The 288,358-nt window shown below is 39.2% G+C and overlaps 2 protein-coding genes, 4 long non-coding RNA genes and 2 pseudogenes across 17 annotated transcripts in view, besides 11 other annotated features; 4 read left to right on the top strand and 4 right to left on the bottom strand.

Moving 5' to 3' along the window:
- Positions 1–910, bottom strand: part of LOC107984699 (uncharacterized) — a 3,923-nt gene extending 3,013 nt beyond the window's left edge. Inside the window, exon 1 of the long non-coding RNA XR_001750851.2 lies at positions 193–910. This is a non-coding gene — a long non-coding RNA (uncharacterized LOC107984699). The remainder of the gene's footprint in view (positions 1–192) is intronic.
- Positions 911–56,144: 55,234 nt separating this feature from the next.
- Positions 56,145–118,941, bottom strand: HISLA (HIF1A stabilizing long noncoding RNA). The gene is made up of 4 exons (NR_046094.1): positions 118,822–118,941; positions 118,010–118,084; positions 59,336–59,454; positions 56,145–56,663 (listed from the first exon to the last, which is right to left on the bottom strand). It is a non-coding gene; the product is annotated as an HIF1A stabilizing long noncoding RNA (long non-coding RNA).
- Positions 105,722–106,223: an enhancer, noted in NCBI's record as "NANOG hESC enhancer chr14:88503612-88504113 (GRCh37/hg19 assembly coordinates)". NCBI's record gives its function as "activates a minimal SCP1, AML or CMV promoter by ChIP-STARR-seq in naive H9 embryonic stem cells {active_cell/tissue: H9 hESC(naive)}" and the evidence as "EXISTENCE:reporter gene assay evidence [ECO:0000049][PMID:30033119]".
- LINC01147 (long intergenic non-protein coding RNA 1147) lies at positions 117,179–124,886 on the top strand. The gene is made up of 3 exons (NR_110121.1): positions 117,179–117,403; positions 119,715–119,816; positions 124,788–124,886. It is a non-coding gene; the product is annotated as a long intergenic non-protein coding RNA 1147 (long non-coding RNA).
- Positions 124,887–128,679: 3,793 nt separating this feature from the next.
- On the bottom strand, positions 128,680–138,356 carry GPR65 (G protein-coupled receptor 65). Its single transcript, NM_003608.4, has 2 exons — positions 138,269–138,356; positions 128,680–133,102 (listed from the first exon to the last, which is right to left on the bottom strand). Exon 2 carries the CDS (start codon positions 132,641–132,643, stop codon positions 131,630–131,632), a length of 1,014 nt encoding a protein of 337 aa, NP_003599.2. The 5' UTR covers positions 132,644–133,102; positions 138,269–138,356; the 3' UTR covers positions 128,680–131,629.
- Positions 136,912–136,971: an enhancer, noted in NCBI's record as "active region_8834". NCBI's record gives its function as "activates an Ori minimal core promoter by ATAC-STARR-seq in GM12878 lymphoblastoid cells {active_cell/tissue: GM12878}" and the evidence as "EXISTENCE:reporter gene assay evidence [ECO:0000049][PMID:35858748]".
- Positions 137,772–137,941: an enhancer, noted in NCBI's record as "experimental_38639 CRE fragment used in MPRA reporter constructs". NCBI's record gives its function as "activates a minimal promoter by MPRAs in K562 erythroleukemia cells, with activity observed for both the introgressed and non-introgressed 14:88471979 variant alleles {active_cell/tissue: K562}" and the evidence as "EXISTENCE:reporter gene assay evidence [ECO:0000049][PMID:34662402]".
- On the top strand, positions 147,043–147,146 carry RNU6-835P (RNA, U6 small nuclear 835, pseudogene; annotated as a pseudogene).
- Positions 149,824–210,477, top strand: GALC (galactosylceramidase). Of its 12 annotated transcripts, none has more exons than NM_001424076.1 (18): positions 149,824–150,108; positions 154,968–155,036; positions 155,284–155,347; positions 156,889–157,002; positions 158,958–159,097; positions 161,248–161,286; positions 162,044–162,077; positions 167,003–167,133; positions 175,001–175,156; positions 177,862–177,986; positions 179,980–180,107; positions 192,743–192,832; positions 193,560–193,646; positions 195,613–195,763; positions 197,758–197,938; positions 201,933–202,096; positions 203,510–203,586; positions 208,613–210,477. In NM_001424076.1, the coding sequence occupies exons 8-18, from the start codon at positions 167,015–167,017 to the stop codon at positions 208,757–208,759; spliced, it is 1,425 nt and encodes a 474-aa protein (NP_001411005.1). In that variant the 5' UTR covers positions 149,824–150,108; positions 154,968–155,036; positions 155,284–155,347; positions 156,889–157,002; positions 158,958–159,097; positions 161,248–161,286; positions 162,044–162,077; positions 167,003–167,014; the 3' UTR covers positions 208,760–210,477. The 12 variants fall into 12 exon arrangements, 11 of the variants coding, with proteins under 11 accessions (NP_001411005.1, NP_001188331.1, NP_001411006.1 ...); NM_001424077.1 differs by lacking the exon at positions 149,824–150,108 and adding an exon at positions 150,309–150,521; NM_001424075.1 differs by lacking the exons at positions 149,824–150,108; positions 162,044–162,077 and adding exons at positions 150,309–150,521; positions 156,435–156,522.
- Positions 149,972–150,301: an enhancer, noted in NCBI's record as "active region_8833". NCBI's record gives its function as "activates an Ori minimal core promoter by ATAC-STARR-seq in GM12878 lymphoblastoid cells {active_cell/tissue: GM12878}" and the evidence as "EXISTENCE:reporter gene assay evidence [ECO:0000049][PMID:35858748]".
- Positions 149,972–150,496: a biological region, named in NCBI's record as "H3K27ac hESC enhancer GRCh37_chr14:88459339-88459839".
- Positions 149,996–150,496: an enhancer, noted in NCBI's record as "H3K27ac hESC enhancer chr14:88459339-88459839 (GRCh37/hg19 assembly coordinates)". NCBI's record gives its function as "activates a minimal SCP1, AML or CMV promoter by ChIP-STARR-seq in naive H9 embryonic stem cells {active_cell/tissue: H9 hESC(naive)}" and the evidence as "EXISTENCE:reporter gene assay evidence [ECO:0000049][PMID:30033119]".
- Positions 150,452–150,641: a silencer, noted in NCBI's record as "silent region_5988". NCBI's record gives its function as "represses an Ori minimal core promoter by ATAC-STARR-seq in GM12878 lymphoblastoid cells {active_cell/tissue: GM12878}" and the evidence as "EXISTENCE:reporter gene assay evidence [ECO:0000049][PMID:35858748]".
- Positions 166,015–166,184: an enhancer, noted in NCBI's record as "experimental_38590 CRE fragment used in MPRA reporter constructs". NCBI's record gives its function as "activates a minimal promoter by MPRAs in K562 erythroleukemia cells, with activity observed for both the introgressed and non-introgressed 14:88443736 variant alleles {active_cell/tissue: K562}" and the evidence as "EXISTENCE:reporter gene assay evidence [ECO:0000049][PMID:34662402]".
- Positions 167,169–167,338: an enhancer, noted in NCBI's record as "experimental_38584 CRE fragment used in MPRA reporter constructs". NCBI's record gives its function as "activates a minimal promoter by MPRAs in K562 erythroleukemia cells, with activity observed for both the introgressed and non-introgressed 14:88442582 variant alleles {active_cell/tissue: K562}" and the evidence as "EXISTENCE:reporter gene assay evidence [ECO:0000049][PMID:34662402]".
- On the top strand, positions 177,993–179,603 carry LOC124903355 (uncharacterized). Its single transcript, XR_007064295.1, has 2 exons — positions 177,993–179,287; positions 179,348–179,603. It is a non-coding gene; the product is annotated as an uncharacterized LOC124903355 (long non-coding RNA).
- Positions 188,088–190,965, bottom strand: SHLD2P2 (shieldin complex subunit 2 pseudogene 2; annotated as a pseudogene).
- Positions 188,132–188,301: an enhancer, noted in NCBI's record as "experimental_38563 CRE fragment used in MPRA reporter constructs". NCBI's record gives its function as "activates a minimal promoter by MPRAs in K562 erythroleukemia cells, with activity observed for both the introgressed and non-introgressed 14:88421619 variant alleles {active_cell/tissue: K562}" and the evidence as "EXISTENCE:reporter gene assay evidence [ECO:0000049][PMID:34662402]".
- Positions 226,552–226,846: a silencer, noted in NCBI's record as "tiled region #1922; K562 Repressive non-DNase unmatched - State 24:Quies". NCBI's record gives its function as "represses a minimal TATA promoter and a strong SV40 promoter by Sharpr-MPRA in K562 cells {active_cell/tissue: K562}" and the evidence as "EXISTENCE:reporter gene assay evidence [ECO:0000049][PMID:27701403]".

Here is a 288,358-nt window from a genome sequence, read left to right as displayed (position 1 = left end):
TAGTAACATTGCTGCAGCCTGTAGCAAAACTCTTAACATTGTAAAGAAAGAGATAAGAGCCATTTCAAATTGTGTGTGAGAGAGGAAAGAGACGAAAGAAAAACAGAGCCTCTTACCTGCAGGAAAGAGAGAGAGGTGGCAGGGTTTTGAAAGAAAGGCAGACCTGACAGTTTCATGTTTGCTCACACTTACCTTCTGCGATCCCAGACGATCCCCAGTTGTAATGGGAAGTTTCCTTGTCCTCCTCGCAGGGCATATGATGGGATATGACTCGCTTCTTCAGTGCCTTGCTGCTCCAGCCTCTAGGGGAGCATACAGACGGGCAGGCTGTGGGGCTCTGACTCCACGACAACGTCTAGGGCTTGAGTGTTCACAACTGAAACCCCAGTGGGCATGTGTTACAGTAGACTCTGTTAGGGTCCATAGGTGGCTGTGTTAGTCAGCTCAGTTAGACCCCTGCCTTATCACATGGACAGAGGGCTTTCTGTATCCTGGGGTTCTTGCCTTTGTGTACCGGAAGAATTGGATCACACATGGGCTTGGAGAATCACTTGGGTTTCACTGAGAAGTGTCACTGGAGGAAGAGCTCTGAGCAGATGGAGGAGCCATAAGGGAGATGGATTGTCCCCTGGAGTCTCTCCGGGGATGGTTTTCCCCAGAGCTCTCCTCCAACTTCCCCAGGCAAACTCTGCCGTCATTCTGCCAGTTGGTGGCCTGCTGGGATGCTGGTGCCTGTCAGTGTGTTCCTTTCAACATCCAGCTGCCCGTGTGTTCCTCCGCTGATGTGCTCCTCTTGACTTCAGCTGCCTGTGTGTCTCCCCGCTAGGCTCTCGGGGGTTTTTATAGGCACAGGATGGGGTCATGGTAGGCCAGGGTGGTCTTGGGAAATGCAACATTTGGGCAGGAAAACAAAAATTCCTGTCCTCAACTAGGTCCATGGGCACAGGCCCAGAGGTGGAGCCCTAGCCAGGGACCATGCCCTCCTCTAGCCAGCACTTCCTTTCCCCTCTTCTGTATCATTTAAAGGGACCACACTCTTCCCTTCCCAGCACTTCCCTTCCGTATCAGCAGCAGTCACTGCCATCAACACCCATTTAGACTAACTCAGTGGCTTTAACTTCTCACATCCTAAAAGCTCCATCAAGATCCACCAAATTGGTAGCTGTACAGAAAAACCACCTATGGGGAGATGGATCATGCCATGTCCCCTTGAAGACAAGCAGCTGTAATCCCCCATTATTTTAAATAACATTTCTTTTCCTTCTTCAAATGTTGAGACTGGGCATGAAAGAATGAAAAGAATACAAAGGTTAGAGGAGTGTGCACCCAGCTCCCAGCTCTGCTAGGACCCAGGAGACTATGAATTGCTCTTGTTAGGTTTTCTCCTGGATTTACCACCTTTGCTGTGTGTTGGTGGTGAGTGTGCTACTCAAATAGATAACTTGGGAAATTTCATGGAATTGATCATTCAAGACTTCTGTTCAACGTGACCTTCGGTGAGTTCTTAGCAAAAAGGGAAATGGTGTTTCAAATACAGTAGCCTTCGCTTTATAAGTGTGACCCTTTCCCTAAGAGATTCTGCTCATACATGGGGCCTCATATGTCACAAGCCCACCCCTGCCTCCTCTCTGCCTCCTTTCTCACATGTTACCGTCAAAATGTCTTCTCTATGGAGCCTGTTCACTGTGTGAGCAGGGACCCAGTGCTGGGCATGCCAGTGACAGTAACTTTTCCTAAGTGAGTAAAGTAAGGAATAAAAGGCTGCTTGAGAGTTGTGGTTTTCCTTTTCTTTTTTGCAGCCTCCATCAACTCTGCATCTGTTGTAAGGCTTACTTTCCAGTAACCTTTCTTTCCTGCTATTTCATAAATTGCCAATGGAAATTAGACCCTCCCACACCCACCCTGAGGATGCACAGGCTGCTTAATTTGCCACCCAGATGGAATTCTGCCATGGTTTCATTCAGCAAAATGTTAACTTCTTAGAAACCATGACAGCCTCTGCTGGAGCAATGATAACCCCATGCGCTGACCAGGAAGAGCCAAAATCAAGAGCAGCCCCAGTTATCCTTTTGTGAGGTGGAAGTGAGGAAAGGTGCCTCTGAGAGGGAACAGAATTTGTGGTATACTCAATTCCATTTGCAGAACAAATGGCTAAAAATCAAAACTCAGGGCTAAGTCAGAGATTTCTTTTCCACCTCTGTCTCCGTAGCGTATATCAGAATATGCTATTTATTCAGGATCAGTTCATTGAATTATATACATGTTTAATTTCCAAAGAAACAGTATGTAGATTGAATTGCTGGCTGCTCTTACCTTAAACTGGCTGGAATCACCTCATTTTGGATGATTCCCAGGAAGGGCTGCGAAGTGCCTCAGGAGAATGTGCAGACCAGGACCCGGGACAGCACTCCAGAGGCCCACAGGGGATTTCTGCTCTGTGAGAGGGAGCAGGCATTCATGTGGGGGCAAAGCTGCATGGCTAGGAATTATCTCTCAATAGGTGTCCCACCAGTCATCCTGAGCCACTAAAGCCATATGGGAAAGAAGCAACTTCAGGATGAGGTCTGGCCTGCTAGGTGGTCTGGAGAACGCAGGGCACAGGGAGGCCTTCCCTGGACATTGCATTACTCAAAATCAAAAGGAAGCATTTGAACATCCACCCCACGAGAGCCCGAGCCCCAACTTGCATCAGGGAAAAAGAAAAAAAAATCACTTCAGCGTGATACTCAGTTTCTTTGCTTTTAAAAATTTGAAATGGCAAAATGAGGGCAAATCTACTGCCTGGACTGATGCTTGAAATGCCCTCCTTTCCTCTTAAATGGTCTAAGTATCTGAAAAACACATAAATATGAAAACTCTTTCAAAAACCTTCCTAGGTAGATCTGAGGGGAAAGAGGGTGGGAAGTGAGGGAGTCTAGAAGGATTGGGCTGTGGAATTTCCTATATGGTAAAATGTTTGAGAGAGTGTGCTTTGCCAGGGCCTAAACCTAGGAAACATGCAAGGCAAGAGCAGAATGGGTTGTTGAGCCAGATAAGGTGATTGAAATGGGTCCCTGCCTGAGATCAAGAGCCACAGAAAGAAGGGGAAAATGATTAGTCAGTTAGGTCTTGGCAGGACTAAGCAGGAGGCTATCACCGGGTGAATCCACTAATGGGGTATTGTTCTTGCATGCAGTGGTCTTCTATATGCCTTCTTAAGAGGAATGCACAGGTGCACTTTGCTGTATTTAAATGTTCAGGGACAGGGCTGACCCCTCTCTTACCTTTAAGTAACATACTTAACGATCACAACAGGCTGCTCCTGTATCCCCTGATGGAAGGGTGTGCTAGAGATGGGAAAGAGACCACCCAGAAATTCGTGGTCTATGCCATTCCTGGTGGAAGTAGGTACCAAAGTTGGCCATGGTGCCCATGGAGACAGATGCTTCCCTAGTGATGAAATCTAGGACCCCAAGCTGGGTCACCGGAAGATGTGGGCAGAGAGCCAGGAACTAATTGAATCAGGCACAGCAGCACCCATGGACAGCTGGTCACAGGACCGTGCCTGTGAAGAAAGTTTGACAGAACTGGAAGGCTATTGGGTTATGACCTAGGTTACTTCAAAAGGCTTCTGGCAGTGGTTTCCCAGTTTAGGCACGGGAAAATGGTGTATCTCCTATTTTCCATAAAAAGAAAAAGGATAATTTCTACTTGACTGGAATATATCATAAGCAGTAGAACTTAACATCACTTGGGTCATGGATTCCTATAAGAGCTGATGAAAGCTATAGAACATTTTTGCAGAAAAAAATGAGAAACATTGCATACCATTTCAGTGTGTTTAGCAACCCATTGATGCCCACCTATGGGTCCTGATTTGAGGACCACTGACTTTCACCTTTTTTTTTTGGCACAGCAGAGGTGTTTAGGAATCTCCTAAGGTATTGGCCAGTTGTCGAAGTGTTAATGGGAATATTAGGAAGTGATGGAGCTGATGTCAGAAGGGATGTTCTGGGTGGAGAAATCCAGCGAGTTGTGCAAAAAGTCTATTCGTGGGCAGACCTGGTTTGTTGTTTGCAAGATACTCTTCCCTCCCCAGAACATGTACCATCTGTCTTCTGCACCATGTGTGGAGGACAGTGGATAGATAGATGCCTTTAATAGCTCCTCAAAATCTGTGATACCTATTGGATGCTAAGGTTGGAGATATGCTAGCTGTATGGTGAATGCATATTGGAGAGTTCCTTGTCAAACTAGGTAGCAGTGGCTGGTGCCACATTACCAGCAGAGTGAACTCCAACAGAAATAGACGGAAAGTGGAGCACCTCTCACCTGGCCCTGTGGCTGCTGGATGAGTTAGAGAAGACTACAAAGCTGAGAGGAGCACCTCCAAAAGGTTACACCCAGACCCAGAATGAGAAAAGTAGCAAATTCGTGACTTGGGAAGATAGACTGCAATAATACAGATAATGCCAAGGTCAAGGATCTTGCTGAGTGGTCAGTAAAGGAAGAGCCAGGGAGTCTCACCCTTCTACATGGTTCTCTTAGTATCCTGTGTGTCTGGGAGAGCCAACTTGGAAACTCTGTGGATATGTCCTATTGGACAGTTTAGTACTTCACACTTGAAATAATTTGATTCCAATTTGTCAAAAGGAGGCTTTTAGTGGCCCTAGAAGGCAGTCTCATTTGAGTTGTCAATGATTGCAGCTTACCAGTGTTCAAAGTCTCTTCCAGTTTCCTGCCCCCTTGGACAAGCCTCGTGCCAGGGCACACATCCTCTGCCCACCTTCTGCTGGTGTGAGTGCTCGCTAGAGCCTTCTGCTTTAATGCTCTCCCAACTCCTGTCAGAGGGCTGGTGTTTTCTACTGGCTCTCTGAGGGTTCTCAGAAAAGCTTGAGAAGCTCTCTTCTTATCTGTGCAGTGAAGAGTCTTATGCAGAGAGGGCTGCTTTAGCTAGAAAAGCCCAAAGTTGGAGAAACATCTCTACTGAAATGTATCCATGGACACTATTTTTTTTCCAACTCTCTAAATCAGGATACATGGACTCCTATGTGTGTGAGATGGTCAGGAGATGCAGTTTGGATGAGAAAGTGTTGAAGTATCAATTGGTTATACAACAGGACTGAATATTTGAAATCAGGACTGTTCTGGAAAGCTTAGCATGGGAGGAGGGGTCCCATACGTTGACGCCGGTGCCCTTCCAGATTTCTCCCAAATAAAATGTGCTCTTCTAAAGTAAGTTCCCTGATTATTCAACTGTGTGCTCTCATGAGGCACTGAGACAAATACACCAAAATACACCCAAACCTGTCTACAGTCATGGTTAAATGCAAATTCTATGCATATGTTTCTGTTCAGTGATTAAGAATGTAAAAAGCTTTTTGGCACTTGTTAGTTGAATGATTTATACAATACTCCTCTTTGCTCTTCCTCCCTTCTCTTCCAGAGCCTGTGAACTTGTTGTTTCTGAAAAAGGAGTCAGTTGCTATTGGAATATTATTTAAGGAGACACATGTCAATGCCATTCTACAAAAATGGTACTAGTTTACGCCATGACTTAAAAGGGTGATGGGTTACACATTAGAATTTGGTAGCACGATCAGGTGATTTATACTTTGTAAGACATGGTCACAGTAGGGAGTGTCTGAAGGGGTAGATCCTTCACCAATATCACCTGTGTGGTAGGGTAGACTATGGACCATTGAGTCCAGCCACAGATCCTTGCAGCTGAGGTTTATGTAGGTGGGCACAGTTTTCCTGGAAGGCTCAGCAAACTCTTATCATGAGGTTGTATCTAGGTCAGGGAAATTCAAGGAAATTCAGGGAATAGCAGCCAGCATGGATCCAGGCACAATGTTGTGGCCTGGGCACCACTCCTCCATCTGTCTCCAGGCAGGCAGCTTAACACTATGCCCTACCAGATGGGGGATGGGGTCAGAAGGGACAGGAGGGTGAACAGAAGCAACTCAACCACTTCCTTCTTTCAGGCCTGGCTTAGTTTGGAACTAGACTAGGGTTTGGAGAGCCTGAGTGTGGAAGGGGAAATGGAGAGCTGGCGTAGGAATGTGGATGCACTGAGAGGTTATTCACACCAGTGTTCTGGAAAGCAGGAAACTTCTCTGGTGAAAGTCAAACTGTATGAAAACAGTGATGTAGAGAGAGATGCTTGATGTATTTGTAGAGGTTGATAATAAAGTTGAGCAGTAGCAAAAGGAAGAAGACTTTTCAGAGTTTACCCAATCAAACTTGGACAAGTGGCAAACCGTCTGTCCAATCTGATCCCAGGGTTTGCTGCCTTGCTGTTTGCCTCTCCCTACTTAGAACGCCTCCTAGGAGATGGTGGAAGCTGGTGCACTATCTTCAATCCACAATTGTTTGCCTCTTTACCTTGGGTCCCCCCAACCCACCCCATCCAGGCAGCCCATTTCTACTTGTACCCTGTGCATCTTGCAATCTGGCCTGATACTTGGCTCCAGAGCTTTGCCCGATGAGAATTAGGCCTTTGAATCCTTGGTTCCCTCCCATCCTGACCACTGTTTAATCTATCTCTCTATTCCTGCCTCTCCTAGACACTTGACCCTGGAACTCAGCTTGGCCAAACCTGCCTCCGATCCAAATTGTGTTCTCGGTTATAACTTCATCAATGGCGTTTCTCCAAGGCCAAAGTCAAACCTCTGCCAGAGGAAGATGTAAATATTCAGAGCAAAATATTGCATACCTGGCCCACATGAGTCACTTATGAGGAAGAGGGAGTTAGTTCTAAGAATAATAATTATCTTTTGGGTGAGATTTAAATTCAGGTCCAGAGCATCTCTTAGAAAACCATGGATACAAGCAGCTTGTTAACAGCAGTATCAGGTTCTTGGAGTCTGTATAAAATCTGGCCCATCGATTCAAACAAAACTGGTATGAAATAGCATTTCTCTTCATGTCTGAGGTTCCAGTGGTGGTTGGCTTCCTTCTTATTTCTTGCCGTGTGTGGCTGTTTTCTTGCCAGCCTCAGATTATGCACTTACGTGTTTTCCAAAAAATCAAAACCATTTCCAATACTCTTGTTATGTGTTATTTTATTCTTATCCTTTAATTGATCCAACAGCTTTCCTTTCAGACTAAATTGGCTTAATTGTACCCCAGAGATGCCCACAAAATGCTGAATTGAATGAGCAAGGCCCTCGGTCTCTGATAGAGGCATCGTACTCTATAGCCCTAGTGAGACGTTGCTGTCCACTGGCAGTCTTTTGTCTTTTGGGTTATTCAAATACTCTGACTAAATATATGTGTGTATATGTGTATTTCAGACCAAAGCTTCAAAGGTGGCAAAACACTATGGCAAAAACAGGTAAGTTTATAATTTCAGTTTTACAATTAACATTAGTAGCCTGATTTATACATGTTTTGCTATACCTATTCTCCAGTAAATATTATTCAAGAAATTCATGGATTTTTTTTTTGGAGGGAAAGGAAATTTGTGTGTTTTAAATATGCAGAGTCTGGAGAAGTTGGGCAGATGACCTAATAGAGTCAGGCCCTGCCTCCATGGATGTCCTATAATGCCAAGCTCTGCTGGGCTGATGCCTGTCTCAGGCTGGTAGCTCAGGGAGTGTGAGGAACAGTTAGCATGGCTATGCTGAAGTTACATTTAGGGTGTGTTTAGCCCTTAACAGAGACACTTGAAGAAGAGCTTCCTCTAGAGATTAATTTCCGGCTGGTGTCAATAATGCTTTGGGCTCCCAAACACCTCTGCATGCACTTTTATTTCCAGGAAATGCTGTTGCTTTAATCGTGATTGCTCAAATAAGCAGCCTTTGCCCACTAAAATAGAATTTATATTTGAGAAACTGTATTTGATGGGGGCTTCTTCCTCAGATAGCAATCAGACTTTCTTATTTGGAGAGGAATAAGACAGCTAGCATAGTTCCCTCGGAGTGGTAAAGAGGACAACTTATGATGGCTAGTGGAGTTCTTCCTGACCTCCTGAATGTAGACAAAACCCCAATTCAGAGGATGGATTTTCTTGAGAGATCCTAGTAGCTTCATGATATGATGGCAATGTGGACAGGGTTTGTCTTTTGTTATTAAAATTGACATTTCTACATGTGAAGATGCATATTTAGGAGTTATATTACCTAAACATAAAAAAAAACCCAAAACAAAGCCCCAAACCTAAAAATATAGATATAATGCTTTTTCTTCCCACAAACACAGAGTTTCATCTCTGAATGATGTGCTTGGTCAAGCTAGCTGTAATTTTACACAGTTGTGGGACACTTGAGAAACAGCAGAAGAAAAGCCATGGGCACAAACACAAGCCTAAGTTTCTTTGTCCTTTCTTTGGGGTCTATATATTTAGTAGATGTGTGCCTCCCCTTCCCTGATGATTGTTTATGGTTAGAATCTGTTCTGATTGGTCGGTGCCTGTACCATATACCAGTTGTTGAATATTTTGAACATCAGCTCCACCTAGCTTAGAATAATTGGGAAACGAATAGCATCTTAAAGGATGTGAATGAGACAGAGAAAACACTCCCAGATGGGGTCAGTCCCAGTCAATAAAAAGGGGGATAGGATGGTGAGGGGCAATTGACTAGACCTCTCCAAGTAGGCACTAGTGAATTTGAGCCTTTTAAAGCCTTTCCTAAAAGGTCCAAGTGCGAAGAACACATTGACATGTGAAACCTGGGAATGGGAGTGGGCTGAAAAGTGAGACCAGGCCAGGGTTCAGGGACAGATGGGAACTGTGAGTTCTGAGGCCAGGCAGGTGCCCAAGTGAGGACAATGAGCAGAGCCATAGTGCAAATGGCTTGAGGCAACCTGTTGCCACTCATATGGCTGGTGGAGCTAGTTGATCTCTCTGAAGGCACTGAGTGACGCTAGGTAGAGCTTGTGTATCCTGCCCTCTCAACTGTTTCTTCTCCTCCTTTCCTGGTATTGAGCACTAATACCAGAGGGCTGGCCCAGACTGAAAAGTGTCCTGTGGTGTACCTTGGCTGAGGCTCAGCTCCTCTACTTGCCCTCCTACTCACCATATCCTTGTCATGGTCCCCATTTCTTGCGAGAGTGTGTAGAATGAATCCCAGTTGATAATTCATGTGTATGCCTATTTTGTCAGTGCTGGGAACCGTGAAAAAGAAATGGTCAAACTTAAACTTGCCTTATGCTGTGGTTATGACATATAACCATCCCTTCAACTTTCAATAGGTTTGATGTGTATAAGAATTCAAGCATATGACTGCTTTGGTTTTTCCTATCAAATTCACTATGTTACAGACAATTTAATGTCACAGGATTCCTCCAGAGCTTTGCTCCCATCTCTGTGCTGGGCTGCACTGTGAATAAATCTTTTCTCTACTAAAAATTCCTGGAAATGACAAGTATTTGGCTTTAGGGTGCTTTATGTGGCTTTTTCCTTGAGCAGATCAACGATCTACTTCCTTCTGAGGCATGATATTGAGTTAGATTTTATTCCTTAATGTCACACCAACACAAGGGGCAGGTGAGCCAGGCACAAACTGAACTGGGAGAAGATGAACATTTTCCTCTCAATAAATCACATGGGGGTAACTGAGAGTGGATGTCATTTATAAAGTTCAACACTGTCTCCCATCTTTTGGTATGCTTTAGGTTGAATGCTTCAGATGATGTTTTTTGGAGTTAAAAGAAACATTTTATGTTTAATGAACGAATGTATGTTGCTGGTTATGGATTTTCAATTTCTAGTATTTATGTAGCCAGTTTTCATAATGTAATGTTTTAGTGTCTTATGGAAGTAAAGTCTTGAAGACCCATCCAAGTGGTGTAAAAGCCCCTTGAAAATTGGTTGGTGCTTCTTTGGGGAATGGACACCCAATGTCCTGCAGAGGGATCAAGGTACACAGGGTTGGGATTAGACACATCACTCTGGGTGGAGGGCCAGAGCTAAGGACCCCTTGGCATTAGCCAAAGAGAAATCCAGTAGAGATGGGGAGATCACCACTGAAGCAGACATCTCCGTCACTTCATCTTCTGATGTTTCTGTCCTAGTTGGGGTAAATCCTCATTCATAAAGAGGAAGAATCTGTGTAACAGCCTATGGAAAGATATTTTTCTGTCTTCACTGCAACTTCAGCTAAAGCCTTAAAGCTGATGGTGAAACCAAGGTCTAATCTTTTTAGTTACTTGCTTCTTGTTGATTTTTTAACCTACATTGCTGAAAAGCAGGCTGCTATATGCTGTAACTTAGCCTTCACAAGCTTCCTTATAGATAATACCTCTGATGTATTGATTAATGTATTAATACCTCTGATGTATTGATGCATTGATTGCTTAAGTTGTTTCTCAGGAACTTAGGGTCAGCTCTTGTCCGGCTTGAACCAGTTGAGACCACTTGGCCTGTGCAAATGCCCAAGTGGTGGCCTTTTGATGTCATAGAGCCAAAAACTCCTCCCTCAGATCATGCTAACACCACCATTTTCTGAATATGTGTCTTATGAAGAGCCATGAACCCTGACTGTTTGGCAGATCACAGACCACCTCATTTTTCCCACTGTTGTTCACCTTTCCCTATGTCTTAGGCCAATCCACTTCTTTACCCCATATATATCCTTCAACCCTATCTTTGGAGAGGTGGATTTGAGAGCTATTCTCTCATCTCCATACTGGATTGCCCTGTGAATCAATATATTCTATACTGCAAAACTTGTTGTCTCAGTGATTGGCTTTCTAGATGATGAGCAGAATGAACCTGCCTCACTATCAAGGGCAATGGGTGAAAAATAACTCGGCATTCAGGACTTTCCAGGAGGAACCAGACTTATCCTTGTAATATCTGCACCCATCATCCAAGTCCACTTGGAGGAGACAAGAGAAGAGGAAAGGTTGTTATTTCTTTTTGCTCTCCTTCATTAGCCAAATGAAGAGGATGCAATAAAACCATGATAACTTCTCATAGACTTTGGGGTTATACCACGATAACTTCTCATGGGCTTTGGGTTGTCTGCTTGAAGGGGAAAACATGTCACATGACATTCCCTAGCTGAATGTCTTTTGGGGTTCAGAAACTCATTAGCTTGCCTTGGGCTGCTGTAAGAGCCAAGTTCACTAGAAAGCTTCACAGGTGTCCCCTGAAGAAGTCTAAATGTGGGAGGTTGGCTGGGGCAGTGCACAGTAGTAGGGCAAGAAGAACTGGGGTAGTGGCTGGGTAAGCTTCCCTTGCATTGTTTTGAGGGGCAAGAATGTATGCCCCGCAAGGCATCAGACAAATATGTAAAAGGTTCCAGGATCAAGTTGTCTTGAAAGACTGTTGGTTGGCGTAGGGGGGTCCCCAGAGTTACACTGATGGGGCAGGAACTGAAGGGGCTGGGGTCACCATACTTCACCAGAGGAAGCATTGTTTGGGTTAAGAGATGGTACCACAGGAGGTCTTCTTAGTGGTCTTCAATGTACCCATTACTGTCTCTCACAAAATAAGCCAGTATTTACACAATAGAGGCTCTTCAGGAGTCAAGAGAACACTGCAAACAGCACCAATGAAGTAAACATTCTTTTATCTTTTATCTGTCATCACTCTTGTACCTAGAGAACCCAGAAGTAGGCACTGAGTAGAGTGAGGTGATAGGAAAAGACAATGACTCCTCCCCAGATGCTAATTTCCAAGCAAGACTGAGCTGGGTGGGGAAAGAAGTTTTAATTGGATGCAGGGTTAAAGTTTTGATTAAGACTGATCTGGATTAGATTTTTAAGAAGACATTTATGCAGCCAACAGACACATGAAAAAATGCTCATTATCACTGGCCATCAGAGAAATGCAAATCAAAACCACAATGAGATACCATCTCACACCAGTTAGAATGGCAATCATTAAAAAGTCAGGAAACAGCAGGTGCTGGAGAGGATGTGGAGAAATAGGAACACTTTTACACTGTTGGTGGGACTGTAAACTAGTTCAACCATTGTGGAAAACAGTGTGGCGATTCCTCAAGGATCTAGAATTAGAAATACCATTTGACCCAGGCATCCCATTACTGGGTATATACCCAAAGGATTATAAATCATGCTGCTATAAAGACACATGCACACGTATGTTTATTGCAGCACTATTCACAATAGCAAAGACTTGGAACCAACCCAAATGTCCATCAATGATAGACTGGATTAAGAAAATGTGGCACATATACACCATGGAATACTATGCAGCCATAAAAAAGGATGAGTTCATGTCCTTTGTAGGGACATGGATGAAGCTGGAAACCATCATTCTGAGCAAACTATCTCAAGGACAGAAAACCAAACACCGCATGTTCTCACTCATAGGTAGGAATTGAACAATGAGAACACTTGGACACAGGAAGGGGAACATCGCACACCGGGGCCTGTCATGGGGTAGGGGGAGTGGGGAGGGATAGCATTAGGAGATATACCTAATGTAAACGTCGAGTTAACGGGTGCAGAACACCAACATGGCACATGTATACATATGTAAAAAACCTGCACGTTGTGCACACGCACACGTACCCTAGAACTTAAAGTATATATATATAAAGAATGATCTGGATTAGATTTTTTTTAACTCCTGAAGATGGGACAACTTATTAGCGGCTAAAATGGAACTGAAAGTGATGCAATCTGTCCTAGGCATTGGTGGGAAAAAATAAAAATATTTCCTGATTATATCATACCCAGTTAAACTCTGTACCAATCTGATAAAAATCCACATTCCATATATACCAATGCAGCTTTCTTACTCCCTTAGCTACATTGGTTTTATTCTGAAGACCTACCAAGACAGCAGTAATTTCAGGCACAAAATGTCTATCTCCACTCTGGATATTTAAAAGTAGGCAAGAATTCACCCAAGGGGGAGAGAAACATAATGCTTTCCAAGGCAAAAGTATCATGAGGAAGTTCCATTACAGACGGTCTTGCCCTCTGCAAAGCCAGGAGAAGACTCTTTGGGCTCTGGCTGAATTTTTTCCAAGATAGTTTTCATCCCTTCTCCATGGACTTACGTAGCCCCCTTTGTCTCCACTGGGGTGACCAATCCAGTGCTTGCTGAGCCCGCTTTCTTCACAGGAAGAATCACTTTAAAGGATCAAGTTGAGCTCCTTATTGGAACATGGACAGCCACAAGCCTATTATGCCTTTGGAAACATTTCTGACATCTTCTATTGAAAACTCCTGAAAATAATCTAGAAACTCTCTTTCATTATCTATATTCATACCAAGAATCAAAAACAGACAGGGTTTCACTCCACGAGCATTTAGTAGACTGATACTTAAACCCAGACAAATGAGAAATAAGGAAGCCTCCACAGCTTCCTTCCTGAATGACAGAATAATTTGTGCTAATGGTTGGGTCTCTTCCTCTCCCACAAATTGCTTCACTTGGCCATATCTCAACCTGAAGACCATTTTCTTTGGTTGTGTGCTGGTGGCTCCACGTTAAATGTCTTAAGAGGATATTTTTTTAAAGAATAGGAAGGCACTGTTCAAGTCCCCAGGGACTTATCGGAGCTGTTCTTTGTCAGTCCTCTCTTCTGTTGATGACAGAGTGTTGCCTGAGTCATGCTTCCTCCTTGCAGAGGCAGAGACAGGAGAAACAGATGAGCAGGGTTTCAGAAGTGAGAAATCTGAAGTTCTCTTTCCAAATCTGCCATGGACTTCCAACAAAACCTAAGGCTCAAAGCCAAGTATAGCCATGAGTAATTTAAAGCTAGAGGGAGCTGCTGCATAGAGGGCATTCAGAGCCTTCCTGGAAGCTATGCTTATGCTCCCTCTTGTTTTGAAAGAAGTCAGTTCCTAACGCCCAAATTCTAGTCTATAAAGTTTTTTTCTTAATTTAAAATGCTTAAAATCTGGCTTTTGTTCATTTCATTTTTTTTTCCTCTCTGGAACTAGTCAGATTTCTCATTACTAATGCAATATTTTAAATTCTTAAAGGTTGAGTCAAACTATTTTTTAAAATAATATGGAAAAAGCATGGGAAGCATGTTCTTGGCTCCCAAAAGCAGAAAAATTTAGCATCTGGAGGAACCACTGCAATGTGTGGCCAGAAAAGACAATGGATGAAGTCATCTTGGTTGGCAGTTCCTGGTTTTGCAGGAACCATAGGATAAAACTTGTAAAAACTTTTTTTTTTTTTAACTGCAATTTCTTGCTTGAGGGCTCAAGGTCTGTTTTTCCTCATCCTGCAAATTCTTTTTTTTTTTTTTTAAACTGGACTTTCTTGCTTGGGGACTCAAGGTCTGTTTTTCCCCATCCCATCAAAAAATCAACCTTAATTTAAGAGGCCTGGTTGGCCAACTCATACCTAGATTTGGCTTTGGTTGATACTGAAAATTCCTGCAGCAAATGTCTCCTGTTTGGCTCAAATTAGTACATCTCCTTTACTTTTAAAGGCAGGGAGTTGGGATTGCTACTTTTGTTTTAAGCAACTGAGAATGAAGGGGAAGTTGAAACATAGGTACTCCATGAGGGAGTGAGTCTTGAATAGAGACTTCTCAAGTAGCCAAGAAATTGGGGCAAGGGTCACTGAAGGCGGAAGTCAGCCTGCATTCATGACAAGCACCTCCAGTCTCCTTGCTGGCATCAGAATCTTGCATTGAGCCTGCAGCTTTCTTGGCTAGCTGACACTTTTCTTAGATATTTTTATTTTGGGAGAGCAGACCCATCCAGATATCCCCAAGTGATCACTGGAGTAGCCCATTGCAAACAATAGATGACCTAGATTCACTCCACTGCTGGCTTTCTGAATTCCAATTGTCATGCTCTCTGAAAACTTCTAACTATGATTGACCTAACATGTCTGACAGCTGTAAGTATTAATGCTAGTTGAAACATTTCCTGGATTCATCATGTCCTCTGGGGGCTGTGTCTTAGCTTCTGGCTGCTGTTTTGAGTCTCTTGTTAAGGGTGTCTTGACCTCTACAACCAAGTCAGTTCCCCTAGTTTTCACAGTGCTAGCCTCTCTGTTCCCAGTAGGCTACAGCTAAAGGTGTACAGTATGCCTTAATGTTACTTCCATCAGAGTAGTGACACATAGGGGATGCATCCAGAAAGAAATTTTTTGAGAACAGTAATTTTTGAGAACTTCAGAAATTTTTCCATTAGGTGGCCTCTACTCTTGGGAATCTGTGCAGAGGCAGAATTTCAGCTCTTTAGATTATGTACTTAAAAAAATCTACAAGGAAGGTTCCAAGATGGGTGAATAGGAACATATCCAATCTACGGCTCCCAGTGTGAGCAACGCAGAAGATGGGTGATTTCTGCATTTCCAACTGAGGTACTGGGTTCATCTCACTGGGGCTTGTCAGACAGTGGGTGCAGCCCATGGAGCAGGGCAGGGCATCGCCTCACCAGGGAAGCACAAGGGGTCAGGGAATTCCCTTTCCTAGCCAAGGGAAGCCATGACAGATGGTACCTGGGAAATCGGGACACTCCCACCCTAATACTGCTCTTTTCTAATGCTCTTAGCAAACGGCAAACCAGGAGATTATATCCCACACATGTCTCAGAGGGTCCCACACCCACAGAGCCTCGCTCACTGCTAGCACAGTAGTCTGAGATCGAACTGCAAGGTGGCAGCGAGGCTGGGGGAGGGGCACCCGCCATTGCCAAGGCTTGAGTAGGTAAACAAAGTGGCCAGGAAGCTCGAACTGGGTGGAGCCCACCACAGCTCAAGGAGGCCTGACTGCTTCTGTAGACTCCACCTCTGGGGGCAGGGCATAGTGGAACAAAAGGCAGCAGAAACTTCTGCAGACTTAAATGTCCCTGTCTGACAGCTTTGAAGAGAGTAGTGGTTCTCCCAGCACTGAGTTTGAGATCTGAGAACGGACAGACTGCCTCCTCAAGTGGGTCCCTGACCCCCAAGTAGCCTAACTGGGAGACACCTCCCAGTAAGGGGCCGACTGACACCTCATACAGCCAGGTACCCCTCTGAGAGGAAGCTTCCAGAGGAAGGATCAGGCAGCAACATTTGCCGTTCTGGAATATTTGCTTTTCTGCAGCCTCCACTGGTGATACCCAGGAAAACAGGGTCTGGAGTGGACCTCCAGCAAACTCCAACAGACCTGTAGCTGAGGGTCCTGACTGTTAGAAGGAAAACTAACAAACAGTAAGGACATCCACACCAAAACCCAATCTGTCCATCACCATCATCAAAGACCAAAGGTAGATAAAACCACAAAGATGGGGAGAAACCAGAGCAGAAAAGCTGAAAAATCTAAAAATCAGAGCACCTCTTCTCCTCCAAAGGAACACAGCTCCTCACCAGCAATGGAACAAAGCTGGATGGAGAATGACTTTGACGAGTTGAGAGAAGAAGGCTTCACACGATTGGTAATAACAAACATCTCCCAGCTAAAAACAAACTTCTCCGAGCTAAAGGAGGATGCTCGAACCCATTGCAAAGAAGCTAAAAACCTTGAGAAAAGATTAGACGAATGGCTAACTGGAATAAACAGCATAGAGAAGACCTTAAATGACCTGATGGAGCTGAAAACCGTGGCACGAGAACTACATGACTTATGCACAAGCTTCAGTAGCCGACTCAATGAACTGGAAGAAAGGGTATCAGTGAAGGAAGATCAAACGAATGAAATGAAGCAAGAAGAGAATTATAGAGAAAAAAGAGTAAAAAGAAATGAACAAAGCCTCCAAGAAATATGGGACTATGTGAAAAGACCAAATCTATGTCTGATTGGTGTACCTGAAAGTGACGGGGAGAATGGAACCAAGTTGGAAAACACTCTGCAGGATATTATCCAGGAGAACTTCCGCAACCTAGCAAGGCAGGCCAACATTCAAATTCAGGAAATACAGAGAACGCCACAAAGATACTCCTTGAGAAGAGCAACTCCAAGACACATAATTGTCAGATTCACCAAAGTTGAAACGAAGGAAAAAATGTTAAGGGCAGCCAGTGACAAAGGTTGGGTTACCCACGAAGGGAAGCCCATCAGACTAACAGTAGATCTCTCAGCAGAAACTCTACAAGCCAGAAGAGAGTGGGGGACAATATTCAACATTCTTAAAGAATTTTCAACCCAGAATTTCATATCCAGCCAAACTAAGCTTCATAAGTGAAGGAGAAATAAAATCCTTTGCAGACAAGCAAATGCTGAGAGATTTTGTCACCACCAGGCCTGCCTCACAAGAGCTCCTGAAGGAAGCACTAAACATGGAAAGGAACAACCAGTACCAGCCACTGCAAAAACATGCCAAGTTGTAAAGACCATCGATGCCAGGAAGAAACTGCATCAACTAAAGAGCAAAATAACCAGCTAACATCATAATGACAGGATCAAATTCACTCATAACAATATTAACCTTAAATGTAAATGGGCTAAATGCTCCAATTAAAAGGCTCAGACTGGCAAATTGGATAAAGAGTCAAGACCCATGACTGTGCTATATTCAGGAGACCCATCTAACGTGCAGAGACACACATAGGCTCAAAATAAAGGGATGGAGGAAGATCTACCAAGCAAATGGAATACAAAAAAAAAATAGGGGTTGCAATCCTAGTCTCTGACAAAACAGAATTTAAACGAACAAAGATCAAAAGAGACAAAGAAGGCCATTACATAATAGTAAAGGGATCAATTCAACAAGAAGAGCTAACTATCCTAAATATATATGCACCTAATACAGGAGCACCCAGATTCATAAAGCAAGTCCTTAGAGACCTACAAAGAGACTTAGACTCCCACACAATAATAATGGGAGACTTTAACACCCCACTGTCAACATTAGACAGATCAATGAGACAGAAAGTTAACACGGATATCCAGGAATTGAACTCAACTCTGCACCAAGTGGACCTAATAGACATCTACAGAACTCTCCATCCAAAATCAACAGAATATACATTCTTCTCAGCACCACATCACACTTATTCCAAAATTGACCACATAGTTGGAAGTAAAGCACTCCTCAGCAAATGTAAAAGAACAGAAATTATAACAAACTGTCTTTCAGACCACAGTGCAATCAAACTAGAACTCAGGATTAAGAAACTCATGCAAAACCGCTCAACTACATGGAAACTGAACAACCTGCTCCTGAATCACTACTGGGTACATAACAAAATTAAGGCAGAAATAAAGATGTTCTTTGAAACCAGTGAGAACAAAGACACAACATACCAGAATCTCTGGGACACATTTAAAGCAGTGTGTAGAGGGAAATTTATAGCACTAAATACCCACAAGAGAAAGCAGGAAAGATCTAAAATTGATGCCCTAACATCACAATTAAAAGAACTAGAAAAGCAAGAGCAAACATATTCAAAAGCTAGCAGAAGGCAAGAAATAACTAAGATCAGAGCAGAACTGCAGGAGATAGAGACACAAAAAACCCTTCAAAAAATCAATGAATCCAGGAGCCGGTTTTTTGAAAAGATCAACAAAATTGATAGACTGCTAGCAAGATTAATAAAGAAGAGAGAAGAATCAAATAGATGCAATAAAAAATGATAAAGGGGATATCACCACTGATCCCACAGAAATACAAACTACCATCATCAGAGAATACTATAAACACCTCTATGCAAATAAACTAGAAAATCTAGAAGAAATGGATAAATTCCTGGACACATACACCCTCCCAAGACTAAACCAGGAACAAGTTGAATCCCTGAATAGACCATAACAGGTTCTGAAATTGAGGCAATAATTAATAGCCTACCAACCAAAAAAAGTCCAGAACCAGATGGATTCACAGCCAAATTCTACCAGAAGTACAAAGAGGAGCTGGTACCATTCCTTCTGAAACTATTCCAATCAATAGAAAAAGAGGGAATCCTCCCTAACTCATTTTATGAGGCCAGCATCATCCTGATACCAAAGCCTGGCAGAGACACAACAAAAAAAGAGAATTTTAGACCAATATCTCTGATGAACATTGATGCAAAAATCCTCGATAAAATACTGGCAAACCGAATCCAGCAACACATCAAAAAGTTTATCCACCACGATCAAGTTGGCTTCATCCCTGGGATGCAAGGCTGGTTCAACATATGCAAATCAATAAATGTAATCCATTATATAAACAGAACCAAAGACAAAAAACATATGATTATCTCAATAGATGCAGAAAAGGCCTTTGACAAAATTCAACAACCTTTCATACTAAAAACTCTCAATAAATTAGGTATTGATGGGACGTATTTCAAAATAATAAGAGCTATCTATGACAAACCCACAGCCAATATCATACTGAATGGGCAAAAACTGGAAGCATTCCCTTTGAAAACTGGCACAAGACAGGGATGCCCTCTCTCACCACTCCTATTCAACATAGTGTTGGAAGTTCTGGCCAGGGCAATCAGACAGGAGAAAGAAATAAAGGGTATTCAATTAGGAAAAGAGGAAGCCAAATTGTCCCTGTTTGCAGATGACATGATTGTATGTCTAGAAAACCCCATCGTCTCAGCCCAAAATCTTAAGCTGATAAGCAAATTCAGCAAAGTCTCAGGATACAAAATCAATGTGCAAAAATCACAAGCATTCCTATACACCAATAACAGATAAACAGGGAGCCAAATCATGAGTGAACTCCCATTCACAATTTCTTCAAAGAGAATAAAATACCTAGGAATCCAACTTACAAGGGATGTGAAGGACCTCTTCAAGGAGAACTACAAACCACTGCTCAACAAAATAAAAGAGGACACAAACAAATGGAAGAACATTCCATGCTCATGGTTAGGAAGAATCAATATTGTGAAAATGGCCATACTGCCCAAAGTAATTTATAGATTCAATGGCATCCCCATCTAGCTACCAATGGCTTTCTTCACAGAATTGGAAAAAACTACTTTAAAGTTCATATGGAATCAAAAAAGAGCCCGCATTGCCAAGACAATCCTAAGCCAAAAGAACAAAGCTGGAGGCATCACACTAACTGACTTTAAACTATACTACAAGGCTACAGTAACCAACACAGCATAGTACTGGTACCAAAACAGAGATGTAGACCAATGGAACAGAACAGAGCCCTCAGAAATAATGCCACACATGTACCACCATCTGATCTTTGACAAACCTGACAAAAACAAGAAATGGGGAAAGATTCCCTTTTTAATAAATGGTGCTGGGAAAACTGGCTAGCCATATGTATAAAGCTGTAAACTGGATCCCTTCCTTACACTTTATGCAAAAATTAATTCAAGATGGATTAAAGACTTACATGTTAGACCTAAAACCATAAAAACCCTAGAAGAAAACCTAGGCAATACCATTCAGGACATAAGCATGGGCAAGGACTTCATGACTAAAACACCAAAAGCAATGGCAACAAAAGCCAAAACTGACAAATGGGATCTAATTAACCTAAAGAGCTTCTGCACAGTGAAAGAAACTACCATCAGAGTGAACAGGCAACCTACAGAATGGGAGAAAAAGTTTACAATCTATCCATCTGACAAAGGGCTAATATTCAGAATCTACAACGAACTCAAACAAATTTACAAGAAAAAATCAAACAACTCCATCAAAAAGTGGGCAAAGGATATGAACGGACACTTGTCAAAAGAAGACATTTATGCAGCCAACAGACACATGAAAAAATGCTCATCATCACTGGCCATCAGAGAAATGCAAATCAAAACCACAATGAGATACCATATCACATCAGTTAGAATGGCGATCATTAAAAAGTCAGGGAACAACAGATGCTGGAGAGGATATGGAGAAATAGGAGCACTTTTACACTGTTGGTGGGACTATAAACTAGTTCAACCATTGTGGAAGACAGTGTGGTGATTCCTCAAGGATCTAGAATTAGAAATACCGTTTGACCCAGCCATCCCCTTACTAGGTATATACCCAAAGGATTATAAATCATGCTGCTATAAAGACACATGCACACGTATGTTTATTGCAGCACTATTCACAATAGCAAAGACTTGGAACCAACCCAAATGTCCATCAATGATAGACTGGATTAAGAAAATGTGGCACATACACACCATGGAATACTACGCAGCCATAAAAAAGGATGAGTTTATGTCCTTTATGGGAACATGGATGAAGCTGGAAACCATCATTCTGAGCAAACTATCTCAAGGACAGAAAACCAAACACTGCATGTTCTCACTCATAGGTGGGAATTGAACAATGAGAACACTTGGTCACAGGGTGGGGAACATCACACACCGGGGCCTCTCATGGGATGGGGGAGTGGGGAGGGATAGCATTAGGAGATATACCTAATGTAAATGTTGAGTTAATGGGTGCAGCACACCAACATGGCACATATATGCATATGTAACAAACTTGCACATTGTGCCCATGTACCCTAGAACTTAAAGTATAAAGAAAAATATATATACAATAAAATAAATAAAAAAGTAAAAAAGTCTACTATGGTGAGCCTTTAAAGTAATTTTTTTTTAGGTAAGTGAAAGGACTAATGCTGTAAAGTTTGGCATTCTGTGCATTGAGGCTGCCCCTGGGGCTGGGCTCTGCACTCATTCTGAATTGATGTGGTCATGGTGCTTCTGGTCACATTCATTGTGGTCTTCTTGGGTCTGTAATGTGTAAACATATTTTGGTCTTTCAATTGTCTTTGAGCTTAGACAAGATTCATTGTAAATGCTCCAGAAGGCAAAGGGACTTATCCATTGATATATATAGCGCATTGTCCCAGTAGTTTTCACAATGATGCTATAAATCAGTTTTCCATTTAAGATTGTCAGCACAAAGAATTCACCAGTGAGGTAGATTTTGTGCAATTTTTCATTTGTAGGATACGTCAATACTTGTGTCATAGTATCACAGTCACCAATCACTCCATTCCTTGTTTGGATGAGAATAAATGCAGGCAGGAAAAGCTGAAGCCACAGCAACAGCTGGTGGTGGATTAGAGGCATCAGGGAAAAAAGTGGGATATAGCTTCACAATAGGTGGCCTGCTTTGGGTGGATCTAGAGTGCATAAAAGAGATATCCATTTGCAATTCCTCAAGTTTGGCATCGATCACTTTGAATCTGTTTCCAACTGCTTGTGTTAAGTTTTCAGTAGCGTCATGCAAGGCATAAATTTTTCCAGCCAACGGATGTCTCACTGCCTGAATATTATTTAGCACGTTATTGCTTTCATTGCTGGAATCGTCTTTTTTGTTTCATTCGCAAACATCTTGAGTGTCCACTCTTCTGTCGAATCTGATTCCATCCCAGTTTCATCCTAAGACGTAGCCAGTGACAAAGTGGGAACAAGTACTTCCTGAGGGAGATTTTCCAACAGCATTGGTGGCGTCTTGTAATCTTAATCTTTGTGTGGAGTTGCTTCTTTTGCATCCATTGGCTGTGACAACTCGAGTGTTCATCTGAACGGGTCTTCCGGTGTTTTGGTGTCTTTGTCTTGGTCTATCAAGTTCAGTTTTTTATTCTCGCTAGTACTTAGGGAGTATCTCCTGTCATCGATGTGGGAGACTTGCTTCTTCTTTTTCTCTTGGATTCCACTGTTGCTTAAACCATTTCATGCGTTATCCTGCAGGACTTGAGAATCTCCCACTGTTCATCAGTAAATGCGGATTGACCAGAGAGCTTCAACCTTTTTTCTGTATGCATCTCTTAGCTGAGTTTCAGGAATACTTCCTAGTGTTGGCATTCCTTGTCTATAATTTCCCATGGCTGAACTAGTTTCAGCTGCATGATACAGGGCTACTGTGGCGAGGAGCGGAAATGCTGTTGTTACGATCTTGGAAGCATCAAGATGACAAGTTGCCTTTGTATACAGGAACCACTCAGGCCCAGTTGCATTCTTTTTTTTTTTTTTTTTTTTCAGATGGAATTTCGCTCTGTCGCCCAGGCTGGAGTGCAGTGGCGTGATCTCTGCTCACACTGCAAACTCCACCTGCCGGGTTCACGCCATTCTCCTGCCTCAGCCTCCCGAGTAGCTGGGACTACAGGTGCCTGCCACCACGCCTGGCTAATTTTTTGTATTTTTAGTAGAGACGGGATTTCACTGTATTAGCCAGGATGGTCTCGATCTCCTGACCTCGTGATCTGCCCGCCTCGGCCTCCCAAAGTGCTGGGATTACAGGTGTGAGCCACTCCACCCTTTTTTTTTTTTTTTTTTGAGACGGAGTTTCGCTCTGTCATCCAGGCTGGAGTGCAGTGGCGCGATCTCAGCTCACCCCAGTTGCATTCTTGAGGCATGCATCTCTGAACTGGGGTGTCTCATCAATTACCCCAGGAATGAGGATCAACGCAGAGTTGAAGTTTCACAGAAAGTTGCTGATAAAATGCTGATCATTGTAGTCATCTGTAATTCTCGTGTGACAAGATGAATCTGAACCATGAATGGTTGCTCAAACCCTCCAACATTTGTAGAAAGAATTCCTATGAGGGCTTGATGACACCAGTTGTATCCTGCCAACTTAGACACCTACGTTGAGACATCAAGTTGTGAGAAATTGACATGCATATGCTAACTCCTGCAGCAGTATATACTTTTTGAAATGGCTCTCAGTAGCTCTTATACGTGAATTATCTTGTAAATCACAGAAGACACTATCATGATGTTCATTGCAGCATGATAAAGACCAAGGTGGTGGGTTGCATCGCCAGTGACCAGTACAATTTGACATGATTCCGTTCCATAGCTTATAGGAAGCCAAGTGACTGGAGTTCTGTTGGGTTTGTTCAGGTGAGTCAGTACAGGGAAATTCTTTCTCTTTCTTCTTTTTTGTTTTTTGAGACAGGGTCTTGCTGTATCACCCAGGCTGCAAGGCTAGAGTGCAGTGGCGCTATCATGGCTCACTGTAGCCTTGACCTCCCTGTGCTCAGGTGATCCTCCTACCTCAGCTTCCCATGTAGCTGGGACTATTGGCATGCGCCACCACGCCTGGCTAATTTTTCTATTTTTCTTTTGGTTAGGGATGGGTTTTGCCATGTTGCCCAGGCTGGTCTTGAATTCCTGGGCTCAAGTAATCCTCCCACCTTTACCTCCCAAAGTGCTGGGATTACAGGCGTGAGCTACTGTGCCTGGCCTGGAAATGCTTTCTTAATGAGGGTATAACACAGCATACTATAATTATATAAATAGTTAATGGAGAATGGCAATGTCTAACATCATCATTGTAAAAAATGAGTAGTGCAGGTACATGTGCTTCTGTGGCAAGGGTAGGAGCATGGACAACATGTGCCACAATGATTGGGAGACTGTCCTCGAGCACCACTGAACTTGATAGATTATCCACACCTTTGCACAAATATGTTAAAGGATTAGTAGCAACTTCCCAAGTGATCCTGCCACCTCAGCCTAAGCATCTGGGACTACAGGCATGTGCCACCAGGCCCAGCTAGTTTTTTTTAAAAAAAATTTTTGTAACGGTAAAGTCTCACTTTGTTATACAGTCTGGCCTCAAACTTCAGGGCTCAAGCAATCCTCCTGCTTCACCTCCCAAAGTGATGGGATTACAGGTGTGAGCCACCATGCCTGGCCACAAACTGTTTTAGTATATCCTCCTACTTTGACAAATATACCCTCATAATGACAACATTGAAATATATGTTGACATGGTTTGGCTCTGTGTCCCCACCCAAATCTCATCTTGTAACTCCCATAATTCCCACGTGTTGTGGGAGGGACTGGTGGGAGATGATTGAATCATGTGTGCAGGTCTTTCCTATGCTGATCTCGTGATAGTGAATGGGTCTCACAAGATCCGCTGGTTTTAAAAAACGGGAGTGTCTCTGCACAAGCTCTTTTTGCACATAAGATGTGACTTGCTCCTCCTCGCCGCCTTCCACCATGATTATGAGGCCTCCCCAGCCATGTGAAACTGTAAGTCCAATTAAACCTCTTTCTTTTGTAAATTGCCCAGTCTCGAGTATGTCTTTATCAGCAGTGTGAAAACTGACTAATATGTATGTACATATGCATACCAGTTGATACCAAATAAATGCGGACAGTGCAAGTTGAAAATTTATTTTACTGTTGTCAAAGCTGTGACTTGCTTTGGGAAGAGGTGGTGGTGCACACACATGAGCATCCCAACCCCAGCACGCTGCAGCTCATTCCCACTCCTTGCAGAGAGTCATTTCTTGGCCATCCCTCAGGCTTAGAGTGTACACATGGGCAATGCAGTCTGCTTGACTGCCCCAGGAAGAAATCCTTGCAGGCTCCTAGATGTCCTGAAGACTGCTTGGAAAGGGAATTTGGGAATCTTTTATAAACAGAATGTGATCCCAAAAGGGATGGTCCAGACTCTAGGTGGGCATACCCATTGCTTCAAGAGATCTTTGCCTCTATATGATGGGAGCAGCTCAGAGCTAGGCCCCCTCTTGCCCAGATCTGAGTTGATACTGATGGGAAGAACTACAGTCCAAAGGAACACAATTTCTGAAACTGGAAAATGAATGGATAGGAAGTAACTGACTTGGCAGACACAAAAAGGCTCAATTATCAAACAACAGTGGGGAAAGGGAAGAACCAACCTGGTTTACATGAGAAAATCCTTAAGACTCTGGAATTGGGAGGAGGGTATTCGGTTCAGGAATTTCCAGAAGTGAGGCTTTCCAATAAGAAGGAAGGGTTGAGAGTTGGTTAAGAAGTGTTAAGATTCCTAGTTCCTCTTTCCTACTCCATACTTGTAGGAAAACCTCTCCTTTCCTACTGAGGAAGGCAACTAAGCTTATTATCTGGACAGGGAAAAAGGCTTGTGGACCAGGAGGAGCCTGGCAGGCATGATCGAAGGCAGGGTGCCACACTGAAAAGATGAGAGTTAAACCAAGCTATGTCTGTGGAAAGTGGAGACCCCACTTGTACCTCCAGTCCTCTCCCCCCATTCTGTTTCAGAAGCTTTGTAGTGAGGCAAAACATTACATCTTCTCTGGAAAACATGACCAGATCTTTGCAGTCAACAGGCTCCCCTCATCTGGTTAAAAATTCCAGTCAGATTTTTAGTGTTCTACAACCAACGATTAGCAGATGTCTGAAGAAATCTTCTAAAAAGAAAAGAAGAATAAAGCTTTCTGTAGGAAACCAATTGCACATGAAACAAACTTCAAAGAAATAATATCCTTAAATAAATCTTTTAAAAAAGATAGCACCTGTGGATAAAGAACAGTCTTCCATAAAAGGAAATGTTTTGAGAATATAAAAGAGCTCTTGGAAATTAAAAATTTAAAACTCGACGGTAAAAATTCCAAGAAAGGGTTAAAAAATAACATTGAGGAAACCTCTTCAGAAAGTAGAATAAGATGGTAAACAGCCGGGAGCGGTGGCTCACGCCTGTAATCCCAGCACTTTGGGAGGCCGAGGTGGGCGGATCACGAGGTCAGGAGATCGAGACCATCCTGGCTGACACGGTGAAACCCTGTCTCTACTAAAAATACAAAAAATTAGCCCGGCGAGGTGGCGGGCGCCTGTAGTCCCAACTACTTGGGAGGCTGAGGCAGGAGAATGGCGTGAACCCCGGGGGGCGGAGCCTGCAGTGAGCCGAGATCGCTCCACTGCACTCCAGCCTGGGCGACAGCGAGAGTCCATCTCAAAAAAAAAAAAAAAAAAAAAAAAAAAAAAAAAAGGTAAACATATAACATATAGGTGAGAAAAAAATCATAAAAGTAGTCCCAAAGAATAAAAGGCATTCAGAAAGGACAAAACCACACAAAAAATGAGAGAATGTGATACACTGAATAATTTCAAGAAAAATCTCCAAAATGAAAAGGCATGAGTTCTCAGATTGAAAAGTTCACCACTATCCAGAAAAATGACTGAAAATAGATCCATATAGAGACAACCTATGTGGAATATCAAATTACTAGAGCACCATGGAGAAATTTCTACAAACTTCCAGGGAGAAGGGAGAGAAGAAGAACAGCAACAAAAGAATCCAGATGATGAGACACTTCTCAACAGCAAAACTGGAAGCTAGATATATTAGGGCAATTGCTACAACATTCCGAAGGAAATCAAAATTTCTAGCCAAGAATCTTATACCCAGACATGCTATTAGTTAATGTGAAGCTAGAATAAAGACATTTTAAGACACATGAGTCCCCACATTTTGCCTCTATCTAACCCTCTCAAGAAGCTACTGAAAGATGCATAGCATCAAGAAAAAAGTGTGAGAAATAGGAAGGTATGTTGTGTCAGAGACAATTCTATGTGTTTACCACACGATTTCCTCTTCTCAGCACACAGGAAGACTACATATCCTAGCATTCTTTGTAGTTGTATTGGAGATAATATAGTCAGCCTTCTCTTCTGACATTCTTTCATGTCAGAGGAGAAAAAAATTTTAGATAAAACTGCTTTCAGGTCAGGCATGGTGGCTCAAGCCTGTAATCCCAGCACTTTGGGAGGCCAAGGCAGGTGGATCAAGAGGTCAGGAGTTCAAGACCAGCCTGACCAACATGATGAAACCCTGTCTCTACTAAAAATACAAAAATTAGCCTGGGGTGGCGGCACACACCTGTAGTCACAGCTACTTGGGAGGCTGAGGCAGAAAAATCGCTTGAACCCAGGAGGCGGAGGTTGCAGTGAGCTGAGACCGTGCCACTGTACTCCAGCCTGGGAGACAGAGTGAGACTCCATCTCAAAAAAAACAAAAAACAAAACAAAACGAACTGCTTTCAATGGTTAATTTTGTGACAGTGGCTTTGATGGTAGCCATTCTTCAGCCATTCCATTGAGAGAAATAAACCTGGTTGTGTTGGAGGTATAAAAAAGTCCTGACAGTCAAATGTCTCATTACCTTGTTTATCTACATTGTTCCATTTTCCTGTACACCTTCTGACTTAAACAGATGGCTCAAAAAATGATGTTCCTGTCCATGGTTTCTTCTTGAATAAACCAAAAAGCACACTTGCTGTTCTTCCCTGTCTTTTCAGACAATTTTGTAGAACTAGTCACGGTATTTCAGCACATACAGATCATTGCTGCTGTAGAACACTTTACCCTGTTTTTCCCCCCCTTTTTCTCTCAAATCAGGGGTCAGCAAACTATGGCCATGGGCCAAATCTGGCCCATCTCCTTTTTGTGTGTGATCTGCAAGCTCTACGAATGGCTTTACTTTTGCCCCTTCTCAATTAATATATAAAGCATAAAAGTGGTAGTGAGATCAGAATCAAGGAGACTTTATTCCAGGTATTGAGTCTATAAATAATAACAGGTATTAATCAGTTAACTTCTCAAAGAAACAGTTTTGTTTATTATCTCCAGTGTTTAGTACACTGCTTGTCACAGAGTCTGTGATGGTAAATTCTCCTTGGATTAATTGTCATCTCAGTACCCGATTTATTGTAGGTCCTTGACAAAGGCATGAATAATTGGGTAAACAACAAAGAGGTATTATGGAGCCTCTGTTACATGTGGAGCACAGTGGGGTAATGAGTGAATATAAGAAGTGGACCTTGAATTTAAGATTCTTAAAATCTCATAAAATTAAAATACTTTATGATGATGATGTCAATAGACAATTATCAGTTGAATTGTGAAGAATAGACCATTGCTTTCAAACTGGGGTGCTTAGACCCCTGGGGTCTTCTTTCCTGGCATTACAGAGTTCTCTTTTCCCATTTCCTTTTTCTATAGCCTACCTCTTCATCTAAGAAAGGTAAACATTTCACCTTTCCAATTCTTACTGTGGCTCATTGCTCTGGGCTGTAAGGTCTCCCAGGGCACAGATAATTTGAAATACTGACTTGAAAGAAGGGTCTTTTAATTGATGAAATCAAAGATTCTCAAAATCTTTCTTTTACTGTCTTGAACGTATTTCTGTTAAAGATGAAGTATGGCATTAGAAATGGGGATATTTTGGCCTTTGTTGTGTGTTCTGAAGTCAGAAATACTAACTGTAGTCATGGGCCTAACTTTCATTTAATGACCTACTCTTTCATCCCCCACCATTATCAAGAAATCCACAGCTCTTGAGAGTTTGACAAAGATAAAGCAAAAAGCATTGTTAAGAAATAAAGTTAAAAATGGCTTCCCCCTTTCTACCTCCCTGCAGACATATTTCATGAAATTGATTTTTTCTACATCCCAATGCTTATCCCTAGAATAAGTCACTAACTAAAAAGAAAAGCCCCTGTTAACAGCGCAGGTAGAATAAGTTAGTGATGATTAATTTAAAATATGTAACTGGAGTATTTTTAGGGACTATCAAATTTTCAAGTTACCTTGGAGAAAGCCTATTAATAAATTTTTTTATATGTGATTTCTTCTACTTTAAATATACTTTATAACACTAAACATATATTTAAATTACAATGTTCACCTAATTTCACCTTATAAAATGTTTAATATTTTCTACTTTTTGATATAAAATAAAAACATGATGAAAGCATGAGGAAAAATTAATGAAGTACAGTTTTTTATGGTATATAACTTTCTCTTTGTTTACATAAAACAGGTTTGATTACATTTAATGAAGTAAATGGTGAAATTTCTTAATCTCATACATTATTCTTATTTAATTTTTCTAATAAGCTAGTAACTTATGAGATGCAGGCAACATTCACAGGACATGTTAAGAATAGATAATGGCCAAAAAATATCTTGTGAGACAGGCAAAATCCATAAGTATGTTAAATATAATAGTAGTAACCTGTAAAATATGGATTGTTTGAGGCCAGGAGTTCAAGACTAGCCTGGGCAAAATAGCAAGACCCCATCTCTAGTTAAACAGAAGAAATGGAATGCATGATGGAAAAAACAAGAGATTTACTAACAGATACAAAGATACGGAAAGACCAAGTCATAAAATATGATGCTGCCACTTCTGGCCTGACAACTATGTCATACTTAAATTGTCCATCCACCGGCGACTCCCAGTATGGCCCTATTTTGGCCCCACATGTGCTCTGCCTAAGAAATTCAGTCAAAGCCTAAAGCTGTTGAGCTGGCTAATTCCCAAGTGTTAGCTATGGCCAGGCACACTTGGCCCTGAGTCTCTCAGATTCTGCTCTCAAGTGATCCTCCTGCCTTAGCCTCCCAAAGTGCTAGGATTACAGATATGAGCCACTGCACCTGGCCTAAACCCCGTGTTCAAACCTCAGCTCTGGTCTTCATAACCTCACCACCCATGGGGGAGATTGAAGCAGGAAAAGACACTATGTGAACACTGTGTGACCCCCAAACTTTGGATAGTGTGGTCTTCCAATCCTTGTCTGTATGGGGATGTCTTGTCTGGGTTCTAGGCATTTTAGCCTTTCTGGGGCTCTTCCTCCATGAAGAAATATTAAAAATATTTACTACTGAATTAGTATGAAGACTAGTATAATCCAGGGTAGATTACATTCATTCTTTTTTTCTGACTTAAAAAAATTAAAACAGTTTTGTGGGCTCCTAAAAATGGATGGTCCCTGGACAGTGTGTCTGCGGTGCCTCGGGGAGAAGCTGACCCTGGTTCAATCTTCTTATACCCTATCCTAAGTGTATTAACCCATCTCTTTCCCTTGCCTCTTGCTATATTTTAAATTGATTAAATAGCTCATGTGATTCAAGTATTTAAATTTGGTTGGTGAGCCTTTCTGTTCCATGGCCTTTGAGATAGCTTGCTTGAGAGCATACTTGGAGGGTACCATTGCATCAAGGTAATTCTCCCCACAACATTCCCCAAAGCCAAACATCCACATTTAGTACACACATGGACACCAGCCTAACAATGAGTACCTTCCCTTTTATTCTAGGCCCCCTTTAGTAAAGAATTTATCATTTTAACCACTATTAAATGTTACACCATTGCAAGTTAATGAAAAACAGCATATAGATATATTCTTAATTTTATAACTTATAAAAATTATAATATAATGAATGATTTTTATAATTATAATGTGTAACTAATTACATTAGATCAATATCATTTTAATCCTAACAACTTCTAGTAATTTGTATTATGGTATTATAAAGTTATATGATTCATGCCTTTTCCAGTGGATTTTAGAATTCATTTTTTTGGATAAAAAATTAACTCAGTGTCTTTTTTTCTGAGAGTCAGACTGATTTAGCTGATTGATTATCTTGAGAAGGAGTACTGGCTTTGCTAACGAGGCTAAGTGGTAGATTTTTTTTTTATAAACTGAATGAGCTAAATATGTAGCTCCAAGGTTTTCACTATATATATATATTCTACATGTATATCAGTATATCATATATTTACATATGTAATTAGAAAAAGCATATTGAAACAATTTATTTTCATAGCGTTTTCCAAGTACACTGAATTAAATAAGATAACTAAAAAAAAAAATCACATGCAAAAATGCCATCAGTTGGTCTAAGCTATCTCCTCTCTGCACTTGGCCATAAACTGGCTTCAGTGTCTTTTGCAGCAGGAAGAATGACCCCCAAATATGTCCATGCCCCAATCCCTGGAAATTGAATATGTTACATTACATGGTAAAGGGGACTTTGTTGATGTAATTAAGGTTATGAACCTTAAAATAGGGGGATTATCTTTGATTATTCAGGTGGGCCCAAACTTATCCCGTGAGCCTTTAAAAGAAATGAACTTTCCCTAGCTTGGTTGACAGAGGATGTATCAGAAGATAGAGGGGGTTGAAGCATAAGAAGCATTTTACTCACTGTTGTTGGCTTTAAATATGAAGACAGCATCCAGAATTAAGGCTCTTGGAGCAGATAACAACCTGTGACTGACAGCCAGCAAGGAAATGGCAACCTCAGTGCCACTGCTGAAAGGAGCTGAACTCTGCCAACAACTTGCGTGGGCCAGGCTGCGTGTTCTCTCCCAGAGCCTCCACAGAAGAGCCAAGGCCAGGCAGCACCTTGATTTTGGCCTTGAGATTGGGAGGAAAGAAGCCAGTCGAGCCCATCCTACAGAACAGAGAGTTTTCTGAATGACATACTCATGAGATAATAAATTTGTGTGGTGTTAAGCCACTGAATTGGTGGTAATTAATTGCAGCAGCAATAGAAAAATGAATATGTGCCTCCTAGCTTTCAAGAAAGAGTAACTCCTGCAACTGGCTTGTTGGTGTGTTAACTTTCTATTTTATTCCACCTAGGAAAGTGGTCTTTACAGAGAAAAACACAACTGTCCATGTTTCAGTCACACTGTGGGCCTCTTGTGTCATCATTGTAATGACTCTAGTAGCATTCAATTGAAATGAAGCAAAATGCAAGGAGATTAATTTTAGAAGTCCTCTTATTTATTATTTAATGGCCTAAAAATTCAGGGATGGCTACTTTTCTGGAAGGTTAGTGGCCACAGCTCTGGGAAATGAGTCCACTAAACCTGGACTCAACATTATTTAACTGAGCATTAGGTCCTTCGCAATGGAAGGGAGAAATGGAATACTACATTATTAAACAGCCTCAACTACTTGGAGGTCAATCATAACACAAGAGTTCAGAAAAATATTCAAAACAGCGCTTTACTCTAGGTTCAAGTCTCTTACTTGAGTCTATTCCTGGTCTATGCTGAGAGGGAGGATTTTCAGGTGGTTCCTGTTCTATCCAATTCATCCCAGGCTCCTCCATGGTCCTGAGTCCTATGTACTCAGTCCAATAGGCAGTCCCTGATGTCCATTCCCTTTAAAGTGAATTGGGAAAACCACCCTCATCTTTATACCCCTGCTGCTCCCTTACTAGTCTCCTCAGTTGCAGGAAACTACCCCATCTTCTTCTCAGTCACAGGCTAGTCATTCAGTTCTACTTGATTCTCCTCTGGATGAGAATGAAATGGTGATGGTGATTGGTTGTGAAGCAGGAGGAGAGCTCTTCAGGTCCTTTGGGTAGAACTATAAGATAAACAGCACTTTGACATTGCCAACATGAACCTCCTCTTTTAATAATTCCAACGAATTATGGTCAAAGAGTCTTTGATTCCCCCCCCACCTTGAGTGGAATTGCCAAAAGCTACTATATTATTCTAGCTTTGTTACATGGCATGACCCAAGACAAGAGTTGGGAAATGGATAATAGAACTATGACAGGTTAGTGGAACTTGAAGAGAGAGAGGTTTTGTGGACAGAAAGGAACTGCGTCCTTCAGCCAACAAATGCAGTCAGCCTATGGCAATCCCATAGGAAGGGAGCTGGGGAATAGATACTCTGACTTGACTTCTCTTTATTTATCTGGCCTTCTGCAGGCATCCCCCCTTAGCTGTAATAAACTAGAAGCTAGAAGGAAAGGCAATCCTTTTCTTCAGTCCATCCAGATCAGTCTCACAGGGCATGGGCAGCTTGGGGATCAGATCTGGAGATGAAATGAGGGTTATCCAGTAGCTCTGAATAGCATGGGATCAAAGACAGTCATGGCCCCAGTAAGGCTCATGGGATAAGGTCCTAGAGCTTTATAGGAGTAGGGGGCACAGAGATTGAGGAAGCAGGAGTGTGCAGCAGTGGCTATGCTCTCAGGGATCTGAGGAAATTGACACATGGCATCATGGGAATGGCACTGGGGCATTGTGGAACATCCTGATAACTACCTCAGCTCCAGAGGATGTGTTTGTATTTGCACGCACTTCAGTGAGAACTCTGGCTTCCTCATTTATGGCAATGGCACTCAGGTCTCCTGAAATCAGTGTGTCTATGTGTGTTTGTGTGTGTGTGTGTGTATGAACATGCATTTAATGCTAGGAAAATAAGGGTTAGAATGTACAAGACACACTTTGGAATTAGTGTCTCATTCATAAATAATCCTTTTACTCTGGGAACAACTCTTACTTTATAGGAGATGGTTTATCAGTGACACATGTATACTGAATAACACTGCTCCTTTGGCTGCAGCTGAGTGATTCAGGAATGGAGATATGACCTTTGTCAGGCCAATTTGAAGGCTTCTCCAGGATTTTTCCAGCTGGAAGTATACAAAAATAACTTTGTTTTTCTAGTCTGGGTGAAGGAGACATTACTAGGTGGGGTATTCAACGTTGTTGGATGCCCTATTTCCTGGCACATGGAGGAAGCCATCTGCTTTGACAGGAAACCAAGCCCACCCATGAGAAGCAGAGACAAGATACAGAGAAGAGCCCAGGAAATACTCAGTTTAAATTGTTTTTGAAGCCCAGCTTCACCCCTGATCTTGCCATTTGAATATTGAATCCTTTAGTAATATAAATTACCCTGGTATTCCTTCAATAAATAGCATTCTTCTTTGTCAAAGCTTGCTTGAGTTGTATTTTCAACAGAGTCCTGACTAATACAGTTGATACAGTTAATAGTCCAAGCTAATTTTTCCATGCATAGCACAGATAATGGTAGGGATCAAATGACAGGAAGTCAGAGCTAGAGAGATCCTTATAGATAGGCAAGGTAAGATGAGAAGCTTGAATAAAGCTTTGATCTAGAAGGATGGGGAGGATTCTTTGGCTGCAGAGTACTCTATTCCAAGCAAGGAGATGATCAGAAGGAAGGTGGCCCCAATTCCAAAGATGTATTTATGGTCAAGGACTAGTTGGAATCAAAATGCGTGAAGTGGGAGACGAGATTGGAAAGGAGCTTCACTGTTGAGGACTTTGAATGCCCAGCTAAGACATTTGTGGTTTATTGTAGTATAGGGAGATGTTAAAGTATTTGAACATGGAAGTGATATTATGAAAGTTGGGTTTTAGGAATATTGACCAGATCGCATACAGGGTGAGATGAAGAGAGTAAGAAGTGGTGTTATTAGGTCGGTGCAAAAGCTATTGCAGTTTTTGACCTTAAAAGTATGGCAAAAACCGCAAACTGCAATTACTTGTGCACCAACCTCACACACCCAAATCGGAAGGCAATTGCAATCTTCCTGGTATGAGTGCCCAGGGCGTGGACTAGGGAATTAGAAGTGGAAATTGAAAGGAGAGAGGGCATGTCTTCTCTCTCCAATCAAAAAGTTTATTAGCTCAATGAAGATATAGAACAAAGATCATCAATAATGATGCAGGAAGATAGATGTCTTTATATTCCATGGATTTCATATCTTAAGTACTATACTTTCAATACTTGATTATTTTATCTTCCTTTCATTAATAGAATACCATGCCACTCTCCCATCCTTGAATTTTGGAAGAACAATGCATGCACAGATGGAGGCTGTATTTCTCAGCTTCACTTGAAATTAGACGTGACCATGTGAATAAGATCTCCCCAATACAATGTGAACAAAAGGAATATATACAATTTCTGTGTCACCTCCATTAAAGGAAATTACTTGTTCTCTATGTCCCCATTTTCTCCTTCTCGTCAGTTGGAAGGCAGACATGGTAGCAAACAATTTTGGATCATAGAAAATCTTTGATCATATCCTTAGAAGATGACTGAGCAACAAGATGGAGGATACCTGCGTCCCCTTGGGATCTTGTGGAATAGAGAGGCTCACCTGCCTTAGACTGTTTGGTGGATCTGGCTTGAAATTAAGTTTCAAAAATTATCACGGTAAAGGTGATTGGAACCACATCCTGAAGGACTCTGAATGCCAGGGTAGAGAATAGCGAATCAACATCATAGACATTGGGGAGCTTGAAGGTTTCATTTTTTGTTTTGTTTGTTTGTTTTTAAAGCAGGTGGCTTAACAATCAAGGAATAGAATAAATTCAGAAGGCAGTAGTGCAGTATGGAAGATGGATTAGAGAGCTGAAACCTAATATCAATTGAGATCTCACTGAAATAATTTTGGAACAAGATGAAGACTCTATCTAGATTAGTGTTGGTAGAAATGGAGAGGGAAGATTGAATTTAAGATATATTAGGGAAATGTTCTAGTGTGGGGTAGCTTTGAAAATGTGCATGGGTAGAGGGTGAGAAACCAGGGAAGGAGGAACCAGCAATGCAAAACAGTCCAGGGACGGAGGGAGAATCACTGATGGAGTCAGGTCTTGTATGAGGAGGGAAAAGGCAGGATTGAAGCCTTATGTGACCTTTTGAACTTTTTTTTCTCGTGTTTTAGCTCTTAGTTACATCAGTAGTTAAAACCTCAGTTTGTGGAATCAGACAGATCCAGTAATGTGCTAGTGCTGTTCTGTATCAGCTACTAGAGCTGATTGTTAAATTTTCAGGAACTTTGAGAGTTAGTTGTTAAACACAGCATTAGAAAAATTAAACTATATAAACTTATAATTAAATAAATTACATTAAAAACAAAAGTCAGAAATACTATAAACGTATTGCTTCCTAGTTATTTTATCTCAATTTTCTATTATTTTTTTTGTTGAAGTTATTTATATCCTCATATAACTATGATGGGAATGCCATATAATGGTTTGCTACTGTGCCTCTCTTGATAATTCTGCTTTCAGTGATGTCATGTTGATAGTTTGAAATCCTTGTAGCATTGGTGGGAGTATTTACACCCCAGAAACTGGTAAACATTAAAAGTTAGGTCTTGGTTTGTTTTGTTGATTGTCTAGACCAGGGATTGGCAAACTGTAGCCTGCAGACCTGCCACCTGTTCTTGTAAATTAAGTCTTACTTACTGGAACACAGCCACTTCCTTTTATTTATTTATTGTTTATGTTATGTTATGTTATTTATTTATTATGTTGTATTATTTATTTATTGTTTATGTTATGTTAAATAACTATACGTTGTTTATTGTTTTTGGTTACTGCCATGTTACAGTGGGAAAGTTGAGTGGTTACAACAGAGACCACAGATAATACACAAATGAATGATTATGGTTGTGTTCCAGTAAAACCTTATTCAGTAAACTGGCCCACAAGCCCAAAATATCTCCTATTTGTCCCTTTAGGGAAAAGTTTACTGATCCCTGGTCTAGACTTAAACAGTGATAAAGAAAGAGGGGCTTCAAGATGGCTGATTAGATGCATCTGATACTCGCCTCTTCCATGGACACGAACCAAAATAGCAAGTAGATAATCACACTTTGAATAGATAATCTAAGGGAGAACACTGGAATTAAACAGATAATTGATGGGAAGTGATGAAAGCAAGGAAGGAGAGAAAAGCGAGGCAGTCTGTTCAGCCAGGATCTGCTGGGAGTCTGAAAAGGCTCCCTCATGTGGGGAAAGGGTAAATAAGAGACTCCCACAGGCCCACATCCCCAGTGTAGACTTCTACAATCCTAGCCACGGGATAGCCTCTTGGCCCTTGCAGGCCCTGAGGCTAACATAGTGAGCTACTTACAGTCCATGTGAAGGCATTGCTTCGAAGAGAGAGAGAGCTCACACTGGGTCCTAAGCAGCTGCAGCACCATGCCATTTCGAGAGCCTGGCCCCCAGTAGACTGTGTCTTGCTTTAGGGCTCAACAACTTCTGCATCTCCACATTCCTAGAGCCCCGCTGACATTCCCCACCTGCAGTTACCACTGCCAAGGGGTGGGGAGCACTGGCAGGAACCTCACTCCACCCCCAAGCAGAGGAATGGCTGCATATTTTCATATGCCCCAAATTCCACTGCCTGCAACCACTGCGACTGGGGGCTGCCGCATGGCCAGGATGCAAAATAAGCATGGACCCTTCTGCCACCTGCCTGCAGCTGCTCCCACTGAAAGCAAACCACCCTCCCCAGTAGCAGGGCTATGGCAAGCTGCTGATACCCCAACCTGAGCATTCCACCAGGGGCCTGGGCATCACCCCACCCTTGCTTATGACAACCAGCACCTGCAAGCTGCATAGGGGTCTGAGGGCAGGTCAACCCAGCCCAGTTCCCCCACCCTCTCATACTCAAATATGCCATACAAGGGCCTCGGGATTACCCATCTCAGTCCAATACTGCTGACACCTGAGCACTCCTCCTGGGTGGGGTGGGGGGCTCTGAAGTTGTGCCCACTCAAACTGCCACTACCACCACAGCTGACACCCACGCACATACACTACCTGTGTGTTTGGGGACTGGCCTGCCCAGTCTGTTGCAGCCATCACAACAATGGCACAGACTGGTTTGGTCCCAGAGGGTTGTACCACCACTGCTACTGCCATTTCCCATGCTATATCCACTGCCCAGGGGCTTGATAAACCACCCAACACTTGGCCCACCACTGCCATTGCTGGCACCTGAACAAGACACCTGGAGATCCAAGAATGGGCCTGCTTGGAACCACTAACATCATTGCTAGTGTATGCCACCCTGGGTCCCAAAGATAGCCATGCTTAGTCCACTGTTGCCACTAATGAAGCTCAAAGACTATCTGACCTGGCATCCCAGTCCCCAACAAAATTTCACTACAGCCTCTACTAACAAGTGTACCCTAAGTTACCAAGGAAATATCAGCCACTGCTAATAAATATAAATAGCTGAAGAAATCAAACAAATCTGCACTACTGTACACACTCAGAATCAAAGCCAAAGGGTCCTACCCAACCAGTACCATAGATACATCTCCAGGAAAATGTTCTTCTCTATGAAAGCAAATTCAAAAATTAGAAGGGACTGTTACACAACATGTGTAGATATCAATGTAAGGACACAGGAAACATGAAAAAGCGAGGAAATATGACACCTCCAAAGGAGCACAATTATTCTCCAGTAAAAGATCCCAATAAAAAATAAATGTATAAAATCCCAGAAAAATAAATAATTCAAAATAGATACTAAAGAATCTCAGTGAGATACAACAAAATACTAAAGAATAATACCAAGAAATCAGAAAAATAATTCAGGATATGAATGAGAAGTTTGTCAATGAGATAGACATCAAAAAAGAACCAAACAAATGCTGGAACTAAAGAATGTATTGAATAAAATAAAAGTACTCTCAAAGGCTTCAACAATGGACTAGATCAGACAGAAGAATGGACCTCAGAACTTGAAGACAGATCTTTTGTAATAACCCAGTCAGACAAAAACAATAAAAAAGATTAAAAAATAACAAGCAAACCCTATGTGACATATGGGACACCATAAAGCAAACAAAGATTCAAATTTTTGGTGACCCGGAGGCTGAAGTGGAAACTAAAAGGTTAGGAATACTACATAACGAAATAACAGATGAAAACTTCTCAAGTCTAGCAGGAGATTTAGACATTCAGATACAGTAGGCCAAAGAAAAAGAAAGACTCCCATACAATAACTGTTGGCAATTTCAACAACCCGTCTTCAGCATTAGACAAATCATGTAGACAGAATATTAACAAAGAAATGGTTGATTTAGGGTGCACATTAGACCAAATGGACCTAATAGATATTTACAGAACATTTCATCTAACAGCTATAGAATACACATTCTTCTCATCAGCACATGGAACATTCTCCAGAATAGACCATATGTTAGGATACAAAACAAGTCTCAACAAATTTTAAAACTTGAAATTATATCAAATATCTTTTCAGACCCCAGTGGGATAAAACTAGAAAACAAAAACAAGAGGAACTTTGGAAACTGTACAAATATATAGAAAGTAAACAACATGCTCCTGAATATCCTTCGGGTCAAGGAAGAAACTAAGGAAGAAATAAACAAATTTCTTGAAACAAATGAAACAAAAGAAACAAATGATTTCTTGAAATCAAAACACAACTTGCAAAAACCTATGGGATACAGCAAAAGAAGTGCTGTATAAAGCTGTTAAAAAGAATATTATGCTTTTATTTATTATTTATAAATTGTGGTATACATATCTTTTATAATTTATAATAAAGATACAATGTATAATATACATAATTTTTTTAGAGAACAGTTACCAGCACACTGCTGGACAGATCTAGGTTTAAGTTACAAGAATTTTAAGTAAGTAATTTATTCTTTCTAAGCCACAGTGTCTGTCCACATTTGTACTCTATTATAGCAAGAAGTTACTAATATTATTTATTAGATAAGGGGTAGTGATATGGTTTGGCTATGTCCCCTGCCAAATCTCATCTTGAATTCCCATGTGTTGTGGGAAAGACCCGGTGGGAGGTAATTGAATCATTCAGGGAGGGCTTTCCTGTGCTGTTCTTGTGATAGTGAATAAGTCTCACGAGATCTGATGGTTATATTAAAAATGGGACTTTCCCTGCACAAGCTCTCTTCTCTTATCTGCTGCCATGTGAGATATGTCTTTCACCTTGCACCATGATTGTGTGGCTTCCCCAGCCACGTGGAACTGCAAGTGCAATAAACCTCTTTCTTTTGTAAATTGCCCAGTCTCAAGGATGTCTTTACGAGCAGCATGAAAACAGACTAATACAGGTAGCAAACTTTTTCTTTAAACAGCCAGAAAGTAAATATATTTGATTTTGTGAGCCATATTGTTCCTGTCACAACTATTCAATTCTGTCACTGTAGCATGAAAGCAGCCATAGACAATACATAAATGAATGGCTGTGGCTGTGTTCCCATAAAACCTTACTGTATAAACAGGTAGCAGGCTGCATTTGGCCCATGAGCTATAGATTGCTGAATCCTGCACTAGATTATACATTTCTTGAGAGTGAGAATTACGCCTATCTTGGTAAAACTTGTATCCTTAGAACTTGACACAGTTCTTAGCACACATAGCAAAAGATGAATTAATATTTGTTGAACTGTGAATAAAGAACAGCAGTAAAAATGAATGGACTAATGCTGCCTGAAACAACATGGTCAGCACTCACAAACGTCATGTTTAGCAAGAAAAGCCAGAGGCAAAAGAAAACATACTGCAAAGATCCATTTCTGTAAAGTTCAAAAACAGGCAAAACTGGACTCCTGCTTCCAGTCATGATGGGATAAGAGATTTAATTTACCCTACCACTTCAAGCAACTAAAAATGAAGACAAACTCTGTAATACAATAATTTATGACAATGGGAAAGAGGCAGCACTGGACTCGAACTTCCAAGAAAAAAAAAACAAATAAAGTGAGCCCTATAATCATTTCAGTTTAATTTCTAGATACAGTTTCTAGATTGCAGCACAGGATGGAGGAACTCAAACCCAAATCCTGGTTGTCTTGCTGAGTGAAGGACACAGGGCCAAGAATTTGGGAATCCAATGAGGCTAGAATTTGGAGACGAGGAAGATCAATAGAGAGCTCCAGAGATCTGTAGAGAAGTCCCCTTGTATCTTTGGTCGAGTAATTTTTTTTTTTTTTTGAGATGGAGTCTCGCTCTGTCGCCCAGGCTGGAGTGCAGTGGCACAATCTCAGCTCACTGCAAGCTCTTCCTCCCAGGTTCATGCCATTCTCCTGCCTCAGCCTCCCAAGTAGCTGGGACTACAGGTGCCCGCCACCACGCCTGGCTATTTTTTTGTATTTTTGGTAGAGATGGGGTTTCACCGTGTCAGCCAGGATGGTCTCGATCTCCTGACCTCGTGATCCACCTGCCTCGGCCTCCCAAAGTGCTGGGATTACAGGCGTGAGCCACCGCACCTGGCCTTTGGTTATTAATCTGCACGTAAGTGCAGAGGAAATTACCCTAGGTCAAGGAAAACAACACCAGAAAACACTAATGTAACCAATTTCTAGAATTCATACATGGCGAAGAAAAGCTTACGTTGCTATCACTGAGAATGGGAAGATATCATAATACATGGGACATTGGATAGAATCCTCAGAAGGGTGTAATATTAATAGTGGGCTGAATTAGCTCTAAAATAGTGGCTACTCTGGATCAACCTTAACATAGTATGATAGCAAGTCTGAAAAAGATCAAATTGATTTAAAATAAGTGCAAACCAGAATAAGGTCCAATATAATATTAAGCAATAAAACAAAATATCACACCTCAAAACCTAATATTTATGTAGATCAACTAATCAAAAATTACCAAGTATTTTCGGAAAATCAGGTCCATAGCAAGCGAAAAAACCTAGTCTGTAAAACAGACCCAGAAATGATATAAAACATGAAATTAATAAAAAATTAAACCAGCTTATAAACATGCCCCATTCATTGATTTAAGAAAAATGAGTAAAGCATAACCACAATGAGGAGAGAAATGGAAGTTATAAGAAGATTCAAATAGAGTTTCTAGTGATGAAAAATGTAATAGAAATAAAAAAGACTCTGGATGAGATTAACAGCAGATTAGATACCATAAAAAATAAGTGAACCCAAAGGTATAGCAATAGGAATTATCCAAAAAGAAGCATAATGAGAAAAAAATACTTAAAACAGAATAAACAGAGCATCGTTTTTCTGTATAAAAGCACTAAATGGTCTAAAATATATGTCATTGGAGTCCCAGGGTGGAAAAAACAAAACAAAAAAAGAGATGAAATAGTAAATGAACATTTTCCGTAAGAGATGAAATTTATAAAGCAATCCAAAAAGATAAATGAATCCCAAACAGAATAAGTATAAAAGAACCACCATGTTGTAATCAAATTGATGAAAATCAGTGATAAAGGGAATTTTATAAGCCGCCAGAGAAAAATAAACATTACAAACCAGATAAGACTGATGCCAGACTTTAAATCAGAAACTATGTAAATCAAAAGAAAATTGAGAAACATTTTTACTTCATGAGAAAGGGGTGGAGGGAACAAAACAAAAACAAACAAAATACTGTTAAATGATAATTCAATAACATGTAATAATATAAAAATGATTTTAAAAAGGAATTTTTTAATATAAAAGTGGAGCTTGAAGAATTCATTACCAGCAGGCTTCCAATGTAAGAAGGCTATGAAAAGGTCTTTGGCAGGAGGAAAATAATGGAAGAAATTTGGCTCTATGCAAAGAATTGAAGAATGTTGGAACAGGTAAATATACTGGTTAAATATAACAGACTTTTGTCCTAATTTTAAATTTTTTTTAAAAAATTCACTGCTTGAAACAACAATAATAACAATGTGTTGTGGAATTTATAACACCTATAGAAGTATACATATTAGGATAAAGGACAGGAGAAAGAAAATGGAATTATACCCTTGTAAAGTTGTTACAATATACGTGAAGCGGTTAAAGTAATATTTGGAGATAGACTATGTTAAGTCAAATATATGTATTTTAAGACCTAGAACAACCACTTAAAATAATAGAAAGCATAGTCATTAATAAGCTAATATCAAATATAAAATAATCATCCAAATGAAGGCAGAAAAAGAGGCAAATGGAAGAAAAAATAGAGATTAAACAAAAACTAGGTGGAAATATGGGGGTTTAAAACACAAGAATAATAGAAAGGATAAATAACTAGATGAAAATATGTGGTTTAAAACAAAAGAATGTTAAAAATTACATTAACTATAATTTTTTTTTTTGAGAGAGAGTCTGGCTTTGTTGACCAAGCTGGAGTGCAGTGGTGCAATTTTGGCTCACTGCCACCTCCGCCTCCCAGGTTCAAGTGATTCTCCTGCCTCAGCCTCCCGCGTAGCTGCCTGCCACCACACCCAGCTAAGTTTTGTATTTTTAGTAGAGACGGGGTTTCACTGTCTTGGCCAGGCTGGTCTCGAACTCCTGACCTCGTGATCCACCCACCTCGGCCTCCCAAAGTACTGGAATTACAAGCGTGAGCCACCTCATCTGGCCTTAAGTATAAATTTTATAAAAAACTTCAATTAAACTACAGAGATTGCCAGATTGAATTAAAAAACTAGTTGTAACTATATGCTCTCTGATTCTCCTATTAGCAATGATGAGAAAGAAAGTTTTATGGCCAGTATCTAGAAATCATGTATAGTGACTCTCTGCCTCTGCCTCACATGAGTTCACATAAAACATATACAAAAAAGTTCATCAGAAAAATACAAACTCATTTTTATTTACTTGGGTTTTGTCTTAAGCCTTTATGAGGAACCATCTACCCATGTGCCTGACATAGGTCTTATTTTTCTCCTTAGTACAAAGGCAATTAAAACAATCTGAGTGACTTCTTTGTTCTTGTTCTCCTATACCAGGAGTAGAAAAAGTATAGACTGCAGGCAAATGCTTTCCATCACCTGTTTTTTTACTACTATTCTATTGAATTATAATTCATATACCACATAATACAATCATTTTAAGTATATAATTTAATGGTCTTTAGTATATTCATAACGCTGTGTAACCATAATCACCATAATTAATTTTAGAACATTTTCATCACCCCCCAAAGAAACCCTGCACCCCTGAGTTATCACCCTCCAATCCCCACTTTTTTCTGCACCCCACGCTAGGCAATCACGAATTTGCTTTCTGTCTCTATAGATTTGCCTTTTCTGAACATTTCATATAAATGGAATCACACAATATGTGGACTTTTGTGTCTGGCTTCTTTCACTTAGCATAATGTTTTTAAATTCATCCATACTGTAGCATGATTCAGTATTTTGTTTCTTTGAATGGTAGAGTGATAGTCCATCATATAGATATACCACATTTTCTTTATCCATTCGTCAGTCGAAGAATATTTAGCTTGTTTCCACTTTTTGGCTATTATAAATAATGCTGCTATTAACATTTTTATACAAGTTTCTGTGTAAACCTTTGTTTACATTTCTCTTTGGTATATACCTAGGAGTGGAATTGTTGAGTCAAACAGTAATTTTAAACATAAAATTACAGTTATGTTTTAAACATAAAATTACAGGTATATACCCATTTTGAGGAGCTGCCAAAATGTTTTCTAAAGTGGTTCCTCTAATTTACATCTTATTAGCAAATTGAAGGATTCAAATTTCTCCAAATTCTCATCAATATTTGTTATTGTCTTTTTTTTATTGTAGCCATCCTAGTAGGTGTGAAGTGGTATCTCACTGTGGCTTGAAACAACTGGATATCTACAGGCAAAAGAATAAAGCCGAACCTCTATCTCACACCATATATAAAAATTAAGTCAAAATGGATCAAAGATCTAAATGCAACATCTAAAGCTGTAAAACTTGGATGGGCGTGGTGGCTCATGCCTGTAATCCCAGCACTTTGGGAGGCTGAGGCAAGAGGATCATTTGAGCCCAGGAGTTTGAGAACAGCCTGGCCAACAGTGAGATCCTTTCTCTAGCAAAAAAGAAAAAAAAAAAAAAAAAGAAAGCTGTAAATCTCTTAGAAGAAAACAGAGGTGTAAATCTTTGTGAACTTGATTTAAGCAATGGCTTCTTAGCTATAAAACCGAAAGTACAAGCAGAAAAAGAAGAAACAATAGATCAACTGGGGTTCAAGAAAATAAAAAAACTTTTTTGCTTCAAAGAACACTATCAAGAAAGTAAAAAGACAACCTATACAGTGACAGAAAATATTTGCAAATTGTATTTCGGATAAACAACTACTCCAGAATACATGTAGAATTCTTGCAGCGCAACAATAAAAAGATAATTAGTCCAGTTAAAACTTGGGCAAAGTGTTTGAACAGAACATTTCTCTAAAGAACATAAACAAATGGCCAATAAGCACATATAAAAGATGTACAACATTAGCCATTAGGGAAATGCAAATCAAAATCACAATGCAATATTATGACATACCCACTAGGGTGCCTAAAATACAAAAGCAGACATTAACAAGTGTTGACAAGGACGTCAGGAAATTGGAACCCTCATACATTGTTGACAGAATTGTAAAATAATGCAGCCATTTCAAAAAACAGTTTGGCTGTTCCTCAAATTGTTAAACATAGAGCCACTATTTGACCCAGCAATTTCACTCTAGGTTTATATCCATGAGAAATGAAAACCTGTGCCTACAGAAAAACTTGTACACAAATATTAAAAGCCATATTATTTATAATACTTAAAAAATGGAAAAACCTAAGCATCTATTAAATGATGAATGGACAAACAAAATGTGATATATTTGTGTGGTATATTATTCAGCTATACAAGGAATGAAATACTGAGAAATGCTACAACATGGATGGATTTTGAAAACATTATGCTAAGTGCAAGCAGCCAAATACAAAAGGCCACATATTGCATGATTTGGTTTATATAAAATATCCAGAATAGGCATATCCATGGAAACAGACAGTAATTTAGTGGTTTTCACGGGCTGGGAGCAGGGAGAAGGAAGAAAGACTGCTAATTGGTTTGGATTTTCTTTATGGGATTAAAAAAAAAAGAAAAGAAAAAGAAATCCTGAAATCAGATAGTGGTGATGGTTGCATTTTGTGGATATACTGAAAACCACTGAATTGTACACTTTAAAATAATGAATTTTACAGTAAGTGAAGTATGTATCGATGAAGCTATTAAAACATCTATTTATTAGCTCAAATTTCTACAGGTCAGAATTCTGGCATGGAGTGGCTGCATTCTTTGTTTAAGCTGAAATCAAGGTGTTGTTTGGCCGTGTTCTCACCTGAAGCTCAGAGTTCACTTCCAAGCTCATTTTTGTCCTTAGCAGAATTGAGTGTCTTGCAATTGTAGAACTGAGGTCTTGGCTTGCTGTCTGTCAGCAGGGGACTGCTCCCTGCTTCTAGAGGCCACCGGTTTCCCTCGTTATGTGGCCCCTTCCATTTTCAGGCCAGCAATAATGTGTTGAATACTTCCTATGCTTCAAATCTCTGGCTTCTGCTACCAGCTGGAGAAAAACTCTCTGCTTGTAGAGGGCTCATGTGATTTACTTAGTCTTTGTCTTAAGGTCAATTTATTTGGTACTTGGGATTTTAATTGTATCTGTATGTTTCCATCAAGGCAATAACTGTATTAGTGTTTGAATAAATAACCAGGTAATCTGGTAATTTACCATACTGGTAATCTGACAGGGAGATGGGAATTCATCTTTATAATTCTGCTTACCACAAACCATGTCTGTGCTTATTTTCTTTGGGGAAGAGTTGTCTGTGACTGTCACTTAGTTTGAGGTTCCATGTTGCTGAGATTCTGTCCAGTATTTTGACCTCTCCCCGAACTGGTCTTCAGAACCATCTCTTAGGAGCAGTGCACAGGAACATCTGGTGTTTTTTGCTCCAACTTTGGCCTCAAAGGGTCATCCATCCCCTTACATCCCTTACCTGAGTTGACATGCTTCCTTAAGAAGGTCCCATGGAGGGCTACTAGTAGTAGAACTTCAGGCCAGATGGGCCTGCGGTGATTGCAGTTATCCTGGGTTTCCTACTGGTGAAGGGAGAGTTAGGGATGAGGAATGTTCAGCCCTGTTGCTGCTGCCTTGATTTCGTATCTTGCAAGAGCCATTCTAGGTGGCTCTGAACTCTCCTCTTTCTGTTTTCCTGATTGGAATCACTGCCATTCATGCTGGTGAAAACCCTGGCTGAATTTTTGTTACTGAATGTTCACTGTGGCATGGTGATTGTTTGGAGGTCTCTCGAGGGTGGGAACATGGGGTGAGTAATAATTTATGATATGCATCATCTGAAAATAGAAAAAAGAGGTTACATTTTTCAGTACAAAACTTAATGAGAATGAACCAAATACCTATGTACTCTGTTTTTTGCCCTTAAAAAATTATTCACTAAGAGGGCACATACTGGCAATATGCAGTCATTATCAGTGTAATGAAGAACCCAAGTGAAGGCTATTTCGGATGCTCTAATGTGCCTGTTTTATGAAAGTATAAAAGGCCTGTTTACTTTTCAATTGTTTTATTGCAGTACAAAAAACCCATCTCTTCCAATTTATGACTAATCGTGGATTTTATTATTCATGGTCTAATTCTGCAGCGGAAGGTTACAGAAGCAGGTACACATTAATTCTCCTCAATTTGGAGCCTGAGAAAGATGACTGATGGCAGCTCAGCTGCCCTCTGGCTCTCACTCCTGGAGCTTAACCTTTACATATGGATACTAAACAGGCCTGGTGCAATCCTGGTGAGCCTCTCAATGAATATTTTCTTACTCAGAATAATCAAATTTTAAGAATGTGCTACAGGAAAAAGCTGTCACATTGCATTAGGTTAGCACTGTGACTTCATGGAAATGGTCAGGTAACTCAATTGCCCCAGCCCAATAATACACAGGCATAATTTAGTTCGCTTAGAGTTAAGAGGACAAATCATTTAAAAAATGTCCTATTTGAGTTTGTTGAAGGCAAGCAAGGAACTGTGGGGCAATGGACGATTCAGAGGGGTTATAGGAGCTAAGCTAAGAATAAAATGGGCATCAAAATACTCTGTAATCTTTATAGAAATACTTATAATTAAATTATATAATGCTCTATAGTTTAGAAAGCACTCTCACTTATAGTCTTTTTTGACTCTATGGGAGATTCTATAAAGAGATACTATTGTCTTAATTTATAAATGACGATACTGAGTATACTGAGTATCGGAGGCAGTGCTTCATTCAAGGTCACTTGGCTGGTTTGTGGGACTAGAAGCTGAACTTAAGTTGTTGTTATGGGTTGACTTGTGGCCCCTGCCACCATAAAGATATGTTTAAGTCCAGCCTCCCAGTACTATAGAATGTGATCTTATTTGGAAATAGGGTTATTGCAGATATAATTAGTTAAAATGAAGCCATACTGGAGTAGGGTGGACCTTTAATCCATACAAATGGTGTCCTTATAAGAAAAGGAGAGAAACAGAGGGAAGATGGCTATGTGAAGACACAGAGGCACAAGGAGAACACCATATGAAGAAGAAGACAGAAACTGGAGTGATGCTTCTACAAGCAGGGAACACCAAGAATTGCCAGCCATCACCAGAAGCTAGGAGAGGCATGGAACAGATGCTCCCTGGGAGCCCTCGGAAAGAACCAACGCTGCTGACATCTTGATTTTGCATGGCTAGCCTCCAGAACTGTGAGAAATAAATTTCTTTTAAGCCACCCAGTTTGTGGAACTTTGTTATGGCAGCCCTAGAAAACTAATAATAGCTCCTAAGAGTAATAAGATTTTCCATTTATAGTGCCCTGACTGTGGGCCAGGTACTCTACATGCATTATCATGAAATCTTTTAAGAGCGCTTCAAGGTCTATTATCATCAATGGCATTTTCATGACTTATCTTAGGTCAAATAACTACTAAGTAGCGGAGCTGGGATTCCAGCCCCAGCCCTGAGTTTAAACCTGTGCCGTGTCTACTTTGTCCATAAGCCGTGGTGGTGTTTAAAAATGTTTGTGGCAGTGTGAGCGAGGGCAACCTCCAACTCTTGTGAGTTGCTTCTTTATTTTAGGTCTCCTAGGCAACTACTAACTCAGTTTCAACTCTGCTATGCTAACTTACATGCACTAGTTACTAATAATTACAAAATAGTGCCTGAAACTCAGAAAAAAATCAGTATTTTTAAAACATGTAGTAGTTTAAGAACCTGTTACAGTGCTTCAAAATTTATAAAGTATATTCACACAAATTCTTATTAGGTCTTTTAAAAACAATCGGTGGCTACTTTAAGCAAGTCTTTTTTCTTTCCAATTTTTGTTTTTAAGATTTGTCATATCCCCAACTGGATAGTAAGCTTCTAGAGGTAATGAATACATCAATTTTCTTCTCTTTCTTCTTCCGTGATATTGGTTCTTCCCCGAGTTCTACTGGATGTACACCTACGGTCTTGCAGTGATGATCCATGTCATTCTGAAAATGGTTATCAAGAATAAACTGGATAATCTATATATAAAAAGCAAGAATAGAATTTTTTATTTTTATCTTCTAAATCACAGAAATCATTGCTAATGTTTCCCAAACCTCACTGTAAACCATTTTAAGTCTTTCCCTCCTTTAATACACTGTGAGGTGAACCCTAATAGCATCATCCTCTTTGCTCTATGAGACCCAGAGCTAGAGAGGGATCAACCTGCCTGTTCAGCCCTCCATAGTTCTTGGGGTCAAGGAGGATGAGAAAGTCCTTCCCAGAATATTCACATGAACTAGGACAGCCTTTCTAGGACCCAGGATGTGCCATAGCCTTGTTGTCACCTGTCATAGTGTTTGGCCTTCTTGGGTGATCACTAAATTCCTTGCTGGTTTTAACAAGTTATGTTTCATTTTTATTTTTTCCAATGTTAGTTTTCAAGATGTTCCTCTGTTACATAGATTTCCTAGGCAGCTTATTCAAAGTTGAGATAAGCAAACCTAAACTGACATACTTTGATTTTCAGTGATATGGGAAATGTCCATGATAAAACAACTGAGTTAAAAATGGCAGATAAAAATATGTGCAGTATGCTCCCAGTTCTCTATGTATCTTTCTGCTACTTGTAGATGTGTGATTTTGGGCAAGTTACTTATCTGATGAGCCTCAGTTTCCTTAAATGCGCATAATAATATATACCTTGCAGGGTTAATGTGAAGATCAACAGTGACGTATTTGACACTCCTTTACAAATGTTGGAGAGTTATGCCTTGTCTTAGTTTGCTAGGCTGCCATGACAAAGTAGCACAGACTGGATGGTTTAAACATTAGAAATATATTTTCTCAATGTTCTGGAAGTTAGAAGTCTGAGATCAAGGTGTCAGTTGTTTCTTCTGAGACCTCACTCCCACCCTTCTTTCTTTCTAAGTTTAGCTCTTACGTAGGAATCTTTAGGAAGTGTTTTTTCCTTTCATCACAATCACAAGAAATTAACCTTTCCCTTCAGGGTCCTAGGGCTCTTCGATGAACCTGCGTCAGAGCCATGTTAAATCTTACTTACCTTTGCATCCACTTAGGCACAGGACAGGATTTGACACATAGTAGGTGTTTAAGAAATAACCCATTGAATTGCATTGAATGCCTGTTAATTAAATGAATGCTTTCCTGTTGTCTGACTTAGCTGGGGAATACTTTCATTTGATCAGCAGCAGACCACCCTGCAGGAAGCAGAGATCAAAGGAGTTAACATGATCCCAGACCATTTGTTAAAAAACTGAGAGTGAAGTAGTTTGATTTCCTTCATATATATTTTATGTTTAAGAAATCTATGGTAGGATATGTTTGAAGCGGCCTAACATTTGTGACTGTTAACATGAATGTTAAATGACTTTCCTGATATATAGACATACTTTGAATTTTTAGTCAATATGAGACAAACTATTCTACTCAGGAAGTTCAGAATATCATGTAGGGTGATTATTTAAACTGCTTATGTAGGAGGATAAATGGGCAAAAAGAAAGTCTGCTATGAAAATGTGCAGAGATGATTTAAACAGGACTGTGTTTTGAAGTGTATGGAATGTACATACACATACTCTTTGCCCTGAATGTACATGTACATATGTTTATTTGGAATGACTCTCCTAAGGATATTTGGGATTACAGTACAACTACATGAGTGGCTATGTGAAATTCTTCTCACTGTAGGGGCCTTCTCTTTCTTATATGAACCTCAGCTCCAAACAGGTGGACTTTTATAAAATCTTAAAGCTAAAAGTGTGCCTCACACACTTCCCTTGTCCAGGCTGGCTGCTTGTGCAAACCTGAGACAACACTAAGTGAGATGTTAGATGATCTGTAAACAGCTCAAGCAATGAAGGGCCTGACAAATCTGTGCATAATCTACAGAGTTCTGTATTTTTACTACTTTTACAGCTGAGGTTCCCATCTTTATTGTTTTTGTAATAAAAACCTACGCTATTGCTAATGAACATTTTTTTTTTTGTAAAAAAATCCTTTGTTCCTTACACATAGTAAGAGGTCAGTAAAATTCTTTTGAATTGATGAACAAATGAACTGAAAACAGGTTTTTCCCAGCAAACTTCCAACTCCTCTAAAATGTTTGGAAGTAATCTTACTTCTCCCACATCCTCCTTTTTTCATTGATGACTTCACCATCCATTTACCCAGTCTTGGAGTGAAAGCATATGGGGCGGGAGGGTGCAATTAACACCTTCTTCTCTCTTGTTTCCTACATCCTGTCAATAAGTCCAACAACTATTCTCAGATCTATTATCTCCATTAATTCATTCACCCTGTTCCTGCCTCAGACCATCGCCTTTCACCTAGGCAGCCTTAGGGACTTGTTCCAATATAGGTTTTACTGCCATGACAGAGATTAAACATAACAGTATTTTAAAACACAAGATAGAAGTGATTCTCTCTGTCACATAATGATCCAGGACTGTTTGGGGTCTCTTTCTTTGCAGGGGTTCAGATTCCTCTTGTGAAACCCAGAGGTTTCACATGTAATTTAAACTCACATCCCATTTGTCAGGATTAGTAACATGGCTCATCTCAGTGCAAGGGGATAGCTGGGAAATGTAATTGTGTTAGTCTGTTTTCATGCTGCTGATAAAGACATACCTGAGACTGGGAAATTTACAAAAGAAAGAGGTTTAATGGACTCACAGTTCCACGTGGCTGGGGAGGCCTCATAATCATGGTAGAAGGCAAGGAGGACCAAGTCACGTCTTACATGGATGGCAAAAGGCAGAGAGAGAGCTTGTGCAGGGAAATTCCCCCTTATAAAACCATCAGGTTTCATGAGACTTATTCACTCTCATGAGAACAGCATGAGAAAGACCTGCCCCCATGGTTCAATTATCTCCCACCAGGTCCCTCTCACAACACGTGGGAATTCAAGATGAAGTTTGGGTGGGGACACAGCCAAACCATATCATTAATCTTCATTCTGAATAGCCTTGCATCCAGGTAAATTTTTATCCCTATGGAAGAAGAGAGAATGGATATTGGTGGGCAGCCTGAACCCTCAACCTTATCTCCTAACTGGCTTCCCTGCTCCTGGCCTCAACTAATTTGCCCTTTTCCTCAACTCATAACAAAGGCAATCTGGTCATACCTTTGTCTGCTCAAAAACATTCAACAAGCTCCTCTCTATTGACGGATAAACTTTTAGCTCCCAGGGTGGACTGAATGGTCTATATGTTCTGGTTCCTGCCCAAGCTGCCTCCTATTTCTGTCCCTTCGGTAACTTACTTTCTAACTGCACTCTGGTATTTTTTAGTGAATAAAATGGGGTTTCTTGCTTCAGCACCTTAGTACATGCTACTGCTTCTTTAGGGATGGTATTCCACCTGATGAATTTCTAGTTGACTTAAAAAGCTAAGCTCAGAAGTCATTTCCATCAAGAAGTCTTTGTTAACCTTCCATCTCCCACCACTAACCAAGATAATTAATTGGTCACTCATTGCCACCTCATAGGTGCATTTGCCTATTTTTGCCTTTAATATATTATGTAGTCATTTATCTGTTCACGTACTTATCATCTCTTTCACATCATGAACATGATCGGATTCAACTCAGATATCCTCAGAGCTCAGTATGGTGCTTGCTACTGAGCAGTGGACAGTGAAAGAGAGGAAAGTAGAGTTTTGCATGGTGTTATATGCTAGAAAGAATATTGGACTAGCAGTTACTGGGCTTTCATGCCATCCTATAATTTATTAGCCTGAGTGACCAAGGACATATCACATTCCCTCTCTGGGCTTCAGCTTTCTCATCCTTAATAGGAGGGTTGGCTCAATAATCTGTAAGTTTCTTCCAGATCTAAAAGTTAGTAATTTTCTTATTTTTATAATATAGCAAGTTGAAATGTAACCCTCCTCCACACCAATATGTTACATTCACACAGCTGTGATTTTGCTAAAAATGGACACTTTCTAAATGTTAAAACAGTACATGTTGGAGAATAGTCAATTTAGATCCCAAAATCCTCACTCCACTAAAGGATAAACACTAAAGCTTTGGATCCCACTCAGTGTAAAACCATTCCAGAATGGAGATGTGAAATGGCATTGTTTAAAAGGCTGCATCCAGATATATTTGCCTACCAAATAAATCTTGGATCTGAAAGTGTTGTCATTTAAATGCAGCTAACAAATGCACCGTGGATTCTCTCTATGACATGGGTCCATAATGTGGCGAATTCTATACAACCCCTTTGTGTTGCCTTTTCTTTATTGAATTACACTGGGAATCTTGAAGGGTCTCAGTAACACCATTCTTTTCCATCTGAGCTCTGAAACAATTGAAAAGAAGACAAAGTTGTTTAGCAGATGGAGCTAAGCCTATCAGCTTTATTGGTGTGAAAGATAATATGGAAAAGTATGGCTTACATTTGTGGCCAAGGCAGCTTCCTAGTACTGAGCCCTAGAATTAGACAGACATCCCCTAGCCAGGCTAGATTAGGATAAGCTTGTTCCCTAGCAAGTGCATGAATTAAGCATGCTCAGTTTCTCCTTACAAACTCACCATGGCAGGGACTGCTACCTCTTCCCTCAAATCTCTCCTCCTCCTCCTTCTTCTTCTTCTTCTTCTTCTTCTTCTTCTTCTTCTTCTTCTTCTTGAGGAATACAACTTCCACTTTTTAGTGGGGCATGGCAGCTCCCCAGAATAAAGACTACATTTCCCAGTCTCCTTTGCAGTTAGGTGTGGCCATATGGCTTGGTTTAAGTGGACAGAAGTAAGGGAAATGTTGTGCTCAATTTTTAGGCAGAGTAAAGACATGCTTTTCTCCCTAGTTTTTATTCTTTCTTCTGACAAGAATGTGGATCTGGGGTGTCCATTCTGGATCATGAAATGGAAACTGGAATTTGTGAATGACAAGCAAATTGGAAAGAACCTGCGGCCCTGGAGACATCATGCTATCCCTAGATGGCTTACCTCAACGTTTATTTATGGGAGAGAGATGACCTTTTTTAGTTTAGTTCTTTTTTTTTTTTTTTTTTTTGAGATGGAGTTTCACTGTTGTCACCCAGGCTGGAGTGTAGTGGCATGATCTCAGCTCACTGCAACCTCCACCTCCCAGATTAAAGTGATTCTCCTGCCTCAGCCTCCCAAGTACCTGGGATTACAGATGTTCGCCACCACACCTGGCTAATTTTTGTATTTTTAGTAGAGATGGGGTTTCATAGTGTTGGCCAGGTTGTTCTTGAACTCCTCATCTCAAGTGATCCACCTTGGCCTCCCAAAGTGCTGGGATTACAAGTGTGAGCCACTGTGCCTGGCTAGAGAAGACCTTTATCTTGTTTAAGTCACTATTATTTGGAGTTTCCTGTCCCTTAAGGCTGGGTCCTATTCTAACCTATATACTCTCCAATCAAATGAATGATTCCATCTCCTCCAGACAGAACGTTACACTAATTGATATCCCTCCACACAGAAGGGAGAGTTGGGAGTGGGGGAGGAGAGTTCCCCCTCTGACAAGTTTATTCATTCAACAAATTATTATATGCCACTTGTTATGTGCAAAATACTGCTCTAAGCACTTTACAATAATTAAATTAATCCTCATAGTGCTCCTATAAGCTAGGCACTAATAATATTATCATCTCACAGATGAGGAAGCAGAGGCACAGGCAGGTTAGGGAACTTGCGCCAGGTGACATTGCTTGGAAGTAATGGAGTTTGGGTAAAAGCTTGGGCTGTCTACCTCCAGAGCTCCTGCTTTTCATTGCTACCTTATGCAGTGTCTTGTGAGAGACAGGAACAGACACTCTCGTGTTACCTCCAGTAAGGGAAGACTGTATTTAGAATCAATGGAGAGGTCAGAAAAATGAGAAAAATGTCTTAGTGATCACCTGAGATGCCCTGGTGTCTGGTCATCTCCTCAGCTGCATGAGCTGGTAGCTACTTTTGTGGCACCAATATGGTGACTCAGTCACTTCCTACTGCTGCCAATCACCACTTCTCAGGCTTCTCGTCTTTATTTCGCTCAATTATTGGCTGTTTCTACTCAGTTACCATATGACATCTTATACATGTCTTCTGCTACCCATGGCTTCCTAATTTTGTCTTCTTAATGTGTACACATTTCTGCTTATCTTATTTTCCATTAACAATAAATAGTCTTCTCTAAACAGAGAACTGATGAAATCAGCCAGTTGTCTTCCAGTACTGAATGTCCAGTTGGGTAAGGCTTTTGAGCCAGTCACCGTTTTTGGATAGTCTGCCCAGCCTCTCAAGATCACCAAGAGTGCTGCAGAATATGTCTCACCTTCAAAGACTCTTTGCCATATAGTTTCTCACTCAGTTTCTCTAAGCAGGAGCCATGGTCAGCAGGGAGTTTGGATATGCTGTCCCTATTATTTTCTCCTCATTATTTGTTCTCTTTATATCCTATGAGTGTGAGGGGAAGTCTGAATTGTTTTCATAATAACCAAAGACATGGGATATTCAGTGTTTGAATGGGCTATTCAATGTATGCCTTTTCTTTTCCTATATATCATCAAAAGAAAATGGAATAAGCTTTGGACATGTACCCAAAGATATCTTTCAACTCTTACATCTAGTCTAAACATTGCACAGTCTTCTTCATAGGTGGTTGGCCAGCCTATCACTAAATGCCTTTGGATCAGTGGCTACTCTGGTTCAATCTGCTGTGACCAGAGTATTGGTTATGAACAAGTATGGAGACTGTAGTCTTCTTCATAGATTCTTCTCTAAGAATAGTAGCAGAAGACAGGGCATAGGAAGGTTTGGCGTGGGGAAAGATGGGTTGATTCACTCAAGGTTTCATGGGTTGAATATAATTTTTGCATAACCATTGATTTCTGAACACTTTTTAGTGACTCTAGGTGTTTAGAATTTGAATTAGGAGGTAACCAATTATAGTAGAAAAGAGCACTGGACTGGAAGTTCTAATCTGAGCTCCCTGACAAAGGAAGAGAGCGGGTCCCTGGTCTCTTTTCTTTCATTTTCTTTTCCTCCTTTATTTTCATTACAGGCGTACAGAAATTGATTAATTACAATCTTTAGTTCATGACTTACTCTTATTATTGATTTGTAAATGGCTTGCTTTTATTTGTTTAGTTACTTATTAGTAACTTACTACTGGTGAACTATATTTTAAAACAAAAGCTAAGCTTTTTACAATAATTGATATCTCCTTGCATTAGTTTTTTTTATTGCTGCATAACAAATTACTACAAATTTAGCAGTTTAAAATAATATCCATATATTTTCTCACAGGTTCTGTGGGTCAAGAGTTTGGAGAGAACTTAACTGGGTCTTCCATACCAGGTGTCACAAGGCCTAAATCATGGTGTTGGGCAGACTGTGATCTCATCTTGAGGCAGGACAAGGAAAGCTCCCTCAGTTGGTTGGCTGAATTTGTTTCCTTGAGGCTGTAGATGTGGAAGCTTGCATCTTCAAAGTCAGCATCATGTCCTTTGCAGGAACATTGACGAAGCTGGAGACCATTATCCTTAGAAAACTAACACAGGAACAGAGAACCAATATTGCATGTTCTCACTTGCAAGTGGGAGCCAAATGATGAGAACACATGGACACATAGAGGGGAACAACAGACACTGAGGCCTTCTGGAGGATGGAGAATGGGAGGAGGGAGAGGGTCAGGAAAAATAACTAAAAGATACTAGGCTTAATACCTAGGTGATGAAATAATCTGTACAACAAACCTCTGTGACACGATTTTACCTATATCACACCCCTGCATATATACCCCTGAACTTAAATTAAAAGTAAAAAAAAAAATCAGCAATGAAGAGAAAGAGTTTCTGCTGCTTTAAGTACCTGACTTCTAAACTCATTTTAAGGGCTCTCCTGATTAGGTAAGCCCCACCCAGGGTAATTTATCTTTTGATTATTTAAATCCAATTGTTAGGGGCTTTAATTACATCTTCAAAATTCCTTCATCTTTACCATACAACAGGACTTAATTACAGAAGGGATACCCCATCACCTTTGTCACATTGTATTGGTTAGGAGAAAGTTACAGATCCCACCTACACTTAAGGGGAAGTGATTATACAAGAGTGTGGGTCACCTGCGGACATTTAAGAATTCTGCCTGCCACACTACCCCTATGGAATTCCTCCAAATTCCCACACTCCTGACTCTCTCCCTCCAAATCTCGTCATTCCTTAGCTTTCCTTTCTCTATCAACTTATTTACCTTGAGATTTGCTTTTTAGTCAGTTGGTATTATACTGCTAAGATTCACCCATATTGACATATGTTTTTATAATCCATTCATTTAAACTCTACTTAATATTCCATTAAGTGAATTTTTATGCGATGAATTAATTCACTCTCATGTTGATGGACATTTGAATTGTTTCTAGATTTTTTGCTACTGTGAAAATGCTGATGCAAACATTTTTGCACATGTCTCTTGTTGATGTATAAGAATGTATTTTGAGGATATATGTAGGAGTGAAATTTCTGGGTCACAGGATATATTAATTTCAACTTTAGTAGAGAATGTCAAATTTTTCTAAATTCACATTTCTATCAGCAACATACAGATCCTGAGGCTCTATTTTATCTCTTGGTATAGATTGATTTTTACATTTTTGCCTGAAAAAGCCATGGGAATTGGTACCCCATTCTGGCCTTAATTGCATTTCCCGGCTCCCTGATAATGTTCAACACCTCTTTGAATGTTTGCAAGCCATGTGTTTCATCTGCAGAACATCTGCCCATGGATTTCCCTATTTCTTATTGAATTGTTTGTCTTATTTTAATATTTATGTGTAGGCATTATTTAGACATTCAGCTTTACTTTTCTTGCCAGAAGTATAAAGGAATTGGGGAAGATGCTTGTTAAGTTCCTTCATCTGTAAATCGGGATAATCGTTCTTGCCATGCTTACTTTTCAAAGCTGATGCAAAGATCAAATGAAAAAATATATGTGAAAGCACTCTGTACACTAAAAAGGAAGGAATGACTTGTTTTAGCGTAAATAAGCCTGATAACTTGTAAATATGGAAACATTCAACTTTGAATTGGGAGGCAATTTAGTGTGGTGTTTAAACACACAGATGGTTGCAACCAGACTGCCTGGGTCCAAACCTTCACTCCAGCAGATACTAATGATGTGAACTTAGGTGATTTATGTAACCTCCATGTCCCAATTTCCTTATCTAACAAATGAGAGGTAGTCAAGTCTCTACCTCAAAGAGATTTTTTATAGGATTGAATGAATTAATGTATAGATAAGACTGAGAACAGTATCTAGCAAATAATTAGCACTATGTTAATACCTGTTGAGAATATTACTTGACTTGGATTTCCACAGTTCCTGCTGAATGTTCTGCTAATCAAATTGAGGACAGTTACTTCCACACACTCCCATACATGTACATTCTTTTCATATTGACCCATTTCTAACAGGTCAAAAAAGTTCATTTTTTTCTTTCATGAATAACTCTTGAGTATGGAATTAGTGGCTGGTGGAAAAATATTAACTCAGGCCACTGAAGTATACATGTAATAATAGAATACAAATAATACATTATATAATAATAATATATCATAGAATGTGTAATTCTGCCTCTAAGCTCTTATCCTGGTTTAATAGCTGGTGATCCTGTAAGGGGTATTGAATTACTTATTCCAGGCTGCGTGAAGCATGACAACAAGGCATGATAGACCTTAAATTGCACTGCTTTGTTGAGCCTGAAATCACATTTGAGGCCATAGTTATTGTCCAAGTAAAATTGACTGCCAATTATTTGAATAAAGAGAAGTGGTATTGTCTTATATTAGTTATCTTTTTTTCTCATTAATGAAGTTCATTTGGGCCCATTTGTCTACCTTTTCTTTGTTCTTCTGCGACTTTCTTTAGACTACTGAATCCATAGTTGGCTTTTATCCACTCCAGACAGATAGAAGGAGTCCGATTCTTCTAGTGAATGTATTTTTAGCAACAATTAAAGCTTATGTATCCTGCTTTTTGAATGCATCCTGCAGCCTTCAGAACCACCTGCATTCAGCCTTCAGGGACCTGGACTGCTTTGCTGATGGTTTAGCTATCATCGGAAGGCATAAACACTGCAGGTTGTGTGTAAGCTTGAGAGGGTAGCTAATTATGCTAAACAAGAAATATTAATAATGCAGGATGTGCAAACAAAAACGCTTTTACCAATTTCAAGACATTATTCTTCCTTTCTTCTTCCTGCTCTCTCCCTCCCCACTCTCTTCTACTCATCTGAAGAACATAATAGTAGCAGAAGGTGGGGCTCCTCCGGCAGATACTGGATCCTAAAAAAGCGAGAGATGACAATGACAATAAAATTACCCATCCTGAGAAAGAGAAACACCATTTTTATCTGTCTTGGAGCTGGAATTTTATGAAAGGTTTGGAAACCATGGCAGTGCAGAAACTGGAAGAAATTAAACAAAACTGGTAAAGGCTCTCACGGAGAGTCCAGTCAAGTGTTAGGGTAGGATCTTGTCAGAGACATCCTGGGTCACTTCCTTCCAGACCTGAACAAGGGGAGGCTTGGCATGTGGAGAGGTAAGGGTTGGGTCCACTGGGAGGACAAACTCTTTTTTCCTGCCATTGGAGTAAGAACGTCTGAATAAACATTATTCAGGAGGCCCTGTCAGCTGATCTAAACTTAGTTCTCTTAGGCTAAGCCCCCCAAAAGAGTCTTTCAAGATCATGGACAGGTATTCTGCTTATCTTTTGCTGTGTAACCAAATATCCCAAAACGTGTTGGCTTGAAATAATGACTTATGATTCTCTGTTGATGGTTGATGGGCTTGGCTTGGCAGTTCTTGTTGGGCTGTCTCACATGGTTGCACTTAGATAGCTGCAGGAGCTGGCGTCATCAGAAGGCCTAAATGAAATAGATATCAGCCTGGCCTCGGTACTCACATGTCCGGTCCCTAATGCCCTTCCATGTGACAAATATGGCACAACATCGCCTCTGCCATGTTCTATTGTTCTAAACAGCGAAAGGCCAACCCAAATTCACCCAGAGATTGGAGTCACCTGTAGGTACTAAGAGGAACCCATTAGGAATAGGATGGGGGCTGTCTTTGGAGACAAACTACTACACAGGTACCCACCCCTTGGGAAGTTTCCCAGGAAACATACCCACAGAGAAGCACTGGAGACCTTTAGTGCAGGGCCTAGCAGGAATTCCTTACTGGTGAACTACTTTTCAACCTTTGGCTTTCAGCTAAAACATTACTTTCCCTAGGATGGCTGTCCAAGGCTCTGTCATTAAATTAGGTTTTCCAGCATTTTGGTTTTATAGCATTTATCACAGTTTGTAATGGCATATTTCTATGATTATTGATTTAACATATGTCTTCAACAGTGGACTGAACTCTCTGAGGACAGGTCCTCTGCTTTGCTTTTTTTTTTTAATACTTTAAGTTTTAGGGTACATGTGCACAATGTGCAGGTTAGTTACATATGTATACATGTGACGTGCTGGTGTGCTGCATCCACTAACTCGTCATCTAGCATTAGGTTTATCTCCCGATGCTATCCCTCCCCCCTCCCCCTACCCCATAACAGTCCCCAGAGTGTGATGTTCCCCTTCCTGTGTCCATGTGTTCTCATTGTTCAATTCCCACCTATGAGTGAGAATATGCGGTGTTTGGTTTTTTGTTCTTGTGATAGTTTACTGAGAATGATGATTTCTAATTTCATCCATATCCCTACAAAGGACATGAACTCATCATTTTTTATGGCTGCATAGTATTCCATGGTGTATATGTGCCACATTTTCTTAATCCAGTCTATCATTGTTGGACATTTCGGTTGGTTCCAAGTCTTTGCTATTGTGAATAGTGCCGCAATAAACATACGTGTGCATGTGTCTTTATAGCAGCATGATTTATAGTCCTTTGGGTATATACCCAGTAATGGGATGGCTGGGTCAAATGGTATTTCTAGTTCTAGATCCCTGAGGAATTGCCACACTGACTTCCACAATGGTTGAACTAGTTTACAGTCCCACCAACAGTGTAAAAGTGTTCCTATTTCTCCACATCCTCTCCAGGTGCTCTGCTTTGAGTGCTCCCCACTGATTCCCTGCACTTAGCTTGGTGCTGGCTCTCAGTAAGACAACAGGCAACAGTTATAGTGGAATGAAGACATAGGTGAGTGGTTAACATCAACATATCTGATCTTGCCAACCAGCTTCTATGGTTCGCGCAGAGATTTCTACAAAGAGGAGTCTCCCTTTCATTCACTGATTACGTTTTAAAATCAAAATTTACTGAGAGAGAGAATTTCAGAGCCTCATGGATTCCAGATCAAGAACACCTAGTTTAGGTGTTACAGCATAAAACATACTGCACTTATATTTTTATTTATATTATTTTGGATTTATTTAGAATGGCTACGGAATGTCCTTCTTTGATGAGAAGATAAAAAACCTTCTACATCCTAGATGTTTATAATAACATAAAAGCTAGAGTTTGTGTCAGAAGAGCTAGCTTCTATAAGAGGTTGAAAAGTTCATAAAATATTCCAAGCGTCAGGGTCAGAGGTTAGAGTATTTTACTTTAGGACCCGTTTGCATTTCAGATCATGCTTGCATTTCATGACAAATTAAATGTACCCTTGAATCTGCTCTGAACATATTTCACATGAGTATTTATCTGAATGTCAATAAAATACAGAGCAGTTGCAAAATCATCCAGCAAGGATGAAGTTTTATTGTTTCAGGTCAGTTAACCGTCACTCTGAGAGTAAAACAGTGAGTGCCTAATGCACTGAAGTGAGGAGTATGGATTTTGTTCTAAATGAAGCTATTGGAAGTTTTTCAGCTGGAGAAAGACAGGATCATACATTTTAAAGAAATATCCCAGGTGCTGAGTGGAGTTTAGACTATAGTTTATGAATGAAAGAAGAAGACTAGCCAAGAAGCTACTGCAATTGTCCAGGTGGGACATATAGGTAGCAGTCAAGACCAGAGGTGAATGACTAGAATAATGAAGGAATTTAAAATCATATCATATTTATACTTAAAAAGCCAGGAGATGCTTAGATGTTTCAACTGGGAATAGAGAGATGCCTTCAAATATATGACAGCTGTCATGTAAAAGATGGATTAAAATTATTCTGAATTTCGAAAGGCAGAACCATGAGCAGAAACCACAGGGCATGAGATCCAGGCTCAGAATAATTTTATCTCTGAGCCATGCAAAGATGAAAGGGGCTGCCTGGGGAGGCCGTGAGTTCCCATTCCCGACTGTGTTCCAGTAGGGACTAGAGGACCTCTCAGAGCAAATGTGGTGGGTCTAGGGAGGGATCGTGGGACCAGATGACACTTAGATGTCTTTTGGAGATTTGGGGAAATGTGGCAGTAATGAGAACGGTGGATATTCTCATTTTGGTGTTACACCACTAAGGTAGAGAAAATTAACAGTTATGTCACTCTTCTTGAAGCTTTTCAGACAAGGACTCCAGAGTATTTGGCACATAGCATATCCAAGGTGGTGTGTTGCTACTGTTGACCTATTTAGTAGAGATGCATAAGCTTTTCTTTTCACTTCTTGGCTACATTTCTCAGAATATTTTTCTTTAATCTTCTTTAGAGAGATGCAGTAGGGGAAGACTCTAAGATCTGGATTAGAGAAACCTAGCTTGAAATTCTCTGTCCACAATGCTAATTGCATGAGTGTCAGCAAATTATTTAATGGCTCTGGGCCTCATTTAATCACCTATTAAATGGGGATAACACTACCTATTTCTACAGTTGTTGTAAGAACTAATCCATACAAAGTTCCTAGCATCCTGGAAGATTTTAATACATAGTAATTGTATGTAGATAAAAAACCCCAAAACAAAAACCATTTACTTATGCAAGCCAATGAAACTTAGTCATTATGTATACAAATTGGGAGGTACAAATCACAGTAAGTGAAGAGTTAACTGGCAAAAGGAAATGCTCACTGATTGAGTTGATGAAGTTCTAAACTTCAGGATATTATTTATTTTTTTTCTCTAATTTGATGCATCTTTAAAGATAACCATTTATACAAATTCTTAAACACTCTAAGAAATTAGCCACAGTTCAGAGGCAATAATGTATGATTCTCGGAGCTTTCTCCAGGCTAGTGCTGGGAAGCGGGAGGGAGTAATTGAGCCTCTGGGATGAGTGCACTTCTTCCTGTGGATACTGGGTGGGAGTGAAATTGGTCTTCAAATAAACATGATTCATGGCTTAGTGGAGAAACTGCAAAGTTCCCCATGAAAATGGAATAGCAAGTCAGTTCATTATACTGTAGTTATTGATATTGCAATCTGCTCCCAATGGAGGCAATTACAAATCCATTTAGGAAAGAGTGTGATTGGGACTTTTGTTTGTATTCACCTAACCATTAGTTGCCTGGACAATGTTTTTCAAGTGAGACTCCTCCACCACCTTTGGGTTCTATTCATTTCTATATCTCTAGCACCTGTCACAGTTGCCTGGCACATTGATGGGTTTTGTTAATATTTGCTGATTCATTAGAAATTCCCTCATTATGCAGTCTCTGATGTGCTTTTGTCCACCCAGCACAGGATGCTCAGAAACTGCTTATAACATTACCTTTTTGTATATATGCATTATATGTGCCCCCTCACCCCAGAGGCTTTGGTTCTCACCTAGTACCAATCTTGAACGCACGTCCTCCACAGCTCTTATATTTACAGTGAATGACCCATTCACACCAATGCAATAGTGTGCATAACCTGCTTATGCATGAGACTTTCCCTATTTTCTCAGAGTTTCTTGTAAAGCCCCAAAGCTGAAGAGAGCAGGCAAGTTCCCCCATATTTTTACAACAGTGTCAGGAAGCTGGCAGAGGTGCCCTCTATGGCTTTCTGGGTAATCTATTGATACTCTGACTATCACTACCGCCCACCACATCCTAACTATCCTATATAAAGTGAAGACATGACATTTGAAGGAAACTCACCTAATAGTTCATCGGTGTGGGGGAATTTAGGCTTAGAGGGGAGTGCTGTGACATTGTCATCTCCAGATCCACATAACAGAGTTCCAAGAAAACTGTCACAGAGTTTAGAAGTGGGTGCTTCAAGAAGAGGAGGCTGTATCTCACTCTCTCTCTGGATGCTGGCTGAGCTCAGAAGCATGGCAGCCACTCTAGCTCTGCCACAGGGAGTGGAGGCAGAGAATTCCTGAAGGACTTGACTCCTTGACACTGGAGCTTAGAGTGATCCCTGCATATAGAGAATGGGGCATAATTACAACCTGGACGATTGTGGAGGTATGAGGATGGATGGTGCAGCCTGCAATGGCTGGGTTGAGAAAAAGGATAAGAGGGCCAGCATTTGGCAAGCATTTTCCTTGCCACAGGAGCTGGCCAGGCTTAAGTGATCTAGAAAGCATCTTCCTAAGAGGGCAGCACATGTGAGTGGGGACTCAACTGTGGAAAGTACCATGGTGGGGGGCAGGAGCTAAGAGATGGTCCAAAGAGAGCAACTGGAGAGCACGCCATCCCCTCCAGGACCTGAATAGTAAGGTAGTTCCCACTGTGACTCTGAGAACTCAGACACATCTCACAAGAAGCCAGCATTTGAAAGTGGGCAACACAGAAGGGCCACCTAGTGTCAGCCAAGGGAGAAAGATAACAGTGACTATCTAAGGGGGAAAAGAGACTTTTGCCTCTTCCTTTAATCCCTCTTCATGCACTGACCCCAAAAAGGGCAGAAGAGAGGGAAGAAGGTGGAAGAACAGGTCATGCTCAACCTCTACTGCAAGTCCCAAGCCAAGTTCAAGCCTGACTGGAGGAGTGGGCAGTGGAGGAAGGTAGTGAGGAGAAAAGAAAGGGAAAGGGCCTGAAATTAGATGTGAGGTTCAAGTTTTATTTTAGATTAGACAGAATGTTAGAGTATGTAAAAATCTCCTTTAGAAAGGAGATTGTAAAAAAACAAAAGGGATTAGATAATCACTGCATCTACCTGGGATGTCATTAAAAGGTAGAGAAAGGCGATCCATCAGAATATGCAGAAAGCAGTGGAAAGAGAAAAATAAAACTATTACTGTTTGTATTCTTACTAAGTTCAGACTATTCATTAAAATGCTTCCATGCACGATGTAGATGTCACTGAAGAATTCGTAGGTGATATGGAAGTGGGACTTATATCTCCCAGGGCCCACTTACATCACACCTCAGCAGCCTCATTAGATGTGCTTTTCCTTTCTGAATCTCACCAGCTCTGTGGAGCTGGTGGGTTACTCTCCCTCATGGTGCTCATTGTCTCCTCTCTGGATGCAAACTTGCATACCCCTCCTCAGAACACACTTTAGTGAGACCCCATGTGAAGAGCATGGCATTGAGGTCACTGTGCATGGGAAGGCCGCTTACATTCATGTACACTCACCCTTCTTCCAAGAATGTCAGTAGCCAGGTTTAGAGATTGAGCGTGGTCTAATAGAAGACACTTTCATTTAGGCTAATTAAAGCAGGTATTGTGCTCAGAAAAGAAATCAAAGACAACTTCTTAGAGTAATCCTGGGTTCTCACTGAAAAATGCAGTATGATCTCTTGGGTGTTAGATATGGAAGGCTCACAAGATGTTTGGTATGTGCTGTTTAATACCCTGTTTCCAACATTCAGGCGAATTTCCTATTTGGGGACATTGTCTCCACCTAATTGAAAATTGCTGAGCTCTTACATTATTACCCAGATGGTTTTATAAAATGGTTTTGAGTTCTCATTTGCTTTTAGTAGATGAGTTCATTTGGAAAAGAAAATTTAAACACAATATTAGCAAATGAAAATGACAGTGATAGGTCTTTTTTGTGTGGGAATCACAAGAGGATAGGAAATGATGCAATTAAAAGCATCCTTTGAGATGGCTTTTCCATGGTAAGATTGTGGTAGAAGCTAAGGAGTTACGGCACTTAATATTTACACATTGTAATGGCCTTTTGACTGTCTATACTTCAGCAGTCTGTCCAAGTGTGCAAATTTTGAAGACAGGGACATTTAATCTACCTGCAATCCTGTTGATTACGTCTCCAAAATATATTTTCAATCAATTCTCTTCTCTTTCTCTTTTTTTTTTTTTTTTTTTTGTAGTTGGAGTTTGGCTCTTGTTGCCCAGGCTGGAGTGCAGTGGCAAGATCTCGGCTCACTGCAACATCTGCCTCCCGGGTTCAAGCAATTCTCCTGCCTCAGCCTCCCAAGTAGCTGGGATTACAGGCATATGCCACCACGCCTGGCTAATTTTTGTACTGACATCAAGTGATCCACCTGCCTCAGCCTCCCAAAGTGCTGGATTTACAGGCGTGAGCCAGTGTGTCCAGCCCGATTCTTTTATCTTTACCTCCATTGCCACTACTTTAGTCTGGGCTCCTAATTGTCTCTTTGCTTCAGCCCATTCCCCTAATAGTAGCTGATGTGATATTAGAAAGCTAATGGAGGACTTACGACTTAAAATAGTGAATTGAAATGAACTCACAGGATCTCTATTCTCCAATACTTAATAAATAGGGGGCAGGGGAGAGTACAAACCAGCCAAAAATATATCAACAATTTGATTGAATAAACTTAGACAAAATCCTCTCGCTCTGTCTGCATCTCTCCATATTTGGGAGAATTGGTGTAAAGGCCCAGGCTTTTGCTGTCTCACCAGAATGGCTTCTAGGGGATAGCTACTGGGTTAGAAGCAGGGTTAGGCTAAGTCCTCCCCTCCTTTCCACACTAGAACCTCTCTTCTCATTTTTTGGTGGATAAAAAAGTTCCTCTCTGTGGTGGCCATGAGAATGTGCCTCTCAGATCTCCAACTGTAGGGACCAAGGGCTCCAGCTGCTTGGCTGTGAAATCCATCACTGAGTTTGTGTCAAATCCGTGTTTCCCAGCTATTGGCTGTGCCCGGCAGCGACACTGAAGCAGACCCATTTCTGAGAGATGCAAGACTCCACTGATGGGCAATTTTGGCTCGAGAGCTCTGCAATGGCCTTGTCCAACTTTCCTTAGACTGCATAGCAATCTAGCAAGCTTCTACCTAGCCTTCCTTCCTTCTCTCTCTTCTTTACTCAAAGTCAGACCTACATCACAGTCTAATGGTTCTCTCAGCCTTTCCTGGAAGTCTCCAATTTCTTTCACAGACATTCCCCTAATAACTTTCTTGCACATTTAGTCTTGTCTTGATGCCTGCTTCTCGGAGGACCCAAACTGATACACTGGCACAGAGAATATGTTTAATAAAAGTATTCAAGAAATGAATGACCTTATTGAAGGAATTTAAAAGTCTTTTCATTAAATGTTTTTCAAGTTAATAAACTTTTTTTTCAAAGAGTAGTTTTAGGTTCAGAGAAAATTTGTGTAGAAAGTACAGAGAGTTCCCACATACCCCATTACCTCCACACAGTCACAAGCTCCCCCACTGTGGACATCCTACACCACAGTGGTACCTTTTTTACAATTGACGAAACTATATTGACATATCATTGTCACCCAAAGTCCATAGATTACATTAGCATTTACTTTCGGTTTTGTACATTTTATGGGTTTGGACAAATGTATAATGATATGTATTCCTCATTGCGGTATCATGCAGAATAGTTTCACTACCCTAAAATTTTCTGTGCTTTATGTATTCATCCCTCCCTCCCTGTAGCCCCTGGCAACCACTAATATTTTTACTGCCTCCATAGTTTTGCCTTTTCCAGAATGTCATATAGTTGGAATCACAGAGTTTACAGCCTTTTTAGATTGTGTCCTTTCCCTTAGTAATATGCATTTAAATTTCTTCCATGCCTTTTTATGGTTTGATAGCTAATTTATTTTTAGCTGTGAATAGTATTCCATTGTCTAGATGTATCGTAGCTTATTTGTTCATTCACCTAGTGAAGGACATCTTGGTTGCTCCCAAGGTTTGGCAATCATTAACAAAGCTGTTATAAATATCCAAGTGCAGGTTTTTGTGTGAACATAAGCCTTCAATCATTTGGGTAAAAAATATGATTGATTGATGGATTGTATAGTAAGAGTATGTTTAGTTTTGTAAGAAACTGCCAAATTGTCTTCCAAAGTGGTTGTATTACTTTGCATTTTCACCAGCAATGAGTGGGAGTTCCTGTTCTTTCACATCCTCCCCAGCATTTGACGTTGTCAGTGTTTTGGATTTTGGCCATTCTAATAGGTGTGCAGTGGTATCTCATTGTTTTAATTTGCAATTCCCTAATGGCATTTGATGTTGAACATTTTTTCATATGTTTACTTTAACATCTTCTTTGGTGAGGTGTCTGTTCAGGTATTTTTCTTATTTTAAAATCAACTAGTTTTTTTTCTTATTGCTGAATTTAGCTCTTTGTATATTTTGGATACTAGTCCTTTATAAGATGTGTGTCTCACAAATATTTTCTCCTAGTCTCTGGCTAGTCTTCTCATTCTCTTGATATTGTCTTTTGCAGAGCAGAAGTTCTCAATTTCAAAGAAGTCCAGCTTATCGAATATTTATTTTATGGGTCATGCCTTTCGTGTTGTATTTAAAAAGTCATTGTCACATCCAAGTTCGCCTAGATTTTCTCCTATGTTATCTTCTAGGAATTCTACAGTTTTGAATTTAAGTCTTTTATATATTTTGAATTAATTTTTGAGAAGAGTGTAAGGTCTGTGTCTCTGTTTTTTTATGTGGATGTCTAGTTGTTCTAATACCATTCATTGAAACACAATATTTTTTCCCATTGAATAGCCATTGCTCCTTTGTTAAAGCTAGTTGGCTATACTCATGCAGTTCAATTTTGGGGCTCTCTACTCATCCCATTAATTGTTGTTGTTGTTGTTGTTTTGCTCTAATTTTTCATCAATACCACATGGTCTTTATTACTGTAGCTTTAATTACTGTGTTTTAATTACTGTAGTAAATATAGAAGTCAGGTACTGTCAGTCTTCTGACTTTGTTTTGCTTCTACAATATTGAGTTGGCTCTTCTGAGTCTTTTGACTCTCCATATACATTTTAGATTCAATTTGTTGATATTTATAAAATATCTTGCTGAGATTTTAATTGAGATTGCATTAAATCTCTAATTCAACTTGGGTAAAATTGACATATTGACAATATTAAGTCTTCTGTCCATGAACATAGAATATGTCTTTATTTACTTTGTTCTGCTTTGGTATCTTTCATTAGAGTTTTTTAGTTTTCCACAGACAGATACTGTATATATTTTGCTGTATTTATATCTAAGAATTTTTGTGAGGATGCTGATGTAAATGGTAATATGTTTTTAATTTCAAATTTCATTCATTCATTGCTGGTATAAAGGAAAGTGATTGGCTTTTATATATTAGCTTCTATCCTGCAAACTTTGTATAATTGTTTATTAGTTTTGTCAATTATTTGGAATTTTCTATATAGACAATCATTTCACCTGTAAACAGAAGCAGATTTATTTCTTCCTTCCTCATTGATATAACTTTATTTATTTTCTTGTCTTATTACATTAGCTAGAACTTCTGGTATCATGTTGAAAAGCAGTAGTCAGCAGGGACATCCTTGTCGTGATTCTGATCTTATCAGGAAAGCTTTGAGTTTCTCACCATTAAACATGATGTTAGCTGTAGGCTTTTTTTTTTTTTTTTTTAGTAGATTTTATTTATCAAATTGAGGAAGTCCCCCTCTATTTCTAGCATGCTGAGATTTTTAAAAAATCATAAATGGATATTGGATTTTGTTAAATGCTTTTTCTACATCTATTGATATGTTAATGTGATTTTTCTTCTTTAGCCTCTTGATGTGATGGATTATATTAATTCATTTTCAAATGTTGAACTAGCCTAACATACCTGAGATAAATTCCACTTGGTAGTGGTATACAATTATTTTAACACATTTTTGGATTTGACTTACTAAGTCTTTGTTGAAGATTTTTGCATCTCATCTTTCATGTTCATAAAATACATTTATCTATAGTTTATTTTCTTAAAATGTCTCTGTCTGGTTTTGATATTAGGGTAATGCTGGCCTTGTAGAATGAATTAGGATGGATACCGTCTGCTTTTTTTGGGAAGAGATTGTAGAGAATTGGCATAGTGTCTTCTTTAAATGTTTGGTAGATTTTACCAGTGATTGCTCTGGGACTGGTGCTGTCTGTTTTGGGAAGTTATTGATCATTGATTTAATTTCTTTAACAGATGTAGGGCTATTTAGATTGTCTTTTTTTTCTTGTTTGAGTTTTGGTATATTCTATTTTTCAAGGAATTGGTCAATTTTATCTAGGTATCACAGTAGTGGCCATAGGGTTGTTTATACTATTCCTTATTATCTTTTTAATGTCTATGAGTTCTGTAGTGATGTTCCCGCTTTCATTCCTGATACTAGCAATTTGTGTCTTCTCTTCTACTCTTGGTGCCTGGCTAGAGGCTTATCAATTTTATTTATCTTTCCAAAGAACTAGTTTTAGTTTTATTGATTTTCTATATTGAGTTCCTGTTTTCAATTTTATTGATTTCTGCTCAATTTGAAATTAAGCTGCTTTTCTTATTTTGGTATCCTAAGGTGGAAGCATAAACTATCGATTTTAGATACTTTTTATTTTCTAATATATGCATTCAATGCCATAAATTTCTCTCTAAGCACTGCTTTTGCTGCATCCCGCAAATTTTGATAAGTTGTATTTTCATTTAGTTCCAAATTAAAAAATTGAGATTTCTTTTTTGAGGCATGTGTTATTTAGAAGTGCAGTTTAATCTTCAATTATCTTGGGATTTTGCAGCTGTCTTTCTGTTACTGATTTCAAGTTTAATTTCACTGTAGTCTGGAAGTAGATGTTTTATGATATTTATCTTTAAAAATTTGTTAAGGCATGTTTTATGACCCCAAATGTGGTCTATCCTGGTTAATGTTCCATGTGAGCTTGAGAAGAATACGTAATCTGCTGTTGTTGGATGAAGTAGTCTATAAATTTCAATTATATCCAGTTGATTGATGGTGCTGTTGAGTTCAACAATGTGCTTACTGATTTTCTGCCTGAATCAGTCCATTTCTAATAAGACATGTTAAAATGTCTAACCCTAACAGTGGATTCACCCATTTCTCCTTACAGTTTTATCAGTTTTTACCTCACATATTTTGATACTGTGTTGTTAAGTGCATACATATTGAGGATTATTATGTTTCCATGAAGTATTTACCTCCTTTATCATTATGTAATAACTCTATCCATTCTTGATAACATTCCTTGCTCTAAAGTCTGCTCTGTCTGAAATTAGTATAGTTACTTCCTCTTTTTTTAAATTAGTGTTAGCATATTATATTTTCCCTCATCACTTTTAATCTCCATGTGTCTTTATATTTAAAGTGGGTTTCTTCTAGACGGCATATAGTTTGGTCTTGTTTTTGATCCACTCTAAAAATCTCTGTCTTTTAATTGGTATATTTCTATCATTAACATTTAAAATGATTATTGATATAGTTTGATTAATATATATCATATTCATTAACATTTTTATTTGTGTTTTTGTTCTTTCTTCCTAGTTTGCCTTCCACACTTTTTCTGCCTTTTGTGGTTTTAATTGAGCATTGTATGAGATTCAATTTTATCTCCTTTCTTAGCATATCACTTATAGTCAATTATGGTTTTTGTTTGTTTGTTTGACCTTGCGCTCCCCCAGGCTGGAGTGCAGTGGTGTGATTATAGCTCACTGCAGCCTTGAACTCCTGGGCTCAAGTGATCCTCTCACCATGGCCTCCCAAAACACTAGGATTACAGGTGTGAGCCATCCTACCTGGCCCCTATGCTTTTTTAAAAAAACTATTTTTAGTGCTTGCCCTGGAGTTTGCAATGTACATATATAATCCAACCCCACTTTCAAGTAACACTACACCCCTTCACAGGTAGTGCAAGTACCTTATAATAATGACAACGAAATATTCCTAATTCCTCTCTCCTGTCCTTTGTAACTTGTAATTCATTTCACTTACACATAAACATACACACATGAGCATATGTAATCAAACATATTTTTGTTATTATTTTGAACAAACTGCTATCTATTAGATCATTAAGATTAAGAAACATAAATGTTTTCATTTTATCTAAACTTATTTCTTCTCTGATGCTTTTTTTTTTGTAGGTCTGAGTTTCTGACTTACATTATTTTTCTTCTCTCTGAAAAACTTCTAACATTTCTTGCAAGCAGATCTACTGGAAACAAATTCCCTCAAATTTTGTTTGCCTGAGAAAGTCTTTATTTCTCATTCACTTTTGAAGAATAATTTCATGGGATACAGAATCCTAAGTTGGTGGATTTTTTTTTTTTTTGGTTCTAAATGCTTTAAATATTTCCTTCCACTCTCTTGCTTGCATGGTTTCTAAAAAGAAGTCAAATATAATTATTATTTTTGCTTCTTTATAGGTAAGATTTTTTTCCTCTGACTTCTTCCATGATTTTTTCTTTATCTTTGATTTTCTGAAGTTTGAATATGATGTACTGAGGTGTACTTTATTTTGGCATTTACCTGGCTTGATCGTCTCTGAGCTTTCTGTATCTGTTGATTAGGTGTCTGACATTAATTTGGGAATTTCTCAGTCATTATTGCTTCAAATACTTTTTTCTGTACCTTTCTCTTTTTATTCTCCTTCTGGTGTTACCAGTATGTGTAGTTTATACCATTTGTAGTTTTCTCATAGTTCTTGGCTATTTGGTCCTATTTTTTCTCAATCTTTTTTTCTCTTTGCTTTTTAGTTTTAAAAGTTTCTGTTGTCATATCCTCAAACTCGGAGATCCTTTTTTCATTTTTTTTTTACCTTTTATTTTGGAATTGGGGGTACTTGAGCAGGTTTGTTACAAAGATATATTGTATGATGCTGAGGACTAGAGTATGAATGTACTCCAGGTAGTGAGCATAGTATGCAATAGGTAGTTTTTCAGCCCTTGCCTCCCTCCCTGTCTCCCCTCTCTGGTAGTTCCCAGTATCTATTTTTCCTGTCTTTATGTCCATGTACACCCAATGTTTAAGAGCAGAGATTCTTTCCTCAGTCATGTTCAGGTTTCTAATGAACCCATCAAAGACATTTTTTACTTCTGTTACATTGTATTTCATCTCCAGCATTTTGTTTCTTTCCTTCTCGGAATTTTTATCTTTTTACTTACATCATCCGTTTTTTCATGTTGTCTACTTTTGCATTAAAGCCCTTAGCATATTAATCATAGTTATTTTAATTTCCTAGTCTGATAATGCCAGTATTTCTGTACATCTGACTCTAGTTCTGATGCTTGTTTAGACTCTTCAAACTATGTTTTCTTTAGCCTTGTAATTTTTCAATGAAAGGTGGTGTCTTTGTTCATTTTTCATTGTTGTAACAGAACACCTGAGACAGGGTAGTTTATTTTGAAAAGAGGTTTATTTGGCTCATGATTCTGGTGGCTGGGAAGTTCAAAATTGGGCAACTACATCTGGTGAGGGCCTTAGGCCACTTCAACTAACAGTGAAAAATGGAAGTGAAAAATGGAGCTAGTGTATGCTAAGACATTGCATGGTAAAAGAGGAAGTTGGAGTGAAGGAGTGGTAAAAGGTGCCAGCGTCTTTAATAACCAGCTGTTTTGGGAACTATTAGAAGGAGAACACACTCAGTCCCAAGGGAGGTCATTCATCTATTCATGAAGGATCCTTCCTTATGACTCAAACACCTCCCACCAGGCTCCGCCTCCCAACACTGCTACATTGGGGATCAAATTTTAACATGAGGTTTGGAGAGGACAAACATGAAAACCATAGCAGGTGAACATGATGTGTACTGGGTAAGAGGAATTGTGGTAAACAGGCCTTTAGTAATGCATTGGCAAGGTGTTGGGGAGTGGGAAGCATTCCATAGTCCTATGGCTAGGTCTCAGTCTTTTGGTAAGCCTGTGCCCTGAACTGGAGAGCACATAGTCTCTCTAGCAGGATAGTCTGATTTCTTACATGCATCCTCAGAGCTCTAAGAATAAGTAATTACAGAAATAGAACACTGAAGTTACTAGTCTCTTAAGACCTAGGCCAGCAAACTGGTACAACATCATTTCCTTTATATTCCATTAGATAATCAGAGAACCAACCTGGATTTAAGAGAAGGAGACATAAAATCCATCTTTCAGTGGGAGGAGTGTCAAAAGAATTTGTGGTCACCTTAATCTGCCATGACTCGTAGTATAGATCGGATACTATGCAATAGATAGTATAGATTGTTAGGAGCTTAAGCTCTGAAGATGGAGAGTATTTTGGCTTCAGAACTTACTACCTGGATAGACACATTACTTAAACTAATTCTACATCTCAATTTCTTTGTCTGAAAAATGAAATAAAAATGACTATACCTTATGATGTTAAAACAATATTTCTCTGCTTCTCATTTTTGAATTACATTACAAAAACCATAAAAGGCATCAGACTCCAGAAAAGGGAGAACAGGGAAAGCAACCCAACTTGCCATATAAATATATGTATTGAAATTCCATTTTGTTCTTTATACCAGGCTAATTATTTTATTTGTGTTTATGTTTTATGTGTGCTAATTATTTTGTGTGTTTATTTATATTTTCTCATTAATCCTTACAATAACTCTGAAATGTACCAATTGTTCACATTTTTAAAATGAGAAAAATCTAAGTCTCTGAGACATTAAAATGAGTCTAATATCACACAGATAGCATAATTGTTCCAACTGGAGATGTTTTACTAGCTTCAGCTTTCTTTTGTGAAATACCTACCTCTCCCTAAGACCTACTTTTCCCTGTTGCACACAATGAAGTGTTTCAATATCATCCCTATAAGCCAAGTGAAAATTGTGTGAACTGGTAAGGCAAGACATTGTAATAAAACAAATAGCAATTTTCTGTGATATTTCAGTACATTAGAACTGTTTCAAGCCTACAAGTTTATTTGTTGATTACTTTTATCTTAGGCCAGTGATTCCTAGTCTTTTAAGAATTTCAATGTTCTATTTATTTCATAGGCAAGGCACCCTGGGAGGAGACAGATTTTCACAAGGTTTGGAAAATAAACTTCTTCTAGTACATAGACAAAAATTGATTATTTAGCCAGTCTTTTATGGTAAGTAAACTGGTTTTTTATTTACACTGGTGTTACAAATGTTGTTTTTAAATAAACGAGGGAAAATCTGAGTTGACTTGAAGGAAACAAATAATAGGAAGATGGTGAGTACATATGGTACAGATTGAGAATTACGAAGTACTGAAATCTGGAAAATACTGGTGCAATGAATATAGATATCTACTAGATAGTGGGTATCAGGGTAGATACAAAGCCCTGGATATAGGTAGACATAGATATGGAGACATATTGTGTATAGAGAGAGTCATGTTTAGTCCTGACAGCTATAGTGTGACTTTGAGCAACTCACATAATGTCCATTATAAACATGTCTTCTCATTTGCAAAATTAAATATTGAATTTAACTTTTCCTGAGAATTCTTTTGCTCCAAGATTTTGTGACATTGCACTTCTTTTCCCAACAAACCAACCTCTTATCAGGAATGAAAACTAAATTTGGAATACATTTTATGTGTTTGAAGGAAGTACAGAAGGCAAGACTTTAAACTCATCATGCTTTCCAAAAATAACATTTTTAATAACTTCTAGAGAGTTATTAGAGGGAATAATTTCTGTCAGCATTATTAATTCCTCATCATAATTATATTTTCAGCCAATGTCATCAAACATGAACCTTATTATTATGTATCATCATCATTTATTGGAATACATCATCAAAGACTGTCCAAATCCTCTATCATTACACTTCCAGTAATACTGTTGTGTAGTACATTCAGGAAAACACACAAAGTTCATGAGAAAGAATCTGAAGGAAACATCCTGAATACAGAGACATTTTCCTGTGGAAGCCAGGCAGTCACTGATGTACTCAATCAATTCTAAAGTAGCATCTCTCACGGTCAAGGACTTTGGAGTCGATGTTCTCCAAAGTGGACAGATCCTGAATTACTGGGAGCTTTTACTCAATTCATGCCACAACCGTTGAACATTCTGTTAAAAGAGGCTAAGGGTAGGAGACGAAACAAAAGCCTGCAGGAAAGGAACTCCACCTTGCTCAGACTTGGGGTGACCTTTTGGCCATGGCACCAGCCTTGGAGACTGGACCGGCTTTCCCATCTTGAAACTTAGAGGCAGTACAATGGTGGGTTTTTGAGATGAAAAGGACTGACTATCAGATGGAGGCACTATGGACCACAGAAGTTAAGTGACTTGCTCAAGATTACTAGGACCTAAGTTACTGGACTCTTGTTAGCCTAACTTTGCAATCCTTACTCTGAGTTTTCAGTAGGAATTAGATCCTAGAAAGTTATATCTTTGCTGTCTTCCCTCAGCCTTCCTGGGACACACCAATATGGCATGGGTAGCAGCCAGTTACAAAGTTTTGCTGACACTTGAGGTCTACCCAGTTGGTCATTGATGTTACTACCTCTTTATTTGCTCAAGAGTTCTTAGAGGAGCAATTGTATCCCATGCTCAGAATTACTAAGGGATATAAATAGAGGGCAGTCTGAGCACTGGCCCTAATGTCTGCAGAAAGTACAGAGCTGTCCCACATGACACAGCTGGCTGACATCCACTTGACTCAGCAGCCCCAATATCTCTCCTTGGGTGACACACTGGCCTCACCATTCTAGCAACTGCAACAGGATGGGGTTCCTTGGGGAGGGTGGGAAAGGCTCTGATAATACTTGCAGTCAGAGCTGTGTCTTCTTCTGGTACCTTTGGTATTTTACCCTAATGGTGCATCCCCTTGTGTTTAAGAGACCACCAATTGGGATCACTACTTTTGATTTTGGCAAACCTGCGTGTGGCACATAAAGAAGAAATAAGTCAACTGCTGAGATGAAGACCCAAGCCCTTGGTATCTGGTTAGGGGTCATAGAGGAGCCCATGTACGGGCTTCAGGATGCGCAGACTTACTTGCTTACTGGATGTGGTAGGCTGAATAATGGCCCCTAAATATGTTCATTTTAGAATCCCCAGAACCTCTGAATATGTTACTTTGCCCGGTAAGGGGATTCTGCAGATGTGACTAAGTGAAGGATCTTGAGATGCGGATGTTATCCAGGATTATCCTGGTGGGCCCCGTGTAACCACAAGAATCCAAATAGGAGGGACACAGAGGAGTCAGAGTCAGAGGAAAAGGCAATGGGCAATGTGATGACAGCAGCAGATATTGGAGTGAGGAGTTTTGAAGATGAAGGAAGGGGTCATAAGTCGAGGAACACAGGCAGCCACTATGACCTGTAAAAGACAAGGAAATGAATTCTCCCCCTCAGAGCCTCCAGATAAAATGGAACCCTGATGATTTCTTCACTTTAGCCCTGTGAAAGTGATTTCAGACTTCCCATCTCCAGAAATGTAAGAGAATAAATCTGTGCTGTTTTAGGCCACTAAGTTTATAGTAATTGTTGTAGCAGCAACAACAAAAACCAAACACACTGGACTTAGCACCATGTGTGGTACACAGTGAACCTCCAGAAGGACTTGTTGAAAGCCACTTTGAGACTTGATCTCCTTGTGCTAGTTGCATGAGTGTGAGCAAGGTGCCGAAGTGGCTCTATCAGAAGAATTGGGAATGTCCTTCCAATTGCACAGGCTATCAAATGAAGGACTGCAAAGTAAAACGCATTGTGAAAGTTAGAAAATTCTGTACAAATGTGAGGCTATCTGATTGTGGCAGCTAAGCACTACTCCCCTGCCCGCTCCATGCCCCATAGGAGACAAGGGCTTTGGTGGTTCCTTTTAGAGAGAAAAACTATAAATGGTCAGCTCCTGAACCTAATCACTTGTGGGCTACAATCTCTGCAATACTGGTTATTGGGTGATGAGCCCTCCTAAATATCTTCCTACCCTAGATTTTCTAAGAGTTTCTACATCTGTTGTTTATTTCACAAATAATAGCTGAGTATTCACCCAATTATTGACCCATTGCCCATTCATGCCTTTATTCCTGCAATCAAGAAATGTTTATTGAGCACCTAATAGCATGATGATAAGCTCTAGATATACACCAATGAGTCAGACATGGTCGCTGCCCTCCAGGAACTCAGTCTACTGGGGGAGGCAGTCACAGAACAATATCCATGCAATGAAGTGTCACAGGGTGATATGATAGAGAAAAATACAGAACATTCTAGAGCAGGGAGGACTGATTTTATTCAAAAAACCTTACCATGTGGTCGAAGATGAACGAGGTCAATGGTCTCACCCGCTTATGACTCATATATTACATGACTGCTAATAAATATTGCTTCTAAAGGTTTTTCTCATAGGGTAGCTGAGTGTGAGAGAGATAATCTGACAGGAAAGTCTGCACACAGCAAAAACCATGATAATCTTGTTGTCTAGAGACTCAGTGGTTTAAACTCTTCGCAATGACCTTTCTCACCAAGGCAACTACCTACTGAAACAATAGCTTTCTCATTACTGCTGCCCAAAGTATCTTTTAAAAGCTATTTTAGTTCTATATGGATGGCATATTCACTTGGACCAAGTGCTGGCTTTGTTCTTCTCTGTTTCTTTTTGTTGTTGTTGTTGTTGTTGAGACGGAGTCTCACTCTGTTACCCAGGCTGGAGTGCAATGGCCTGATCTTGGCTCACCGCAACCTCCGCCTCCCGGGTTCAAGTGATTCTCCTGCTTCAGCCTCCCAAGTAGCTGGGATTGCAGGCATGTGCCACCACGCCCAGCTAATTTTTGTATTTTTAGTAGAGACGGGGTTTCACCATGTTGGTCAGGCTGGTCTCAAATTCCTAACCTCAAGTGATCCGCCCGCCTTGGCCTCCCAAAGTGCTGGGATTCCAGGCGTGAGCCACTGTCCCCAGCCTGTCCTCCTCTATTTCAAGGCACCCTTGAAGCTTTCTCTTTTTCCAGCCTTTCCTTATTCCTTCACTTTTAAACTAGTTTAATCAAATAATGACTTTATTGGCCCATGAAATTAAGAAGGGCATGGGTGGAGCTGGCCTCTGACATGTGGAAACAGGGTCTGGAATGCTGTGGACGCCGTTCTCCACCCACCTCTCCCCACCCCATTTCTCAGCTCCGTTTTTCTCTGCTGGTAACTTCATTTTTTTCTCCTGCAGATGTGCTTTCTTTCTGCAGGGGTAAACACTATCACGAATAGCTTGGGTCTTACTGTATTTCTGCCTAGTGATTCAACAGTAAAAGGAAACTTTACTTAAAATTCCAAGGGTAAAATACTGATTGGCCTAACCTGAGTCATATGCTCATTTCTGGACCAATCACTGTAATCAAGGAAGTGTGGTATTCTGATTGGCTAGGTCTGGATCACATGTCCATTTATGTGGCTGGGACAATGTCAGCCCTCATCAGAACCACATGGTTGACGTAGGAAAGGAAGAATTCCCCAAAGATCTGTCAGATGAGTGTGGGTGGAGGGATGAATATTGTTATCAGAAGGGGAAAAGTTGGTTATGAGTAGGCAAGAAGAAAGGATATGCTTTAATCTTTTTTCACAAACATTCCCCACTCTACCAGATGTGAGGGACAAAAAACTGAAATAATAGAAATAAAGTTTAAAATACATACTTTCAAATAGCAATACCAGCGACAATTTAAAATTTGTTACAAAGTTAGGAAAAGATGGATTTTTCTTTAGCCGTGGTAAGAAGTAGCTACCAGGGCCAGTTTTAAACCTGTTCCACAGACAAGACAACTCATCTCACTGAACATGCATATAGCCAACCAATCAGTGTCAGTCTTTTGCCTCTAAAAGTTCGCCAATCAGTGATGGACTCATTCCTGTAAACACGCCAGGGACAGCACACCAATCAACAAGGGTCTCACCCCAGTAATCGTGCTTCTACAAATGATATTAACCCCTCACACCTCTTAAAGTCTGCCGAGCCTTGAACTCCATGTTTCCCAAAAACCCAATATGAAATCAATGCTTTGTTTTGCTCAGAGAAACTGTGTCTAACCGGTTTACCTCTCCCTTACCATAGTGAGCAATAAATTCAGTTTTTTTTTCTTTCTGGCTCTATATAGGTTTGTTGAACATTTTTAGAATCCCATTTCTATTTCTAGTGTTTTTCAGTATGTATCTCTGAGCAGCTTTTTAAGTAGTTGCTTTAGGTATTACATACATAACTTATCAAAGTCTACTGGCATCGATATTTTACCAGTTCAAGTAAAGTTTAGAAACCTTGCCTTCATTTATATCCCTTTACCCTCTCTCATTAATAATATAAATATTTTATCTACATGCATTGAGAACTACATTGGACAGTGTTAAAATTTTTGCTTCAGTCATCAAACATAATTTGGAAACCTCAAGAGGAGAAGGAAATTTTATTTACCATATTTTTACTATTATAATATTCTTCCTTACTTCCAGACGTCCCCATGACTCTTTCTTTTATAATTTGTGTTTAGAGAACTTCCTTTGGCCATTCTTTAATGTATGTGTGCTGGGGACAAGGCAAATTCACTTAGTTTCCTTTTAACTGAGCGTATCTTGATTCCTCCTTCATTTTTGAAGGATATTGTTGCTAGATGTGAAATTCTGTGTTGACAATTCTTTTCTTCCAGCATTTGAAAAATGTGCCACTTTCTTCTGGCCTCCATGCTTTTTAGTGAGAAATCCACTGTCCTTCCAGTTGTTTTTTTCCCTTGTTGATAATGTATTGTTATTCTCTGGCTATTTTCAAGATTTTTTCTTTGTTTTTAGTTTTCAGAAGTTTGACTCTGATGTGTCTTGCTGTGGATTTCTCTGAATTTTTCCTGTATGGGATTCACTTTGCTTCTTGAACCTGTAGTTGGTTTGTTTTTTTGCCAAATTTGAGACTTTTTCAGCCATTATTTCTTGAAATATTTTTTCAGTCCCCACCTTCTTTTGCTCTCCTGAAACTTGTTATAGTCCCACGTCTCCGAGGCTCTGCTCATTTCTTCAATCTATTTTCTCTCTGTTGTTCAAATTAGGTATCTTTAAGTTTACTGATTCTTTCCTCTGTTCCAGTCATTCTTCTGTTGTGGTCATACATTTAGTTTTTTAATTTTGATTTTTGTATTTTATTGTAGTTCTAAAATATGTATTTTGTTCTTCTTGATATCTTCTTAAGTCTTTGCTGAGACTTTCTATATTTTTCTCATTTTCATAATTGCATGTTGAAACATTTTTGTGATGGATGATTTATAATCCTTATTGTATAATTCTAACATCTGTGTCATCTGGGTGTTGTCCTCTGTCAGTTGTCTTTTCTCATTTGATTTGAGATCTTCCTAATAGTTCTTGGTATATGAGATTTTTGATTGAAACTTGGACATTTGGGATATTTTGCTTTAAGACTGCATGTTATTTAAATCTTGTGTTTTAGCTGGCTTTTACCTATCTGATGGTGCTACTTCATTAACACCAGCTAATGTCTCTAGACATTTCCAAATGTCCTCCAGGGAAAAAGTGGTTTTTCATATTTGAGAACTATTGGCTAGCTGATCCCAGTGAACCTCCAGATTCATGAATGAAATGAGTGATAGGCTATTGTTTTTAAACCACTGTTTGGGTGTGATTTGATATACAGTAATAGATAATCAAGGGGCCTGGGAGAGGCTAGGATTCAGAACATCTTCGCCTCCTTCACAAGTTTACCTGACACTAGCTTAAGAGCTGGATTAGCTCAAGAGACCTGGATGAATAGTCGTTGCTTCTATCACCTCTGGAGTTTTTACGGTGAACTATCTTCTACATATGGTATCTAGATATGTATTTATTTATCATTTGTAGAAGGATTTGTAAAGACTTATAAAAAATATATGTATGCCATAGAAACATGTACCTTATATGTAAAATACATAAAAGACAGTTAAATAGAAATAAAAGGAAAATTGGAAATCATTCAGGAGAACAGGCAAATAACAATAATAATAATAATATATATATTTTTGAGACGGAGTCTCACTCTGTCGCCAGGCTGGAGTGCAGTGGCGTGATCCAGCTCACTGCAAGCTCCGCCCCCTGGGTTTACGCCATTCTCCTGCCTCAGCCTCCAAAGTAGGTGGGACTACAGGCGCCCGCCACCACGCCCAGCTAATTTTTTGTATTTTTAGTAGAGACGGGGTTTCACTGTGTTAGCCGGGATGTCTTGATCTCCTGACCTCTTGATCCGCCCTCCCAAAATGCTGGGATTACAGGCGTGAGCCACCGCGTCTGGCCGCAAATAATTATTTTAAGCAGAAGAAAATGCTTACTGATTTTTGTTTCTCATCTTTCTGAAAACCAAGAGAAACACTTTGGTTTCATTGTAAACTCATTTGTATTAAATGATTTTTTCTCCCTAAATCGTAAGAGAAATTTAAAACATGCATTCTTAAATGAAGGACATTGAAAGGGTTGTCAACAACAGTTTTACTTTTTTACAACTTGCAGAAAAATTCTCCTTATGGCCAAGGACCTCAAAATAAATCGAAAGCTAAGGGAAGTATTTCGGCCAGAATAAAGCTTATGTAGCCCAGGTGTTTTTGATGATTTAGCAAGACAACAGGACATCTCTTAGAGAAGGCACTCAACCAAGGAATAGAACTCAGATGGTGGCCAGCTGGTCAGCAGCCTATTTCTGGTAAGTACTATCTCATGAGATCATCTGTTAACGTCCTTCTGGTTTAAGACTCATACATCTTAAGAACCACATCATACATATTTGAAAGGATGCTTATTTTCCCTTTTTTTTTGTTTCTTAGAAGGTGGCAAATCTATGAATGGGATCAAGTTATTAATCAACAATTTAAGAAGGAAAAAGGGGAGGGGACAAAACACTCTCTGGATTTCCACAAACAACTTCTTTTTTTAAAAAATTGAAAATAGTTATGGGTACATAGTAGGTATGTATATTTATGGGGTACATGAGATATTGTGATGCAGGCATACAAGATGTAATAATCACATCAGGGTAAATGGGGTATCCAGCACCTCAAGTATTTATAATTTCTTTGTGTTACAAACATTCCAGTTATACTCTTTTAGTTATTTTAAAATGTACAATAAATTTTTGTTGACTGTAATCACCCTGTTGTGCTAGCAAATACTAGATCTTATTAATTCTATCTAACTATGTTTTCATACCCATTAACCATCGCCACTCCCCTCCCCTCACTACCCTTCCCAGCCTCTGGTAACCATCCTCCTACTCTGTCTCCATGAGCTCAATTGTTTTAATTTTTAGCTTCCACAAATAAGTGAGAACATGTTAAGTTTGTCTTTCTGTGCTTGACTTATTACACACGATATGTCCTCCAGTTCCATCCATGTAGTTGCAAATGACAGGATCTCATTTTTTTTAATGGCTGAATAGTACTCCATTTTGTATTTGTACCACATTTTGTTTATCCATTCATCTGTTGATGGATGCTTAGGTTGCCTCCAAATCTTGGCTATGGTGAATAGTGCTTTAATAAACATGGGATTGTGGATACTTGTTTGATATACTGATTTCCTTTCTTTGGGGTATGTACCTAGCAGTGGGATTGCTGGATTATATGGTAGCTCTATTTGTCATTTTCTGAGGAACCTCCATACTGTTATCCATAGTGGTTGTACTAATTTACATTCCCATGAACAGTGTACAAGGGTTCCCTTTTCTCCACATCCTCGACAGCACTCGTTATTGCCTGTCTTTAGGATATAAGCCATTTTAACTGAAGTGAGATGATATCTCATTGTAGTTTTGATTTGCATTTCTCTGATGATCAATGATGTTGAGCATCTTTTCATATACCTGTTTGCAATTTCTATGTCTTCTTTTGAGAAGTATCTATTCAGATCTTTTGCTAATTTTCAAATTGGATTATTAGATATTTTTCCTATAGATTTGAATTCCTTATATATTCTGGTTATTAATCCTTTGTCAAATGGATAGTTTCCAAATATTTTCTCCCATTCTGTGGGTCATCTCTTCACTTTGTTGATTGTTTCCTTTGCTGTGGAGAAGCTTTTTAACTAGATGTGATCCTGTTTATCCATTTTTGCTTCGGTTGCCTGTGCTTGTGCAGTATTACCTAAGAAATCTTTGCTCAGACCAATGTCCCCGGAAAGGTTCCCCAGTGTTTGTTTTTAGTCATTTCATAGTCTCAGGTTTTAGATTTATGTTTTTAATCTATTTTGATTTTTTTTAATATGGTGAGAGATAGGGTCTGGTTTCATTCTTCTGCATATGGGTATCCAGTTTTCCCAGCACCGTTTATTGAAGAGGCTACCCTTTCCCTAATGCATGTTCTTGGCAACTTTGTCAAAAATGAGTTCATGGTAGATGTATGGATTTATTTTTGGGCTCTTTATTCCATTCCACTGGTCTATGTGCCTGCTTTTATGCCAGTACCATGCTGTTTTGGTTACTATAGTCTGTAGTATGATTTGAAGTCAGGTAATGATATTCCTTCAGTTTTGTTATTTTTGCTCGGGATGTCTTTGGCAATTCTGGGTCTTGCATCGTTCCATATACGTTTTAGGATTTTCTGTTTCTACAAAGAATGTCATTGGTATTTTGATTGGGATTCCACTGAACCTGTAATTTCTTTGAGTACTACGGACATTTGAACAATATTAATTTTTCGAGTACATGAACATAGAATATATTTCCGTTTTTTTGTGTCCTCTTCAATTTCTTGCATCAGTATTTTAAAGTTTTCATTGCAAAGATCTTTTACTTCTTTTAAGTTAATTTCTAGATATTTTATTGTATTTGTAGCTATTTTAAATGAGCTTTTTTCTTGATTTCTTTATCAGTTTGTTTGTTATTGGCATACAGAAATGCTACTAATTTTTTTTTTTTTAACAGAATCTTACTCTGTCACCCAGGCTGGAGTGCAGTGGCACGAACTTGGCTCACCGCAACCTCTGCCTCCCAGATTGAAGAGATTCTCCTGCCTCAGCCTCTCGAGTAGCTGGGATTATAGGCATGAGCTGCCACGTCCGGCTAATTTTTGTGTGTTTAGTAGAGACGGGGTTTTACCATGTTGGCCAGGCTGGTCTCAAACCCCTGACCGCAGGTGATCAGCCTGCCTCGGCCTCCCAAAGTGTTAGGACTACAGGTGTGAGCCACCGCACCTGGCCAAATGCAACTAATTTTTGTATGTTGATTTTATATCCTGCAACTTTACTGAATTTGTCAGTTCTAATAGTTTTTTGGTAGAGTTTTAAAGTTTCTTCAAATATAAGATCATATTATTTGCAAACAAGGATAATTTGACTACTTCCTTTACAATCTGGATACCCTTTATTTCTTTCTGTTGCCTGATTGGTCTACCTAGGACCTCTGGTACTATGTTGAATAACAGTGGTGAGAGATAGGTTTAAGATGGTGGATAGGAGGCAGGACTAGCTTGCAGATCCTGCTTGGACAGAAAGAGCAGCCAGCATGTGGAGACTCACATTGTGATCTTTTGCTTCAAGAACTACTAAAGGAACCTACAAGGAAAGCTGAGAGAATCTACAGACCCTTTGAAGAAACTGGATCGCCATAGCAGGCTCCCTGAGATGCCGAAAAACTGTGAGTCTGCTTGCTTTCTCAGTGGGGAGGCTGGTGGTCTGGGGCAAGTTCTTTTCCCTGGTCACTGGATGCCTGGAAATAGACTTGGTGCTCCCTCGTTTCGGGGCATGGTAGAAATGAGTGACTTTGTCAAAAATGAGTTTATTGTAGATGTATAGATTGATTTCCATACAGCCTATAGGACTGCAGGTTCCATGGGAGTGGGGTGAGGTCTGTGACTACCAGGTTTCTCCCGCTTCCCTGGGGATCTGTATGACTCAGCAGAGCAGCCATAATCCCCCAGGGAACATAACTCCATTGGCCTGGGAACAACACCCCCACCCCCCACCACAGCCACAGCAAGCCCCACACCAGCAGAGTCTGAGCTCAGACATGCCTATCCCTGCCCCAATCTTGTGGTCTTTCTCTACCAGTTTTGGTTGCCAAAGATGAAGGACATAATTTCTTGGGAGCTCTATGGCCCTGCCCGCCACCTGAGAAACCTGGATACCTAACCAGGTGACCCTAGGGCAAGTTTGCATCCTCCCTATAGTACTGAAGGTGATGTGCTCTTGAAAGCACCACTTCCTGGCTAGAGGCCAATCAACACAAAACCAGTGCACTAAACAAAAATACAACCAAGGACCTCATGGAGTCCACTTCACTCCCCTGCTACCTCCACCAGAGCACGTGGTGGTATCCATGGCTGCGAGACCTGAAGATGGTTCACATCACAGGACTGTTTGCAGACACTCCCCAGTACCAGCCCGGAGGCTGGTAGCTCCACTGGGTGGCTAGACCCAGAAGAGTAAAAACAATCACTGCAGTTCACCTCTCATGAAGCCCCATCCCTAGAGGAAGGTGGAGAGCACTACATCAAGGGAGCATCCTGTTGTGCAAAATAATCTGAACAGCAGCCATTGAGTCCCAGATCTTCCCTCTGACATAGTCTACCCAAATGAAAAGAAACAAGAAAAAGGATCCTGGTACTATGACAAAAGAAGTTTCTTTAATGCCCCCAAAAGATCACACCAGCTCAACAAAAATGGGTCCAAACCAAGACAAAATCTGTGAATTGTCAGAAAAAGAATTCAGAAGATTAATTACTAAGCTAATCAAGGAGGCACCAGAGAAAGGTGAAGTACAACTTAAGGAAATAAAAAACATGATACAGGATATGAAAGGAAAAATCTTTGGTGAAATAGATGGCATAAATAAAAAACAATCACACTTCTGGAAATCAAGGACACACTTAGATAAATGCAAAATGCACTGGAAAGTCTCAGCAATGGTATCGAACAAGGAGAAGTAAGAACTTCAGAGCTTGAAGACAAGGTTTTTGAATTAACCCAATCCATCAAAGACGAAGATAAAATAATTTTAAAAATGAACAAAGCCTCTAAGAAGTTTGCAACTAGGTTAAGTGTCCAAATCTAAGAATAATTGATGTTCCTAAGAAAGAAGAGAAATCTAAAAGTTTGGAAAACATATTTGAGGGAATAATTGAGGAAAACTTCCCTGGCCATGCTAGAGATATAGACACGCAAATACAAGAAGCTCAAAGAACACCTGGGAAATTCATCACAAAAAGATCATTGCTTAGTCACATAGTCATCAGGTTATCTAAAGTCAAGATGAAGGTTATCTAAAGTTAAGAGCTGTCAGGCAAAAGCATCAGGAAACCTGTAAAGGAAAACCTGTCAGAGTAACAGCAGATTTCTCAGCAGAAACCCTACAAGCTAGAAGGAATTAGGGTAATATTTTTAGCCTCCTTAAACAAAACAATTATCTGCCACGAATTTTGTATCTAGCAAAACTAAGCTTCATAAATGAAGGAAAGATACAGTGTTTTCCAGACAAACAAATGCTGAGAGATTTGCCCCTATCAAGCCAGCACTACAAGAACTGCTAAAAGGAATTGTAAATCTTGAAACAAATCCTAAAAATACACCAAAATAGAACCTTCTTAAAGGATAAATCTCACAGGACCTATATAACAATAACACAATGAAGAAACAACAACAAGGTATTCAGGCAACAAATAACATGATGAATAGAATAGTACTTCACATCTCAATACTAATGTTGAATGTAAATGGCCTAAATGCTCCCCTTAAAAAATACAGAATGGCAGAATGGATAAGAATTTGCCAACAAAGTTTCTTCTGTCTTCAGGAGACTTACCTAACACATAAGGACTCACATAAACTTAAGGTAAGGGGGTAAAAAAGATATTCCATGCAAATGGACACCAAAAGCAAGCAGGAGTAGCTATTCTTGTATCAGACAAAACAAACTTTAAAGCAACAGCAGTTAACAAAGACAAAGGGGAACATTATATAATGATAAAAGGTCTAGTCTAACAGGAAAATATTACAATCCTAAATATATATGCGCCTAACACTGGAGCTCCCAAATTTCCAAAACAATTATTACTAGGCCTAAGAAAGGAGACAGACAGCAACACAATAATAGTGGGGGACTTCAATACTCCACTAACAGCACTAGATTGGTCATCAAGACATAAAGTCAACAAAGATACAATTGATTTAAACTATACCCTAGGACAAATGTACTTAACAGATAATTACATAACATCCTACCCAACAACTGCAGAATATACATTCTATTCATCAGCACATGGAACATTCTCCAAGATAGACCATATGATAGGCCACAAAACATATCTCAGCAAATATAAGCAAATCAAAATTATATCAAGTGCTCTCTCTGATCACAGTGAAATAATATTGGAAATCAACTTTAAAAGGTACCCTCAAAACCATGCAAATACATGGAAATTAAATAACCTGCTCCTGAATGATCATTGGGTAAACAATAAGATTAAGATGGAAATTAAAGATTATTTGAACTGAACAAGAATAGTTATACAACCTATCAAACCTCGGGGATACAGAAAAAGCAGTGCCAAGAGGAAAGTTCACAGCATTAAATGCCTACATCAAAAAGTCTGAAAGATCACAAACAGACAATCTATGGTCACACCTCATGGAAGTGGAGAAGTAAGAACAATCCAAATCCAAACCCAGCAGAAGAAAAGAAATAACAAAGATCAGAGGAGAACTAAATGAAATTGAAACAAACAAACAAACAAAACACAAAAGATAAATGAAACAAAAAGCTGGTTGTTTGAAAAGATAAATAAAATTGGTAGACCATTAACAAGATTAACCAAAAAAAGAACAGAGGAGTTAAATAAATTAGAAATGAAAAGGGAGATATTACTACTGATACCAGAGCAATACAAAAGATTATTGAAGGCTACTATGAACACCTTTACACACATAAACTAGAAAACTTAGAGGAAATAGATAAATTACTGGAAATATACAACCCTCCTAGATTGAAACAAGAAGATACAGAAACTCTGAACAGACAAATAAGGAGCAGCAAGGTTGAGATGGTAATTAAAAAATTTGCCAACCAAAAAAAAGTTCAGGACCAGACAAAAATCACTGCTGAATTCTATCAGTCATTCAAAGAAGAATTGCTATCAATCCTATAGACACTATTCCACAGGATATAGAAAGAGGGAATCCTCCCTAAATCATTTTACGAAGTCAGCATCACCCTAATACCAAAACCAGGGAAGAACATAACGAAAGAAGAAAACTACAATCCACTATCCCTGATGAACACAGATGCAAAAATCTTCAATAAATTACTAGCTGACTGAATCCAACAGCATATCAAAAAGATAATCCACCATGATGAAGTGTGTTTCACACCAGGGATGCAAGGATGGCTTAACATATGCAAGCCAATAAATGTGGTACACTACATAAACATAATTAAAAACAAAAATCCCATGATCATCTCAATGGATGCAGAAAAACATTTAACAAAGTGCAGCATCCCTTTATGATTAAAACCCTCAGTGAAATTGGCATAGAAGGGAAATACTTTGAGGTAATAAAATCCATCTATGACAAACCCACAGCCAACATCATACTGCATGGAGAAAAGTTGAAAACATTCCCCCTGAGAACTGGAACATGACAAGGATGCCCACTTACACCACTTCTATTAAACATGGTACTTGAAATCCTAGCCGGAGCAATCAGACAAGAGAAAGAAAGAAAGGACATCCATACTGGTAAAGAGGAATTCAAACTGTCACGGTTTGCTGATTATATAATTGCATGTCAAGAAAACCCTAACGACTCATCCAAGAAGCTCCTAGAACTGGTAAAGGAATTCAACAAAGTTTCAGGATACAAAATTAATGCACACAAATCAGTAGCTCTGCTATACACCAATGCGACCAAGCTGAGAATCAAATCAAGAGCTCAACCCCTTTTACAATAGCTGCAAAAAGTGTAAAATCTTAGGAATATACCTAACCAAGGAAGTGAAAGACCTCTACAAGGAAAACTACAAAACACTGCTGAAAGAAATCGTAGACAACACAAACAAAAGGAAACACATCCCATGACCATGAATGGGTAGAATCAATATTGTGAAAATGACCACACTGCCAAAAGCAATCTACAAATTCAATTCAATGCCCATCAAAATATCACCATCGCACTTTGGGAGGCTGAGGCAGGCGGATCAAGATCATCCTGGCTAACACGGTGAAACCCCGTTTCCACTAAAAATACAAAAAAATTAGCCAGGTGTGGTGGCAGGCACCTGTAGTCCCAGCTACTCAGGAGGCTGAGGCAGGAGAATGGCATGAGCCTGGGAGGCAGAGCTTGCAGTGAGCCGAGATCGCGCCACTGCACTCCAGTCTGGCAACAGAGCAAGACTAAGTCTCAAAAAAAAAAAAAAAAAAAAAAAAAAAAAAAAACCCACCATCATTCTTCACAGAACTAGAAAAAACAATCCTAAAATTCATATGGAACCAAAAGACAGCCCTCATAGCCAAGCAAGACTAAGCAAAAAGAACAAATCTGGAGGCATTACATTACCCAACTTCAAACTATACTACAAGGCCATAGTCACCAAAACAGTATGGTACTGGCATAAAAATAGTCACATAGACCAATGGAACAGAATAAGAACTGAGAAATAAAGTCAAATACTTACAGCTGACTGATGTTTGATAAAGGAAACAAAAACATAAAATGGGAAAAGGACACCCTATTCAACAAATGGTGCTGGGATGACTGGCAAGCAACATGTAGAAGAATGAAACTGTATCCTTGTCTCTCACCTTATTCAAAAATCCAAAAATCAACTCAAGATGGATCAAAGACTTAAATCTAAGACCTGAAACCGTAAAAACGCTAGAAGATAACATTGGAAAAATCCTTTTAGACATTGGCTTAGGCAGAGACTTCATAACCAAGAACTCAAAAGCAAATGCAACAAAAACAAAAATAAATGGGACTTAATTAAACTAAAAAGCTTCTGCACAGCAATATAAATAATCAGCAGACTTAACAGAAAACCCACAGAGGGAGAAAATCTTGACAATCTATACATCCAACAAAGGACTAATATGCAGAATCTACAAAGAATTCAAACAAATCAGCAAGAAAAAAACAAACAATCCCATCAAAAAGTGGGCTAAGGACATGAATAGACAGTTCTCAAAATAAGATATATAAATGGGCAACAAGCATATGGAAAAATGCTCAACATCACTAATTATCAGGGAAATGCAAATTAAACTCACAATGTGATACCACCTTACCCCTGAAAGAATGGCCATAATCAAAAAATTAAAAAATAATAGATGGTGGCGTGAATATGGTAAAAAGGGAACACTTCTACACTGTTGGTGGGAATGTAAACTGACACAACCACTATGGAAAACAGTGTGGAGATTCCTTAAAGATCTAAAAGTAGATCTACCATTTGATCCAGCAATTCCACTACTAGGTATCTACCCAGAGGAAAAGAAGTCATTATATGAAAAAGATACTCACACATGCATGTTTCACGCATGTTTCTAGCAACAGAATTGGCAATTGCAAAAATATGAAACCAGCCCAAATGTCCATCAATCAATGAGCAGATACAGAAAATGTGATATATATACACACACACATATATATATGTATGTGTGTGTATATATACACACATACCATGGAATACTTCTCAGCCATAAAAAGCAATTAAATAATGGCATTTGCAGCAACCTGGATGGAATTGCAGACTATTATTTTAGGTGAAGTAACTCAGGAATGGAAAACCAAACATTGTATGTTCTCACTCATAAGTGGGAGCTAAACTATGAGGGACAAAAGACTACACTTTGGGTACAGTGTACACTGCTTGAGTGATGGGTGCACCAAAATCTCAGAAATCACTGCTAAAGAACGTATTTATGTAATCAGGCACCACCTGCTCCTTAAAAAACTATTGAATAAAAAATAAAATTTAAAAAGATAGATAATAACAAATGTTGATGAGGATGTGAAAATAAGAACCCTTAATATGTTGCTGGCAGAAATGTGAAACAATTTGGTGGCTCCTCAAACAGGTAAAGATAGAATTACCTTATGACCCAGTAATTCCGCTCCTAGGTATATACTGATGAGAATTGAAAACACATATTACACAAAACCTTGTACACAAAAAGTTTATTACAGCATTATTCCTAATAGCCAAAAGGTGGAAACAACTGAAATGTTCATCACCTATGAGTGGACAAACAAAATCTGGCATATCCATACAATAGAATGTTATTCAGCTATAAAAATAAATGAAATAGTGATACCTGCTGCAACACATAGGTGAACTTTGAAAACACTGTGCTAAGTAAAAGAAGCCTGCCACAAAATACTACATATATGATTCCATTTATATAAAATATCCAGAATAGGCAAATCTATATAGATGGAATGCAGACTGCCTAGGGCTTGCCTAGGGCTGAAGGCATGTGGAGAATGGGAGGTGACTGCTAAAGGGTATGGGGTTTCTTTTTGGAGTGGTGAAAATTTCAACAATTGATTGTGGTAATGGATGTGCAGCTCTGAGAATATGCTAACAACCATTGAATTGTACTCTTTAAATGGGTGAATTTATGGTATGTGAATTATATCTCAATATAATGATCTATGATCATTGTCATAGATCAGGCTGAATTGAAGATCTTTATGATGAAGACACATTCATTATATGTCCCTTGCCTCTACTTCTTCAAATTTTCATTTTGGTTTTCAACAATCAACCTGGAAACTATTAGTATTTGCATGTAACAGATGGACTAAGGAAATTATAGTATTTAATAGAGTTTACTTCTTGGTTCCTACTAAATTCAGAATCACCTTTGATCACCAAGTTGGCTCAGGGTCACTGGGTGGTGCAGGATGTTTATAATTTTTTACCGTGAGTGTGAATTCTGACTCTGTTTTTGGAGAAGTATACATTTTTGAGCCTGTGTTTTTGACTCATTGTGATGGCTGCCACAGCCTGACAATGAGGCTACTTATCTGTAAATCACAGTGCCAAAAAGTGAGCTCTTTGCATGTCCCCAAGAAAAGCCAATTCTTGGAGCAGTTTATTAAGATGTCACTTTTAGAAGGGCCTTGAATCTTTATTTTCAGAACTCAGTAATACAGTGTCTTTTGTCATTGTACTTTTGTCTACCCTGATTCCAGCCATTGTGGAACTTAGATGTTTGGGTCTACGTAGAAAGAACAATGAGGGAATAATCCTTTCAGTCAATAACATTGGTTAATCATATTTTGAGTCTTGATTCCTCCACATACTAGTTGAGTGATGTTGTGCAAGATTTTAACCTCTCTAATCCGTAGTTCCCTTTTGTGTAAAATGAAAATAATGATAGTATATTCCTCTTAGGGTTATTATAGGAATTAAATGAAATAATGTAAAGGTCTTAACTCAGTTCTCAGCAAATGACAAGCCTCTGAAAAATAGTAGCCATTGTGATGATTGAAAATAATACAGGGCAGGGAGAATCTATCAAATGTACTTTTTATAGCTCGAAGAGCTGGTAAAATGACTCCATTTTCCTTCTGTAATTGTAGTTAGTAAGAATGTTTTTGTATTACGTGTAATCTTAACTTGGAAGATTTCAGTGGATTATTTCATAAGGTTGAATTTTAATTTTCTAAGAATAATTCCACATTAGCATAAATTATTGATTAAGTAAAACTTTTCTAAGGGTAGAAAATGATAAGAATTTATTTAATAGACACATCCCTGTCTTTTATGTACTTGTTTAAAAATAGTTATTTGTGTCTTGGATATCCATTTCTTCTGTAGACATCCCAACTTACAGTAGACGTTCTCCCTCCCATATCCACTATGGTTGAAACAAAGTCCCTGCCTCTGTTTAAATCACAGAGGAATATTTTGGCATAAGCAGAATCCTATGCTTTATTCTTGCTATTTTGGATTGTGACTCATGCCTTCTTGTTCCTTAAAATTATTGTCACAGGGTCAGATTTCCTGTGAACTTTGCTTGTCTATGTTGAGTTGTAGTTTTCTTTTTAGCTCCTGTGAAGGACAATGTTTCATTACCCTGAAAAGTTTAAATCACACAAATATACAGTCACATCTAGAGAAATACAAGAAGTGATTATAAGACTGTGGTCTTCTAAAAAGAGCAAGCTCTCTGGAATCAGTTAGGTCTGGGTTCCGATCCAGATTCCTCCTTGTCCAGGTTGTGTGGCCAAGGGCAAACCATTTCTCCTCTCTGAGCCTATTCCTACACATGTAAAATAGAGAGATACTACAGTACTACACACACGTGAAACACTCAGAAGATTCTTCCAGTTTATAGAAAAATCTCAACACATGTTGTCTATTATTATGAGGATTACAATTATACTCCTGATTATTGTAATCTGGTAAGGCCATTGAGACAACATTGTACTGCAATAATTCATACAAAGCAATTAGCCCAGTACCTAGCAGAGTAGACAAAAGACAGCTACTAATATAATCAATAATTTACTTATTGGAGGGAAGATGTGGAAAGAGTAAGCCGGTGTGTTAATGTTGCCTCTCTTAGAACTTTGAATAAGCCCAGCCTCAGCTCTCTTTGCGAGAGGATAATGATAATGATGTCACCAACAATGATAACTGTCATTTACCAAGCACTTACTCAAAGCCAGACGTGGTGCTTGGTACATTCTCCATTTGTTCCTCCTAACAAATCTGTGAGATGAATATTAGCATTAACCCCACACCTCAGCATGGATCTCCCCAAAACACATTCTGAGACATACATTCAGGTGCAAGTAGCTTATTTTGGAGGGAATGTCAGGAGAGTACAGCGAGGTACTAGGAAGTGACACAGAGGAGGGAGGAAGCCAAGAAGGAATAAGATAATGACTAAGTACTGCCCTGGGCAACCAAGGCCAAGAGCACAAATTTCCCCAGATGTTATGGTAAGGCAAGGGCATTCCTGCTTCTCTTTGTTGGTATGCAAACCTGTGTGTTCTAGCTACTGAGGACATGGTGCCATTTAATGGTCACTGATTTAGGGAGAATACCACATCTTGGAGGATGGCACCCACTTGGCAGGGTATTATCTCCAATCCAGTGCTTCAGCTGTACATTTAAAGAGCTGTCCCATTGCTCTAAGTGGTGTGGTGTATGATAGGATTAGTGGATTCTGGCTCACGTGCTTACTGCTATATATCATTTGTTGTAAGTAGGTTGGTTGGTGTGAAGTGAAAGCATTTCCCAAACAAAAGCCATCTCATTTTTGAGTCCAGTTAGGGACTCAAATCACCTTATGTGTCCTTATTACCTAATGTCAGACTCCAAAGAAGAATGTCTTCATCAGACTTAAGCAGCACGCAGGGTAGTAGGAAACAATTGCACAGGTGCCTTTGTTGGGAAACAAATATGAATGCAAATGAGAGTACTAAATATTGTGGAAGAGGTGGACAGAGGGTGCCTGGCCAAGCTGGGGGAAGCTGCTTGATGCGGTTGGTAGAGGCTCCCAGAAGACGGGGATGGGGAGGAGTATTAATTGTAAAAGAATGAGTCCTGGCTCTCAAGAATCCAATTAAAATCATTCAAGATTGTTATTGAGTCTAAAGCCAAAAAGTGAAAATTCACACTCCATCCTAGAATTTTGTTGTGGAAAAGGATCATCTGGTCCAACAATACCACTTTACTTAATAAATGAGAAAGATGAGTTTGGTAGGATGGGAGCCACAGTCAAAGTAGAATGTATTTCAGCTGCTTGGGAAAAAGCTGGGGTAGGAGGACTTTGTGTACACGTGGTATCATCAGCTTGAGAGGATTTCTGAGTTGGAGGATGAAGTTGACAGAACAGAGAACTGGGATTGAACAAAGCCCAGCATGGAAGGAGTCTGGATCTAGGCAGAAGAAAGAATGCTGGACACCAAGCATGGCAAAATGCAAATCATTGTCAAAGCTGGTTGCTGTGCACAGGGGCTCATCACACCATTCTCTCTGCTTTGTGCATGTGTGCAACTTTTAATAATAAATAGAAAAGTATGCAGGGCAGGTTAACTGTGGAAGTTTCATATGCTGGTGAGGTTGAGAGCCTTGTGAACATGGATTACTCAGTGAGTCTGAATATGTTGAACTTCTGTTCAAAAACACTACTTGGTGACAATTCAAAAATTAACATAGGGCCAGAAGCAGAGGGAGCTTCAAGTTTAGATGGCCCAGATGGTATATGATTGAAGTGACTCAGGGAAGAACCCCAGAAAATATGTGCCTGGCCCTAGAGCCACCAATCATGGCTGATACAATAAAGAATTCAGCATCCATCTCAACTCCTCTGTAGTTGCCTCCCTGGAAAGCTAGGAACCATGTTTTCCAAGCTTCTTTACCACTTGGTTCAACATGGGACCCAGGTTTGGTCAAGCACTTCCACCTGCACAAATATAGGAGGCAGAAGTGAGCAACAGGACCTGCTGTTGGGTGAGGGGAAGTAGCCTCTTGTGACAATGGCAAATGTGGAGGAATTAGGCTCTTCTGGGATAGCTGCGGGAAAGCTCTTGGTGTCCAGTTCCTAGTATTATGGGAGCCAAAGAACAAGAAGAATAATTCTGCTCAGTGGCGTGGTGTTCAGCCGGATTGCTCTTGGCTACGGTGGTCCTGGATGTGAGCTTTCCTAACTGGGTGTTGTTTTTTTCTGCCCTTCCCAAAGATTGAGTTGCCTCTTAATATCCTCAAACTCCTTTCTGACTAATCAGCAAAGGGATTCTTTTTTTTTTTTTTTTTGCCACTAACAGCCCAGATACAGATGCTGTCCTTGATTCCTATTTCCCCTGCACCCCCAAATCCAATTTATTACTAAGACAGATCTTTTCAATCTGTTCACTTCTCTCCTTCTCCTCTGCTGCTTCCCTGGTTCAGAACCCTACCATGTCCTGTCCACATTCCAGCCACCACATCCCTTCGGCAGCTCTCTGGTGGCTCTCACTGACCCCAGTGTCACCTCCAACCCAATTCATTCTCTACACTGACACTAGAGCCATCTTCATATAGTGTCAATATGCTCATGACACTACCCAGCACAAACTCCCCTCTCATGCATATATATCTAGGCCTTAGCCATGTGGAATTACTTTCTATTACCAGAGTGTGCAGCTATTCCTTTTATCACTAGGGCTCTGTGTATGTTGCTTTTTCCACCTAGGACACTCTTCCTCCCCTTACCAGGCTAGCTTCTATTCATATTTCAGGTCTTAGGTTAAGTGTAATCTCCAGGAGGCATTTCTTGATTTCTCAAGTTCCAATTAGGTGATTCTATAGTATCCCCAAATGTATTGTACTTGCTGTTTATTTATCTGTATCTCCTACTAGCCAAAAAGCCTTATGAGGGCCAGAATCTTGTCTGATTACTTGATAATTATGCCTCCCAAATTGGCACACAGGCTGAAGCATTGTGGGTACTCAGCAAAAAGTAGTTAAATGAAGAATAGTGTCAAATGCAACAGGAAGGTCTAAAGTTAGAGATTGCCCATCATCCATGAGTTTGGCAATCTAGTGGACTCTGATGACCTTACAGGGGCAGTTTCAGTGGAGAAGTGGCAGCAAAAGCTAGCGCCAAGTGGGCAATGAGGAAGTAGAAATGGGAAGTGCATTGGGAATCACACCCCTCCTAACTCTGTTGCTGGCCAAAATATTTCAGTCAGGTCAGCGGGCAGGAGAGGCAGTGGAAACACAAATGTATTAGATACCTGAGACATTCGTTTGTAAAAAGTGGTGTCCCAAAGAAGGGCAAAGTGACAGTTGACACACACAGGAAAAATAAGAGGAGGCAAAGATGCTAAGGCACCAACTTTAAGGCACACTTTTCCATAAGCCACAGAAGGTACAGTGCCTGGGGTCCACAAAAATGTTTAATTTTCATTTCTTTTAAAGTTAGAATAAAAATTACTCTAATCATAACATATCTGTAATAATAAATTCAGTCATGATTATGTTTGTCTTTATAATAAAATACAATTTTTAATGTTAATTGTTGGAGGAAGGAGGTCACAAAGGCAAAAGTGCCCAGAGCTCAGGGAGGACATAATGCAGCTGTGAGCGACTTTGCTGATTTTACAATCTAGTCTTGCTTGTGAGATTCATTTGGCATGAACTAGGTCACCCCCTTTCTTCTCTCAGCCTCTGGCTCCCACCTTAGCTCTCTCATACTTCCGGGGTCAACCTGGGGTGGGTGACTACATGCTCTGATATTGAGGGCACTTTGGTCTGAAAAGGTCTTGTTAGAGGTTCTTGACAAGGCTAAAGGTGATATTGCTTTTAATAATTTCTACAAAGATATTGAGTTCAGCCTTTGGGCATGTCTGTCTTAGTTTCTCCTCAGGGCAAACACAGTCTAGATGATACAGATACCATCTTTCTGGAAATGTTGAGAGAGAGAAGACCCAGATAACTCTGCCAGTGTGGCACAGTATGCGTAAACAAGAAGTGCTGACTTTGTTCTATGAGGCAATTCGAAACTATCATAAATGACTCAATAGATAAACTAACTTGGGGAAATTAAAAGGGGCCCATGGGCAATGATTACTTCCCCTTTAAGGAAGCTAAGGACCAAAGAAACTTACCAGAAAACACTTTAACTTGCAGACTCATTTCCCAACAAGGTAGTCTTTGTTCCAAATAGAAGTCTCATTTGCTTTAGATAATGTAGACCATCAAATTGTGTGATTTCTTAATTTTACAGGAATCTCAATGTTTCTTGTAAAAGAGATGAAGTTTTTCTGGCTCCTGGTGTACAAGGAGGGCAGAGGTCAAAACGAGGACTTCTATCTCCCAAAGCTTTTCCTTTTGGAAACCACCTGCCACCAACACAGAACAAAGCCACAGTTGTGGGAGATGAAGCTAAAACCATGCATGCTCCATCCCAGCCCATTCAATGGCTTTGGAGCAAATGTTCTGTCTGATCAGAGATTCTGCAGGTACAGTTTATATTGAGTCATTAATCCATTCATCCCTTAAGACCCTTTCCAAGCCCCAGATGCTGGTGATGCAAATGTGAATAAAACTCCATCCCTGTTTGCTTTGCTAACACTTTTCCTCATAGTCCATACATATTACACAATTGTTAATCACCTCTCCCCTCAATCAGACCATATCTCCAAAAGAGCACAGACTTTGCCCTTTGTTTACCCCTGTGAACAGGGAGCACAGAACAGTGACTAGCATTTAGTCACTGTGCAAATATTTGTTGCATGATTTTGCTGAAAGAATTAATTATTGAGATTATTTCACAAAAATTGCTTAATCCTGGACAAACTGCTAAAAAGAAAAGTCCATAAACTCCATTCAAAGTAGTTTTTATTACCATTTCCAAGCATCTGGTTTTGAGAGAATTTATAAAGACATGATAAAATTAACATGGAAGCATGCTAATTTTACCAACACTTTTCTTTAATAAAAATGCAACATAAATATGTAACAGGGAACTACCAAGCTCTGTATAAACCTCTTAGAAGCTATTCACTTTGCAGATTTGAACTTCACTTGACCTGGCAATGATTCGAATTTATATCTTTAGTAACTTTTAAATATAGTATTTGCAAGCTAAACAATGCAATTCTTCTTTTAGTCATTTAAAATAGTAGTTCCTTCGTACAAGGCTAGATCCTTTCTTAGGAAAAATTAATCTGTTTTCAATAATCTTTGCACGTGTTCAAAACCTGGTTGGCCTGTATTGACATTTCAAAAGAAAACAGACTTGGATTCTGAACCAAATCAAACAACTCTCCAGGAGTGAGCCATTTGGCTTTGTAAAATAATCTGGTAGAAGGAGTTCAGTCTTAAGAGTAGAAAGTATAGAAAATCAGTGTGGCGATTCCTAAGGGATCTAGAACTAGAAATACCATTTGACCCAGCCATCCCATTACTTGATATATACCCAAAGGATTATAAATCATGCTGCTATAAAAACACATGCACACGTATGTTTATTGCAGCACTATTCACAATAGCAAAGACTTGGAACCAACCCAAATGTCTAACAATGATAGACTGGATTAAGAAAATGTGGCACATATACACCATGGAATACTATGCAGCCGTAAAAAATCATGAGTTCATGTCCTTTGTAGGGACATGGATGAAGCTGGAAACCATCATTCTCAGCAAACTATCGCAAGGTCAAAAAACCAAACACTGCATGTTCTAACTCATAGGTGGGAATTGAACAATGAGAACACTTGGACACAGGAAGGGGAACATCACACACCGGGACCTGTTGTGGGGTGGGGGGAGGAGGGAGGGACAGCATTAGGAGATATACCTAATGTAAATGATGAGTTAATGGGTGCAGCACACCAACATGGCACATGTAGACATATGTAACAAACCTGCATGTTGTGCACATGTACCCTAAAACTTAAAGTATAATAATAATAATAAAAAAAGAAAGTTACTATGTGGAATGATTGTCTCTTGATATCTAGAATTCCATATTGATGAGTCATTCCTTGGGGTCTCGAAGTGCCTTTTAATCTTCTGATTTTTCTCCTATGAACCTGGGAGGACTGAAATATCCTAATGTGTTATCTGCTAATCATATGCCTTTAGAAACCAGACAAAGATGAATTAGTGAAGCAGAGAGGTACATGGAAACAGGGAGTTTGGGGTACTGTAAACTCTCAAGTACCTGTGCCATCCAATTTCTAGCCAATAGCAACTTTATGCTTTTCATTTAGAAGGATGGCCGTCTAGCTGGGCAGGAATGGGAATGGGTTGGCAGAAGAGGAATGGAGAGAATGGGATGGGGTACTGGTGTTCGAAGCTAACTTTGCATAGAAGTTTACATTAAAAAAATATAACACAACAGCCATTCTCCATACCAAGGAATGAGGACAGAGTCCTGATGGAAATTATATGGAAAGAATAACTAGAGCTGCCTTAAGCCCCACCTTGGTGTTCCCTGGATCAAGTCCATTGTTGCCCTTTGAGAATTTGGGCCCAGTTTTATCATAGTGGTTGCTTTCTCTAAAGAAGCTGAGCCTTCTGATTTTTACAGAATATGTTCTGGTGGTGGCGGTGATAGTTTAGACTGAGTGGGTGGAAAAGGCCTGTTTGATAAGATAATATTTGGGTACAGTCTTGAGGAAAGTGAGTGAGTGGGTCATAACATAACAGGGCCAAGAGGCTTTCAGGAAAAAGAAAGGATTGCATAGCCCTGCAGCAGGAATGTGCTTGCAAGGCAGTGCATAGATTATTGCCCTGGAATGGAAGGAATGGGATGAAGAGTGGACACGGATGAGAGGAGAGGAGGAGCAGGCAACACAGCATGGAAGAACAGAGATGTCCAGTAATGGCTTTGGTGAGAGCAGAATGGGAGAAAGAAGAGGAGCTACCAGAGGGCTTTGAGGACAAGAGTAGCATGAGCCAGTCTGAGTCTTAAAGGGTCTACTCTTGCTAATGCTGTGGGGAGAATCATTTATAAAGTAGCAGGAAGAGAACCAGTTAGAAAGCGTATTGATTTGGATGAAGTTCAGTGGTGAGAGGAAAACCCAAATGACAGTGGCTTTAGGTAGAAGTTAGTTTCTCTCTTATTTATAGATTCAGACATCAAAATCCAAAAGTAGATGACAGATCTGTTTCACCAAGTCCTCAGGGACCCCAAGACCTTCCAACTCACTGCCATGAGTACAGTGGAAAAGAATAAACATAAGGATGTATCCCTGTGGTCTAAGTGGTCATCTCTGTACTGAAAAACAGGATGGAAGAACAGATTTAAAAAAAGGAAGAAAGGATACCTTGGAGCTATCTCTTAAAGGCTCTATAGATATTTCAGATTACATCCTCTTGGTCACACTAAGCTACAGGAAATGTTAGGAAATATAATCTACATTCTGGAAGACCAAGTACCCAGATGAAAATTGTATTTGCACAGGATATAGGGAGGGAACAAGTAGTTTTGTCCACAGGCTACTATTGCAGTAATCTAGGTGGGAGGTGATGGTAAGGGGGTCATGAGAAATGGTCAGATTCTGGATATGGTTTGAGGTGGAGGCAACAGGATATGATGATGCACTGGCTGTAGGATGTAAGGAAAAGAGTACAGCTAGAGATCATGAAGGTTCGGGCTTAAATAAATGAGAAATGGAGCTACTTTTATGGAGCAACCTTGAGGGTAAAGATAATCAGGAGTTTGATTTTGAAGAATGTTAATTTCAAGATACTAATGAGACACCCAAGTAGAGATGTCAAGAAGGCAGTTGGATATGCAAGCCCAGAGTTCAACTGAGACGTCTGGCTTAGAGCTAGAAATTTGGGATCCATCTGCATAGATTTGGTATGAAAACCTATAAAATTTGACAAAATCTTCTGGAGAATGAGTGCAGATGGGAAAGAATCAACATAAGGAACTGAGCTTGGGGCACTCCAACATTTAAGGGTTGGGGAGATGAGGAGGAGAGACCAGTAAGGAAAGCAAAGAACCAAGAAAGAATAGTCCATGGAGAAAAAAGTATTTCAAGAAGTGAAGGATACACTGTATCAAATACTACTGACAGGATGACTAAACTGAAGATTAGTAATTGGCCACCGGATTTGGTAAGATGAGGATCACTGGTGATCTTGATGTAAGTTGGTTTAAAAAAATTTTTTTTTGAGACAGAATCTCGCTCTGTTGCCCAGGCTGGAGTGCAGTGGCACGAACACAGCTCATTGAAGCTTTGACCTCTTGGGCTTAGGCGATCCTTCTGCCTCAGCCTTCCCGGTAGCTGGGGTCATAGGTGGAACACAGTGAAATGGTGAGTATGAAAACCTGCCTGGAGTAGGCTCAAAAGAGAAAGAAATTAGAGAAAGGAAGACAGTGAATATAGGCAGTTATTTTCAGGAATATATGTATAAAAGCTAGCAACAAAATAGGACGGTAGTTGCAAGATAATGCAAAGTCAATTTTTGGGGGGTTTTTTGTTGTTGTTTTGAAAGATGGGATATATATTAAGATGTTCTGTGAGTTAAGGAAAGATCCAGCATAGAGGGAAATTTTGATGATGCAGGAGAGGAGAGAATTGTTGGAGTAGGATTCTTAAGTAGATAAGAGGAAATGTGCCCAGTGCACATATGGAGGTTTTGGCTTTAGAAAGGAGCACAGACAATTCACCCAGGAGGGATGGCAAATTACATAGGAACAGATGCAGGTAGGCAGTGGAGGAAGTGTTGGGAACCAACGGAAATTTCTCCCTGATTGCTTCTTTTTTCTTATTTAAGTAGAATTCTAGCTCATCAGCTGAGAAAGAAGAGGAGTGAGGAGGAACTGGACAGTTGTGGAGAGAAGAGAAAGTATGAAATAGCTGTGCATGAGATTAAATGAATGAATGAATGAATTATGGAAATGTAGTGAGATTATTGGGCAGCACTATGGATTTATTTTGCATCAGCAGTCATGAGTTTAAAGTGAAACTAGCCACAGGAAACTTGTGAGTGTGGGCATAGGTAGAGTTGGATGAAACCAGAGCTGGGGTTTTGCCAGGAGAGTGCAACAGGGGAGTCGGGGAAGAGAGATAAAGATAGGAGAAGAGAGGATGGGAGAGAAGAGATTGAGTGTATTTATTTAAAATAGTCATAAGAAGGGACCATGTAATCTAATCTGACCAAGAGTGATGATCAGATTAGACAGTGTAAAGCTCTTAGATTCAATAGATCAACTGTGGACTTCCTTGGAAAAGTTGGCATATTCTGCATAAATAGACATTGTTACTTTTACAGTGATGTGTTAGAGTATTCTGAACTGCAGTTGAAATAAAACCCAAATTCCAGTGGCTTAAAAACAAAAAGTTTTTATAATAGGATTTGGATTGATGTCAGCTCTCCTCCACAGTCACTTAGTGGTCCCTATAGAGCCATTTGGGGATAGCTCTGCCATCCTCAATATGTGGCATCTAGAAGTTATACAAAGCTTTGCCACACCAATCAACCAGTAGAAAGAAAGAACATATTGGGATAAGTGTGAGGTTTGTATGGGCCAAACGTAGAGGTGACATGTGTCACTGCAATCATGTTTCACTGAAGAAAACTTGGCCACTTCACTGCGAGGGAGGCTGAGTAATGCAGTTTAGCTCTGTGCCAGTAAGAAGGGGAGAATGGATTTTTAGTAGGTAGCTAGCAACCTCTATCACAGTTAGCCCCTTTTGCTGCTATCATCCTTTACATAAAACATACGTGCATATTACTCTGGGGAGAAAACCCAAAATTTTGTCCACTTATTGAATTGTCTACTTGTTGATATCAAAGTCGAGGATCTCCAAATGATGCTCTGGCCTCTTCTGAAAGTCCAGATACAGTTCCTTGAAGTTCAGCATCCTTTGAACTAAAAGACCAGTTATCTTTGCTCCATCTGCCTATTCAATACACAAAAGTGGACTGGCTAACCACACTAAAAATGCCTAAAGAATTCCCTGGTCCAGAGCAATAATGGAATCCTGTAGGGTAGGTATTGCAAAGATCCCCAAACCCTAGAAGAAAATGTTTTGATAGACCCTGGGTCTGTCCTCTGCAAGGAACTTTCTTCCTCATTTTCCTCTGTCTCTTGGCTCTGACCTCCTGGAGAATATTTTTGTCCGTTAGCCTCCATGGACCCTTATACGGTGAATATTGAGGAGTATGTTACTAGGAGTTGCACATCTCCCAGAGCCCACTTTCTGCTGTTACATGAGGGTAATTTTACAGATTCAAGCTTGTGGTTTCCTGGGCATTACGGTTTTCTCAAAAACTCGATAGGTATCTGACCTATTTGTTTCCAGTCAGTTTCATGTGCTCGTAAATAACCCCCAAATTCTTTTCTAGACCTGATCTAAGGTTTGTCTTCCTGGAGCATACCATCTATTCCGCCATCATGGAATCCACATTGAAGTCTAAAATAGCCTGGGTGGCAAAGCAACTTTATTGATATTATCTTTGCCACTTGGCTGGATCTCTCTCTCTCTCTCTCTCTCTCTTTTTTTTTGATCTGCAAATCTTATCTTTTCGTATTTGAGGTATAGAACCCAAGAGTTTTTTCAGCCCCAAGAAGCTTTGTATTTTTTTTTCCAGTTCCACTTTGGCTGGCAAACTAACCAATTCTTGCTTGAGTTTATCTGTTTCTTGTAGCACTTGATTAAAAACAACAAATAGCAGTTGACATACACTAATATTCCTACTCTTTTCACCTGCTTTCCCTAAAGCCACAGACTCAATACGTTCTTGGTCTACCTTCCAAATAATCACAGATGATAATTTTTAAAGTTATCCATGGATAACATGAGGCTTTCACTTTCTAGCCACTCATAACCATTTTATTCCTGCCTTCAGTCTGAATGCTAAGCTAATACCTTCCATTTTAGATGTTTGTTATAGTGCTTACTTTTCGGTACTAGTTCTCATATGAAATAAGGAAGATGGCAAACACAGGGACCCAAAACATCCAGTAGCTTACAAAAAATGTTTTCCTTTCTCAAGGGGGAGGTTTAATCAGCAGCAACAGCGATACTGTTTTTCAGGGATTCAGATGTTCTAGTGAGTCTGCCATTTTCTACTCCTGGCTGCCAACATTGCCTCATGGTCATCATCCCAGTCAGCCAGGAAAGATGAGGAGGAGGAGGAGCATGAGTGGGTGGTTTCAGGACCATCTAAACCTCATTTTACAGATAAGAAAACTAAGAATTTGGCTAAGGTCACATAGCAAGAGTTTAGTGTGGTATCTTTGGGACTAAAATTCAGGTCACCTGCCTCCCACCTCATTACAGCATCCATCACACACACTTATATCCAGTCAAGCTACCCTGACCCAGTAGCACACTCCATGTCTAACCTCCTGCTGTGAAATGCCAACTGCTTTTCAGTCTGCATTAAACCATGGAGCCACATCGTGAATGTGCCATTGGAGAAATACAACAGGATGAATTCTTAACTTTCAGGCTCCCTATTGTCCTCATATATATTACTCCAACTCTCCACAGGGAATCTGAGTTCCAAGGGGTGAGTGAAACAAATTCTGCATAGCCATTACCTCATGTTAACAATGGCTTGGTGATAAACATCCATGGATTGCAGGATGCCTCTAGCAGGGACAGCAGCTTGTTTTTCACAGGGCTTGTTCTAGAAATGGACATGGAAAGGGAAAACAACTTACGCTTGTTTGTTTTTGATCGAAAAAGTGGGCAAATTTAAAATGCATCGGTATGTATTCTTATACATTTGTGTGTCCTGGTTATTTCTTGCAAAACATTCTATGTGGCTCCAGTCATTCACACATAGACCGGCAGTAGTGTTTCCCAAAGGGACCCTTAAGGAATTCTGTTTCTTTGAGATATTTCATGAGAGCATGCAGAGAGAGCTGCAGTCTGTCTCTTGCCTCTAGAAACATCACCTTTCTCATTAGCAGATAAAAGGCCTTGGAAGTCCTTTCATTTAGCCCATTTCCCAAACTTCTTTGATCATGGAACCCATGTTGATTTTTTTCATGTACCGTCCTTAGAACTCAGGTTCCATGGGACACTCTTGGGAAGTCCTGGCTTATGAGTATCCTCCAGGAGTTTAACACCCTGGAGGGGGACTTTTGGTCACAATGACTCTCTGTAGAACCTCATAAATGCAGTTCTAGCTGTGAGCCTGTCACCAAGGTGACCACCGACATCACCAAATTCTCTTTTGTCACAATGTGACAGTATCTTTCCACTTTCCCCCTACTCCTGAATGTCTAAAGAACTCTCAATGCATATTAGCCATCACCATGGTTGAGACCCAGACCTCTGCAGAGACAATCTTGATCCTCTGGCTCCTGCTTCACATTGCCCATTCACCCTCAGCACTGAAATCCTTACCTCAAGCGCTGGGAATTCAGGCCATGGAAGATTAGGAGGCTCACAGCAGGTTGCTTTGCCCTTTTTTTCCCTATTCCTTTTTGCATTTTCTTCTGGGTCTCTCAAAGGCCATCTAATTCTTCTCTGTCATATGCATAGATTTTGGGAACTACTTTGTTTCCTAAGCATGCCCCTGAGAGGACTCACCCCTTACCCCCAGCAGCTTATCAAAGTATTTTTGTATTTCTGTCAAACTAGTGGAATGCTGCTCCAAGAAGAATTCTGATTACATTTTTCCATGTCGTTGTTATGGAAGCTGTATCTATATAAAGTGGGAAGATGCCAATAAGGGTCCTTGCTCCTTGAGTGTAAGCTCCCCTATCTTTAATCTCTCTGTTGGTCTAGAAGTGTGGTAAGCAACCCTGGTTGCACACGACAACCTTTTGAGCAGCCTTCAAAATACAGATATCTGGGCCCCAATTTCCGAGATTCTGATTTAAACGGTGGAGTCCATGCATCTACTTTTTAAGCACCAAGGCAATCCCATTGTGTGCATATCAGAGTACAATATAACTGATTGAGAACATGGAGTCATTGGAAGTAGAAAATGCCATTCACTATCAAATCATCATAAAGATGAAATAACTATTCCACTGATAATACACCTGATCACCCAAGTACCCACTCAGCTATTCTGTTCACCCACAGCTCTTCAGATACAGCTTTTCTTCCAGATGCTCAGAAAAGTGTGATAACATAGTAATTTATTCCTGCTCCTGCCCATTGATCTCCAAGCTTGTGAAAATGGGAAAATAAGGAATGTCTAGGCACTTTACTGATACATGTCCTTGGTATAATGTTACACTTAAAATTTACAGTTGGGGATGGATTTTCAGCCAGCTTCCATGTGCCCAGTCGAGGGCACTAGTGACTGGCTTGCTACTTGTATGCAGTTGGTACAATTTGCTCATCTCAGAGGTGTGGGGAGGCAGAGTCTATCAGAGATTGTTCATGAAGGTAGCTGCAGTAGTACCAAAGTGAGGTGCTGAACAGGAGTGATGGGGTAAAGGCAGCTCAGTAAGACAGGGGCAAGCAGTCCCACATCTTGTCCCTAACTCACTGTTCTGAACTGCCATCCTATCTTCCCACTTTTGCCTCAGGAGCAAGTTATCCTTCAAGATTCAGGACAAATGTCACTTCCTCAGTGAAGCCTTCTCTCCCTCCTTGGTGTCTCCATAATACTCTGCTTAGACTTCACATATATCATGTGTTTTCCTACTAGATTCTGAACTCCCCGAGAGCGGCAACCCATATCTTAACTCTCTTTGCATCAACAGAGCCCAATACAATGCCTGGCACAGAGTAAGCCTCAAATATGTCTATGATATAAATTTTCTAATAAAATGTCTATGGTATCTATTGTCTATCTCAGAGTGAATTTAAGAAATTCAACATCTCTTACAAATCTAGATCATTCACTTAACAGAATGGCATTACCATATTATCAGTATGCACAGACAATCAACCTCAAGCTCTGCTTCGGGGATATATAACAACTCTAACTCTTATCTCACTTGAGAATGGGGGAAAATGATGACTAAATTGAAGGCCACTAAAAAATGGTAGGGAAGAGAACAAGGTACAACATCGTTTTGTTTAATCAGAACCAAGATGAAACCTCATCTGCATAAAGATACTTCAGTGCCTTCTCATCCCCTGAAAATGTTAAGCATTTTCTTAAAAAGAGATTGCTGCGGTTTCTAACATGTGCCCAGGGTTCTGGGAATCAACTAACCCTGTTGCTTCCCTGCTCACCTGTGCTGGAAATCTCAAAGGAGCTCAGGGAATCTGGGCCTTTGCTCACTTGTTTTCAGGAGGCATGGGGCATTCCTATCTGGAGGCTGCTGAGAGTAACTCCTCTTGAAAATTTGCAGCTAGCTAAATCCACTATGCTTTCTTACCAGATGTGATCCTGACACCCAGAGATGCTAAGCCCAAATGCCCTCAGAAGTCAGGCAGGGAAGGAGAATATGTGGAGTAACATCGTCGTGATTGGTAGGAACTGTGGCAAATAGGAAAAACGCATGCTCTGCCTAAAGATATTTAAGTTCAGAAGTTTTTCTGGAAGTTGAGCCTGCCAAACAAAATACATCTCTAGGCCAATTTATTCAGAAGGCCTAAGTTTTCAATTTGCATATGGCCATTTTCCTTTCCTGCATTCCTACCCCATACCTCCATGTAATTTTTTGCCCTTGACCCGAGAGTAACTGGGAGTGAGGTGCAGGCAGAAGATGTGGCACTGGGATATGTTGTAATTGAATGTTATGAGGGCAATGATAATTACACAAAATTTTGAGTGGGATGTTTCTTAACTGCAATGAAAGACTTGGCACAAGAAAACGAGAAGCTCATGACAGCCAACTGCCAAGTAAAGACACCCTTAAAAAGTCAAAGTGTTCTATGGCAACTTTGAAGGAGACTCTTATTTCCTGCAGACTGCTGAAAAGCAGGCCCAGCATCTAGTTTTCAGTGTAGCAGAGCTGCACAGGTGACTCAAGGCATAGCCCCAACAGATCTCATCTGTCAAAGTTATTGCCCTGATGGGAAAAGAGTGGGACCCCTAACTTGTATTAGGAATATTTGGGTATATTATCCTGAGAGTTCTGAACTCCGAGATGACCCTGAACTCCCCAGGATGGCAGAAGCAACTGATTCCAACTTGCCTGAGGGGAACAGTCTCCCCTTTTCTGGAGGCAATGAAATGACACCACTTAAGGCAGGTGCTTTGCAATATGGCACTAGTTCTCTTCCAGATCCAATTCTCATTAGTTTCAGGCCAATGACCAGAGTCAGGTCTCAGCACAGTCTGATCAGGGAAGTACAACCTCTGCCCCAGGAGGAATAGTCTATACTGAAAAGGATTTTCAGGACCTGGAACACATGTGGAAGTAGATCTAGAGAGCATTGGCCTGGAGTGGGAAGACAGATATAAGGCTGCGTAGGGAGCATTTTCAGCAAGGGAGAGCTCATTCATCACTTGGATTTCAATGCTTTGGAAATATCTCAAGATGATTCTGAAAATCTGTTTGGATGGATTCTTTAAGCTTATACAGGATGATGGCCTTCAGTAAATGAGGTAGAGATGCTAGGACTTTCTTGATGTATAGTATTGAAGAAAGGATCAGAAGGATCCTAAAGATGGGGCTGTTAGAATTAATTTATTATGTAACACATGCACACGTATGTTTATTGCGGCATTATTCACGATAGCAAAGACTTGGAACCAACCCAAATGTCCAACAATGATAGACTGGATTAAGAAAATGTGGCACATATACACCATGGAATACTATGCAGCCATAAAAAATGATGAGTTCATGTCCTTTGTAGGGACATGGATGAAATTGGAAATCATCATTCTCAGTAAACTATTGCAAGAACAAAAAACCAAACACCGCATATTCTTACTCATAGGTGGGAATTGAACAATGAGATCACATGGACACAGGAAGGGGAATATCACACTCTGGGGACTGTTGTGGGGTGGGGGAGGGGGGAGGGATAGCATTGGGAGATATACCTAATGCTAGATGACGAGTTAGTGGGTGCAGCGCACCAGCATGTCACATCTATACATATGTAACTAACCTGCACAATGTGCACATGTACCCTAAAACTTAAAAGTATAATAATAATTAAAAAAAAGAATTAATTTATTATGTAACATCTAAAAACATATCACCCGGCTGTGTTCATTGAGGGAACACAGAATATCTTCCATTAACCAAAGAAATAAGGAATGCGGTGGTCAGAGGGTACAGACAATTGTTTAGAAGTTTAATGGAAATTGTCTTTGTAAAAGGACTGAGGGTTGGAGATGCTGCCATTAAATTGGGCTGTATATTATCAGCAGGGATGACAGGATTCCAGAGTGGCAGAGCTTGGGATTCTGATAGTTGAACTATAAGAAACATGGTGGACATAATGTCTATAATGAGCACTAAGGTCAGGCTGTCAATCAAAATGCCCTAATGGGGATCTTTGGTGTTGGCTAATAGACCATGGTGTTCTTAGGTGTGAGATAGCTAGACTGCTGACAAGGATTGCTGACTTGCACTATTTTATTTTAAAAAATGGAGAACTACAGAATAGAAGTGTTAACATCAGTCACCGCAATGAAATCTGTAGTCTTTCTTCCAGTTTCAAAATTTAAGTTATTTTGTAGACCTAGAACCCACTAATTGAAAAGGAGACTGAGTTCCCTTAAGGAATAACATTGCAATGCTATTGAAAAAATATATATAAATATGAAATATTCCTTGTAATCCTTCCCAAAAGGGACCTGTGGCCATTGATAGACTATTGTACACTGGGGAAGGCAGTACGTATATTTGTTTTTGAGCACTGTTAAATATGGGATCCGAGTTTTCCGATGCTAGTGGACTCAAGTCTTCATCATGGAATTCCAGTTAGAGTGGGTATATGGAAGCTAGGTGATAAATGAAATGTTAGCTCAAGTTTATCTCAGTTATTTTTCTTTTTTTTTATTATTATACTTTAAGTTTTAGGGTACATGTGCACAACGTGCAGGTTTGTTACATATGTATACATGTGCCATGTTGGTGTGCTGCACCCATTAACTCATCATTTATCATTAGGTATATCTCCTAATGCTATCCCTCCCCCCTCCCCCCACCCCACAACTGTCCCCGGTGTGTGATGTTCCACTTCCTGTGCCCATGTGTTCTCATTGTTCAATCGCAAGGACAAAAATTCTCAGTTATTTTTCTAGTCTCCAAATACACAGTTATTTTAAGCATCTGGCAGAACCCTCCCATTGTTTCTCCGACTTGTAGATTAAGGGCCATCATGGTAGCAAGGGCTCTGTGGAAACCCCTGAAATTTCTGCAATTCCTTCTCCTCCTACATATACACAAATGCGTGCACACACACACACACCCCTATGTACACATCCATGCCCTATATGGTAAATAAGAAGCAATCTGCATCCTAAAAGGAATTACACAATGTGTAATTCTTTTAATGTGTAAATCTTTATTACACATTAAAGATTTAAAGGATGAAGGTGTGGTGGTCTCATCATATCCCTATTCAGTTGGTTTATGTGTATCCTGAAAAAAACATATGGGTCATTGGAGACAAAATGTGGTACCTTTCATGAAAAAGATCAACATGGTCTTTGGCGTTTTATATGCAGCTACTAATCTGGAAAACACTTTGTTTTTAAGTCAGGGGTAGGCAAACTACAGCTCATGGGCCAAATATGACCACAGACTACAAAAGCAGAGTTGAATAATTATAACAGAACCACGTGGCTAAAAATATTTATTGTATGACCCTTTACAGAAAATGTTTGTTGACTAGATTTCCATCAGCAAAAATGATCAAAAGGAATTTGACTTTACATTTAGAGGGGCAACTCTACATACTCACTCTTGTGTTAACTATCCTGTTCCCTGTCACAACATAATAGCTAGGTATTTCCATCATCTTAGCCTTCTGCAGAACGTCATGGTATAACACTTGTCTACTGTATTGATGATGTCATGGTTATTGGAAATGTTAATACCCTAGGTGACCCAGTAAGATACATGCATATCAGAGGGTAGGTGATAAACCCAATGAAGTTCAGGTTCCCATGATATTGGTCAACTTAGTAGATATCCAGCAATCCAGAATATGCTAGGACATTCTTACAAAGAAATAAACACATTGTTCTACTTGCAACTCCTACCACTAAGAAAGAGGTACACTGCTTGGTGAGCCTTTTTGAATTTTGGTGGAAGAATAGACTGCATTTAAAAATACTGCTTTGGTCTATATTCTGGGAGATATGGAAGTTTTTCCTGGGCCATAGTTAACAGAAGGCTCTGCAGGAGCCTTCTGCAGAGCCAGACTATTGAACTATAAAACTCAATAGATGTAATCGTGATAGAGCTCTCCATGATGAAGGAATTGTAGGAAATGAGAATCTCCTTCAAAGTTGACAAAGAGTTATCTGGCTTTTGCAGACTGCAATTTCTTTTGCAGCTCCTGGCCTGCTACCGGATATTTGTAGAGATTGAATGCCTAATTATAACATCACAAGACACCAAGTGTGAGCTGTTTCTGAGTCCATTTAGTATTGCTATAAAGGAATAGCTGAGGCTGAGTAATTTATAAAGGAAAGAAATTTATTTGTCTCACTGTTCTGCAAACTGTACAAGAAACATGGTGCTAGCTTCTGTTTCTGCAGAGGGGCCCAGGCTACTTCCACTCATGGTGGAAGGCTAAGGGGAGCCAGTATGTGCAGAGATCACATGGCAAGAGAGGAAGTAAGAGAGAGAGAGAGAGAAGGAGAGAGAGAGAGAAGTAGAGGTGCCAGACTCTTTAAAAAGCAGCTGTCATTGAAACTAAAAGAGCAAGAACTCACTCACTAATGAGAGTGGTACCAAGCTATTCATGTGGGATCCACTCCTCGTGGGCCAAACACCTCCCACTAGGGCCCACCTCCAACATTGGAAATCAAATTTCAAGATGAGATTTGAAAGGAGCAAATATCTGAACTACAGCCAACTGTGTATGATTAAATCCACTAAATCATAGATTGGGTTAGCCACAGCAGCAATCTACATTATGGAATGTCGTGCCTGGAAATGGGACTGAGGCAGGTCCAAAAGGCAAGAGTAAATTGCACAAAGAGGTGGCACAAATTTGCATGTCATCTGTTTCTATCACTCTGATACCTTTTATCTCATCTTGCACTTATGGCTTATAGGGGATTCCCTATGACCAACTGATAGAAGATTGAAAAAAAACTTCATGCCTGGCTCACAAGTGTGTCAACAGATGCTAGTCAAAAATACACTGCTGACATATTATAGATCCACTCAGTGGTATCTCTAAAGAGCAGCGGTTAAAGTAAATTAGCCAGCGGGAAAGTGGTGAGCAGTAAATTTGTCATCCACTTGACATGAATAACTGGTGAGGAGTCTGGAAGGAATCAAATAGAAAACTGGGGAATGATGATGTCACAGGATGAGGCATATAGATTGACCTATAAAAATGGACACAAATTTTGCAGCTATTACTACCTACCAGAGAACATCTACCACCAACAGTTCTCTCAGCAACCAGTGGGGAAGGCTACCTCATCATGTATGTCACTTCATCTCTCTCTCATTGACTGCTTCTATGCTGGACAGTGAGCCCAAGAAAAGGGTGGTCTCATGGCAGAGATAAAGGTTTGCATGAATTCCTTCTAGTCTAGCTAATGGTAGTCTTGAATGCTCAATTTGTCAACAGCAGAGATTGAGGAGATCAGCCAGTCTCTTGGTATCAGGTAGATTACAATTAGACATCTTCTACCCTGGGGGTTGGGGAGGACAGAAATTTGTCCTTGTAGGAATTGATCCTTAATGTGAATAGACCCTGGGTTTGCCCTCCTTGTCTGTAGTACCTCCACTGGCTTACCATCCAAAAGTTTTTAGAATGCTTGACTTATCAACACATATTTCACACAGCATTGCCACACACCAAGGGAACTGTTTTATAAGAATCAAGGTAATGAGTGCATGAAACAGAATCTAATAATTGTTCCTTGTTCCCCATCACCCAGAAGCAGCCATCCTAAGAGAATGGTAGAAATCATATTAAAGGTTCATTAAGATCCCAGCTTGGGGACAACATCTAGCAGGGTTGAATGTGATCTTCCAGGATATGGCATATACATTAAGCCAATGACCAATATATGGTTTTGAATCCCCAGTAGCTCAATTATATAAAACTGGGAACCAAGTGATTACGGAATTTGTGTTTACTATCTTCCATCTTGCAACTTTAGCCTCTATTGGATTAGAAATCTTAATTGTGACTGTGGATGGGAAAGAGAATAATTCTGCCAGATAAAATGTAAGGGTCCCCTGAATTTGAAGCTGAAAATATCAGTTGAACTCCTCATGCTTATGGGCCAGCAGGGAATAAATAGTTAGCACATCATTAAAAGTAATAGCCCCTGACTCTGCTGAATAGCTAGAGTTGCTGTTACCAGTGAGGACAAGAAGAAACACATCTGGAACCCAAGGGTTTCACAAGGGTATCTCTTGGTGCTCCTGTGTCCAGCGATAACAGATTTGTACATAGTTTGTATTGTACTTACATAATTGTATTGTCAAAAGCTGATGCGTAATTGTATTGCAACAACTATGGCCCAAAAAGGATAAGGCAAATAAAGGTTCAAGCCTCTCAACGATGAATGTTTGTGTCATCCCACCGGGAGACCAACACAGATAGCTAATGTGCTGGCCCATAGTGAGGGAAATATAGAATTGCTGGAAGAGGTTGGAGATAAATATAACTTATGACTTCAGATCCAGGTTCAGCTATGGAACAGAAGTTTGTCTTACTTATCCTCAATCAGACTCTGGTGGACCATTCCCTTGAAGGGGACCTTGTGACAGATTGGACGAGTGCTTCCTCTCTTGTAGAATAGATAAGGACAACTTATTCTCACAAAAATGGGGGCCTATATTGTAGTATGCAATTTGGATATAATGATGGGGGAAAGTGGCCCTGAATAGTGCAGAAGGTGGACTGTATTATGCACCTTTTATGTGCTAATTTATATGCTTTGGCTCACCGATTTCATTCAAGCTGCCACTGAGATAACTTGCTCTTAGGGTATATTCTGATCACTTGCATGCAAGCGCAACCTGACATTATTGCAACTTCTCACCTCCTTCCCTGGGGCCACCCTGATGATACTTATATAAGAACCCTGTTGCACTCAAATATGTGTTATATGGAGGTGCAGGGAGGTTCATGCTCTGTGAGACAAACCTTTGACCAATTGGAGGCTGCAGCCAGTGGCTAAATTCTTCACTTTTCTCTGTGATTAAATTATTACAACTTCTTAGAAGATGGTCCTATGGGATTGAGCAATCAGTCATACCTGGAAGCAGTTAGACCTATAATGCATCCTCATATTACTCCCCCTTTTTCTCTATTCTACTCCCTTTCCTTCCTCATTCCTGCTCCCTGGGATTGTACAATCTAATTCAGGCTGGAATATTATCCCACTTCCCAATCTGATCCACTTGTGGCCCTCTGGTGATTCCACTGCCACAGTGAATGTTCCCTCCCATTGTACCATAACTGAAATGTGGCATCTTCTGAGGACACAACTTTCCCTGCAGCCCACTCAAATGAAGACTCCTGGCTCACCAATACTATTCCCAGACCATTCTTCTTCCTTGTTCCTTTGAAATGTACGTCATCCAACTAAAATACCTTCTTGTCCTTCTAAATATCTTTTGTACCTGTCCATTTCTTGCAACCCAAGATGCCACCTGCCTAGTTCAGGTCTCCACTGAATCTTGCCTGTTTGTTTGAACAGCTCTCTCTTTCCACCATCAAATAACTCTCTGCTTCTCATTTTGCCTCCCTCCACCTATATTGGACACTGAGACAAAAGTAATCTTCCTAAAGCACAAATTGGATCATGTCATTCATCTACTTACAACTTTTTTGTGGCTTCTTATTGACTTGTTTCTTTCCAGCCTTTATCTTCTGCCACTTCCTCCCTCACCATCAGCTTCAATAACACTGAACTACTTTCATTTTCCTAAAATGGAGCCTGTCCTTTGCATGTGCTGACCCTGAAACAACCTCCCACTCTTGATCAATGCCCACTCAGTCGTTTAGGTCTCAGAGGCAAGTGTCCTGGACGCTTTCAAGATTGAGCTAGTAGTGGACATCTTATCCAACCTTCTTACTTAACTCTTACCATAGCACTCACTACTTTGTAATTTTTGTCTCTGGATCCTGTGTCAGACTTAAGGCTTCCCAATTCTCCTAGCATCTAGTAAAAATTAAGCATTTGGCAAAAATTCATTGCAAGAATGTCTAGATGAATTGTTTTTCTTTTCTTCCGATTAACTTGTTCACCATCTTTTATAGTATCATTAAAAAGATGAATGTACATTTTTTCTTATGTATTTTCCCAATGTACTTAAAAAGTAAAAATAAATGGCACATGAACAGCATGAAATTGACTGGGACCTTTCTCAGGCACAGTTTATATCACTGGGCTAAACCGCTTACAGTCAGCATTTAGGAAAAATAGATTAAATTCCATACATAGACTTATAATCATTTATCATATTTGTATTCCTTTTACATTTTCATATTTTTAAAATCCTGTGCCATATTTTTATCACAATAGTGTATCACAAAGCTGAACACACCTCCTCTTGAACATTTATCACTAGTGGCCTTGAATCTTATGTGATATCATAATCAGAATTTCTACTTCATAGTGACTGATAGAGAGCAGCAGTCTCAGCTGTAAAAATAGAGTCCCCAGGGAATACTGATAGCCTTTTTCCAATAAAGCGAAATCTATTTGCAATAATAGGTATATGCAAAGACCTCCTGAAATTACAGGAGCAAACTCCTTCCGCATCTCGACCTAATTAAGATCCGTTACTCAACAGTGATCAGTCAGATTTTACTGTAAGAAGGAAGAAAACAAGGATCCTGCTAGAACAACATGGAAACAGGTAGGCTATATGTATGGTGGTTACAGTCACAGGCATTTGGGTTCAAATTCTTGTTCTGCTTTTAGCCTCTCTAGCTTTCCATCTCTTATTGTACAATGGGGAAAATAACATCTACTTCATAATATTGTGGGGAAATTAAGTAAAATATCAGATGTGGAGTTCTCAGCATATAGTATCCTCTCAACATACCCATGGCAGCTATCACTGATGAATTCCCAGAAACCTGGGACAATAAGGAAGTCTATTAAAAGAGCCTTAGCGACCAGCATCTTCAGGGAGGGATGGGGGTCAAGGAGCCAGAGGGAGGTGAGAGAGGATGAAGGGAGAGTGACCATTTTCTCTAAAGTAGTTTTTATTAAATTTTAACAGCTTCCAACCCGGGGTTCAGAACTCTAGGCAATGACCTAGTAGTCAGTAAGGCAGGAATAAATTGTGATAAGCCTGGTTCTATTATGGAAAACATTCTCAGCAAACTGCAGGGGAGAGATAGCAGGAAGATCCATGGCTAATGCACTGCTTTTAAAGAACTTTCATAACTCACTGGACACATAGGGATGTTATGTGCTTTTGCCTAGTCATGAACAGAAAATAAACACAGTTACTTACTTGTCAGGCAGAAAACTTGATTAATTTTTTTAAGCAGTAAGCAGAATCATAGGAAATCATTTCCTTCATGCAAGCCTGCAATAAACGGGAGGTGCATTTGCCACGAATTCATTTTGGTGTTCACATGGTAAAAAAATACTGCCACATGTGGAATGAGCCAAGTGGGCTTTAGAACTGAAGGGGACCAGCCCCTCCACACCTGTGGGTGTTTTTCGTCAGGTGGGACAAGAGACTGAGAAAAGAAATAAGACACAGAGATAAAGTATGGAGAAAGAACAGTGGGCCCAGGGGACCGGCACTCAGCATACGGAGGACGGGCGCCAGCCCTGGTCTCTTGAGTTTCCTCAGTATTAATTGATCACTATCTCTACCATCTCGGAGAGGGGGATGTGGCAGGACAATAGGGTAACAGTGGGGAGAGGGTCAGCAGGAAAACATGTGAGCAAAGGTCTCTGTGTCATAAATAAGTTTAAGGAAAGGTGCTGTGCCTTGATGTGCATGTACACAAACATCTCGGTGCATTAAAGAGCAGTATTGCCGCCAGCATATCTCACCTCCAGCCATAAGGCGGTTTCCTCCTATCTCAGTAAATAGAACGTATAATCGGGTTTGACATTGAGACATTTCATTCCCAGGGATAAGCAGGAGACAGATGCCTTCCTCTTATCTCAACTGCAAAGAGGCCTTCCTCTTTCACTAATCCTCCTCAGCACAGACCCTTTACGGGTGTCTGGCTGGGGGACGGTCAGGTCTTTCCCTTCCCACAAGGCCATATCTCAGGCTATCACATGGGGAGAAACCTTGGACAATACCTGGCTTTCCTGGGCAGAGGTCCCTGCAGCCTTCCGCAGTGTATCGTGTCCCTGGGTACTCAAGATTAGAGAATGGCGATGACTTTTACCAAGCATACTGCCTTCAAGCACTTGTTTAACAAAGCACATTCTGCACAGCCCTAAATCCATTAAACCTTGAGTCAACACAGCACATGTCTCTGCAAACACAGGGTTGGGGCTAGGGTTACAGATTAACAGCATCTCAAGGCAGAAGAATTTCTCTTAGTACAGAACAAAATGGAGTCTCTTATGTCTACTTCTTTCTACATAGACACAGTAACAGTCTGATCTCTCTTTCTTTTCCCCACGTAGAACTCTGAAATAAACATTGCAAAAAATCATACCCATAAAAATATTAATCTGTATTTCTTATGCTCATATTTTAAGGTTGAAAAGATCAATATAACATTAGTACTTTATCACTCTCAAATACTTTTATATCCAATATTTCATTTGCACTGAATAACAGATACCATTAGGTGGGCAGGGGAAATATCCTCCTATTAAAGACAAGGACACAGTCTCTGAGAGGTTATCTCATTTGTTAAAGGTCACGTAGCCTGTAAATGAAAGAACAAAAGTTCAAACAAACCTCATGCCTCCAAATCAAGAGGAAGCCTCAAGGGACCACACTGATACTGCTGTTAGATATGTTCACCGTCTCATGTATTTTGATGTTTACACAGGCCATTTTTAACATACATGTTTAGCAGTCAATGCCACTGGAAATCAGACCAGGGCATGTGTTTAGACATCTTATGGGTATTTCCCTGAATGAGCCCATGAATAGAGTGTAAAAATAGATAAGAAACTGACTTCCTGTTTGTTTCTCTGCTCCCACTTTTTGTCCTTCTTCCGTTGTGCCCTGGGAGGCTGATCTTAGGACCTACAACAAAGAGATTTCTCACTGGCTTCCTGGTGGTTCATTCAATAGGGAATTCCTGCAGCAAGTTGGAGGGAGGGAGGAGAAGCAGGTATGGATTTTTGTTTCTTTCCCTAGTTCTCATTTTAATGCCTGGCCATAGGCTGGCTATGCCTGGGGGTCTGCAGACAGACTTCTGTGCCTCCAGCTTTGGTAACCACCCCCTCTGCTTGCCCTCTCAGAGCCAGGGGCCTCAGGGTGCCCAGATGTTCTTATCCCCAGTTCACGCATCATCCTTGTGGCTTCCTTGTACCCTGCCCATCCTTTGTAAATATCTCTTTACTAAACTTTCCTCAGAATACCTGAATTTGAGTGATCTCTCCATTGCCTGCCAGGATCCTTCCTGACATTACCTTCCAGAATGAATATTTCTGAAGGAGTCTATTCTCTATGCAAAGAAACTCAATTTCTCACCATGTATAAAAGGAAATAAACATCGTTTTCAATGGAAAATAATGTAGGGGACATGTCTGGTGTCACAGGTGTGTTTGGACCACACAGCCCAGAAAGATGTAGTCATAGAAACAGACTCTTTTCTCTCCTTTGTTTGGTAACAGCATCCTGATTTTCCCTTGAGAAACGATCCTCTCTTCTCCTTACAGTCTCTGTTATTATGGTGGGACCGACCCTACTCTCCAGGGCAGGCATGGGGCCCTGCCCTGGCTTATGAGAAAACTATACACCCCTAACCACAGTGATCAGTTTAAAGATGGGAAGGAACAAGGGCAGGGGAACCTTTACATTTTCCAGAGATACCAAGAAAGAGGCTCTCTTCCCGCTGGATTTTCTAATCTGTGGAACCTGGGCCTGGAGATGCTGTTAACCATCTTTGACATCATATAAAAGCCAAAATAAAATAGCAAAAGGTGGAACTGAGAGATGGTGAAAATGTCCTCCTGGCCACAGAGGTTGAGCATTTGAATTCAGCCATACCTGAAAGTGTCCCTGCACTTTTCTCCCCTGGACCAATAATCTTTGTGTGTGTGTGTGTGTGTGTGTGTGTGTGTGATCTGTTGTCACCTTTATCCAGAAAAATCTACAGTAAAGAAAAAATTTATGAACTGGGAGACTTGGAATTGGGCTTAGATCCCTCACCTATAAAATGAGGGTTTTGTACTGGATGTTCTTCAAATGCCTTTCTAGAGCTAAACATGGACAAGGATCAACAGTAGCCAATCTTCCAGGTCAGCTAGAACTGAAAGAACAGTTATGCCTCAAAGTGAGCTCATTCTCTGTTCCTAGCACGTTCACTGCAGCACTGCTGTCCACCCAATAAAGGACAGACATCATTACAAATAAGGGCCCTACCCAGCCCTGGTCAGCCCTATTGATAACTCCCAGGAGAGCTCATACCATCTTCCCACTTCAGTCCAATTAACCCAATACACTATATAATTTTCATAATACCTCTCTTAAAATCTAATCAGCACACCAAATGTCCAAAGAAATATTCAATGTTTACCAGAAGTGAAATGTGGTGATAGTTATTGCGATTGTTAGCATTGCATCTTTATGTCTATCCTCCTTGAAAGGGACTCAAAAAACCCTTCCAAGCCCTCCAAGTTTCCACCAAGTAATATCTTCCTTCATGCACTGTGGCTTTTTGATACTTTCCTCTGGCATCCATTTGATGAAAATTATTTTCATCAAAGGATGCCAGAAAAACAAATGAGTTTTAAAGTAAAGATGAAGGAAAATTTTGAAAAGTACTTAATTTCCTCATTATTCATCCATTCATTGTTCCACTATCCAATGACCAAGGCACTGTTTCTGGGCTGTTCACAGTAGCTCTATTTTCTGCTATTGTTTTTTATTTGATGAAAATTTAGCTTAAACAAACTAGGCTTATGTAAAATCAATGTAATAGCACAATCCTGCATAATTTGCCAAGCATTTGATGAGTTGAAAGGTGACATATTTGCACACTACATTTAGATGTGGGAAAGAAACTATCATCATTGCGCCCTGAAAACCTCATTCCCACCATTGGTGGGGAAATAAAAACCCTAAATTTGTGCATAGAAGATATTTCCATGTCTGCTGGCTTAAATAGTCTTTTAAAGACTTGTTTATGTCTTCTGGATAAAGACTCAATCAAGTTTAAGTTCCATGCCCCTCTTAGTACTGTTTCTCGTCTTGGAGAGCCACTCACTAGAAGGCACTTTCCACAAGAGGTGCCTCTCACAAGATGTAGTCTTCCATAAGATGGCAACTGGATGGAGAGGAAAGCTTACCTGTCCTCTTTGCTGTGAGGATGTCAACCTGCTGCTCCTCATACTGTCTTCTGGTCCCCTCTGGCCTTTGAGATGATGTCCTGTCTGTCCATTAGGCATCCCCCTGGCAGAAGCTTCTGAGACCACAGTCAGTATAATTGGTGATCTGGTGGTCTGCTGGGGGTCTACTGTGTCCCCTCCAGTTATACTCCCTTGTCTTGGTTCTTGCTAGAGCAGCAGCTCCCCATGGTCTCAGCTGCCTCCTCCATCCACCCTGGGCCTTGGTTCTCCACCCAGCAGCCTCTGCCATGGGGTCAAGTTTCCCTCCCACTGGGATCCATGGGAGGCCCACTGGCCCTCATCTCTCTTCCATACTCTTCTTCCTCTGGGAGCAAGTGACAATGTTTGGATTCCTTCCCTATCCCACAGCAGAGGACCTATTCCCAGTTATCTTTTCTTCTTAAGTATCACCACCATGGTATACCACCATGTCGATTTTTCTGTTCTGTTGCAATTTTACTAATGCAGGGGTGCCCTAAAAGGTGATCTCCTCCCTGAACCCCAAACAAGGCATGAGTCCCCTCTGCCGCTCTGCTTCTGGGTTTCCTTGCTGATCTCTCTTAATATGAATCCGGAAATATGTCCTATCTCTTGCTCTCGCTTTCTGTACCTCATGGATTCTTCGTAGAATCAGAAGGTATATCTACTTCATCTTTTTGTTGTTAAAAGAAAAACTTTAGCCAAATTAAATTTAACAGAGTTTAATTGAGCAAAGAACAATTTGCAAATTGAGCAGCCTCCTGAGCCACAGTAGGCTCAGGGACTCCAGTGCAGACACATGGTGGAAGATTTATAGATAGAAGAAAGAAAGTGACATACAGAAACTAGTGTGAGGTACAGAAACAACCAGATGGGTTGCTACTTGATGTTTGCATCATTTGAACACAGTTTGAACAGTTGGTCACCTTTGATTGTCCAAGACTCAGTGATGACACAAGAGTAGACTACAGTCTGAGTGCAACTCCATTTAGGTTATAGTTCATGATGTACACAGAAACCTTTAGGCTGAACTTAAAATACACAAGGAGGCAGCTTTAAGCTAAACTTGATTTAACACTGTCCAGTAGGGCATCACCAAGTAATATCTTCCTTCATGCATTGTGGCATTTTGATACTTTCCTCCTTTTTCCTGGGCAATAAACTGGGCTTTAATGATGGAAAGCCTTTGGGAGAACAATCACTTATATGGGAATGGAAAATGTAACAATTTAATGTCTTCTAAATAGGATTCCTGTTACATCTAGAATATGTAAAACTCTGCTAGTTTCTAGGAAGGGAGCTGAGGATAGGCTCAGAGGGAATTAAGACGTGAATTAAACATGATTTCTGTTCTTAAATAGCTTTCAACTTGGAGGAAGAGATGGATATGAACACCATTGGCCAAGGCATGGCATAAGAACCAAATGTGGCCTGCACCACTGGGTGATGAGATCAGACAGGGGTGAAAGATCACATAGATCCCTTAAAAAGCTGGCTGCTTTCAGTTTGCTTCTTCTCAATTCTGCAGGTTAGAGACCACAGCCAGAAACCTGATTAGCTGCAGTCTTTGAGCCTAGACCTTAGCTTGAGAATTTCTGTCTCAGCAAACATCAGGTTGGGCCTGAACTTGGGGGTGGGAGGGATCCATCTCTTCACTGGGTGGGACTGTACCTTTTTTTCTGGTAGATGGCAATTAATAGGAGGTACTTAGGAAAGGGCTGCACTCTATTTGAGAGCAGTAGTTCTCAAAGTGTGTCCCACTCACATCAGTGTTATCAGGGAACTTGTCAAAAACACAAATTCTCAGGCCCCACCCTAGGCCTGCTGAATCAGAATCTCTGGGGATGAGGGATTGAGCAAAGAACAATTTGCAAATTGAGCAGACTCCTGAGCCAGAGTAGGCTCAGGGACTCCAGCACAGCCAAATGGTGGAAGATTTATAGATAGAAGAAAGAAAGTGACATACAGAAAATGGTGTGAGGTACAGAAACAACCAGATGGGTTGCTACTTGATGTTTGCATCATTTGAACACAGTTTGAAGAGTTGGTCACCTTTGATTGGCCAAGACTCAGTGATGACACAAGAGTAGACTACAGTCTGAGCGCTCTGTCTTAACAAGCTCTCCAGGTGATTCTCATCCATACTAAAGTTTGAGAACCTCTTCTCTAGACTCTAAAATTATGTAACTCCACACCCACACCCAGGGCCCAGCAGCACTGGCATTACCTGAGAATTTCTTAGAAATGTAGAATCTCAGGCCCCACTTCAGATGTATTGAATAAGAATCTTTTAAACTAAGATTCCTAGTTAATTCTTATAAACATTAAAGTTTGAGAACCATTGCACTAGGTGATTGGACCTATATTCAACCTGGATTCTAGATCATAGGTGGATAGTATCATTTTTTAAATTATTATTATATTTTAAGTTCTGGGGTACATGTGCAGAACGTGCAGGTTTGTTACAGAGGTATACATGTGCCATGGTGGTTTGCTGCACCATCAAACCGTCATCTACATTAGGTATTTCTCCTAATGCTATCCCTCCACTAGCCCTCCAACCCCCGACAGGCCCCGGTATGTAATGTTCCCCTCCCTGTGTCCATGTGTTCTCATTGTTCAACTCCCACTTATGGGTGAGAACATGTGGTGTTTGGTTTTCTGTTCTTGTGTTAGTTTGCTGAGAATGATGGTTTCCAGCTTCATCTATGTCCCTGCAAAGGACATGAACTCATCCTTTCTTAAAAGTTATGTTTTCTTCTCTTTTCCAGGGAGGCCACCTCCTGTCAAAGCTGGGACATCTGAGAGACAGTGGTCACACAACAACTCAACTGCATGTGCACCTAAAACAGTAGCTTATTTTCTCTGACTGTTTCTTCTTCTTCTTCTTCTACTCCTTATTCTTATTCTTCTTTCTGATTTACCAACCTACTGGGTATCAGTGCAAAAAATTATTTTACTTGCGAATTAATGATATCACCACGTTTTCTTGCTTAAACTGTCTTTTTAGGTTAGCTCAGCTACTCTGGGCTAAACATTCAGTCTTTCAGATATACTCCACTTACCTTAGCTCCTCCCATGGTGGTTCCGGGGTTGGAGAGGCTTACGTGACCTTATGGTAGCAGGGCAGAGGCAGGGCTATGCTGCTCATGGGGCATTCTGTAAAAGTAAGATGTGTCTTCCTTATGATACCTTCCTTCCAGTTGTTGGAAAGTTGTCGTGCTGCTTTTATTAGAGCAAGCATCTTGTTGCCATATGCTTTAAAATGGACATAATAAATGTGCAAATCTTCAATGTCTGTTAAATGAATGGTGCCCTCTTAGACATGGATTTCTTGTGCAACACTCAACCTGCACAACTGTATGCCAGTCTCTATTTTTGTACCACAGTAAAGTGCATGCATAAGGCTGAATATGGGGTTTTCCCCAGAGGCTTGCAGCTATCTTCAGGAAAAGCAGACTATTGGCATTGACCATCCTGGCAACTCTGGAAATTCTATTGATCTCAGGCCATGAGGATCAACATTTGTCTCCGACATCCTCATTTTAACTCTTCTTTGCCTCCTCCCCTTAGACCACTGCGGTCAGGAGCCCAGGCTTTTTCATTTCCCTGAATAATAGAAGCTTCGTTTACATCATGATTGGTTCTCACTACCCCCTGGCATAGAGAAAACTCCAATTTTAAGTCAGCCAGGCCTACTTCTTGATATGAGATGGGAGCCTAAGAGGTTTAAAAAGTTCTTTTATTTCCCCATAGTGTCTGGCTTTTGAGACTCCACTCACTAGTGACTCACAAACAATGCTGACTTGCTTTTTCTAGCTAAAGTTTACCCTTTTCCTGAAGCATAAAACACACTGTTTCTGTGTGTAGGCCCCACAGGGCAGCAGTGTTTTCTGGATTTGAAAAATTTAACAGAAAAGCTCTCAAAAAATTGTATTATTTTATCTGTCTTTTGTGGCAGTTTATTGAAAGCTATAAGAGGAAGCCAAAAACCACCAACATTTTGAATTTTTCCTTCCAAAGTCTTGATTCCAGACCCTTGGTGGACATTATCTGAGTCTCGGGATATAGCAGGAAATAGTTTAACCAGAGATTTTGCTACCACTTAACATGGGTTACTAACATCACAAGCTAGCTCTATCTTGGCATTGCCTTCTCCACTGCAGCTCTTCAGCTCTGCCTATTCAACAGTCTGGAGTCTGTAACATCACCCTCACTTCCATGTTCCAAATTCCATTAGGATCCTTCAGGATTCAAGGAACAAAAATACCAGATTCACATTAAAATAATAAGGAAGTGTATTTGGTTCATGTACCTGCAATATTCAAGACTCTCTGTATCTTTAGGACACAGCTCCAGTGTTGTGTGATTCCCTGAGCTCTCCTTTTTCCCATGCATTGGCTATTTCATGTTAACAAAATGGCCACAAGGATTCCAGGCATCTCATTCACATACCACCACATCCAGATTAAAAGAAAGAGTCTTTGTCCCAGAATCTAAGCAAGTTCGGTCACATGCCCACCACTGAACCAATCACTGTGGCTTTGATTGACTTATTTAGGTACTACGTGCTCCATTGCTAAAGCCAAGAACCATGTAGGTCTGGATGTCAGGCATTCCTAAAAAGAGGCAGCTCTGAAGTGTCAGCTGAAACATTATGAGATGTTACATTTAGAATGGAGAGTTGATTTCTCATAAAGGGTTACAGCCTGCAGAGTGGTCATTTTGACAGGCTGGGAAACGTAGCCTCTGGTAGAAGCCAGAAGGCAGGTACATTGAGGGAGGGGAGGATGGAACAGGGATTTATGCTGAACAGGTTAGCCAAGTATAAATATTTAGCAGGTTATAAGAGTAGCTATAAATATTCATGAAGGGTGTCCTAACGCGTGTGCACTGAATAAACATGCATGTTGCATGTTCACTTTTGTGTGGAGACTTAACATATAAATGCATTACAATTAGGCCTTGTATGTCAAAAGGTGAAGCAGAGACACAGAGGCATTCAAGTGCGCAGCCTCTGTAAACCAGCCAGAACCAGTCCATGGTTGGTGGTCTTTCATCAAGAGAAAGTTACCAAAATCAACCTCTTGTCACATCAGAGCTGTAGTGATGGCTTGTGGAACAGAGGGGTGAAATCAGGCTGCATCTGGCAATTGGTGAGCTGTAATTGTTTCAATATTTCTTATCTCGAGGCCAGTGCTTGTTTAGCTGCTAGAGAAAAAGAAAAATCTTGTGGCAGGTGGAACATAGTTTATTCTTTAAGTACGGGGGTATGTGACTTAACTCTTGCTTGGCGTGACCTTAGGTCTTGTTTACAATTTAGTATCTTATAGCCATAAAGAGTCCATTTTGTCAGTCTTATGATCTCCATTTTAACATTAACACTGGTCAGTTGTTGTGTCTAAGTTGTAAAACAGAGTGGGTGCAATGAGGTGTGTACAAGCTCCCATTCTGTCATGGCTAGGAACTCAGTTTTTAAGGTTTCTCTGGGGTCCCCCAGCCAAGAGGGGTCTTTTCAGTCAGTTGGGGGGCTTAGAATTTTAGGATTTTATTTTTAGTTCGCATGAGGATATACGACATTTTGAAGGAAACTCTACCTGATGCACAAGAATCTGGGCCATTAACTGGCTCCTATCAGGTCCTGCCCTGTGCCCCAAGAGATTCAGGGAGGCCGTAAAGGAATCAAGCAACCACTAAAAGGTTAGGCAATATTACCATCACTGGTGACTATAAATCAAAGACCCCTTTCATTTTCTTAGCATCATGTAAACCTCCCGATTCTGGTGTAAACCAAAAAGGGGAAGACAATCCCATAATGCCTGAGATGGAATTTCCTATAGCTTGGTGGTATGTGGGCTGGGATTTACAATTAAGCTGATAAAGAAAATGTAACAATGTTTTCTCGCAGCACTGATTCCATGAACAGAGATTCATGCCACTGTGTAGTCTGCAACAAAAGTAAGTCAACTGATGAACAGCTTACTAAAAATTTAAGGAAGGGATATCCTAAAAACATTTCTCATGAGCAAGGAATGATAGCTGGAAATTAACATGACAATTCTTGTTACTACTAATTTAAGATGAATAAAATGTCATTTGCTAATGTTTGTTCCTACTATTTTAGTTCAGCAAATGTAAAAATTATTAATAACAGCTTTCCTAAAGGGAGACTCTTTCTCTTTAACCTTACTTTCCCATATAATCTTAAAATTTTCCACCAGGAATACAAATAGCCCTAAAGGTTTTAGGAACTGAATCCTGAGGTTAGGACAAACTGTAAAACTGCAGCATTTTTAGTTTGTTTGATTAATTAACTTATTATTTATTTATCCAACAAACAATTGTGATTACCAGTGAGAATACCCTTAAAATTGTCCTTTCTGGAGATCAGAACAAGAATTGTTTCTAAATTTTCAATCGAGGTTTCCAAGTTAAATTTTTTGTTAGTGTCAACAGTCTTGGAGGCAATACCAGAAATTTTAGAGTAATTCTGAAAATAATTCTTTTAGAAGGATGCTTACAAGCTCAAGCAAATATCTAACAGCTTTCAATGAAATGCTGAGAACTAAAGTTAATATTTTTAACAGTATTGGCAAATCAAGTCATTGCAGGGTAAGCTTTCTTGCTTGTGTTAGATTTGAAGTTCAATGAACACACATTTCCTAGATAAAGAAATTTATAATTTTATTCTAGAATAAAATATAGAATTTTTATTCTCACATTGAATGATAATATGGAGACCTCTCTAGCTCATCCCTTTATGGCTATGTACCTGGATTGCTTTTTGAACATCGAATTGTAACATTATTTGAGGAGTCACAATCTATTTTTTAAATAAAAATGCACCGGTGCATCATAAAGAGCTTCAGAAAATTATAGGCAAAAGAAAAGTAAATTACAGGCCATTATATTTCTAAAATATGCAAATGCTAGTAAATTAGAACATGATTGTATTACTGTTCTTTGCAGGGAACAGATTTAACAATTCAAATACAAGATGTAATTTTTTAAGTGCTGAGATCTAACAATAAATTAGAAATTAAAATTATACATATGTTGAGTTACAGCTTGAATTTCATAGATAATAATTTCATAATAGTAGACAAAAATGCAAACTGCATATAGCTTAAATGTTCTCTTTCTATTTATATGAAAGTTGGCCACTCTTTTCTTACATGGGTAAGATAAGTATACAAAGACATATTTTTAATGCTATATCCACATTCCTGCAAGAATTAGACAACTTAACCTATGTTCTTTTACATATGGGTGGAACAATTTTCACCAGCTTTTAAAAGTTTGGAAAGACACATGGAATTTAAGCCAAATGAAATGACCTGATGATTGCCGAGCTTTCCAGAGAGAAGAGAAATGAATAGTGCAAATGAGATTTCAGCATTTTCCCCATTCATTTCCAGTTCCTGGGAGGGACTTCTTGTTTCTTGGTTGACAAAATATTATCCTGGGTTCCTCCGCTCTTCTGGAGTGGCGGCTAGTGGTGAACTATTAATAAGAGGTCCCGTACAGAACACGATCGTCACCTAGTGGCCACAAACAAAACTCCTGCATGGCTTTTCCTGGCCAGCCACAAGTGATGCAGTAAGAACAGCATCTTTGGAAGAGAAAAGAGGTACCATAACCCCCACATCACTTCCCCCTCACCCCAGATTCGATCCATTTTCCCATTGCAGGCTTATGACTCAGCCTCCCAAGTAGCTGGGATTACAGGCACATGCCACCAGGCCAGGTCTGGCACATTTTTGAATTTTTAGTAGAGACAGAGTTTCATCATATTGGTCAGCCTGGTCTCCAACTCCTGACCTAAGGCGATCTGCCCACCTCAGCCTCCCAAAGTGCTGGGATTACAGGCATGAGCCACCGCGCCCGGCTCAATATTTTGTTTTTTAATGTGAGGGCACCTCATGTTATCAAGACATTTGCTATCTGATCATTTTGGGGGGAGTGGAAAGAACAGGCAAGAAAAGGAAAGCAAAGAGAAAAGGAGAAGGGTAGAAAAATCCTTAAAAATATTTTGGTGAGGAAAATGTTTACTGAGTGTCTATTTACAACGAGGCAATTTACACAATGAGGATTCAAAAGAATATGTTGTATCAAGACTCTCTTTGCCAGGCATGGTGGCTCACGCCTGTCATCTCAGCACTTTGGGAGACCTAGGTGGGATGATCACTTGAGGTCAGGAGTTCGATTGAGACCAGCCTGTGCAACATGGTGAAACCCCGTCTCTACTAAAAATACAAAAATTAGCTGGGCATGGTGGTGGGTGCCTGTAATCCCAGCTACTTGGGAGGCTGAGGCAGGAGAATCGCTTGAACCTGGGAGGTGGAGGCTGCAGTGAGTGGAGATCGCACCACTACACTCTAGCCTGGATTACAGAGCAAGACTCTGACTCAAAAAAAAAAAAAAAAAGAACTCTCAAAATATTCTAACATTCTAAGTCCAAAAAGAAAGATATAATAGAACTATTTATTTGTCTATGCATTAAACTTCTGGTAATTTCAGCTATGTTATACCCAGTTATAAATTAAAAAGAGATCAAAATAAAACTCAGAGCCTATTTCCTTTTCCTTTATATAGAAATCTTTCAAGCTCGGTGACTAGGCTTTTGAACTAATGTAAACTTCGTGAGGCTTCATGAGACCATTTCTTTCATAGCCCCAGTACTTAACTCAAAACCTAGTTTATGGAATGGATTCAATAAATATTTGTTAATGAAGCCAAGTGATTAGATAAACAAAATGGAGTATAACCATGCAACAGAATACTATCAGGCCATAAAAAGAAATGAAGTGCTGATACATTCTACACATGGATAAAACTTGAAACCATTATACTAAGTGAAATACGTCACAGTAGGCCACATATTGTATAATTCTATTTATATGAAATGTTCAGAGTAATGAAAATCCTTAGAGACAGAAAGTAAATTAATAACTGGCATGGACGGGAGAGCAGGGAGCGACTGCTAAGAGTATAAGATTTCTTTGGTGGGTGATGAAAATTTTTTGAGTGTGGTGATGGTTGCACAGCTCTGTGAATATACAAAAAATCACTGAATTGTACACAATACAAAGTTGAATTTTAAGTTATGTAAATTTTGTGTCAATAAAGCAGTTATTTTATACAAGATAAAAAAATAAAGATTTGTTAATGAATGAGGAGATTAGAAGCAGTATTCAGTAGCTGGGGTTGTTGGAGACCGGTACACAAAATTAGGAGACCTGATGGCTGACACCCTGGAGTCCAAAGAAAGAGTGAGAAAAATCATAAACCCAGACACAAAGGAAGAAACAGTCCCCTACATACTTTACTGACTCTAAGGGATTATAGCACAGATACAAAAACAATTGGCATTAACAATAAAGACCCTGAGTCATTAAGAAAATATTGATCTTTGTTTAATATACATCATTTAATAAAACGCAGGGAGGGAGCTGTACAATGCAGTTTTAAGATATTTTTATTGGACTGGATTAAAACATCACTCTGAGAACACTTAGTCCCCTCACATGCTAGATTTCCTTTTCAAAATGTAATCTTGATGATATAATAATGCATAACTTAAACTTCCCTTCCCTTCAAAACATCCTTGGTTCTACTCAAGGACCTCTAATTCCATAGTATCTTTTGTAGACACAGAAAGTATGCGTTTTCTTTGTCTTTGTGATGTATTACACCTCCCAGTGCAGAATTTTAATATATTCCACATATCATATCTTCCTGTTTCGGTTACAAAACAGTACAGAATTGGATCAGCAACACAATTTAAACTTGTTAATGCAACCGTGATTCTATACATTGTGTAAGTTCGCTTCCCAGAATTGCTGTGGTCTTCGAAGTTCACAGCATGCTCTAAAATGCAGCGAATCAGCAACATCACATGAAAGGGAGTAAAGCATAAGACAAAAGTAACTGTGATGCTGACAAGTAGTTTTATGATTCTCTTCTTTTCCTTGTTTTCCGTGGCTTTATTGTGCCGCACAGCTTGGTAGACTTTCCGGTTGCAGATCAGGATGGTGACCAAAGGTATTGCATAGCCTGTACACGTCCTGAACAAGTTGAGGTTGATTTGCCATTTCTCTAAAGGGTATTTGTCATAGCATAAAGTAAAATTAGACTTTTCGGCATCGCAATATTCAACAACTGTTTCATCTTCCCACAACATGACAGCATTGAAGATGGTTTCCAATATCCAGATGGACAGGCTGACCATGAGTGCAAATCTTCTTGTCCTTAGGAAAAAAAACTTCAAAGGGTAGACAACAGCCAAATACCGATCAACGGCAATGCAGGTGAGGAATGCTGTGCTGCTGTAAAAATTCATGTACATGAGAAAAGCACTCCCTTTGCACAAGGCAGGAGAGAAAGTCCAGTTGTCTTTATTCCAGGTATAATCAATCCATAAAGGGAGAGTTAATGCATAGAGTAAATCTGATAGTGACAAACTGAAGAGGTAAATTCCTAGTTCACTTTCCTTCTTTGCTTGCAGGAAAGACACACACAGAGATCCAATATTGGCTGGAATGCTGACTATAATCACAAAGATGTAAACAATGGGAAACAAATAGTGATCCAGGTCATGCTGTTCTTCAATACATGTGCTGTTCATTTTTTCCTTTTTAAGGTAGCAATTATATTAGTTCTTAGAAAGTAAACAGAGAAGTCTTGTCTCTTTGTAGTTTGTTTTGAACATCGAATTCGCTTTTACTGAGAATTCTTTTTCAATTTTTCTTTGTTGTCTAAAGTTCTAATTAATTCATCAATGCTTTTAAAGGGTGGATGTAGATCAATTTTTACACAGATATCAGCAGTTGGAAGTAAAAATCCAGGCTCCTGGCAATTGGCTAAAGGGGTCAACTGAATTTAATAAACAGAAGTCCATGTGTTCATTATCACAGAACGCTGACAAACAGCCCACAAGCATCAACTGAGGCATTTGTAAGTGTACATAGAGAGTTGTCCGCAATTTGTTTTTCTTCATAAATCTCACAGTAGATTGGTGCAAACATGAATATACAAGGCTTTGTTTGCACAGAGATTGGTATTTCCTTTTAAAATTCCTTTCCTTCTGTAATGAAAGATGAATTAAAATTGTTTAGATGTTTAAGATGCATGACTTCATTACAATCAGGATTTTGAAATAATCCCTTTTTGTTTCATGTATTGAAGATATTGAAAATGCATTAAGTTACAGTGAAGGTGTTTAAAATGGGAAAATTATCTTATTGACTTCAGTAAATAAAATCAAGTCAAGACATTTTACTTATATCAAATAAGAACTACCTGAGGCATGTTAGATTAGAGCGAATTATATTTCTCAATGGATATAACCCAAGAACACAAAACTCAATTTAAAAAGTCATTTCAGCAGCTAAAGATAAAAAATTCTGTTATTTGTCTGTGATTGGTAAATACTTTTGCATGTGTGATCAACTGTATGGTTATGTGATTTCAAATTTCTAATTTCATATTCAATCTAGGTGTACGGCACTTTCAAAAATCACCTTATTATCCAAAGAAATACTATAATAGAAATACAATAAAGTTTTAGAATTTTAAAATGTAGCAGTTTGTTAAGCCTTAGCATATAATTAGACAATCCTACTTCTGTTTATCTTTTTATTTCCTTTGTCGACTAACTCACTTTATTTTTCTTATACTTTTATAAATGAGAGGACAGAATGTTCTTATTCTGGGTAAAATCTTGGAATCATTAATTTCCACCTTTATATCTGATGGTTTAAGAGGTTAGTGTCTTTTTAAAGCTATGATGTCATAGATTCACATAAGAGTAAAGGTTCCATCCTTCTCTCCATACTGGAGTAGAGAAATACTTTGTCTATATCCCTTTGCTGCTGAGGCCTACTGGTGGCTGAGATCATTTACATGGTGAATACCTTCACAGAAAGCTTTCTAGAAACACTATTCAGGGCACCAGAATCACTCCCTCCCAACTGTTGATGAATCCTGAGCACAAAAAGACCTGCCATCACAAGTCACAAGAATTCTACTAGCAGAGTAAATCATATGGGAAAATATATCATATTTCACTCTTAAACAGGTAACTAAAACTCCTGAAAACTTTTAGCTTTATCAACCTAAAAAACAGGAATAAAATGTGAAAAACAGCCTTTTAAATAAATAGGGAAGCTTCCAAAGGGGGGGAAAATTTGTGATGGAAGAAAGGAGGTGGGAGCTGTTATCAGGGAGGTGAGTGAGCGCCGGAGCTCTGGATGGCCTGAAGACATATGTAGATCTGGAGGAACTCACTAGGGATCAGAGAAACTAGAGACAAAACTTGGGCCTATGCAGGTAAGAAGGGGTCCTTGACCATCCCAAACACATGGGATCCAGAACCTCTGCTGTCAGGGAAAGGGTGAACTAGAAAATAAACAAAATAAAATAAATTCCACAGACATTTGCAGACAGTAGAGAAAAGATGGCAATTTCCCTGCCTCTGCTTGGTTTCTGTGAGGAGTTACAATAAAAAATTCTACCCTAAGTAGTTGTGGCCTGTGGGGTCCTCACTTGGAAACTAGGTCTGGGTCTACATTATTAGTTTGATCCTGCAAACTTCAGGCCAACCTACATGCTCAACTTCATTAGTCATCAGAGGAATTCAAGCTAAAATTAAAATGATATACCACTACACACCCAACACAACAAATGAAATGAAAATAAGACAAAATATCAAGTGTTAGGAAGGAAATAGAACATCTTGACTCATATGCTGTTGAGTAAAAAAACACTAGGCACTTATGCATGCCATATGATCCAGCAATTCCACCTCTAGGTATTTGTTCAACATAAACGCATACATATGTTAACCAAAAGACAGGTACTAGAATTAGAATATTCACAGTAACACTACTTGTAATATCCCTTAACTAGAATGCCCACTAGCAGTATAATAGATGAGTAAATTGGGATATAGTAACACCACTGAAATCTACACCTCAATGAAGATGAATAAATTATTGCTACATGCAATCGCATGGTTGAAGATCACAAATGTAATTCTGAGTGATAAAAAAAAAGACACAAAAGAGTATGTATTATCTGATACAAACCAGGCAAAGTTAATCTATGATGTTAGGAGTCTGGGTAGTGGCTACCTCTGGGGAAAGGCTGAGTACTGTTGGAAGAGGGCATGAGGAGGACTTCTGAGATTTGGCAATGTTCTATCTCTTGGTAGGGGTGGCTGGTTCCATGAGCATGCTCAGTTTGTAGAAATGCATCAAGCTGTACACTTAGGATATGTGCATTTTGCTGCATGTGTATTGTATTGCAATGGAAACATTAAAAAGTGGAATCAAAAGGCTGTGTGAGATGGCATGTAGAGCATCTTGACAAACAAACATCTGTTTTACCCACAGATGGAACATATATGCCTTTTTAAGAAATCTGATCTTATTTCTATCCTCATACATAAAATGTAATTGAGAGAAAACAATAAATAAATAATTTACCTAATTATGAAAATAACTTCACCAAAAATAAAGGTTAACTATATATGAAAAAATAAATTCTAGGCTCCTGGAAGAAGTTGACACAGATCCCCCCTTGAACAAGTCCTCTTTAACTCAGGCCTCAAAGAATCCTACAGATAGAGTTCTAACAAATATGACCTTATTCACACACACACACACACACACACACACACATACACACAGAGAGAATAATAAGCAACTACGTGTCAGATTGAGCAGAAACAACAAAGTAAACCAGATCCACAAAACTTTAGAGATAAAATTTATATATATATATATAAAAAACACAAAATATGTTTAATATGTTTAAAGAAACAAAAGAAGGGATTTAAACACATGAGTAAGGAGGAAGAGATTAAAAAATGACAAGCCATATTTTTAGAAAGATTGAAAAAGACTTTCTAAAAATAAAAATAATAATAATTTAAATTTAAAAATAAACACAGGGAGTAACCAACTGATTAGATCCAGCTGAAGAGAAAATTTGTATATTGCAAGATAGAGATAAAGAAATAACACAAAATTATCAGCATGTTAAGGACATGGGAAAATATAAGAGATATGGAGAAAAGGTGAAAAGGGTGGCATATACATAATTGGAATTCCATAAAGATCGAAAAGAGAGAATGTTGAAAAGGCAATATTCACAAAGATGATGAGCTTTCTAGAACTGATGAAGGAATCTTGAGGATGGATGAAGAATCCTCATGCATCTTCAATCCTCATGAAATCTGCAGATTTATGAAGCTTAGAAAATCCCAAATAGGATTAAAAACACAAAAATGGAAACCTATACTTAGACACATTGCAATAAAATTGCAGTTCACCAAAGACTAAGGAAAAAAGAGCCAGAGAGGAAAGATGGACTACCTATGAAGGATGGAATTTAGACGGACAAAAGACTTCTCAACAGCGATAACAGACAGCAGAAGATTAAAAGTTCCAAATTGCTAAGAAAATATATGTCATCCTATAATTATATACTCAACAGAACTAAATTTCAAGGACCAGAGCAAGAATTAGGACATTTTCAGGTAAACTACCACTCAGAACATTTACATCCAAAATCCCCACTAAAGAAACTTCTAAAGGATATAACTGAAGTAGGAAAAGGACACTAGGGTAATGTCTGCGATGCAGGAAGATTGAATCAGCCCCCGCGGATGGGACTCTGATGCACACACAACACGTCCAACACCAGGCTCATGTGTCTTGGGAAGAACACCTGAACCATGAAAACATCCTCCCCTTAAGACCAGGACCGAGAAAGTCGGGTAATGGGCAGCATGTGCCTCTTCCTCCTTTGTCCGTGTTACTCAATAGATAGTCATCATTTTCTTTAAAAATGGTATGACAGATTAAATGAAAAAATGATTTTTAGAAAGGTTTATAAAGTTTTCAATGGAATACATTTCTCTAGCTGTAAAAGCATTTCCTGCCTTGACTTAACCACAAGACAGGATGGGTTGATGAAGCAGAGGCCCTCTTCTTTGTAGTGACGCAGAGGCAGTACAGGCTTGTGGTTAAGAGCGTGGGCTCTGGAGACAATTCGAATGCCTCTCAACAGCACTCTGGGCCCATTGGTGTTTCTTCACCTCTCTAAGTTCCAGTTTTCACATGTGTAAGTTAGTACCCAGTTTCTAAGATTGTTGTGAGGGTTAAATGAAACGACATATGAAGCAAAGTTCCTAGCACATGGGAGGCATTCACTGTACGTTAGCTGGTAATATTGTTTTAATGACATTGGTAGTCTGCACCAATCTTTGTGCTGTCCCCTACATTTTCTGAAAAGAAATCATCTTTAGTCATCTAGCCACAGCATAGCAGAAAAGCTGGAGGTGCTCAGAGTGTAATTTATATGGTAACACTTCACGTATAATACTAGGCTCTGCAGATAATAGTTGTTCATTTAATTTGGGTGGATCTGAGATTTTAGTGGAATACTGTATATAATTCCTATTACAGTATTCACATATCTTTTCAGATATTATTTTGCCTCCTTTAATCAAATTTTGAGAAAATTGTTTTTAGAACAAGCACTGAGAAATTTTGGTGAGTTTTTAATTTTTTAATTTTTACCAGATGTCAAAAAAGACAATCTACAGTATATTAAAGTATATCTATTCTTGAACAGATCTAAAAATAGTACAAATCATTGATGACGATGACCAAAAGTACAATATTTTCCTACAGTGTTATAGAAAATGCTTGCTTTCATCTATCAGTTTAATAGTTACTTATTAAGACTCTACTATATATTTCAGGCACTGTGGTAGTCACTTATTAACTAATAATTATTACTTGACATTTATTAATACTGGAAATATTCTTTCCTAATATCACATTTTTTTCTGATGGATATAAAAAGTATTTACTGGACCATTGTACAGATGAGGGATTGGTGCCAGATAGCTCTAAAGCCAGGGGCTGGTAGGCTTCTTCCTAATACTGAATGAAGTTTGCCAAAGCACTGTTTCCTGAAAAGAAAATAAAGTATGAACAACCCCCTTTTTCTATATCTATGGTTTTGCCTAATTAGTTCTAAATTTAAAGTTTGGCCCTTTACCACTGCTCAAAGTAGAGGAAACCATGTGTCTTCCTCATTTCTTTCTCTCTTATCATGCTTTGCATTACCACATTTATACAGCCTAAACCAGGAAGAATGTTGCGAACATCACTGACAATTATGCCAAAGCATGTTATCTACTTTAAAATATTATTTTATTTTTTAATCTTATACTTACCCATATTTCTTCCGGTGATGTGTTTGTTGACTGAGGAGCTTGATAAATCTGTGCCTGCATCAAGTCAAGAAGAGAAACCAACACTGCTGAGGGGACAGGAAATTGCACTCATATTTCAGCACAAACCAATGAGGAAGCAGCATCTCAATGAGAAGGGTGTGCGTTATCCAAGTTTGAACAAAAAAAGTCTCTTAAATACTTTTAAAGATGTTTTTATTTATTGTTTACTGTACTGTAATTTTTATAACTCACTTGTCTCATTGCATCTTAATTACAAGTATGTACTGATATTATATTATATGCCCTTTACTTAATGGAATATATGTTAAATATTTTATTTATTTCTTTGTTCATTCATTCATTCATTCATTCATTCACTCATCATGCCAGCAGTGTGCGGGGAGATGTATACGAACTGGCTATCAACCAAAAGCAGCTTTTTTTACCTAGTAAAGGAGAAAGACATGTTTAATAATGATTGTAATGCAATGGCAAAATGAAGAAGTACTTCAAGAGGGGTACAGATAAAATAGAATGAACCATTTGGATGTGTGAGATAGGGGAGGATATTGTAGGTAGATTCAGGGTGATAAAGTTCCTGGGACAAAAACAGAAAAGGGAGAATTGAGGCTGAGGGGTTTAATGATGGATATTGTGCTGCTTAAGGCAGGGGTTAAGGTAGCCAACCTCATACCGTCTTTCTTTTCTTTTTTTTTTTGAGAGACTAATGGGATTAGATATATAGTATTTGATTGTAGAACTATTTTCTCCTTTGATTCTCTCCTCTTGGAAACAGAGATGGCTAAAAACCAGTTGAATTAACTAGCTGAGACAAATAATTTTATGAAACTTGAAAATTTTATTTAAGACTTACATTGTTATTATAAAAACTCTTGTACTTTAGCAAGTTAAAGTTAATGCCAAATCTATAAGTGGTTTAATATGAAGTGAAATTAGCTCCTATAACTTTCTTACTATTGATATATAAAAAAGTCAGAAATATCACTTTTGAATCTTGCCCTCATAAACTTTTATTAGAAATGAAGGGAAAATATTATTTGAAAGAACAGAATTTATTTGGGATGAAAACATTTGACTTAATTTTAAAGATGTAATCAGGACATTTTGAATCTGTGTTTGTTAAAGGACATTAAGGGTTGTTGCTGGTGTTTTTTTTTTGTTGTTTTTTTCTCCCTACCCAGAGATAGAAAAGATTAGCCTGTATATAAGCAAGGCTTTCCATATTGAAGTTGATCAGGGTATATCAGGAATGTAAAGATTTTCAATACTTCCGTTGTAGGTCTTTCTTTGAGAATAATAAAACTAATACCTTACATTTATAAAGCACAGGATAGTTTATAAAGTAATTTAGCATATAGTAAATTATAAATCAATATATTGTTACTGAAATAATAAAAATTAAGTATAAAGTAAAAAATTAACAATAAATGTCTTGAAGTTTTACAAAAATGAAAAGTAACGATTTCAGTTTACTTGTGACTGTAATTCAAAGTTCTCATTTTTGCTTGGTTTCGTACATCTGCTTATCTGTGGTTTCTATACATGATATATCTTTTTTTAAGTTCGGGGTACAAGTGCATTGTTACGTAGGTATTTCATTACTCTGATGATCTCTTACTTTATCTGAATAGACTATACTTCTGCTTTTAGGGAAAGGGTATTTTCATGTCCATATCTAATATTCATGTATTTTGCTTTTCAAAAGAAAAAGATTATCATTAAGAAACATAAGAAACACAAACTTTCACTTCTGATTAAAGAGGAGAAAAAGCTGGAGCTGACCTATGCTAAAACCTTGCCAACTCTACACAATAAGAAATTTACCAGCTTTTAAGAAATTTGCTTCTTAATATGGAAAATATGGCAATACTGTATTTTCAACTATAGGGCTATCTTTTATAATGAACGGTTAGAAATTTTAAATCATTGAGTCACTGTGACATTTTAACAACATAACAATGAGATAAAGACAATTAGTAGTTATTCAGAACACTGCCTTAACGGGGTTGGCATTTCTGACCAGTCAATTATTTGGTTTTCTGTGGTCACAATCTGGGGACCCAACACTGGCCAGTTGGGCTACTCATGGGGTAATGGGGAGGAGATTGTGGATCTACCTGGTTCCAACTTCTCCATTGGGCAGACAGTGCAAGAGTGTGTTCTACTGATGAAGGGGTCCTTTGTGAGGCCACACTATCTGCTAGGTGTAATTTCACTAGCTAAAGCGGCAACTAAATATGGCAGGGTAAGATTTTGAAATAATGCTATATTTTCCCAGCCACATTTCTTTTCACTCTAGCCCTACCCTTACACAATCAGTGAGCCATTTTGCATTTATTGCCTCAAGGAAATTTCTGGCACAAGCGGGGGGGAAAAAAAGAAGACAATGTGAGTTTTGACTTTCAAAAATTCAAGGCCTTGGAAAAGACTGAGGCACAGACACTATGCTTGGGAGAATATGTGCTGAAATAAAGTAAAGCTTCCCAGCCCCCAAAACTGAAAAAGATTGTCCTGCTTGGCGGGGGTTGGGTTTAACGTTGTGAGAGAGGAAGTATGTTCAAGAGTTAGATGTGGTCAGTGCTTGAGAAAGGGGCCCTGCATCCTGATTGCTGTACTCACTTCCAAGCAAGCCCTGAGGTAGGGGTGGGTGACAAACACCCTAGATGAGTTGTGTGATCTGGGGAGGAGAGTGAACCTGTGCCTCATTTCCAAGGAGAGACTCAGGAGTATGTACCTGAGAGACCTCACTGTCATAGTTGGGTATGGTTTGTTTGTCTTTATAAAGCTGGTGTTGATTTGATTCCCAGTGTGGCAGTAGTGGGAAGTGGGGCCCAGTGGGAGACGTTTGGGCAATGGGGGTAGATCCCTCCTTAATGGCTTGGTGCTGTTCTGAGGTAGTAAGCGAGTTCTCTTTCTGGATTAGTTCTCCCAGGAATGGATTAGTTCTCGAGAGAGTGGGCTATTATAAGAGCCTGGATACCTCTCCGGCCCTCTTTGCATGTGTCCACTTTCCTTTGGACTTTCTTTGCCATGCTGTGATGCAGCATGAAATCCCTTGCCAGAAGCTGGGACCACATCCTTGAATTTCTTGGCCTACAGAATCATGAGCTAAATAAACCTCTTTTCTTTATAAATTATCCAGTCTCACGTATTATTTTATAGCAACACAAAACAAACTAAGACACTCATCAAGTCCCTCTGTGCCCGTATAGCACAGGTGGAGTAGAATGAGGGGCACAAAGAAGTGATGGGAAGCCTCAGCCCATCTCACAGCACTTTCAGTGGCCCAGTGTGGCACTTTGTGTCACGGATGAGGGACAACTCAGGTTAATACTACCTGGGCTAACTACCAAAGACCAGAAGGGAAAGGGGGTGTCTCAGGGGATGCCAGCATTGATAGAGGGCAGTTCTGAGAACCAAGGGTCAAGCCACCTTCCAGTCCTGGCAACATGAAAAGTCCCTAAATCTTAGCTGGTGTTATGAACTGAACTGTGTCCTTTCCCAAAATTCATATGCTGAAGCCCTAATCCTCAATACTTCAGAATGTGGCTGCATTTGGATATAGAGCCTTTAAAGAGGTGATTAAATTAAAATAAAGCCCCAAGGATAGGCCCTAATCCAATCTGACTGCTGTCCTTATAGGAAGAGGAAATTTGATAGCCTAGAAGAAACGGAGAAGTTCCTAGGCACATACAACTTACCAAGACTGAAACATGAAAAAAAAAACAGAAAGTCTAAACAGAGTAATAAAAAGTAAGGAAATCTGATTAGTAATAAAAATTCTACCACCGAAGAAAAGCCCAGGAAGTCGTCACTGCTGAATTCTACCAAACATTTAAAGAAGCCATACCAATCCTTCTCAAACTCTTCCAAAATATTTGGAGAAGTGGGAATACTTCTCAATTTATTTTATGAGGCCAGCATTACCTAGATAGCAAAGCCAGACAAGAACACTACAAGATAAAAAGTTACACGCGAATGTCCTGATGAACATAAGATACAGAAATCCTCAACAAAATACTAGCAAACTGAATACAATAGCACATTAACAGGATCTTTCACCATACATCACTTTAACAGAATGAAGGACAGAAACCATTTGATCATCTCAATACATGCATAAAAAGCATTTGACAAAATTTAACATCCTTTCACAAGAACTCTCAACAAATTAGGTGTAGAAGGAATGTACCTCAACATAATAAAGGCCATACACGACAAACCCACAGCTCACATCATATTAAATGGTGAAAAATTGAAAGCTTTCCCTCTAAGATCAGAACAAGACAGAATGTCCACTCTTGCCACTTCTATTTAACATAGTACTGGAAGTCCTAGCCAGAGCAATTAGGCAAGAGAAAGAAATAAAAGATATCCAAATTAAAAAAGAAGTTAAATTGTTTGCAAATGACATAATTTTATATATAAGAAATCATAAAGGCTCTACCAAAAAATCATTAGAACTAATAAACAAATTCAGTAAAGTCACAGGATACAAAATCAACACACATATGAACAGCATTTCTATACACTAACAATGAACTATCCTAAAAGTAAATCAAGGAAACAATGCCATTTATAAGAGCTACAAAAATATGTAGAAATAAATTTAACCAAGGAGATGAAGGACCTGTATGCTGAAAACTATAAAACACTGATGAAAGAAATTGAAGAAGGCACAAATAAATGGAAATATGTCCCATGCTCATGGATTAGAAGAATTACTATTGTCAAAATGTCTAAAATGACAATGTCCATATTGTCAAAATGTCCTACAGATGCAATGCAATTCCTATCAAAATTCCAATGCTATTTTTCACAGAAACAGATAATGCAACCATAAAATTCATATGGAATAAAAAATAACTCTGAATTGCCAAAGCAATCTTGGGCAAAAAGAACAAAGCTGGAGGCATCACACTACTTGACTCCAAAATCTACTACAAAGTTACAGTAATCAAAAGAGTACTGGCATTAAAACAGAAACATAGATCAATGGAGCAGAATAAAAAGTTCAGAAATAAATATACACATTTACAGTTAATTGATTATTTTTGATAAAGGTGCCAAGAACACATGGGGAAAGGCAGTCTCTTCCATAAATGCTGTTGGGACAACTGGATATTCACATCCAGGGGAATGAAATAAGACCTTTATCTCACACCATATGCAAAAATTTACTCAAAATGGGTTAAGACTTAAATGTAAGACCTGAAACTGTAAAACTGGTAGAAGAAATCACAGAAGAAAACTCCATGACATTGGTCTGGGCAATGACGTTTTGGATATGGCCCCCAAAGCACAGGCAACAAAAGTGAAAACAGACAAATGGAATTACATTAAACTAAAAAGCTTCTGCATATCCAAAGAAACAGTCAATGGAGTGAAGAGAAAACCTACACAATGAGAGAAAATATTTGCAAGCCACACATCTCAGGGGTTAATATCTAAAATAAATAAGGAACTCAGCTCAATAGCAAGAAAATAAGTAACCTGATTAAAAATGGGCAAAGGAGCTGAATAGACATTTCTCAGAAGAATACATACAAAAGCCCAACAGGTATATTAAAAAATGCTCAAAATCACTAATCATAAGGGAAATGCAAATTGAAAACATAATGAGATATCACCTCACACTTGTTAGAATGGCTGTGATCAAAAAGAGGAAGATGTTTTTGTCAAGGATGTAGAGGAAAGGGAACCCATGCACTCTGTTGGTGAGAATGTAAATTAGTTTAGCCATTGTGGATAACTGGCAGTTCCTCAAAAAACTAAATGGAACTACCATGTGATTCAGCAGTCTCACTACTGGGTATATTTCTGTTGAAGAGCATTGTGATAGATGTTTCAAAAATATTTTGAGTGGTGAGAACCTCTTGTACCGTCATTTTCTTCATGTCTGAGACCTGGCGCTAGGTGGACTCTAAAATTCTTTTCCTGGCGGGAGTGCAATAAAGTGAGTATTTGCAATACAAGGAAGAGTAGAAATATCACAGGTAAAGCATAGGAGGACAGTACAATTTCTTGGAATTCCTTTATTTGAGCAAATCTATGCTGTAACAATTACCAGCAAAAGGACTACAGGTGGTGAAGGCAGTTTTTACAGTGGAGAAATGCAGACATGGAGCCTGATAATTCTTTACAATTATCACATCAGCTTTGGATTATAACCGGGTGTGTCCATCAGGGTTCCTTGCTGCAGGTAACAGAAACCATCTGTGGGTTACCTGAGCAGAAAATGAATGACTTAGAAAGAAAGAAATGAGGATATGGAACAAATTGATGCAGAAACTTCAGAATAAGACTTGTAAAATGGGCTAGAGTCCAAGGACCAAAAAGATAGCCAGGTCACTCTGTCTGAGCATTCAGGTGAGAATGGCACTGCTTGATCCCACTACTTTAGGTATCTGAGGCCACCTCTGATGGAGCCTCTATGCAGCTGCCTCCTCTGGACTCTGATATGGCTCTTGTGGGATTTCTCAACTGTGCATACATCTAGTTACTCTTCCAAGGTCAAATTTGCAGGTTCAAGAAACTGATTGAGAAAGCCTGGTCATTGTCAGAGCCTGTACTGATAAGGACAGTAAGAGAGAGGATCTGGCTCCTTAACTTCTGAAGGAGGCAGAATTCTCTTTCACACCAAGACTCTCACTATGAGGAATCAGCCACACACAACATAGATTTGGATGACTGTGGACAACAACCCAGCAAAAAGAAAAACTGAGACCAATACAAAGACAGGAATAATCTGTTTTTGCAGAATTAATTGTGGGGAAAGCAGTAAACTCAAAAGTTGTACGATAGTTATATAGGTATGTCATTTATGTTATTATTTATATAATAAGCACTTATATAACACATAGGATGTGTGGGTCACTCTTCTAAGTGCTATAAAAATATTAGCTTGTCCAATGTTCACATTAATGTATTGCCATCATTATCTCTATTTTATGGATGGGTAAACTGAAGCCCAAAGAAGTTACATAACTTAACCAAAATTACACTGCTGCTAAGCAATAGGAGAAAGATTTGAAGCCAGGAGACCTGGGGCTCCAGAGCCAGTATTCTAACTACTATACTACACTGCTCTTTGCTATAGAAGTTTTTATTTGTAGTTATACTTAAGAAAATGTTCAGTAAGCAATTTATAATTTATTTCATTAGGTGGATTCTGTCCTTTGACTTATTTTCATTTTGTTTATATAAAATCTTGAATGAATAGAGCCTTATAACATATTTTAGAGAGAAGTCACTCAGTAGGGCAGTATAACTAACAGTTGCCATCAAGAAACACGTCCAGAGTTGAAAGACCAGACAAATGGCAGATGTTGGATATATACTGAAAGGAATATAAGTCATTCTCCCATAAAGACACATGCAAGTGGATGGTCATTTCAGCACTATTTGCAATAGCAAAGCCATGGAATCAACCTAAATCTCCATCAGTGGTCTATTAATGGATAAAGAAAATGTGTTACATATACAACCTGGAATACCATGCAGCTATAAAAAAGAATGACAGGCCAGGTGCTGTGGCTCAGGCCTGTAATCCCAGCACTTTGGAAAGCCGAGGCGGGCAGATCACGAGGTCAGGAGTTCGAGACCAGCCTGACCAACATGGTGAAACCCCGTCTCTATTAAAAATACAAAAATTAGCCAGGTGTGGTGGCACACCCTGTAATCCCAGCTACTCAGGAGGCTGAGTCAGGAGAATCGCTTGAACCTGGGAGGCAGAGATTGCAGTGAGCCGAGATCGCACCACTGCACTCTAGCCTGGATGACAGAGCAAGACTCTGTCTCAAAAAAAAAAAAAAAAAAAAAAAAAAGAATGAGATCATGTTCTTTGTAGCAACATGAATGGAGCTGGAGGCCATTACCCTAAGAAGACTAACACAGGAATAGAAAACCAAATACTGCATATTCTCACTTATAAGACGGAGCTGAACATCGAGTACATATGGACACAAACAACAACAAAACAACAGGCACTGGGGCCGACTTAAGGGTGGAGGATGGGGGATGGGGAAGGATCAAAAAACTACCTATTGAGTACTATGCTTATTACCTGGGTAATGAAATAATCTGTACATCAACCCTAGGACATGCAATTTACCTTTGTAACAAACCTGCACATGCACCCTGAACCTAAAATAAAAGGTAAAAAATATAGCAGATGTTACAGGACAGTTCAAGAAAACACTCCACACTCTTATGTCCCAGGGGATTCCTACTTTAAGAAACGTTTCCAACTCCTTTTGTAAATAATTCTTTATTCGTATCCCCTTATGTGACCATTCAGTGATTTGTCTTTTAGTTCAATTCAACTAATATTTATTGAGTACTTAGCACAGTTTGGGCACTGTGCTTAAGACATACAAAGAAGAAATAAACTTGGCCTCTGCCCTGGAATTTCTGACAGCCTAATAGCAAAAACATGGAATCAACCTAAATGCCCATCAATGGTAGACTGAAGGGGAGGTGGACTGATTTATAAAAGTAAAGCCTTTTCCTGAAGTGAGACAACAGACTGCTATCATACCGTTTTATGATAGTCTTGGGGAAATAAAAAAAAAAATCCAGACTGCTATTAGAGTTTATCAATAAATTTTCATTAAAAGGCAAGATCTCTGATCCTTCTCAAGAGACTATTTGATTTTGATCACATTATTTTATTTAGAAAAAGGAGAGATTTGGGGTGGCTGAAGTATAGTTGTGATACTTAGAAACACCTGTTATTTAAGAGAAAAATCATCGTGTTTCCTTTGGCAGCACATTTACAAACACTGGAATGTTACAGAGATCAGTGTGGCCTCTGAGCAAGGATGACATGCAAATTCTTGAAGTGTTTCAGATTAAAAAGACAGAGAGAGAAACACTGTCATTACTTTTTAAACTCATTTAAAATCTGAAAACTGGGACCTTCCTTTCTTACCGTCTTATCTCACTGACCCTGATCCACAGACGCAAGGGAAGCTAAGCATATGATCACTCGTGGGGTAACTGTCATTTTTCTTTATCTCACATCTTGAGCACATTTGAGTGCCGTGCCCAGCACTCCAAGGATTTCTGTCAGCATGTATTTATTGGCCTTTTATTAGAAACTTTCTTACCTCATGTCTGCTCTCATGAATATAGATCAGAAATTAGAAACAAAAAATATTTATCTGGTAAGCAATTTCTTTGGTAACTGAACTAATAGGAACTACTGGGACTTCCTGGAAGTGAGGCTACCTTTTCCATTAGAGTTTATGCTTCCTCTTTTGTAGACTTCACACATTGCTCAAATATTTGTGGCGTGCATTCCAACTACAAGGTGCAATTGAGGGACGAGAAAAGGGAAAACTTAGTTGGGCAGACAGCTAAAGTTGGTCTTTGGTAAAATTCTTTTAAACAGAAAGACAGCCTGAAAAATCAAGCTACAGGCACACATAGAGTGGCCTGGGGAAAACTCAGGCAACAGCTGCCCTGATAAGAAAGGAAGGCCCAACATAGAAGCCTTTTGTTCTTTGTGTGATTAGCAGGTTCCCAGGAAAAAGTTTCTTCCCCTTTTCAGGCACATACATGGTGGGCTCTGTGGGAACTTGCATGGGGGTGGAGAGGGTGATTACCTAGAACCCACAGTTACACAAACAAGAGAAGCTGAACTTTATCCTTACCCAAGACATACCCACAGCTGCACAGATAAGGGGAGCTGCACAGATAGCTTTACAAGTAAGTTACACAAACAGCTACAGAGATGAGAGGAGTTTCTTATAAAAGCTTTTGGATTCAACTGTAAAAGTGGCAAAATGGCAAAGAAAGAAAGCTTTCTTCTTTCATATAATAAACTTTCTCTTCAACCTCACTCTGGTGTCCACACTCCTTAATTCTCTTGGTTGTGAGACAACAAGCTTGGATAACACCTCAGACAACGAGACCACTGACCACTGACCCGTTTCACAATGACGTACTACAGGATGGTGTATGCTGGGTATTCATACATCGTCATGCAACTTCCTAGTTTTATGTGTAAGGTAGTTTCCTCTGTCATCACCTTGGTATTTCCCATCTAGTCACGGTATTAAGTGGGTCTTATGCGCTTGTTAAGAGCTGGTAAGAGAAGCTTAACATTCACTTGATGGAATGGTTACTGTGGCTTGTATCCACAGGAGCTCCAGCTCATGCTTAAAATACTGTGTTAGAACAAATGGATCAGAGTGAATTCTGTAACAGTAAATCCACAGAACTGAAAATTACTGACTTGCATCATAAACTGGTTGCAGTGGCAAGGCAGAGAGTTCAGATTCGTGTTGTACTGGGGAAAGAAGAAACCAAAGAAAATAAGTGGTTCATACACAGGGGACTATTTAACTGATCCAAGCCAGAAGACTACTGAGGGTGAAAGGAGCATTATCAGTAATTATGTTTAGACAAAAGTTGTGACTGTCCTTAGTAAACCAGGATAGACGTAGAGTCAATTCAAAAAGAAAGAAAGAACAAACATATCTAATGTACATTAAGAACCCAGGGATATCGGGTTCTTAATGTGCATATTTATTGGATTGCCCAGAGCTTTGACCTTCAAGTATAATTGAGTTCTTGAAACTTAGATTTAGGTTTGTGGTTAAGGGGCAAAATAATCAGATTCCAAATAGGGTTCTGCAGACAAATCCCACAGGTCCTAAAGTCTCTGGGTCTTTTCCTTGCCATTGTGGTATCTCAGGGGCTTGTGTAGGCAATGATAACCAGTTCCATACTTCTGCTAAGAGAAATTTGGGGATCAGAAAATCTTTCTCTGCAGCTCTTCAGAGTCTCTTTAATTTACTTCAATAACAAGGAAATCAGAAATCTCAGGACAGTGCTGGATGTGGCAGAAATTCAGGGCAATTCACAACTTTCCTACCAATTTAGAGTTACCTGTCTGGAATCACTTCAACTGACAGTGGAAGATAGTTTATAAAATTGTAGGGGAGGCAAAATTTCACCTTCGTCCCTGTAGGGTCCCAGCATGGCCCTAGTATTAAATTGATTTAAGATATTAATAGACTGACAGGAGACAACCACACAAATGTTTATTTTACATAGCACGGGGGCCCTCATTAAAAAAAAAAAAGACCTAAAGCAGCAGTTAAGAGCCAATTGCTTATAGAGTGAAATGGACAAAAAATAGTAGTTGTGAAACATGATAAGGCGAAGGGGCTTGGGGTAAAGAAGCGACTAGAAAGATAGGGATTAACAAATTTTGTTTGGACAGATTTCCCTCGACTTCAACTTTCTGTCCTTGAAGATAACAATGTTATTTTATAGGGAAGACATCTTTCACATGGGAATTTCATCTCCTCCTTTTAAGACACATAATATCCATGACAGTGATCTTGCACCTGCTGTTTTTAAGTGCCTTTAATTTAAAATAGTCAATATGCCACAGCAGCATATTTTGAGGTGGTATATTATTAACTCCTTCAAGGCTAAAAGCTTTGAATATGCCGGGGTAGTTACCAGACTGGAGAACCTTCTCAGCTATTTGCCACTTGTGGAATGCATTCAAATGTACTGAGTGCTTATTAACTTTTCTCTCAGTCCCTCACTCTGCTGCTCTTCTCGCCTCATCTCACATAAGGGAAAACTCAGGCTCCAAAAGCAAAGTGATTCCACCAAGATGACAATGGAATCGGGACCTGGTGTCCAAGCCTGGTCCTCGCACGAGGTAGATACTCCCTGAGATGCTGGGGAAGAGCCATGGTAGGGCCACTCATGGCCCTCTTCCTTTGGCGGACCTTGGAATCCACCTTCCCTGCGTTAAAGTGCTCCACCAGGTGACGCCGGAAGAGAAGCCAGCAGTAAGTACATGTGAAATCCAGTAGCTGACCACAGACACGCGAGCGATAAGAAAAAGCTCGCTGCTTCTTTTCTCAACACTCCGCCAGCTGCGTCAGAGGCCCTTGACCCGCACTCAAAATGGCGGCGGCGGCGTCAGCATCAGCGGCCTCCTGCCCGTATCTATCGTGGCGGCGACGGGACCCGCCTCCCTGGGCGCCGGAGTCATGTGACCCACACAATGGCTGAGTGGCTACTCTCGGCTTCCTGGCAACGCCGAGCGAAAGCTATGACTGCGGCCGCGGGTTCGGCGGGCCGCGCCGCGGTGCCCTTGCTGCTGTGTGCGCTGCTGGCGCCCGGCGGCGCGTACGTGCTCGACGACTCCGACGGGCTGGGCCGGGAGTTCGACGGCATCGGCGCGGTCAGCGGCGGCGGGGTGAGCGGCAAGCTGCGGGGATACGCGGGGGGCGGCAAGAGCCCGCCCCGTGGGGCCAGCCCCACAAGCCCCCGCGGCGTTGCCCTGCGTTTCCACCGGCTCCACTCTCCGCCGCATTCCCCTAGGGTGCCAGTCAGCAGGCGGTTGGGGCGGGCCCGCTGCGGGGCTGGGGCGGGTGCTTTCTCGTTTAACACGAACCAGACAGGCAGTTAGGTTTGAACAAATGAGGATCCGGAGGTCCAGAGAGTATAGGTGCAGAGAGTAAAGTGACAGGTCTAAGTAGTGAAGTAGCCGGGGCTGGAACCCTCGTCCCAGGCAGTGGGGCACAGGCTGTCTTCATCGCGGAGATGGCAGTCGGGGAGCGTCGCTCCAGAAAGGGCCAGGGAGTGCGGGAGCGTCCGTGTGCGAAAGAGAACGCCCCAGTGGGATGCTTTGGCTGTGTCTCTCCCTTTTGGAGGAGTTGGTGGGTGGTGGAGTCGTTAAGTCCCGTGCAGTTGTTAGTGCAGGGTAAGAATGGGCTCCTCCAGAGAGGGTAGCGCCGAATAGGATTTCGTTTGGAGGCAGGACTGGTGCCTCAAGGTCTCTTTAAAAGGAAGATAAGCGAGCGGCCTGAAACTACCGGGTACTCCCTCTGGGCCCATGGGCTTCATGGTGGCCGACCTTTGGGTGAGAAGGTTTTTGTTTTTTGGTTTTGTATCCGAAATTACATCTAGGGCTAATGTTTCTTGAAAATGTTAAGGTTGAACTCGGATTTTTGGGGTTGAGTTGGATGGAGCTTGCATCCTTACATTCAACTCAGAACAAGCTTGAATGCCTGCTGCAAGGATGACCTGGTCTGTAGTGTGACCACAAGATATAACCTTCTGCTAGGGGAAATTTTTTTCCCCCTGGAGTTAGCTGATCCTTTTTGATTTTTATGTTTTCATTCCCTAATTTGCAATCTCTCCAGCCGTGCTGATGTGTATTTCAGGGGAAACCTGTGGGCCGATGAGTTAATGCATTTATTCTTTGCTACTACTATTCTCCTTTTTATGTTTTTGGGCTAAACCTGAAACAGCCAATATTTCATGGAGTGAGGCCCCATCTTTTTTATAGCTTTACTTGTGATACTATATCTAGGGTAAGAGCTTACCGAAAAATGGAAGTCTTTGTTTCCATTAGGTTTATTAAGCCCAGTTTAAAATTACTAAGATGAGAAGAATCATTTCGTAATTCAAAGTAGGAAACTCCTACCTAATCTGATAGAATATACAATTATTAGTATCCCTATATAGTTCATTACTCCTCATAGGAACTCACTAAATAATGAAAATTCTTGCAACATTATATTTGCATACCACTTTAAACTTCTTTGTGGAGTCCTTGGTTCCTAGCCCAGGTTGTGCCAGTAAGTGTTTAGAGTGCTGTCATTTAATCTTCATGTCAGAGAGGGAAAGCGGTATGGTACAGTAAGTAGTTAAGAATGTAGGGCCGGGCACGGTGGCTCACGCCTGTAATCCCAGCACTTCGGGCTTCCGAGGCGGGCGGATCACGAGGTCAGGAGATCAAGACTATCCTGGCTAACACGGTGAAACCCCGTCTCTACTAAAAATACAAAAAATTAGCCAGTCTTGGTAGCACGCGCCTGTAGTCCCAGCTACTCGGGAGGCTGAGGCAGGAGAATCGCTTGAACCCGGGAGGCGGAGGTTGCAGTGAGCCGGGATCACACCACTGCACTCCAGCCTGGGCGACAGAGTGAGACTCCGTTCAAAACACAAACAAACAAAAAAACCCAAAAACCAAACCAAAGCGAAACAAAACAAAAAGAATGTAGACTAAAGAGAAGATTGCCAAGAGTGTCTTCTGGGTTCTGCCACTTCACTGTGTGGCCTTGGTGGGTTATCTATTATAACTCCTCTCTGCCTCACTTTCTTTTTTTGGGATACAGTTATACCTGCATGGTAGGAGCGCCGTGAGGATAGACCTAAAGTACTTAGGATGATGTCTTGCACATTACTAATTTTGGTTAATAACCATTTTCAGGGATTAGGGAGGAGGAAGTTATTTCAAGGCCACTGAATGATGAAATGTCCCCAAGGCTTTTTCCTGGGCCTGTAAACAGTTCCAGGCCTCATTCAGGCAGTGTGGTTAGTAATCCCGTGATTTGCTATTGCTAGATGGTGCATTTTAACATTTGGTTATATTGCCTTTGACTTATGCTGTTGTGTTAGGTGTGGCTATAGGTTTGCAATAACATGATTGGTGTGTTTGCCTAAAGCCGATACTTTCTCTGTTAAATGTGGGAGTGCATAGAGGGCAAAAGAAACCCTAGACAGCAAAACGCACAGTATTAATGGCGTAGCGTAGGACAGGAAGCATTGTTTACCTAGGGTCAAGGATATATTAGTGTGCCTATACAGTGTTCATTTAAAGAGTGCCTATTTTAATATTGGAGCCTCTGCTAGGTTGTAAGCTCTTTGAGAAATATGTATTTTAAAAAATTTGTGTATATAACACTTGCCTTTATTGAGAACTTACTATGTGCCAGGTAATGTGCCAAGTCCTTTACATACATCTAATTTTAGTCTTACAGCAGTTGAATGAGTAAGATAGCCCACTTTACAATAATTTGCCTATGATTACATAGCTTATTAATGATGAAATCAGGATACAAACTCCATTTGACTCAAAGACTCCTATTTATGTTGCCAGTACCAGTGCAACAAAAGACCCATAAAATATTTAATAAGTGTTTATTGAATAACAAAGAATGAGGATACAAACTTGAATAAGATACAGTCCATGTCCTTAAGGAACTAAGAGGTGAGTCAGAAAAATAAAGGAGTGCCGGGGTTCAAAGTGTTGTAATAAAGATATGGACCTGGTGCCAAAGGAGAGGCGCTTACATCAAATCAGTGAGCAGGGCCAGAAGGCATCCTTCCTTCAAATTCCAGAGGTGGAATTTGAGCTGAAAGGTGAATTGGAGTTGTCCAAGAGAGGATGTGGGGTGCATTCCAGGCATAAGAATAGAAAACGTTGTTTGATACATCTAGGTAGAAGGTGTGAGAGTGATAAGGGATAAAGTATCAGGGTTAGGAGCCAAATAATTAAGGGATTTGGGTGCAAAATTGAGCGATTTGAACTTTATCCTGAAAGCTTTTGGGAAAGGGACGGTCTTAGCATGTTTACATGGAAGAGTTTCGTGATTACATTTGTATTTTGGGAAGGTTACTCTCGTAAGTAGCATGGAAGATAGAATACAGGGAGAGGCAGAAGGGATGTCCTGAGACCACTTATACTGTTCTCATAAGTGAGGAGGGCCTGGGTAAGTCAGTGGGGTTGAAGAGTAGAGGAGGGATTTGAGAGCTATTGAGGATATCTTGGTGACTGAGGGTACATGGGAAGTTTGGACAAAAGGTGGCCCAAGTTTATGGTTTCGGCAAGTGTTGGTTACTGAGACAGCAAGTTCAGGAAAAGGAGCAGATACATGCAAAAGTGCTATGTTTGGTTTGGGATATATTGAGGTAGATGGAAAGAGTGGCTAGAGAGCAGCTCCATGGGTGTTTGCCTCACTGGTAGGGACTGGGGATGTTTTGGGTGTGACAGAGTAGATATGGGCACTTACCAGAATGTCAGTGGTAGCATATATGAGAATATAAAATAGAAAGTTGAACCCCATAAAAGTATTTTGTCCCAACCATCATACATACACCTGGCAAAGTGTCAGCAGTTTGAACCTAGGACTGTCTGGTTTACAAGCCTGAGGCTACTGTTTCATGCCAAAAACCGGCCTCTTTTTATTTATTTTTTGCTTATATTGCCTCCCAAAGGATAGATTATGGGTCAGTTACTGGTTTTGTGATTTCTTTTTTCAAATAGTTGTATGCCGTGGTCCAGGCATGATCCAGTATTGGTCCCTGCGCTGTCTACCCTTGTCTTTCCATGCATTCTGATGCCACTCTTGTGTTAAGTTTTCTTAGTACAGCCTGGTCTGGAGATTATTGCTAGTTATTCTTAATAGTAACAGGTAGAATTTATGAGGATGGGGAAAGTAGTGCTTCCTTTCAGCATTGCTGCTTGTGATGTTTTTCCGGAAGATGTTAAGGGGAAAAATTACCTGACATTCATCCCTCCCATTTTAGTCCTGAGATATTGTTGTCAAGTGGTCTCAAGATAGAAAACCTGAGTTTCAAGATAAGTTTGTGATCATGAGGTTAGCAAGCTTACCTCCCAGTTAGCCCTCATGCCAGAAGAAGAGAACTTTTTTAGCTGTCGGACAGACAGCAGCCCTACTTGCCCAATGATTGGCACAGAAAGGGCAGACAGACAACTTGTGAGGAACTTTTCCTCAGCCTGACCTTGCCTGAGGCTAAATATGTGTATACCAGGTGGTGTGCGTGAACACTGTAGACAGATATTCATGACTGGATTTCTTTTATTCATACTTTTGAAAACTTTTTTTTTTAGGCAACCTCCCGACTTCTAGTAAATTACCCAGAGCCCTATCGTTCTCAGATATTGGATTATCTCTTTAAGGTAATGAAAACATAATTATTTCATGGTACCTGTGATATTTTAGAAATTGGATGGTGAATTTCACCATAGAATTTATTAGCCTCACAATTCTAGTTTTTGAAAAAATGGCACATTACTTTTGGAATAAATTGCTATTTGAAGTTTTGCTTTTGTTTTTGCGTCTGTAAAACCTAAGGCAGTAATTAGTAATTGTCTTGAAGCTTCATACAATACAACACTATGTTAATACTGTTACTTCTTTTCACAGCCGAATTTTGGTGCCTCTTTGCATATTTTAAAAGTGGAAATAGGTGGTGATGGGCAGACAACAGGTAGGAGAATTTGGGAGATAGGATTTCTCCCATCAACATTTTAATCTATACCTCAGCATATGGACTGTGATTTCAGAATATGTGTAAACAATACCAACACTTTTGAGATTGATTGTTGCTTATTAGAGTTTTCCTCATTTTTTAACTGTAATTATTTAAAAATATTATATAGAATATGACTGGTCCATCAAAAACAATATTCAAACTTCAAATTGCTTATTTAGTTGAAGTAATCGGTAGTAAACAAATCCACAGTTTTCTAAAACCTATATATACAGGACAGAGCATAGGGACAGTTTTGAATTTTATTGAGCAGTTAGAAAGATTTTAATTTCGTATAGAACAAAAAAAGTGTTATTAACTTAAAATATGTGGTAAAAATGATACAGCTTTTTTTTCTTTTAAAAACAAAACTTATCTTTAATCACTAAATCTTCAGTCTTCATTGTCACTATTTTGATTGGCTTTATGTAGTCCATGTTATCAACTGGCAGTTTATAGGCCTTTTGTTTCCAGGAAGAAGAAAAGAAATTCTCTCTATGATTAGATATAGCTTATTATTTACAGAACAGATTCCATTATAATGAACTCTAGAGTATTACTTGTATTCCTGCTAGTGATTTGGAAGTAACTCTTTGTTGAACAGATATGTCTATGTGGTGGTATTAGTGTTTATGTTGAAGAAAAAGTGCAAAGCAAAAACAAAAGAAACCCCCATAACAGAAACTTTCTTCAAGCTATTGCGTTTTACTGTTAAAACCTTTTAGGCAGAATTGACAATGATGGACTAATTTCACTTGCTGAAGCTAAATTAGAGGTAGAGGTACATAAACAGGCAGTTCTTGTGAATTCTGATGTTTACCTTTAAGAAGAAATGGGCAAGGGCCTCTCGGAAGGCCCTACTTAGCAAGGGCAGATGTTGGTGAACTGTGGGAATATACGAGGACTTTGATAGCAATTACCTACCTCAGTGCTAAGACAATGTAACCTCTACTAACTGCAGATGTTAGTATAGAATTTTGTTATTTTTAGAGTGGATATGTATACTCATTCCTTTTTTTTTCCTCAAAACTCTTCCTATATCAAGACATATTATAGGCTAAAGGTGTGGGTTCTGAGAACAGGGCTCACGAGTCCAGGGATTCATATCCAGCGTTGAAAAGCTGAAAGTTGAGGTAATCAGAACTTAAAGTTGGACATGGGGATTTGAAAACTACAGAGAGATCAAAAGCCCAGAAGCATGAATACTGGGAATTTTTAGTTATATGAGGTGATAACATTTCTCTCAGTACTGCTTGTAATAGAAGGTTGTGGTTTTATTAAGACTTTTACAATGCTTAAGATAATAAAAAAAGGATGAAATGATATGCTTTTATCATCCATCCTTTAGTTGTGTAAGATTATGATTTCCCCAACTTCAGGATTAGAACTGGAATACTGCTTTTGTGAAGTGTGTGTCTGGGGTGGGGGTGGGGAGTGAGATGGTCCTAGGAAGTACCATTCATGGATCATTACTTCCGTTTTTGCTCTCCTCTATTCAGACGGCACTGAGCCCTCCCACATGCATTATGCACTAGATGAGAATTATTTCCGAGGATACGAGTGGTGGTTGATGAAAGAAGCTAAGAAGAGGAATCCCAATATTACACTCATTGGTAAGAAATGAAGTTTGCAATGTTTCTTCAGTCTCTTTTCCTTTAACTTTTAAATTCTGAATCGTGTTGGTGGAATCTCTATTAATACGGAAGTACTCATAATGTCATTAATGCTACCAGTATGCTACCAGCAGCAAAGCATGTGCCAGGGGTGATCCTTTCTTTGCCCTTGTATATTATGTTGAATCCTTATAATACCTGTGGAGTAAGGCATGACTCTTTCCATTTTCCAGGAAGAAGCAGTAGAAGCTTAGGAAGATTATGCCACTGACCTAAGGTCATAGACAGTTAGTAAATGGCAAAATCGGTGTTAGCACCTAATTCCATGTTTCCTATGATGCTAAACTACTTTCCTTCACAAGATCTGTCATCAGTATTTATAAAAGGGTAACACTGTTCACAAAAATGTATATTACATGCAGTAGTACACCTAACTAGTTACAAAATTGTATATTGCATGTAGTAGTGAACCCTATTTTTAGAAAAGGTACATACAAAAGTGTTTTTTGTTTATTAGTTAGTTTTTGAACTTCAATAATGTGCTGGTTACTGTTCTGGGACTCAGGAAGCCAATCCCGTCCCCAATTCCTGCACCTGTGGGGCTTAGGTTCTATTGGGAGGATCATTGGCTAGTTGCTTAAATGGGACTATGTACATTTCACAGTTCTGTGAGAATGTGTACAGAGCTTGTGAAGTATTTCAAACATCAAGAGTGATGGGATACTTTCATCATTTGAAATGAATTTGATTTTTTGAAACAGGCTTAAATTCAAACTAAGTTAAATGAAATTAATGATTCATTTTAAAGACCTGATTTCTAGTTATTTAAAAAATAATTTTCTCAACAATCAGGTTAATGAAAAGTAATATTTTCTAAGTTAAAAGAAATTAGGAGTAAGTATGTTCTTTATAAATGGGCTTTTGTAAGAGATTCCAGAAATGCTGTGAGCAGTAAAAGCATCACTGAATTCAGCACATATCCACTAGACTGCTTCCAAGGTCAGACCTCATTTAAATGTAGAAAATATGGCATGCTAAACCATGTCCTAACAAAGACTTGGTAGGCCTTCAGATTGCATTTAGCATTTCATTGTTTTCAAGAATTCTATTACTTTAATGTCACATTTCTTATGTAATACACTTGGGTGTTCCTCCTGAGTTTAGAAAATAAGCATTTTGTCATTTTGATTTTTATTTTTTTCAGTGGTGAACTAGTTTGGTAATATATTTATTGCTGAGGAACTTAACTATTGAGCCTATTTTAATATATTAGTAGCAAGTTAAATTTAGAATTATAATAAGTACTTTTCTACTCTTCTTATTTTTTTACTTAAACATAATCAGGATTATTGGAAGAATATGGACTTATTTGATGTGTATCACTTAACAAGGGTATATTTCTCTATGGAGTCATTGTCATTTATAGTGATATAAGAACAAACTAGTTTTGCTAAATTAGATTGCCTGACTGATTAATATTTTAAGGACCCTAAATTGTAAGAAGATGTACAATTGAATGATAAATTTGTGTTATACATAACTCAAGAGTAGTTTGGCATAAGCCTTTTAGAATTCTTTGATTTGACCTCAAAGAACAGAAGTTGAATATTGAACATTCCAACAGTGAGTGGACATGTTAAGTTAAAACATATGGTACATTTCTTTCTATTGGTAAGGGTCTTGGAGAGAGGTGTTTGTATTTGTTATTTTTCTTCTTCTTGGAAAGAACATTTGAAATTATGGGACCTGACTCTAGGGATCAATAAGGAATTATAGTGTCTATAGATTGGAAAGGATTTCAATAATTTTTATATGGTATATAAACTTTCCTTTAGTCAGATCTGTATTGGTTTTTTGCTAGTTGAATGCTTTTCTTAAAAAAAATTTGTTTTATTTTCAATAGCGCCAGCACCGTTATACCTCCTCTACCTTTGCCTCCTCCCTTCTCTCTGCAGGGTTGCCATGGTCATTCCCTGGATGGCTGGGAAAAGGTTTCGACTGGCCTTATGTCAATCTTCAGCTGACTGCCTATTATGTCGTGACCTGGATTGTGGGCGCCAAGCGTTACCATGATTTGGACATTGATTATATTGGAGTTAGTAATATATTTAAAATATGATTCAGTTTTGGACATTTGTTTGTAATTTAGAAAATAATTTGATTCTGTGGTACTTTTTGACTAACCATTTTATGCCATGAGGCTAATTTGTTCTAATGGTGTCTGATAATAACACAAACTAAGTACCTGTGACCTTTAATTGCTCCCCTTTGCCCATCCCAGTGTTCCCACTTTTGAAAACTGTGTTGAGTGTATACCTCCTTCCTCTGAGCTGGGTTTTTTTTTTTTTTTTTTGTATCAACCCAACTCAAATTCTCCTTCAAAGCTTTCCCTGCTTTCTCTGGTTCCTACAACAGTGTTGTGTTTCCTATACAGCTTATGGGGGGTTAGTCTCATTTTATCCTCTTGTTGTCTTAAGCCAAAGATTGGCAAACTTTTTATTAAAGGGCCAGAGCATAAATAGTTTTGGGTTTGTGGGCCAAAAGGCAATATTGAGGATCTTGAGGTAAATATATAGCCATTTAAAATGTAACTATTTAAAACTAAAAACACTTTTAGCTCTCAAGTTGTAAAATTACAGATGATGGGCCAGATTTGGCAGGCTGGCTGAAATCTGCGTTCACCTGTCACAAACTGTTAGTTAACACCTTTTAAGGATTTGAAAAGTATGAAAAATGATATCATGTCCAGCTTGTCTCTTGGCTGGGTGGAGGCATGCCCCAGGCTGCATCGTACCCCACAGGGCCTTAACACACACATAGTGGGTCTCCATAATCATTTGCTTATTAATATACCATCAGTTAAAACTAATACTTAAACATTTTCATGCAATCATGACTTAGATTATCAGCAAACAATTATTGAGTTCCTACTGTGTTGCAGGAACTGTGACTGTAATATTTGAGGGCTACTAAGATTAATAAGCTCTTGTGTTCAGTAAGAGAAGTAGATGCTGGAACATATAAACTGTAATACTACATGATGATACAGGGCATGAGGATGAGCCAAGGGCTGGAGGAAGTCAGAAGAAAGAATATACTAGTTTTTGCTATCCTTTTCCAAATTATGACTGAAAAATTAGTTTATATTTGAGAACTTTCCTTTTTTTTTTACACTGTCACCCGGATTGGAGTGCAGTGTTGTGATCTTGGCTCACTGCAACCTCTGCCTCCTGGGTTCAAGTGATTCTCCTGCCTCAAGTAGCTGGGATTACAGGCACCCGCCACCACACCCAGCTAGTTTTTTTTTCTTTTTATTAGAGACGGGGTTTCACTATGTTGGCCAGGCTGGTCTCAAACTCCTGACCTCGTGATCCGCCCGCCTCGGCCTCCCAAAGTGCTGGGATTACAGGAATGAGCCACCACGCCTGGCCGGAGAACTTTCTTAAATGTCAGGACATTTATAACCTGTAGTGAGACTAAATGTAGGTTTGGTCTAATAGCTTTCTCTTATGGTACAGTCACAAGTAATGGGTGATTCACATCTTGTTTAGACTCATGATAACAAATGCTATGATGAGGAGGTTCATTGATAAACTCTTTCCTGTATCATTGGAGTAAAAAGACCTGCACCTGGATTCTAGAATCGTCTCTTGTTATTAACAGTTTTCTCAACTGTGGAGTTATGGAAGTTCTTTCAATTCTAAAACCCCATGCTTCATGACTCTAAACCTAATAGATGTATATATGTTCCTTTTATCCATCCTCATTCAGAGTTGCTTTTGTGACTAGTGTATTACTGTGATTCTCTGTGTATGCTTAAAAATATGCCTTCTATACAGTATACATATTAATACTTGGCTTTCAGGGATCTTGTCATAATTGTTGTAACAGTTTCCCTGTCTATTAGTTCTCCAATGCCTAGTATAGTTTCTGGCACACATTGTACTGTCAGTATGTGTTGAATGAATTAATGAATATTCCATTGTTGAAAATCTTTGGAATAAATTACTTTTTGAAAAATACCCACTAAATATTTTAAGGTTTTTAAAAATAATATTTTAATTTTTAAAAAGTTGTGCTATCTTATAACTATCTATAAATTCTATGGCAGGATATCCCATAAAGTTAAAAAATGGCGTATCAGATAATATGAAAGATGATGAGAGAAATGGTATCGTAACGATAATCTGCTTTCTGACATTTTGTAACTTTCAATTCAGACTTTTTTGACTTTTTGTTTTGCAGATTTGGAATGAGAGGTCATATAATGCCAATTATATTAAGGTGTGTACAACTTTAGTATCTTTTTGTTTTTAACTTTTTAGTGAATAATTCCTTATGGTTCCTAACACAGAAAATAGTAGGAAATTTGTGTTGGAAATACCGTATTTTTTATACTACAGTTATTTATTTTGCTGGTTGTGACATAAAATTCAAGCAAAATCTTAACAATGTTTATATTCCTGATATTAAAGCATATGTAATTCTTTGTGAGCCCCGAATTACCTTTGTCTAAAGAGTTGTGTTGAATTTTTCTATTTTAAAATTCATTAGTTTTGGAATTCTGATAAATTTTATGAAACAATTATATCATTTTAGATTTTTAGAACTTCAAGAAATGTAGCTTTTTTTCTTTGTCTTTTGTCAAAACTTATGGCATATATTCTAATTCTTGTTTTCTATTGGAGTGTGTTATAGTACATGTTTCTCTTTGTGATTAGCAAAGAGGTAGCAGTAACATCTGCCAATTGTGTTATTTTTGTTCCACTTTTCCTATTTATCTCCATTTAATTCTCACAACCTTACCTATGAGGTAACTACTGTAATTGCTATTTTCCAGGAAAGGAAAAACAGAATAATAACTTCTGCCATTGGAAAAAAAATGGCAGTTTCACTTTTCAGGTGGAGCTAATCTTTAGTTTACTTTTCACTTCCTTTTGTCTTCTTGTATGTATCTTTTCTCTAAGAAATATAATTTTGGGACAGTATTTTATTTCAAGTTTTCAAAAATTTTTATATTAATTTTTTTTTATTTCCATAGGTTTTTGGAGAATAGGTGGTATTTGGTTACATGAGTAAGTTCCTTAGTGGTTATTTGTGAGATTTTGGTGCACCCATCACTGGAGCAGTATACACTGAACCAAATTTGTAGTCTTTTATCCCTCACCTCCTTCCCATCCTTTCCCCGAGTCCCTAAAGTCCATTGTATCATTCTTATGCCTTTGCATCCTCGTAACTTAGCTCCCACTTATGAGTGAGAACATACGATGTTTTGTTTTCCATTCCTGAGTTGCTTCACTTAGAATAATAGTCTCCAATCCCATCCAGCTTGCTGCAAATGCCATTAATGCATTCCTTTTTGTGGCTGAGTAGTACTCCATTGTATACATACACCACAGTTTCTTTATCCACTCGTACTGATTGATGGGTTTTTGGGCTATTTCCATATTTTCACAAATCCATCAATCCTGCTACTGGGTATCTACCCAGAGGAAAAGAAGTCATTATACAAAAAAGATACTTGCACATGCGTGTTTATAGAAAAAAATTTTCTTTGAATTGGATGTTTTATGTTCTTAAGTAGATAAGGTTCAATACATTTCTTTCATCTCTTCATTCGGTTAATCATAGAGCATTTATTTGCTCAACACTGGTTTGTCAGGCATTGTGTGTATGGTTATAATATAAGGATAGAGAATACTGTTTTCTGCCCAAAAGGATTTTTTGTATTGGGGAGGGTGGTTATAAAGTCAGATATAGACAATTAAAATGTGTCATAATTTGGAATGTGTCAAATAATGGAATAATACACCTACAGGGTTCTTAAAAGGCGCACAGAGGAGATGACACCTCTCCCTGGGTTGATTAGGGAAGTCTTTTAGAGGAGGTGATGTGTAATTTGAATCTTCAAGAACGGATGGATAGGAACTCTCCACTTTGCTAAGGCAGGGGCATATCATGTGCAAAGAACTGAAGATTGAGAGGTAAAGGGATATGGGGGAAAAACAAGTCATGAAAGATGGATTAGACAATGGAGGAAGAGTGGGGGCACTGACCCCCATCAGTAAGCTAATGTATTCACTGGAATAATGGCTTTTTTTTTTTTTTTGACAGAGTCTCTCTCTGTCACCCAGGCTGGAGTGCAATGGCGCCATCTTGGCTCACTGCAACCTCTGCCTCCCGGATTTAAGCAATTCTCTGCCTCAGCCTCCTGAGTAGCTGGGATTACAGGTGCCCACCACCACGCCCGGCTAATTTTTTTGTATTTTTAGTAGAGACGGGGATTCACCATCTTGGCCAGGCTGGTCTTGAATTCTTGACCTTGTGATCCGCCCGCCTCGGCCTCCCAAAGTGCTGGGATTACAGGCATGAGCCACTGCGCCCAGCCAATAATGGCATATTTTAATTAATCTGTAGTTGTAGGCGTGGAGAAGGCATAGATTGAGAAGATCTATTGCAGCCAGAGCTAGGTACTCAAGGGCAATTCCAGGTTGAAGTATGCTGATGGGAGTGTGGTGGTGGGAGCAGATTGGGTGGGGGAGGTGGGGCAGTGGAGCTATTAATAAGATTGGAGCACAGGGATTGTAAGTGGAAAGTCATGCCTGCTGTGAGCACAGGTCTGATAAGAGCAGTAAGGGGACAGAGCAGAAGCCAAGTTGGTGCATGTATACTGGATAACTCTGTAATGAGGTAGATGGTGTTGCTACAGCATCTTCATAGTGAAAGGTGATGAACTTTTTAAATACCCAAATTTGACATTTCAAAGCTTAAGTTTTATTTTCTTGTGATTGTACACATGTCTCTCTTGTGGTCATTTCATTTGAGGGAAACATTAAAAGTATTACGGTTTCCATTTTCTTTTAAACTAATGAAATAAGACAGGGCTATATTTTATGTTATTTGAACTTTTTTACTATTAAGAGTCTGTTGCTGACTCCAGTGCATTCTAATTCAACTAACCTGGTTTGAAAGACTAATTGTTGCTCTAAGACATATTTTCAGTGTTTCAGACAGTTCAGACTTCATTTCCTTTTTTTTGAACCTTGAGTTTTCTTGCAGTAAAATCTCTCAGGATACAAAAACTTTTTACTTTGTGTTTGCCATTTTTTTCCAGCAAGATTTTATTGGGATCTGTGTTCCGTTTGTTGAAATGCCTGTTGCAGGCCAGGCTCAGTGGCTCGTGCCTGTAATCCCAGCACTTTGGGAGGCTGAGGCAGGTGGATCACCTGAGGTCAGGAGTTTGAGACCAGCCAGACCAACATGGTGAAACCCCATCTCTACTAAAAATACAAAAAAATTAGCCGGGCATGGTGGCAGACGCCTGTAATCCCATCTACTTGGGAGGCTGAGGCAGAAAAATTGCTTGAACCTGGGAGGCAGAGGTTTCAGTGAGCACTCCAGCCTGGGCAAAAAGAGCGAGACTCTGTCTCAAAAGAAAAGAAAAGAAAAAAAAAGAAATGCCTATCACAAAGAGTTCAATAATGACGAATGTAGGTGCTCAGATTGGATAACCTTAATGAATGTATATTCTTTATGGGATAATAAGATGACCCCTGGAAAGAATAAGGATTTGTTTTTAATAGTAGAAATAAATATAATACAAAGGAGCAATTTATATAAAGATGACAAGGGTATTGTTTCTTTGAAGTTTTTTTTTTTTTTTGCTACTGATATGTAAGATTTATCGTGGTTTTCAGTGGTGTTCTTAAGTTTTCTAAATTGTGTCTGGAAAATCTCATCTAGGATCTGAGGATAGTGGATGGAAATGGAAGTGCCTGGGTCTTTGGACCTTCATTCACTTCAACCAGAACAAGTTCATTTCCATTTGTCTTATAAATAGAGCTTCTATTTAAGCTTTTTCTGGATGAGAAAGTTCCAAAACAAAAACATAATCTGAAAATATGTTAGATAAAACTGCTCAAAAGAATGCTGTTCGTAATGACTTATGGATGGAAACTTATTTAGAAATCATAGCATGTAGACTTGTAAATTTTGGAATGTTATTCAAATACAATGTATAAAAAAGTAAGCAGTCTTACTGGGATTTTCTAGGACTAGGACTAGAAAGACTAGATCCATCCGTAGTGAAAAATGCAAATTTGACTAAGTTGCTCTTCCTCTTCTCTGTAAGAATAAAGAGGCCGGGTGGAGTGGCTCACGCCTGTAATCCCAGCACTTTGGGAAGCCAAAGTGGCGGACCACCTGAGGTCAGGAGTTCGAGATCAGCCTGACCAACATGGAGAAACCCTGTCTCTACTAAAAATATAAAATTAGCCAGGCATGGTGCCACATGCCTGTAATCCCAGCTACTTGAGAGGCTGAGGCAGGAGAATTGCTGATCCTGGGAGGCAGAGGTTGCAGTGAGCCGATATCATGCCATTACACCCCAGCCTGGGCAACAAGAGCGAAACTCCGTCTCAAAGAAAAGGAAGAACTTCAGGGTGATGAAATTCAGGATTGATCCTCCTGCTAGAGGGATAGGGGTTCTCAATCCTACTGAATCTTGAGAGTTGGTCTCGGTTTGCTACAAAGGATCTGTTCATGCTGTAGACTTCTAGGGTGTCCTAGAACTCAACTGATCCAGTTTGAAAGATGAACTTAGACTGCCACCTCTAATTTTCACCCCGTTTTCTAAAATCCTATAATATATCTATTTTAAGAAACTGTCTGTTGAAAAGTATACCATGGATTTAATTGGAGCTTTTATTATTTGCGTCCTAAAAGAGCACATTAATTGGAAATTGCCCTAGTTCAGAGAAGTTGGAATGTGAAGAGAGAGCTTGTGAAATTCTTTGTTCTTTCTTAATTTCTTCAACCAGTAGTATTGAGCATCTGCTGCTATGTGCCAGAGATTTCCGAGTCCTTGGGGGCTATAGTAGTGGGCTTATTTGTATCCATTCATCAAGAACTGCTTGTGGTATGAAATCTGATCTTCCTGATCCTGAGTAAAATGATGTCTCCTTTTCTCTGCTCTTGATTTGCATATAGGCAATCCATACATTTTGGTATGTACTTGCCCTTTGATTTTCTAGTATGCCCTGTTAGTTTTGGTGTCCTGTTGAGTGTGTTTGCCACCTAAGGGTGAGGGCTCCCTCTGATACTTCTTTTAGAGTCCTCATGGGGCCCAAGCATAGTACTGAGTAGTAAAGTAGGTACTGTTTGTGCTTTGTTTATTTCCTGTTAAAATTTAGCTTGTTACTTTTAATTTTTGTGGGTGGACAGTCCTACAGGTAAATTTTATTTGCTCTCCTGTTTAATAATGGCAGAATATTTGAAGACCGTGGAAAATACTTAAAATGATAAGTTAAAGCATTTTGCCAAATGGTATGATTAGTATGTTACCCATTTGATTATTGTGTCTGCATAGGAGACTTCCTGGAAGAATGCATAGCAAAATAATGGTGGTTATTTCAGGGTAGTACCATTTGATTATTTTTGTTTCATCCCCCCCCCCCCATATTTCTATGGTTAAACGTAATTTTAAAGTCAAAGTGAAAATCCTCTAAAACATTTTACCCCTTGTGTTTTTTTTTTCTTTTTACATTCCTAGTGAAGTAGGTTATCTTAAAGGTAATGCTTTTATTTTCCATAGGAGGGATGTTTCTATTGAGAAAATATAGTATTGAAATTATCATCCATGAGGTCAGGAGTTCAAGACCAGCCTGGCCAATATGGCGAAACCCTGTCTCTGCTAAAAAATACAAAAATTAGCCAGGCGTGGTGGCGCGTGCCTGTAATCCCAGCTACTTGGGAGGCTGAGGCAGGAGAATCATTTGAGCCCTGGAGGCAGAGGTTGCAGTGAGCTGAGATCCTGCCACTGCACTCCAGCCTGGGCGACGAGAGAAGCCTCTGTCTGAGAAAAACAAACAAACAAACAAACAAAAGAAGCTATTATCCAGAACGCTGATTTGTAAAGATAACTTTATCTATCTTGGTCATAAATTCAACAGCTAAAAATTCATTTGTATCCTTTCATATGTTCTGTTTCTTACTCCAAAAGATATTAAGAAAAATGCTGAATTATCAAGGTCTCCAGCGAGTGAAAATCATAGCAAGTGATAATCTCTGGGAGTCCATCTCTGCATCCATGCTCCTTGATGCCGAACTCTTCAAGGTGGTTGATGTTATAGGGTAAGGCATGTTTTACTTGGAAAACTAGCAGTTTCTGATTGCTTGCTCTGTGTATTGACTATCTTTTTCTTGCCTTCTCCCCATTTGATTACATTCTCAGAAGGTAGCTCTCCTGTATTCACTTACCTGAAGCATGCATGGCTCATAGTTCATTATTTTCTCTTTTAAATATATTTTAGGATCTTTCTATGACAAACAAGTATTGATAGCTTTTAAAAAGCATGTTGATGTTTGGAATAATAAAACAGGGCTTTGTTTTAGATTAAGGGGCAGAGTAATACCTGTATTTAATTTTAGAAATTATAAAGGCAAAGTTGTGAAATTAGTTTCAAACTCTCAGATATTCTGTGGTTGGAAGTTCTTGCATGAACACTTTTGTAAATGGTTCATTGTGATCACTGACAATAACTTTTGTCATGCCTCCTTAGTAGTATAGTTTTGATGCCTACTCTTTATTCCATTTCTGCCTTTTAGCACTCTGGGCCCTGACCTCATTGGGTTCATTTTTTTTAAAAAGTGAATTTACATTTTTTCTACCATGACTCAGGATATAAACATTTGAAAAATAGGATATGTATGTTTGTGTGTGTGTGTGTGTGTATGTATGTGTGTAGAATTTGTTCTTTATCCAGTGTGAAGACTGATTGATCTCTCCATGTGCTTTATTTTTTTAATGAAGAATTTTGAATGTACACAAAAATAGGCAGAATAATACAATGAATATCTATGTTCTTATCACTCAACCTCTTGAACTGTGAATCCATGACCAATTCTTCATCCATGCGTCTATCTACTCCTCTTCCTTTCCTGCCTACATTACTTTGAAAGAAATCCCAGACATTATTTCTTCCATAAAAATATTACTGTGTATGTGTCTCCAAAGATAAGGATTATTTTTCTACTTACCATAAACAATACCATTATTATACCTAAAATGTAATAGTTTTTGATATTAAATATCCATTATTATCTTATAGTTTTATTTGATTGAATCTAGATCCATTTAAAATTCATGCATGGTGATTGGTTGATATTTAAATCTATTCTAATCTTTATGTTCTTGCTCTTTTTCTTTCTTTTAATTTGTTGAAGAACGGGGTTGTTTGTCTTACAAACTTTGTGTCAGTCTGGATTTTACTGATTTCAACCCCTACAGTTTAATATAACTTGCTCATCTATCCTTTTTCAATGGTTTTTGAAATTGGTAGTTTAGGTTAGATTTAGGTTAGGTTAGATTTAGGCTTAATTTTTTTTTGCAAGATAAAATTTCTTAATTATATTTAAACATTTTATACATTGAAATTAAAATGAAAGTTTTGCTGTTGTTAAAGCTTTCATAAATAGTTGAAGTCTTGAAGGAAAACAAAGTTGTGTTAATCTTAAATATATTTTCTTATAAAAATATTGCATGAAAATATGGGTTTTACTGTATCTTCATGAAGGACTTGGATATGTACTTCATTTTTTATTGATATAGGTATTTTAATGTAATGAATTTTCCTCTGAGTACTGCTTTAGTTTTATCTCATAGGGCTGTTTTATCATTAATTTCTAATTTTATTGCACTGTGGCCATTTAATACCAAATGTATTATTTACATTTTTTTGGGAAATTTCTCAGGAGCTTATTAAAAAAAAATCTGAAAAAATACCTTCGCTTTTTTCTTGACTATCTCAAGAGCATATTTTGATTTATTAAGATGTATTCTTTATTAGGATACAGAATTGAGTTTATATATAACCTTTTGGTTATATTGTTCAGGTATTTTGTATCTTAACGATTTTGTCCACTTGAACTGTTCAGGGCTACCCAGGTGTGTTTGTTTCCTTATGTTAGTGGGGTCTATTTCTCCTTTCAATCTTAGGCAGTTTTTGCTGTGTGGAAGCTTCTGCTTTGTTATTTGGTACGTAAATACTGGAAGCTTCTGCTTTGTTATTTGGTATGTAAATACTGATGAATGTTTTATCTTCATTATGATTTATTTCTTATCATTAGAAAATGCCATTCTTTGTCTCGTTTAAAGCTTCTTGGCCTGAGTTCTGCTTTCTGTGTAACTAAGAGATCTATGCTTTCTTTTCATTAGGATTTGCCTAATATATTTTTGCCCTTTTATTCTTTACCTTTCAAGGCCGTTTTCTTTTATGTGCATTGCTTGCATATAGCATAGAGTTAGATTTTGCTTTTTTAAAGTTCCTCTGAAAATCTTTATATTTTAATGAATGAGTTAAACTCATTTTTAAATATAACTGATGTTTGTGTTTTCTATACTACTATATTGTCTTTTGTTATTGAATGATTTATACTATCCATGTACTAATACAAGCTATTCTGCTATGTGATTTGTTTACTTTGCACTTATTTAAGGAGGTGTTTCTTTTGTTATTTAGCAAGGTTTGGTTTTTGTTCTGTCAATTACATTTATACTGATTTATACCAGTATTTTCAACTGAGAATAATTTTGCCTCCCAGACGGACATTTGGCAATGCCTGGAAATATTTTTAATTGCCACAAATAGGTAGGGCGGTGCCACTGGAATCCGATGGATGGAGGCCACGAATGTTTCTAAACATCCTTTAGTACACAGGATAGTTTTCCCATAACAAAAAATGATCCAGCCCAAAATGTTAATAGTGCTGAGGTTGAGGAACTGCTTCATACTAATACTCTTGGTTTCTTCTTCGTTTAGTTATTGTCTGTTGGTTTACTATGAGCAATACTAAAATTATTTGATAACTTCTTCCTCCCTTTTTCTCCCCTACCGTGGAATTTTAATTACCAGAATTATCTTAGTTTTAATTTTTGTACTCTTACATGAACTTAAGCTTCTACTATATTGATTTGACAGCTACAAGTTTTAACTGTTTACTCCCAAATAATCTGCAAACTTAGTTTACATTTCACCTTCTTTCCTTCTTGTCCTACTTCATGTAGCTGTATTAGTTGTACTTTAGCCAAGTGTGTAATAGTTATATATATAATTTAATTACTATTTCTTTTAATCTCACTCTACCATTAAACATATTAAATGCTCACCTTCAAGTCCTTTGCCAAAGTTTCTCCCTCATTTTCTTGGATATCAGAAGTGTAATTATCTATTAAATGTCTCAGAAAGTGCTAATGGAAACAATATTTCTTGATGTGTTCAGATGTTTGTTGATGTTTATCTATGACCTTTATACTTGAAGGACAGTTTGACTGGATATAATCCTTTTTTAATTCTCAAATATGTGTAAATATATCATAAAATTTGCTCCATTAGTTATTTACATAAAATGTTGCTATTGAGAATTTTGACTCCAGAGATATTTCCTTTTCCTTATAAGTAACGACACAATTCCTTTATGCCCAAAGAATATTTTTATTCATCTTTAAAGTTTAGTTGTTGTATACACTTTACCATTTCCAGATATATAGTATATGCTCTCTTAATGTCTATATTTAAGTATTTTCTTATTTCAGTAAGGTTTACTTAAGTTATAAGTTAAATCATTATTCCACTCCATTACTTTGGTTTTCTTTTTAGAAGCACCAGTTATACTTTGGTCTTATTTGCATATGCCTTTATTTTGTATTTCTCTGAATTTTTCTCTATCTCTTTATTTATGTTTTCTATTATTTTATCCTTACTATTCTATATTCCTCACTGTGTTTTCCACAGTGTCTGTTCTGTCTTATGTTCCTTCTAGTTTAGCCTTCATTTCCAAAGTGTGTTTTTGAAAATAATTCTTCTATAATTCTCTCATTTTAATTTCCTATATTGCTAACAATTCATCTTTAAAATTTTTAATTGAAGTACAGCATACATACATACATATATAAAAGTACAAAAATCATCGGATAATAGCTTAATGAATTATCACAAAGTGAACGTACCTATGTAACAGCCACCCAGAAAATTATCAGTGCCCAAGAAGCTTGGTTACTGATATCTCCTCTTGGAAAGATTTTTCCTTGGAAATCTTTCCAATAATTAAGCTCTCTTTTTGCCTTAAAGGTAACTACTAATCTGACCTCTGACACCATGGACTAATTTTGCCGGTTTAAAAACTTTATTTAAATGGCATCCTATAGTAGCTGTTATTTCAGCCAATATTATATAAATTTGTGAGATTAATGCATGTTGTTATATATAGAGGTAGTTCATATTTATTGTTTAGCATCCAATTGTTGGATGCTAAATGTAGCATACCACAACTTATCTGTGTATTATTTTTTAATGGTCATTTAGACTGTTTCCAATTTTGGGCTATTGCAATTTTGTTCAGGAGATATTTCTTGGCTCACATCTTCATAGGAAGACTATTCCTCCCTGCCTCATTCATGTTGTGCTTGGCCTGTGCTATATCTGCAGATTTTTGTTTTACAGTTACAGTACTTTCTAGGGTCTGTTTCTGCTGGGCCCCATTCTTCTTAGTGACTGAAAGTTGTTCTCCCTCAAACAAAGCGTTCCTGCCTTATTCAACTTGGATTCTACTTCAAACAGCTTATTTTCATGTTGAAGCTCTACCATTCCTGATTATTTGCTACCTTCTCCTGAAATTGTTATTGCTTAAACCTGTATTGTTCAATACAGTAGCCACTAGACACATATGTTTAGGAAGCACTTGAAATGTGGCTAGTTTGAGTTTAGGTGTGTAATAAGTATAAAATATACACTGGGTTTTGAAAATTGAATATAAAAATATTATTTACAATTGTTTTACACTGATTACATGTTAAGTGATAATATTTTGGATATATTGGGTTAAATATATCATTAAAATTATGTTCTCCATGTTTTTCTGCTTTGTAAATTCAATTAAATTTTTTCCATTTATGTGTTTTATTGTGGTAAAGACCTTTGCTGGTTTTTAATGTGGCTGCTAGACAACTTAAAATTGTCTATGTGTGGTTCATATCATATTTCTACCAGACAGATCTGGTTTGAACTGTTACAGTATTGGGTTTGATCTCCTAATGAATTCACTGTTTTGAGCATTGACCCCTAACTTCAAGCCTGTGAAGATGTTCCCATCTTCCTGAGTTGGTCTTCTATGCTCCCCCTTAGGGTAGGGTCTACTCCTTTTGTGTGAGTACCGGCCAGTCCCCTTTCACTTCTAGTTTCCATATACCATCTGCTGATCCTGGGCCATTTCTGATGCTGCGAGGCTCCTGGGGAGAGTCCCTGTCACCTGGTTTGATGGCAGTGTTATCTGTGAGTTTTTCCTTTCCCTTATCTGGTTGGTCAGTTTGGTTTCAGGAGGAGTACTGAGGAGCTTCAGAAACTGGGCTGCTGTCATGTTCTGCCTTGGCCAGAAATTCTAATTTTTTAAAGTACAAATATGTTCCTCTGTTAGGATAAACTATAAAGTTGGTTTACTTTCATTGATCTTAATTTTGTCTGTTATTGAAGTTTGAAAAATAATGCTGTGAAGTGATAGAGAATGTTTGCCTACTTATATACATTAAAAATTTATATTCTTTTTTTTTTTTTTTTTTTTTGAGACAGAGTCTCACTCTGTCCTCTGTCGCCCAGGCTGGAGTGCAGTGGCGCAATCTCGGCTCACTGCAAGCTTTGCCTCCCAGGTTCATGCCATTCTCCTGCCTCAGCCTCCCAAGTAGCTGGGACTACAGGCACACACCTCCACGCCTGGCTAATTTTTTTTTTTTTTTGTATTTTTAGTAGAGACAGGGTTTCACCATGTTAGCCAGGATGGTCTCAATCTCCTGACCTCGTGATCCGCCCGCCTTGGCCTCCCAATAAAAATTTATATTCTTAAAGAGCCTTTACATTTTGTTGCACTAGTAATAAATCTATACATTAAGAAAGACCCAGATTTTAGTATTAGTTCTGCCTTTCTTTGCTCATATCATGTAATAAATCATTTGGGTTTTGAATGTGGTAACAGTTTCATCATTTTCTGAATGAAGGATATATCACCTATTCCTATAACTTCAATAAAGTTACTTTTTCATTTTATAAATATAATATGCTCATTATAGAAAATTTGGAAAATGTAGAAAAGTATAAAAATAGAATTTCCTCATAATCCTAACATCTACTGATTATTGGTAACATGCTAGCATATTACTTTACAGTGTTTTCTTTAATATAGAAATATATTTTAACCAAATACACCAAACATGCATTTGGCAACTAGACAACTGGATGACAACTAGATGAGTATTAAAAATTAACATTTGGCTGAGGTACCAAAGCTGAATTTCATGGAAATAGAATGGAGTTGTGGGATAGAAGAATAAATCTAAAGTGTAATTTTTTGAATTTATATTATTTAAAAGACTAGTAGCCAGATTTTTCAGGTTGGGCGTTATAGTTCCAGAACAATGATTGCTTAACCCTGTTAGATGCTAGATTTCTGTTGGTATCTTTGTAGTGTAGATTTGCAATATTGAATAGATGCCTGCTTTCACCTGAGTTTAGTGACTCAGTAAAATCTTAGTGGAACCTCATTTTTCTCTAATACTTCTTTTTATGTTCTCCAGTATATATTGTATATTATTTTCTTACTCATGAAATCCTGGGATGCCAAATTGATATTGTGCCCTAATTCATCTTCACTAGGTATAAAGAATTACCAAATAGGATTTTTTCCTAAAAGATTTGTGACCTAAAAGGGAATTAAATAACTAAAAAGTAAAACAAGTATTCACAATCATTCTTTTGATGTTATAAATACTACTACACCAAACTACAAAGATTAGAATTATGATATAACTTAATCTCCATTATTTTGCTTGCATTGTTTTTTGTAAATAATTTTTAAACTAAAAAGTAGATGCTCTTATTCCTACAGTTATTTAGCTAGTGTGCTCTCTTATTGGATTGTCAATCTATTTTCTATTTTACATTTAAAATTTATTGTTTTTATTCCTATAATCAGTGTCTTCCACAATCATCATTATGGGAGTATTTTACTCTTGCAGTAATGAATATGCATTTATACTTCCACCAACTGACTCCCCTCCCATCGAATGATAGAGTGAAGGAGGCATTCATTTTCTGGGGCAGTTTCTCACCTGCTGCACTATTGATATTTTCAATGGATAATTTTTTTGTTGTAGGGGTTGGTCCTGTGCATTGTAGGATGTTTAGCAGCATTTTTGGCCTCTCTTCTCTAGATGCTAGTAGCAAATATCCCTGACCCCAGGTGGGACGGTTGAAAAAAATGTCTACAGATAGTGCCAAATATTCCCTCCAGGGACAAAAATCATCTGGGTTGAGAACCGCCACTGCTCTGATACAGTAATTTAGTTTTCCCAAGGTAGCTTATTCTTTTTATTCAAGAAATAACCATGTGTGGGTTTTGTTTTTTGTTTTTGGCCTGGGAGTAAATGCCAAGCTATCTTTCTGTGTTCTAAGGACAGGAGTAGTGGGGAGAGTACTACTTTATATAAAGGTTTCACTAGTCTTATTTTTGGCCTCCTCCTCACTCGTTTACTATTGCCCCAAGCTCCTTAGCTTCCCCTGGGAAGTCTGAATCTTATCTTTACTTCATTCTCCTCTTGGAGTGTTCTAGGCTGTGGCCCTCTCTGCTACCTCCATCCTTCAACATGCTTCCATCCATCTTGTGAGCTCCAGAAATAGATTGAAATTTCTTATCTATTGATGATTTTCCTTCCTATCCTGTATGCTGTTGTAGGTTTATCCCCTTTTGTTTTCTTTGCTGTCATTTTAATGGCATGCTGAGACAAAAGGGCATAAAGCAGATGCTTAGATTCATTATCTACCTGGAAGCTACCCAACTGTTTTAAAATAGAAAACCTTGGAGAAGACTCGTATTTTTATATACTCAACAAATCTATACGTATATAAGTGCCACGTCGTGACCTTTTTTCATTGACTTCCACCCTTTTTTTTTCTAGGGCTCATTATCCTGGAACCCATTCAGCAAAAGATGCAAAGTTGACTGGGAAGAAGCTTTGGTCTTCTGAAGACTTTAGCACTTTAAATAGTGACATGGGTGCAGGCTGCTGGGGTCGCATTTTAAATCAGAATTATATCAATGGCTATATGACTTCGTAAGTTATTAAAAACCTTTTAGAGTTCTTATCAAAAAAAATTTAAAAACATAAGAGTTAGAAAAAAATGGAATTCCTTATTCTTCCAGCCTAGATTCAATGATTGTAAACATTTTGCCTTGTTAGCGTCATCTATTTGTATACCTATACCTAATCTATATCTAATTTTCTATATTTGAATATAGTCTATATTAAATAAAGTCAGGTTTATTGAGGTATAATTTATATGTAGCAAAATACATGCAGCTCTCTGATTTTTGACAAGCTACTTGTATTTTTAATAATTATAAAGTAAATAGTATATGTAAGGACACTTTATCTCTAAATATTTTAGCATGTGTCTCCAAAACATAAGGATATTCTTTTACATGATCACAGTATCATGTTTTCATACATGAGAGTGTTTTTAATTCTCAGTCTATATTCAGATTTTCCTAATTGTTTCCCAAAAATGTCATTTGTAGCTTTTTTAAAGAAAAGGAATAGTCAAGCACACACATATTGCATTTAAAAGTTACACCCCTCAAGTCTCCTTTAATCTAGAGTGGTTTCCTTATTCCTCATTTTTGATGACAGTGATCTGTTGAAAAGACCAGGCTGGTTGTGTTGTGGACTGTCTGCTTCCCAGCCTGTCTGATTGATTCCTCATGGCATCACTTGATATGTGTAATTGTTTGTTTAAAAAACAGATGTTCTTAAGGGAGAACACAACTATTTTTGTTCCTAAGGGAAGCATTTCTTAAATGCTTTGAAAAACACTTGAATTGTGAATAGATTCCAATTAGCTTTTTTTAAACAATGATAAATAGAACAAAAACAAACCAATATTTATGTATTTGTTGTGATGTTAATGTGGGTTGCTGTATATTGTATTTGTTCTTTTTCTTCTCTTTGTGAAAGAAAAGACACTTAGGAGAGTTTGGTTATAACTTAATTTGGTCTTAAAGGTAAGGCATCTTCATGGCAGAGAATTTAGAAAACTGAAGATAGGTACAAAGAAAGAAGCAAAATCACCTACAGTCTTATGATCCAGAGCTAACCATCCTAAACATTTTTAGTGAATGTCCTCCTGTTTTATATTGGCATGTATACATTTTAAATACAAAATTGAGACCATACTATAGAATCTGTTTAAAAAACTGCTTTTCACTTGAGACGACATTAGGAACTTTTTCTCACATTTACCTATATTTCTACTTCATCATTTTTAATGCATTTTAAAATATTTTGTTACATAAAGCACCATTTCCCAGACTTGCCTTAAGAAGCACCCGAGACACTCGTTGTTATACCTTCTCCTTGGCAGCTGCCCAGACATTGTGAATCAGAATCTACAGGGAAGGCTCCTGGTATTCTGTCCATCTAGTCAGTGCCCTCAAGTGATTCTGATGCCACACAAGTTGGGAAACACTGATGTGGAAAATATATTATTGTTTATTGAATATTCTCCTCTTTTAGAATTGGAAGTTGTCTCTGTTTTAATTAATAGCTTTGTACAAACTGAAATGTTCAATTGTATACAAATATCTTTGTATATGCCCATGACTATTTTCTTAGGCTGTATTCTTAGAAATGGAATGGTCAGAAATACATAGATTTTGAAGGGTTTTGTATGTATTTTACAAAATGCCCTCCAGAAAGCTTGTCTTGAGTTATACATCTATCACTAGCCAGAAAGGATACCACACATCTTGCAAACCATGGGCAAAATTATAAGAACTTAAAATATTCACTAGTAGTAAGGTGTTTTGAAAATTAGGACTATTATTTCTACTTTGTACTGATAGAATTAGAAGGCTTTGATTTGCTAAGAATGTCAGTCTCTTTTTTTTATACTGGATGAGGACTTGATAGGAAAAATAAAATTCTGTGGGTAAGCTTTGTTTTTTTTAATCTGTGAGGGACCCAACAATACCAAGTTCAATAACTTCCCTTTTGTCCTTGGATTTCCTGAGAAGCAGAGAGTCAAAGTTTTAGGGTTTAGCACCTGCTCTGGACTGTTAGGGCCTGATCATCTGAGAAAGAATGGGCCACAAAGCAGATCAGCAATTAGATCCAATTACTACTTATAGATGAAGTGGAATCATATTTAATAGCAATACTACGGCCCAGACCTTGTTCCATACTCTTCCTATGCATTAGTACATTTAATCCTTACAAACTCACGTGAGAGAGATATAATTATTATCCTCATTTTACAGAGAGGTTAAGTGGTGAAACCATGGTTTAAACCCAGGCAGTCTGACTCCAATAATTCTCAATTGTAAAACTTTGGAACAGTTCAGAGTCAAGTTCATAAAAATTATGTCATAAAACTGGGGCATTAAGAAGGCTGACTGTTGAAAGGAAAGTAGGTATGCACAAAGCCTTTATTTGTATTTGACTCAAATTTGTGATGTGTTGGGTATTGGTAAGGCATGATTCGTCTTCTGGCTATACCACAGTTCAGTAAAAATTTGCACATAATACATTTGTATTTTTTATCATGTGATTCACCATTAAAAATATTACAATGTACCCCACACTGGATTTTTCAAAATGTGAATAAATTTAGACAACTTATATTTTCTTATTTTGGGTGATCCTTTTATTGTCATTTATGTAGATGTGTATTACTATGATAAAGTCTTTTTACTCCAGGTTTTTAGACATTTACATTTTTATCACAAGTTGTCTTGGTGTTTCTTTTTTATCAAATCTTTTAGCACAATCGCATGGAATTTAGTGGCTAGTTACTATGAACAGTTGCCTTATGGGAGATGCGGGTTGATGACGGCCCAGGAGCCATGGAGTGGGCACTACGTGGTAGAATCTCCTGTCTGGGTATCAGGTATGGTTCAGTTCCATCTCTCACTCCCTAAATTCTTCTCTAAGAGACAAAGCAGAAAAAAACTTAGAGAAGATTATATAAACTGTGTGTCTATGCGTGTTTTAAGTATAGATTTAAGTTTTAAGCAAGATTTGCCAGTGTTTTATAAGAATATTTTGGGTAACTAGACTACTCTCTGATTATTCTAAGACCAGGCTTTTAGAAAAGTGTAGGAGAGGAGGGGGAGAGAGAGGAAAAGGAGGAGCTGTGTAGTGATAGAGACACAAATAAATAATCATCTAAGGATATAATTACAAATGATGATAATTGCTAATAAGATTATGTATTTATAAACAGAGTAGAAGTCTTAAGATTAGCTTTGAAGACATTTTGTTCTCTTATATTAATAGAGTTTCAATTACAATCGTATGCTAGCAAAATCAAAGGGAGATGATTAAAAATACTGTATTATTGAATCATCAAATGAATAAGTAAATATGAAAGTTATGTGAAATATGGCTTTATATTGTCCCCTAAATCTGTGAAATGTGGGTTGTGAAAAGGTAAATTTCAAAATAGGTAACAATGTAAAGCTCAAAAGATTTTAAAAGTGAGCACGTACTGAAGATTTTATGTTACTCATATGATATGAAGGATCCTGGCAGATAGATGGTAGATGTTAGAAACAGTTGAAATGAAAAGTCAACATAGCACAAATTTTCGTAGTGTAAGGGAATTGGAGATGAATTGTCAATGGAGGCAAATTGGGTTTCCCACAACAGGGAAGAAATTAATTAAATTTCTACCAGACAAGACATAATTTACATAGCTCAGAGACAATGAACAGGGCTATAGATAATACATCCGTTTTTATTGAAACACAAAAGTTTTACTACAGTATCATTCATTAGTCACAAGGGAAATTGAGATTATGCAGGGATGGATGGCATAGTGTCACTTTTTCATGAGGAGATAATAACCATACTAATAGTGATTATATTTTAAACAAAGTAACAAAATCTATTGCTGAATAATGTTGAAACTTTTCTGCAGTTTTTTTGTAAAAGATTATAAACATTTATTACCATTTTGTTTTAAAATTCTAACAATCTTTCTAAAAAGCTAATTTCTTTAAAGGTAAAATGCTTTCAGAAGAAAATTATGAATTTGGAGTGAATTTGTTTTTATTTTAAACTTAAATTTGGTGGTTTTCCCTTTTAGTTGTGCTCTCCTAAGACAGATTTGTAATCATATTAATCATGTAATCATGATATTATTCTAAACTCCTTAAATTGTCCTCCAAAAAATATAAGAAAATTAAGGTTAGACTTGTATATTGGACTTGTATATTCTAATATTGAGAATTATATGAGAAAACTAAGGTTAGACTTGTATATTGGACTTGTATATTCTAATATTGAGAATTATATGAGAAAATTAAGGTTAGACTTGTATATCAGCGCCTTGAATGTTGAAATTGTTGGCCCCACATTATCTAGATGAACTAATGTACTCTTAATTTTGTGATTTTTCCAAGGGTTGGGACATGGTATATTGCTTAGTGCATTTTCAGGACGAGCTTAGGAGGTGACCAATAAATGTACATGTGGTGGAAATAAATATGTTTGAAACCATAAAGTTAGTTTCTGAAATTCATTATTAACTTTTTAAACCTTTTTTTGGTAGCTATTTTAGGATGGATTAAATAGTGATGAACCAAGTTTGGGGGGGGAATAACTATTTTATTCTTAAAAAAAAGACTGATCATATTCTTGAACTGACAGGTTCATTTATTTTTACCCATCATTCCAGGAATCTTCTTGCAATTGTACCATTTATCTAGATTAATTATTTAAAAATTTAAACATGAGGTTGACGGATATATTCCTGCAAAATAGAAAATAGCTTGTTTGGATGAATCAGACTCAAATTGATATACAGCTTTTTTTTTTTCCCAAAAGAAATACTATTATTACCATTTTTGTCTTATTTGGAACTTTCTGTTTTTCTATAGCTCATACCACTCAGTTTACTCAACCTGGCTGGTATTACCTGAAGACAGTTGGCCATTTAGAGAAAGGAGGAAGCTACGTAGCTCTGACTGATGGCTTAGGGAACCTCACCATCATCATTGAAACCATGGTAAACTTTTGTTGTTGCTATTGGATTAACTCACTTCTTTACTATTGGAAAAATAAAATATAAAACTGAATACTTTTGTTTTACATGTAAATACATAAGCATACAGACAGATGCCAAGATCTTATGGCTTTCATTTAAAAAATTTTAGCCATGAGTCGTAAAACATAGCACACAACTCACTGATTTGTACAAAATAGTTGGCTCTCATCTTTTCTCCACTTTGTTCCTGGCAGTTGGGATAAAATTAAGGTTACCTGTGTACCAATATTTGTGGAGACGACCTTCACGACCTTCCCTTGCCCTGATATGTATATGGAGGCTGTGGCTTTTTCCTTTTTCATCCTCAGGTTGTTTTGGGGAGACCTTAAGTCTGTTGAGAGCAACGAGCTTAAAATTCAAGTGATTGAGGGGCTTGAGTAGGAAGGGAATAGGTCTGACAGGTGGACAGAGGCATGGGAGGAGGTAGGGGCTTGAAAGCAGACATATCAAGGATTCAAGGGAACTGAATGAAAGAATGAAGGTGAAAAAACATGGAAGCAGAAGCAGAAGCCAGTGGAGAGAAGAAGAAGTCTGAGAGGTGCCAGTGTGGGGAGATCTCAAGCTTCCCAAAGAGGTCAATGAAGTTCCAACAAGAAGGAGGTAGACAGAATAGGAAGTGCATATAGTCAGCAGGGCTTTGTGAAGAAGGATTTCTAGCAACTAAGTTCCCATGGGAGAAGCAAGATCCAAAACAGAGAACAGAGTAGCCTTAAAAAAATGGTGTGTGTGTGTGTGTGTGTGTGTGTGTGTGTGTGTGTGTGTGTGTATCATATCAGGTTCTGAATGTCAGCCTACAGTTTGGCCAACTCCTGACCATAGACTCTTAAAAAACAAATTCTTTCAAATATCCTACTATCAGGTTTGAGCCAGGACAAACAGTAAATATTCCTGGCAGTATTGACCTTTTCAAACCAAAGGTGTCTATTAAGTGACTCACAACACAAACCAATAAGCCTTTTATGTCTTATCGTGGATGAAGAGGATCCTCAAAAGAGGGTGTAAAAAGATGCAGCCCTCCCAGAATCTACACTTCATCGTAGTCAAAAGGTTGAGAAGTGATCCTCCAAAGACCTAGAACCACTCCCAAGGATAGTCAAAAGAAAGACCCAGATAACCTCCCTACTCCCCACTCCCTGTCAGAGCTGGCGATAGTTGGTAAACTGGCTGCAAATAGGGTGCGAATCACATTTTTGTCTGGTTATATTCTTGGGGCCCCCAACTTGAAGTTGGCTGCCTGCATACACAAAACTGACAGCTCACACATCCCTAACAGGTGGGAAGTCAAGCCAGGTTCTCAGTACACAAAATGAGACAAATAGGAAAGCAATAGCTGACCCTGGGAAGGAAGGGATCTACAGGTAATGAGCACCCAAAACTAAATTTATACAGGAATCACAAACCAAACGAATGTTTTTCTTCTGCGAATCTGCATTTGGAGAGGAAGGGATGAGGAGGTTTTTGTTTGTTTGTTTGTTTGTTTAATTGTCTTCTCTCGATCGGGTACTTCAGGCAGAGATCCAGAAGAGCAGGCCTTGGTGAGAATTCTTAACCTTTCTGCCACCTTTTTGTCAGTGTCTCAGGATCTCATCTGCAGGCTCTTAGAGTGAGTAGGCATCTCATCTTCTTCACCAGAAACTGTCTTCAGAGATAAGGAAAATAGGGAGAGCACCTGTTGAGTGAGGGTCTTATGACCTGCTTCAGAGGAGAAAGGAGAAGGTCAGAGAGTAAACTTCCTGCTTCTACATTTTTCTCAAATTATTTCACTTTAAAATATTTGCGGGGAGTGTGTCTTGAACCCCATCATGGCTGTTATGACTAATGGTGTGGATTAGCATATGTGTACAAGTTTTTCTGTGAACGTGTTTTCAGTTCTCTTGGGTATGTATGTAGGAGTGGAATTGCTGGGTCACATGGTAACTCTGTCTTTAGGATTTTGAGGAACTACCAAATTGTTTTCCAAAGTTACTGCACCATTTTACATTGCCACCAGCAGTTTTATGAAACTTACAATTCTCCACATCCTCCCTAACAGTTCTTACTGTCCATGCCTTTGATTATAGCCATCCTAGTGAATGTGAAGTGCTATGTTATTGTAGTTCAATATGCATTTTCCTAGGGACTAATGATGTGGGGATCTTTTCATGTGCTTATTGGCTAGTAGTATATCTTCTTTGGAGAAATGTCTATTTAAACTCTGCCCATTTTTAAATTGGGATATTTGTGTTTTTATTATTGAGTCATAAGTGTTCTTTGTTCTATATAAAAATTCCTTATCAGAAATATAATTTGCAGATATTTTCTCCCTTTGTATGGGTTGTCTTTCATTTTCTTAATGGTACCCTTTGAATTAAAAAAAGTTTTAAATTGTGATGAAGCCCACTTTGTTTTCTCTTTTGTTTCTTGTGCTTTTGGTGTCATATCTAAGAAGCTATTGCCTAATTCAAGGTTCTGAAGATTTATATTTATGTATTCCTTTAAGAGTTTTAGAGTTTTAAATCTTAAATTTAGGTTTTTGGTCCATTTTCTTTCTTAACTGGGGTTATATGTGTGTCCAACTTGATTCTCTTGCATTTTAATATCCAGTTGTCCCTGCACTATTTTTTGAAAAGACTATTCCTTTTTCATTGAATTGTCTTGGCATCCTTGTTGAAAATCAATTGGCAATAAATTTGAGGGTTTATTTCTAGAACCTCAATTTTTTTCTGTTGACTTATATATCTGTCCTGACGTGAGCACCACACTGTCTTAGGTACTGTAGCTGTCTGATAAATTTTGAAGTGAGGAAATGTGAGTATTTCAACTTTGTCATATTTTTATTTTTTATTGACACAGGGTACAATTTGATGTTTTGATACATACATGTGGTATAATGGTCAAATCAGGGTATGCCCATCACCTCATGAATTTATCATTCCTTTGTGATGAAAGCATTCAAAAGCCTCTCTTCTAGCTGTTTTGTAATACACAAAACCTTACTGTTAACCGTCTTCACCCTAGTGTGCAAGAAAACACCAGAACTTACACCTCCTGTCCAATAGTTACTTTGTACCTGTTGACCGACCTCTTCCTGTCCTTCCCTTCCCAGCCCCACCCTAGTGTCTGGTAACCACTGTTCTACTCTCTGCATCTGTGATATCAACTTACACCTCCTGTCCAATAGTTACTTTGTACCCGTTGACCGACCTCTTCCTGTCCTTCCCTTCCCAGCCCCACCCCAGTGTCTGGTAACCACTGTTCTACTTTCTGCATCTGTGATATCAACTCTTCTTTTTTTTTAATTCTACATGTAAGTGTGATCATGAGGTATTTGTCTTATTGTGTCTGGCTTATTTCACTTAACATCATATCCTCCATATTCCTCCATTTGTTGCAAATATCAGGATTTCATTCTATGACTAATAGTACTCCATTGTGTATATATATATCACATTTTCTTTATTCATGCATTCATTGTTGAACACTCAGGTTGATTCCATATCTTGGCTATTGTAAATAGTGTTTTAATAAACATGGGAGTGCAGATACCTCTTTAACATATATATTTTATTTTGGGGGGATATATACACAGTAGTGGGATTACTGGATCATATGGTAGTTCTACTTTTAATTTTTTTTTTTTTTTTTGAGGCAGAATCTTACTCTGCACTTCCAGGCTGGAGTACAGTGGTGCAATCTTGGCTCACTGCAACCTCTGCCTCCTGGGTTCAAGTGATTCTTCTGCCTCAGCCTCCCAAGTGGCTGGGATTACAGGCGTCTGCCACCACACCTGGCTCATTTTTGTATTTTTAGTAGAGACGGGGTTTCACCGTGTTGGCCAGGCTGGTCTCAAACTCCTGACCTCAAGTGATCTGCCCGCCTCAGCCTCCCAAAATGCTGGGATTATGGGCGTGAGCCACCACGTGCCCCGCCTATTTTTAATTTTTTAGGAATCTCCACACTGTTTTTTATAGTGGCTGTACCAATTTACAACCCTAACAACATGAAGTAAGTATTTCTTTTTTTCCACATCCTCACCAACACTTGTTTTCTTTTGTTTTTTTGGTAATAGCCATTCTAAGTAGAGGGAAGTGATATCCCATTGTGGTTTTGATTTGCATTTCCCTGATGATTAGTGATGTTGAGTATTTTTTCATGTACCCATTGGCCATTTGTATGTCTTCTTCTGAGAAATGTCTATTACAGTCTTTTGCCCAATTTTAAACTGGGCTATTTTGTTGTCGTTGTTTAAGTTCTTTACATAGTCTAGATATTAACCCCTTGTCTCATGTATAATTTGCAAATATTTCCTCCCATTTTGTAGGCTGTTTTACTTTGTTTCTTTTGCTGTGCAAAAGCTTTTCAGTCTGATGTCATCCCCTTTGTCTATTTTTGCGTTGTCTGTGCTTTTGAGGTCTTATTTAAAAAATTCTTGCCCAGCTCATTGTCATAAAGCACTTTCCCTTTGTTTTTTTTCTAGTTTTATAGTTTCAGGTTTTATATTTAAGTATGTAATCAATTTTGAGTTGACTGTGTATATTGTGAGAGACAGGAGTCCAGTTTCGTTCTTCTGCATGGGGCTATCCATTTTTCCCAGTGCTGTTTATGGAAGAGACTGTCCTTTTTCCTAGCGTGTTCTTGGCACCTTTGTTGAAAATTAGTTGGTCATAGGGCATGAATTTATTTCTGGACTTTCTATTCTGTTCCATTGGTCTGTGTGCCTGCTTTTAGACAAAACCATGCTGTTTTATTAATCGTTACTATAGCCTTTTAGTATATGTTGAAGTCAGGTAGTGTGATGCCTTCAGCTTTGTTCTTTTTGCTCAGGGTTGCATTGACTGTTTGTGGTCTTTTGTGTTCCTATATAAATTTTATGGTTGTGTTTTCTATTTATGTGAAGAATGTCCTTGGCATTTTGATACAGATTGCATTAAATCTGTAGATTGCTTTGGGTAATATGGCTGTGTTAACAATATTAATTATTCACTATATTTTTGTGAGTTTTTTTTAGTGATTATTCTGGGGCTTACCATATACATCTTAACTTATTGGACTCACTTCAGATTTAAACTAACCGAATTACAGTAGATTATGCTGAATTCCCTTGTTGCTCTGTTCCCTTTCTCCTTTTGTTCTATTATTAGCACACATGTCACAACACTGCGTGCTGCGAACTCAATAGGACATTGTTACTTTATACATAAATTTATATGTTTTTAAACCAGTAACATGCTGTTTTGGTTACTATAGCCTTGTAGTATAATTTGAAGTTAGATAATGTGATACCTCCAGATTGTTCTTTTTGTTTAGGATTGCTTTGGCTGTTTGGACTCTTTTTTGGTTCCATATGAATTTTAGGATTGTTTTTTCTAATTCTGTGAAAGATGATGTTGGTATTTTGATAGGAATTACACTGAATATGTAGATTGCTTTGGGCATTGTGGTCTCATTTTCACAATATTGATTCTTCCAATCCATGAGCATGGGATGTATTTCCATGTGTTTGCATCATCTATTATTTCTTTCAGCCATGTTTTGTATAATAGTTCTCCTTTTAGAACTATTGGTTCTTGGTTAAGTATATTCTTATATATTTTTGTAGCTATTCTAAAAGAGATTGAGTTATTGGTTTGATTCTCAGTTTTGTCATTATTGGTATATAGCAGTGCTGCTGATTTATATACATTATTTGTGTACATTGATTTTGTAACTTGAAACTTTACTGAATTCATTTATCAGATCTAGCAGTCATGTATCAACAGAGCAGAATACAGAACCCAAAAATAAAGCCAAATACTTAAAACCAACTGATCTTTGACAAAGCATTCAAAAATATAAATTTGGGGAAAGGACATCCTATTTAATAAATGGTTCTGGGAAAATTGGATAGCAACATATAGAATAATGAAACTGCATCCCTACCTCTCACCTCACCGTATACAGAAATTAACTCAAGATGGATTAAAGGCTTCAATCTAAGACCTGAAACCATAAAAATTCTAGAAGAAAATCTAGGAAAAATTCTTCTGTACATTGGCCTAGGCAAATAATTTATAACTAAGACCCCAAAAGCAAATGCAACAAAACCAAAATAAATAAATGGGACCTAATTAAACTAAAAAGCTTCTGCAAAGCAAAGAATCATTGGAGTAAACAGACAACCCACAGAATGGGAGAAGACATTTACAAATTATGCATCTGACAAAAGACTAGCATCCAGAATCTATAAGGAACTCAAACCAGCAAGAAAAACACAAATCCCATTAAAAAGTGGCAGGTGACATGAATAGACATTTCTTAAAAGAAGATATGTCTATAGCCAGAAAAACAGTTAAAAAAAATGCTCAACATCACTAATCATCAGAGAAATGCAAATTAGAACCACAACGAGATACCACCTTACTCCAGCCAGAATGGCCATTAAGAAACATCAAAAAACAATAGATGTTGGCATACATGTGGTGAAAAGAGAATGCTTATCCACTGCTGGTGAGAATGAAGTTAGTACAACCTATATGGAAAACAATGTGGAGATTTATCAAAGAACTAAATTGATTGATCTGCCATTCATTCCTGCAATCCTACTACTGGATATCTACCCAAAAGAAAAGAAGTCACTGTATCAGAAAGTCACCTGCACACATATGTTTATGTAGCACAATTCACAATTGAAACATATGGAATCAACCTAAGTGCCCATCAACTGATGAGTGGATAAAGGAAATATATATATACCATATATATATGGTGTGTGTGTGTGTGTGTGTGTGTGTGTATATATATGGTGTGTGTGTATATATATATATATGGTGCGTGTATATATATATGGTGTATGTATATACATATACACACACACATCATGAAATACTCTTCAGCATAGAAAGAATGAAATAATGCCTATTTCTTTGAATGTCTCATTTTTTGTGTGTGTTGTTGGAAACTGGACCTTATATATAATATATGGTAGCAACTCGTATATAATATATGCTATCAACTCTGGGCATTGATCCTCTCCCCCTTGAGGCTTGTTGTTGTTTATTTATTTACTTAGTGATTTGCTGGAGTATTTTAGTTAACTCTGTTCCCTCCTTCTTCCCCTCCACACACTGTAAAGCCTGAAATGTTGCTCCTTGGAGAATGTGGTTTTGGGCATATCCACAGTCACCCTGGGATTTGTTTTTCCAGGACTCTGTCTGGTTCCTTGATCACACCTCACTGTAAGTTACACTAATTGCTGGTGGATTTCTGTATTGTTTTAAACAATGCCCTGGGGACTTAAATTGTTCCAAAGACTGATCCAATTAAATTCCAGCTCATTTTCAGGGGTGGTTTGAAGTTAGTGTTTTAGTTTTCTTCTGACCACAGGAGATTTTTTTTTTTAAACTGTCACTTTTTTTTTTCATTTCATCATAAATTTATTTTCAGGCAGTATGATAATCTATTAATACTCGGCATACTCTGAACTTACAGAATAAGTACCACTCTATACTTCCTCATTAATGACTATCATTTTACATGAGCTTCTTCTACAATCACAGTGAGAGAACAGATTGCTACATGTTTGCTAAATACATTCAGTAAGGCACTCAAATCCTAGACACGAACTAACCACAGAACGCTCTTCCCCGCTTTAATAAATTGAAACATGATCTCATTTCCTTCGTTTTCAATGCTTTTTATAGAAAGACACGCTTGTCTTGAACTTGTCTAAACAGAGGTTTATATAAACTAATCCATTATCATGTATAGTTGTAATCAAGGAAATGATTTCACATTGACGGTTTTTAGGTAGGGATAAGTAAAAGCACTGCAGCAGTTTCTGAGGGAATGTCTTCCCTGTGGTTCCTCATACTTAGTACAATGCCTGGAACGTAGCAGGGACTAAATACAGTGAACAAATGGGCAAACCTTTAATTCCCAGGGATCTGCTACATATTGCCTTGACTGGTAGATCATTTCTCCAGAAGAAAGGAAGAAACCAAAAAACAAAAATAATCTTTTTAAACCTCACAGGATTTTCTTAGAAAAAAGTTTTAATTGAAATTCTCTTTGTAAAATGTATTTAATAAAAAATCCAAAGCAAAAACCCTATCGTTTATTTACTTCAAAAGACAAATCATTTCAGTACTTCTTCCTTGAAATGCCTGCCATTTCTTCCTCTGGCCTCAGAAAAGGGCATCGGCTCCATGCTTTACAGTGTCAGGATAAAAATCCAGGAGGGAGAAATCTTGTTGTAATGGATAGCTGCTTTCATCTAACACAAAAAGGCTCTGAATCTTTGATACACAAGGTTCTGCGCTGACTGCCGACAAGGAGTGTAACAGGTCTGCCATGACCATCCCATAGGTGATCTCTGAGGAAGTAACTATCACTCTGTTGAGGCAGTCTGCAAAAATGTTGAGAAGAATCTTCTCTATCAGCTTTGAGTCTACACGGATGTAAACATCATGTCTTCCATCAACTACAGTCATTAAAGCTGGCCTATAGTATATTTTCTTCATAGTAAATGGCAAGCAGCTAAAACATTGTTTGTAGATCCTGTTCTTATCTGTTTCTAGTTCCAATCCATATTTTGCGCAGCCAGTATATATGATGTTGGGAAGAGAAGAAAAGAAATACTCTTCAGAGAACTGTGAGCATTTAGAGCTATCTTCTGAGCTGCCGTAATAGGAAATGACAGCTCTGAAATCTGGGCTTTAATTAGAACCACTCCTGAACATTTATCCTCTAGGTGGGTTGCTAAGTCTGATATCTTCCAAAAGGAAGGTGCACTTTTTTGAAATTTTGCTTTAAATGTAATTGCCCTTACATCATCATCAAACAAGCACTCACAGGATGACCAAGGCATTGTATGCGATTTTAGGTTTTCTAGTGTGTAATTGCGCTGAACAAAAAGATATTTAAATTCCCAAATATAACCTTTTTTCCTTTGCAGTTGAGGGTACCAGGCTGCTCCAGGACTCCATAATACAAGCACATAATGTTGATCTTGGGCCTGTTCCACTGTTAACATAACTTTTTCTGCTTCTGTCCTCTATAACTGTATACTGCCTCTGTCAGTATAGTGAAATCAACAACTCTTAGTATTGTGTGGACTAATACATCAGGCTGAAGGTGCTCCAATTCTATAAAGTCTATACTGTTCACCCTCTGAGGCTGCCTCGGAGGAAGATCTCTGAGGTAGGAATGTTTTGAGGACACCTGTGCCAGTAGGTCTTGAAGTACAACATCACTAACTACACTGGAATATTCTTCAGGCTGAATAGATGAATAACTCCCAAGATTTAATAACTGACTGCTAAATGTTGATTGTAGTACTGTCTCGCCAACCCATTGGTCCTCATGAATAACAACATCTGCGAGTAAAATTATATCTCCAAGAAACACTGTATATGCCCAAAATGCTGCAGTCCTCTACAGAAAAACCTTCTTAGTTTCTGATTGATCAATTACTGTAACTGTTGCTAAAGGCACTTTAGAGCCAGAATTTGGTCCGAATTTTATGTTTATTTCCTTCACATGACATGGAGATAGCACCATGACTAAACAATCATACTTCTGGCTTTTAGAATCACAGTTTTTTATTAATGACTTTTTTTAATACCCTTAAATTCAGACACATTCCTCTGATCCATTTCTACAACAGAATCTCCTGCATTAGAAATCAACTTCATTTTCTTAGCTACTTGAAGGACTCTAGATAGAGCTTCAGACTGGCCCACTTTATCTTCAGAGGTGCAGCTTCTTTTAATAGCACTTTTGTGGAAGGTGTTTAGTTGGGAACACAGTATTCCTGAGCTACACAACTCAATACGTATCTCATTTGGTGGCAGTTCATCTTCAGAACTGAAAAGTTCTTGAGATCCTGTATTTTCTTCAGGACCTTTGTCAGAGTTTATGTGAATGTGGCTATTTTCTGTTTTAGGAAAAACAGGACTAAAATGTTCAAGAGAATATGCTTGGTTTTGTCCACTTTCATATGCTTCTGTAAAATCATCAAGTTGAATGGAATTCTCTTCAGATATTCTTATCTTCCCGTAACTTGCCTTTGGTTCAGTCTCCATGTTTACATTCCCTTTATTTATAGGACTCCGCCCTTTATCTTTCTTTTGAGCTAAAAAAGCAACCTGGCTGGAGGTAATTATACAGAGAAATTCCGTATCAGTTGACATTTTAAGGTCTGAGACCTTCCTAACTGCTGCTTCAGACTTCAGACCTTGGCTTATCTACTGTGTTCAAGGAAAATAATCCCAAACACTGGTTTTGTATTTCATGATATTCTGTTGGCACACACTCTCTTTGTACCACTTCAGGCCCTATATTAATTTGTTTAGTACTACAAACCAAATCCAACATAGCTGCACATTTGTGGTCTAACTGAAACAAATTTGAGTGAAAGTTCTGACCACAGATATCTGACTGATGTTTAGGCTGTTCATCTATAATTTTATTTTCACTGAGAAGCTTTTGATACTTTTCAGTTAAATGCAGAACTATGCTTTCAAATCCACATATTTGCATATTAGAGCTCGTTACCTCACTCAGTCTAGAGGAGTGAATCTTCTGGGATTCTATATTCTGTGTTTCAGAAACAGAATGTACAAAGTAATCTTTCACATGAACATGTCTATTCATACAGTTTGCTAAGTAAGAAATGACCACTAAGATCTGGAGACCAATAGATTCTGGGACTTCATAGTTTTCAAGATTTTTGTGCTGTTTTTCATCCTTCAGATATAAAGAATGTTGACTGTATAAAAGCTGAATTTTTTTCCGGGGGTCAGCAACGGACATTAAAGAAACTGTGTGTTGTGATACTGTCATTTTTAGTGGAGCAACAGGATACTAGGCTGGGTGGTTCTCAACAGGATATTAGGCAGGGTTGTGGTTTAGCTTATGCCTATAGTGAAGCCACTGGTTTCTTTTTTCTTTTCACCAAAACCTCCATTATTTTTTAGAACAACATTAGTCTTAAACCTCTCTATGCTCTGTGTCAAATATCAATTCCTTTAAGAAAAGGTTTGAAGCTATTTCATGCCTTGCCTCTCCCCCTAGGTAAATCTCTAATCTCTAGTAATGTCACCTTTCTTATTGTTGAAGTGTATGTTTTCTCTTAACCTGATTTTTTATTAGTCTGGCTAGAAGTTTTTCAACTGTATTGATCTTCTCGAAGAATCAGCTTTTGGTTTTATTATTTTCTTGTGGTTTTTAAATTTGTTTTTGTTTAATTCTTCTTTGCTCATTATTATTTTCTTTGCCTATTTTGGTTTTTTCTTTATTTTTATTTTTACTTTTTAAAAAAATTTTATTTCCACAGTTTTTTGGGGAACAAGTGGTATTTGGTTACATAAGTTCTTTAGTGGTGATTTGTGAGATTTTGGTTCACCCATCCCCGAGCAGTATACATTGAACCCAATTTGTAATCTTTTAAAATTTGCTCCTATTTTTCTAGTATCTCAAGACAGAAGCTGAACTCTCAAATCCTTTCTTGGTTTCTAATCTAGGTATTTAGTGCTGTAAATGTCCTCCTAAGTATTGCTTTAGTGGCATACCACAAATTGTGATATGTTGTGTTTTCATTTTCATAAAGCTGAAAATTCTAATTTCTCTTTTTATTTTTCCTTTGATCTATTGATTATTTAGAAATTTGATAGTTTGTAAATATTTTTGACTTTTCCAGAAGGTTTTCAGTTATTCATTTCTGATTTAATTCTATAGTGGTTAAAAAAGTACTTTGTGTGACTTGAATCTTCCTGTATTTATGAGGACTTGCTTTATGGATCAGAGTATGGTGTAGTTTGGTCAGTGTTCCATGTGCGCTTGAAAAGAATGTGCATCCTGCTGTTGCTAGATGGAGGCATTTATAGATGGCATGTTGTTTGGTAGTGTTGTTCAAATCTCTTATATCCTTGCTGATTGTCCATCTAGTTGTACTATCAATTACTAAGAGATGGATATTGAAATCTCTGATTATGAAAGTAATTTTTTAATGGTCTGCAAAGCCTGAAATAGAACTGTGTACTATAAGTATTCTGTGACTGTGGAATCTCTTAAAGTAGGGATTATGTCTCATACTTCTTTTGATCCCAGCCCATAGTTGTGACTATTTAGTAAACAGTGATGGCAATGTGAGAACTATGTTACATATATTTAGCTGACCTTAGTGTGTATTTGATATCTATATATACTATATATACACACACCCATACATATATATATATATTTTTTACTTCTTACATGAGAACGAAAGTTATATTTAGATGAGATGTCTTTTCAGTGAAAACATCCTTACTTTTGCTTTTTATTTGATGTATTTTAGTTGGAAAACAGTTATAACAAAAAATTAATCTGTATGCCATATATGTCTCTACAGTTTAGCTACGAATTCAAAATTTGATCCAGTTGAAACGCCATTGACCTTTGTATTTGACTAGGAACATACAATACACATTCAGTAAATATTATATTGTAAAAAAGTCTTTAAAAATGTGAAATAAACTCATATTTGTTATCTAGTATATGTAAATTTCTGTTAATCTTGGGCATTAACTGTTGAACTTTTTTTCCCCTAAGGTAGCTTATACATCATTTGGATAATGTATGTGATTTTTTTTTTTCAGAGTCATAAACATTCTAAGTGCATACGGCCATTTCTTCCTTATTTCAATGTGTCACAACAATTTGCCACCTTTGTTCTTAAGGGATCTTTTGTAAGTAAATATGTTTAACTTTATTTTAGTTTTGATTTAAGAATTTATATATTCTGTCACAGGCCAGTAGTTCTTAAGTGAAGCCTTATATTATGAACTTTTAACAGTTTGCATATGAATTGACAGAGGCCCTGGTGTCTTCTGTCTTCCGACTTGCTTTAATCTAGCAGGACAGAAGCCAGTAGGAGGTAAAATGCTCTGTGACTTTGAGGAACACTTACAAAAGTCACTTGCAAGAAAGTTGTTCTTGGTGGTAGAAGCATTTTATGGTCTAGGGAACTTTCAAGCATTGATATTTACAGTATACTATGCCAAAAATATTGTTTAAAAGTACCAGATACTTGCTATTTCTGTGAATTGTTAGGTTTGAATTGACAAACTGCAGTACCCTTTCTGATTACTAATGGCATAAGAATTGTTTTTTAATACCAGAAAGTTATTTTAATTTAGAAGTTATTACACAGGTACAGTAATGAATGTTTTTGAAGCAAAGACACTGTAATTTTTTTATCATTTGCCAAAATTCTTTAGTGTTTAGAGAATAAAGTATTTGCTTGAACAGTGTTTTCCTATTTTTAAAAATATTATTATTTAATATTTGAGGTGTTTCTCTTGATAAATAGAGATAATATTGTCATTGGTACATTCTTGCTGGTACTGATTTTGGAAATCCTCAAAGAGGATGTGATGAATTACTCAGCCATGCTTTTTTGTCTTTTCTTTACAGAGTGAAATACCAGAGCTACAGGTATGGTATACCAAACTTGGAAAAACATCCGAAAGATTTCTTTTTAAGCAGCTGGATTCTCTATGGGTAATTTTAAAGTAAATTCTTATATTTTGGGTATTCCAACAGTAAAACAGTAAAAGGGCACAGAAATGTCATTAATTAAGAATTTTTATTTTTATAAGTTTGTGTGTTTATAGATGTGTTTAGCTCTTAGACATTTAGTTTGTCTTGGTGGATGGTGACGCCATCACCTGGCTTCCCAGGTTGGAAATTTAAGTCCCATTTGAGACTCTCTGTCTTTCCCACTCACCCTCTGTATCCCGCCAGTGGTCAAGTATAGACAGTTGTATCCACACATTTCTCTTACTCACTCCTTATTCTCCATTACCACCGTTACTTCTTGTTTCAGTTCTTCATTATCGCTCTCCTGGATTTCAGAAACTGCCTCTTGTTTTTCCAGTCTGACTTTCCAGGTCACCCATCACACTGCTACAGAGTGAAATGTCAAAAATGCAGATCTGATTTTTGTGACCACTGTGCTCAGAGGACCTCAGTGATTATTTTCTTAGAAGTTAACATTCCTTAGTGTAGCACATGGCCCTCATTATCCTCCCAGAAGGTAGAAGACTGGTCTTCTTCCTAGAGATGTGTCCTACTAAACTGGCCTCTCTTCACATACTAAACTTACATTTTTCAAAGCATAGCATGCCTGTTTATTTACCTCTGTGACTTTGCACATACTGTGTTCTTCACCTAGAATGGCCTCTCCTCAACTTTGTCATCTTTTGAGACTCAATTCAAGTGTCTTTTCCTCTGACGCTTCCTCACCAGTCTTAGCTCATATTCACCTAGGGCCATGTGCTTACCTAGTTAAATGCTTTTCCTGCACCACTGGACACCTTGAAGACTGAGCCTTGCCTTATTTAGCTTTATATCCCAGGTGCTTCCCACAGTGCCTCATCCATGGTGCTTTCTGGGGAAAGGTTTCAAAGAACGAATTGGCCCAAACAAGCACATTATTTCACTTAATTGACACAAGTCTACCACTTTTTCTGGTTATTATTAATGTTCTGATAACCAACTAGTCACTAACAGTGATAAAACACCTTATTATGTATTAAGTTCTGAAAAAAAAGTTCATACTTTTTGTGTAACAAATTGCTAGGAATGGCATAATAAAATTGATTTTCCTCATAAGAAAAATAATGTCATTTGGGGTTATTCTTCAACCTGAATATAACGGTCAGGTATTTCATAGATCTGATCATCAATTTACCATTAAAACAAGGATAATAACTCCTTTTATTCAAAATAGAAAAAAACTGTTCAAATTTCATAAAAGGATTCCAGTGTCTTCAGAGATCTACATTTAGCATAGAACAACTTTGATACTGGGAGCGTTTTCCATTGGTCACACACTAAGCTTAGCACTTTAAAAGCATTATCTGGTTTAATCCTCACAGCAGTCTATAAGGTATGTATTTTTTCCTCATTTTGTAGATGAGGAGATTGTGACTTAAAGAGATTAAGTTGCCAAGATCGTAAGTGTGACATAAGCCTAACTTGCTAGTTGAAATATATATTGATCATAAAATGAGCAGGATTTTTCTCTCTTAATTGTAAAAGGATTTCTGTGATTAACAGCTGGGTCGACAGTGATATTTTATGAATTTTTTTACCTTAGTAAATTACTGAGAGAAAAAAGCAGGTCTCTTAGTTGCATGTATCGAATATATCCAAGCTTTAAGGAGCTTACTGTGTAGTGGAAAAGAATAGGCTAATAGAAATAGATTTTGAGATTATTTAGTCCTTCCTTCCATGAAGTAAGGTTGTTTAAAATTATAAAGCATAATTTTATAAAGTTTTCTAAAATACTTAGGAAAAAAAGATTCCAAGGGCCTTGATATTGGTGAGTTTTCCACAAATGTTTAGGAAGTTCTAACAGAAATGATTTGGACTTTTCTTTAAGCTAATTTTTTTAAAGCTATTCTGTCCACATGAGATGAGCTATAGTACCTGGTCCTGAATACAGTAGTGTCTTCTTTTTCAGCTCCTTGACAGCGATGGCAGTTTCACACTGAGCCTGCATGAAGATGAGCTGTTCACACTCACCACTCTCACCACTGGTCGCAAAGGCAGCTACCCGCTTCCTCCAAAATCCCAGCCCTTCCCAAGTACCTATAAGGATGATTTCAATGTTGGTGAGTATTTTTCACTAAAACTTAACTTGGTCTCTATATTTAACAGTAGTGTGTTGATTTCTACCTGTCAAACTGGGTGCATGATGGAGTGGCTGTCAAAAGCACATTCATTTACCTCCTACATCTCATATGCGGTAAAAGGAGGGCTAATTTTTTGCATTACTTTATGGTAAATCTAAATTTGAGGACCCTGTATTTTTCAGTTTCAGAAAAAAATATAGGGTTCATTGTTAGAATGAAAGTTATAGTTCTGATTTGTTTTTGGTGAAACTTAAACTTTGTAACTTTGCTACTGCCCCATTAGCCATTACTGACATCTTCCTTCTGTGTGGAGGTTAAGACACATTCATATCTGTCTTTCTGCAGTGCTAGTGAACTGAGTGCTTATGGGCAGTTATGTTGTCCTTGGCTGATCCAACTCATTATATACCATCCCGTGCTTTTTTTTTAATTGAGCTTTCTTGGTTTTCTAGGAAGATCTGTCCTAAAGTTGTTAGAAAAGTTTTTGGTTATAGGTGATTTAGGAAAACCACTTGGAAAAAAGTTAGAAGACATGGTCATTGTAGTTATATTCCTAGTGAGTAAGTAACAAAATTTGTTGACTGCTTGGTGGTGTTCTGTAGGTTTATGGGTCTCACAGACAGGGTCAGGTGGCTTTGTAATCTGCTCCTAAAATCTGTAGCAGCAGGAGAGTAATAGGGAGGGAGCTGGCATTGCTGGAGCATCACTTGAAGCTCCTGTTTGCTGCAGAGCTGCTTGTTCCACCAAAGATGGACACTCCTATCACCCTTTCCCAGTCACTGCTACAGGGTCTCGCCTCCCTTTCTCAGGAAATGATCTAGTTGGCTGGAGTATAAGGCCTTTTGGACTGTGTAATGGAGTCCTCTCAACTATAATACAGACAACAGTGATCCTCAGGGGGAGCTTGGTGGTTTGTTTTTCTGCAACTCTTTGAAATGGCCTCTTAGATAAACCCATTAATTTTGTGAAACACAGGGTCTTTAAAATCTGTTGCTCGCTTGGTTCTCTGTTAGCAAAAGTGACTTTTGCCTTCAGTAAGTGAGGAATCTGTGTGGGATATGGCCTAGATAATGAGATTGAAGAACTGCCAGCACCAAGACCAATATTTTGTGACCCTGAAGACTAAGAGGCAATTTCAAACCTTCAAATATAAAATGTAATACTTTATGAGCTACAATATAAATTTAAAACTAAGTTAAATATTATAAGCTAGGCTCTGGAGATACTTGTTAGGGTTCTAAATGTCTCAAATGAGGTAATGAATGCAAAAACACTTGGAAAAGCATGAGGTATAAGAGCTATAAGATATGTAAAATTTCTCCTCTACAGCATTCATTATTGTAAGACTATAATTTAATTTAGTAAAACTAAAAAGGGATTGATAACTTAGGCCCAAAACTGGTTTTTGCTGCAGTTTAGAAGTAGAAGAAAATTTGTAAATTTTATGCTTGATATAGTAAACCTTTCTTATGCTCTTTTGGCAGATGATTGTGACGCATGATTTGGAACCTTGCTTGACAGATATTAGAAATAATAAAGCTATCCCTTATTGAGCCCTTGCCAGGTGCTGGCTTATGTACCTGTTATCTTTTCTTTAATTCTCTTGTCCTCCTGCAAACCTGGAAATGAAGAAACTTTAGATGCAGGGCAGTTAAATAGCTTGTCCAGGGCGACAGACTGAACTCGAATTTGAATCTAGGTCTTACTTCAAAACTCATGACCTTTCCTCTACACCAGATGCCTGGATTAAATATTATGCAGCATCTATATGTCGAACTCATCATCTTGATATTTAGTAATGATGATACAAAAATTAATGTATCTTTATTAGACCTAGGCCCTAAACTTTGGTTTAGATTTTATTTATTTATTTAAAAGCTTTCAGAAGTGTTTCAGACATACTATAAAATATCAGCAAGGAGAGCTTCTGAAGGATTTGATACTAAACAGAGAATTTCTTACATTCTGAACAGATTACCCATTTTTTAGTGAAGCTCCAAACTTTGCTGATCAAACTGGTGTATTTGAATATTTTACAAATATTGAAGACCCTGGCGAGCATCACTTCACGCTACGCCAAGTTCTCAACCAGAGACCCATTACATGGGCTGCCGATGCATCCAACACAATCAGTATTATAGGAGACTACAACTGGTAAGATTGATGTTCTCAATGTGGATCTGGCTGAAATACCCTTGTAATATTGTCAGGTACATTTTGAAGTGAAGAGTTTTCAATGGTCCTCCTATTTCAAGAACCTAATAGATGTGTAATATGTAATATTAAGGGTTGTTGAATAGTATGGTGATGACCACAAAGCTGCAAATTGTTTTGCTGCCCCAGTGTCCTTCCCTCATTTTTGCCCTATTTAATAGTGATTATTACAGGAGCAATTTGATTCCAGTATAAAAACTAAGGACTTTTGGACCCAATTATAATTTAATATTTGTTTATAAATAGACGGATTTGTGAGGTATTTTTAAGTTTTTGTTTTGCTGGAGAGTTGATTTGTTGATCTGGTGTTGCCATCTAGTGGACCAATCTTAGAATTACACCGTCTTAGCCTTATTAAAAGATTTACCAGGTGACAGTAGATGGCAATAGTAAAAAGCTAATCAGCTTTAGTCGCCTAGTGAATTTAACTTTTTATTTAGTCATCTGGTAAAGAGACAAGTTATATTATTCACATAAAATATAATGCCAAACTAAAACTTTCCCTTCCTCTTTAGTTACAGAATTTCTATGTGCTGACTTATTCCACCTGTCATGTGTTTCTTTTTCATTTTTTCCTATAACTAGTATGATTCCACTGTGGGAAAAGAAACACATACACATTCCAGGTTTAGAGCTAGTACTAGTAATACCAAGCCACCAAAAAGCCATATCCGAAGCTTGGAAACTGGAGAGGGAAGAGAAAAGAATTCTGAAAAGAGCCTTGAATTGCCTGTCTATGGAGTGTGCAGAAAGTGTTTATCCCTCCTGAAGTGCCTTACTCCCAGTTAGAAATCCTGATTCTAGTCCCAAGCTCTGACATAAGTCTTAAGAAACTTTTAGTTATCCAGAGCCCCTGGAACCCTTATAACACTATGAAGAGTTATTGAGGTGCAGTGAAGAATTCCTTCCTAATTTAGGATGACATTTGTGGCTTGTGTTTTTACGCAGAATTTCTGCTTGTCCCATTGTCTCTGAGGTGGAAACTTTACCTAGATTTTCCAGTTATGGTAGTGGAGTTCTTGGCATCCTTATTTGTGACTGATGGTCTTATTTTAAGTCCAGTGGCTGGGTTTAAGTGTCCAAGGCCTGGGTCCCATTGTTTTGATCTCCAGTTTTGAAGTCGCCGTATAGGAAACTTTTTTTTCTGTGACATCCCCTATACCCCATGCACTTGAATACCATAGAGGGCTCTTTCTAAACTCAAACTCAATCTTATTTCTGGCTGGGACTCCAAAAAGATTGAGAAGCCCCTTAATTGTAGTATAGAAGTGAGATATAGCACCATCCAAAGATTTACTCCCCCAGATCTTCATATATTTGAATCTTCATATACATCTTCACAATTTAAATAGCAATACTCAGTTTTTACTAGGATCTATTGCAGTGGGTAAGGAGGTGGGGACGAGGGATGGGGAAGGGTGTAGAAGGGAAGAGAGTGACATATTCTGAAAGGAAAGGAACCGGGAAGTTGCAATTTTGCGTGTCAAGAAAGGCCTGCCTTCATCTTTCTGAAGCCCTGTTTTCATCATGTTATTCCCCTGCTCAGGAAGATGCAGTGACTCTGTCCTGCTACCTGTGTTTTCCACTTCTAGGCTTGATTTCCAAGACCCTTTATAATTTGGTCTCATCTATTATGTGTTATTTTCCAGTATTCCACCCTCTATTTGAGGCAGCCAGATCTGCTCAGAGATCCACACAAATCCCTTGTTCATTTCTGTTGTCTGGCTGCTGTGCCCACTTATTGTGGGAAAAGGAGGGAATAAAAATTGGGTAATAGTAGGCACTTTGATGGATTTCCCACACAACCACTTTATGGTGGAGATATCATCGTCCCCACCTTGCAGACTGAGAAACTGCATCTTTGGAATAAGATTTACCCAATATTTCACTTGTAAGTGGCAGAACAAGGGCTAGAAGCCGGGTCTGTGTGACTGAGTAGCCCATTCTCTTTGGAGTACATCTCACAGCCTCATTTTAATCATCTTCTTCCTAAAGGTAGGAAATGAGAAATTTGTTTAGTTTATCTGTAGTGCTATTTTAGTAAATCTGCTCTCAATGAGTGCACACTACTCACAGTTTTTAGACTTGTGTTTTGAGTAGAACTTCCTCTCTTATACCTAGATTTAGTCATTTACCAGCACAGTAATTTGATTATATGGGATAGATTGTACTATAACTGGCTACTTCTATCTTGATAGTGAGCATTGGTTGGAATCCTTTAAAGACAATCACAAAATTACCTTTCCCTGCACACAGATGAACTCTCTTGGATCAAATTTGCCTTATGTATTGGCTAGTTTTTGTTCTTTCAGCATTACTGAGAGATTGTGGCTGTGGAAGAATAAACCACACTTTTATTCCATTTCATTCATTATCTGTGAAATTGCCTGGCAAGTTCTGATGCAAGAATCACTTATTCTGGAATGTGGTATATAGAAAAGGAAAGTTTGATCTTCTCTCATTCCAACTCTAAATAGAATAATTTTATGGTGCTGATGGTATTTGTAGCACTTTCAAACTTCTGATGAACCAGAAAGGAGGTAAGGGATGTAAGTACCAGTGTTGATTGCCAGTGGTTTCATGCTGGTGATAATCTATGGAGAGAAAACTCCCTCTGATGTCAGAGGACATACAAGAGAGACTGGGCTTGAGTTACTTAGCATTTATCTTCCTGTAAAGTAGTCCAGCTCTGCTTAGATAATTAAGTGTGGATTGTCCTCCCTGTGTAGCTGATGTAGGTACTTCTGTAATATTTTCCTTTATGTAGTAAAATTTCACTGTGCAAAATTCACTGATAAGACACAGAAATGTAAAAGCCACATAATTCTAGATCTCATTCCCCCCAGCCCATTTCCAGAATGGATTTCTTGGTGTTTCCAGTTTTATGTGAGATATATTGCTTGATTTATGACTTGGTTATGTGCAGGCTTTCTTTTTCTTCCCACTTGCAGTTAGATACTGAGTAGGAAGTGAAATATTTTCAGAGATCATGTTGGTTTGGGGTGGTTGTAGCATTCCAGAAGGAAAGTGTTGTACCTGGTAGCATTTGTAAGAGGAAACCTGGAGGAGAGCTCACTGTAAAAGCTCTGGTAGTCCCTGGACAGCTGAATCTTTTCCCATCTTTGATAGACTGCTGTGGATCAGTGAGCCTAGAACCAGGATTTTATTGCTTCCTTATAGACAGATACTTCATAGGGGAAAATGGTCCTCCAAGTGGCATTCCTGGACGAGCAGCATCAGCATCACCTGGGAACTTGTTAGACATGCACATTCAAGGGGCTGCCCCAGATGTACTGAATCACGCTGTGGGGTAGGGCCAGTGAACTGAGTTTAAGAAGCCCTCCAGGTGATTTCAGTGCTGTTCAGGTGTGAGAAGCCCTCCTAGAGAGTCAACTCTGTGGTCTTTGCAGAAAAATAATTTTAGATCTTTTCTCCTGGAGTTTTAAAGTTTTGTTAGATTTAAATGTAAAAGTTGGCCCCGGAATAGCTTGTGTTCTCTCAAAGGCTCCTAGCATTGCCTTCATTGCCTCTCTTTGTTGATGGAAGTTTGAATAAACATTTTCCCTCAGAATTGTGTGGAACTTTTTACTTTTTAATGTGTTCATAGACAATAGTAGCATTTTAAAATATTGTATTCTTAAGATGAGAAGTTGTTTTATTGTAGAAAAAAAATTTTCTCAGGAAACTTAAAAATCATAACTATTATTGTCCAGTAATCATTTAAAGAGGCAATGAAATGACTTAAGTCATGTAACATTTAAAACTGTTGTCAATAAAGATTCTTGAAGCCCATCTCTGCTACAGGCTTAGACTTAGCAAATCACATTCTCACCTCAATTAGAAGTTTGGAAGCATGTGCTGTGAAATGACATATCTGTACTATGTTACAAAGGGCATATTTTAAAGAGTACTAATCAACCGTTTTATTTTGCAGGACCAATCTGACTATAAAGTGTGATGTATACATAGAGACCCCTGACACAGGAGGTGTGTTCATTGCAGGAAGAGTAAATAAAGGTGGTATTTTGATTAGAAGTGCCAGAGGAATTTTCTTCTGGATTTTTGCAAATGGATCTTACAGGGTTACAGGTGATTTAGGTAACTGACTTTTTTTTTTTTTAATAGCATATGACTTATGGGCTATGTTACTTTGAGCACCTACTTGTTATTTGTGGGAGTGATAAAAAGAATTCAACCCAAGGTGTTTGGACATCTAATTGGGAAGGGATGTAAGCAAATACCAAATAGTTTACAATTATAGAAAGTTATTTAATTCCTAGAGATGGGGGCAGCTCTGTGGAAGGGAAAATAATTGTACAAAGCTTTTAAGGGTATTGTAGAGTTGAACTGGGCTGTGAGGATAGGATTTGCATAGATAGTATCAAAACCATCTGAGGTAGTGGTGGTAGGGAGAGAATGCTCAGGAGGCACCATAAATAAAAGCAAGAGTATACGACTGTTGCTGCTGTACCTATAGAAATATAAGGAGGGGAATTGATCGGCTTAAAATGGAAAAATCTCATTTTTGAATTTAGTTAATACTTGAAAATAGCTTGACTTTTCTCAGTCATCTTTACAGCCCTTGTGTTAGGTAGGATAATATTTTATCCAGAATAGGTGCTTCAAATATGTTCAGATTGAACTGTGTCCACTTCAGATTGGTTTTGATACACACCACTCCTTTGAAGCTAGACCTTACTGGTAGTGACTTTTCTTGATTCTCAGTCTCTTGACTTTCGTCTTACCTTAATTTAAAAATATCTCTTTTATAGTTTTCTGCTCTTTGCTTTGACTCCATAAATAAAATAAAAATTAAAGAGGAAGTAGGTAGTAAGGATATTAGAACAAGAGTTACATATTCATAGCATTACCAATCTGAACTTACCTCAGTGATACTGAAATCGAAAACATAGAACCAGTGAGGTTAATTGAGTGGCCTAATGACTCAAAGCTAGTTAGTGGCAGAACTGGAACTAGGAATTTAAATCTGTGTCTGCAGTCCCTATTGTCTGTTTTAAACCGCCTACTTGAAATTTTGTCCTGGGTTTCTCATAGGCATTCAAATAACACTAATTCCAAAAATTAACTTACTATTTTCTCCCTCTAAGTTAATACTATTACCATGTGACCAATTAGACTGGCTGGAAATTTTATATTCTGTCTCTCTTGTCTTCCATATTCAATCCAGTCATGTATAAATGTGTACTTGAACTACAGATGCTAACACCTCATACTATCACTGGTTTTTAAGTTTATTTCACTGGTTCTGTTGTGAGCTCACATATAGTATATGGCTCAGAGTAGGATCTCAGTATATGCTATTAAATGCATGGCTAAATGAAAAATGTTTTGGCTTAACTCAGTTGTAGATCTGGGAATGAAGGGACATAGCTCTCTGTTGAGGCTGACTTTACTACATACAGATGCCACTCAAGAACCCCACTGAATTATATGATTCTGTGATTGAGATCTCAAAATTATATCTATTGGGATAATATTTTTGTGTTACAGCTGGATGGATTATATATGCTTTAGGACGTGTTGAAGTTACAGCAAAAAAATGGTATACACTCACGTTAACTATTAAGGTAAGTATTGCTGATTGGAGTCTGGAGGTAAAATGCTCTTTTGTTGTGCATTTCTATAATTTTCTGTTATAAAATAGGAGGGGGAAAGTGTGACATATAATGAAGAGAGACAAAGAATCTGCCTTGGTGCCGGGAAGCCACTCATCCCTAGGATAGTTACATGTGTGAGGGTAACCTATGTGAGAACCATCAGCAGTTGACTTTATCAGGTCACTATTTTTTTAAAAAATTTTATTTTGTTTTTTAAACTGAGGCATAATTGATAGAGTCAATAATTGAACTATTTTTTTCAAGTTTGCTTGAACCAAGACTGTACATGGAGCTTATAGATGTAAGCAAAGCCATATGCATTTATTTTTGATGGTTAAGAATAATTTGGTTTTCAATTATAAGCATAATTTTTAGAAATTGGTTTCCATGAATATTTTAGTCAGAGAAAATACCAGATTAATTTTAGTATAATAGAAATATAAAAATGTTCCTGAGAATCACTGGGTGATCATGAGTTACTGCTCGACAGTGCTTCCAAGGGATGCTGTGCAGATAAATTTTTGTGTATAATGTGTTGGTCTCTCCCAAGATAGCTCTCTCACAATTTTGTTTAGAGTGCAGTAGAAATTAAAAATCAGATTCCAATAACTTTGGAATTTGTTCTCTCAACCACCAAAAATGACAGCACTAATTATTTTTTAGCATTAACAATATGTATATTGAAGATTTGGTTTGGATGTAGCATAGATTATTTAACTATACCACACTAGCCAAATTGTAGCCATTTTATAGCAATTATAATAATATTCACTATTATTGAATTTGAAGATTTTTTCCAAACTCATAGATATGATTTGTATTTCCTTGATAATTAGGGAGCTTGCACATCTAATGTTTACTGGCTATTTGTATTTTCTCTTCTCTGAAGTTGCCTGTTCACTTCTTTCTTCATTTTTCTATCATGTTGTCTTTTTCTGGCAAATTTGTGTGAATTTAATATGTATTCTGGATAGTAACCCATTGTCTGTTACATACGTCACAACTATGCTCTTCCTTCATGTGTATTCTAATTTTGCTTATGGTATTTTTGATGATTATAAGTTTTACATTTTGATACTGTCAAATATTTCACTTTTTATTCATTGCTTTTATGTTTCATGTTTTAAATAAGGCCTTCTTGTTTCTCAAGGTTAGGAACATTTTTCCCCCAAGCTAAACAAAGTTTAGGATTTATTTTTATGTGTAAGTCTTTAATACGTCAGAAATTTACTTGTGAATTGTAAGGGGAAGTACTGAATATAATTTTTTAAAAAATGGATAGCCATCATTTATTACAATGGACTATCCTTTTGCCCATAATTTAAAGGCTACCTTTTTGATGTAACAAATCAGCACATGTGCACATGCTTGTTTCTGAACTTTTTTCTGTTCTCCATATTGATGTTTGTCTATTATTATCCAAAATCACGCTTTTAATTGGTGTTCACATTCTAAAAGCTTTGATGATACAGCTACTCCCTTGCTTCCTTCAGAGTTTTCTTACCTGACCACCTGATAGAAAACAGCGCCCCATCTCACTCTCTAACTCCTTTCTGTTGCTTTATTTTTCTCCAAAAGTTTTATCCCAAGCTGACATCACACATATTCTGTTAATTGTTCATGTGTTTTCCTACTCCCTTCACTAGCACATAGCTCCTTTAGTGACAGGCTTTTCTCCATATTCCTCACTGCTGGCTCTGTAGCACCTAGAAAAGTGCCTGACAGCCAGGCAGAGCAAGAGTCCGAATAATACTTGGTAAATGAATGAATGGATATCTGGTGGGGCAACTTCCTCATTGTTTCTTTTTCAAAATTATCTTTGCTATTCCACTATATATATTATTCGATTTGACTTTTAAAAAACAAACTTTCAGTTACTTGAAAAATGGTGCTGGTATTACATTAAATTTACACATCAATTTAGGAAAAAATGACTTTTTTTTTTTTAACAATAATGTGTTTCCCCATGAGAGAACACAGGAACAAAAGCATGCTATATTTCACCATTTATTAAGATTTGCCACTATGTCCTTCAGTTTTATTTTTGCAAACTTTTGATTAGGTTTGTTTTAGTAATTTTATGAGTTTTTTTGAAATCATGAATGAGATTTTAAAAATTTTCTTAATTTTTTTCAGGTACTTTGCATACCTGGTTAAAATATCAATAGGATGTGAGGCATCTTGCCTCACATCCTGTTCCTTCTTCTTGACCCCATTCTGTGTCTTGTACTTCTGATACAGCCACTCTTCACTATTTTAGCTGTTTCTTCTGGTGTGTCTTTAATACAATGTGATTCATTACTTTTAAAAATTGGCTCTTGTCTTGCTACTAGGATGGATAGGACTTTGCTGGCTTGCACCCACCTCACTCCCCTACTCCTGTTATTTTGTGTTTCATCAACTATGGGCATTCTGTTTCCTCTTGAATCTCAGCTTTTGCCACATACTCTGAGGGTCTTCTGTAACTATCTGCACTAAAGTAGTCTGTCAGGCACCCATTGTCACCTTGACCTGGCTTAATTTTTACATGCTACTTATCTTTTAGCTCTCATTTTGTGTGTGTGTGCATATCTGTCCATCTCCTACTAGAATATAAGCTCCATAAGAGCAGGGACCTTGTCTTTCTTGTTCATCTTAAATTCCCAGTGCATTAAACAGTATTTGACATATAAATCTTCTTTGCGTAAATAAAAAAAACAAAACATCATCTTCTATGTTGCCCATATTCCAAATTACAGCTAATGTGAGGATTTTGTCACTGACTATCAGCCACCTGTTGAATTCTTCTCAGCACTTGTCAGGTGACTTGTCCCAGTTCTGTTGCATGGTGGGTAGCACAATGGACTTTGAAGTCTACTATATTCTACTTGCAAGTATTTTATATTGCACAGCTTCAATTTTCCCATCCATGATATCATGAAGAACACTTTTCTTATGAAGATTCAATGAGAAAATAAATAAATATATATATATATATAGTACCTGATATGTGGTAAGCACTTAATGAGTCAAGTTAATATTTTTAGGAGTAGGAGTGTTTGGAACCAGACAGACCAGCATTCGTATTTCCTCACTAACACATGCTGAGACTTCTAGCAAGTTATTCCACCTCTTTGAGTATCCATTTCCTTATCTGCAAAATGGAGATAACTTCTGTGAGGTTGTTTTGAGGGTTAAATGTGTTTCATTCTTATATTCAACACATTTTTATTAAGCCCCTACTGTATGCACTTTACTAAGTCCTAGGGATACAGCAGCGAACGAAACAGACAAGATTCCTGCTCTCTTAGAGCATATATTCTTCTAGGACAGGGGTTGGCAACTTTTTCTGTAAAGGGCCAGATAGTAAATATTTTAGACTTCGTGGGCCATGTGGTCTCTGCTGTGGCTACCCAGTTCGGCTATTGTAATGAGTAAAAAAGCCATAGACAATAGACAATAATGAGAAAAAAAGCCATAGACAATGGATGTGGCTGTGTTTCAGTAAGATTTTATTTATTAAAAAAAGGGCGGTTGGCATGTAGGTCATAGTTTGCTGAGCCCTATCCTGAGATAATAAACTTGTAAATAAGTTTATAAATGATTATGAAGAAAAAATAGAGTCATGAGATAAAGTAGCTCTGTTACCCTGATTCTCTAACCAGGGAGGTGAGGAAAGACCTCACTGAGTGGGTAGTACTTGAGTGCAGACCTGAATGCTGGGAAGAACAATTTGAGCAGACCAAGTGGCAGGTGCAAAAGGCAGGTGTAGCTGACATTGTGTGAAGAGCAGCCTGGAGGCTGGGGTGGCTGAAGTCTGGGGAGTCAGGAGAGATAAGGTCCTGTTAGACAGGTTTTGTGCTTAATGTGATCTGTGATTTGAGTCCCTTGGCTCGGTGTTAATATTGAGTGTTTGATGGCAGCAGAAGATGTTCAGTAAGCACTTCTAGAGCTGAAGATAGCTGTGCAAGTCTGTAGTAATAGGAATGTGGCTCTGAATTTGGAGCTAGGTAACTTGGAGTGAAAACCTGTGACTTTGAGCTTTAATCTATTAAGCCTCAGTGTTTCCACGCATAAAATAAAAGAACTAAATTAAGGCCCATTACGTTATACTTCCAAGACTTAAAAGCAGATTTATTCTGGTTCTTGGCCCAGTGCTTTGAGTTTTGAGCTCTTCACCTTCTGAGAGTAGCTAGTTTTATATGATTGACTGTAGTTAGTATGCTGTGAATATGTGCTCATAAATGTACTATCATAAAGATAATAAGAGCTGAGATTTATTGTTTACCATGTGCCAGGCACTGAGCTAAGTAGAATGGCAACATTCGGAGGAAGGTGTAATTTTTTCTTTCACTGTCAGTGACCAGTAAGTCACACCTTATAGATGCCTCCCTTCTTCCACCCGCTGCACCCTACTCCAGCATCACTTTAACTGATGGTTACTGTTTTTCCAACTTAAGGGTAGGAGCTTCATATGGCTTTGAAGTGATATTCTATTCATGGCAACAAAACACAAAAACTAAGGTTAATTATTTTTCTTCTGGCTGGGCAGAGGCTCCTTAATGAAAACCTTAAGGAAGCAATGAGGTAGAAGCAGATGTTTTGACTCCAGCAGTCATGTCTGAAGAGCTGGTGGCTGTTAGCCACACCACTTGTACATGTGACTACTTATAAATAACTTTTGTTAAATTTTAATGAGCTTTTTTCTAAAACTTTATAATAATGCCTGAAAAGTTTTGCATTTTGTTGGTTTTAAATTTTGGTGGAGCACAGGAAATATTGAGGTATTCCTTGTACTTTGGGAACGATTTAAGTAGGTAGATAAGAATTTCTTCCTAGAGTTTTTTCCTGTATTTTAAACTTTTGCTCAAACTTGTGGAATTGTGTTTTGCTGTGGTTAAGTCTTGAGTGAGTAGTACATTTGCTCCACTAAGTAGTGGGCCATACATGATCAAGAAACAGACTTCAGAGGACCATTTTCATATGGTTTCAAGGAATGTGTTTCTTTCTACTCTAGGGTCATTTCACCTCTGGCATGCTGAATGACAAGTCTCTGTGGACAGACATCCCTGTGAATTTTCCAAAGAATGGCTGGGCTGCAATTGGAACTCACTCCTTTGAATTTGCACAGTTTGACAACTTTCTTGTGGAAGCCACACGCTAATACTTAACAGGGCATCATAGAATACTCTGGATTTTCTTCCCTTCTTTTTGGTTTTGGTTCAGAGCCAATTCTTGTTTCATTGGAACAGTATATGAGGCTTTTGAGACTAAAAATAATGAAGAGTAAAAGGGGAGAGAAATTTATTTTTAATTTACCCTGTGGAAGATTTTATTAGAATTAATTCCAAGGGGAAAACTGGTGAATCTTTAACATTACCTGGTGTGTTCCCTAACATTCAAACTGTGCATTGGCCATACCCTTAGGAGTGGTTTGAGTAGTACAGACCTCGAAGCCTTGCTGCTAACACTGAGGTAGCTCTCTTCATCTTATTTGCAAGCGGTCCTGTAGATGGCAGTAACTTGATCATCACTGAGATGTATTTATGCATGCTGACCGTGTGTCCAAGTGAGCCAGTGTCTTCATCACAAGATGATGCTGCCATAATAGAAAGCTGAAGAACACTAGAAGTAGCTTTTTGAAAACCACTTCAACCTGTTATGCTTTATGCTCTAAAAAGTATTTTTTTATTTTCCTTTTTAAGATGATACTTTTGAAATGCAGGATATGATGAGTGGGATGATTTTAAAAATGCCTCTTTAATAAACTACCTCTAACACTATTTCTGCAGTAATAGATATTAGCAGATTAATTGGGTTATTTGCATTATTTAATTTTTTTGATTCCAAGTTTTGGTCTTGTAACCACTATAACTCTCTGTGAACGTTTTTCCAGGTGGCTGGAAGAAGGAAGAAAACCTGATATAGCCAATGCTGTTGTAGTCGTTTCCTCAGCCTCATCTCACTGTGCTGTGGTCTGTCCTCACATGTGCACTGGTAACAGACTCACACAGCTGATGAATGCTTTTCTCTCCTTATGTGTGGAAGGAGGGGAGCACTTAGACATTTGCTAACTCCCAGAATTGGATCATCTCCTAAGATGTACTTACTTTTTAAAGTCCAAATATGTTTATATTTAAATATACGTGAGCGTGTTCATCATGTTGTATGATTTATACTAAGCATTAATGTGGCTCTATGTAGCAAATCAGTTATTCATGTAGGTAAAGTAAATCTAGAATTATTTATAAGAATTACTCATTGAACTAATTCTACTATTTAGGAATTTGTAAGAGTCTAACATAGGCTTAGCTACAGTGAAGTTTTGCATTGCTTTTGAAGACAAGAAGATAAGTGCTAGAATAAATAAGATTACAGAGAAAATTTTTTGTTAAAACCAAGTGATTTCCAGCTGATGTATCTAATATTTTTTAAAACGAACATTATAGAGGTGTAATTTATTTACAATAAAATGTTCCTACTTTAAATATACAATTCAGTGAGTTTTGATAAATTGATATACCCATGTAACCAACACTCCAGTCAAGCTTCAGAATATTTCCATCACCCCAGAAGGTTCTCTTGTATACCTGCTCAGTCAGTTCCTTTCACTCCCAATTGTTGGCAGCCATTGATAGGAATTCTATCACTATAGGTTAGTTTTCTTTGTTCCAGAACATCATGAAAGCGGCGTCATGTACTGTGTATTCTTATGAATGGTTTCTTTCCATCAGCATAATGATTTGAGATTTGTCCATGTTGTGTGATTCAGTGGTTTGTTCCTTCTTATTTCTGAAGAGTTTTCCATTGTATGAATATACCACAATTTGTTTCCTCCCCACCAGTTTCTGATACTACAATTAAAACTGTCTACATTTACAATCTTTGTGTCAAATATATTTTTATTTCTTCTGGATGAATACTGAGGAGTGAAATTCCTGGGTCTTATGTTAATTGTATGTTTAACTTTATAAGAAACTACCAAACTGTTTTCCAAAATGATTGTATGGTTTTACACTTCTATCAACAATGTTTAAAAGTTCCAGTTACTCTGCATTCTTGTCAGTGCTTCATGTTGTCATTCTTTTTAATTTTAACCCTTAATTGTGGGTGTATAGTATGTACATTTCTCTGATGACTAAAGCTATTGAGCAGATGTCATGGACTTAATGGACATTTATGTACTTTGTTTTATGTAATATCTATTCAAATATTTTGCTCATCTAAAAAATTCTGTTTTTTCCATTGAGTTTTAAGAGCTCTTTACATCTTCCAGATACATGTTTTTTTAAAAAAAAAAAGTTTTGAAAATTATTTTCTCTATTTCTGCAAAGAGCCTGATGGAATTTTCATTGTGATTGCATTTAAATTATAGATAAATCTGGAGAGAACTGATATCTGACTAATATGGACCCTTCAAATCCATGAGCAGTTACACCTTTTTAAAAATTTTATTTTACTTTAAGTTCCAGGATACATGTGCAGAAGGTGCAGGTTTGTTACATAGGTATATGTGTGCCATGGTGGTTTGCTGCACCTATTGACCCATTCTTTTAAGTTCCCTCCCCTCGCCCCCCACCCCCCAACAGCCCCTGGTATGTGTTGTTCCCCTCCCTGTGTCCTTGTGTTCTCATTGTTCAGCTCCCACTTATGAGTGAGAACATGCAGTGTTTGATTTTCTCTTCCTGTGTTAGTTTGCTGAGCATGACGGCTTCCAGCTTCATCCATGTCCCTGCAAAGGAAATGATCTCATTCTTTATTATGGCTGCGTAGTATTCCATGGTGTATATGTATCATGTTTTCTTTATCCAGTCTATGGTTGATGGATATTTGGGTTGGTTCCATAACTTTGCTATTGTAAATGGTGCTGCAGTAAACTTATGTGTGCATGTGTCTTTATATCAGAATGATTTATATTCCTTTGGGTGTATACCCAGTAATGGGATTGCTGGGTCAAATGGTATTTCTGGTTCTAGATCCTTGAGGAATCACCACACTGTCTTCCACAATGGTTGAACTAATTTACATTCCCACCAACAGTGTAAAAGCACTTCTATTTCTCCACAGCCTCACCTGCATCTGTTCTTTCTTGACTTTTTAATAATTGCCATTCTGACTGGCATGAGATGGTATCTCATTGTGGTTTTGATTTGCATTTCTCTAATGATTAGTGATGTTGAGCTTTTTTTCATGTTTGTTGGGTAGGTAAATGTCTTCTATTTGAGTAGTGTCTGTTCATATTCTTTGCCCACTTTTCGATGGAGTTGTTTTTTTCTTGTACATTTAAGTACTTTGTAAATTCTGTATATTAGACCTTTGTCAGATGGATAGACTGCAAAAATGTTTTCTCATTCTGTAGGTTGCCTGTTCAATGTGATGATAGTTTCTTTTGCTGTGCAGAAGCTCTTTAGTTTAATTAGATCCCGTTTGTCAATTTTGGCTGTTTCGCAATTGCTTTTGGCATTTTCATCATGAAGTCTTTGCCTATGCCTATGTCCTTGGTGGTATTGCCTAGATTTTCTTCTAGGGTTTTTATGGTTTGGGTTTTACATTTAAGTCTTTTATTCATCTTGAGTTAATTTTTCTATAAGGTGTAGGGAAGGGGTCCAGTTTCAGTTTTCTGCATATGGCTAGCCAGTTTTCCCAGCACCATTTATTGAATAGGAGATCCTTTTCCCACTGCTTGTTTTTGTCAGGTTTGTCGAAGAGCAGATGGTTGTAGATGTGTGGTGTTATTTCTGAAGTCTCTGTTCTGTTCCATTGATCTATATGTCTGTTTTGGTACCAGTACCATGCTGGTTTGGTTACTGTAGTCTTATAGTATAGTTTGACATCAGCTAACATGATGCTTCCAGCTTTGTTCTTTTTGCTTAGGATTTTCTTGGCTATATGGGGTCTTCTTTGATTTCATATGAAATTTAAAGTAGTTTTTTCTAATTCTGTGAAAAATGTCAAGGGTAGTTTGATGGGAATAGCATTGAATCTATAAATTACTTTGGGCAGTGTGGCCATCTTCATGATATTGATTCTTCCTATCCATGAGGATGGAATGTTTTTCCATTTGTTTGTGTCCTCTGTTACTTCCTTGAGCAGTGGTTTGTAGTTGTCCTTGAAGAGGTCCTTCACATCCCTTGTTAGCTGTATTCGTAGGTATTTTATTCTCTGTGTAGCAATTGTGAATGAGAGTTCATTCATGATTTGGCTCTCTGCTTGTCTATTGTTGGTGTAAAGGAATGCTTGTGATTTTTCCACATTTATTTTGTATCCCGAAACTTTGCTGAAGTTGCTTATCAGCTTAAGGAGTTTTTGGACTGAGATGATGGGGTTTTCTAAATTTAGAATCATGTTATCTGCAAACAGAGACAATTAGACTTTCTCTCTTCCTATCTGAATACCCTTTATTTCTTTCTCTTGCCTGATTGCCCTGGCCAGAACTTCTGATACTATGTTGAATGGGATTGTTGAGAGAGGGTATCCTTGCCTTGGTGCTGGTTTTCAAAGGGAATGCTTCCAGTTTTTTCCCATTCAATATGATATTGGCTGTGGGTTTGTCATAAATAGCTCTTCTTATTTTGAGATATGTTCCATCAATACCTAGTTTATTGACAGTTTTTAACATAAAGAGATGTTGAATTTTATCAAAGTCCTTTTCTGCCTCTATTATCATGTGGTTTTTGTCTTTGGTTCTGTTTATGTGATGGATTGTGTTTATTGATTTGCATAGGTTGAACCAGCCTCGCATCCCAGGGATGAAGCCAACTTGATCGTGGTGGATGAATTTTTTGATGTGCTGCTGGATTCGGTTTGCCAGTATTTTATTGAGGATTTTCATGTTGATGTTCATCAGGGATATTGGCCTGAAGTTTTCTTTTTTTGTTATGTCTCTTCCCAGTTTTTGGTATCAGGATGATGTGTTGTACAGTGAGTTAGGGAGGAGTCTCTCCTTTTCAATTGTTTGGAATAGTTTCAGAAGGAATGATACCAGTTCCTCTTTATACCTCTGGTAGAATTTGGCTGTGAATCCATCTTGTCCTGGGCTTTTTTGTTGGTAGGCTATTAATTGCTGCCTCAAGTTCAGAACTTGTTATTGGTCTATTCAGGGATTCGACTTCCTCCTAGTTTAGTCTTGGGAAGGTATATGTGTCCAGAAATTTATCCGTTTCTGCTAGATTTTCTAGTTTATGTGCATAGAAATGTTTATAGTATTCTGTGATGGTAGTTTGTATTTCTGTGGGGTCAGCGGTGATACCCCTTTATCATTTTTTATTGTGTCTATTTGATTCTTCCCTCTTCTTTATTAGTCTAGCTAGTGGTCTATCCATTTTATTATTTTTTTCAAAAAACTAGCTCCTTGATTCATTGATTTTTTTGTAGGGCTTTTCGTGTCTCTATCTCCTTCAATTCTTCTCTGATGTTATTTCTTGTCTTCTGCTAGTTTTTGGATTAGTTTGCTCTTGCTTCTCTAGCTCTTTTAATTGTGATGTTAAAATGTCAATTTGAGATCTTTCTCACTTTCTGATGTGGGCATTTAGTGGTATAAATTTCCCTCTTAACACTGCTTTAGCTGTGTTCCCCAGATTCTCGTATGTTCTCTTTGTTCTCATTGGTTTCAAAGAACTTCTTGATTTCTGCCTTAATTACATTATTTACCTAGGAGTCATTCAGGAGCAGGTTGTTCAATTTCCATGTAATTGTGTAGTTTTGAGTGAGTTTCATAATCCTGAGTTCTAATTTGATTGCACTGTGGTCTGAGAGACTATGATTTCAGTTCTTTGGCATTTGCTGAGGAGCAGTGACACCTTTTCATACATTAAGTCTGTAATTTCTCTCAGCAGTTTCTGTAGTTTTCAGCATACAGATCTTGAAGATGTTTTTTATTAAATGTATCCTTAAATAGTTTATGTTTTTGATGCTATTGTAAATAGTGTTTATTATTTGTTACTCATACATAGAAATACAGTTGGTTTTTGTATATTGACCTGCAATCCTGCTGCCTTGCGAAATTCACTTTTTAGTTTAGCTTTTTTTGGGTAAATTCTTTAGAATTTTCTACATATATAATTATGTCATCTGTGAATATAGACAATTCTGCTTCTTCCTTTTCAATATTTCTGCTGTGTTTCTGATGCTTTTGTTGCCTTATTACACTGACCCGGACTTCAAGTACAATGTTGAGAAGTGGTAAGAACAGATGTATCAGCCTTGTTCCTCATCTTAGGAAGAGTCTCTTTCACCATTAAGTGTGAAGTTAGTTCTAGAGTTTTCTTTCTTTTTTTCTTTTTTAGATTCCCTTTAGGGAATTTTTTTCATACTTCCTGCTTGCTTATGAATGAGTACTGAATGTTAAATGCTTTTTTTCTACATCTAATGAGATAGTTATACTATCTTCTTTATTACGTTAATGTGATATATCACATGGTTTGATTTTCAGATATTAAAGCAACTTTGCATTTGTGAGATATGTCATGACGAAGTGGGGTTTGTTACCCTGTTTATGTACTGGTGAATTCAATCTGCCAATATTTGGCTAAAAGTGTTTGTGTCTGTGTTCCTGTGGAATATTGATCTAGTTTTATTTTCTCCTAATGTCTTTATCTGGTTTGGTGGCAGGGTGATACCTCATAAATTCAGTTTGGAAATGCTGCCTCCTTCTTTATTCTCTGAAAGTTTGTGAGGTTCTTAAATCTTAGAATTCATCAGTTGTATCAGTCAGGGTCCAGTCAGGAGACAGAAACCATGCCAGGACCAATCTAATCTTAAGAATTATTAACAGTAATGAGATTAGCAGCTAAGGGGTAGAGAGAACTCCAAAGAATACAGGAAGAGCAGATGTAGAGACCAGCCACTTCCTAGGCCGGGGCAGAGTACTCACAGCGGGAACAAACTCGGAAGAGATCCTCCTTACATGGCTGAGGCTCAGATCTCAACTGCAGATGATATAGTGTTGATATAGTGTGACCCTGGAATGGCCTAGAGTTTGCTGAGATGCTGTGTGCTGGGGCTGGCAAGTGGGAAACTGTCTTCTGGGGTATGTGTCAGACTCCTGGGGAAGCTCCTCCTAAGGCGCTGCTGAAACTCACTAGGAAACCACCCTTTGTGGTGCTGGTGAAACTTTCTGGGAAACCACCTGTAGGATTGTTGGTGAAAATCCCGGCAAAGTAAGTGCCACTGGTTGTTCCAACTCCTACTGGAAGAGGTGCTTCACTGGGTGTCCCAAATGCTGCTTGCTAGTAGCCACATGCCACAGAAGCAGGAAGGAAAAAGCACACTGGGACAGAGAAGAGAAGCTGCTTCCTCCTGCAGTGTCTTTATAACCTTCACTGATAAAGCTTAAGTATGCCATCTGACACAGGAGAAATGTTGGCAGGACCCAGCTCCAGTATCATAAAGCAGGTCAAACGAGTGGGTTTGAGGCTGAGAAGATTTAACAGATACAGGGCTATTCCAATTTTTCTTTCTTTTTTTTTTTTATTTTTTTTAAGAGTCTTGCTCTATCTCCAGGCTGGAGTGCAGTGGCGCAATCTCAGCTCACTACAACCTCTGCCTCCCGGGTTCAAGTGATTCTCCTGCCTCAGCCTCCCGAGTAGCTGGGATTACAGGTGCGCACCACCATGCCCAGCTAATTTTTGTATTTTTAGTAGAGACGGAGTTTCACCATGTTGGCCAGGATGGTCTCGATCTCCTGACCTCGTGATCCACCCACCTTGGCCTCCCAAGGTGCTGGGATTACAGGCGTGAGCCACTGCTCCTGGCCAATTTTTCTATTTCTTATGTCAGTTTTGACAATTTGTCTTTTAAGGAATTTGTCAACTTCATCTAAATTGTCTAATTTATTGGCATAACATTGTTTAAAATATTCCTTTATTTTAATATCAATAAGACATTCCTGATATGGCCAATTTGTGCTTTCTTTTTATCTTTATTGGTCTAATTAATATTTTGTCAATTTTATTTATTTTTCAAAGAACCAGTTCTAAATTTCTTAGATTTTTTTTTTCTGTTTCACTAATTGCTGCTTGTACCTTTATTATTTAGCCTACTTTCAGATTAAATTTACTCTTATTCTAGTTTCTTAAGATGCAAGCTTAGATCTTTGATTTTAGACTTTTTTTAAGTATGTAAACATTTAACACTAAAATTTAAACATTTATTTAGTTGCATCTCACATATTTTAATATCTATGTTTTAATTTTCATTCAGTTCAGAATGTTTTCTAAGTTGTCTTGTACTTTTTTGACCTTTGTGCTAATTATTGTAGAAGGTCAATGTTTAATTTCTAAGTATTTGAAGATTTTCCAGGTAACTTTTTGTCATTGATATTGAAACTTAATTCTGTTGTGATTAGAAAATATGTTGTGTTTCATTTCAACTATCTTAAATGTATTTAGACTTGTTTTATGACCCAATTTATCTTAGTGTACCCATAAAAATAATTTGCCTTCTGCAGTGACTGGCTGTAATGTATTACAAATATTAATTAGGTCGTGTTAGTTGATCGTGTTGATGTCTATGACTTACTGATTTTCTCTCTACATTTACTGTTAATTACTGAGTGAGAAGAGTTAAGCTCTCCAAATACAGAAAATATGTGTTTTCTATTTCCCTGTTCAGGTTCAGTCTGAGAGGTTGATTCTCCTGGGGCATTCTAGCTCTAGTCTAGCCCTGTTCTTAAGGCGTGGAATTCCCTGGGAGCTAAATGAGTTCTCTCCACTATATTTGTTCACATCTTAAATATCTTCTAGTCCTCTGATAATTTTGATAGTTGTTCAGCTAACACTTTCCTGATTATTCTTTGTCTGGCCCAAGGGCTTTCACACTGTGAATGTTTAGCTTAGTTTAGGGCTAAAGACACAAATAGACCCCCCTCTGAGATTTCTGAACCTCTTTTTCTGCATAGCACCCTTCTCTCAGATACTCTGCACTGCAAATTTCAGGTGCTGCAGCCTCTTTGAACTCTGATCTTTATCTCCACAGCTCCACAAGACCCATATACTCTGTATTTCCCCTCTCTGCCCTGGAATCTGGTAAGTGGCTCCAGACAGAAATGGGGGATCACAAAATGCACCTCACTGATTTCTCTGTTTTTCTCTGATCACAGTACTGGGCTTCCTGCTGTCTACTCTCTGAAACTGTTGTTTACAGTGGGAGGACTGGTCCAGTTTTAGTTTTTATTCCCTCAAGGCTGGACATGGAACTCTCCATTCATTTACTTGAATATCTGGCCATCATGAGCCTTTTTTAATTTTTTAGAGACAGAGTCTCATTCTGTCACCTAGGCTGGAGTGGAATGGCACCATCATAGCTCACTGCAGCCTCGAACCCCTAGGCTCAGGCAGTTATCCTGCCTCAGCCTCCTGAGTAGCTAGGAATTACATGCATGTGCTACCACACCTGGCTAATTTTTAATTTTTTTTTGTAGAGATGGTGTCCTTTTCTGAAATATTTTGACACTAAGACAGATAGTCCCCAACTTATGATGGTTCAACTTAATGATTTTTCAACTTTATGATGCTGCAAAAATGATACACATTCAGTAGAAACTATACTTCAAATTTTGACCTTTTCCTGGGCTAGTGATATATGGTACAATACTCTCTCCTGACACTGGGCAGTGGCAGCAAGCAGTATCTCCTATCAGCCATGTGATCCTGAGGGTAAACAACAGATATTCTATAGTGTACTGTGTTGCCTGTGTTTTTTGAAATGATTTTGCCAGCTACAGGCTAATGCAACTATCCTTAGCATATTTAAGGTAGGCTAGGCTAAGCTATGATGTTCATTCAGTAGGTTAGGTGTATTAAATGCATTTTCAACTTGATATTTCAGCTTATGATGGATTTTTCTGAATATAGCCCCATGGTATGTAGAGGATCATCTGTGATTTGCACCACATATTCATCATCGTGCTTTAGACCCTGTTTCAGCTGTTAGCTTAATCTCAAGTAGCTTTGAAGTATTTGGATATAAAGAATGTCGTATACTTCTACATTCCCTGTGTTGCTGCACACATATTAATAGGTGATCATCAAGGACTTGATGTTTGATTAGACAGGCTGTACTGGTAGATGGCTACCAGTAACCGTGAATTGTATTAATTAAGTAGACTCATCAGAGCCTCTAAGTGAAATCACTTTGTAAGTGGCCAAAGTTACTTTACACACCAACAGCAACACCTGGAAAAGCACTATGGTAAAAGCACTGAACTTGAGTCCTAAGATCTAGGTTGAATGCCAGACCTGCTGCCTATTTATCTGACTTTGGTCGAATCACTGAAGCTGCTCTTTCTGTAAAACAAAGAAATTAGGCTGGATAATCACTGAGACACCTTCCAGCTCTTACTCTCTAATGCTGATTTAAACATTTGTATTTTTCAAATTTAATTCAAATATTTAACTAGGCTAGAGTTGCTTACCAGAAGAGGTTTTTTTTTTCTTAATAAGATTTGCTGCCTATTGTTTCCCACAATGAAAGATGACCAGACAGTGCCTTGTATGTTTACACCTTGGTCAAATGGCTTCATCAAATGAAATTATTTTGCAAATGGATTTAACTTCATTATATATATATATATTATATATATATATATATATATATATATATTATATATATATATATATATATATATATATATATATATATATATATATTATATATATATGCTTTATGGCAGATTCCATTCCTCTATACATGTAACCTGCTTAAAAAGGACCATCTTTTATTATCCTCACAGGTCTACTGGTATTATTTTAAACTATGGGGGCCGGGGGGTCGAAGCATTGTGATGTGATTTACACCACTCCAAATCACGAAGGCATGATTTAGAAATCATGGTGTTCTACAGTCTTTGCTCATAGGTAGATTTCTTCCTTATACTTGATTTTTCTTCTGTTTTGTTAGTATTTTACATTCACTTGAAAGAAAGCCTGGCTTTCTTGGTCAGGAGTATTATAGTTTGATCATATTATACTGAAAACAGCTCTTCTGTTTAAGTCCATAGATAATTTGAAATTGTTCTGAAGTGTTTCCTCCCACTCTTCCTCCCACTCCTCCTCCTCTGTCACCTCCTCCATCTCCTTCCTTCTCCAATAAAACTGAACTTGATGCTCCATAAAATTGATAATTGCTATTCAACTAGGAAAAATGCAAACACTTTGAGGGATTGTGAGTGATTGTTGGACAAGATATTTGAAGTGATTTTGTTCCACCAGGTTATTTATAGTTTTCACATTCACTAGGGGAGAAAAATATAGAATTAAGTGACTTGAAAATTATATTGAAGAGACAGTTTATTACTTTCTGCATCTGTTTAACAGATTGCACTGAGTAATGTTTTTGCATTGTGTGGTATATATTTAACAGGATGTGGGTAGTATTTAAGACCATATTAAAGATTTTATATGTGAGGTGGTCCCTTGTCCTTTGGAAATCAGCATAGGCTTTGGCATTTCTGATTTCATTACAATGCATTTACTACTATATTTGATAAACAGGCTGTCTGCCACTCAGAGACCCTACTAGACACACGGAGAGGATACAAGTTCCTTTAATGTAGGTAAATAATAACTTACTGATGCACAGATGGGACTTCAGTGTGGGGATCCCAGTGGCATCCCCCTAGGTAGCATTGGACAATTTCTGGCCCTGAAGGCTCACAAGGGTTCTTAGCTACTTATGATACTCTCTGATAGTGGTGGGAATACGATCAGGAATTTTGCAAATGGAAGGTGTCAAGGTGTCTCTCCTCACCTGCCTGTTTCTAATGACTCTGGAGACTAGGTATATGCTTGACTACTCCTTAGGTGGAGCTAGTAACAATCCCAGAATAATTTGAAAATTTACTGCAAGACTGAGTGAGTTGAAGGTCACTTTCTCAGGTGAAGCCCCTGCTATAGTTTGGGTATGGTTTATTTGTCTTCACCAAAGCTCATGTTGAAATTTGACCACAAGTGTGGCGGTGTTAGGAGGTGAGGCCTAGTGGGAGGTATTTGGGTCATAAGTAGGGGATCCATCAGGAATGGCTTGGTGCTGTTCTTGCAGTAGTGAGTGAGTTCTTGCTCATGTGAGACTGATTGGTTCCCAAGAAATGGATTCATTTGGGTTTTTATAAAGTCAGGATGCCCCTCAGGTTTGGTCTCTGTTCACATGTTCCCACTTCCCCTTGGACCTTCTCCACCGTCTTTTCACACATCATAAAAGCCCTTACTAGAAGCAGAGCAGATGACTGTGCCATGATTCTTGTACAGCCTGCAGAACCATGGGCCAAATCTCTTTTCTTTCTAAATTATCCAGCCTCACATATTCCTTTATAGTAACACAAAAGTGACTGAGAGTCTTCTTTCCCTCTTGTAGGTCCAGGCCACAGACCTTCAGGAAGTGTCTTTCCTCTTACATAGCTTGTGATTATCTTTGCAAATAATTAAGGTTTGCAAATAAAACTAAGATGATGCGATGGTTAATCTTGTGTCAACTTGCCTAAGCCACAGTACTCAGATATTTGGACAAATATCATTTTAGATGTTTCTGTGAAGGGGTCTTTTTAAGATGAATATTTAAATCAGTAGACTTTGGGTAAAGCAGATTACTCTTCATATTGTGGGTGGACCTCCTCCAATCAGTTGGAGGCTTTAATAGAAAAAGACTGACCTCTCTATGGAGGAATTCTGCAAGCAGTTTTTGGACTTGGACTGAAATTCGGTGTCCAGCCTGCTGGCCTACCCTGTAGATTTTGGATTTGCTACATGCATTAGTCTGTTTTTATGCTGCTAATAAAGACATACCCGAGACCAGGTAATTTATAAAGGAAAGAGGTTTAATTGACTCACAGTTCCACGTGGCTGGAAAGGCCTCACAATCATGGCAGAAGGCAAAGGTGAAGCAAGGTCATGTCTTACATGGCGGCAGGGAAGAGTGTGTGCAGGGGAACTCCTATTTATGAAACCGTCAGATCTCATGAGACTTATTCACTATCATGAGAACAGCATGGGAAATACCCACCCCCATGATTCTACTACCTTCCACTGGATCCCTCCCACGATGTGGGAATTATGGGAGCTACAGTTCAAGATGAGATCTCGGTGGGGACACAGCCAAACCATATCACTACGCCTCTACAATTCTATGAGCCAATTTCTTAAAGTAAATCTCTCTCTCTCTACACACACACACACACACACACACACACACACACACACACACACACCCTGTTGGTTCTGTTTTCTCTGGCAAACCCTGACTACTACAGATGCCTTCATCCTAGAACTCTGACTACTACAGATTCATCTCGAAATTCTTAAATGAAAGGTAAAATCTATTTGGAGCACTGCATTACATTTTATGATAAAAATATAACTATCTTAAAGCACAGGAATTTTTGGCTGTTTTTGTAGAAGGTAGAAGAATGCTTGGGAAATCTTCAATGATCATAAGTATTTGTTGAATGAATGTTGAATAAAAAACTTACAATTAGTCTAACTGTGATGATATTTTTTCCCTAGCAGTGTAAAAGGTGTAAAGATCCATTAATTTAGTTGTCTAAAGAAGATGTTTATGGCTTGCCAGGTTATAGTGATATTTAACTAAATTTTTAAAACAAATACTGACTTTTGAACATTTCTCTTTTGCATGTTTCCGTAGCATTTTACCTTCAACATATTTCTTTTTGAAATTGCTGCTCATTAGGGGAAAAGGACTTGACCCTTCCCATTTAAGGAGACTTGCTGGGAAAGACCAATTTATATGTCATTGACCACAACTTAGTAGAATTCTAGCCAGAAAGTCACATTGGAGGCTGAGAAATATGACTTTTCAGCTGGGCACATTAACACTTCAAATAAAACTGGGGCCCAGTTACTAAGGAGGGAGAGGAAAATGGATGTTGGGGTAGGCAACTAGCAGCCTCTGCCATAGGGTGCTATTTTTGTTAATGTTATTTAAAATCTCAATCAGTGGACAAGCATTTTGCCTAGTTGTTGTCAATATTAATATACTAAAGCTGGCAGACCTGAATCATTATTGCTTTTAGGGAACAAACAAAAACCACAGAATTTAAATTATTGAGAAGTGTGAGAGCTGGCAGAGATCTTAGAACTAATTGGGCACAGCTACTTCATTTTGCAGAGGAGAAACTAAAGCCCAGAGAGGTAAAGTGGCTGAAGGGGAAATGGAATGCCCTGGGAAGACTTCCTGAGAGCAGAAAGATGGTCTTCTTAGGCTGCATCTACACACTCGTAGGCCCTGTTATTTCAAGTTTAATTAAAGTTATCCAGCCCTTCAGTGCTGCATGGTTTCTGCCTATGAAACTTCACTGTACAAATACCTGCCATTTGGGAATTAGCATGCTCAAGTAAAAGTTTGCGAATTCTTGCTGTACCACTTAAACTATGTAGTTTTAGCAGTGAATGGATTGTTCCCATTCTTAGCATCTTGAAATAATAACAGTGGGAATTTATTGAGAATTAGTTTATAAGCTCCATGAAAGCAGGGATCAAGTTTGATTTCACACGCCACTGTATCTGTAGTGCCTAACATACCCCTTGATGCACAAGACATAATCCAACAAATAAATAGCTGTTGGTTGAGTAGATGTAGTGTTTATGAGGTGGCAGACATGGTGTTAAGCACTCTTCATGAGTCATTTCATCCTTGTAACAACCCTATGAGGTAGATAATATTTGAAACTAAAATTGGAAAACGTGCCCATAGATAAAAATCTAGTGAGTGTTGGGACTTGGGCTAGTCTGTCTGACTCCATCCTAAATTACTAGGGAAGCTGGAGGTTTTGGGGTTGATTATCATATGAAATAAATAAAACTACTCTTAGATTAATTATGAAGAATGTAAAAAGCCCGACTAGTTGATGTGTTATCTAGCACCAAAGATATGTTAATTAGCTTAACAAAAAATGGAAGAAAAAGATAGGAAAAGGCTGACCTGCTAGGTTAGTGAAAGATTCTTAAGTATTTTGGGGAGATGGGATAGGGTTGAGTGGAGAAGCATTATTCAATAAAGTTTTCACCCTATCTTGTTTGAGAGACTTTCTTTTGAGCCATGCATTAAATTTGAAAATGCTGTCCTGAAGTGTTATCAAATCTAGATCATGGATGAGAGACATTGAACCTTACTCCCAGGATCCCAGGATTTATTTCCATGGTTCTAAGTGTTTTTTTTTTAAAGGAAATGGTGACTGTGTAGAACAGAGAGCAGAGAGCTGCAGGGATTTCCTTTCTGTGGCTTCTGGGCCCTGACCTTGCTTTTCTATGTCTACTGGGAGAGAGCTTGTCTATTTCTGTGCACATGTTTTTGTTATTTGCTGTTGTTGTTCCTAAGGTATTTCTAATGTCATAAGCCTGTCTTTGGAGGTGATGATGGTGTGATCTTGTATCTTAGACCCCTACAGAGAGATCCAATTCCTTGTGTCTGGAATAGAATCCCCAAAGCAGGCCTGTGGGTCAGGCATAGCTTAGGGCCCTTGTCTTTGAATGGTGGGTGTGGGTGGAGACTACGTGGCCATATTCCTCTGAAGGCTTTGTTTTTACCCGTCCTGTTGTATTTCCAGAACCTAGTTCTTCTCAACTCTGGATGTATGTTAGAATAATCTGAGGAGGCTTAAAATCTTGATTCCTGGGTTCTGCCAAAGAGTCTGAGTTGATTAGTTTGGTGAGGGGTCAAGGCATTCATAATTTATTTTAGAAGCACCCCAGGTGAATCTAATTTTGTAGTCAAAGTTGGGTGCCATTCTTGTAGCCTAACAAGCCCCCTGTCCCAAAACCATGATTTTTATTTGCCTTTTTCTCCTGTTCTGTATCTTGTATCATCAAGCATTAGGGCTTTTGCTTCTGCTCGATGGCATTTCTAATTACCATTAAAGGCTGTGCATTAGATTGAAGTCAGGAGGACAGGTAAAGTAAAGTTTCTATGATGAGCACAGAGTGAGATGTATACAATAATTATTTGTCTTTTTAATTAAAAATCAATGAATAAACAAGGAAAGAAATAATAAAAATGAAACAAGTATGAACTAGAAAAGTTTTATAGATTTTCTGTAACCAGTAGATCCAAACGCAGATAATCTGTCAAGAAATAGAAAAATTAGGATAAATGAACGCTTTTCTTTAAAAAGGCTTTAATAAAAAAAGGTCTCAAAAAGAACTGAAAAAATGAATCTGACCAATTATTGCAGAAGAAATTGAGCCAGTTATCATAAAAAATCAGGCACAAACAGTTTCCAGTTGGATAATTTTAAATTATTAAGGATCAGATGGCTCTTAGGCAGTTTAAAAGTATTTCAGAACAGAGAAAGTGAACCTTCTGAATTATCTTTATGAAGCAAGCATAACATTAGTATAAAAGATGAGTGAGAGTGGCACTTAAAAACAATTTAGCTATGCAATGTAATCTTTTATGAGAATATTGATATGAAAATCCCAAATAAAGTACAAGCAAAAACAACCTAGCAATGAATAAAAGGATAGCACCACAGCCAAGTGAGGTTCATTTTAACAAATCAAAGATGGATCAGTCGTGGAAATCTGCTTGTGGAATTCTCCATGTTGATGGCTAAAAGAGGGAAGAAAGTGTTGATTACAACACGTGTGGCAAAGGCATTTGATAAAAGTCAATACATATACTAGATAAGCAGTAAAATAGTAACACATCATATTTGGGTAATTTCCATGAGTTATTTCCATTGTGCCTAATGGTGAAGCACTAGAACCATTTTTTAAAGTTAGAAAGAGAAGAGGATACTCACAGCAATAACCACTATTATCTACCATATGTAACAAGAGACTTAGAGCACCAAGTGAACAGTGCTTTCCATGTGCCCTGCAAATCGTTTAATCCTCCCCAAACCCTGCAAGAGAGATACTATTATTCCCATTTACTGATGAGAAAATAGCACAGAGAAGTAACTTGCCCAAACTCACACTACTCAGAAGTGGCAGAGCTCGGATTTGAGTCTGCCTACACTGCCCCTCTAGGAAGAAAATTAATGATGATAGGATACTTCAATAAATGAAGATCCGATGATAATTTTGAAAGGATGGCATTTTCTCTAAATTTACTTATGGATTAAATTATACTGCAATTATAATTCCAACAAGATGTTCTTAAAAAATGATTTTAAAGTTCTTCTAGATGAATAGATACTAAAGAATAGCCAGAAAAATTCTATAAAGAAGTATAATGAGAAAGGACTTAAAAGTTGTGGTAATGCAGTGAGCATGGAAATGGCCCAGGAATAAACCAAAAATGGAGGGTATAGAACAGGTGTCAACAGACTAAGGCTAGCAGAGGAGAAACTAAAGCCCAAAGAGGTACAGCCACAGTCAACATTTATATATGATCTATGGCGATTTTCTTGTTGCAACAGCAGAGTTAAGTAGTTGTGACAGAGATCATATGGCTGGCAAAACCAAAAATATTTACACTCTGGTCCTTTACAGAAAAAGTTTGCCAATCCCTAGCATAGAATAAAGTCCCAACTTAAGTGAATATAGAAGGCACTTAAAAATCAATCAGGGGGCTCCTGAGGCAAGATGGCTGGCTAGATGGAGCCAGGTGGAACAGCTGCCACAAAGGGAACTGGAAGACTGGTGCGCTCCTAACATCTTCAGAGGGAAGGCACTGAGAGTGGATCCAGAGAAGACACAGAAACCGGCTGAAGCGGGAGGGAGCTGGGAACCCTGCTTGGGTCTACTGCACAAGGGGAGGGACTGGTTCCTGGCCCTCGATGACTCAGGGAGAATGGGTGAGTTGAACTGGTAAGGAGCAACTTACCCTTGCCACAGGCTTCTGGAATCCTAGCATGAAGAGACCTCTCGATTGCCACGGACACTTGAGTTGGCAAGGAGAGCTACTCAGAGAAGTGGTAGGGGCAGCACTCCAGCCAGTGAAGAGCCCAGAGGGTTTGGTATGGAAGCCTCTGTAGTAGAGCACAGCAAGCTGATGCCCATCGCCTAGGCTCCACTTGTTCCCATAGTTGACTTTAGCTCTAGGGGAACTGTGGGACCTGAACTCTGCAGGGCAGTGTTGCCCATCAGATGGGGCTGCTCCGACCTGAGCAACCCTTGGTCTGCTGGCTTCTCCCGGGGGCCCCAGCCTGGCTGCGTCTGCTTGCAGTGCAGCCTCAGGTGCCCTGGGGGTCTGAATCTCAGCACCTGCACTGGCAGACAGCGCCTGACGAGACCTCCAGCAGGGCGGCCCCTGGGACCAGCATCAGCCCGCCTGCTCCTTCCTCCACTGCAGCTCACCCAGCCCAGGACCACCCGCCACACCTCTTTGCTGGCGCTCGTGTGCCCCGGCGGATCTTACCTTCCCTCCCTACCCCACCAGTGTGCGTGTTTGAGTGCACCCTGCCCTGTCACTGCTGCCAGAGTGAGTGCCTCCGCTCCCCCATCCCCGCCTCCTTTCTCCCGCTGTACCTCCATTGCCCTCTGAGCCTTGGCAGGCACACAACCCTCCAGCCCCGCCTCTGCCAGCGCCTCATCCCTGCACCAACACTGCCCTCGGAGTGAAACTAGGGATGGATAACAGCAGACCCTCTCCTGCCCTGTGCGGCCGCCTTCACCTGCGTGAACATACAGGGCACCCACTGTCTTGCGCCCCGCCAGCGCCCCAGCCCCGTGCTACCACCACCACCAGTGCAACTGTGTGCACAGTCACCGGCAGGGACCCCATCCCCGGAGTCGTGCTGTCTCCATCGCTGCTGTGAATGCCTACATAGAGGCTGGCACCCTGGCACCTGCTAGCACCCTGTTGCAGTCCATGAGCGTGTGCTCTGCTGGGCTGCTGCTGCCTGCTACTGGCACATGCAAACGAGGATGGATGTGGCTGCTACCGTCCTAGGAAAAGCTTTGGCTGGCATCATCCATCAGAGGGCTGGGACCAGCAGTCAGGGAGCGCTTCAGCACCTCCCCCTACCCCCCAACACACACCAGTGCGGTAGGGTCCTAACCTCCAGGAGCCAGAGAACAAAGTTGAAGCCCATTATTGGTTTCCCAGAGTTAGAGAGTGCAGTACAGGAGTTATGAGCTGAGCCTTGGCTCCCTAAAATATTCCAGAAATGAAGCCAGTCAACTGAACCCACCTATACCACAATCAAACCCTCAAGGTCATCAAATAGGATAAAAGAAAAAATAAACCCATTGAAAGGACAGCAACTTCAAAAATGGAAGCAACATCAGCCCACAACAATGAGAAAGAACCAGTGCAAGGACTCTGACAATTCAAAAAGCCAGAGTATCTTCTTTCCTCCAAAAAACTGTGCTAGTTCTCCAGGAAGGGTTCTGAACTGAGCTGAGATGGTTGAAATGACAGAAATAGAATTCAGAATACGTATAAGAATGAAAAGCATCCAGATGCAGGAGTACACTGAAATCCAATCCACCAAAACTAAGAATCACAACAAAATGATACAGGGGCTGACAGACAAAATAGTCACTATAGTAAAGGATGTAACTGACCTGATGGAGCTGAAAAACACACTACAAGAATTTCATAATGCAATCACAAGTATTAATAGCAGAATAGACCAAGTTGAGGAAAGAATCTCAGAGCTTGAATACTGGCTTTCTGAAATAAGATAATCAGACAAGAATAGAGAAAAAAGAATGAAAAGGAATGAACAAAACCTCTGAGAAACGTGGAATTATGTATAGACACCAAATCTATGACTCACTGGAGTCACTGAAAGAGATGGGGAGAATGTAAGAAACTTGGAAAATGTATTTTAGCGTATCATCCGTGAGAATTTCCCCAACCTAGCTAGAGAGGCCAACATTCAAATTCAGGAAATTCAGAGAACCCCAGTAAGATACTTCACAACAAGATCATCCTCAAGTCACATAATCATCAGATCCTTCAAGGTCAAAATGAAAGAAAAACATTAAAGGCAGCTCGAGAGAAAAGTCAGCTCACCTATAAAGCAAAGCCCATCAGACTAACAGTGGACCTGTCAGGAGAAACCATACAAGCTGGAAGAGATTGGGGGCCAATATTCAGCATTCTTAAAGAAATGAAATTCCAACCAATAATTTAATATCCAGCCAAACTAAGACTCATATGCAAAGGATAAATAAGATCCTTTTCATACAAGCAAATACTGAGGGAATTCATTACCACCAGACCTGCCTTATAAGAGCTCTTGATGGAAGCACTAAATATAGAAATACTATTATCAGTCACTATAAAAACACACTTAAATACACAGACCAGTGACACTATAAAGCAACCACACAAGCCAGCATAATAGCCAGCTATCAATGCAATGACAGGATCAAGTCCCCACATATCAATTCTAACTTTGAATGTTAATGGGCTCAGTGCCCCACTTAAAAGGCACAGAGTGGCAAGCTGGATAAAAAAGCAAGACTCAGTGGTATGCTGTCTTCAAGAGACCCATCTCACATGTAATGATATGCATAGGTTCAAAATAAAGGGATGGACAAAGATCTACCAAGCAAATGGAAAACAGAAAAAAGCAGGGGTTGTAATCCTCATTTCAGACAAAACAGACTTCAAACCAACAAAAATAAAAAAAGACAAAGAAGGGCATTACATAATGGTAAAGGGTTCAATTCAGCAAGAAGACCTAACTATCTTAAATATATATGCACTCAACACCAGAGCACACAGATTCATAAAGCAAGTTCTTAGAGACCTTCAAAGAGACTTAGACTCCTACACAATAATAGTGGGAGGCTCCAACACTCCACTGACAGAATTAGACAGATCATCAAGGCAGAACATTAACAAAGACATTCAGGACCTGAACTCAACACTGGTTTATGGACCTGATGGACATTTATAGAACCCTCTATCCCCAAACAAGAAAATATACATTTTTCTCATTGCCACATGGCACATACTATAAAATTTACTGCACAGACATAAAATAATCCTCAGCAACTGCAAAAGAGCTGATATTATACCAACCACCCTCTCAGAGCAAAGCACAATAAAATTAGAAATCAAGACTAAGAAAATCCCTCAAAACCATATAATTACATAAAAATTAAATAACCTGCCCCTGAATGACTTTTGGGTAAATAATGAAATTAAGGCAGAAATCAAGAAATTCTTTGAAACTAATAAGAACAAAAATACAGCATACCAGAATCCCTGGGACACAGCTAAGGCAGTGTTAAGACGGACATTTATAGCACTAAATGCCTACATCAAAAAGTTGGCAAAATCTCTATTTAATAACCTAACATCACAACTAAAAGAACTAGAGAACCAAGAGTAAACCAGGCCCAAAGCTAGCAGAACACAAGAAATAACCAAAACCAGAGCTGAATTGAAGGAGACAGAGACATGAAAAATCATTTAAAAGATCAACAATTCAAGGTGTTGGTTTTTTTTTAAAAAATTAATAAAATACACCACTAACTAGACTAATAAGGAAGAAAAGGGAGAAGGTCCAAATAAACACAATTAGAAACAACACAGGGGATATTACCACTGACCCCAAAGAAATACAAATAACCATCAGAATATTATGAACACCTCTATACACATAAACCAGAAGATCTAGAAGAAATGGATAAATTTCTGCACACATACATCTTTACAAGACTGAACTGGGAAGAAATTGAATCCCTGAACAGACCAGGAACAAGCTCTGAAATTAAATCAGTAATAAACAGCCTGCCAACCAAAAACAGCCCAGGACCAGAGAGATTCAAAGTCAAATTCTACCAGATGTACAGAGAAGAGCTGGTACCATTCCTATTGAAACTATTCCAAAAAATTAAGGAGCAGGGACTCCTCCCTAATTTATTCTATGAGGCTAGCATCATCCTGATACAAAAACCTGGAAGAGATACAAAAGAAAGAAAACTTCAGGCCAATATACTTGATGAACATTGATGCAAAAATCTTCAACAAAATACTGGCAAACCAAATTCAGCAGCACATCAAAAAAAGCTTATCCACCACGATCAAGTAGGCTTTAGCCCTAGGATGCAAGGTTGGTTCAACATATGCAAATCAATAAATGTTATTCATTACACAAACAGAAGTAAAGACAAAAGCCACATGATTATCTCAGTAGATGCAGAAAAGGCTTTAGATAAAATTCAACACCCCTTCATGTTAAAAACTTTCAATAAACGAAGAATTGAAGAAACAGTCCTCAAAATAATAAGAGCCATCTATTAAAAACCCACAGCCAACATTACAATAAATAGGCAAAAGCTGGAAGCATCCCCTTTGAAAACTGGCACAGGACAAGGATGCCCTCTCTCACCACTCCTATTCAATATAGTATTGGAAATCCTGGCCAGAGAAATCCGGCAAGAGAAAGAAATAAAGGGCACCCAAATAAAAGGAGAGGAAGTCAAACTATCACTGTTTGCAGATGACATGATTCTATCTAGAAAGCCCCATAGTCTTGGCCCAAAAGCTCCTTAACCTGATAAACAACTTCAGCAAAGTCTCACAATACAAAATCAACATAAAAAATGCTAGCATCTGTATACATCAACAACAGTCAAGGTGAGAGCAAAATCAGGAATGCAATCTCATTCAGAATTGCCACAAAAAGAATAAAATACCTGGGAATACAGCTAACCAGGGAGGTGAAAGATGTCTACGATGAGAATTACAAAGCACTGCTCAAAGAAATCAGAGATGACACAAACAAATGGAAAAACATTCCAGGCTCATGGGTAGGAAGAATCAACATCATTAAAATGCCCAAAGCAATTTATTGATCAATGCTACTCCTATCAAACTACGATTGACATTCTTCACAGAACTAGAAAAAATATTTTAGAATTCATATGGAACCAAAAAACAGCCTGAATAGACAAGGCAATCCTAAGAAAATGAAGAAATCACACTGCCCAACTTCAAACTATACTACAGAGCTGCAGTAACCAAAATAACATGGTACTGGTACAAAAACAGACACATAGACCAATGGAACAGAATAGAAAGCCCAGAAATAAGGCTTCACACCTACAACCATCTGATCATCAAAAAACTTGACAAAAACAAGCGATGAGGAAAGGACTCCCTATTCAATAAATGGTGCTGGGATAACTGGCTAGCCCTATATAGAAGATTGAAACTGGACCACTTCCTTACACCATATACAAAAATCAGATCAAGATGGATTAAAGACTAAAATGTAAAACCCAAAACTATAAAAGCCCTGAAGGCAGACTCTGGAAGGCAATACCATTCTGAAACAGGAATAGGCAAATATTTTATGATGAAGATGGCACAAGCAATTGCAACAAAGGCAAAAATTGACAATTGGGATCTAATAAAACTAAAGAGCTTCTGCACAGCAAAAGACACTATCAACATGGTAAACAGACAACCTACAAGATGGAAGAAAATTTTTGCAAACTATGCATCTGACAAAGGTCTAATATCTAGCGTCTATAAGGAATTTAAGCAAATTTACAAGAAAAAACAACCCCATTAAAAAGTGGGTGAGGGACATGAACAGATACTTTTCAAAAGACACACATGCAGCCACCAAGCGTATGAAAAAATGCTCCAGATCACTGATCATTAGAGAAATGCAAATCAAAACCACAAAGAGATACCATCTCACACCAGTCAGAATGGCTATTATTAAAAAGTCAAAAAATAACAGATGCTGGAGAGGTTGTAGTGAAGCAGGAACACTTATACACTGATGGTGGGAGTATAAATTGGTTCAGCCACGGTGGAAAGCAGTGTGGCAATTCCTCAAAGAGCTAAAAACAGAACTACCATTTGACCTAGCCATCCCATTCCTGGGTACATACCCAAAGGAATATAAATCATTCTATCGTAAAGACGCATGCACATATATGTTTATTGCAGCACATGATTCCATGTCTTTGCTATTCACAAAGCAGTATTCACAATAGCAAAGACATGGAATTAACCTAAATGCCCATCAATGGTAGACTGGATTAAAAATTGTGGTACCTATACACCACAGAATACTATGCAGCCATGAAAAGGACAATATCATGTTCTTTGCAGGAACATGAATGAAGCTGGAGACCATTATTCTTAGCAATCTAATGCAGGGACAGAAAACCAAATACCACGTTTTCATTTATAAGGGGGAGGTAAATGATGAGAATACAGGGACACCTAGTGGGGAACAATAAACACTGGGGCCTACCTGAGGGTAGAGGAGGGAGGAGGAAGTGGATCAGGAAAAATAACTAACAGATACTAGGTTTAATACCTGGATGATGAAATAATCTGTACAACAAACCCCCGTGACACACGTTTATCTATGTAACAAACCTGCACATGTAACACTGAACTTAAAAGTTTAAATAAATAAATAAATAATAAGTGGGACTGTTGATTATGGCAGTTGTCTTATTCTCTAGCACATGCAGATTGCAATTAGTAAGTAATAATAGTAATAAGAGAAAACAGTGCTTTTGTAAACTTGTGAATGACAACTTTTTTCAGGAATGCTATAACCAGGAACCATAAAGAGTTTCAAAATATTACCACAAACAATTACTTAAGTGGCAGAGAAGCAGTGAAAACAGTATTGATAGACAAATGACAAACCTGGAAAATATTCATAAGATATGTTTAGCATGGTTTAACATTTAGTGTTCAGGGTTTGGTTGTGGATTATGGAAACCACTCTGGTTCTTTATGCAGGAAAGAATTTAATGTACAGAATTACGTGATTATTAAATCATTGTAAGGGCCAAAGGAGAAAATTTTCAAACTGGCTTGCCAAGCCAACTGCTGCTCTGGTTCACCCAGGAGGCTGCTGAAGAGGCTGTGATCTCTTCTGCTGGTCATTGGGTCACAGGGCCATACCTGTAAGCCACAGATCAGGAAGCTGTGGCCAGAACTGTTGGATCATGGGCCACACCAAGCCCTCTGACTCCACAGCAGCAAAAGTGAATAACATATGTGCCTCATGGACTGACTCTCTCAAGGCTCCTGCCATCATGTCCAAGTGGTGGAATGACATCACATTTGAAATGTTAGCTGCAAGGGAGTCTGGAACATGTGGGTTTTACCTCTTCTGAAATAGGAGGTTAGGACAGGTGCTGAAGGAGCTAATTTACTACTTCCCATAACTGTGCACACTAGCATGTACATAGTGCAAGAACTGCAACTGAAATTGGCAACGACAAATCTGGTATTGTCCAAGATGCGGGAGATGAGGCACTTTCATACCACTGTAAAGTCAGACAACCTTTGTAAACCTTTGTAAAGGGCAGAGAAAACCATCTGATTGAATAATCCCACTACAAGGAGTGTCTGCTAAGGAAGGAGATAACCCCATGAGGTTGAGGGGAGGTATATGCAAGCATGTCTATGAGAATATTGATTGTAGTTGCAAAGTTTTGCAAACAATCTAATTGCTCATCCAAAAGGGACTGAGTAAATAAATTATAGCACATGTACACCACAAAATATTATACTGCCTTTGAAGAAGAGTAGCGTTGCTCAGAGACGGTATCATGGGTCAATTAAGTACATAAACTTTGGAAGCAGAGTGCAGTTGATTCCACCACTTGGTAGCTGTGTGATCTTGGTAATTAATCTCTTAATGCATCACTTTTGCTATTTGTAAACCAGAGATAGTAGCAGTAAAATAGGCATAATCATAACAGATAGTAACTTATTTGGCTGGAGTATTATGAGAATTAAATGAAGTAATACAATATTTTCTTTTTAACTTTCAATGAATATTAATTTTATTATGTTTATTGCTAAAGATTAATGACCATAGCAATGTTGAGTAATATGGTTTCAAAAGATCAAATACAGTATGATCCCATTTGATGTAGAAAGCAGTGCATGTATGAGCATGCACACATAAATAAGCGTGTTCAAAATCCTAACAGTGGTCCTCTTTGAATGGAATTTCAGGTGATTTTACATTATTTGCACTGTCCTGTATTTGTGTATGTATAAGTACTTGTGTTTACGATGTGTCATGTAGCATTTCTAAAAAGCTATTTTAAAAGTTATTTAAAAGACAAAAGGGCAGGGTTGGATTCTCTCCTTTTATTATTTGGACTAAAGTAAGACACAGCCTCCACTGGCAGACAGGGCTCCCAGGTCGCTGAAGAGAAGCCGAGAGTGTCAGCCAAGCCTGGAAACTCAACGTCACTGCAGCAGGGAGCCTGGGCTCTCCTAGCGGGAGTCAGGCACCAGCTCAGATCACCATGGAAACCACATGGGAAGTTAAGAAGTTTTGAAGAAAGAAAGTGCCTCTCTTTATCATTAATCACATAAAAATAAGCTTTTAATTTTAATTTTATATTTTTTGACAGCAACCCTCTTAACTCCACGCCCAGAGTCCCAGAGCAAAGAATTCCAATCCTTTGACCATTGGTCCAAACAACAAATGGATGGTTTGGCATATGAGATCCTTTTATAAACAGTCCTCTTTGCCAGGCTTTTCTTGTTCTGGTGACCTGTGGGCTCTATGGAGATTATTGTTTAATAAGCACGTTGGAAATGAGCAATCCAAATGAGTGGTCCCCTCTTCAAAACAGAATTAGGAAACCTTTGAGTAATTTGAAAGTTGACTTGGAGCCTGGATGAGGGGGAACCCCCGCTTCTGCCTCTCTCATGGATGATGGTTTAGCTGTCTGAATGCTCTCCTGATAGGTGTCTGTCCTCATCCAGAAGACGAATGAAGCATCCTTCAGACAGAAGCTAAAGAGAGAAAACAAATGCTTCCTAATGATTATAACTATATAGAAAGCAGGCTATATAGTTATAATCATTATGAAGCATTTGTTTTGAGCCCAAAATATGCTTTTATAAAACTTTCATCAACTAATTCTGATTCCAGATCAGAATCAACTCTGAGAAGGTCTAATTCTTATCCCACTCCAAAGTCCTTCAAATAGATAAAGGCCACTGCTCAGGAATATGTGGGGAGAAGTATGTATTCTCTCTGACAGGGGATTTTAGGGGCTCTTAGGTAATAGTGGTGTAAAAATAAATCAGACATCTCCATTTATAGTCTTGTTTGAAGAACTAATGTAGTCTCTCCTCACCCCTCCCCCAACATTGTCCTTTTGATCTAATTTGTCTTCAAAAGTCAGAACAAATGTCATGCCTCTGTGTTTCCAGTTCTCTGAAGAGAGCTGCTTGCTCTGTTGCTGCTCATTCCCCCTGAGGTGTGAGGATTTGTTCCCAGATCCATCTCCTTCCTTAAACCAACAGTCACTCAAGGCAGGATGGGTACAGCATCCACCTCTGATTCTCCGGTGCCTGGCCTGCTCTGGGATGTCAAATGTATGGTGCTGCTGGTACAATGGGCAGGGAGGCAAGGCCCTCATATCTGGCACATCTGCCAGTGCAGCCCAAGATGTCATTCATTTCCTGATCTGCTAGTGTCTTAGTCCGTTTGGGCTGCTATAACAAAATGCCATACACAAGGTGGCTTAAACAAGAGACGTTTATTTCTTACAGCACTGGAGACCGGGAAGTCCTCTATGGAGGCACTGGCAGCTCCTGTGTCTGGCGTGGGCTCTCTTGCTGGCTTGTTGGCAACTGCCTTCTCACTGCATCTTCACAAGCTGAACAGAGAGCAAGCTCTCTGGTGCCTCTTCTTATAAGGGCACTAATCCCACCATGAGGTCCTACCCACATGGCCTCAGCTAGTCCTAATTGCCTCTCAAAGGCCCTGCTTCCAAATACCACCACACTGGGGCATTAGGGTTTCAGTATAAGAATTGGGGGAGGGGGCCAGGTGCGGTGGCTCACGCCTGTAATCCCAGCCCTTTGGGAGTCCGAGGTGGGTGGATCATGAGGTCAAGAGATCGAGACCATCCTGGCCAATATGGTGAAACCCCGTTTCTACTAAAAATACAAAAATTAGCCAGGCATGGTGGTGGGTGCCACCAAGTATTTCCAGCTACTTGGGAGGCTGAGGCAGGAGAATCGCTTGAACCAGAGAGGCAGAGGTTGCAGTAAGCCGAGATTGCGCCACTGCACTCCAGCCTGGTGACAAAGCAAGACTCCATCTAAAAAAAAAAAAAGAATTGGAGGAGGGGACACTTTCATTCTGTCACAGTGAGAATGTGGTTCACCTGCTGACAGACCTGAGCTGTCCTCTTATTACCCAGTGAAATGTCATGGACCCTTGAGAGCTCCAACCAGAGACACACAGGGGCCTCCTGTTGGCTTTACCCAGATTTTCAGTGCAATGTTTTTGAATTTTAATACTCCCATCTGGTTTGGTCTTAAGCTGTTAAGAACAGTGTAACAAAGCCAGGCACGGTGGCTTACGCCTGTAATCCCAACACTTTGGGAGGCCAAGGAGGGCAGATCACCTGAGGTCAGGAGTTTGAGACTTGCCTGGCCAACATGGTGAAACCCCGTCTCTACTAAAAATACAAAAATTAGCCAGGCATGGTGGCATGTGACTGTAATCCCAGCTACTTGGGAGGCTGAGGCAGGAGAATTGCTTGAACCCGGGAGGCAGAGGTTGCAGTGAGCAGAGATCATACCATTGCACTCCAGCCTGGAAAACTCCTTCTAAAAAAAAAAAAAAGAATAGTCTAACAGGCTGGGGTAATGTGTGAAGTGGGGCTATTTGCCCCTACAATTGCCTGCAAAGCCCCACAGCTGAGACCCAAAGGTGCTAAGCACCCGATGTCCTGAGTTCAAAGAAGTGTCAGCAGTTGGACCTGTCCCATTTAGGCGTGTTTTTATGAGATACGCCAGTTAGAGAACTGGCCCTATCCCTGTTGCCGCAATTCTCTCCAGGTGAAAGACGGCTGATCCCCTTCATGGAGAGAAAAGTAGCCTCTGATGGGGAAGGTATTGTTGATGAAAAGTGACTATTCCTTTTCTCTCCTCCTCGAAATAAGGGTGGGAGGCTCCAAATCCACAGAAGGTGCCTGAAGCATTCTCAACTACACTAGTTTGGGAACTAGGTGTCACCTGTTGTCTCCTCACCCAAGCATCGAAGCTTCTGGAGTGTAGAGGCAGGGACTGGAGAGAGAAGATGGAGCCCAGACATGGCCCTGGAGAAGCTGTTTACATTGCACGCAGGCATGGTCGGGACCTGTGAGCATCCTGTGGTTCTAGTGGATGCCCAGGAGGTGCAGCTGTCTGTCTTATAGGTCTCCCCCAAAAAAAGTTGCCTAGGAGAAGTATCCCTGAGGTCTCTGGGGGTGCTGAGGAGGTAGGGAAGCACAAATCTGGCAGGGCTTATGTCAGGGGAACTGTGCAGCAAGGAGGCTCTGCAGACCCCTCTCCCTCTGAGAATCCACAAATGTGTTCCCGAGGGCCTGTTTGAATCCCTTACATATAAAGTGGACTGATGTCCAGACAGGGGTAAGCAAACAAGTAGAGGCAACCAACAAAATGGAGCTGGCAGCTTGACCAGAGACAGCTCGAGAGTTGGCATCCAGGCCAACGCTCTCCATCCTCCTGCCCCAGCACCACAGCAGTGGGAACCAGAAAGAGAAAGGGAGAGAGAGTTGGCCAAATCCCTCTGTCCCAAGTCTAATCTGCCTGTGGGGAGGGATTTGAATCAAACGTGAGTTTGCAAAGCTACAATGAAGACAGGTTTTTAAGAACTGGAATTACACTGTTTTAATCATTGAAAGTGATCAAGAAGTGACGGAACTGGGTTGAGATATTACTAAAATCCCCTTTTTTCCAGTATGGAGATGTTTGCAGAGCAGACTCTTTGCTGCAGGAAAGTAACTGGGGAAAGTAAAATCATTTTATTTTTATACCAATGAGTGAGACCACTAGAGAATCAGCTTCTTTGGGTATTGTATTAGGCCATTCTTGTGCTGCTATAAAGAAATAACTGAGGTTGGGTAATTTATACAGAAAAAAGGTTTAGTTGACTCACAGTTCTACAGGACTTATAAGAAGTATTGTGCTGGCATTTGCTCCTGTTGAGACCTCAGGAAGCTTCCAATCATAGTCAAAGGTGATGGGGGAGCCAGCATGTCACATGGCGAGAGATGGAGCAAGAGGAGGTGGGGAGAGGTGCCGGGGTCTTTTAAACAACATGTTTCACATGAACTCAGAGCAAGAACTCACTCATTACCATCAGGGTGGCACCAAGCCATGACCCTAACACCTCCCACTAGGCCCCACCTCCAACATTGGGGATCACATTTCAACATGAGATTTGGAGGGGGCAAACATCTAAACCATATCAGGTATGTCTATAAACAATCCAGGAGCCCACAGAACTGTGCCCTCATGGAAGGCTGCTGGGAGGCTGGTCACCTCCCCATTTTTAGAAAGTTCCCTGGGAGTCACCAGTCTGGTGAATGAGGTTGAGAAGTGACAACTCCCTCCTTACTGCAGGTATGAGACATAGCGATGGTGTGGAAGAGGCAGGATCTGACTAAGGGAAGGAGATTCATCAAGAGTGTACGATGGAATTACCCATCCAAGCAGCTAGGATGAGACATGTCCCTGAAACAATAACCATTTGGATGAACTTAGGATTATAGGAAAGTTGGAAAGCCTGTTCATTTATCCATCCATCCACCCATGTGCCTCCCACCCTGTGTTTCTCTTTTGCAGCATTTATCACACATGCATAAATATTTGTGTAACTGTGGTTTACTGTCTGCCTCCTGCACTAGACTGTATGCTCCCCAGAACACAGCCATGTCTCTTGGGCTCCTCACTAGATCTCCATCCCCAGCCCAGTGATGGGTGTGTGGCAGGCACTGAATCAATATTTATTAATTGAATGGATAAATGAACACTTAATCTAAAATAATGTTCTTCAAATTGCTAGCTTTATTGTAAACTAAATGTCCTAGTCTCAGTAGGCTATGATCCAAAATAAGATCACATTTCTAAGTATCCATATTGTAAGCTCCACACTGTCTTGACTGTAGAATTCCAGTCCCCAGAGTAATTCTAAGAGTTGTCTGAAGGGCTGTCTCTCAACTGTGCTAAAGACTGGTTCTGTCCATTGTTCTCCAGCCTGCCTGTGACATGCCCACACTGCTGCCCCACTTCCTGGTGGGCCTCAGGGGATGCCTCTCCAGGAGCAAGGCTGCCCTGTGCTCATGTCCCTCTCCAGTACCCCCATTCTGGCTTTGGGGGAGCATGAGCTGCTTTCTCCCCTTTGCCCTTTCATCTCTAGCCTGGACTAAGTTTGTCCTGTAATTCCTGGTAGCACTTTACAGACCCCAAAACCACAGAGAACAACTTAAAGCCTCCACTCGTCACTATACACAAACTCCTAAGCTTAGGACTATTTCATACAGTCTCTCTTAGGTCCACTTCCCTGCCTACCTCCAGACACCACAAGTGAAGGACAGCTCCTTGTCCAGCACTGGGAAGACCCCAGGCACCTTCCTTCCTTAGGCTCAGAACATACTTCCCTTAGCACCCAGAGAGAAGTGAGAGTTTGTGGGCAGTTTTGTTGTTCTTATTTTTTTCCTTTCTTTAACTTAGAGCCCGTAGCTCTGCTGAAAGAAACCCCCTATGTGCATTATTAAATGAAACAGTCTGGAAAGTCAGCATTCCGGTTCCTCCACACAGCTCTTCCCTGGGGGTAACACGTGGAAACTGCTTATGTGGAGTAGTTTTCCTAAACCAAAATATGGTCTTCCCTGCAAATAAATTCAAACCTCCTCCCTTAGAAGGCAGAAATCATTTGCAGCATCAAAAGTGTTTAATCCATTTTCAATGAGAACCATCCCATTACCTTACTATGATTATTATTACAATCCCTTTCTTTTGCAGGACATTCACTTGGATTTCAAATTCTAACACTTTTGTTAGAAATCCAGTCACTATTTTGTACTTTTATCTCATATTCATTTATTATTTGTTTAACAAATATTTATTGAACATTTTTGAAGTCCCTGTTTTCATGGAATTTACATTTGAGAACAGGGATCAATTGGCCAACTTTTTCTGTAAATAGCAGATAGTAAACATTTTAGACTTTACTGGCCATACAATCTGTGTTGCAGCTACTCAACTCTGCCATTATAGCCCTAATGCAGCCAGAGACAATCTGCAAATTAGTGGTGCAAGAGAAAAATCTTGCACTGCATGCTTGTTAAAAATGGCGAGACAGATTTTATTCAAGCTACTCTAGTAAGTGAGATGGACTTCAGTATAGAACTGCTCAGTTCCAAATATAGCACAGTGAGGGGGTTAGGGGATGGAAAATTACTAAGAGAAACTTGATTAGACATCAGTGGAAGAAGGATTCTTGCTAAACAAACCTAACAGAACAGAATTCTTAGGACTTAGATATCAAGGGTGAAGGGTGAGGAATTTGATCAGGTATCAAGGATGGGAGGATTTTTGTTAAACTGACTTAGCAGGATTCTTACTAAAACTGGGCTCTGGGGGCTGAGGGCAGGGAAGCAGGCTAAGGTTAAGCCTTGATCAAGAAGCGGGCTGAGAAGAAACTGAAGTTTGGCCACGGAGACAGTCTTTGTTAAGGGGCATGCATGTCTTCCAATAGAATTTTATTTATAACACAGGTGCTGAGCTTAGGGGCTGCAGTGTGCTGACTCCTGTTCTGGACCATACAACAAATACATAATATGGCAGATTTGACTAAGTGCTAAGAATTAAAAAAAAGACAATGATGAATAGCAAGGGCCAGATCATGTAGGAATTTATGCTGAGTAAGATAAGAGATCCTTGGAAAGTTTTGAACAGGGAAATGGTTTGATTTGACTCACAGAAGATGTGGCTGCTGTGTGGAGCACACTGCAGAAGGTATGGACACTTGGAGACCAGCTGGGAGGTGACTGCAACAATCCAGTTGCCAAGAGATGGTGGTTGGTACCAAAATGGTAGTGATGAATGAGGTGGTAAAAAGTGGTTGGATTCTAGATACAGTTTAGATGGTAGAACCAGCAGGCTTTGCTGATGGTCCAGATATAAGGTATATGAGAAAGAGCTAAGTTCAAGAATGACTCTAAGATTTTAGCCTGAGCAGTTGGAAGAATGGCTTTTCCATCTACTGAGATGAACAAGAGCAAGGAGGAGCATGCTTTGGGCAGAGACCAAGGGTTCTGTTTGGGACATGTGAAGTCTAGGATGCCTATCAGACATCCAAATAATATGCTGAGTAGGCAGTTGGATATCCTAATTTGAGATTAAGGTAAGGAGTCTGTTTGGTGTTAAAAATTTGAGTGCTATCAGCCTATGGATGGTTCTTGGAAGTATGGATGAAATTTGATGTAGAAGAGAGCCCCAAGGATTGAGCCCTGTGATGTTCTGGTGTTTAGAGGTCAGGGAGAGGAGACAGAGAGGTGGTCAGGATGGTAGGAGAGAGGCAAGGGCAAAGGAATTGAGGGGAAGAGCTTACTGGGGCATCTAATGCTGCCAGTGAGGTGACCAGATGAGGGCTGAGAATGTCTACTTCTCAGACCTTGCACTGGGCTTTCTGTGAGTGGACGCTAGAACTCAGCAGGAGAGCTCTGAAGGTTTCCTCCAGGAATGTGCATTTCATTTCCCTCTGCAGTTTCCAGCCACTGCTTTCAGAGATCTCCCAAGCCATCACTCTTTCCAGATGCCTTGTCACTAGACAAGTTGCATTTCCTTCATGACTTGGCAACTTGGCAGGGAAATGATACCTCCCAAATTGCTCATAATCCTTGGCTAAATTTCTCCCTTTGTACTGAAAAAGGAAGCCGGCGGAGTCACAGAATGATTTTTAGAATGAACAGGAACATTTACTGAGAAAAACGTGGGCACATCATAAACCTGCACATCCCTTTACCCTATTCCCTGGGAAGGAGGGATGAAATCTTGAAGTGTCTGCCAATATGGCATTTTTCCTCTCACAGGGTAAAAGCACAGGTACGCCTGAGAGGTGTAGGAAGCATCGTGGCTTTCATATGGAGGTAAAAGTTACAGGACTGGTCTTCCATGAGCGTGTGAGTATGTGTATTTATGGGCAAATGTGGGGTGAGAGGAGAGTGGGCAGAGGCGAGAGAGAATGGCCTGGCCAAGGAAAGATCAAAGCAGAAGACGGTGGTGATGGAGGCAGCAGGCTTTTTTTGCGCATCACCTTGAGTGTTTTTAACCCAGAATTGGCCCCATGTTTAAGATTATGGATCCAGGAAATCCATCCCCTTCTTCCTCTCTTCTCTTTTTGCCACAGCAAAGATGACATTTAGCTCTTTGGGCTTGCATCTGCTGATGACTTTGTTCTATTTTTTCCTGCCCTATTCGATTTGGGTGTTGGTGTGAGACATGAAAGTTTGAAAGTGACACTCCAGCTGTTCCCTCCATGCCACTTCTGCTGAATTATCTTGAAATCCCCACCATTTGGCTTGGCTTTCTCCAGTTCCCGCCAAGGACAGTTTTCGGCAGGCCCCTGTTTTGACGTGTACTTATGCTCTTGGCACCTCCTGTCAATGGTCTTCTTGGATTATTGAACATCTATCTGTGCTCTAGGCTTCAAATCTTGTGGTTGGTGGATGATCGGCTGTCCCTGAGTACAACTGAGAGCCACAGAATTGATGGGGCCTCTAGATGGTTTGGGTTCCAAGCCAGAGAATATACAGGTATGCCCTGTGTGTGTTCAACACAGCTCAGACCAGGAAAGTATTTAGATTAGGGAGATGCTCATAAAGATGGATTGTTTTTAAAATTATTTAATGATCATTTTTGTTACTGGGCTTTATCAAAACAGAGTACAGTATTTGTTTATTGTCCTAGCTACTAGACATCCAGTCGCAAAAAAAGTAGGTAGGGAAGAAAGAGTTTTGTAGGTGGTAGAATAATGTACTATTTTCACACCTGCTACCAGAATTATTCTCAAGATGGGAACTATTTTAGGAAAGTATCTTGACAAGTCATTTGGGGATGTGACGGGGAGAACTGAGGGCTTGCAGGAGTTAAGACAACCAAAGGAATTTCAAAATTGTTGTGCATTAGATCTTGAGTGTTAGGAACATGGAGAAAAGAGAGAGGAGCTAGTGTGGTGGCCAGAGGCTAGTGAAGTGCTCCTGTTAGTGGAAAGGAGGGCCAAGGAATGTGCCTGGAGATGATAAATGGTCAATTTGAAGGACCTGCATTTTAGTCATGTAACTGTTCCACCTCTTGCAGTTTTCTGAAATTCTCACCCAAATGCACAGCTTCTGTAAGTGATGTGCATGTGTATGTGTACACGTATGTGTGCATGGATGTGTGTGAATGTAAGCATGTGTGTATACATGTGGTGAATATGTGTATGTGTGTGTGAGAGAGAGGGAGACACACAGAAAGAGACAGAGACAGAAACAGAAAGACAGAGAATGGTTTGTGTAGATGGAGAGACCTGAGCTTCTCCTTAGGAGGGTCGCTGCAGTGCAGAACAGGGAATGGATGAGGAGATAATACAGAAATAGAGTGAATTTTGCAGAAGCAGGATTTTAAATCAGAGGCAGTAGAAAGGCATGAATACACAGAAATCTTCTGGGGGGGGAGCTGAGATGAAATGGGAGTTAGAGCCAATCTTATCTAGATCATAAAGGGCATGGTGATGCTGGTTACACATTCTGCAAGCTCCATTAACTCTTGGTAAAACACACATGCCTGAGGCTAATAGATTTTTATCCAACCATAGCTGTTCTCCACTCTCAACAAAGCAAATAATCCAGATTGTTCCTTTGCCTTTATTCCTCTCCAGTTGCCATTTTATGACAACTTTTCATCTCTTCCTTTATCAGAGACACTTTAATCTAATTTTAGCAGACAAAATGGTAAGAGGTAAGTGTGTGGTTTTATGCAATGGCTTGGGATATCTGGCCCTTTCAATAGGATTTTCACTTAGGACATTAAAAGTGTAATTTAATGAAGCAACTTGGTTTACATAAAAGTACTAGGACACTAGTTGTATAAGACATATTCTATCTTCATGTAAGTTTCTGAAATGCTAAACAACAAAACACTAGTACAGTGCTTTTCTGAGCCTTAAAAGGCTTTGCAGAAGTGAATTAATCTTATCACACCCCATGTTCTGTTTGGAGGGGATCGACACTACCCTTTCCCTAGTCCACTGTAGTATATATCATCATTAGTATGTATCAGTTGCTGAGACTGAGCCATCAAATACAAATCAGGTAAGAAATATATTAGGGAAGAATCATATAAATTGTATTTCCAGAGTAAAAATAAATGCAGTGCAAATTTAAAATTCACAGTGAAGCTATCACAGCTATTTAGAATGCACTAAAAGTACATTTTAATAAGTATCACATAGTTTACCTGTGGCCTATTAAATGCATTTTAGAGATAGGCAAAGAGAAAAGTGTAATCTGATTTTAAGCGCTTTCCACTAATATAAATTACCCAAATGAAGTATTTGGGCATGCTTGCACTGCGAAATGAGGAAGAAAACTTTACCAAACTTTTGTGTTACTGATACTCCCTATGGGCTTGGCTGTGTTAGGAATGAGTCATATAATATAAGGGAAAATTCCTCCATGGGCTTTGAAGGCTGAACAGGCCCTCAGCTCTGTTTCTTGTTAGCTCTCTGATCTTGGGCAAATTACCTCTCTGGGCTGCAGATTGCTTGTGTGTAAAAGTAGGTAGGTTAATTAATCCTATGAGTATTATTGTTTGGGTTAAATGAGATAATGCATGCAGAGTGCTGAGCTCAAGTCTGGTATCTAGTACGTTCTCAAAAAATGATAGCTATTTTGTAAGCTTGTAGTCTTCTGGTCTCACCTGGCCATCCATGACCTGTGGGACCAGGACTTTGCATGTACAGAGGAGCTGGAAGGGCCTAGATTCAAGTTCAGGTTTCCAGTTACCAGTGTTGGCTTAATCTCATGAAATCTCCACATGGTTGTAAAATGACCATCTTGTAAGACTATAGTGAAGAGTTAATGATATGATGTACGTAAAAGTGGTAGCAAGGAGTCCTGCTTATACAGAGCATATCATAGCCCATATCCAGCTATTGATCTTTCCTGGTTTATGTCTTTGCCTGTCAAATCAAGGACTTGGAATAGATGATCTCTAAATTCCCTTTTCTCTTTAAAATATCTATGGCACTTAAAAAGCCTTTAGCAAGGAGAATTTAATATTCCCTTTAGCTTCTATTTTTCCTCCTTTAGCAAAAAACGAGTTAGTGGAGCACATGCAGATAGATTAAGAAACCAAGTAACAGTGTTTGAAATTTACCCGTGGAAGCAAAAGGGTTAAAGGAAGCCAGAAGCGGGTCATATGAGGATGAGCGACTCGGTGCCGGTGCCTTGCTCTCCTGCTCTTCCCTGGAAAGATTCATTTCATTATCTAAGGCTTCTGTGTTTTATTTTCTGTAGACCAGTGGGCCTCAAGCTTTACTGCAAATTGCAATCACTTGGAGAACTTTAAGACTACTTCAAAGTCCCAGAAGCACCCCCTACCAATTAAATCTGGGTGGATCCCAAACGTCAGTATTTTAAAAGCTCTCCAGGTGATTCCAATGTGCCCTCCAAAATTAAGATCCATGCCCTCCAGTGAATGAAGGGCTCAGAATTATGAATCCTACGTGTCAACTGCCCACTGAATAGACAGAGGCAACCCTTCTCTCCGGGACTTTTCAGATAGCATTGAGGACCTGATAACCAACAGAGAAGGGTAAAATGAGGGAAATCTTGCAATTGTATTTTGTTTGCACGTGCTTTGCATAGTATGGGCTTTGTTTATAGGGTGTTTAACTCACATATGATATATCTTAATGTGCTTTTGGGCAAGGAGGTGCTTTAAAGATTGCCTAATGCCGCTATTCATTGAGCAGAGGGAGAAACCGAGGTCAGAGAAAAGAAGTGACTCATTCAGGCCTCACAGCCGAGAAAGAAGCCAGATTCTTTGCTTTGTCCTTCATTTCCTCTGTCGCACTTGCTGGTGAAGGACTAAAGTAAAATGTCGCTGTTCAAATAGGAGTGTGTTTGTCACACAGGGGTGTTCATAATTGTCTCAGGAAAACAACAGAAAGAAAAAAACAAAACGAAGTGACCTGTCAGTGTGTCTGTTTGAGGCCTCGTCCCTCAAAGATATACAGCATGGATCTAAAAAAAGGAGGCAGGCTATTGCTGGTCTGATGGCACTTCTTTCCAGGGGGACACATTTTCTCTTGTCACACTCTTCTCATTTTTAAACAAAAGCAGAAAACAGAAATTCTCTTTCAGCTCACTGAGTGTGACTGACACATTTGAAAATATCTTTCTACTAAGACAGGAGGAATAGTGTGAAAAATACTCTGATCCAAACTAAGAGAAATCTATAGAGGTATTCAAAAAATTAGTCTCCTACAGAAAAATAGATGTCAGACATGAACCTTAAAACTTCTAATTCTTTCCTGACAATTTCCAGAAGACAGAAGACCCTCAGGTCTAAGATATGTCCACTAGATGGCAGCATGACTACGATTAAAGTATCCCACATTCTCAGGCACAGAAAAGAGGATTTATTACACTGAATGGAGATTGGAAGTCAAAAGATTTTATGGATACAGATCTATTATTAAGGAATTCTAAACTACAGAATATATATCTCTCTCTATATAGGTGTATATAAAACTAATATAGAATTCTGAATACTATTGTATACAGTATCATACTGCCATTCTTACTATAATTCTTACTATCGTTACTTAAATCGTATGTGATTTAAGCAGGTTTAATGTACAGCTGAAAGCCCTTTGTTGTCTACCATCACCTCTTCTTGGCCTATCTCAGCTTTTGCCTGGCTAAACTAAAACTGCATTCTTCAAAGGGCAGGGAATGTTTACTTATTAAATGGCTGTAATCTAAATCATCAGCCGCACGGCTGTGATCCTACTAATTATTCTTCTATCATGATTTTCACTCAGTTATAGGCAGTCAGCAGTTTCTTCTTCTATAATTTAATATTAGTGACAACCCCCAATTTTTGATATTTCATGGATGCAATATGTTAAATAATTATGTTTTTACTGAGTGCAGGTCATGTGTGAGCTGTCGGGAACGCAGAACAAGACTTTGATGGAGGTTGCACTCTAGTGGAATATATTATGACTCATAAATGAAGTGCACACCTTAGTACAAAGTAAATTCTTCACAAGTCCTTTCAAGGTTGAGATATCTATCCTATGGATTATGGAAAGTTCTTTTGAAAATAGCTGGGTGGTCTACAAACAGCCAAAAAGTTTGGGCTGGAAAGCAACAGTGTTGACTTTCCAAGTTTAAGGATTATTCAGAGAAGACTGAAGCCAGCCATGTTCACGAGGGAACCAGGTCCCCACTGCAGCTGTCTGCTATTGTCACCATCTGTCATCTTTAGGACACATCCACATAGCCAAGATAGAGTAAATGAGAAATTGTAGACAGTCAATCTGGTTAATTTATTAGTTAGATAATTGAATATACACACAGACTGGACAACCAGCAGCACAAGTCACCCTCCTAGATTTGGCAAGGTAATTCTTTCCTTTTTAAAGTACTTGGTTAATAAAGCATGTTCAGATATATCATATATGAATTTCACAACCCTATGTTCAAAAAAGAGGCAGTCTGCCCCAGCTTACATAGCTAGCCAGTAAAAAGAGAATCCAGAGGTAGAGTGGTAAAGCATATATCAAGTGCACATCAGAGGTCCAGTAAATTGCCATTTTACTGTGGCTACTGTTGACTAGAAGCCTGGTTTGGTACCCAGACAGTACTCTTATATCATGCTCTTTCCAGTTCAGTCATTTATGACTCAAGGTTTTCAGATGCTTCTATAAGCTCCCGCTTGGACTGTTTGTGCCTGATCTTCAAATTCTGCTCCCAGGGCCTTTGTGCACTGTGTGTATCTGCTCGACTTGTGTTTTAGTGAGTTGAAGAAGGAGGGGGTACGCCTTGTTGATCTGTGGTTGGTAAGGTCTTAAACGAAACCACCATTGTTACCGGGCAGAGTGTAAATTAAGCAACAGGCATGTCCAAGGATAAAATGTGAGAAGGCCTTTCTTGCTGCCATGAGTGGGTTTGGAGTGTGATGCTTGTTTATAACCTGGGCAATGGGTGCTCTTACGGGTGCAGTGACTGTGAAAGAACACTGAAATGTTAAAGAGAAAAGCTGTTGCCCACAACCTTATAAAATGGGCTTTCTGTTTCCAACAACAACAAAAATAGACAAACGACAACAACAAACCGTAAAGAGTAAAAAACGGCACAATGATGGAAAATTGTGAGCCAACATGGAGGAAAGGTGCCGGGGTTTCTAGGGCCTGAATTTTCCACCAGGAAGCAAATATATTTAGAAAGAGGCAGCACCTTTTGACATTTGCTAAGTGACTTTGATGATTGACTTTTCAATTGAGTTTCTGTAGTCAGCAAAAGAGGGGAGTGAAGGAAAAGCAATTTTCCCAACGGGAGTATAAAATCCTCCAGACTAATGAAATGCTTTCTCTGGTTTAGAGATAACAACCCACTTTTGGGTTTTATGCCTAATATTGATGCTTTGTGTATTTTTTATAGAAGCCTTCACGAAATTCAGTTAATTGTATTTTATTAGACTGAGAGATTGTCTTTTTAAATATTCTCCAAACCTCCTCACTCATGGCTGTCCATCCCTTCTCCATTCTCCCTATCAATAGTTTAATGTTGAAGGATGGTTTGTGGTAGTTTTTTTAAAAAAACAAAACTTGCTCTACCTTTTCAATCTCCTCCTAGTTCGAATGATTGCAAAAATGCTGAAAAAGCCAAGTTCCTTTAAGGAATCAGACACTGAAATATGGTCATTAAATCCTGATGGGTTTTTTATTCTGCATCCCATAATTTTAAGGAGAACCACTTTCTGAGATGGTTGGATAAATGCAACAAATATAATGAGGCAGAAGTGAGGTCCCAAGGCAGCTTTGCAATCTACAGGGCACTCAGTTTATTTATTTACAATAACTGTAAGCTATTAGGGTCTGTCTCACTAAGCAAAGATAACCCAGGAACAAAACACGGTAGACTTGGGGGAGTCAGCAGTTTGGTGGCTGCTGGTGGGGGCTGCTGTGTCTTCTATCTTTAAATGTCCTTGGTGTTTTATTTAGGGAAGGTATTATCTTGACAGAACTGCTTTGCTGTTAGGCAGTAAGATGAGTTACTTCTTGGGATAAAGGTTCTCGTAAAAGAATTTGGACAAGAAGACTTTGTGGTTTATAGAAACTGTAATCTTTACTGAATGACTGGAGTGGGCATGGCACGAGGAATTACATTTATAATTGCTTAAAGGACAAAAAGATTCAGCTTGATTTAAACCCAGAGCACGAAAGAATCATGATTATGAAAGGAAAGGGAGAGACAAGATATTATAGTGAAGAGTGCGGTCCTGGGATTTAGAAGACTTGGGTTTTAGTCCTGGTTGTGCTTAGCAGTCATATGTCCTTGGGTAAATCACTTAACTTCTCTGAACTTCAGTTTTTCTATCTACAAAATAGGGTCTTCTGTGGGCATACAATGGGCTAGGCTAAGCACTTCATATGTGCTATCTAATTTCTTTCTTTCTTTTTTTTTTTGACAGAGTCTCGCTCTGTCACCCAGGCTGGAATGCATTGGCTCCATCTCAGCTCACTGCAACCTCCGCTTCCCGGGTTCAAGTGATTCTCCTGCCTCAGCCTCCTGAGTAGCTGGGATTACAGGTATGTACCACCATGCCTGGCTAAGTTTTGTATTTTTAGTAGAGATGGGGTTTCACCATGTTGGTCAGGCTGGGCTCGAACTTCTGACCTCATGTGATCCGCCCGCCTTGGCCTCCCAAAGTGCTGGGATTACAGGCATGAACCACCGCACCTAGCCAATGCTATCTAATGTAACCCTCTCAATTATGAGGTAGGTACTATTATTATTATTACTCTTATTACTCAGATGAAGAAACTGAAGCATGTAGAAAGTTGGTAACTTTCCTGAGTCACTGACAGGGGCAGAATTTGGACATAGACAGCCTAAGACTGGTGTGTGAAACCACTATATACATACCACAGGACTACCATACCATAGAACCACTCTAGAGAGATGATCCTTGGCTTGCTTACGTGAGTGTGGTATGAATAAGATAATATTTGTGAAAAGTGTTCTATAAAATAAAAACCCACAGGATGTAAGGGAATGTAGTTTTTAATTTATTACTAAAAGCCTCCTGCTGTGGTTTGAATGATGGCATTCTTTATAAACGCACATTGAAAATTAATCCCCATTGTGGTGGTATTAAGAGGTGGGGCTTTTGGGATGTGATTAAATCAAATCCCTCATGAATGGTTTGGTGCCTTATGAAAGGGCTGGAGGGAAGTAGCATAGGCCCTTTTTGCCCTTCCGTCTCTTTGCCATGTGAGGACACAGTGTTCAAGGTGCCATCTTGGAGGCAGAGACCAGGCCCTCAACAGACACTAAATCTGCAACTTCTTGATCTCGGACTTCCCAGCCTCGAGGACTGTGAGAAACACATTTCTATTACTTATAAATTACTCAGTCTCAGGTATTTTGTTACCGTAGCAAAAACGAACTAAGACATCTTAATGTTAGATGTGGAGAGTGTCTATCCAAGATTGTAGACTCAAGCAGCTATGAGGCTACTTCACCGAGTGGGTATATTGGTTTGCTAGGGCTTTTGCAACAAAGCACCACAAACTGGGTGACTTAGAACAGCTAAATTTCATTACCTCTGTTCTGGAGGCCAGAAATTTGAAATCAAGGAGTTGGCGGGGCCGTGCTCCCTCTGAAGGCTGAGGATATAATAAGACATCTTTCCTAACTTTCTGGGAGCCTCAGGCATTCCTTGGCTGTAGATGGCCACCTTCTCCCTGTGTCTCATCACAATGTCTTCTCGTTGTACCAGTCATATTTCCCCCTTTTATAATGACACCAATCACGCTGGATAAGGATGTACCTCATCTTATCTTGATAATCTGTGAAGACTCTATTTCCAAATAAGATCACATTTACAGATATTGGGGATTAAGGGGTCAATACTTAATGGAGGCACAATTCAACCCAAAACACTGGTAAACATGGGATGCAATTTGGAGTCAGACACACCAGTGTTCAAATCCAACCTCCACCATTTCCTAATGCAAGGTGACTATTAGTTTCCTATTGCGACTGTAACAAATTATACACATACAGTGGCTTAAAACATCAAGAAATTCAGTGTCTTACAGTTCTAGGTGTTCTACTGGGCTGAAATCAAGGTGTCAGAAGAGATGTATTCCTTATGGAGGTTCTAACGGAGAATCTTGTTTCCTTGCCTTTTCCAGCCTTTTGAGGCCACCTGCATTTCTTGGCTCCTGGTCCCTTTCTCTATCTTCAGAGCCAGCAGTGTAATACCTTCAAATCTCTCTCTGAATTTGACTCTGACCTTCTTCCCTCTTTTGTCTCTCTTCCTCCCTCTTCTATCTTTTAAGGATCCTTATGATTACATTGGGCCCACCTGTATAATATAGTATAATATTCCCATGTCAAGAGGCTAAATATAATCACATCTGCAAAGTCTTTTTGCCATGTAAGAAACATATTTATAGGTTCCAGGGATTAGGACTTGGACATTTTTGGGGGGAATTATTCTTCCTACCACAGTGACTGTCCTAAGCCCCCTCTGTAAATCAGAAAACTTAGTGTTGTTATTTCAAAGTGTTGTTGAAAAGCCAGGTGCAGTGGCTCATGCCTGTAATCCCAGCACTTTGGGAGGCCTAGGAAGGCAGATCACTTGAGGTCAGGAGTTCGAGATCAGCCTGGCCAACATGGTGAAACCTGTCTCTCCTGAAGATACAAAAATTAGCCAGGCATGGTGGCACGTGCCTGTAGTCCCAGCTACTGGGAAGGCTGAGGCAGGAGAATCGCTTGAACCTGGGAGGTGAAGGTTGCAGTGAGCACAGATGGCACCACTGTACTCCAATCTGGGCAACAGAGTGAGACTCTGTCTCAAAAAAAAAAAAAAAAAAGTGTTGTTAAAATAAGTTATTCTAGGCTGGGCGTGGTGGCTCATGCCTGTAATCCCAGCACTTTGGGAGGCCAAGGTGGGTGGATCACCTGAGGTCAGCAGTTCGAGATCAGCCTGACCAACAAGGTGAAACCCCGTCTCTATTAAAAATACAAAAATTAGCTGGGCATGATGGCAGGCAACTGTAGTCCCAGCTACTCAGGAGTCTGAGACAAGTGAATTGCTTGAACCTGGGAGGCAGAGGTTGCAGTGAGCTGAGATCCTGTGACTTCACTCCAGCCTGGGTAATGGAGTGAGACTCTGTCTCAAAAAAAAAATAAATTAATAAAATAAAATAAGGCATTCTTGTGGAGTACTCAACCCAGTGCCTGGCACAGAGTAACATTTCATTACATGTTACCTGTTAATCATATGACTGGTTTCATCCATGTTATGTTCTTATGGAAAAGTTTCTTTTTAAATCCTTGTAAGTGGTGGGGAAACATATGCAAACATTCCTGATATTTGTATGACTCTAAAGCAGAGCATGGATGTTCTGTTTTCTGAGCAATTGGTAAAGCTACTTGTACCTAATGAGGGTGGTGGGGGTAGCGGGAGGGCTTGAACATCACTGCGTTGTCTACAATTCTGTCTGTTTGGTTCCCTATTTAATCAAGTGGCAATTACCAGAGATCACACTTGGGAAAACAGCCAATTTAATTTGGCGATCTTAATTCAGTTAAATATTACATTTTTAGGTACCTTAATGTTTAAGACATTTTAATGGCCACTGTAACACTTACTCTGTCACCTCCCAATCCCCAGCCTCAATTTAAATCTTTTTAGCGTGTTTAATGTATCTTATATAAGCAGCCTAAAGCCATACTAATGGAATGGAATAATAAAAATCATTGTTTTTTATAACTACAATAACAATATAAATAATTGAAGAATACTTTATAGTTTTACAAAAGGCTTTTTCATAGCCTATCAAATAAATGACTGATTTGATGGTTGCACAAGCATTCTGGTGTGTGGACAGAGATTCTGACACTGGCCCTAGAATCAGACTGACCTACTTTGTAATCCTACTATTGCCCCTTGTGAAGTCTGTGACCCAAGCTTAATCAAGACCTTCCCTGAGCCTCAGTTTCCTCCTGTGTTAAATGCAAACATCAGAGTTTCCTCAGAGGATTGTAGTGAGGATTCAATAAGAAAATACCCATAAACCACTCAGTACAGTGCCCGATGCATCTCAATGACAGATAAACACTCGCTGCCACTATTACCATTGCTACTATTATGGTAAAGAGATATTAACACGAAGGTCTTCCAGTCCCCTAAAATATGTTTTAGGAGACTTTGTTTGAGGGGATGTCTTTCTGTTGTGCTATCTTTCCTAGGAAAGGGCATGCCATTAGTCATTTATTATTTTATAATTTCACAGTTTCAGCTGTGCACTCAAGTTAACAGAGCCTATAGTCCAAAGTGAGGTGCAAAACCACAACTGAGACTTGCAAAAGGAGCTGAGCCAAAACTGGATATTGCCCCACACCCAAGCACTGACCTCCAGCCTCTAGTAGGTTAGAAAGATGGACAAAAAGGTGGGAGTTGTATGGCGAATCTCTCCCGTAAGTTGAAGGGTGGGTTCTTTCACCTCAGGTCCATATTGAGGGGTGTGAGGAAACTACCCAGAGAACCTAGGATGTGTCTCTGGATGTTTGGTGGGCTCCACAGACCAGCACTTGACTCAGCTCCAGAAATCCAGAGTGAAAGAGGCTGTGTGGTTGCTAAGAGAATGGAGTGAAGAAGAGATGTTGCTGCCTTGGCATGGGCTACACTCCCAGTGTTTCTCCAGGCAAAGCAAGTGGGTCCCATGGAGAAGATGGAGGCCACGTCTGAGACAGTGCTGGACATCTTAGATCCTGAGCAAGATGGCAGCCTCCTTAGGGGAGGGGGGGGGTTCCAGGGTTACAGAGCTGAAGTAGGATCCTGAAGTGTCAGGCAGAAGAGAAGAATTTGCCCAAGTCAATGAAACTACAGGAAAAAAAAAAAAAGCCCAGCGATGGGGCGGGGGAGCACGTCTCAGAGGCTCAAGGAGCAGCCGGGGAGAGAACGTGAGGGCGCATGCCCCATCTTCCTGAGAGGAGACCCCTTTTCTTCTCTTATCTCCATACTTTCTGATCCAGAAGGGTAAGAAACCACGATTAACTAGTTTGAGGAGAAAGGATGAACGTGCACGGTGGAGAAAGAGAGGTCAAACACCACTTTCTCCTGGGCAGGCAGCCAGCCTGCTTGGGCCAGCAGTGAGCATGGAGAGGGTGTGAGTGAGAACGGACAAACGGAAAGTTTTATTTATTCCATTGGATAGAAGATAGGCATTTCCGAATCAAGCCTTCTTTGATTACTTGAAAGTATCCAGAAGAGTTATAAAACTTGTTCTAATCGAATCCAGGGACAAGAAAAAGCCAGTCCGGTGGAATGAACTGGAAGGGCCCGTGGGAGAGAGAGCGGAAGCAGCTCCTTGGTCCTGTTTCACGAGCTATGCTGTGCGTCCTAGTGGTTACCTCATTATTCTCACAACAGCCCCAGTAGGTAACTATTATCCTGAGGAATAATAATAACCCTTCCACAGATGAGGTCATCAAAACTCAGAAGGGTAAAGTGTTTGTGCCAAATCCCAGATTGAAAATAAGCGGAGGCTGACTCTGAACCCTGCTTTCCTGACTCTACTTGCTCCACCGGAGCACAGGGCGCCATCATGTGGTCGGAAGGGGTAAGGGCACCAAAATCCACCAGGAGCCCAAAGCATATTCTCAGAAGTCCTGAATTTCTCATCAGGAGCCTTGTGACTGGCTTGTAGAGTGTTACTCTTCATCCTGGGCCCAGATGTGTTTAAATAGGCTATTTTGTGGTAAAATACAGAGCCATAGAACGGCCTTTTCTCCCTTTTCTTTTAGCACAAATATGTTTTACGGGACTTTGAGGGGGTTGTCTTTCTGTTGTGCTATCTTTCCTAGGAAAGGGTGTGCTGTTAGTCATTTATTATTTTATAATAAATCTATTGACTTTATTGCTTTTGTGATCAGGCCATTCTAAGTGGAATTAACTAGAGGAGAACCAAGATGGTGAAGACAGAAATGGCTACAGTGGATCATAGGGTCAGATTCCTTTGGGAGGCCTGAAGGCCCCACTGAGGCTCAATAAAAACGAATGATCTTTCCTTTTTCATGGGAACAAATTGATTTAACTGAGTATGACCATTGTCTGTGTGCTTAGGGGACTCATGATGAGGTTTGTGTGCCTTTTCCCACAGGAAGATTATGGCAGTCCCGTGCTAAGTAGCACTTGTTTGCCCGGGTACTGTGCTTGCTGGCTTGTGTGGAGTTTGTGAAGATCTGCCCCTTAACCCTTTATGCCTGAAGTTGCTATTTTTTGAATTTTTGTAATCAGACCTCGGCCCCGACCTTGAGCAGTAGGATATAAATAAATCCCACATGCTTAGCATTCGGAACACTAGACATAAATGTTAATGACTTAAATGAGGTAGAAATGTTTCTGCCCCAGGGGAGGAAATAAAAGGTACTCCTCCTCACATAAATCTGTTTCCTGGTCATGCCCACCAAATTGGCTGTGGGGTGTGACACCCCTCTGTGTCATCCCCTATGTGTAAGTGATCAGTGTCAGTTTAGGAGGCCATGACTCCCCTTCATTCAACGAATCACTCCTTTGGCCAAGGGCTGGAAGCAGGGGCTGGAAAAGCTAAATATTACATTGCACTATCTTGAATAGTATAACTAAAGGAAAATAAAACCAAAAACAAGATCTCTGACCTGTCTCCTTCTCACTCTCTCTATGTCCTGAGGCTTTTGTCTTGCTGAGATGATACAACTAAAATCAGTTAGGGAGTCATCTCTGATTTTGGCATATCCTAAAACAAACCTTGTCACATCAAGGACGATTGAAGAACAGGAATACGTTTAGCTCAGAAACAAACATAAACTTGGGAAGTCATAAAAGGCCTGTTGGATGAAAGGAGAGTACACTTGTTCTCTGTGACCCCAGAAGACAGATCCAAGGAAGGGAGTTGAGGTCACATGTAAACACACTTGGGTTCAATACAACTGGGCAACGTTTTAGCCATTTAGATATCTCATATCTAGAAGATACTGTGTTCTTTGCGCAACACCACAAAATTTAACCAAATGCTTCTCTCCTTTTGCCTTTTTATGGAGAGACTTTCTCCATGCTCTCCATAAAATAGGTTGTTATGTTACTTCAAAAGGGGTCATAAAGGTTGTGTATGGATGGAATGGAATGTTCTGCATGATGCTTTGGTGGGGGTGGGGGGGTTAAAGTTTGGGCATTCTCCTCTCAGTGGGGTGCAGAAAAGCACAGTTTTTGAAATCAGACTGCTGTTAGTTCCAGCCCTGTCTCTGCTGCTCATAAACTGGGTGATCTTAGGCAAATTATTTAAATGTTCTTTTTTATTTGTAAAATGCAAAAATAAAAATTACCAATATCACAGGATAGTTGTGAAAATTAAATGCTTACCATAGCCTGGCATCTGCTAATAATAACAGACACGTATATAAGAGGCAACCTCAAAAGGCACTCTGTATTTAATTGTTTCAAGTTTACTACCCTTAGAAATATGGATATAACTAAATGGCATGTTCTACAAAACAATATAACATCACAATTACAAATCCAAATCCTGAGTGTTTTTAAAGAAGGGGTTTGATCGTAGGCATTGACAATTTTGAATTTTTCTGTTAATATTGTTTGTTGTTTTTCATTCATTTCTATGGCCACTAGCCTATGCTGGCAAACAAATGATAGTAGACCCTTCCAAATATAAGAAAAACCACTGGGAGAAGACTCAAATTTGATATATTTTTATATGTTCAATTCAATGTCATTATTTTTGGACTCAAATTGGGATTGAACCTCTGTTTGGCTACTTAGTTAGCTTCCTGACTTTGGACAAATTATTCAGCCTCTTTAAACCTGTCTGCTCACCTATCAGAAGAGAATTGTTGTGAGGATTACATTTAATGAGATGATACATGGAAAAGCATAATGGTAATATGTCCTCAAAAACTGATAGCTACTATATTTTTTCCTACAATAACTTTATTCATGATTCAAATTTAGCTATTGAATATCTAGGTTTCGAAGCATAAGCATATCTTAGGTGCACCGTTGGAGGACCACTGGGTCAACAGTAATCACAATGGAGTTTTGGTGTATATGAATTTCCTCTCACTGCAATAATGCATTACCACAAACTTAGTGATTTAGTGCAGATTTATTCTCCTGAAGTCCTGGAGGCTAGAAGTTTAAAATTGGTCTCACTGGACTAAATTCAAGACATTGACAGGGATCATTCCTTCTGGAGGCTCTAGTTTCCTTGCCCTTGCTAGCTTCTGGAGCCTGCACTCCTTGGCTTGTGACCCCATTCTCTCATCACACCAGCTTGTTGCTTCCATCATCAGTCTCTTATTTCTGTAGTTAAATCTCCCTCTCCCTCCCTGTTATGAGAACACTTGTTGATATGCTTTGGCTGTGTCCCCACCCAAATCTCATCTTGAATTGTAGTTCCCATAATCCCCACGTGTCATGGGAGGGACTAGGGGGAGATAATTGAATCATTGAGGTGGTTTCCCCATCCTGTTCTCATGATAGTGAGTTCTTATGAGATCTGTTGGTTTTATAAGGAGCTTCCCCCTTCACTGGGCACTCATTTCTCTCTCCTGCCACCACGTGAAGAAGGATATGTTTGCTTCCCTTTCCACCATGATTGTTTCCTGAGTCCTCCCCTGCCCTGTGGAACTGTGAGTCAATTAAACTTCTTTCCTTTATAAATTACCCAGTCTCGGGTATGTCCTTATATCAGTGTGAGACTAATACACTTGTAATTCATTTAGATTCACTTGTATAATCCAGGCTATTCTCTGTCTCTGAAATTCTTAACTTAATTGCATTTACAAAGTGCCTTTTGCCATTTGAGGCAACATTCACAGGTTCTGGAGATTCAGACATGGACTTTAGGAGGGCTCATTATTCAGCCTACCACATGGCCTGAGTTGTTCAAGCAAAGGCTGGGACCTTGTGTCAGCCATGGTAGAGCGTGATTCCTGTATTGGCTATATGCTTAATAGCAACAACCTAGGGACACTTAGAATCCATGATTGTAAATGGGAGACAATAGGAATATTGTACCACCTCAAATTGAAAATGCTGTACTCCCCTTTCTCTGTGCCCTGCACTGTGATGTTTCATTTCAACTAGGCAAATCTTTTTATCTATAAATGCATTTTTTTTGACAGAGTCTCATTGTGTCACCTACGCTGGAGTGCAATTGTACAATCTCAGCTCACTGCAACCTCCACCTCCCAGGTTCAAGCGATTCTCTTGCCTCAGCCTCCTGAGTAGCTGGGACTACACCATGCTTGGCTATAAATGCATTTTCTTAGTATTATGTTTCATACACTTTGTACTAGTCCAGAGGTTAATTGACCCCCTCTCTCAGTGCAATTATTTTGACACCCCCTCTTCTGGCATCCCCTTTTTTGCAATCTTTTGCCCCAACCTGGCAGAGCCATCACATTTATATAATATTTTTATGCCAGTAATGTTTTAAATAATATATGTGTATATATATATATACATATATATATATATACTCACTTAATATTCAAATATTCTAGTATGAATGTATCTTCGTTTTTCAGATGAGGAAGCTGAGGCACTGAGAGGAGAAGTAACAAGCTCAAGGTCTGAAGTGAGTGTTCAAAGTATGTCTGTCTCCAGAGCCCATATTTTTAACCAATACACTATACTGTATCTCTTCAAGAAGTCCTTAATAAGTGCTGTTTTTATTATTTTTATAAGGCTCAGAAATAAATGTTTTGGAGCCCACCTCCTACAGTTCTGTCCCTGTCTCCCCTTCATGTCTCTAGAAAAAAAAGAAAAGTATAATAAGAGGAAAGAAAGGACAAAGAAAGCAAGAGAAGTTCATGTTGACTTGGTACAGAAGTCACATCCTGGGGTGAGCAACACATGTGTGAATGATTCCACAAGTAAGCAATTAGCGGATTTTGTAGTCTAGCATTTAAGCCAGTACCAAGCAGATGTTGATAGAGATATTTCAGAGAAACATCATAAAATGATGATTAAGCTAAAAGGAATTTGAATGGTAAAAATTTAGAGTCTTAAATTTATAGATTTATGACTACTCTGTGCATTTATGTAAAAATTCAGTCTTAAATCTGTAGCTTTGCAGCAAATTTGTAAAGGCAGGGAGAGGGTAGAGTGGCAAGAGGTGAATATGCCTGGGTAGTTAGAGACAATGGGCTTCCCATTGGCAGAACCTCTGCTGTGCTCAGAGAGTGTTGGAAATACAAGATGGTAGGCTACATGGTAGTTATGAGTCCAGGTTCTGAGGCAAGACCATCTGTGTTCATATTCTGATGCCATAACTTACTGACTATATGACCTTGGCCTAGTTTACTTAACCTTTTTTATGCCTTAGTTTTCTCAGGAGAAAATGGGCATAATAATATCTTCTTAGTAGGGTTGTGTTAAATGGGGTTAATACCCATAAGATCATTTATGACTCTCATGTAAGTACTCAGTATATGTTAATAGTTATAATTATCATCTTATCATGTCTAATATGCTTAGGAGATTACTACACATTTGAGAAGGAGTTTTTCTTTAGATAGATATTATAGAGGATGAACTCATTGTTTGAGGGAGAAAAAGACACAGATGATAATCTGCTTACGTCAGCTCAGGCTGTTATAATAAAATACCAAATACTGGGTGGCTTAAAAACCAGACATTTGTTTCTCAAAATTCTGGAGCCTGGGAATTCCAACATCAAGGCACCAGCAGATTTAGCTCCTGGTGAGTTCTCTCTTTCAGGCTTGTAGATTGTAGACAGCTACTTGCTTGCTGTGGTCTCACATGGCATGTGGAGAGAGAGAAAGCTCTCACCTTTCTTCCTCTACTCTTTATAAGGACACTAATCCCATTATAAGGGCCCCACCATCATGACCTCATAGAACCCTAATTACCTCCCAAAGGCTCTACCTCAAAATACCATCATATTGGTGGTTAGGGCTTCAACATAGGAATTTGAGGGAGGCATGAACATTCAGTCCATAACATTAGCAAACGGAAAAATTGAGAAGATTTTTCGGATTGTGATACATACTATGAAGAGAATGTTTCATAAGAATGAGGTTGTTTACCTGGGATTGGGTTGGGGCATCAAAATCTGTTCCAACTGTGTGGTCAGGTTGGACCTCTCTGGGCTGGGATCTAAGTGAGAGCAAAGATCAGGGAGGAGTGTTTAAGTGAGTGGGAGCAGGGAGGGCAAAGACTTGGAGATGGGAAAGAGCTTGAGGTGTTGGAGAAATAACAGTATAAAAAGCCCAATGAGGTTAGAGGAAATACAGGAAAAAGTGAGTGGTAGGAGAAGTGGGCAGGGGCCAGGGTGAGAATGACGAGGAGGAGATTTTCATTCTAAGTGCAGTGGGAAGCCATTGGAGGGCTTTAAGCAAGGAGAAGACATGCCCTGATTAGTGTTTAAAACTTGACATTATTATGCTTTCTATGTACTGTCATTTAGTATTGGCATTATTACTCTGGATTTATTAATATATTTAAAAATAGTCTTTTTAAACTAAGCACTCATTGATTTACTAATATTATTTTAATAATTTTTATAACTCTGGGATTTATTAGAAGCTTACTGAATGCCAGACATGTGCTAATTACTCTGTACACATGTGATAGGAGGCAAACTGAAAATTTCAACAGCAGTAGCAGGATACTGTAGATATGAAATTCTAAAGGAGATCCCAGAACAAATGGCAGATTTTCAAAGGAACAGGGGTTACAAGGCATGAAAAGCCACCAAGAGGATATAAAATAATAGAAAGAATGGATTTGTGAAAAGGATTTCTTTGTGAAGAGCTGCTGCCAAATTCCTTCCCCTCCTCTCCTCCAGTGAGGGACTTCAGTGAGACTACTTGGAGGATGCTGTGTGCTGACATTTTGAGGGCACATTGAGATTGGGTCTGAAAAGGAAGAGTGTGAAGGAAGAGGGAAGGAGAGTAGTGAGGGAGGAGGAAGTGGGGAAGCAGGTCAGAGTATATGAATGTTGAGTTAGAAGTGTGTATTGTGGCTGGAATGTTGTGTCTGGGGTCATTTTGAAAGGGCTCTGCCCAAGAGGACCTTCTAGAAAAATCAGGTTCACTATGGAATGGATCCTGGCTTGGGGAAGGGAGAAGATTTGAAGTCAAGTCATATGTGATTATTTGCTGGAACTGGTCCTTTACATTTCTGAGTTGAGGCTGCATTTGAGGTGTGACTGGAGGACTTTTTATTATCTGAGGCCCTTGAGTTGTGAGCCATGCTTCATACAGGACTTCTACCAAGTGCAAAGCAAAAATTTCTCCCACTGAATCGATTTTAAAGTGAAGCATTGAATTTTGACTGTAAATCCTGAACCACTCTTGTTCCAACATTGCTACTTATATATATAGTATTTTATTTAATCCTCTATGAAGTGGGCACTATTCTTAATCTCATTGTAAGGATGAAGAAGCTAAGGCTTAGAGAGTTGCCACTAATCAGCATGAGGTCACAAGACTTGTAGGGAATAGAAGAGGGTTTGGACCCAGAACTTCTCCTAGGCACAGTGTTATGCTGCTGAGGAAGCAGTGAAGGACCCCACCATTGGTCAGGCTGATGGTGGAAATAGCTCGTGGATGGTAGATTTTGATTTTTGTAAAAAAGAAGGATGTCACTCAATGTATCAAGCCCAATTCCTAATTTCTCAATATAGAACAACTTGAAAATATCCCCAGAATGAAGTTGAACTTCAGCTTTGTGGTTCATAGCATTGTCTTTGGCATATTTCAGGAATGGGGAGCTGGGTCTTCAGGGAGACAGGGCACCCATAGGTGCTGATCTCTTCCTCCGTTCCTGTGACCCTCTTTCCCCCTCTGGCGGAGGTAGCTTCAGAGAGGACCCAGAGTCGTCAGTTCAGTTCAGTCCTGTGGGCTGTGATTTTTCTCCAGGACCTTCATCTTATGTCCAATTTGCTGAGCTTCCTAGGGCTGGGGCAGTTCTTAATGCTGTGGAGCTATGCTGGAGAGGTGAGGAATTATATTTTCAGAGGGTCTTTCAGGTACCCCTGAAACACAGCCTCTTAATCTCTCCTCCCTCCTGCTGTGTTACCTTTCTTGGGGAGCATCCTGAAACCAGCTTCATTTGTGTGTGCCACCATCTCAGTCTAAAGCCATTGTTAAACACCCATTGTTAGGATCACGACTATTAGATAAATAAAACACTGCTGTATATTCAAGCATGGCCTTTACAGCATTATATTAAAACAATAAATCAAGTATCACAGACTCACCGTTTGAGCCAGCTTTTATTGCATTATTCCATTCTCTCCATGATCCAGCTTTAATATCCCTCCTCCTGCATTTATGATTTTGAAACATTACATCAGTTATGTCCCCATAGCACTTTAATCTAATTCAACACTTTAAGGTGTAGGTAAGTGTTTAGGACCCTGGGCCAGGCTCTGATCATTTTATGAAACCGTTGTTTTATAGAAGAACATTACCTTTATTACCAGATTCTATGGTGTGTTTGGTGGAGGGACAATCTGGTTACAATTACAAATAGTGTTTTTTAAGAGCTGCAGTAGAAAGCTCAGCCATTTGAAGATGAGGTACGGCTTCCTCAATTGGTTGTAGCATATTGGTACAAGATGTCAAGAGGAAGCACATCTATGCCTCTGCCTGGTGCTTCCTCTTCAGAATTTTATGTTAACTATTGGTGCAGGTGGTTCCAATGGAAAAACCTGATGTGTGTTCTGAAGTGATGTTACTCATCCATTGCATAACCGTCACCTATATCAAAATAGAGCCTTTATGTACTGGATAATACAGTGTGTTAAATTCACCCCAAACGAATTGGATGCCATTAAACCTTTAGAGGAGTGGGGCCCTTCCTACAAGATGGAAGGTCAGACTTCTGGAAGAGCAGTTCCCTTCTGCAATGCTGCTTCTCTGTCTCACAAGGAAGAAATGGATATTTGTCTCCATCAATCCTCAAGCACTTGCCAAAATCCAGGTGTGTAGTTCCTCCATACCCATTTCTTTTATTTGACTTGCATTGGGGGGATAGAACATAGCTAAAACTATTTTTAAGCAATAACTCAAACTACGTCAATAGGATACTGTTTCAAATTCAGGTGGCCTGTCTTTCATATACTGTAAGCCTCTGGGAAGCCAATACATGTCAAAGAAATATAAAATTATTTATTGAGTCCATCGTGCATTTTTGAGGAAGCCTGTGGCATTTGCTCATCGCATTCTTTGAAGGCATCACACAAGTAGGTGCCATAAATATATCAAGCAAATTTCAGCATTCACCTCTGCATAATCAACTGTCCAGCATTTGAGAGTGTGCAGGAAACTTCCCTCTTGGGAGATCCTTTGCCAGATGATTCTTTTAGCTATGATGTCAGAAGTAGGTGGGCAGGCGTGTCTATCCTGGTGATCAGCAGAGGCTCAAGTAGGCATGGTCGTTAACGTTCTTAGCTCTCTTGCTGGAAGTCTTTTAGTGTGACATGGTACTGAGTTGCTAGGGCTCTTTAGCAATCCCTTGTGGAGTGAAGGAACATCAGTTAAAGTAGAGAGGTGTGTGGGTGCCCTGAAAGAAAACTGTGAAGAACTGAGCCGTGGCACCAGCATTAACAGGGATCTCCGAGACCCCTCTGTCCCCTGCCTGGGAGAACATGTGCATCTTTCTCCATGCTCCTTGTGCAGAAAGCCCCCCTAGGGGCCCTGGCCTTTCTGAGTCATCATGGCTGTGGCTAAGCTGAGCAGAGCTGAATTCATGGGCATGTAGTTTGAATAGCTGTTTTTCTCCTCTTTATTAAAACCAGAAGTGCATGTGTTAAACTTCCTATGAAAAAGCTATGTCTATATGGGAAATAAATTATTTATTTTCTTTTTGATATCTAGACCTATAGTCATTGTTTCAATTGTTTCAAACTATCTCAATTCTATAGCCAACCTGCTTTCTTTTTCTCATATTTAGAAGCCAGCGTTTACAGAGTGCCTGCTATGTGATGGCCACTGTGCTCAGTGACTTGTTCACGTTATTTCTAGTTATGTCTTTGAGGCATGTGGAATTAGTTATCCTATTTTACAAGTGAGGAAACTGAGGCTCCAATTTGCTTAAGAAACCTTGTCTGGGCTGGGCATGGTAGCTCATGTCTGTAATCCCAGCATTTTGGGAGGCCGAGGTGGGTGGATCACCTGAGGTCAGGAGTTCAAGACCAGCCTGGCCAACGTGGCGAAACCCTGTCTCTACTGAAAAAAAAAAAAAAAAAACCAGCCAGGCGTGGTGGCACACACCTATAATCCTAGCTATTTGGGAGGCTGAGGCAGAAGAAGCGCTTGAACCTGGGAGGCAGAGGTTTCAGTGAGCAGAGATCATGCCACTGCACTCCAACTTGGGCAACAGAGCAATACTTCATCTCAAAAAAAAAAAAAAAAAAAAAAAAAAAAAGAAAAGAAAAAAAAGAAAAAGAAACCTGTTCTGCTAAGTGCCAAAGCAGGTGCTGGAAACCAAGCTTTCCTGGCCTCCAAACCCACTTATTAAGGCTTATTGAGGTTTCTGCTCCTCACCTCAGAGGGACCCAGGAAATACTTGCTCCTGAATTTTGGGACCTTTCTGAACAAATATAAATGTCTGGTCCATATGTTCAAAGGTGTTCAGCTTTGATCCCTATCCAGAGGTGGAATCACGGCAGAGGGTTTCAAGCCACACCCTCAGTTTTTCTAGATCCTTCTCTTAGCAACCAGAATCCCAGGTTCTCGGCCAACACAAGTTACGGGGAGGATGCAAGGTGAATCATCAAATAATGTGGCTACAGGCAAAAAGGATGAAGAATGGGTACGCTGAAATTGCGATGAGCTTAATCACCTACAAAGATTATGTTACATGCTATTTATTTGGAGACTTATTTATTTCTTTATTTTTGAGACAGAGTCGCACTCTATCACCCAGGCTGGAGTGCAGTGGTGTGATGTTGACTCACTGCAGTCTTGACTTCCAGGGCTCAAGTGATCCTCCCACCTCAGCCTCCTGAGTAGCTGAGACTATAGGCATGTGCCACCATGCCCAGCTAATTCTTCCACAAACATGACTTTGTTCATGTGTAGTTTTGAGGTCTCCCTTTTTTATCATCAGAGAGATAGTCAAATACAAATTTTTTTGGAATCTTCTAGTGCATTTTACATAGGGGACCTGTCCAGTCTTACTGCTGCTTCTCTTTACGTGTCACCATGCTTACTGCTTCTATCTGATGGCCACTCATCTTCCATTTAAGATGGAAGCATTTTTTGTAGAGACAGGGTTTCACCATGTTGCCCACCATGTTGTTCACTCCTGAGCTGAAGTGATCCACTTGCCTTGGCCTCCCAAAGTGCTGGGATTACAGGTGTGAGCCACCGTGCCTGGCTAATTTGAAGCTTTTTAAAAAACAGAATCTTAAAGGGAAGATGAGTGGCCATCAGATAGAAGCAGTAAGCATGGTGACATGTCAAAGAGAAGCAGCAGTAAGACTGGACAGGTCCCCTATGTAAAATGCACTAGAGGATTTCAAAAAAATGTTTATTTGACTATCTCTCTGATGATAAAAAAGGGAGACCTCAAAACTACACATGAACAAAGTCATGTTTGTGGAGGAATTTTGGAATTTTAGTAACGAATTAGAAGGAGACTCCATCAATCTAATTTTATTGTTGGAATAACTCTTCACTCCCCAGTTGATAAACCTACCTAATGTGTCCTGTCTCTCTGGAGCCCATCAGGAAACAGTATTGCACTTGAATCGACCTGCAAATTGTTCCTCAGCTTGGCCTTGTATGAGACTCAGAGTCTGATCCAGCAGGCATTTATTCAGGGCCTGTGCTAGGCATTCGCTTATATGTTCTTCTGAAATATTCCTCCTTTCCGGGCTTCTATTGACCACACTAAAAGCAGCATCTCTCACTGTGGAAGACAAGGGACATTTTCCAACCTCTTCTCTGGAATTACATTAATGGAAAGTATTGTGTCTTAAAAAATAAAAAAATAAAAAAACCCAAAAAACTCAAAGCCTTGTGAAATTGTTAGACAAACACTGCCATTTTGAATAACTACTTAGAAGAGCCATAATAATTTGGACATCATTAATGTAGAATCTACTCCAAGCCCAACTTCGGCTTGATAAATTACATTCGTTAATAACAAATGCTAGACTGCATGAGCCAGGCTTGACCTCCCCCAAGAACACATTATTTAAAAATTCATTTGGCATCTATTTCCATATCAATAATCAATGTGCTATTTACTGAAATTTTAAATCTGATTGTTAAAGCAGATTCAGAAAGAAGGACATTGGCTTGCTAATTTGCAGTGATTCTGTTTTAGCTAAAACATGTAGCAGTACTTAATAATCTAGTATATCTTTGAATAATAATTCAGGATTCTAAAAAAATGACTGATCTTGGGCAGAATTAATTTAGCTAATGAGATTTTTCTGTATTTTACTGTTGACAGCTTTCTTTTCAAATGCTTGAATTTTACGTTCAGGAATTTTATTCCGAGAAAAGCAGATTAAACGGGCTTTTGAAAATATTAACAAATGGCAACTCTATGAGAGTTTAGTAAGGAGAGGTGAAGTTGCTTTGAGGCTCACTTATTAACCTTGGCTGGCATCACAGGTGTGGTGATTAATTTTTTGCGTCCAACTTGGGTGGGTCACCGTGCCCAGCTATCTGGTTTAACATTATTCCAGGTGTTCCTATGAAGGTGTTGTTTTGGGTGACATTAATGTTTAAATTGGTGGACTTTGAGTAAAGCAGACTACCCTCCATGATGTGAGTGGACCTCATCATCCCATCAATTGGAGGCCTTGATAAAATGGAGACTGGAGACTGGCCTTCCCCTGTGCAAGAAGGAATTCTGCCAGTAGGCTGCTTTTGGACTCAAACTGCAACTCTTCCTGGGTCTCCAGCCTGCTAGCCTACCCTGCAGATTTTGAACTTGTACCCCTACAATTGTGTGGGTCAATTCCTTAAAACAAATTTCTCTCTCATTCCACATATCCTGTTGGTTCTATTTGTCTGGAGAGCCCTGACTAATACAACAGGCTTCTCAGAATATTAACTGTTTGAGAAAGTACCTAGCACCACGCTTGGCACATTTTAGAAAACGATTGTTTAAAGCTTTGGAAGTGCAGTGAGTTGGCCAGCTTTTAGGTCTGATGCAGAATGATATTTAATGTAGTTTATTTGTCTTTATTATCAGTTTGATGTTTTTATAGAATTTAGCACCATGGTAATGGGGGGGTTAGTAAAAATATGAAAAAATTTTGTAGAATACCTGGACAAGAGAGGGCAAAATAGCCCAGTGGCATAAAATCAGACAAAAAATAAACTTTTATTTTTTGGCAGCCTTCCATTCACAGAAACGGTTTTAAGCAGTTTCTAAATGTTAGGCTTAAACTAGCACATATGAAAAGTGGAAGAGAACAGCCTATTGAATTTAAATAGGAGAAAATGTTAATTTCTTATGTGTTTAAGGGAACTTTGAAGTGTTTAAACAAGCACAATTGGCCTCTGCTGTAGGGTTCAGATAATAAGGGAAATGCTGGTTTCTGCAAAAAAACTGATAAAACGCGTGATATTCATTCTATGAAATAATATTTTTCCTGCAAAAAAGTGATGTATATATAGGAAAAGACAGACAATTTGAAAAGAGAAGTAGATCAGGAATCACTTTTAAAAGATGATTATTATCAACTTTTGAAGTATTTTCTTTCAGTGTTTCATTCTGTGCCTTTTCTTAGCATTTGGTTTTTACATAATTGTATTATGTTGGAATACACAAAGTAATTTGTAATAATTCTTTTTTCCTCTTTATGTAAAGTGACCATTTATTAAAAATATATGAAATGTGACCAAATTGTCAAAGGAGAGGAGCTAACTTTCTTGGAAATCAGAGAAACATACTGTAAAAACTTGAAAAGGAAATCTGTTATTATTGCTAGAACATTCTTTCCTTCCTGATTGGATGTTTGTGTCTCCGTGAATGTGTCTGGATTGTGAAATCATCATGTTGATTCACAGGTGAGCTGTCCAGGCTAATGGTCACATTCTGGAGCCAGACAGCCTGGTTCAAATCCCAGCTCTGCTTTCTGGTCACCCATGGAGTAACGTTGGGCAAGTTTCCTTATCTGTAAAGAGGGATTTATAAGCCTTCTTCTCTCTTAGGACTATTGTAAGGATAACCCAGAAAATGGAAAAAAAAAAAAAAGCAATCCATTTAGAACAGTGCTTAGCACATCATAAGCCCTCAATCAATGATAGCAATTTCTGGAGGACATGAGACTGCTTCTAAAATCACATCATTACTATAACTTGTAATGACAATAATAAACCCCTAGTTAGTAAGTGCCATGTATTAAATGCTTTTTATTAATACATCTTTCTTACAAGAGTTCTGTGCTACTGCCACCCCCATTTTGTAGATAAGAAAACTGGGGCTTGGGAAAGTTACATAGCTTCCCAGTGTCTCCCAGCGGGTAAGTGGGAAGATAAGTCCCTAGTCGTTCAGGACTTTCTTGTGTCCTTTAAAGCAAGTACAAACCACGTACCTCCTGTCTCAGCCATGTAGGCTGTGGGAGCAGCTGCAATTGGAAAAGGATGTGGATACGAGGAGGTAGAGGGGGATTTTAAAGAAGTTTGCTGTGGTCTACAGGGGGTCTGGAAATGCACATGGAGAACAGGAGTTATTTTGAAATATCTTTTAGTGGCTGCACTTATACTTTCAGCTGCCCTACACTGAGATGACACTGCAAGCTACAGATTTTTGATCATTGTGTTCAACATCTTTATCGTTAAAAATAAAAGAACAACAACAACAAAAAGTAGACTGTCTGTTCTCCATGAGGAAATGCAGTAAAGAATGACACATATTTTCCCTCTTCAATTTTCTCCAGGAAATAAGTCATTGTATCTGAGAATGATAGCCCAAGAATACAAGTCTATTTTTATGTATGATTATGTCATCTGCAAACAGCTTTTGAAAGAAACACCCAGGGTAATTTATCAAGGAAACAGCTTTTGACTCTATCCTTTTCCCTGGGGTTTATGAAACTTCAGCAGGTGGCATTTTGGTATTTAGCATGACAAGCTTGTGAAATTGCAACAGCTAGCAAATGGAGGAGCAAGTTGATTTTGCTTCTTCATTGATGAAAGAAGTTATTTCTTAGAGTTTTTGAATGTTCGAGGTCCTGGGCTAGGTGCTTTCACTTACATCTAATTTCATACACATGTAATTTAATTGTCATAGCCTTCATTTATTCATGTATTCATTCAGCTAATATTTATCACCTGCCTACTGATGAGCAGATACTAGGTAAACTGCTGGGTTTTCCAGGTGAGCACACAGAGCTGGTGAGGAAAATAGGCACATGGATATCTACTTAAATGTGCCATCCTGTAAATGTATAGTGTGTTATGACAATAAATAGTAGGAGCACCTCACCTTATAGGAATGACCCCTCCTTTAAGATATTACAGTTGAGAAAATTGGGGTTTAGTGTCATTAAAATGATTGTGCTCACTAGTAATGAGTAGTGAGGGCGGGATCCCCTGCCATTTGTGTGATTTCACATCATCTCTCAGAGGGTCCCCAAGGAATCATTGAAAATGCTGTGTTTTCTAACTCTCTCCCTTGTGCTCACAAACATGGTGCCTCGTCTCCCCCCATTTCTGAAGTGTGATCATGTCTCTTTTTATCTTGTGCATTTTCTTCTCTAGTTCTGTGATCCTACTTCTCTCTTCTCCTAATTTCATCTTTGGGTCTGAAGATACAGTAATAATAATCAAAGTAGCATAAATAACTCTAAACACAGAACAAAGAGAGAGGAACCCCTTTTTATTGATCTTCAGCTACTCTTACCTGCCTGTAAGCTTCAGCAGTGGGAAAACTTGGCTTCTAGACCTCCTTCCATTAGGTTTTATGGCAGAAGCCATAGTGGTTCACTGTTAACAATATTTCCTACTCATTTAGGTGGTGTGATAAGGGGATACAGAGCAGGGGGTCTTCAGACTTTTTCTGTAATGAGCCAGTAACAAATATACTAGGCTTTATGGATCTTATGGCCTCCATCATAACTATTCTATTCTGAGGTTGCATCCCAAAAGTCACCATAGACAATTCCTGAACAGAGGGGTGTGGCTATGTACCAATAAAACTTTATTTATGAATGTTAAAATTTGAATTTCATATGATTTTCACAAGTCATGTAATATTGCTTTTTTTTTTTTTTTGACTTTTTCAACCATTGTTAAAATAGAAAAGCCATTCTTGGCACGTGGGCCATACAAGACCAGTTGGTGGGCTGAATCTGGTCTGTGGACCATAGTTTCCCAACTGATACGGTTTGGCTGTGTCCCCACCAAATCTCATCTTGAACTGTAGCTCCCATAATTCCCATATGTCATGGAGGGACCTGGTGGGAGGTAATTGAATCATGTGGGCGGGTGTTTCCTGTGCTATTCTCGTGACAGTGAATAAGTCTCATGAGATCCAATGGTTTTATAAATGGGAGTTCCCCTGCACAAGCTCTTTTGCCTACCACCATGTAAGATGTGACTTTGCTTCTCCTTTGCCTTCTGCCATGACTGTGAGGCCTCCCCAGCCATGTGAAACTGTGAGTCCATTAAACCTCTTTCCTTTATAAATTACCCAATCTCTAGTATGTCTTTATTAACAGCATGAAGACAGACTAATATACAAACCATTGCTGAAGAGCTTTGTGTGTATTACCCCAGGGTCAGGACCTATCCCACGGATATCCCTGTGTTTGAATGCAGGACCTAGACCTACATTTGAATCCCAGTTTTACAAATTACTGGCTGAATAACCCTGGGTGACTTCTTCAGCTCCTCTGAGCCTGAGTTTTACGCTGGTCCTGGTTTGTGAGTGTGCCTGGCCCTTTCCTGCTGCAGGTCTTCACACATGTCCTTGTGATAGCTTCTGTTTGGAATGCAGTTTCCTTGGGACTTTGGGTTATAGTATCTTTTCATGAATCAAGTCTCTCTCTGCCTAAAGTGGCCATCCTCTACCTCGGTCACTCACTATCCTATTACCTTCTTTTATTCCCCTCTTAGCATTAATTAAATCTGAAACTGTCTTATTCATTTACTTGTTTATTCATTTATTGTCTGGCTTTCCTGCTAGAATAATCTTAATGGAAGTGAAAAGATTGTTTAAAAACCTTATTTACTGTTGTATCCCTAGGGCCTAGAACAGTACCCAGCACATAGTAAATGCTCAATAAATACTTGTGAACAAATGAGTTAAAGTGTAAGAATGAATGGTTTTTCTCTTATGGGATTTATTCATTACAGGATTTTGGTGAGTTTTAAATGAATTGATACATATGCTAGGTACAAAGATAAAAACTTAAGAAAGGTGATTTTTGTTATGAATACACATTAGGAAAGGGGGTTTCATAAATAATAAAATAATAAATGGGATATATTAAGTTATGCCATCATGAGAATAGCAGAGTCTTAGTGATCTTAGAATTGGAAAAATATATAGAGGTGAGTTATTAAGATAGATTCTTTTGCTTTGGTTCATATTCACCTTTTGCATATAAAAAAATCTAGGGGCTGTGCATGGTGGCTCACACTTGTAATCCCAACACTTCAGGAGGCCAAGGTGGGTGAATTGCTGGAGGCCAGGGGTTTGAGACCAGCCTGGCCAACATGGCAAAAACCCGTCTCTACTAAAAATACAAAAATTAGCCAGGCTTGATCGTGCATGCCTGTCATTCCAGCTACTTGGGAGGCTGAGGCAAGAGAATCACTTGAACCCATGAGGCAGAGATTGCAGTGAGCCAAGATTGTGCCATTGTACTCCAGCCTGGGCAACAGAGCAAGACTCTGTTTGAAAGAAGAAGAAGAAGAAAGAAGAAAGAAAAAAGAAAGAAGAAAGAAGAAAGAAGAAGGAAGAAGGAAGAAAGAAGAAGGAAGAAGGAAGAAGAAGATGGAAGAAGAAGAAGAAGGAAGAAGAAGGAAGAAGGAAGAAGATGGAAGAAGAAGAGGAAGAAGAAGAAAAAGAGGAAGAAGGAGAAGAAACTAAGTTCTAAGACAGCTTGAGCTATTTATTTGAGGACACAAGCTTTTGAGAGCATTGTCCCATGCACAATCTATCTCTCTGTCTTATTTATTCAATCATCCTACATAACTAATTGATGTGTTTTGGGGAGGAAGGAAGAAGGGGTGTATTAATTTTCCATTCCTCTGTAACAAACTACCATAAACATAGTGCCCTAAAACAATACCAATTTATTATCCCATAGTTTCTTAGATTAGAAGTTCAGTGTGGCTTCACTGGCTTCTCTGCCCAGGGTCTCACATTCAAGGTGTCTCAAGGTGGTTGCAATCTCCCCTGAGGCTCTGGGGAAGAATCTGCATCTAAGCTCACTCAGGTCATTGATAGAATTCAGTTCTTTGTGGCGTAGGACTGAAGTCCCCATTTTCAGGCTGCCTACTGGAAGCTGTTCTCAGCTACTGGAGGCTGCTTGCAGTTCCTTGCCACGGACCTTGTCACAAGACTGCTCACATCATCACAGTGGATGAATCTCCTTCATACCTTTAATTACTCTCTTTTCTGCTGCAGACTGAGAAAATTCTCTGGCCCACCTGGACAATGATTAGGTTAGGCCCACTCAGATATCTCCCTTTAGATTAACCCGGAGTCTACTGGTAGCCTTAATTGCATCTGCAAGAATGCCTTTTGCCATATAATGCAACTTAGTCACAGGGAATGATATCATATTCACAGGTTCCACCTACACTCAGGGGGAGAAGATTACACAAGAATGAGTCATCTTAGAACTCTGCCTACCACAGGGGTAGATGTTTTTAGCAGTCCCTTTAATGAGAACCAGTATCTTCTTTGCCTGGTTTTAGTTTTGGTTATCCCCTGGTTTTCTGCTTGATCCTGGAACTTTCCTATATTTTCTATTAAATCTCTGTAGCAGATAGGTTTGGTGACCATCCACGAGGTACTATTCAGAGTTGATGCTGCAGAGAAACTCAATGACTAAAGCCTCTCTAAATCTACCACTGACTTCATACAGAGCCTCACTTTCCATGGACTGCTCCAGGCAATGACTGACCTCAGGCAATGACTAATGATGGACTACTTTGGCTTGAGACTCCCTCTTGGCCTGGTTGAAGTTTTTCAGAGCTGCATTGCAGTTTGATCTGAGACTTCCCTCTTAAATCCCCTTCTTTCCCTCTCTCCTTCACAGGGCAGATAAGACCTGTCCTTCAGTCTGACAGCTTTCCCTGCCTTCTCTTCCTGCCCCCCACCACCCCCATTTTCCTCATAGTCATTTTCCCAATAAATCTCTTGCACATTTAATCCTGTTTTGATATCTGCCTGTTGGTAAATCTGAACTGACACAAGTGGCACCAGGAGTGATCTCAAGAAACAGGCAGTAAGACGGGGTTCTGGGACTGTCTCCCTGCCTGACGAGCAATGGGATGTCATTCTGAGTGGATTGTCAGGCATCGCTAGTCCCTGGCACAAGGAGGTGGCCCAGTTGCTAGAAGTTTCACTAAAGTGATCTGACAAGACCACCTGTTGGAAAGGAATTCCCTTGCATGTGTGATGGCTCAGGTAGTTGAAAGACATGGGGGATAACGCCTACAAAGACAGAAGCGTTAGCTGCTAAGTTGCATTGATGCCCTGCAAGGGGATGAGAAATTGAAGGCCATTAACAGGGAGTTAAACATTAAGTGTGAGTGCTAGAATGCTTCCCTGATACTTTACAAAAGAGTTCTTTATCTCCTGTGTGGGAGGAGTGGACACAGCTGAGCATCAGACTGAAGCTCTGAAAGAGTCAGACATGCAAGCTCCAGAGGTGCTGAATGCTCAATCAAGGTAGGTCTTTTCTTGCTGAGGTCAGATCCTTGATGGGAAAACCTGAGACCCTGAAATGTGGGATGAGACCATCTCAATGGGTGCTCTTGAGAACGTTGGCTCTGCAGATATCCCTCCTGAACTCTCAGAACTCGCAGAGGTGATCCATTCTCTGTGCTGACAGTGCCTGCTAGGCCCTTCCTTCACAAGGCAACCAGCCTCCCCCTCCCAAAAGCTGCCTCCACACTTTGACTGTCAGGCTGATAACTAAGGCTAAGTCTAATCATAATCTGGTTGGGGACATGCTGAGCCTAATGAGAGAGCAAAAACATTATATCCCAAAAAAGTGGCAAGAATTAGCTAAAAGTTACTGTCAGGAGCCAGAGAAATATTCCTGGGGTTGAGCTTTAAAGATATTTAATCGAGGGGTCAGAATATAAGACTAGCTGAGCAGAGAAATTCATTGACTTTCTTAGGGGCACAGAAAAGACTGGTTAGAACCCCAGGAGCAAATTCATGGCCAGTATAGCTAGTATAGCTCATAGAATCCTACAGAAAATAATTATCAATGTTGAGCAAAGTCAAATGTCTGAGCTGTCCTGGTAGTAGGTTGGAGAAGGAATAAAGAGGCTGAAGGAGGCAGGTTTGCTGGAACGTGTATAGGTGTGAGTTATGTAAGGGCAGACAACCTACCAAATGACTTGTTCCTTGGGAGGATAAAAAGGTCACGCTTTTCACCAAAGTCATCAAGAAAGTGCCAGCAAGATGAGTGCCAACATCACTAAGAAGTTGGGTGGTGGTTCCTATGTAAGCCAAGAATGATGGCAAGAGAGATGGCCACAGAGATGGGATTACTAATCTCCATGGTCTTGATGGAACCCTGAAGTTCAGGGTACAGTGCTTAATCCCTGGAAGCCAGCAAGCCACAGTGACCATAGCAAGGTCTGAGGGGCAGCCACAGGGGGAGCTGGTAAATAACTTGGCATTTCTAGGGCAAAATACATCAGAAACCAGCAAGGATGCTACCTAAGACCATCATCATCAACAAGAACAACATGGCAGAAATGCAGAAGAAAGAGGCTAAATGTGCTCACCTGAGAAAAAGTCCCAGTCTTTTTCGAAGTTTCCAGATCTGAGTCAATTTTCAGATCTAGAACCATTTGACCATGGTAAGTATTCACCATGATGATTTCTCTAGCTCTTTCCTAAAGGATCCTGGGGCCATTTGCTTGAATGACTGTAGAGTGGGGAAAGTGGTAGATCTAGACATTTTGAGGACAATTAGACATATGGTCTGAGTTGACAATGTTACCCAGAGACCCTGGCCCCTTGTTAGAGAGAGGGCCTAAGGGGGGCAGTTAATAAATCATATCCTAGATAAACTCTGGCTCACAGTGGCCCACAGTCTCCATAGACTGCCTTAGTTGTCATTTCTCCATGCTTTCTCTGGGCTGTTCTCAACCAATAGTCAAGCACAGCTGGGACACAGATACAGTCCTATTACTGCAAGATGTAGAACTCCTCTGGTGGGCAACTTTGGCTCAAGGACTTCCTAACAGCCTGATGGAAACTTCCTTAGGCTGCATGGCAGTTGAGGACATTTCACCTAAATCCTCCTTCAAAAGTGTCAGACCTGCATTGTGTTATGACAGCTTTCTCAGCCTTCACCTGCTTCCTTTCCATTTTCCCTCATGGACATTTTCCCCAATAAATCTCTTTTATGTCCAGTCCCATTTTGGCATCTACTTCTAGAAGAACCCAAACTAACACAACAGGAGGTATATGCAGAGCCTTGTTTATGCCCATGACTGAACATGCTGTTTCGTTGGAGTCTTGCTTTAATAGCAATAGGTCAAATCATTTGTTCCTTCTGTTAATATAAAGCAGCAGAGTGAAATGTGTTCATTGGCTAGGAGGGTTGTGGTCATGCCAGGAGGTGATAAAATGCCACATTTGCTTTATATCCTCTCAAATAGTTGCTTGATGGCAGCTTGCTCAAGCATTCAAGCTTGCTCTTCAGCTGTGTGAGTTCTGCCTAAGAAGTCCTTTCAATACCCAGGGATAACAACTCTTCATGTGGGCATTTCTTTTTGTGAAGATGCAGCAAATCAAATACCATTCCCAGGGACTCAGCATTGATCTGTTTCCTTCTGAAGCAATTTGAAGTCCTTCTTTCTCCTCCTGACAATGTAACACCAAGTGCGGAGTTCATAAACTAGTTTATAAAGAGACCAGCTGCATCCCTTGCCCAGAATTATTTCTCCAGTGTCAGAACACAGAGCTGTTATTACTTGGGCCACTAGCTTGGCTCTTACCACCAACTACTCTGTCTTGTGGCAGCTATTGCACTGGTTTTTGGAGGTTTTCTTTTCAATGTTTAAAAGGATTCACAAGGAAAGAATTGGAAGAGGACTTTTAGTTAGAGTGGCATTCTGTTATTTTGAAAAGACACAGGTTCTGATACTTGTTCAGTATTGACTAACCGTGCTCCTTCTTGTGAGTTCTATCATGTCTACGGGCCTTAGCTTTCTTATCTGGAAAAGGGAATGATAACGTTGCACAATTGGGGAAAATAATTTTTGTAGGCACTCCATTTTTGAAGGAACACTGAAGTGTTAGAGGTTAGGAGCAGGGCTTAACCATTTGAAACCAGGAGACCACAATGATCATGATGGCTGGCAAGGCCCAACGGGGAGTCAAGGAAGCTTGACACACAGGGTGTCAGTAACAGTTGTTAAATATTAGCTTCTACTAAAAAAATTTAAAAAAACACTAGTAAGAGCTAATGTTTAAGCTCTGTATGAGTACTGTGAGTCACACATTTAGGATTATATTATAAACTTCTAAAGTGCAAGGCATTTCAGACCCACTATGCCAAGGCCAGGCCTTGCCTCTGTAAGCGCTCAATCAAACTGAAGCAGATAATTAATAGCAAGGAGGTGGAGATGAAATCTACCTAGTGACTCTGGAAGAGTTGGAGGCTACCAGTGCAAGAAGATAGCTCAGCCATTCTCCCTTTCCCTGAGAGGGAAAACGTGGCCTGAGAGGAAACCATGTTGATGCTCAATTACTCTTTCATCTGGCAAACGTTTATTGAGCATCATCTGAGCCCCAGCCTCTAGGCTTGGTGGACAGATGTGAAAGTGGACAAAGGCCCAATCCATGACTTCAAGGAGCTGCCAGTCTGGTAATGCAAAGACCTTATGAAGGTCACTGGCGAACCCTCCTCAGAGTCAGGGAGGGGCTGGCACAGAAGTGTCCTGAGAGGAAATGCCACTTGGATGTATTCTGTGAATTAGTGAGAAGACAGGTTTAAATAGGGATGATACTCCCCGTTTAAACTACCTGTCTTCTCACTAATTCACAGGCTAATTCTCTATCAAAGGTTGGTGGTTGCAGAAGAGTGTTGAGGAGATCAGGGAATTATAAGTTAGGCATTGGCAAAAGTAGAGAAAGTACAGAGAAGTACAGAAAGCAAGGTGTCCCCCAAACGAAGGAGAGAAATGCTGGCGGGAAACGCAGCTTGGGCATGAGTATCATTACATTTACCAACAAAGACTTAGGTAAGTGCTTACCTTGGGGATATGTCACATAGAGTAGGAGTTTGTACACCCATCTGCCCAAAGCAATAATGAGCCCTTGGCAGAGGGGAAGCAGTGTCTTTGAGGTGAATTTCAGGAATTCTCTAGAGAATTTCTTCCAGACTAGTAGAAATTAATGGAAGCACATGCAAAAGAAAAGCAAGCCCTCAGTGCTCCAAGCCATTGACAGGTAGCTGGGCTCCAGGGGGGCTATTTCTCCACCTGGTTGTGGGTTACATTCCCCAGTTCCATAGCAGGCAAATAGCCTTTTAGCTTCTCTGAGTGGTCAGCCTCATGCGTTTTTCTAACCCTCTGTAGATTCTTTCTTGTAAAGGCATTCATCTATTCCTGTGCTGGGCCATGCCAGGACTCTTAATTTCTGCATTTCCTGACAATGTGTGCATGAATGGGCTCTATTTTATTTCCTGCCTTGCCTGCCATTGTATTAAGAAAACCATGAGTGAGTTTTCACATTGTATTCAGAGCCAGCGTATCCTGTCTCGTTCCTTGTCAGCTGCCTGCCCTTTCTCCACCTCCTTCTGTGTACTCTCTTGGGTTGAAACATCTTTCTTTCTTCCTTAATACATCCTCATCTCCACTTCCCTGAGTCATTTTTATTTACCCTGTAATCATTTTCTCCACCAGTCAATAAACTGTTTATTTCTTTCCCTATGCAGCAGGTAATGTAGTTTCAATGTGCTTCCTGTCATCCGCCTAAAAGCTGTTATTAAGTTGTGTACTAACAGTGCCACTTTTCTGAGGGTGCTTCTTCATCCCGCTGAGAAGGCTCCAACCAGGTTGCAAAGGGCCTTGCCATTATCTGCTCAGGCCCTACTTGTTCACACAGAGAATAAGTGGAGCAATTCAAGCTCTCTTAAAGTCAGACAAATACAAGCTTCCCCTTGCTGCCTTCATGTATGACTGGACCTGCTGTGTGTCTCCTGTTCTCATCTCTATCTGATTCATCAGCAATAACTTGAGGACAGTCAAGACTGCTGAGTTCGCATGGCTGCAAACTTTATTTTCCAGGCCATCTTTGGTAAGCCTTGGATAAAATGGCCAAGCCAACTGAATGATAATCGAAATGCATTTGTTTTTTCTGCTGCACTTTTTGCTTGGGGTTGTGCTTGAAAGACAGTCATACATCAACTTGTGGCCCCCCAGGATCATATGGTGAGTCCATTGCTGTGGCTCTTAGACTTGTTTCATCTGCTATTTTCCCTGAAGAGTTTGATTTTTTTGACATTTTTTAATATCCAAAGCAATATATGTGAGTCATATGCAAATTAAAAAATGCAGAAAATTAGAAAATAAAATGCATCCCTAATCCCACCATCCAGACATAACTACTCTGGTGATTTATTATGTCTACAATTAGAGATAGATACACAAGGATATATAGTAGTGAGGTGTGTGAGGGGTGTGTGTCTGTGTTTTATACACTTTTTTATTACAAAATTAAAATCATCTCATACATAAAATTTTGTAATATGCTTAATATGTCATGAACATATTTTCTTTTCCTTTTTTTTTTTTTTTGAGACAGAGTCTCACTCAGTTGCCCAACCTGAAGCTCAATGGCATGATCTCTGCTCACTGCAACCTCAACCTCCTGGGTTCAAGTGATTCTCCTGCCTCAGTCTCCAGAGTAGCTGGGGTTACAGGTGTGAGCCACCACATGTGGCTAATTTTTGTATTTTTCTAGAGACAAAAATATCTCTATTTGCCAGGCTGGTCTCGAACTCCTGACCTCAGGTGATCTGCCTGCCTCGGCCTCCCAAAGTGCTGGGATTACAGGCGTGAGCCACTGCGCCTGGCTGTCATGAACATCTTTTCATGCCAATGAACATTTGCCTGTTTCCGTTTTAATAGCTAAATAGTACCTTATTATATCAATGTAGCAGAATTTTCTTTAACTGGTTTCCAGTTCTTGGTTGTTTTGGTTGCTTCCAAATTTTCATTTTATATTCAAAAATAAAGCTACATCATCATGCACAGCCTTATATTTTCCCTAACATAAATTCTTCCGAGTGGTATATGGAGTTGAAAAAGACATATTTTTGAGGTTTTAGAAACATCCTGCCCAATTACCAACTCTCCTGCTCTCACTGTCTCCTATAATTTTTCCCAGTTTACACATTCCCCATTTGCTGGAGTGTGCCCATTTCTACTCACCCTGAGGTTTTTGAGTCAGTAGGAATTTTGTGGTCCAGAGACAGATCTGGACAGGTTCTTGGGCAGGCAAATAGCATGTGTCTGGGATCCGGAAATCTAAGACTAACTCTGCGTGACAGTAGATAGATCACAAATCCACAGCACAGTGTTCAGTAGCCCTCAAATAGTGCCTGGAATCCCACCAGCAGAACACTACCCATTCTTCTGAGCCTGCCCAGACTTTGCCTGGCCCATGTATGATGCCTTCCCTGTTCCCCTCCTTCTTTCCTGACCATCTTTGTTTTTATGGCACATAGACCTTGTGTGATGTTCCAGCGTTGGATTCTTCACCCATCTCTTTCAATCTCTGTATTTATGTGTGCAGATGCTGCTTCTCCACCCTTAACTAACTTCTTTAGGAAGAAGAATGTTTCAGGTTCTTCTGTAAATTCAACCTTGCCTGGCATCTGACAATGCATACTGCAGGTGATAGATACTTGCTTATCCAACTAACTTTCAGACTAGACCACAGCCTTTTCCTTTAGGTATTGCTTAGTAGGCATTTCTAGGAAGTTACATAAGTTCGAGTAAAATGGCATGGATGGGAAGGGTGTTTTCTTCACAATTTCTAGAACATAGAGCTGAGTGCTGAGCCCTTTTCGAAGCCTTCAGAGAAATGCATTGCATTGTTTATTATCCCCACAAGGAGTCATACAGCTTGCTATTTTCAAGCTGTGTTACATGGAAAATTGAAGCTTAAATCAAGTTTGCTTCTTGTTTTTGCTCAGTTCCAGTCTCTTGATTTTATTTCCTGAGTTGGAATTAGTAGGCGGAAGGGAACATGCATAACCTCAGTGAAGAAAATAGGATAGACTGTTTACCAGGGTAACTGATGCCCAAGGAGGGCTTGACATCTTTTCAGACACCTCCTCCAGTCATTAACTTAGATTATTCTTCCCACAGCTCTTGGGCAAGCTACAGCAGAGACAGTTTCCCCTAACTTGAATGCTAATCCCCAGGTTGTTTGGAATTATGTTCAAATAGTTTCCTTAACCTTCTCTAATGATGCGTTCCTTTCAGTTTCCTTGAGATTGAAGTGGGAGCTCATCCCCCCCCATACTTCTCTACAGTGACAATTGTCTGAGAGGCCTAGGACTGTGCAGAAATGGGGGGAGAGACTGGAAAAATGGAGGAGTGCAGCTATCTCCCAGGTCAGGCTTTGGGATCAACTGATTGATCAAGGTTTGTGATTTATTAGTTGGAAACAGCCACACTCAAGCGCTTAGCATTGATGGATATTTTTTTCATTACATTTCAAACATAGAAAATGGTCCTTTCTGAATGAGGAATCTGGGGGCATTTTAGTCATTAGTCATGTGAAACTTTCTTTTTCTCCTGGTGTTACAGAGAGAAAAAAATGACAGGAACTACCATGCATTCCTTGCTCTGAATTGCTTGTATATGTAACAAAGTGAAATGCTCAAATTCAGTAAGTTTATTGGCCTTAGGGTTTGCTTCTTTTTCTATTTCCTATTTCTGTTTTAGTAGCCTTGTTGTATTCAAATCTTTAATTTTGTGGGAACTAAGGATAATTGAATGCATGATGTGCTTGGTACATATGTGTACACGTTAACTCTCCAGTGGGTCCCTGTGGCACCTATAATAAAACTTAATTCCCTATCATGGTTCAAAGAAGGTGCTCAATTAGTGTTTGATTATTGAACTGAGTGGGATAAGGCAATAAAAGCTCAACTCCACATGAATGGAGGCAGATATTCCAAAAACTGAGGAATTTCAAAGCGTCGATTTATCTTTACATGTGCTGGTGTAAGACAGACACACTTAAGATGCATTCTGCTATGTGACCTGGTTGCAGCCTTGGCCTAATCTGAGGCTACTCTCAGAAGCCATGTACCTACAGCTGGGTGATTTGAAGAGTCATTGTCCTCCTGCTCTGATAGGGTACATTGGATTATAGATCTGTCATGAATTTCCAGTTGACCTGTATAATTTCCAGTTGCACTGACTGTCAGAGAGTTGGCTGCTCCTGCAAATGAACTCGTTTAAAGTTCTCAGGGCTAATTTAGTTGAGCATTTCATAAGGTTTCTTATGGATTCTGTTATGACACTTATAGTATTGGAGGTAGTGGTAGTAGTCGTGGTAACTATGATAGTTTGTGAAAGTGGTAGGTGCAGCAACCGCAGCTACAGATTGCAGTTTACTCAAGCTTTCTCCTGCATTATCTCATTTATTCTTCTAAAAACCACAGGGGATAGGAGTTATTTTTCTCACTTCAGATAAAGCACTCGAGACACAGAGAGGTTAAGGAACATATCTAAGTTGACTTAGGACTGTATATTGTAAAGTTTGAACTTGATGTTAGAATTTTGACCTTGATATGGTTTAGATGATTGTCTCCTCCAAATTTCATGTTGAAATGTGATCCTTAGTGTTGGAGGTGGGGCCTAGTGGGAGTTGTTTGGGTCCTAAGGGTAGATCCCTCATGAAGGGCTTGGTGCCACCCCCACAGTACTGAGGAAGCTCTTGCTCTATTAGTTCACATGAGAGCAGGGTGTTTAAAAGGGCCTCGCACTTCTCTTGCTCCCTCTTTTGTCAGCCACGTGACACGCCTGCTCCCCGTCAGCCTTCCACCATGAGTAAAAGCTTCCTGAGGCCTCACCAGAAGCCAGGCAGATGCTGGTGTTATGCTTGTATAGCCTGCAGAACTGTGAGCCAAATAAGTCTCTTTTCTTTATAGATTAGCCGGTCTCAGGTACTCCTTTATAGCAATTCAAAATGGACTAACACAGGCCTTATATACTCTTTATTCTGGGACAACATAGGAAGTTGGCAAATGGCACCCTTCAGGGAGCAGGTCTGTTTACCAAGAGCTGGTGAGCAAATGCAGTGGTTTTTCAAGAGATGTAAGTCTGTGGGTTGAATTACAGCTTGTCTGAGGTACAAACTCCTCCCTGCAAAAGGGACTTGGAATCATTAATGTCTTAGAGAATACATATGAAAAATAAAATGCCTTCAAAATATAGATGCATATGTACACGTGCACACACACATACAAACAGACCTACCTCATCACCTTTTAGAGGCATGACAAACTTAAGCATCAAAAGCTTATTTTAAACATTTTAAAATTATACTTTAAGTTCTGGGGTACATGTGCACAACGTGCAGGTTTGTTACATAGGTATACATGTGCCATGGTGGGTTTGCTGCACCCATCAACTCATCATTTACATTAGGTATTTCTCCTAATGCTATCCCTCCCCCAACCCCCCACCCCCTGACAGGTCCCAGTGGGTGATGTTCCCCTCCCTGTGCCCATGTGTTCACATTGTTCAACTGCCACTTATGAGTGAGAACATGCAGTGTTTGGTTTGCTCATCTTGTGTTCCTTTGCTGGGAATGATGGTTTCCAGTTTCATCCATGTCCCTGCAAAGGACATGAACTCATCCTTTTTTTATGGCTGCATAGTGTTCCATGGTGTATATGTGCCACATTTTCATTATCCAGTCTAATATTGATGGGCATTTGGGTGGGTTCCATGACTTTGTTATTGTAAACAGTGCTGCAATAAACATACTTGTGCATGTGTCTTTATAGTAGAATGATTTTTACTCCTTTGGGTATATATCCAGTAATGGGATTGCTGGGTCAAACGGTATTTCTAGTTCTAGATCCTTGAGGAGTCGCCACACTGTCTCCCACAATGGTTGAACCAATTTACCCTCCCACCAACAGTGTAAAAGCGTTCTTATTTCTCCACATCCTCTCCAGCATATGTTGTTTCCTGACTTTTTAATGATCGCCATTCTAACTGGTGTGAGATGGTATCTCATTGTGGTTTTGATTTGCATTACTTTAATGACCAGTGATGATGAGCTTTTTTTCATGTTTGTTGGCTGCATAAATGTCTTCTTTTGAGAAGTGTCTGTTCATACCCTTCACCCACTTTTTGATGGGGTTGTTTTTTTCTTTTAAATTTAAGTTCTTTGTAGATTCCGGATATTAGCCCATTGTCAGATGGAGAGAGTGCAAAATTTTTCTCCCATTCTGTAGGTTGGTTGTTCACTCTGCTGATAGTTTCTTTTGCTGTGCAGAAGCTCTTTAGTTTAATTAGATCCCATTTGTCTATTATGGCTTTTGTTGCCATTGCTTTTGGTGTTTTACTCATGAAGTCCTTGCCCATGCCTATGTCCTGAATGGTATTGCCTAGGTTTTCTTCTAGGGTTTTTTATGGTTTTAGGTCTTACATTTAAGTCTTTAATCCATCTTGAGTTAAATTTTGTATAAGGTGTAAGGAAGGGATCCAGTTTCAGCTTTCTGCATATTGCTAGCCAGTTTTCCCAGCACCATTTATTAAATAGGGAATCCTTTCCCCATTGCTTGTTTTTGTCAGGTTTGTCGAAGATCAGATGGTTGTATATGTGTAGTATTATTTCTGAGGCCTCTGTTCTGTTCTATTGGTCTACATATCTGTTTTTGTACCAGTACCATGCTGTTTTGGTTACTGTAGCCGTGTAGTATAGTTTGAAGTCAGGTAGCGTGATGCCTCCAGTTTTGTTCTTTTGGCTTAGGATTGTCTTGGCTATGCAGGCTCTTCTGTGGTTCCATATAAAATTTAAAGTAGTTTTTTTCTAATTCTGTGAAGAAAGCCATTGGTAGCTTGATGGGGATGGCATTGAATCTATAAATTACTTTGGGCAGTATGGCCATTTTCATGATATTGATTCTTCCTATCCATGTGCATGGAATGTTCTTCCATTTGTTTGTGTCCTCTTTTTTTTTCGTTGAGCCGTGGTTTGTTGTTCTCCTTGAAGAGGTCCTTCACATCCCTTGTAAGTTGGATTCCTAGGTATTTTATTCTCTTTGTAGCAATTGGGAATGGGAGTTCACTCATGATTTGGCTCTCTGTTTGTCTGTTATTGGTGTATAGGAATGCTTGTGATTTTTGCACATTGATTTTGTATCCTGAGACTTTGCCGAAGTTGCTTATCAGCTTAAGGAGATGTTTAAGCTGAGGTGACGGGGTTTTATAAATATACAATCATGCCATCTGCAAACAATTTAACTCAAGATGGAATAAAGACTTACATGTAATAGCTAAAACCATAAAAACCCTAGAAGAAAACCTGTTTTCCTAATTGAATACCCTTTATTTCTTTCTCTTGCCTGATTGCCCTAGCCAGAACTTCCAATACTATGTTGAATAGTAGTAGCAATGTTTCAAAAATGAGTTGGAACTTATCCTGCTTTCTGAAACAGAATGTATTAAACTAGTCTTCAATTTTGTGAGGGCAGGAATAGTGTCTGTTTTATTCCTATTACATCTTTAGTACCTAGCTCTGTGTCTATTACACAGTACGTGTTCTATAAACATTTGTTGAATGAATCCATGAATAAACCAAAAATCACATCTAAATAGAACATAATGAAGTGTAAAGCAGTTATTGTGTTTTTGATGATCTCATATCAAGTCAGTGGAGAGCTTGAATTGTTTGTGGTCCATCTCCATCTTCACTTTGTCTTTTTTTAAAACTCATCACTCTTCCCTGGATCTTTGTGGAAGCACTTACTTAGCTGTAAATCCACAGTTTCTAAACTCAGCTAAATCCAAGTTAAGATCCATCTAAACCCCATCTGATTTGTGTGGCCTTCTGCACTTTGGATTATTTTTCTAAGTAAAAGGAAACCATTTGCTTGGTGACAATCCACTGATTTAAATATACCTTCAGGTATGGATTTCCCATAAACTCAGTAATCAGCCCAGCCTATTTGTTTGGCTTTTAATTTTGAAATTTATCAGCTCTTTTGAGCCATTCACAGATTTAAGCTTATTCTTAATTGTTTCATTTTTATGCTTACCCCAAACATAGTAAATCTTAATGGCTGTGCTTCCAACAATAAGAGGGAAGGTGGTAGTTGAAGGAAAAGCATTCAAAACACATTAAATTAGCAACAATATAATAACATTTCCAAGCTGTTCATAAGAGGTTTTATTGACTTTCAAAGAGTAATTGTACTGAGACATTTATTGAAGGGACCTTCCAGATGGATACATTCTCCCCACCTTAACTTATTGTCATAACATGTTTTCTTCGTCCATCTCTGAGTCATTCAGAACTGTGAAAATTCTGTTTTACCACTTTAATTACAGAACTGGTTGACAATGTATTCTTTTGTTTGGCAGTATTACCAACTCTCTCTATTTGTTTGTGGCTCTTTGAGAAAGACATTTTAATAAGGTCAGATTTGCAATTTAAATGAACTTTAATATTTCTTGCAAAGTCTAGGGCTGCTCATTTATGCGAGGGGTGAACATGGTGGAAATTTGTGGTTTAAAAATACATTCTCCTGTTTTCTTTTCCAAATGGTGCATCTCAGGTGATAAACGCTTTTCTTCAGGAAAGGGAAGAAAATCCTAATCAGGGAAATAAATCATGACTCTAAATGGTGTTTTTAATACTGTATTTTTCTGCTTCTCCCATTAAAATCTCTTCCCTGAGCCCCTATTGTATTCATAAATAAATATCACTCAGTCACTATCAAATGGGGTGAACTCTTTGTTCTGCTTCTCTCCTTATAACACACAAACAAACAAGCAAAACAAAAATGAAGACAATTCCCTGAGCTTTAATGAGTGACTATCTGTTGAATTTAGCTAATCATACTTGATAGAAAGAGCTTTAGGCAAAGAATCAAGCCCTGTACATTTACCCATCAAAAGAATCTGTAACTGAGAGTGTCAGGCAGGCCACTTTATGTTTGAATCCCTTCAACACAGTTTTCTCTGGGAGGGGTGGATGTTAGATAAATTATTTTGTTAATTTGCTGAGATGTTGTTTTTTGGTTGGAGTGCTATCCTTTCCCTGGCTTGAACTCTGCTGTCCGCTTAATAAGAGCTCTAAAGATGCTTATTGGAAACACAATGAGGAATAAAACAAGGGTTAGAAGATTGGAAGGAAACTAAGTAGTGAGGTTTTCAGCCACCCATGTTGTAATATTTGACAACCTTGGAATAGGATGACTTTCATGTATTTTTTAAAGCAAGGTAAGACTAAGATTAGAGATGAGTTATATAATTTTTCTATTGTCTTGAAAGATACAAATTTGTCTGCAGAGACATAAGTCTACCAGGAGCTAAATCTCAATGAAATGATAATCACTTATTCCTCTTTCTTCCTTCCCTCTTTCCCTCCCTCCTTCCCTCCTTTCTTTTTCTTTCTTTCCCTTTCTTTCTCTTTCTTTCTTTCTTTTTCTTTCTCTCACTTTCTTTCTTTCTCTCTCTCTTTTTCTTTCTTCCTCCCTTCCCTTCCCTGCCCTTCCCTTCCCTTCCCATCCCTTCCCTGCCCTGCCCTTTCTTTCTTTCTTCTTTCTCTCTTTCTTCTTTCTTTTCCTCCCTCCCTCCCTTTCTTTCTTTTTCTCTTTCTTTCTTTCTTTCTTTCTTTCTTTCTTTCTTTCTTTCTTTCTTTCTTTCTTCCTTTCCTTCTTTCTTTCTTTTCTTTTCTTTTTCTTTCTTTCTTTCCTCTCTGCTTCCCTACATCCTTTCCTTTCAACAAATTACTATATTCAGTTCTACCTATGTAAAAGACTCCTTGTTCTTTTGAGCTGGGTAACCCTCAGGCTACCATCTTGTCTCTCTCCTTCCTTGCACAGCCATGTCTCATAAAAGAATAGCCTCAATTTCCACTTACATTTCCCCACCTCACACTTACTCTTCAATCCAAACGAACTCCATGTCCACTTATGACATTTTGCTGAAAGTCTTCCTGCCAAGTTTGGCCAGACTCTCATAGTTGAAAATCCAATGGACACACTCTCTTCTTGGTTTGTGTGACTTCTCTTGACAATAGGCCTTGTTTTCCCCTTCCCCCTTCCTTATACTTGTTCTCCCCACCTATTATGTTTTGGTCTTACTTATGAATCTGGCTATTTCTTCATAGTTTCTTTCAAGAAGAAAGAAACATTAAATTTTGAGACCTCAAATGTTGGTGTTTCCCAAGGTGCTCCAGTATCCTCTGCCCCTCTCACCCATATGCTTTCCTTGGTGACCTCATTCGTGCTCAGGGCTTTTGCTTACATGCTGCAGGAGAAATAGTACCATGTAGAATCTGAGCTGTGGTGAGACAGGATTCCCACTTGTTCCCATGGTTGCCACCT

Source organism: Homo sapiens, chromosome 14 (genome assembly GCF_000001405.40).
Source record: "Homo sapiens chromosome 14, GRCh38.p14 Primary Assembly".
NCBI classification, from domain to species: domain Eukaryota; kingdom Metazoa; phylum Chordata; class Mammalia; order Primates; family Hominidae; genus Homo; species Homo sapiens.
The sequence above is the reverse complement of the archived record's forward strand: the minus strand, read 5'-3'. Positions and strand labels throughout refer to the sequence as shown.

Excerpts from the sequence above, each read along its gene's own strand:
- GPR65 (NM_003608.4), bottom strand. The coding sequence starts at position 132,643 with ATGAACAGCACATGTATTGAAGAACAGCATGACCTGGATCACTATTTG.
- GALC (NM_000153.4), top strand. The coding sequence starts at position 150,327 with ATGGCTGAGTGGCTACTCTCGGCTTCCTGGCAACGCCGAGCGAAAGCT. Across the intron at positions 175,157-177,861 it reads ATCAATGGCTATATGACTTC|CACAATCGCATGGAATTTAG; the intron begins GTAAGTTATTAA and ends CAAATCTTTTAG. Across the intron at positions 203,587-208,612 it reads CACTCACGTTAACTATTAAG|GGTCATTTCACCTCTGGCAT; the intron begins GTAAGTATTGCT and ends TTTCTACTCTAG.